The sequence below is a fragment of the Passer domesticus genome, chromosome 7 (assembly GCF_036417665.1).
Source record: "Passer domesticus isolate bPasDom1 chromosome 7, bPasDom1.hap1, whole genome shotgun sequence".
Lineage (NCBI taxonomy): Eukaryota > Metazoa > Chordata > Aves > Passeriformes > Passeridae > Passer > Passer domesticus.
Window position 1 is genome coordinate 15,672,167 of NC_087480.1, and position 274,652 is coordinate 15,946,818.

The window sequence follows — 274,652 nt, forward strand, 5'->3', positions numbered from 1 at the left end:
TTCTGCAGCCTTGCAGCGAGCCGGGAATACCAACAGGACGGTGAGGACAGCCAGGCGGGCAGCGGGAGCGGGGCTGGCTCCGGAGGGACGGACAGACGGACAGACGGACAGATCTGCAGCCAGCACAGCCTCTGCCTCCTCTTGATTCGAGCGGAGCCACCTGGATATAAAGATCTCCTGGAGGCAGGTCTCATAAGCTCCTGGAGATCTGTGTCACACCCAAGACAGCTCAGCCACCTCCGGTGGCACCAAATCAGCAGGACGGCTCCTGGGGCAGTGCTGGAAAGGAAAAGTTTTCATAAAAGGCAAAATAGCAAAGCTCTTTACAGAGAAAAACCAAGCCTCTTGCCCCTGGTAAAACACCTCACAAAAGCCATCACTTCCTTTGCTCTCTTCTTTTTCTACTGAATTTTTGGCTCCTGTCCAATTGGCTATCCTTAAATTTGAGATGAAGTTCCTAAGGTCCTATAAATTGTATTTTTACCTAATTAAAGAGAGAAACTTCTAGGCTTTTTTTTTTCCTTTGCAAAGAGACAAAAGATAATTTTGTCACTCAGTCAACAAGGGATACATTCCTACATCCCCTGGGAAATCAGAGGAGTGCGGGGCAGGAAAATCCCCCTGCTCGGGTGGGTGAGACGGGGCAGGGAGCTGCTCCAGAGCAGAGTTAAAATCAGCAGCAGATGACGAGAAATTCATCCTGACTGGGGAAGTGAGTGGCTAAAAATAGCAGCAAGGTTCTGAGCTGTGACAAGATGGGCTGGGAATTCTCCTGCTGACAGATGCAAAATGGATCAGGAACTGCACAATGTATCAGGGACTGCACAATGGATCAGGGACTGCACAATGGATCAGGGCACTGCTGCTGCCTCTTGGGGTACCCAGGGCTGTGCCTGCCTTTTGGGGAGCACAGTGGAGGTGCTGGCTGGGTTTTGCAGGGTCAGCACACACTGATTTGGGCATCTTTGAAAGCCCAGCCCCGTGCCCAGGGGAGTGCAGAAAATGAGGAGTGCAGCCCCTGCGGGGCTGTAAGCAAATAAATCAGTTAGCAGGGAATACAAATCCTCCCAGAAAGTGCAGGAAAAGCCCTTCTGGCAGCTGGGCTCCTGCCTCAGCCCTGGGAGGGCTGCCTGCCCGCCCAGCCTGTGCTGGGAGTGGGGAGGCTGTGCTGTGCCACCAGAGTGATGGGACAGGTGACAGCGTGTGGTGACTGTGGCTGCACACACAGGGACAGGACAGGGACAGGACAGGGACAGGGACAGGACGGGCACAGGGACAGGACAGGCACAGGGACAGGGACAGGGACAGGCACAGGGACAGGCACAGGGACAGGGACAGGGACAGGGACAGGCACAGGGACAGGCACAGGGACAGGACAGGCACAGGGACAGGGACAGGGACAGGACAGGCACAGGGACAGGGACAGGGACAGGGACAGGGACAGGCACAGGGACAGGCACAGGGACAGGCACAGGGACAGGACAGGCACAGGGACAGGGACAGGGACAGGACAGGCACAGGGACAGGGACAGGGACAGGGACAGGGACAGGGACAGGGACAGGGACAGGCACAGGGACAGGCACAGGGACAGGGGCTGCTCTGGTCCCCTGCCCCACGTGCTCCTACTTGCTCTTCCATCTCTGCTCTGCCCTAAGGCAGTGGAGTGGCATGAGCCAGTGCTGCCTGTGTGGCTGTCCCTTTGCCATTGGTGTCCCCTGCTTGTCCCCCCAGCCCCAGGGCCCAGGGGGAGTCTGAGCTGCAGCTGCTGAGAGAAAATCCCCCCGAGATTCCAGGGAGTCCTTTCCACGTGGGGAGCGTGTTTAGGATGTGTGTGTGCCCATCCAGACCCTTCACTTTGCTGCAGCCCTTTGCAGCACTGGGGGTGCTGGGGAGGAAAATCCCCTCCCAGCCCTGCCCTGCCAGCCCCCAGCACACCTGGAAGGGGCAGTGTGGCAGTGCCAGGCTCTGTTAGTGAGGGCTCCTGACCAAACCCTTCATTTCCCGGGGGTGGGGCCAGTTTTGGATGCAGTTGGTCACTGCCCAAGGGTCAGAACAAATTGCAAGGTGATCCATATTGATTTATAAGCATGTTTATTTTTACCAGGCTGGCGTGTTCCCCACCTGGGAAGCAGCAGTGCTTTCTCTGGCAGGGACGAGCAGCAGGAGAGCTTTGATGTGGGCTGGCAGGCTCCCTGCAGCTCCCCTGGGGCTCATCCAGGAGGGGCTGAGCTGCACCATTGCTCTGAGCAGGCAGAAATGCACGGCTGCCTTTGCAGCAGGGGCACTCCCGAGCTGTCCAGCTGAAGTGCAAAGGCAGAGGGATGCAGGAAGGGTTTTCCATCACCCCCGTGGCCACAGGTGCCCCCGGGGCAGCGCAGGCATGGGCAGTGCTTGGGCTGGGCTGTGGGTGCCCACCCAGCTCCTGGGGCAGGGTACCCCCAATGCTGCCATGGGAAAGGCAACTCCAACATTTTCCTGCACATTTTCTTCTCCCTCAAGCCTTAGAAGTCCCAGGAGGGGGATTTCTCCCTTTTCCCTGTCCTCAGTCCTGCTCTGGAACATCATAGAGCACTGCCAGGAGGTGGTGGCTGGTCCCCACTGCCACTAATGACAGGGCCAAGGGGTTTCCATCCCACTCTTTGTCATCCACCTGCTCACTAAAAGTGCCCAATAACCAAGAATTTCTGCAGAATCAGGAATCACAGTCCCTCTTAGCTGCTCCCCTTGTGCCCAGTGGTAAAATTCCCACTTCCCTCCAGAGTGTTCAGAAATGGCAGAGCCAGAAGCCTGGGATTTCCGTGGAAACAAAAAGAGGGGCTGGTATCTTTTTGCCTCATGCCATATTTTATTCTTTTCCTGTTGTTCTTTTCCTGTTGAATTTTATATGTTTTATTTATGGGGGACTTTTTATGTAATACTTTTTCCTCCTGGTGGCAGGGGGCCCCTCTGGGCTTCCCTGGGATGCAGGCAGGGCTCTGCTGGTTTCCAGTGGCTGGAGGGGTTCTGCTTATTTCCAAAGGGGTGTTGCAAGTCTGTCACCTTCCCGTGGCCATTTCAAGGCCATCATGGCCAGGTGACATCTCTGCCAGGCCACCTGGGTGCCACCTTGGGAGCTAAGGGAGGTGCCACAGTGGTGGCAGAGGCTGCCCCTGCTCTGTTGTCCCCTCCCATTCCACATCTGGCTGGGGACACCAGGCAGCCCCTCTGCCATCCTGCAGGGAGGGGTGCTGTGGGGCCAGGGGCTGTGCCCTGCTGCTGTCGGGTGCAGCTGGCCACCACAACGCCCTGGCACAGGTGCCCAAGTGGTGTTTGCCCCCAGCCCACCTGTGGGCAAGGCAAGGTTTTTGGGTTTTTGGAGAAGGGTCCCCACAGGGTGGCCCACCCTGGTCCTGGCCTGCCACAGCCCAGCAGTGTCCCCGAGCCCAGGAAGAGCCAGGCCCTGCCACCTCGCTGCCTGGCACACAGAGGGGCATTGAGGGACACAGCAGGGCTTTGTCCCCTGTGCTGCCGGGAAGGGGCCGGTTGCCCTCTGCAGGCTCCCTGGGCTGCCTCCACAGCTGCAGGGCACAGGGCCACCCATGGGAACCCTGGCACCCATGGGATGGGGGGCACCCAAGGGAGCAGGCTGCACCTGCCACAGCCCTGAGGCCACGGGGACCCACGAGTGTCCCCACCAGAACGCCACTGCCCCATGGGGGTCACGGGGCTGGGGGAAGTAGCTGCAAGATTCCCAGCAAAAAGGGAAAGCTTCCCGTTTGGAGCCCCCAAAGCTGAGAGCAGCTTCCTGGGATGGGAACCCCTCTTCCCTGCTGCAGATGCTGGGAATCAGGGAGGTGACAGGTGACATCGCTGCTGTCCCACAGGGCCAGACTCACACACTGCCTCTATGGGCAGCTTGGACAAACACAGCCCGGTGGGGCTGGGGGATGTCCCCAGAGCCACCAATACGGGGGGACAACCCCCTTCCCTGCCCCCAGGCTGCTCTGTCACTTTTGCAGAAGCCTTTTCCCCCAGGAGGCTGCGGGGGCCGCTGGCAGCGCTGCCCGGGCATCGCCGGGCACCCGGGAGCTGGCAGCCAAGGGGTGCTGGGGGGGCCGGGCAGGGCGGGCCCGCTCCTTTAAGGGGGGTGGCTGTCACTCAGAGAGCCCTTTTCTTTGCTGGAGAGCGGGACAGGCACCCAGAGGGGGAGTCCAGGGCGTGGGAGCCTGGCAGGGAGGCTCGCACAGCACCGGAGCAGCAGAGCCACCGCGGGACGTGACCAAGTCCAGCACCATGGGTGAGTATGGGGTGAGGGTGGGGGACACCTGGAGAGCTGCTGCTGCTGGCTCTGGGACCTTATCCACAGCAGAGCCCACTGAAAGTTTCCTCTGGCACTGGTGAGGTCCTGGTGACCCCACCGTGCCCGTGCTGGCTGTTGGAGCTGCCGAGGGAGGATGCCTTGGCACGGCAGCGATGATGTTTTCTTTCCCAAGGCGGTTTTCTGTCCCCATGTGCTCCTGTGCTGTCTGTGAGGGCAGCTGCCATCCCCACAGCCTGTCCCAGCCCAGCCCTCACCCCGTGGGCTGGAGAGATGAGAGCTCCAGCCTGGGGCTGGCAGGAGCTGGGCACTGAGCCCGTCACAGCTCGTGCCACTTCTGTGCCAGCAGCCTTGGGAAAACAGAGGCACACCTGGTGCCTCAGTTTCCCTACTGATACAGCAGAGCTAATACTCGCCAGTGTACCCCTGGGGTTTTAGGGCTGCTCTGTTCCCAGGGGTGCCCTGTTCTGCTGCCCCCCTGCCTTCTCCTCCTGTCTGCAGCACGTTGTTTGGCGCTGGCAGCAGCGGAGCCTGGGCACAAGGCTCAGGATTGTGTGGCACAAGGGCTCTTTCTCCCCTCCTTTCCCCTCCCCAGGCTTCCCCCCTGCAGCTTCCCAAAGCAGGGGCTGTGGCAGGGAGCCTGCCGGGCCCTGTTGCATCCTGCAGTCCCCTGGGAATGGAGCTGCTCACTGCCCCAGCGCGGGCACCTCCGTGCCACTCCCGGCTGGCCAAAAACCCAACCAGAACAGGCAAGTTTGGCCCAGCGAGGGGCCAGACCCTGTGGGTCCCAGCGAGGCTGGGAGCAGCGCTGGCCAGGATGAACGAGGCCCCCCTGGATCTGCTGTGTCCAAGGCAAACAAGAGGGAGGGGTCCCAGCACTCCCCTATAGCGCTGCCTTTGTTCCCTGTTTGCTCTTGGCGTGGGGCAGCACTGGGGTGGCAGTGCCAGGACAATCCCCCATTGTCCTCGGTGCCACTGCGCAACCTTGCTCCCCGTGGGGAGGGGAGAGCTGGCCAGGACCCCACGGCTTTCTTGTCCTGCTGGGGAGGAGAGAAGCACTGTGGGGTTTGTGGAGGGAGCGTGGGTTTGCTGTGGGTGCCTTTTTGGCATTCAAGGCAGAAATTCTATGCCCAGATGGGATGTGCCCAGGGAGCCACTGTGCCCTGGGCAGTGGGGTGCCAGAGCCCGCGTCCTGGGGAAGGGGAGCGGCTTCCCCAGGTGCCACAGAGCCAGGGCAGCAGCTTGTCCCAGCTTGCCTGGAGCCAAATGCTGGTGGGTGCAAACCCACCTGGCTGCCTGCTCCCAGAGCAGGCAGGACACAGCTGGCTGGCACCTCCAGAGCCAGCCCACTGGGGAGCTGAGCCCATGTTAGGAACTGGCTGGCACCTCCAGAGCCAGCCCACTGGGGAGCTGAGCCAGCACTCCTGCACGGAGAGCCCTGACGTGCAGAAGGAGCAGGTGCCCATGGCCTCACTCCTGAAAAAATCCAGCATTTAGGCACTCCAAGCAGCACACTGCTGTGTGTCCTTGCTTTCCCTGCCCTCACGCAGCTCCTGGAGGACTAAACCTATTACACAAGTGTTGTCATTTGTGGAGCTAGCACGGCTCTTTCCTACCAGCACGTCTGCCTGCACAAAGGGGTGGCTGCAGCCCGAGCTGCCTGCGGGGTGCCAGGCAAGGGAGCAGTGCCCACAGTGCCACCTGGAAGTGCAGAGTGCTCAGGGTGTGTGCTGGCTCCTGCTGTGCTGCCCCAAGCAGGGCCACCTTGCTGGATCTTCCCTGGGGTTCGATTCTGTGGAGGTGCTGGCTTCCCCTCCATCTTCAGTGGCAAAGCAGAACTGCAGGCAGCCGTGGTGGCCGCTGTGGTGGCAGTGGGGAGCCCATTAGCAGCTTGTTTGCCAGGTCCCACTGGCATTACGCTATGTCACGCTCTATTTCCATCTGTTTGTCACGGGTCAGCATGGCTGGCTCCTCACAGCCCCTGTGCCCCACGCTGCCGCCATCCCTGGGCACCCTTGGGTGGGCTCCTGAGCTGCTGGGAGAGCTCTCAGGGGAGCTGCTGGGTTTGGCTCTACAGCACTGCAATGGGTTGTTTCTGGGGTTTTCCTTCCACCTGTTTCCCTCCTCCTGGCAGGCACCTGTCTCCCACTGTGCTCGTGCTCCTGAGCTGCAGGCTCCAAGCAATCCTTGTCCCAGCAGTCCCGCGCCACCTCTCCTCTTTTCTCCACAGGTTTACTCGAGTGCTGTGCCAGATGTCTCATTGGGGCACCCTTTGCTTCCTTGGTTGCCACTGGCCTGTGCTTCTTTGGGGTAGCGCTGTTTTGTGGCTGTGGGCACGAAGCCCTCACAGGCACCGAGCAGCTCATCGAGACCTACTTCTCCAAAAACTACCAGGACTATGAGTTCCTCATCGATGTGTAAGTACCCTGCTGCAGAGCACCGCCTCACACCGGGGCCCCTCACAGCTGTGTCCTGCTCCGTGCCAGCCTGAGGTGCCTGGCTGGGCTGGCCGGGGCCAAGCTCTCACCCGGGCACCAGGAGACCCCCAGCTGCCTTTGCCCACGGCTGCATGGCAGGGTCCGAGTGGCCACTCGTTTTATTTCACACCAGTTTTTATCTGACCCTTGCTAGGTGTCCTGGGTAGAGCTGGACCTCTGCACGGGGTAGGTATGGAGGAGCTGGGGGTGTCGGCGGCAGCCTTGCTCACCACAGCTTTGTCCCAGCTTGCTCCTCCTGTGGCTTCACCCTGTGTTTGGTCCCCTTGGGGCAGCGTGGGGAGGGGAAGCAGCAGCGGCCGGGCTGCCACACGCAGGGCTGAGCTCTCCAGCACCTGAGCAGCCCTGCCCACTCCTGTCCCCCACAGCATCCACGGCTTTCAGTACTTCATCTACGGCACAGCTGCCTTCTTCTTCCTCTATGGAGCCCTGCTGCTGGCCGAAGGCTTCTACACCACCGGCGCCGTCCGGCAAATCTTTGGGGACTACAGGACCACCATCTGCGGCAAGGGCCTCAGCGCAACGGTAACTGGGGGCCCGAAAGGGAGGGGAGCGCGAGGCCCCCAGCGAGCTCACTCGTGGCAGCGGGTGTGTCATTGTTTGGGAAAGTGGCTAGGACATCCTGACAAGGTGATCTTAACCGGGGTTTGGCACCCCTTCGCGCGCCCCAGCGGGTTCACCAGAGGGCAGGAGACGGCGGCCGTCCGGGTTCTGGGATGTCCCAAAGGGAAGCACAGCCCTGCTGTCCTCCCCCAGGCCTGCCGTGTTTCCTGGGGACCAATGCAGCCTAAATGGCTACGTTTAAATAAACTGCTTCATGTTTAAACATGGGCAGGGAGAACCCGAGCATCCCTGCAGTGCTGGCAGCTCAAAGCCCTGTGGCACCTGGTACCCCTGGGGTCGTCCACTCCCCTGTGCTTGGGAACTGTGACAAAGTGCTGGCAAAGGCATCCTGTGCCCTGGGGGAGCAGAGGGGCACGGCTGTGGTTCCCTCGGGGGCTGGTTGGGGTGGCACCATGGAGGGAGGGCAGGAGAGCCACGTTGACACCCAAGGCAGCTTTTGCAGCTGCCCTCCCGCAGAGATCAAACCCTGCTTGGCCGTGGCCACGGTTACCCCTCCCCAAAGGTGGCAGCATTCCTGCTGCTGCCAGTCACCCCCATGCACACAGCCGGGCGTGGATCTGGGACTGGCACTGCTCCCGTGAGCCGCAGGAGCCCCCAGCCTGGGCTGCTGTCCTGTGCTGCCTGCCTGGGGACACGCTGCCTCTGGCCAGCAGTGCAGAGCTGGGCGCAGGCAGCACCGCACTCCCCACCTGCCCCACGCCCTCCCCTGCCTGGGGAACCTCGCGCTCCCCTGTCCGTGGCCTGGGCCGCTTGGTAACCGCGGCTGTGCCCGGCTTTGTCCTGCCCCCTGCAGTTTGTGGGCATTACCTACGTCCTGACCATCATCTGGCTCCTGGTGTTCGCCTGCTCCGCGGTGCCTGTCTACATCTATTTTAACACTTGGACCACCTGCCAGTCCATTGGCAACCCCACCAAGACCTCGGCCAGCATTGGCACCCTGTGTGCGGATGCCAGGATGTACGGTGAGTGCCGGGTTCCCCACCCAGGAGCCAGGCTCAGGGCAGAGGAGGGGGGATGGAGGGCAGGGCCCAGGCACGTTGGGTGGGATAAAGCAGGGCAGGTGCTGAAGAGCCCCAAAATGCTGGGCGGTGTGTGACAGGTGGCTGCAGGAAGCTGAGCAAGGAAGCCAGCTGCCAGCCATGCCCCACTCACCTGGCTCCCACATCTCCACAGGTGTCCTGCCCTGGAATGCTTTCCCTGGCAAGGTGTGCGGCTCCAACCTGCTCTCCATCTGCAAGACCAGCGAGGTGAGTAACCCCTGCCACCTCACGTGTGCTCCCCTCGGTGGGACACCTCGGCTCTGGCCTCCCCAGGCAGCACAGGGGACCCCGTGAGCTCACCCTCCTGTTCCCTTGCAGTTCCAGATGACTTTCCACCTCTTCATCGCAGCCTTCGTGGGGGCAGCTGCCACGCTGGTCTCACTGGTGAGTCAGTGCTCCCCCTGCCCAGCCGTTCTTCTCCGCCTGGCAAAGATGTGGGGGAAAAGGACAGCGAAGGTGGTGGGCATGGATGGGACAGAGCCTGTGCTCGTGTCGTTTTCTGGCACGTAAGTGCAGATGGTGAGTCCAGGCCATAAGGTAGAGGTGGCTGCAGGAGGGGATCTGGAGAGGCTTTAGCAGACCGCCAGGGAGAGGTCCCAATGCACGGAGTGCCCTGCCTTTCCCCGGTGCTCCTCCTGTTTACACCAGCGACACGGCACCGCGGTGGCACTGCGGTGTCCCGGGGCTGCGGGGCTCTGCAGGGCACTGCTCTGTGTGTGGGGGTGTGGGGCTGGGGGCTGCCCCCTCGCTCACTGTCCTCCCACCCACAGGTCACCTTCATCATCGCCACCACCTACAACTTCGCAGTCCTCAGGCTGATGGGCCGAGGCACCAAGTTCTAGCCCACGAGGCGGAGCCCAGCCAGACCAAACGCCCTTCTTTGTCTAACCCCGAGGCTTTAACACTGCAGCCACCTGACACCAGGTCTCCTGCGTTAACTCTGCCTTCGCTGATGACTCCCCTCCTCTTCCTCCCTCGCATCCATTGAGCTGAGCGTGACCAGGAAGGAGAGCCTCCCACCAATGGACGCCTCTTTATGCACTTTTCTCTCGTTGCTCATCCGTAGCCGGCTCGCTCTAGAGCCAAGCCCAACAAAACCAGAGAAGAGGAGGGACTTTCTCCAATGTCCCAGTGTTGCCTAGGGATGAGCAAAGGCCTTCAAGCTCCTGGGAGGAAGAAATCCATGTAGGTTGCTCCATGAGTAGCAAGAGGCTACCTAGAGAGAAAAGGAAGTTGGCCCAGTCCTGGTACCATTGCTAAAGACTCTCCTGGAGCTGTCTGCTGTCACCACCCATGGATGGAGAATAAGAGAAGGATTTTTTTCCCTTAGCAGAGAAAGATGAATTTAACCTAAATCGCCAGCTGCAGCCACGGCAAAGGGAGTTCAGGGCAAGGATCTTCCCAGTGTGGAGAAGAGAGTGCTGATCCCAATGCCGATAAAGCCCTAACCCAGCTGCTCCTATTAAAGCCTAAAGGAGTTTGGTGTCTCTGTAGACAAGGGGGACCCTTGGCTTTACCCTCCAGGCAGCAGAGAGGCAGCAAATAGGTTTGACGGAGGAGGGGACACCTCTGCAGCAAGCCCTGGGAGCGTAAAGCCAGAGCCATCCCTCCGTAGGCAGGGGATAACCCTCGGGACCGCGTGCCTCACCTGCCCTGCCAGTGCCCTTCACAATGGTGCTCTTCTCTGGGGTGATGTCTGCTTCTCTAACCTCCACTGTGCCAGAGAGCTCGGCTCGCTTCCCCCCCTTTTCAAATGTAACCACCCCTCCTTCTGTCCCTCTCGCCCCCTCACTTTTTTTCCTGCAAGTCAGGACAGCTGCCTTGTGCCTGCCAGGGTGGGAGGGACTGGCAGCATCTTGCTTCCAGGTGACACCCATGAAGGAATTGAGGAGGGAAGGAAAGGTGGCGGTTTGGGGGTCCCAGGGTGCAAACACAGCCCGTCTCTGCAATCCAGATCCTTACTGGTGCCAGTCTTTTCCCATGGAGAGGGATGGGGGGCAAGGGGTTGGGTGGAGACCTCTTCTCCATGACTGTTCTCCAGCTGGAGGAAAGCCCTCTGGCTGGGTAGCATGGATCCAGCCAGACCTGCAGAAGTGCTGTTTCCAGTCATCCCTGACAACTGGTGATTTGTTTTGCTCTCCCTGCCTCTCTCCTTAGTGCTAATCTTTGTGTTTATTTATTGGAGAAACTAATTTCAGTGGCAGACTGAAGCTCCATCTTGCATGGATTCTTTTCTCTTTTTTTTTCATGTCTGTATTGTTGTTATATATATTTTTAAGTGCTGGTTTCAGCAGGGGCAAGGATAAGGAGGCAGATCTGCTGAGCAGTGCATTTGAAGGATCCTTGCTGCCAGGAATGCTGAAATAGGTTGGCCAGGCTACCAACGCACACGGGATGGGGAGGGGGGAGATGCCAGCAGGGGTGGCAGGGTGGGGAGAAACCAGTCAAGATCTGGAAATTCACATCAGTGCTATCTCTCTTGGGGGTTTGCTGGGGTTTTTTTTCATATCCATTTAACAAAGAATAACCAGGTCCTCCTTCCCACCCTTGTCCCCAGACCCCACACACGCACACACACATACACACACACATACACACGCAAAAAGAGTTAATCAACTGAAAGTGTTTCCTTCATTTCTGATCTAGAATTTCAACTTGTTAACCAGCAATAAAAAGGAGCAAGTTTTTAAAGACTTATCTTACAGGATGTATTTTATAAAAATTAAAGAAAATACATTAAAATTAAGAACATTCTGAACAAGATGTACGTCTGCCTGTCCTTTTGTTGTGCTGGCTTTCCCACCTTCTTCCCCCACAAGAAAAAAAAAAAAAAAAAAGGGGGAGGCTCTGCAGGGAAAGGGAGGCTGCAGAAGAGAAGGTCTCAGAGGAGCAGTACTTGCTGACCCATGTGTGGGCCAGCAGCCCCTGCATGACTCTGCCCACTCCAGCCACGAGGTTCATAACTCTGACTTCAAAATCATTGTTCCCAGCTGGTGGGGGGGCCCTTAAAACCTCTTATTTCTCCTCCAGCCACCCTGAAGAAAGCTGGGGTCTTGCAGCAGCTGCTTGCTTGTGTTTGGTGCTGCTGCTGCCCTTTAACACTCGGCCCACGTGCTGACAGCCTCTGCTATGTCTCCTCATGTAGCACAACAAAACCACAGCAAAACTAACAGGACATCTCAAGCCAAGCTGGCTGGCACTAAGGCAGCATGTGTGGGATGGACATGGCCAGAGCCATGCAGGGTGGGCGATTGTCTCGCTTGCAGGGAGCCCTGTGTGGAACAGGATGGTCTTGTTTAGGCACAGAGGCACACTGGACAGTCACAGAGCCCTACATGTCCTGTCTGTGGCTCTGTGGTGCCATTTGCTGCAGGACTGTTTACCATGTCCACAGTGCTGGTGTGTGGGAGGGCATCGGCTGCTGCCTTTCTGCCCCAGAAAACCTTAGGTGCATTTTTCCACAGCAGATGCTCAAAAATTATTGATTTAAATATTGTTTCTCTTGGAAATCTCCCCAGAAGCTGTGCCCAGGGGCCTCTGGGGAGTGAGGCCACAGAGGGATGCTCCCAGCCCCACAGGTCTGCCAAAAATGCAGATTTCAGGCACAGCCACTGGAAGTGGCAGGGTGGGACCTTCACTACTCTTCCTAGATAGGACCCTAGCCCAAATCCCACTCCCCCTTCTCTTCCCTGGCTTCAGCCCCCTCCAAACAGGCAGCAAAGCTGCCCATGCAGCCCGGCCAGGGGAGGTTTAGCTCATGCACTGCTGCTGCCCCAGCTCAGTGGCACAGCTCGGCCTTGCCCTGGCTGACAGAAACCCATGGGGCTGCAGCCAGCATCAACAGGGCCCTTTGTTCCCTGCGTTCCCAGATGCCATCACCCTCCTCTCCCCATGCTGAAAGGGTCCTGTGTGTGCACAATCAGCCTCTGGGCAGGAGCGAGCTGGGGAACAAAACACCATCTCTTTCCCCTGGCAGAGACTGGTGCCCCCCCGGCCGGGCTGCGGGCTGGGGACAGCAAGTGCGAGGTGGCATGTGAGAGCAGCCAGCGAGGCCAGGCTGCTGGGCAAGGCCCAGGGCCAGATGTAGCCCCATCAGGTGTGCCTGTGGCCATGCCCCGCTGCCACCCCACCTGGGGACATTGGAAGTGCCCTCAGAGCTCCTTTCCTGGGCACCCAGCGCCCTCCAGGAACTGGCTGAGAAAACACAGGGAATAAGCTCTGCCTCATGCAAACCCCATCTCTGTAAAAAACTAAACCAAACCAAACCAAACCAAACCACACCACATCTTGGTCCATCAGGAAAGCTCCAAGCAGAGGACACAGTGCAATCACCTGCGGCTAAAATGCGGCAGCACTGTGCTCCCGCAAAGGCTGGACCACAGAAAGGGACCCTGGAGCAAGTGCCATGGGCTGCTTGCTGGCAAGAAGGCAACTCCCATCCCTCCATCCTGTGCCCTGCCGCCCCGGGAGAGGGCCCTGTCTGCCTTGGGGAGGGGAAAAGAGAGGGGAGGCGATGGCGGCTCGCAGGGGGTGTTGGTGATGAGCATGGGCACCCAGCCCTGCGCTCAGACAGCCCCCAAGGGCGAAGGGCCGCCGGGCTGGTGGCCTCCTCCGCATCCCGAGCCTCCGGGCGCGCATCCCCGGTCCTGCGGCTCCTCCCCGCGGCCGCGGGATGCAGCGGCTCCTCGGGCAGCGAGCCCCGGTTCCCCCCGCAGCCCCGGTCCCCCTCCCTACGCTGCCCGGACCCTCCCCCGAGCCCCCGGGACACAGAGAGCCCACCAGGACACACCATGAACACACCAAAGGCTCATTTCTCTCAGCATGGATTCGGACTCAGCCCTGGAAAGGCTGTGCAGATGATGTGCTGGTTTCAGCTAGGGCAGTTTTCTCCACAGGGGCTAGTACGGAGCTGTGTTTTGGATAAGCCATGCCTGGCCAGCAGCTCTGCCTGCCAAGGCAGTACCGTGCCAGTGGCATGGTGCTGACACCCACCTGCCATGGCTGAAGTCCTCACCTGCACCTGATCGAGCACACAGCTGCTTTCTCTCCCTCTGCATGGTCCAGCTCTGCCAGGAGTGTCTGTCTGAAGATGAGGAGGGAATAGTTAAGTGGAAAGTCACAGAATCACAGAATGGCCTGGGTTCAAAGGGACCTTAACAATCATCCAGCTTTCACCGCCTGCCACAGGCAGGGACAACTTCCACTAGAGCAGGTTGCTCAGAGCTCCGTTCTCCCTGGACTTCAATCCCAGTTAACTCCCAGGGATGGGGCAGCCACAGCTTCTCCAAGCAACGTGTTCCAGAAGTCCTGTACCTGCACGTGGCCACGTGCATCAGCCCCCAGAGGACCCCAGGAAGTCATAAGGAAAGAGCTCCTGCAGCAGCCATGCAAGCACTGGGCCAGGGGCTATATCTGTCCATCTCTGATTGCTTTTGCATGAGCAATCACTTCAGCAGGCTATCCACCATTTACAGATTAGCCCAATCTCTCTGTCAAGGGACTCTGACTCACCTGTGCCCTTCAGATAACCACTGATGGAGCTGCCATCACCTCCCACTTGGGCAGTGCCGAGTGCTCCCAGTGTCAGAGCTCCCCAAGCCTCTGTTTGGAGCTGGAGCTTGGAGTAGGGTTCAGAGGTTCCTAAAGGGGCATTTTTAACTCTTTATTCATTCTGCTTAACCTCAGCTTCACACAAGAATATGCTGTATCCAGAGATCCATGAATCTCCTCAGAGTTTATTGCCTTGAGGAGCAGGCCCAGAGCTGAGGAGGAGCTGCACTCAGGGAACACCCCTGGTCACCAGAGAGCAGCCCCAGGGCATCTGCAGCCACCGGTGCTCCTCAGAGTGGCTCTTGAGGAGAACCCAGTTCCCTTAGCCCACCACCAAGCAGCTGCATGGCTCTTCAGGAGCACTACCCAGCCAGAGCAGCAGAATCCTCAAGAGGGCAGTGGGAGAGAAAGATGAATGGGATCAGGACACTCCTCACGCCTCCTCTTCTCCAAACACACTGGGATATGCTACAGCATCTGTCCCACACAGAAGCAGCTCACTGCCTTCCTTTGGAAACACTCCTTTGCCCTCAGGGATCCTTCCTCTCCCCATGCCATGACAAAACCTACTGAGCCCTCTGCCACAGCTGACAGAGGGAAAGTGGGGAATAAGGGAATGGCCTCTCTATGGCTCCTGCCTCTGTCTGCACTTCCCTACAAACACCTCACACCAGGGGAGTCAGCAGCTTCTGGTGCTTTCAGACAGACCCTTCCTGATGTGATGCAGCCTCACCCAAACCCCACAACCCCACCATGCCAGAGCCATCTCCCACCAGTGCTGACTGTGTTTTCAGCTGCCTTTTGAATAGCTGAAGTAGTTGGAGGACCCCAGACACTCCAGTCCACATTTAAAATGCATGGTTTCCAAGGACTTTGAACCCTATGCTGCCTCCTGGAATCATGGATAGCGCAAGCAGACCAGGGAGAAAAATAAATTAAAACATTCTGCCAAAAGAAACAGCAGGCACAGGCTCTGCAAACACAGAGAAAGTCTCCCAAAATAAGCAGCCATCCTGGCAGGACAGCGAAAGAGAACAGTCCCCATATGCTGATTTCCTTGTCAGCATCCTATGGAAATCATGCCTGGCTAAAACCCCCTCGAGCCCGAGGAACCAGTTCCAAGATCACTGGAAGAATTCACAGGAAATTACTGGACTTGCTGCTGAGAGCCCAGGCTGAGAATTTAAGATGTAGTGACAGAAGGAAGCCATGTGGAAGATTTCTGTTCTGAAACTGTTTTCTGATTCTACTGAAAAGGAAATCTGCTCACTGGAGTCAGCTGTTGAGTTCTGATCCTTCAGCTCCTGGTCCAGGCAGGTACATGAAGGAATATCCCTCCGATCCCTTAGTGACTTCTCTCTGCCAGATGCTGTAACTAACCAGTCCTCAGAACAAAAACTGACTTCAACATTGATAAACCAAGAAGGCAGCCACTTCCCAAACTCACTTGAATACATCCATGTTTTATTTGCTTAAATAAAGGTAGAATCTTGGTTTTACAATTCCAGTTCTGTAGCAATAGCAACAACCGCAGCAGCACGAGGGGACACGGGAAGGGATGGCTGTTGGCACTGGCCTTGCAACAGAGTTCAAAATCCTGGCTCCTTTGGGAATTGTGCGTTTCATTTAAAATAAATTAAACAACTGAAATATATTATACTCTACCTTAAAAAAAAAAACCAAAACATGTAAGCGTAGTATAATGGTGGGGGGGGGTAATATAAAAAAAGTCAATGGTCCAATGTCTGTTAGAAATAAAAGGTGCTGTGTAACACGTGCACAACAAGGCTCTTCAGCTTTATCCACAAGGGTGCTACAAACAGCTGCACATGAGCCTCCTGCACTGTGGCATGCTGAATCTCTGCCCTCTTCCGTAGTCCTCACACAGATCCCAGGAGATCCATGGGAAAGTGGCAGTTTCACCTGCAGGGAGCTCCCTCAGCAGCCCCCCTGCCGGGGGCCAGCATACAGGGACTTGAGTCTGTCCTCACCCTGAGCCCCTGCACAAACCAGCTCCAGGGAATGAGCCTGTTCAGGGATGGAAACTGGAACCACAGGTCACAGAGCCTGGGACCTTGGAGGAAATATCAAGCAGTGCTAATGAAGAAAAATCCAGAGGCCTCAGGAGGTCAGACACAGTTAAATAAACAGTAACAATAATATCCTGTAAAAATTTCACCTACAGAGGCAGAACCTTCTCCTTCAGGGAGCTGCCTAAATAGCATTCACTCCCCATGAATACAAGTGTTCAGGCCTGTTTAGAAATTAGACCCCCCTAAAGCATTAATACTCCAGTCCCTTCCACACACGGTTGCCCTGCAGACAAGGGCAAGATCTCCGTGGGTTACCCCAGAAGAAATGGGGGAAAATGCTCATGCTCTGCATGCTCAGAGACTGTGCCTTGATGGGGACAAGCTGCCAGCACAGGGCAGAGACTGCCCTGCTCTAAAGCACAGCTTAAGGGAGGGTTGCTTGATTTGAGCTCTAAAATTTACCATCCAGCAGCTGATGACAGCGGGGATCACCCGGCAGCCAGTGGATACGTGCTCGGGGCAGGCTCCTACGTGCCTGCGGGCAGCCACAGCTTTGGCCAAATGCTTGCACGGGAGGTTGCAGGGCACGAGGTTTGAATGGCAAAGACAGCAGTCAGCAAGCTCATCTCTGCACACAGCCAGCCTGGGACTAACACCTAGCAGAGGGCAGGAGGTGGGAGCAAAGCCTGGCATCCCTTCTAGAAGGCTCCTTGGGCCCCCATGCCCGTTTTTCAGCCACCTTGAACAGAGAAAGCAGTGCAGCTTTCTCCCCACTGGGCTGAACACAGCAGTCAGTTCCAGCAGACACTTGAGCAGTCTGTCACAGGAATTACAGATAAAGCATCCTGGATTTCCTATGAGGGATGGAGGGCCAGGCCAATGGCAGGGGCTAACTGTGCCTGCAGCACCGTGCCTGACACAGCTGGATGTGCCTGACACAGCAGGTGGATGGCTCCATGCTGCAGCATTCACTTGGGAACATCCACGCTGGAGCAACTGAAGGCGAGGCTGTGCCAGCTAATGAGGCACAGGGGGCACTGGTGGGTTTAACAGCTGACCATGCATGAGGCCCCCAGCCACCTGCACACCTAGGAGACAGCCCACCCACCTGCCATCTGGTCTGCTAGAGCACATCACCTGAACACAGTGATTATTTGTGACAGAAACCAGCTGAAGTGTCACACTCCAGATCTCCTGAGTAACCCTTTGACATGACCCAGTGAGCAGTCACATCAGTGTTTTCACCCAGGGCTTCAAGGCTGAGCTTCCACAAGAGACAAGGAAACATGTATTAAACAACAAGCAGACAGTCTCTCCAAAAAATAACACTCACACAAGACAAAGTTAGAGGTGAGGAAAAACAGACCAGAAATAGGCAGCTATGAAGAAACAATACTGTCACATTCAAACACAGGCCCATGTCTCCTTCATATGTAGCTTCAGGTCAGAGCTCTAACAATTCTCATCACAATTCAGCCTCAGGACACAACACACTTATCCCAAACAACAGACACACATCCCAGCCACTCCAGTATTTGGCTTTCTCACATGGGCCAGAGTCTTTATGACAGGTTTTGTTCAGTATGTCGAGTGGGATTTCCTTTGGCAGTATGGTCATGAGTGGGTCTAATTTTTTTTTTTTAATTTTAGGACTAAAATACTTCAGTGTCTAAGATGCTCTCAGCTTTGCTCTGCAGGCAGTTCTTGGTAAAGAACAAATCCCTACTGTCTTCAGGGAATTTAAAGGGCTTTACCTCAGCCCTTTAAACCTGCTAAAACAGGCAGAGATGGAAGCAAGACTATGCTCACATGCTCTGTAAACAGCTCCCTCCTGCAGATACATGCTCTGTGCCTGAGAACTCCAGGCAGGATTCAGATGGTGAGGCTGCAGCTCCCCAGTGAGCAAACCACCTCTTGTCCTTGTGGCCACTCTCCTCAGAGTGGCCCAGGGCTGCCCAGGTGTGTTTGATCCGGCTCGAGCGCCGCTCCCAAAGCAGCAGCCACTCTCAGCAACAGGACGAGCCCGATTTGGAGCTGGAGTTCAGGTCAATGGTGTGGCCCAGCATGCAGTGCTCCAGCTGCTCCTCCACCGCCAGCACCTGTCGCACGGCTTCCTCGAAGGCCACGGTCACGTTGGTGTCATCCTTGGCACTAGTCTCCAGGTACGGGTAGTTACCGTTTTCCATGCACCACGCCCGGGCCTCCTCTGTGCTCACCTGTCTCTCCAGTTTGTCTATCTTGTTGCCCAGGACTACAAATGGGAAGTGCTCAGGGTCCTTCACATCAGCATAATAGATAAACTCCTTCTGCCAGTTACTGAGGTTCTCAAAGCTCTGCCTGTCATCCACGCTGAAGGTCAGCAGGCAGCAGTCTGCTCCCCGGTAAAAGGGCGTCCGCAGGCTCTTGAACCTCTCCTGTCCCGCAGTGTCCCAGATCTGGAGGGTCACAAACCGCCCGTCCACCTCCAGGTCCCGGTTCAGGAACTCCACCCCAATGGTGTGGAACGCCTGCGAGTCAAACTTGTTGGTGACGTAGCGATTCATGAGGGAGCTCTTCCCAACTCCACCATCTCCAAGGAGAATGACCTTCAGGAGCAAGGACTTGCCGCTCATTGCAGCGGGATGGAGGGGCAGGGTACCAAGGCAATCTGCAGCGTTCAGAAATAGTACAAAACAGCCGTTTCTTGTGGGTTCTGCAGAAGAACAGAATATGGTATTTCCATCCCCTTTTCTGAAGTTTTGTATATAGGAGGTGATGTCTGTTTTTAGAGAGATCTTACTGTCCTAATCTCTCTTATTAAGGAGTTTAGAGCTAGGAACTGGACAAACTTTCAGGCACTCAAGTCTTCCATCAGGTCCAAAATGGATGCAGCACATGACCCCTTAAGTGCAAGGCAAAAACAACTGTTGAGAGTTTAGTATCAATTACACTACTTTTGGTGAAAACTCTGTATCAGAAAGCTTGTCCAGTTTTTCCAAACACATCATCACTACTTCAAACATCTCTCCGGGCCTGCATCCTGTGAGGCCATCACAGAAACAGCAAAATCACCAGGGGTGACCATCACCAGGCCTTCCCTTGCACTGTACCATCACCAGCTAAGTAATTTCTCCTCTCTGACTTGCTCTACTGGAAGGATGCACTAGATGTGCAGGTCTAATACCAATACAAGTAATTTGTCAAGCCAGTTGTTAATCACCCTGAGGATGCTGACTCACCTTGCCAGCGCAGCTGCGCGTGATCTCCGTGGCTCGGAAGGGGTTTCCCAGGCACAGGAGCAGCTGCTCTTTGCTGGCTGTCACAGCCCAGTGTGCTCAGCCTCAGCTGCAGGTTCACATTGCAACAACCCAGACACCACAGGTTCCTTAGTCAGCACCCTCAAGGCCAAGTGCCAACACATGCTCCCCCTCCCAGGGACACTCTGCAGGGTAGGGTAAAGGCCTGACATGAAATAAGAGGTTTGTTGGGTTGTTGTACTGTACCTGCTCTGTCTCCAGGACTGTCCAGGGAACACCTTCCTCCAGCGTTTCAGTCACTAAAAAACAAACATCAGTCATCAAGGTTACCAGAGCTGCCCTTGTCGTCTTTCAGTTTGTGATGCTGACTGAGGATGGAAGGACAACAGCAGAGCTCTAGGAACCTGCATGTGCAGTACAGATGGCTGGAGTAAAACAGCAAGAACAAAGCACTGAGCAGTTTCCCTTGCCCTGAGTGAAATGGAACAGAGCCCAGTTCTGGCCAGGGCAGAGCGAGTACAATGGGCATGCTGAACCCCAGGTAAGAACAGAACAAACTGAAGGAGCTCTGACATGAGAGCAAAGGCTGTGCAACCTGTGTCTCCCCTCAGTCCAGGGGATGATAACAACTGTGATCTGCTTCCCCTGCCTACTCACACACCCTGGAATCTGATTAGAGGATTGAACACACAACTGAATCTACTAACTAGGATAGTGAGCCAGCAGGGAACAGCCGGGGATGAAAAGACAAGGAGCTTGCTTACACCTGCTACCAACATTCCTGGGAAGGGTGTGGATGAGTAGTGCTGCTTAGTGATGACATCTCCAACCCACTGAAGCAGGAGTGTGTGGCACTGCTCAGATCAGCACTCCTGCTCCTTCCAGGCCAAACCCTGCTTTCTGCCTTAACCTCGGGGGGCCCTGTTCAACCTTGATTCTGCTCTTTTTGCAGCCCTTTCAAACAGTGCTTACCACAAAGCCAAAAGCAGAAACTTCTGCTTTAAGTGAGTTTCTGCACTTTCTGCACAAAAGGCTCACAAATTTCACTTCCCTGCACAGAAACACCTCAAACCAAGTCCAGCTGAGCTAATCTGATGGGCTATTTGAGGAGCAGTGTGTGACCCAGTATTTCTAAAGCAAAGACCAAAATGCAAATGTCAGAAGAGACAAACAGGAACTGCAGCACAGGTCCCCAGGGCCCATGGCTTAAGGGAAATCCTGCCCCATGAGCAGGTGAGCTGTTCAATAGCCTTGTTCCTTTCCAAACCTTCCTGAGGGATGCTTAAGACAGTCACTGCCACCAAAGCCCCTCCTGGCACAGGCCACCAGCACCGAGCAGAATTTCTGCTTAGAAATGCTCTGTGAGCAAGTGACTCTTTTTAAAAATGACTAATAGGTTCTGTCGGGCTGCTGCAGAGCCTGCAGGACTCAGAAGCAGGGCTCAGCTCAGCACGCTGCCGTGACACAGCCTTGACACCGCTGGTCCCGTTGCGAGCTCCGGAGGCTGAGCCCCACCGCAGCAGGGCCGACCCGCTCTCGCAGGGCGCCGGCACCAACAGCGGGCTGGGCACGCCGGGTCCGACTCCCCCCTGCTCCCCAGGCCCCGGCGCGGCGGAGGCGAGACCCTCCGGCGGGTGCCATCCCGCCCCACGGGAGCGGCCAGGGAGGAGCCCGCAGCCGCGAGGGGTCCCCTCGGCACGGGCCGGGGTAAAGGGGCGGCTCTCCGGGCCCCCCTCCGCAGGTGCCCGGGCCAGGGGCGGCGGCGCCGGGCCCGCCCTTACCTCACCCTCACCGGCCTCCGGCCGCCGCCGCCGCCCGGCCCGCGGGGCGCAGGTGCCGCTCAGCCCCGCGCCTGCGCCGCGCACGCGCCTCCCGCCGGCCGGCACGGCCCGCCCTCGGCCGGCGGGACCCGCCCCGAGCCCCTCAGGGTGCCGCGGTCACTCTCCTCACGGCTCCGCGTGTTCTCCCTGTGCTTCCTCGGCCCCCTCATGGCTCCGCATTCTCCCTTTTGCCTCCTCACGGCCCCGCATGTCCCCCTGTGCCTCCTCACCGTTCCGCATGTCCCCCCTGTGCCGCCTCAGCCCCTCACAGTCCCCCTGTGTAGCTATGATATTTTATGAAAAATCTTTTCTTAAGATTTTTTCCCCTCCTGAGAGCTGAGTGCCTCAGGAAAGAAATGTAAACAATAACTGTCTGCTGCTGTGGAATGCAACAGGTGCATCTTCCATTAATTCATGTAGATTGTTTTTAATTAGTGACCAATCACAGCCACTTGTGCCAAGGCTGTGAGCAGTCACAAGATTTTGTTATGTATTCTATTCTATTCTATTCTATTCTTGTTTTTGTAGCCTTCTGATTCCTCCTCTCTCTCTGTTCTTTTAGTATAGTTTTAATGTAGTATTTTAATATAATATATAACATAATAAATCAGTCTTCTGAGAAAAATGGAGTCAAGTCTCGTGTCCTCACACTTGGGGCATTCACCGCAAGACCCCTGTCACTCCCCTCACGGCCCCGCATGTCCCCACTGTGGCCGGCAGCCCCGCACTGCTCGCCCCCGGCACTCCCCTCACAGTCCCGCCTGTGCCCCTTCACAGTCCCCTCTGTCACTCCCCTCACAGTCCTGCCTGTGCCCCCTCACAGTCCCCTCTGTCACTCCCCTCACAGTCCCCTCTGTCACTCCCCTCACAGTCCCACCTGTGCCCCCTCACAGTCCCCTCTGTCACTCCCCTCACAGTCCCCGCATGTCCCCTGCCCCCCGCAGCCTCCTTAATGCCAGTCCCTGTCACTCCCCGGTCTCCTGTCTCCTCACGGTCCCACATGTCGCAGCCCCTCACCGCCCTTCCCTGTCACTCCCCTCACAGTCCTGCCTGTGCCCCTCTCTGCCTGCCCCTGTCACTCCTCTCAGAGTCCACCCGTCCCCACTTTGTCACTTCAGTGACAGCTGCCCAAAAGAGCAAGACTCCCCCATCCTCACAATTGCTCATGGGTCAAGGAGCGAGAATGTCTTTAAGGAGGTTTCCGGGGAAGAACAGCTAATACAAACATTACTTTGAAGGGGAAAATTGTGGCCAGCCTTGCCCAGACTGCGAGAGCAGGGGGAGAGGGAAACCAGCCCCCCAGGTGGCTGCAGAGGGGTTTTGGGGAGCAGCAGCCACTTGTGTGTTCCCCTGTGATTGGTATCACCAACTCTTCTTCCTAATAGTGCCTGGTGCTCACCGAGATACACCTTTGAAACTTGGGGACACATCTCACTGGGGCTGCAACATGCCTTGGACACCTTCTCCAGGGGGGAAGAGCAGGAACCTCTGGTATGGACATCCAGGGCTTTTGGCCATCTGGGTCCTGTGTCAGCTCCAGGGCTGAGTGGCTGCCACAAAAGTGCATCAATTCCCTTCTCCCCCCGGGAAAGCATGAGATGGGAGGAGGATTTAAATTAAGCCAGGGATTATATTAATACTGGCCTCAGTGATCTGTCAGAAGAGATGGGGAACAAGGAAAGCCTAGCGGGGTGAGGAGGGGGAGGGCAGCACAAGGGCCCAAGGTCGAGGCTGTTGGCAGTAGGGGACCAGGGCAGCCTGGGGAAAATGTGGGAGCTCCAGGGGTGTGCATTTGGGGCACATCCCTGTACACAGCAGCACCAGAAGTGCAGGATGCTGCTGGTACCAGTGACAGACACAGCCTGCACCAGCCACTGGGAGATCCCTCCAAACCAGTCCAGATCCCCATGCCAGCTCTGTCAGGACCATGCATTGCTGGAGTGAGCCTCTGAGCATGCCCCTGCCAAGTTCCCTTTGCCTGGCAGCCATTCAATCTTGTTATTTGCCAGTATTTATTGATTAGGAATCTGATTTAACATGTAAGGGGTGAGCCCTGATTATGAACACGAAAGAGCCTCTACGGCAGATCCTGCCAAGGCAGCGGAGGCATGATGCTCTGCTGCAGCACTGTGCCATGCTCTGCCTTCCTGCACCGCCCCTGTCAGGCCTGGCAGACACCTAATCCTCAGGGGAGGGTTTAGGGAGGGCAGCACATCCCGGCAGCTCAGCCAAAGATGCCACATGGCCAGTGACCCCAGCTGACCATGCTTGAGCTCAGGGTACCCTGTGTACCTCCAGGGTAATCTGTGGGTGCTGGCAGCTGGTGGAGTCTCTTGGCTACCTGAGCAGGGATGTGCCTGGTCTGATTTGGCTCCCAGTGGCTGTGCAGTCTGGTTGTCTTGCTGAGCTGGATAACAACCTGTTTGGCACCTGTGGTGGACACCAGTTACCCACCAAGGTGCTCTAGCGCTCTCTTCCTCAGCAAATAGGGCAGGGAGAAAGTAAGATGGAAAAGAACTTGTGGCTCAAGGTAAAGGCAGATTAATAAAGCAAAAGCTGCATGCAGAAGCTAAGGAAAGCTCTACTTCCCATCAGCAGGTGATGTCCAGTGGCTTTTGGGGAAGTAGGGCTTAAGCACCCTACTGTGCTGAGCGCTGTGCTGAGCTCATACTCTGCACCATAGTAGTTGCCTTCTTGTGTCTCTACAGCAATCATGTTGGCATATATATTCTTCTTTTTGGAATTTCCTCCTATTAATAGCTCTCTTCCCTCTCATGTCTCACACATGGGCTTTCTGCTTAAAGCTGGGTTCACCATCCCACTGCTTGTTTTCGTCCCCTGTTCAGGCAAGAAGAAACAGAGTACAGCACATGCATCTAGAGCTCACTGTCCCTCTGAGCAGGGCAGGAGGGGACTGACTTCTTGGGGTGTCCCTCACAGCCAAGGCACTGGCTTATAGGCATGAGGAGGGACAGATATTTCATCAAAGTTCTGGAGCCAAGAAGGTGTTTTCTTCAAAGCTGTTTTCATATCTGGGTGATAACATTGCTGCCAAGCTGCCAGAATGACACTGGGGCACACTGAATCATCTTCCTCCACACAACTTCTGTGCACTGCACACCCTCTGCATCTCTGGAGACATCATCATTGTCTAGGTCACTAGGTCACAATGACCTCCAGCATTATTTAATTCTCTCAGGTGCTGCATGCCTTCACCTGTGCTGGTCCGCTTTCCTGAGCAGTTCACAAGGTCTTTCCTGGATGGATATCTTGCCCTCACACTTGAGAGGAACTACCTGCAGAGACTGTAAATTGCTGCCACAAAGCCCCAGTTGTTAATTAGTAGTTTTAAACAGCCCGTGTAAGGGTGAGCAGGGACCTCTTGAGCCTGCACAATAAAGCCACCCACATCAGTCCTGGGTAAGGAGAGGGAGATGTATTCCCTGATCCTCTCCACAAGGCAGCTCCCCCAGCAGAGCAAGGCCATCAGTGCCAGGGCAAAGCACAGAGCCCTGGTTTGTACTAACACGTTCCCAAAGCCCAGCAAAGCAAAGAGATAAGAAATGCAGCCAACAAACTCTGTGACCCAACAGGAGCTGCCTGCTTAGTAACTACTATGGCTAAAGCACACTTAGCACAAGTTAAGGAATGGGCTTATCTGGGCATGACCTTGTGCTGCTGAGAGCAGCACTGCCCTGGCCCCATGGCCAGGAGGGGACCTCGCCTGTGGGTCCTGGGCACCAGGGGGATTTGTCTGGAGATGGGGATGCGTCCCAGGAGCCATGTGCTGGGCAAGCAGTACCAGGGGCTTTCACTGGGGCAGGGACTCTGCAGGGTGCAGGGCTCCTTCAGCATGAGAGGTTTTACTCCCCTGGCTCAGCTGCATCCCTGCCCAGAGAGGCTGCAGCAATTGTATGGCTGCCTTGGCTCTCACTGCCAGCTCTGGGAGTTAGAGCAAACAACAGGAAACTGGTGCCAAGGTGAGGAGCCCTGATCCAGCTTCGACCCCCTGCCAGCCTGTGGTCACACAATGCTGCTAGCTCATGCCTCGATTAATTCATCACACGTCCCGTGCTGCAGCTGGGGCTTGGGCCTCTGCTTTTGTTCCAGCCCCGGTGCACGGCTCTGCAGCTGCTTCTCCAAGACGTGTACCCAGCAGCAGCTCCAGCCTGTGGCATCTGCTCTGGAACAATTTCCAGCACAGGAACCTCCTGAGCAGTCTTGCCACCCCTAGCTTTAGCCACCTCATTTGCCCTGAGCCTACAGCTCTGAGCAAGTTGTTAGGTACATCATCCATTTATCTCCCCAGGAAGGAGCTCCATAGGTGGAGCAAAGCTGGGGAAGACCCCGTGATTCATCCCCTGTACCCCACACAGCTCAACCTGCCCTAAAAAAAGTGACCTATCTTGTTTTTGTGAGCTGGTCTGAGGCAGCAGGGAGGGGGACATGCCTGGGCTGCAGAGCTGCCTCAGCAGACACAACACTGCAGGCAGGGGCTTGTCCCAGCTTCAGTGCAGCCGCAGGCCTGGCAGTGGCTCAGCCACGCACCACTGCCCTCACCTCCCCGCCCAGCCCCTGCTCTTCCCAAGAACCCTTGGCTGGTTTTTAGGGACGTGTTAGATGACAAGGTGGCAGAGGGAGGCAGCACCAGACATAGTTCTGCCCTGATGTAGGTGCACAGACAGGATGGGCCTTTGGCAAACAGCACAAGGCATCTGTTGCAACACGCATATCTACTGCCCATGGCTCCGGAGCTGGTTCCTGGAAAACCACAGAGGAGTCTGCCAGGCTGGGCAGGGGGGAGTTCAGCCTGTGCTGCCACGGACTCTGCTCTGGGACCCACAGGAAAGGCACACAGCAGCAGGGGCAGAGGAGGGGGACAGGGAGCACATGGTATCCCGGCTGTCACTTGGCAAGGAAAGTGCATGGACAGAGGGAAGGAGAGAAGCTGCTCCTGCTGCGGCTCTGGAGGTGCCTCTGTCCTGCCTGAAGGTGATTCTGGGGGGAGTGCAAATGATCACATTCCCAAGCTGACCCTCAGTTTGCACCCTGCACCCCACCCACTGTGCTGAGCTCGTACCCTGCACCATGCTGTGCCCAGCCAGGCCCCAGGTTCCCCGTGGGCAGCAGGAGATTCCCATACAGGCTCATCCAGGCAGGTTTGGGGCTGTGATGCCGCAGGAGGCATGTGGGGGCACACAGGCTTGGGGATAGCAGCGTCCCAGCAGAGGACACTGATCTCTGCCCTGGCCAGAGTGAGGTACATTTCCTTACCCACCCCTCACATCATAAAGGTGTACGAGCGGTCTCAGGCACTGCTGGCAAACTCCTGCCAGCTGTGCCATGACTTGGGCATTGGGTGCATCCCTGCTGCCATCACTGCCATGGGTTTGAGCCCCCACCTTCTTTCCCCCTCCACTTCCTGGGATGTCATACCCCAGCTGTTGCCCGTGGAGAGGAATAAATCATGGAGAGGGGCCTATGCATTTGGAACAGGGGAACAAAATGGCTTTTCATGCCATAATCCTTTGTAATAAAACACCAGAGGCAGGAAAGATGCTAAACAATGTCTCCTGTGTGAGCCAGCTGCTTCCTAAAATAAAGCGCTCCTCTGCCCCGTCAGCTGGCCCGGCTCGGGCGCAAGTGCGGGCGCTGCCGCGGACACCGAGCCGCGCTCCGCCGGAGCGCATGGTGCCGCAGCCCCGGCACGGCCCCTCGGGCCCGCGGGAATCTGCAGAATGCAGCCGGGGGGCCACAAGGCAGCACTGCCTGTCAGGAGCGGCTGGCAGCCCCCGAAGGGCTCGAATCCCCGGCGCCAGCCCGGCCGCTCCCAGCCGCGCCTCGGGCCGCCGCAGCCCCGGCAGATGCGGGCAGCGCCAATGCGGGAGCGGCAGGGGCGCTCCGAGCCTGACTGCCCGGCTTTGCCTAGAGCCGGGTCCTGAGCAGGAAGCTCTGCGTGCTCCCGGTTCATCACTACTCATGCTGAGCCCTCCTTGGCAGGGGATGAGTAAGCTCCTGCTGGTAAACCTGACCTCCAGGGTATTATTTCAAGAGCAGCAATAACTTTTGCACTGCTGGGAAGGTGTTGGGTTGTGCTGAGTGTGTGCAGCCCACAGGCCAGTTTCCCAGCACAGGTGTCCAAAGGTTTCTGGTTCGCTGTGTGGGTGCCTTTGTGGGTGCAAAGGGACAGTGGCTTTCCCTCCTCATGGCCATGGGAGTTCTTCAGCACAGTGCTCCTCCCCACCACAGGATGGGGACAGCTTGTCTGTCCATCCTTCCCAGGTCCCCAGGTGGCCCCATCACACACAGCTCTCACACACCATGGTAGCCTACCATCAACTCCTTTGCCAAAGGACTGTGGTCACTAGCCCACACACCACTTTCATTTCCCCACTATTGCTCCTTCTCTTCTGCCTTCCTCTTTTACAGCCACGTGCTTTCCTCTTTAACTATCCCCATGTACAGATCCTCCCCAAGCAGTCCCAGCAGAGGTTTCCCCTGGCAGCTCATGCTTGCTGCCCCTTGTTCCCCTCTCAACCTCAGCCACTATGGGGTGGTTTGAGCTCTGTGCTTGGCAATGTGTCTGTGCAGGCAGCAGAGACATGGCAGGAAAAGGCCAACCCAAGTGACACAGAGGTGGTGACATGTTTTCCCCAGGGATGCAGGGAACAGGGAGGTGGGGGTGGGCAGGATCCACCATTGGGGAGCTGCAGCATTCACCTGTCTGTACAGCCTGGCTTCACCTCACCCTGTTTGCTCTGGTGCCAAACACATACCTTAAAGGAGGTTTGCTTGGACTATCCACAGTTCAGGTTGAGGTTGGCAATCTCCTGCCATCCAGGAGCTGCCTTAGGCCTTGATCACTGATCTTGGCTCTCACCACTTTCTGCTGCAGTTCTGGGAGCTGCCAGATGGCGAGTGACAAATGGAAAACCCTGGAGTGCAAAAGGCTCCCTTGCCCTGGGTGAGTTGTGCTACAAACCAGTGTGGTGCTGCGGGACATCAGGAAGGTGCCACAGGCTGGCAGGGAGCCATGGGGCACAGGGGAGCCCAGCACAGGGCAATGCACAGGCTGGCTCAGGCACCCCAGAGATGGGGTTGTGATCCTCCACAGGTGTGTGTTGGGCTAAATCCTCTCCTGAGTCAGAGAGGATGGAGCAGTGGCAGGGACAGACACCCATCGCAGCCACAAGCCCTGATCTGAACTCACCTCATGCTGCTGGTCACCAGGTATTTGCCCAAATTCCTCCTGATGGTGACTCAGCCTCTTCCTCCCTCCTCTGCAGTGAGGCCACAGCTCACCATCTCATTGAGCATGGGAGGAAACCTCCCCAAAGCAGCAGGATGGGCCCTGGATGGGAGAGGCATGGATTACATTCTCCTGGCATTGCCAAGGGGGGCTGACATGAGGGATTCACCTGGTGCCCAGCAAGGGAAGAGTCACAGAGCCCTGCCAGGAAGGCCCAGCTCCTGGAATGTCACCCACCCTCTGTGCGTGGGTGCCTGCTGGGGCACCTCATGCTGCTCAAGCCACCACATTTCTAGGGGACATCAGTCTGGCAGGTGTCCTGGCCTCCCGCAGCACTGGCAGCTGTGGGCCCGTGTGTGCCAGGGTGAAAAGGTGAAGGTCTGGGATAGGGAAGGAAAGTGCTGATGGAAAAGGCTCTTCTGTAATGGTTCTCCCCTTACTGGCTCATGCTCTGCTGGCAACAGGGACATTTTGGACACCGGTTAGCAAAACAGGTAACTCTTTACCCTCAGTCTTGAGGACAGGGCATTTAGGCAATGTGTTCTGGTACTTCCTGTGCACCATTCTGGCAGGGATGTGGTTGGGGAAAGTGCCTGGACTGCCCTCACTTTAGGTGAACACAGGACACTGGCCATAAAACACACAGAGATGTGTTTGCTGGGGTGCTGCTCCCAGCTCCAGCTGATGGCCCTGGGTCCAGGCTGGGACTACCAGCCCCTGGGGTGACTCCCTTGGGGCACAGACCTGGCTGTGCCAGCACTTAACCCCATGTCTAAATCTGTATTGCTACATGCTGGGCTTGGCTGCAGTGAAAGAGCAGCCCAAACCCAGACGCATCAACAACTCTATGGCTCCCCAGGATGCATGGGGGTGCCATGGCCGCTTCCACAGGCTCAGGGTCAGTGCTGGAGCTCTGCCAGCTTCTGGCACCAGCCACCCTGCCACGTGGAGCAACCCACAGCCCTGGCCCCGGCTGGCAAACCAGCTGGCTCTGTAGGACTGGGGTGCCCAGAGCCCCGGGCAGGCTCTGCTGCCTGTGTGCACAGCACAGGGCGAGGGGGAAGTTATTGTTATTTGTGCCAGGGAGGGGACACTCCTGCTGTGGCCTTGCAGACGTCCATGTGACTCAGGGAGAGATAAGTACCCTGGTGCTTTTCCATGCCCGCAGAGGGGCCCGTTGCAGCATGTCCTAGGGAGAGGCACTGGGGTGGTGCCAGCAGCCAAGGTGCTCTGGGCAGCCACTGGGACCTCCCTACCCCAAAAGTGGAACCGAGGAGGGGAGATCAGCCCTGCCACTTTGTGTTTCTGTCCCAAAAGCTTCTCTTGGTTCAACTCAGCCTCTGGCTCTCAGGGATGGGAAAAGGTTCAGGCTGGCTTTACCTGCCTGCCTCTGCTCCATGAGAAAAACCACCCCTGAGCAGGGACACATTGTCACCCTGACAAACCACCCTGAGTGCTGGCACTGGGAAAAGATTCCCATGTCCAGAATAGGGTTCTGTCCTGGGGACGTCAGGGTGCTGAAGGGGCACAGCCATCCTTCCCAGTGCTCAGCCCAACAGAGCAGCAGCTCCAGCTGCGCCTCTGCATTGCTCCCCACCCCATGGAAAACCCCACACTGCCCTGACAGTGCACAAGCACCAAACTCTTACCTGCAGCTCTTTCAGTTCTGCTTTTTAAGGGGTGGCGGCAGTGGCAACCACACAGGCAGTGTTATTTGCAGTCCTTGGCAGGGAGTGTGGGTGGAGGCACCAGGCTGATAGATAGGCACCATGTCCAGACAGGCACAACAGCCCCGTGTTTGTCCCCAGCTGACCAGGCTCCTCAGGAACACTGACCAAAACTGTCAGCTGGCAAGTTTTGGCTAGTCTGCCTCTACCTCCTGTATAAGTGGGCTGGTGTGTTCAGTGACCCTGCGGGCCAGGTGGAGGTGAGGAAGTCCTGGCAGTAGCCAGGAAGCCTCAGCATAAACCTGGGGGCACTGTCAGAGCTCACACACACTGTGCTGGCAGCCAACTGCAGGACCCAGGGATCCCCACCCCTGCAAGGCAGGGCTGGGATCAGCCCAGAGGGTACCCAAGGGATTTACTGCATTCAAACCCATCCTTACAGGGCTGAAAACCACCTTCAGTCAAGGGCAGGGGTGGAGGTTGGCTCAAGGGGAACAGAAAGGCAGTGCCATGCAGTGATGGGAGAGCTGTGCTCCAGGAACTGGGTGGGCAGAGCTGGCCTGGCCACACCAGCACACCCAGGCCAGCATCTCCAGCCATGCTGGCAAGGCACCAGCCCAGCCCCACAAGGTTTGAGGCAGGGGACACCAAGTTTTCCAAGGCAGAAGGCTCAGCCCTCACATGGGCAGCAAGACCCCCTGCTTTCAGATGCACCAAGAAAGCACAGTGGTGGTGGAGCACGTGGTTCATGCCAGCAATGCTCCCAGCTCCCCCAGGAACCGAGCCCCAAACACCAAGCTGGATTCACCCTGCAGGGAACCATCCCACATCACCCTCTGAGCAACACTGAACCACCAGCACTGCTGCAGCACCAGGCACACCTCCCCACCCTCCAAGGGCAAGCCAAGCTACAGCCAGAACCTTTGTCAAGGAAGAAGCCACGAGCCGTAGGTAGATCATTACAATTTTTTATTTTATAATAAACTTCTCATTTTTCCCCAAGGAAGACAAAAAACTGTGAGTGAGGCTACAGAACACTGTCAGTGAAGAATATGCAAGACAGACCCAGGCTGGAGGTGAGGCCAGAAAGGTTCCCCACTCGCCCAGGCAGAAGGGGCCCATGCCCAGAAGCCTCCACAGCCCTTGCTCATCTCCCCACTGCATCAGAGCAAGATCAGTGCTGTCACAGGAGGCAGCTAAAGCAGCAGAGATGGCATCAGGTCAGGCTATGGATGGACTGAGAGGACCATGCTTTGTCCCCCCACCTGCCAAAGCTGCCAGTAGAGTGGGACAGTGTGTTAGGTGATACAGCTGTTTTCTATACATGTACATGATGTAAATTTAAAAAAACCCACATGATTCATTTCAAAGCAAAATAATTGAGTAGTCGCTCTTCCTGCCAGGCAATCTCTCTCTAGGAAGACTTCACACATTCCTTCTCCTGCTCAATAGCTGCAAGAGAATAGAGGCCCATTAGTCCCTAGTGCCTTTTTTTTTGTGGAAGCACGAACTGGAGAAGGTTTCAGAGGATTCACTCAGGCCCTGATGTCCAGTTTTGTGCTTTGATTCCAGATGGGGTGGTTTAACAGTCAGGTTAGAAGACGACATGCCACACGTGTGCACGGCAGCAAGTCGGGCACCTGTCTGCGTCTGTCCGCAGGAAAGTGATGCCCTGAGGGATCAGTTTGGCACGACAGCCCTGTCCGAGTGCCCGTGCCCGCTGCCCCGGGCTGCACACACCTGTGCCCGTGGCTGTCCCGGGCCAGAGCCCCGCCGCCCCAAAGCGCCCCTGTGCCCGGCGGTGAGCCCGGCCCGCGGGCACTGCCCGTGCCTCCCTCCCGCCCCGCCAGCCCCGGCCCCGCACTCACTCTCCTTGGAGGGCAGCGTGTTCTTCTCCTCCGTGTTGGTTTTCTTCAGCTTCTTCTTGTCGAATTTCTCCACCTCCGACAGGTCTGGTTTGTCGCACATTTTGCCTGCGAGACCCCCGCCGCAGTCAGCCGAGGATGGGGACGGGAAGACAAAGGCGGCCGCGGCCCCCCCCGGCCCCCGCCGCGGACAATAGCGCAGGGCGGGGCGCGCCGCCGCCCCGGGCACCGCGCCGCTCGCCGGGCCCGGGCAGCCGAGCGGGGCGGCTCCCGGTGCCCGCACACGCCGGGGAGCCCTCCCCGCAGCAGGCGGCCACGGCCCCCGGGACCCGCCGCGCCCGCAGCCCCCGCCCCGCGGCACCTCGGCGAGTCCCTGCTCGCAGCGGCGCTGCGCGGGGCCCCCCTCCGCGGCCCAGCCCGTACCTGCGGCGCTGTGGGGCGCGGTGCGCGGTGGCTGCGATGTGCGGTCGGTGCCGGTGCCGATCCGATCCCTGCGCGGCCAGGTGAGTCTGGAGCGCGCGCCGCGCGGGGCGGAGCCTTTTATACCCCGGCCGCCGCCCAGCCCGCGCGCCCATTGGCTGCCCGCCCGCAAGCGCGTGGCCCGCCAGGGGGCGCGAGCGAGACCGAGCGTGAGGGGCTGAGGGACAGCGAGGGAGGGAGACACCGAGCGAGGGGCACCGGGGACACGGCCCTCACAGCCCTCACGGACAGGCGTCACGCAGCCCCTCGCCCGCGCGGACACAGCTCCTGCTGCCCCCACGAACGGGCATGGCTCCCGCACGCACGCGGGTGCCAGGTGTGAGGGGCAGCAGGCCGGTCCCTTTGTGACCAGACGGCTCCAAAGCCACTGTCCCAGCCCCAACCCCGCCCCAAGAAGCAGGTGCCCCACAGCAAGGGAGGCAGCTGTGGCCCATGTGTGTGTGCAGGGATGCTCCCTGAACAAAGCAAGGGTTGGGCTAAAGCCAGCACCCTGTTGTCACGCCTGTGAGAGCTGCCTGACCACTGCCCTGCTCATGTCTACGCTGCCTCTGGCCACAGCACTTCCTGGGCAGGTCTGGTCACTAAAGCAGCAGCCTGGGTGGACAAGAAGCTGACCATTCTCACAGGCTCTTGTTTGGCGGCAGCAAGCCTGGGGAGCAGCCCAAACCGTGCAGATGGGCTGGTGTGCAAGTGGGAGAAAGACTTTTGGTGGAAAAAGCCAAGGGGCAGTGCAGGCAGCCTATCTGATCCCAGCAGGAAGGACAGTGGCAGTCTGGGGGGCACTTGCATGCTGGCCACCAGGATAGAGAGGGACAGAGGGCCAGGAGGGTCCTGTAGGTGCTGAAGGGAATGAGGGGATGGGGAGGAGGCAAAAGAAAAAGTATCCTGACTGCAGATGAGGCTTGCAAAACCCTTCTGCAGAGATCTTGGCACCATGGTGAACAGGAACCTGTTACACAGCACCAAGAGGTAGCAGCTGTGCTGCAGCAGCTCTCACCTCCTCCTGGCCTGCCAACCTCTGGGTTTTGCTCAGGGCTTATTGGAGATTTTGCAGAGAAAATCCCCAGCAATCCGGAGGGAACACTTGCTTTGTGTTCTTTAGCGAGACGACTGCCGTCTTGGCAGGAGGGACCGGTGCTATCCAGCGACAGCAGGTCACGGCCGGAGGTGGCCCTTTGCCGCAAACCCTGGGGCACCTTCTCACTCCTGCCAGAACACGGGCTCTGAATTCAAGAAACGCCAAGAGTTGGCAAGCGCTGAAAAGGCAAAGGCCAAGATCTAAGGCCAGGTTGCTCCTCCAAGAGGAGTCTGGATGAGAAGCAGCCTCCCGTTGCTGTGTCTGGGGGAGGGAGGGAGAGGCTGCAGGCACAGCTCCGGGCCAGGCTGCTCCCAGAGCAGCTCAGATTTGATGGTGCAGCCCCAGGCAGGGCTGCCTTCATGAGCATCCTTCAAACCCACCCTGCAGAGCCCGCACCACACAGCCCAGCCCCAGTGAGAAAAGGCTCATCTTTCCTACACAGCCAGCGAGAACCAACACATCCATTCAGTTTCAAAATGAATGCAGGAAATCCTTTTTGCCTTCATGCAAATAGTCAGACAAACGTTTTACCATGTGTTTACTCTCTGGCTGTGCTCACCTTCCCCTCAGCTTCCCCCTTTGCTTGCCTGTTCTCCACATGCTTCTCCTTTGTGGATGCTGCAGTCTGACGTAGCTTTTGTCCCTGGCAGGCAGCGAGTGCAAAAGAACCTGATCCCCACCCTGCCTGTGCACAGCCAGCACCAGCTGCACCCAAAAACCTGCTCACCATCCCTCAGCAGACCAGCTGTACCCGGCAGCAAGGCACAGCCCCTGGGCAGTGTGCTGCACCTCCTGATGCTGCAGCACTTTGGAAGCCCCGGGTCTTTGTCTGGGCACAAAGCCACCACGGTGGCCACGCAGGCAGGGGAAGGGGAGCTCCCCCTTCCTCAAGCCACACAGGCACCACCAGACTCGTACAAACCACGGTCAGAGCAGCTTTCAAGCCAACCCTGTGCACTGCCAGCAGGGGAGAGGTGGGGCTGCTGCTGGGGAGCTGCTAAAACCCATCTTGCACAAAGAACAAGAAAGGAGCTTATATCCCAGCAAGAGCTTTTCCCCGACAAATTAGCAAAGCCTCCTGCAACTGCAAAACCAGCTTCTTTCTTACGTCTTTCGGCATTTCTGCTTTCAATAATTTATAACAAAAGAAATGAGACATCAACAGATAGGGAGAAAGCAAAAACAGCCCTGACCTGAAATAGCACAGACTGCCTGCCAGCCATTTTAGATGGGTTTTAAATCTCGCACAGAACAAGACTGCCAGGGCTGATAGAGCCTCCCAATAGCCATTTCCAGGAATGCCTTATTCTCCTCTACAGGAAGGAGGCAGGAAGTTTTCTCGGATCAGAGGTTTTTCTCAGCCTCCTGACCCATCTGCCTGCAGGGCACCACCGTGACAGCTGCCAGCCTGAGCCACTCCACAGGGTGACAGCACCTTCTCCCATTTTCACCCAGCCTCCTGCCACAGCCCTTCACATCCATCAGGGCAGGAGCACATGCTGGGGAAGGCAGCAGCACACTGGGGCTGCTGTGTCTTACAGGAGGGCTCATTGCTCCTGTGGATGTTGATGCAATTCACAAAAGGGCTTGCTAACACCTTTTTCCCCCTGCCCAACAGCAGCAAGACAAGGTGCTGCTTTAAATCACAGAAACACCGACTCCAGGAGACCTCCTTACATCAGTAAGGCAAGAGGGAGGTGCCAGCAAATGATTTTGAGGTGTGTCTCATTGTGCTTTTAACAGTGGACACATCCTGCTACCTGCAAGGCACACCTGGCAAGCCCAGCTCCCCCCCCACCCGTGCATTCATTTCAGGTACCCAGGCAGGTGGGTGAGGCAGAGACAGGACTAGTGATGGATGTGTTCCTTGTTCTGCTGAATTAACAGCAGGCAGCAGACAGGCATGAGAGGCTACCAGCACCAAAACCAGCATCCTCACACCTGCAGCCACACTCTGGCTCTGCCTGTGGCAGAGGGAGCTGCTGGAGTCCTGCCCTGCTCCTCCAGACCTCGAGCTGCAGGAGCACAGCAATGACTCAGTTGAGATTTTCTCCTGGGAAATAATTTGTTTTGTACAGTAGTATCTCAGGCAGCTGTGAGGAAAGCCTAAGACACCCCACAGCTCACCTTCAGACTTTGGTAAAGTCTCCATCCCTTCTGATCTGAGGGTTTCAGAGCAGTGAACTTTACACGGGTATGAGAACTCTCCCAAGGAGGAATCTCCCATCCTCTGTAAGAGCTACAGTGTCACACAGCATATTAAGTCTGTGCTCTCCCAGCTCAAAACCCTGGTTTCATTAAAGTAACTAAGAAAACATTAAATACTCACTAATAGCAATGGTCTCCTGTGTACAAATGGCTGTAAAGCTCTGTTTCTGTTTTTTTTTTTTTATCAAAGCCAGGTTCTGCTACATAATCCTGGCAACAACCAGCACCTACCCTGCTATTTGGGGGAAAAACCACTTTTTTTTTCACTTATTCACTGTCCAGTACTGCAAGACATTTTAACAGATGGACGACAATTGTGATCCTCAGCAAATGTTTACTGGGGCCATGGTTCAGTCTAGGTCTGGAGGTCTACTTGTAATGCCAAGGACCTTTCTCTAGACCTGCCATCTCATCCTTCTGACTTCATACTTTGCCATCTCCAACACACAATGAGAAAGGATCAGGGTTAGTCAGAACAAGTGCTGCTCAGGACATAATCCTACTGCTGTCTCTGATCATCAGCTTTGTGCGAGACACTTACAAATTCTTCATTTGTACTTGTTAAAATATTCAAGCTTCCCCTACCTGAACATTATGTGAACAAATCTGCTCAGATACATAATTGAACAGTACTAGAGAAGCTGCATTACCACCTCTAACAATTCAATCCAGGAAATCAAACATGGACAGAAGGAATTACTCAGTACTTGGTCCCATGCTTTTCCTTCCATGCATTATGAGCAGAGCCAAGCTGAACCTCACAGCTGGCCACATGCACAAGGGTTACACCAGATGACCTTCCAAGGTCCCTTCTAAATAAAACTACTTCATGATCTACCCTTAAAATGACCCAACTCAGAAGATTCATGTCACTTAAGATATTTAGAAGTATTTACAGGCAGAGGCCGTGGTTTTTAAATAAAAGTTTAATTCCTTCATCAGGTCTTAACTTTAAACACAAATGCTGCTGAAAATCCTCCCAGCGCTGCTGTGCTGTCCTGGCCTTGGGCCCTCAGAGCAGCAGCAGGATGGCAGCAGGGGCTCCCGTACAGGAGGTGGATCACAGACTCTCAGGAGAGCTCAGTGCAGGATGCAAAGCAAAGAAGCAAGAGATGCACAGTTTCCAGACAAACACCAATTCTTATACAAAAAGAAAAGCTCTACACTAATAGAAGTGTTAATGTTGCCACAGGACAGGAGTTTAGGAAGGGAGAGAAGTCTTCAGTAAAAGGCACAACTAAAGAAGTACTTCCCTAGATTTTAACCTCATCTTTCAGTTAGTTCCCCATCTTTCACTTATACCCCAGCCCCCAGCCTCTCAAAGCCATGCTGGTTACTCTAGAAAGTAATTTCAAGTTCCTTCTTTTCCCTTTTTCCCTTCCTCCAGCTCAAAAACAAATAAAAAAGGAGTGCTTATTAAAAAAAAAGAAGAAAAAAAAAACCAAACAAAAAACCCAAACCAAAACAAAACCAGAATAAAACAGTTTGGTCTATAAACCGTAAGAGTTCAAGAGAGACTTAGCAGTTTACCTTACGATTGTCTGGTACGTTTTCAAAGTATTCAAGTTTCAGATGATACTTATTACATCCAAGAGCCTCAGCCAGCTCTAGTTTTGGTCTTTTTCTTTCAGGCACTTTGTGGCCTGTCAGGTTGGTGTTAAATCTGCAGTTCTGCTAGTATTATGTATCACCAGCCTCTTCAACCCATTGCCATAAACACTCCTGGCAAGCATCAGACCCACTCCAAGGGCTCCTTCAGGTTTTGTTGTCCTGCAACCTGCAGTGCTCCTTGGCTTTATGTATTTTGCAAGAAGCAAGGCTTTCAAGGAAAGGCAGACAGCGAGCAGGACAATGTGGCAGTAACTTCCAGGATAACAGGACTGTAACAGGCAGTGAGTGAGAGGCTGAGCCAGCTGGACACAAAGCTGTTGTGTTTCAGGTCACCCCAGCATCTGAGCAGGCACTTGCTATATGCAACAACCCTGCTGCTGTTGGATGGAGGCTCTGTTTACTACTGTACTGGTAAAAAAAGGGTCAGGGGGTTGCACGGCAGGTCAAGGTGCAGTGCAGCACATGACAGCAGTGCTCTAGTTAGCTAGCAAGGCTAACAGGAAGCTGTGAAATTGAGAAGCTGGTTTTAGCCTGCACTAGAAACCAAAACACACAACCACCACAAGTTCTGTATGTCAGAGCCTTCGGAAAAGAACATCCAGGATGCACCTTCCCCCCAAGCTAACTCAGCACTGCACAGACTCTGCTCTCACCCTCACTGTGCTGTGTAGTGCACTAAAGGGCATTTAATTTCACCAACAGTTAAGAGGAATTCAAGTTTGCAAGCTACACTGATCTCCTTCTATGGGAGGAAGCTGTAGCAGAACCACCCCCATGGTGTCTCCCAGGGCTTCAGCAAGGGTCAAGCTTGGCCAAGACATAAGCCTTCCCCACCACTCCCCAGGGGCTCTGTCAGGTACAGAGTGGTAAGACAGCCAGCAGTCTCTTGGGCTCTTGCTGTAGATCCAGATCAACATGTCCTAGGGAGCTCTACTTCCCAAACAATTTAGGGTGCACATGCCAGATCATCTAACCCTGCCCACAGACAAACCCTCTCCCTCCCCCCCTCAAAATAATTGTGGCAATTAGCCATGTGTCAGTCCTGCTCTCCACAGACCTGCAGAATGGAGTCAGTGCTACTGATCAGCTCCAGGCACGGGGTGCTGGTGGAGTTGCTGTTACAAAGATGAGCTTTCCCCCTCCAGCATCCCAGTGTTGGGAACAGAGCCAGTAAGACTGACTTAAGCAGGAGATGTGGAGAACTGCACTGGAACAAGCAGAGTCTTCTACTGAACTTTACAACAAGCTGAACAACTTTTGGTTTAAAAAAAAAAAAGCCATACAAGCAGCAGCTGACATCTGTTGTTATAAAGGGACATGGCTGAATAGGTAGGAAACAGATTCCCCATTATGAGTCCTCCTGATGGCCTCCGCAAGGATCATTGAGATGTCAATCACCTGGAAGGGAAGAAAGATGCATCAGTGCCATTGAGAAAAGGCATCAAGCCTGAAAGAGCTGCTGGGAAGTCAAGGACAACCTGAAGAATAAACTCATCACCCACATTTTAACATGCCAGATGCAGATAAATTACTTCTACAGAGGATTAGGATTTAATTACATCTAAGCCAGAAGATACCCTACAAATAGCACTGCAAATATTCTAGTTGGTCTGTAAGAGTTACAGTCTGCTGCTGCCTTGCTTTGCTCAGACTCCCTAGGCTCAATCTGTTTACCACAGGACTCCCTGATTCACTTTGTGCAGAGAAGTTAGGGCAGTCTAAATCACGATGAAATCACTTCCCTCGAGCCAAGAGGTTTTACCACTGCTGCCAGCAGTCTGAGAGATGAAGCTGCTGTGCTGCAGCTCCGCTCCCAGGCGCTGTGCTGGCTCCATCTGGTGGGGTCAGGAAGGTACCAGGAGGGAAAGCTGAGTCTCAGCCAAATCCCAGCTCTGAATGCCCACAGCTAAAGCATTTCAACATATGTAGTCGAGTAAGACTCACTTTATTCATGCTGCATTAAGGAAACCAAGTGAAAATCATAGCTAATATTTTTTTTATCTTCTAGGTAGTTTGTCTCTGAATGGAGGGAAAAATGAACAAGCTGCAGAGTAAAGCCTGAGACTTGTGACAAATCCTTCATCTGTGCTCCTCAGCATCAGACACCAGCGTGTAAATGTGAGGTATTAAAGGAGAGCCTGGAAAACTGCCCCACTGCAATCTCTGGCTACAGCTACTGACACAGAGGTTGCCAGTTTAACGTTCTGCCTACACTGGCTGCTGTGTGGAGCCTGGAAACAAGGTGAAACACCAGAGATGTTTTAGACGTTGCAGGAGGGTCATTCAGAAGTTAGTGCTGAAAGAAATGCAACCCAACAGCAGCCTGAATCAGCTTATAACATATTTCCTAAAGCAGCTTAAAATTGACTGCAGCTTCAACCAGTTCAGCTTCCCTGTCACCAGCAGCCCAGCAGTGGGGAAGCCTCTACACTCACACCACAGCACTGGCTGAGTGTGAGCAGTGCCAGAGCTCCTCCAAATGCTTGTGTCCTGGATATTGGTGCTGTGAAGACAAGGCCCATCTGGAATTAAATCTGGCAAAGGACATCAGGGACAACAAGAATGTTTTCCTTTTGTTATTGATGTATTTGGAAAAACCTAAGAATAAAGCAGGCCTGTTCCTAAAGGGAAAGGGGACCCTGGTGACAAAGGATGCAGAGAAGGCAGTTAGTGAGCACATTCTTTGCATCAGTCTGCACTGACAAACAGGAGACCTGGGTAAGGAAACGTTGGAAGGAGGACTCTTCCTTAGGGAGGATGGCTTAGAGGACACTTGGCCAGACTTGATATCCACAAGTCCATGGGCCCTGATGGGATTCATGAGTACTGAGAGAGCTGGCAGACCTCAGAGCCAGGCACTCAGGATCAGCTTTGAAAGGCTCTGCAGATCAGCAGAGGTGCCTGAGGACTGGAAAAAGGAAATACAACCCAGAATTACTGGCTGGTCAGTCTCACATCAGTCCTGGGCAGGTGACAGAGCCCTTCATTCTGGAGGCCATCTCTGTGCACATGGATGACAAGAACATGATCAGGAATAGTCAGCATGGATTCACCAAAGGCAAATCATGCTTCACCAACCTGATCACCTGTGAGGAAGCAACTACCTGGGTGGGTGAGGGGAGAGCAGTGGATATTGTCAACTTCAGCAAGGCTTCTGACACTGTCTGTCATGAAATCCTCACAGGCAAAACTCAAGAACTGTACACTGGATGAGAGGATTGAGAACTGGCTGAACAGCAGATTCTGGGGCTCATTATCAGCTTTTAGTTTTCATATGGATGGCAAAGGCTGGGCATAAAGTGACAGATACACCACAAAGCTGTCAGCACCTACATCAGAAGCTCCTGTCTACCTCTGTTTCAGCATTGCCCATCATCAGCACATCACTCCTCCAAAGGGCACACATCCAACTACTTGCCTACATCGTGGCCCCATTAAATCAGACACCTGATCTAGGCAAAACAAGCCTTGAGAAAAAAGCTCCTTTATGAACTGCTTGAAATGAGCTGCAACAGAAGCTGCTTTCTACCAGTGTAACATGTCTGTTACCCCACAGCAATAGGGCCAAGAGAATTAGGCAACACTGATGGCAGTACCAACAGAACCACTGTCAGCACTACACAGTATTGTGGGATTTTCACCCCAACAGCTGAACAGACAAGGCTACCACCCCCCAGGAGTGACAGAAAATAGATGCTCACCTGGATTTTAGGGCACTGCTTCATCTTGTCCTCCTGGGGTATTGTGTTTGTGACTACAACTGCCTCAAAACAGGCATTGTTGATCCGGGAAATTGCTGGCCCAGAAAAGATCCCATGAGTTAAGATGGCATAAACTTTGGTGGCTCCAGCTGACACGAGCCTGCAAGGGGGAGTAAAGGAGAAGGATGAGTAATTCTCAGCAAATATTAAGCTGACATATGAGCAGGGCACATGGTAAGCATGACTGGAGACAGCACCATGTGCTTAGGGAATGGGTTACCTTTGATTCCCCCACTCTACTGACTTGGGGAAAATAAACAGTTTTACAAGTACCATGAAATGCACCACAGGCAAAGCACACACTGAAAAAACCCCATTGTTCTTAGCTCTGGAATATTTGGAACAGATCATACAAATCACCCTTGTAATTTCTGCTTACACAAGGTAGCAGATATTAAATACTGTGTTAATACTTTAATACTGTATTTAATACAGTATGAAATACCGTGCTAATTTTTAGTACTGTACTTAACAGTTATCCCTCTTGCATATGTTGCTGTTTCTAGTGTAAAAGGCATGAATGATATCAAAGTTTGATATCATTCTAATACAAAACCAGCTGATGGACCAGACAACACTTAGTTGTACCTAGCATGGTGAGTGAAGGTCCATTTTCAGCTCAGGGAAAGAAAAGAGACACTATGGTCTTCTACCTATTCCCACTGCAAGAACTTTTACTGGGTTTTTTTCCTTATTTTGTATGACATGAACAATCAAGGAACTGCACAAGCCTTGTGAAACTTGTCATGCAAACACCCTGCTCAACCCATTACCCAGAGCTCACTGGGAGCAGGCTCCCGGGTTAGGAAGGCAGCAGTCAGCCCCACTCACTTGTCTGCAGCGTGGCAGATGGTGCCACACGTGTCTGCCATGTCATCCACCAGGATGGCCACCCTGTCCTTGACGTCCCCCACCAGCACCATGCGATCCACCTCGTTGGCCTTCTTGCGCTCCTTGTGAATGAGGGCAAAGTCTACGTTCAACCGATCTGCAATGGAGGTCACTCTGAAGAGAGAACAGTCCCCAAACAGCACTTAGCTCCACTCAGCAGCTCAGTCAAAGCTCTTTCCATATCAAACACGCTGCACTAAGAGGAGCTGTCACCACATCTGCTACTGTTCCCAAGCAATTAATAGAAGGCACTCTGCCACCTTGGTTTCCCTTCAAGCAGCTAAACTGCAACCTCTGATCTAATCTCTCTCAGTGACAGCAAATAGATCTCATCTTTCATCATGACCACTATAAACTAATTTGCATTTAAGCTGAAAACAAATCTTAACCAGCAAGGTCAGCAAATTTGAAGTGATCCAAACACTTGGAAAGCTGTCATCTTTGTAACACTACACTGGAAAGGCTTAAGTTGTGCTATGACAGGGCTGTACTGTCACTCCTGTAAGCACTCAATCATCATACACACAAGCACTGGCACAGGATTACACATCCAGGAAACTCTAATACACACCTCACATTTATTTCCATTAAAGTGACTGCAGAGCAACCTTACTAGAGGGATCTTAACCTTATATATTGATACTGATGAACAGTAAAGAGTTTAAAAGCATTAAGAGTGGAAGGAGTAACACACACATGCCCCCAATAAACTCATCACTTGAGGAAAGTAAGACTCTTAGCCCCACTACATCAGACTTATCCTGGTGGTCTTACACAAGACTGTTAAACTAAACTAAAGTATTTGGTTTTTTGTATCTCCAGAAAATACTGCACCAGCCAAGATCGACACATCTCAGTATAAGAGGCTTTTGAGCAGATTTTTTCATGAGTCAGATTATATCTGGCTGGTTTGGCACTTCATACACTGTGTTATGCAACAAGCTACAGAAATAGCTGAATGTACAGGAGGTCTTGCCCAATCCATGGACCACAGCAAAGCTACAGAAGACATACAGTGAGTGACCTACAGTGTCAGTGTCTCCTGGCTGTCTGCAACACATCACTTCAAACATTCTGAGATGTATGTCAATCAGAGCAGCACCCACCAACATTTTGGTGTGACAGCCCTGGATTAAAGAATACATCTGTGTCCCTCTACTGTTCACATGTAGCCCTCAGACAGAAGCATCAAGAACAGCCTAGTTTCTCCTAAAAAGCCTCTGAGAACATTCTGGGCTGCACACAAACTGGCATGTTTGTCTGCAGGGAGATGGGAGATTGTAAGGCTATCAAAATAGAAATGTGCTATAGCATATGCTGCTGCTTTTTGGAAAGGAACCATCTATCTTCCTCGTTCTCAGGGAACATGGAGAGGCAGCAGGCTTAAACCACAGCTAGATATTCAAATCCAGGGTAATAAAGTAAGAAGATGCCTCAACAGACTAAGTTTAATTCTGCAAAGAAAGCAGCCTGGATAAAAATTATCATTAATCATCATCAGTAAGCTTGCCTTGGCATAGGGGTGTAAGCTACACTGTTTCCTCCTTCAGTTGGCATAAACACCCTTGTACAAATTGCTTGAGTCCAAGGGAGGTAGCTGTTGTGCAATTCCTACCTATGCAGCTGTGATTCTAGAAGCTATTAAATCCTCCCTGTAGCCCAAGAAACACTCTAAACATTCCCTAGGAAAAATATGTGACCACTCTTCACCAGCTGTCCCAGACTGTCTGAGAGAAGGCAGACTGAAAGAAGGAACATGTTTTAAAAATAGAGTCACAAGTATTCTTAGGAACTGAAGGAGACACAGAAGCAGCATCTCAAGCTACCTGTCTGACAGCTCACCTCTTGGCTCCACCAGCATCTGGTGAAACAATGGTGCAGTTCTTCCACTCTGGAATATTCTCTTTGATCCATTTCAATACAGCAGGCTCGGCATATAAATTATCAACAGGGATATCAAAAAAACCCTGCAAGGAAGACAACAGGAACAGATGTAGCTCAAAGTCCCATTCCAGAAACAGTTGTAGGAAGCCTCCTGTATCATCAGGCATGGAGTCATCACCCTTCCACAGCTTTCAGCTTTCCTTTTTACTTCCCTTGATGTAAGGGCAGTAGTCTTTGGGATACACAGAATAGTAATGTAAGAAGTCTTCAGAGCCAGAAATAGCTCAGCAGCATAAATAACACTTTATATTTAACACCTCCACAAAATGAAACTAGTTCTGTCCTGGGGGCTGCAGAAAGCCTGCAGCAAATGCACTCATTTCCAGAGCAGCTGGCTGCCTGTTTACAGTCAGTCTTTAAAGCTCATTACCCAAACTGTTCACATCTACAAAACAGGCTGGAGTAACATCTGTCTTTAAACTAATGCAGCTGGTTCCATACCTTTCCAGTGACCCTGCAGATTTCTCCAAATCTCAGAGGTCACTAAATGCCAGAAGTTAACCCTGGAGTAAACAGGCAGGAGAGTGAGGGGCAGCTACTCCTGAGGAGTGCTTCAAGGTACAGGGTAGCAGACCCTTCTCACCATCATTCCTTCTGTGCTCAGCAACACAGCAGCTGCAGGAACCAGGCTGAAACCAGCCAGATGCTGGAAGCACATATGCACAAATGATCCCATTAAATCTCATCACTGCTGCTGGTGCCAGGTCAGCCCTTTCAGTCACACCAATTCCAAGCCCTGCAGGAAGAGGGGAGCTCCTTGGGTTCAGTTATTTCATGCTCTGAGCCTTCTCAGCTGTGCCCCTACAGATTTTTTTCATCCGAGACAGCATTTCTGGGCAAATCATACTGAAGTGTGAATGACTGCACTTCCAACTGTTAAGACAACAGCCAGCCCACTGACTTCAGCAGGCAGGAGCTACCTTACCCTTTGCAGCAATACAACAGACATCCTTCCCTCTGCCTCACCCCTCTGAGCTCTATGGGGCTGGTTTCTTGGTCTTGAGCACTTGCCCAAGGTAGGGAAAAACAAGATGAAATTGAGCTTGCAGCCTCTCCTCTCCCTGAGAAATATTCCTGCCAGCTTTCTTACACAGCCCAGTCAAGACTTTAGTTTGTCTGTGAGGTATTTTGTCCATAAGCCAACGAAGCCTATGAATGATTTTCAATTCACTACCAGCTTGGGAGAGAACCAAGTCCAGCCTGTGTGGGAGGGTGGCACTGAATGAATCCCACAAGTGGGAATGCCCATCTTGCCAGAGGCAGACTATCAGATCACTGTCTGAGCAACTAAACCCACAAAGGCAGCTGTGCCAGGACACCTGAGGGCAGAACTAACTGCTCACTGCTCCAAGACAACACACTAAGTACCAGAAAGCTCTGCTCAGAATTTAAAGACACTCTCCATCTCACATTCCTCCAAGGTCTAGTGAAGAACAAACAGTGTCACTGTGTGGCAACAGAGCTGTACTGATCATTTACTAGCTCACTTACCCAAGACTCAATACACTCAGTCTGAAGAAGAACAACTATACTTTCATCTACAGGTTAACCTGTTACCCACCTCCCCATCCAGTCCCAAATTCCCAAGCCTTGATCACTGCAGTATCCCAAAAAGCAGATGACTGGAAAGCTTGCAAAGCTGTCAAGAGGCTCAGACTGGAACTGGTTAAGCCCCTTCCTGATTTTTGCTCCTACCTGAATCTGAGATGCGTGCAGGTCCATGGTGATGATGTGATCTGCACCTGCCACAGACAGCATGTTTGCAACCAGCTTGGCAGAGATTGGAGCTCGACTCTGGTACAGGAAAAAAAAAGAGACAGTATAAGACAAGTTCAACTCCTTCATCAAGATGTCAGCCTTCTGCTTCCAGGCAGTGATTCACAAGCAGTTACTAAAAGGAGCACTCATTAACATTGCATCTTCTCATCAGCTAGTCATTAGACTTTAGTATATTTTCAAGAAGAACTAGATCTTTATGAAAATATCATTTTGCAGTCCAATATCCCGACGTTTAATAAACAGAAGGGAGATTGGATATTCAGAGGAGGCGCCAAAATTTCATTTAAATCCTCTCCAGCAGTCAAGACTTTCAAGGTGTGCATTCATCTTCCCTGCAGAAACCTTTACCACATCCCTTACCTTGTCCTTTTTGTCCTGCCGGGCATAAGGGAAGCAGGGGATGACAGCTGTGACTCTGCTGGCTGAGGCAATCTTACAGGCATTTATCATGATGAGGAGCTCCATCAGATTGTCATTGATCTCCCCACAGCCACTCTGCACAATGTAGACGTCCTCCCCACGAACACTCTCGCCTATTTCCACGCTGGAAACATGAGAAGAGAGTTGTAGCCAAGCACAAATTAAAGCACAGCCATTACCTGTGCCTGCAGAGCAACCAAAGCACTGCATCCCCAAGGTCCTGGGGGTGACAGTGCCACATAATCAAGGCTGCTGAGCAGGAACACTGCTGTTTATTTGCTCAGTGGCTATTTTACAGCGCTCACTCATCACATTTAATGGTCTAGGCAGTAAGGCTGAAAGCACTCAGCCTGTACTCTTGATCTCAACACAAGCTGGGCATGTAAACACCCCAGAGCAGGCCTTGTTCCCCTGGAACCACAAGCACAGCCACCTCTAAAAGAGGCAGTGCACAAAGGAGCAAGGAGCGTGGCCAGCCACCAGCCAGAGTGGGGTCAAACTGCTACCAAAGCAACACTGCAGCCAATTATCAGACTGAGATTTAACAGCCATCCCGGGCTCCAGCACTGCAGCACTCCAGCCCTCCACTCTGGAAAGGCTTCTGGGGTTAATGTTCTCCTGGATGCAGTGCACACTAATCCCTGCTGATGAAGGGCCTGAACACAAGCCAAAGGTCCTGTTTGCCAGCAGCACAATGCCAGCTCAGTGCACGTATGGAGACACCTGCACCAGAGTGGGAAAGAAACCACTGCATTTACAGAGCCCCTCAGGTAGAGCTCCAATTCTGACATTTCCTTCTCTGACCTTTCAGATCTCTTCTTCTAACTTTTTTTGATGACTGTTATCTGTTTAGATCTCACTGCTCAATATCCATCAGTGCACTGCTGTCATCTTTAGTACCCCCTGACTTACAGGATGCACCCATCTCTCATGGAGAGTTTCTGTCAATGAGAACCCTGCTGGGGAACTGTCTGATTATCAGCACTTAGCATCCAAGTGTCACCTCCAATATTAGGGTGATTTAAGATATTTGTGGTACAAAAAACCTAATTACTCTGTTGAAACACTCTTACTCTTCTGGGGAGGCACCTCTGTCAGTTTATTGGGGTAAATAAGATGTTTTTCAAGTCTTCAAGTCACATTACCTGCTGTCATGGGAACCTGCTGGCCAGCCAGCTACATGGATACGAGCAATTAATGAAGAACAATGAGAACAGTGCAAGGGCTGTAAATCAAACAGAACTTTTTATAACTCCTCTACAACTCTTTGTACTACCTCTGAGGTTTCACAGTCGATACCCATGGTAAGAGAAACACAATACTGTATGTCACATGTACATCCTGGATTTTCATGGAAAAAAAAATCTGCTTCCAGAAGGAGTGGGTTGGAGCAATCAGGGCTCTTTATATTCTACTCTGCGATGTATACTCGGGTAGTGTATTCTCTAAAGCAAGCTTAAGGAGCTCTGAACAAGTCTAAACCTCCTTTTTAGCTTTACGTAGGATGGCAGCTAGATTTTTAAAGCACAGACCCACAAAGCAAGGCGAACATTGGGTTTCAAAGCTGGAGGGAAACAGACTGCGTGACTGCAAATGCACCGTGGGACGCACGGAGCTGTGAGCCTCCTCTCCATCCTTAAGAATCCTAGCAGTACTTTCCAAGACTCCGAAGCTCCTCAGAGAAGTTTAAAGGTACCAGCTCCATGCTAAGCACAGAATTATCAAGCCTCAAGTCATCAGAGCTCAGATTTAAGCAGGAAAAAGCCTCATCAGTGTCAACTCCGAGATGCGCCGTCCCGTCAGCTCGCGGCTCCGGGGTGCAGGGGGCAAGGTCCGGGTGGCGAACTGCACGGCTCCAACACTCGCCACAGGGCCGGGCCACACACCCCCCAAGCCCAGGAGCCCCGGGTGCAGAGCGAGCCCCGGGTGCAGAGCGAGCCCCAAAGGCGGCGCGGGAGCCCAAAGGGGGCGGGGGAAGCCCGCGTGGGGCCCGCGTGGGGCCCGCGCCGTGAGGGGGGGACCGCTGCAGGCACGGCCCGGGCCGCGCACGGCTCCCGCGGCCCGGCCTCGTCCCGGCTCTGCCCGGGGGGACGTGCACGGTGCACCCGAGGGCTCCGGGGCAGCGGGGGCCCGGCGGGAGCGCTCCGGGGATGCCTCCGAGCGCAGCTCCGCAGCCGGGCCCGACCGCACGGCCCCCGAACTACAACCCCCATCACCCCCCGCGCGCAGGCCGCGCGGTACCCAGCGCCGCGGCGCCGCGCGGCCTGCCGGGAGCTGTAGTGCGGCCGCGCCCCGCCCCGCCTCACCATGTCTCCTGGTTGCTGAACTTCTTGGTGACCACCTTGCCCAGCTCCAGGCCCAAGCGATCGGCGATCTTCTGGGACAGGTCCTGGTGCGAGCTACCGCTGAAGATCTTGATGTTGGGCATGGCGGCGGCTGCGGCACCGGCGCCCTTTTTCTCCCCCTCCTCGTCGCTCCGCCACGCAGCGCCCGCGGCTGCCGCGCGGGGACCCGCCCGCCTCCTGCGAGGACGCGGCACGGTGGGCACAGGTCACACCAGTCGCCTCTACGCCGCCATCTTACCCTTTCGCGCCTACCGCCCCGACCCTTTATAGCCTCCCCGCCCCGAGGACACGCCCTCCGCCGCTTCCCATTGGCTGCGCGGCCGCAGGGGGCGGGGTTCCGCTCCCCGGCGCGGCAGCAGGGAGCGCGGCTTGACGCGCCTCGTTCCCCTTGAGGGCAAGGGGAGCTGCGCGCGCCCTCCAGCCGGGGGCGGGGCCTAGGGCAGGAGCCGGGCCGCGATTGGTCGCTGCGCGGCAGCCTGGGCCGCCATTGGCCAGGGCGGCGGCGGGCAGAGCGCGCGGCCGCGCGCGTGCAGCGGCCCCCCGGCGGCCATGATGGCGGCCCCGCGGCGGGGCTGGCTGTGGGCCCGGGCCCGGTGCCGCCCGTCCGCGCCGCGCCCGCGGCCCCCGCCCCGCGCCCGCCGCCGCTCGCGCCCCGAGCCCGGCCCCGCCGCGCCCGCCGCCGCCGGTACCTCAGCATGCCGCCGCGCCCGCGCCCGCCGCCTCCGTCCCACCGCCCTGCGCGGCGCTGCGCGGAGCTGGCGTCACCCGGCGGGCCGCGTGTGAGGCGGTACCGGCTGACACCGGGTGACACCGGGTGGCAGCGGGCCCGCTGCGGCACCGCCGGGCCCCGCCGAGGCCGCCGGCCGTGCCCTGCGAGGCTGGCTTTGGTTTCGGGTCAGGGCTGCAGCCCGCCTGGCGGCTGATTCATTCCTGAGGGGTTTTATGTTTATAGTCGGCATTTTGTACCCAATTCCATACCAGATTATATGTATTTATATATATATATCTATCTATATATATCTATCTAGATATCTATAAAATATATATAATGTTTATATTTAATATATATATTTATATTTAATATATATTGTATATATATTTCATATATATATTATATATATACACACTCACATATGGATGTATCTATATATATACACACATATATATGTATATATGTGTATATATATGTCTATATGCCTATATATCTGTGTACATATATGTATGTGTATATAGATGTATATATTATATATATATAAATGTATATATAAGATGGATACATATATGTGTATGTATATATCTATCTTATAAATCCATATAATTACGTATGTAACTAACTACAGACTAACACCAAATCAGTCTTCTGTGAATTATCGGTTTGTGTGTGACTGCATTATGCACATTAATTTATCTTTGGCGGAATTAAACATTGTGCTTAAGGGTTTTTACCCTTTAAATCTGGATTGTTAGCCTTTAAACCTGGCTATTATTTGATCATAGAATATCCTGGGTGGTGAGGGAATCACAAAGTCCTGACTCCTGGCCCTGCACAGGACACCCCCAAGAACCCCACCAAAGTGATTTTTATAGTGTTTTATTCTTCTAAATTTCTGATCCCATCTCCAGTTGTTAATAGGCCAATATAGTCCTGTCCTTTTCCTAAGACTTAATTATCTCAAATTACCTTTCACTACTTTGAAGGAAATGATACTCAAATTTTAGCTTGTATATATTATTACAAACCCCTTAAAAATAAAAAGGCCCTGTGGTTCCTCACAGAAAGTGCAGGAATTGATAATTGTTCATCTTTCTGTGTTTCTGTCAGACACAACACCAGCAAGTCCAGGGTAATGATGAGACCAAGCAGGGACTCTGCACTCCCTGTCTGTGCTTGTGATTTCCCCCACAAAGCAAAGGAGGACGACTGACACATTTATATAAATACAGAAAATGTATTTATCTGTATAAAATAAAGCACAGACAGCTTCTTCGGAATTTTCACGCAATTGTGCAATTCCTACTCGTGTTACCTGAATTCAGGAGAGGCAGTGAACTTCTGCAGTCAATTTGACATTGATTTGCTTCGAGTCCTTGAGAATTCAAGTAGAAAAAATCATCCACAAAGGGGGGGCGGGGCTGCCCATGTTTTCTTTATTTTCTTAAAACTCCTGGCCCCAGATGCTGCTGCCACCATCCCCAAAGACCCATAAATTAATGACTGCAATGCCATACTCGGAGGAGGCTTTCCAGAACACTCTGTACAGTGCCATTAAATTTGGAATTCATCTGCATAAAAATAGATGTCGATTCTCATGCTTGGCATCGATGGAACTGGAATATTAATATTGGTAATTTTGATTATTTTCTGGTGTAGCTGTAGCAGCGTTGAGGCAACAAATCCAGGGGAGGGGGAAGGACGAACACAGCCCTTTGCTTCTAATTTGTTGCTAATCATTGCTCATCTTAGCAAACAAAATTAATCTCAGCAGTGAAGAAAACTTCACCGGGGAGTGGCTGCCTGATGGGATTTGAGGACACCTCCCAGATTTCCAGCAGACACACTTCTGCCCCAAATCCACATCACTGCAGCCACTCGCTGCTGCCTCCAGGCCTTTGATGTGGGGCACACCTTGCTTTTGTGAATGAAGCATTTGCTTCATTTTTGTTTTAAATCCCGTGTAATTGAATACAGAACGAGGGTTTTCTGTGCCCCAACATCCCAGGCACGGAAAATAGAAATATCTCGGTTTATTTGTGACCCAGGCACGGGGCCCTGAGGCTGAAGGCAGCAGAGGGTTTATTTAAACATGCAAATGATGCCTCTCATTGATGAACCCGCCTGGGCTTCCCTCCACAGGAGTTTGGAGGCAGCTTTCCTATCAGGGTCCTCAGAGATCCATCTGGGGAGAGTGAAAAATCTGACAAAAAAAAAAAAACAAAACAAAACAAAAAAAGGAACTAAATCCTGAATCCTGAAACCAGGAACTGGCAACCTGTTCTGTGTAAAATCAAAGCTATTTTTGCCTTTCTGAGCCGGCGGCCAGGTGTGTTTTCACACCCACCCGCTTCCCTCCTCGCTCAGGCTCCTTTGTAGATCAGCCAGCGCTTTGTTCGGAGGACAAAAGTCCACCCGACTAACGACTCCCCGAGCTCGTGGAGCAGGAAAACCTCGGGGATTTGCTTAAAGAGAAGCTCCCCATGCACCAGAGTCTAAGTTAAACAAAGCCAAAAACTCGCTCGGGAGGTTCCTCAGCTGGGCTTTGAGCTTTGCCGTGCGGGGACGAGGAGGAGCAGCTTTGAGAGGTTTATCTGGTTCTTGGGATGAAAGGAGAGACTGTGCTTGCATCCATTGAAAACCAAATGTGCACTGGCTCCGGAGTCAGGATTTCTGTCAAAGGATGCTCAGGGAAATGGTCACAGATCATGAAAAAAGTGCATTGGAGCGTCTCAGCCCTTGTGTGGATGTCCTTATTCACCTTAAAGCACCTCACTGCAGCTGGTGAGCCTCGTTCTGAAAGCAAAATGCAAGAAATTGAATTATTTCCTTTCAATCTAAAGGATTTTATTCGATTTTCCTGTGGTTTACAGTACGGACAAGCACAAGCTGGCCTGGACAGGTAGAAAGAACAAGCTGATAGCCTGAGGTGCTGTGTTCCATCAAGTTCTGAAAATTGTGAATTAAATTAGCATCCAACTAAGGACAACCTGAAAACACACAAACAGCCGAAAAATCTGTTTTACTTGTCTGATTCGAAGGAGGTGCAATTAATCAGAAATAGCTTTGTGTGTCACGAGCTGAGAATGAAGTTCCCAGGAAGTTTCAAGCAGCACATTTACAGCATCAAATCTCATGGCGATGCCAACCAAGACAAGCAGCTCCCGTCCCCCTCCTGGCACTTTCCTGCATACAATTGCCACTCAATTACCACCAGCCACTAATCAAGAGCACATTTTCATGCAAAAAGCCTGTGGCTGAGGGTTGTTATTTCGCTCTGTTGCCTTGTGACTTCACTGCCTCACAGCCGGTTCTGTTAATGAAAGGCACTCGGTGGAAATAACACTGGGCTCTGCCCTTTTGCCTTGGTGGCTGAAAGCCGGGAAAAATTGGAGGTCAAAAAAAAAACTAAAGAAAAGTAGAGGTAGAGAAAAGGTTGGAGGATGGATAGGAAAGTAGAGATTGAGGAAAAAAAAAAAAACAAAAACAAAAAAAAAAAAAAAAAAAAAAAACCACCAACCACCAAAAAAACCCCAACAACAACAAACCACAAAAAAATTCCCAAAAAGTTTGGAAGGCTGAAAAGTAGAGGCTAAAAAGGGGAGGGAGGTTGAAACTTGATACCACAAAGGGGTGAGGGACTGACATGAGGGCAGGCAGAGAGGGGCAGAGTTTAGGAATGGTACTCGCCCTTAGCACTGTAAATATTCCCAGACTTACACAGGACATCGCTGGACCACACCCAGCAAGGAAAAGCACACCGATTATCGGGAAAAAGTGACAATTCTGGGAAACAAATGGTATTGCCACGTCTCCACTGGAACCCATACAGGCTTAGAGATCGTTTGTAAAGGATCCCTTTGTGATCCTGCTCTTTCCACTCGAGTTTTTTTGACTGTGCTTTTCTAAGAAGCCCAGGTAAAAGTATGAGGAATGAGCCGTCTTGCTTTAGGAAGAGGTGAATATTCATTAGATTTAGGAGTATTTCCAAGGTGCTTTTTGAAAGTGGGATTTAGTAAAGCATTTTAAAGCGTCCTGACCTAGTGCATGTCCCCAGCCCTTTCATCTGCTCACCAGCACTTGGCACAGGCAACAAACCTCAGAGGGGCAGCACTGGAATTTCTGCCGCTTTGGGCATGCTGTTTGCTTTTTAATAACTTGAATATTGCAGCTGCAGAACCCCCCTCCATCCAGTCTGTATGTGGGGGACAGGTGACAGCCAGGGGCTGGCCTGGGAGGTCGTGCAGCAATGGGATGAGGTGTCTGCTCTGACATGGGATTACAGAGCAGGACACAAAAACCTCTGGAAAAATTTCCTAATATTCACAAAACCAGACTGTTTTAGTGTATATGAGGCATGTTTGGGTGCATTAAATAGGCTGAGATGACTTTGCTCCCTGGCAGGCTTCTCCCATGTGCACAGAAAGCCATAGGTGTCCTGCCCAGCCCCACTGTGACTGCCCACGTGAGGAATTTATTAGGATATTTCACACAGGAGTCCAGACACTGTGCTTTAAATGAGGATAAAATTTAGACATTACTCACTTCCATTTGACTGCCAGCTCCCCTGGGCATGATGAAAGCAGCAGTGGGTCCCAGCTATTCATCTCACTCTGCTGTTGTATCTGGGGCTCCTGCAAGTCCTGTGTAGTGTTGCCAAGACCTTGGAGAGGATGGAAATCCTGACAGGAGAATGTGACTGCTCCACCATGGGGATTAGAGTTCAAAGTGCTCTCAGCCATGGTGCCCAGTTGTTGTCTCCAGCTGACAATGACCAGCGAAGTTCATGGAGACACAAAACCTATCCTGGGACTGCTGCTTGAGGCCTGCTGGTTTTCCAGCCTCTGCCTTTGTCACTTTAACCCCTGACAGCCAGGTAGTGAGGTTTAACCTCAGCTGGCAAAGCAGCACCACACAGCTGAACAGATAAAGCAAAAGCTGCACAAGCAAGCAAAGCTAAACAAGGAATCCATCCACTGCCTCCCATGGCAGGCAGGTGCTCCAGGAAGGCAGGGCTCCATCAATTACTTGGGAAGACAAACCCAGAATCCCCCCCTTCCTCCTTCTCCCCCAGCTTTGTGTGCTGGGGGTGATGCCACAAGGTCTGGGGTATCCCTGGGGTCAGCTGGGCTCAGCTGTCCTGGCTGTGTCCCCCCAGCTCCTCCCTGGTGAGGGTGAGGAGCAGGACAGGCCCTGGCTGTGTGCAACCCCTGCTCAGGGAGAGCTCCAGCATCCCTGGGTTATCAGCCCTGCTCCCAGCACACAACCTAACCCAGCTGCTCTACCCCAACCAAAACCAGCACACCAGATCCTCTGCTGGTCTCCTGAGCATGAGAGGGACCAGCCTGGCCCAAATTTTGTTCCTTTTCTGTCCACAGTCACTGGTAGAGCCTTGGTGAGAACTTCTTGAGAGCAGACATAGATTAGGGGAGATGAAGGCAGACTGTGGGGATGCAGGGACATCAGATGGCCGGGAGTGCATGCTGTGGCTGAACCTGGGAGCTGGGAAGGTCCTGGAGGAAATCTGCACCAGCCGTGAGGCTGCAGCAGAGCACTCAGGGGAAGGAACGTGAGAAGGGCAGGTACTGCTGGTTTGCTCTGAGAAGGTGCTGAAGGGCAGCAAACACAAACTGCCACCCTCAGGCAGATGGCTCCGGTGGGAGGGGATGCAGAAAAATTGGTTTATCACACAGTATTTTAACTTGCTTTGACTTCCCAGGGCACAGTGGCTTTGAGGTGCAGAGCTGTTGGTGCTAAGTGAGAACCAGGCACTCTGCAGGGAGATAAACTAGATGGGCAGTGAAATGGGAACTAGATTTGGGGGCAAAAAACCACTTTTCATTCTCTGTGCTGTGCTACTGTGATGCATTTTTTAAAAATAGCTGTGATTCAGAACCATTAACAAGACCGTTTTACCTGGATAATTTCCTTTGAGAGTATTTACAAGTCCCCAACAAGAGCAGGGACTGAACCTAAGAGAGGAGTGCAGCAATGTCCTCCTGCAGGGAATGTACCAGTCCAGCTCCTCTGCTCTCAGAGGGACATCTGGCTGCTCGTGGATAACATCCCTGTACAAATAACACCATGCTGATGCTGTGCTTCTTGCCCTCTAGATGGTACTAGGCACCGAGTCTGAAATCGCTCATTAAACTGCCTGCTGTCAATAACATTTTCAGGCTCTGGGGTTGTTAGAAAACCTCTTGGCTTTTCCATGGTTTTGATCCATATCCAGCTTTATAAATAGGTGGGTTTTGTGCCATTCAGTGTCACTGTTAGTTCAGCATGGGGAATGGTGAGATGCAGATTAAAATAACGAGCCTGGAGGCACAGAGAACGTGTGTGAGTCTCCAGTGCTGCCGCCTTTGCTTTAGACAACACTTCAACCCCCGTATAGAGAATGACCCAGTTCCTATAGGGCTTTTTTTGTGCTGGATCCTTATTAGACTTGGCTTTTATAATTCCTGGAGGCTTTGGGGTGTGTAGAGGGAACACACATCAACGCCTTCCTCCCTGATAAACAGAGAGCAGCTATGGTGCCAGGCAAAGACGTGCACATTGGATATCATCTGTAGCTAGGAAATTGTCTGCCTGGCTCTGAATTCTGCCCTGGTCTGGCATTCTGCTTTGCCGGGCTTTCCCTGCAGGCACACCAGAGAGTCCCAGAGGGCAGCAGAGCCATCAGGCCACTGATGGCAGGGCCACACTGTCACCTCTTCCCAGGCAGAGGAGCTGGGAAAGGCTTGGGTGAAAACACAGACTGGAGCTGGTCAGTGGAAGCTCACCTGGAAGGAATCAGGCAGGGCTTTCTTAAATCCCCCCTTTCTCCCCAGCTTTAGGGCAGGAGGGTGTCCCAGCACAGCCACAGTGCCCAGTGCCAGCTGCAGGGGTGACTGCTGCTGCCTTCCCCTTCTGGGGGAGAATTAAACTAGAACAGCCATCAGCAAAACAGAAGTGACCTTGGCAAGTCAAACAGTTCATTTCAAACCTGTCTGTGATACCTGCATTTCTATAGCAACACAAATAGGAGGTTTTGCTTACAGTGTCTTGGTCATCTAAGAATAGCCACGTTTCCACAAAGTTCTTAAAAAAAGACACAAATGCTAGTTTGGATATTAAGATTAATATATTTAATCTTTCTTGTTTGTAAAACAAGACATAAATTTGTGTATAGATATAACATATATTTTTTTATTTATATATAATATATACAGACAATAAAAAAATTTTCCTCTGTATTAGACTGAGAGATTTATGGAGGAATGATATAGGCATAACGGGGAGCTTTGAAGAAACTCAGAGTTTCATACTAGGTAATTCCCAGGGAAAAGGAAAACACGTCTCCCTGTCAGCCTTCAGCACTGTAACAGGCCTTGCCCACCATGGACTGAAGTCCCAGTTGGCTCTTCCACTGGATATTTGCTACATGGTTCTTGAAATCAGGAGGCTGCCCCAGAGCAGGGTGCTCCGTGCCTTGCTGGCAGCCACGGGCCAGGGGAGGTTATTGCACTCCGAGGATGCGCACGTTAAAAGCACATTTGTGCATTTCCATAGCTCCTATGGAAGAACGAGACATTTCCAATGTGCATATTTATCAGAAATAATAGAGATGGGAAGCGACGGATCCCTGATCATCCCCAGGGGCTGGGGCGAGCTGCCTGGGCTGTGCCCTGCTGCCCAGCCAGAGGGGGTGACAGGGACAGGCACCGGGATCCCGGCGGGACGAGAATGCAGAGGGTGGCAGCGTGAGGGCAATGCCATGTGTGACCTTGCATTTCTCTCCTTGCTCTGTGTCGGAGGGTGGGTGGCTGCAGGGAAACACCAGTTAAGGCTGTCTCATTGATTGTGTCTGTTACTAGACTGGGAGGAGGAGGGGAACCTTGGATAGGGAGGAACACAACTAGGAATCATTTTACCATTCACCTAGGAGTGAAGACAAAAAGCCCAAAGCAATCAAAAAACCCCAACTCCAAGTAAATAACTACCTCAGAGAATTAAATAATGCTTCTCATGGCAGTCAGCCTGGTGAAGACAGAAAAAGAACCCAATACCCTGGCAAGGAGGACAGCCCTGCCTGACTCACGGTCAGAGCTGATCCAGGGCTCCTCTCTGATGGTCACAGTGAAAAGAAATAGGAGAGGGTTTGGGCTGAGCCTTGGGGGCATGAACCTAACCTCTGGAGAATGGTGTGACAGTGGTCTCCCCCCATGGAGCTGCTGGCCCACCTTCTGGCTTGCAGTGGTCACAGATCAATCAGTCTGGGTTCCTTGCAGGGTCTCTAGCATGGATTCAGCCATCCAGAAGAGGAATGCAGAATTGTTATGGTTGGAAAAGACATCTAAGATTATTGAGTGCAACCACTCCCCCAGCACTGCCAAGGGCATCACTAAACCATCTCCCCAAATGGCACAACTAAAGGTCTTTTAAACACCTCCAGGGATGGTGACTCCACCACTTCCCTAGGCAGCTTCTTCCAAAGCCTGACCACCATCAGTGAAAAAATTTTTCTTACATCCAATCTAAACTTCCCCTGGCACAACATGAAGCCTCTTATTCTGTCTCTTGCTACCTGGGGGAACAGACCGATCCCCACCTGGCTGCTCCCTCCTGCCAGGGAGTGGTGCAGAGCCAGAAGGTCCCCCCTGAGCCTTCTTTTCTCCATGCTGAGCCCCTTCCCAGCTCCCTCAGCTGCTCCTCATGAGACTTGTGTTCCAGACCCTTCCCCAGCTCTGTTCCCTTCTCTGGACACGCTGCAGCCCCTCAGGGTCTGTCTTGTCCTGAGGGGCCCAGATCTGGGCACAGGATTTGAGGAGTGGCTCAGCAGGGCCCATCAGGGGACAGTCACTGTCCTGGTCCTGCTGGCCACCCCATGGCTGGGACAGGCCAGGTGCCAGTGGCCTCTTGCCCACCTGGGCACACCTGGCTCCTGCTGAGCTGCTGCTGAGCAGCACCCCCAGGGCCTTTCCCTCCAGGCACTTTCCAGCCCCTCTGCCCAGCTGGAGCTGCAGGGGGTTGCTGTGACCCAGGACAGGACCTGGCTGACCCTCACACAACTGGCCTCAGCCCGTGGACCCAGCCTGGCCAGATCCCTCTGCAGAGCCCTCCTGCCCTGTAGCACAACGCTCCCACCAAACTGGTGTCACCTGCACACTGACTGAGGGTGTCCTCAAAAGATACTAAACAGGACAGGCCCCAGCACTGAGCCCTGGGGAACACCACTGGTGGTGGCCCCAGCTGGATTTAACTCCATTCCCCACCACTCAATGGGTCCATGCATCCATCCATGCATCCACCCATCCATGCATCCATCCATCCATCCATCCAGCCATCCATCCATCCATCCATCCATCCATCCATCCATCCATCCATCATCCATCCATCATCCATCCATCCATCCATCCATCCATCCATCCATCCATCCATCCATCCATCCAGCTTCTCCAGGAGAATGCTGAAGAACACAGTGAAGAACACAGTGTTAGATTTTTTACTAAATCTAGGCAGACAACATCCACAGCCTTTCCTTCACCCACAGAGAGTCACCCTGTCATAGAAGGAGTCCAGGCTGGCCAGGCAGCACCTGCCTTTCCCCTGTGCTGGCTGGGCCTGATCCCCAGGTCCTGTGTGTGCCATGGGATGGCACTCAAGATCATCTGCTCCGTGACCTTCTGGGCACCGAGGTCGCTCTGACAGTCCTGTAGCTCTGGATTGTCCCCACCTGCAGGCATGAAGCCCTTGCCTTTGAGGCAGTGCCTGTGCTCAGGACCAGAGCACTGGGGCCTAGGCTGGGAGAGCAGAGCCCAGGAGGGTGCCCTAGCTCTGTGCCAGCATTCTGGCAACCTGCCCCTGCTGGGCCTGCTTCCCAAGCCCTAGCACAGCAGCAGGGGCTTGCACCCCAGAGATCCCTTCTGCTGCTAATTATGTTGTGTTTGTGGGCCAGGAAGATCCTGGAGGCAGAAGAGTTGTTTACGTGGCAAGACACTGGTTTGGTTCCAGACTGCCCAAATGAAGCCAGGAGATCTCAGCTCTGCTCCTGATAGCTCACTGGCCCACCACAAACTGTGACAAAGGTCTGCAAGGTTCTGGTCTCTGCAAGGTCCAGAACCCCATGGAACCAAACTGGTGTGGAGATGGGGTGCCTGTAGCTCCCAAGTACTGTCACCAACAAGCCAGTGTGGGACAACAAGCAGAGAAGCTGCTTGAGCCCCTGGACCCGCTGATGGCACAGATTGTGACAGGGCACGAATTCACCCTTCAAACCCATCACCAACACCACCATGCATTCTGCAGAGATCAAAGAGTGTCTTGGCTACTGCAAACCCCGGTCAACGTGGGCCTGCAGGCATCGCATCCTCACCAGACCTGTGAGATTTGAGAGCATGGCCTGGCACACACTGCCTTGTTGGTCTTCACAGCTGGCTTTACTTATTGATCAGCGTCTTCAGGGAGCGTGTGAGGGTGCTCATGACCGTGGCGACCGTGGCTGACTGGCGGGCGAGCTGCTCCACAGTCTGCTGGTGGCTCAGCGTTCTGGCCGTGGACTCCTCGGCAGCCTTCAGGAGGAAGGTGTAGTTTCTCACCACCTCCTCCACCTTCATCAGCAGCTCTTGGCGCTGGGACTCCGAGCGCACGACGTACACCAGCCTCACAAAGGTCTCGATGAGGCTGCTTAGCACCTGGAAGCTGCTCGTGATGGCGGAGAGCATGTGGGTGGGACTCTTGTCGACGGCGGCCACGCGGCGGCAGGACGCCCGGAACTCCTTGAACTTGAGGGCCAGCTCCTGCTTGTACTCAGCCAGCTGGGAGATGTAGGGTTTGCAGTCCCGGACCTCAGGGCTCAGCACACACTGCCTCAGGATGGTCAGGAGCTCGTTGGTGTCCAGCTGCACCTGCAGAAACCCGTTGGGGAAGCTGTAGGCATGGCCTCGAAGGGTGTTGATCTTTGCCAAGCTCCCCTCAAAACTGGAGGTCCTTAAATCTATCTCCTGGGTCTGGCTCTCATTGGGACTGCTGCAGGCTGTTGCGTCAAGGACCTGAAGAGTCCTGCTCATGACTGGGACCATCTGATTGTCCAGCTTCATTCCCGGGAGTATCTGCATGGGGATGGAATAGGACAGCTCATCCTTCTCGCTCCCATCATCTGCAACATCGCATTTTCTGTAGTAGAAGCAGTACCGGATGGAGCAGCACTTCTCATCCTCCACGTCTTCATCCCGCAGCTCAGCTGGACTTGGGTACATCTCCTCCTGGACAGAGAACACTGCCGAACCCTTCTGGTTCTTTTTGTCCTGTGCTATCTGGACGTAGGAGGGGTCAGCCACTCCAGAGGCCTCCTGGATTTTGCTCTTCAGAACAGGACAGAGGATGCTGGGCTCAGGCTCTTTCTGGGGGCCTTTCTGCTTGGTTGTGTAGATGTTCTGGTAGACGTCAGAGGACAAGGATGTCCTTTCATTCTTATCTATTTCACTGACACTGTAGCGACGCAAGAGCTTCCTGTACTGGGGTGCACCCATGCACTCCCCGCGGGAGGTGCAGGTTGTCAAACAGGACATGCCGTTCTCTGGATCTGACCGGTTCTCTCGGGACTCTAAACTTGTGGATCGTATCCGTTTGCCTTTGGAAGGGCTGCTCATGCTGGTCAGCCTAATGGCTTCTACCTGCTTCTGGTCATCTGCGACTTTATCCCTGCCTCTCCTCTCCACCTCTGGTACCACCAGCTGGTTGGGGGGTGGCCTCATTCCCCTGCAGATCCGCTTGCAGTCACAGCTACGCCTTTGCTCCCTGGACATCCCTGGGACTTTCTGCACGGGACTGCTCCTCAGCTGGCAGCTGCAGCGCCCAGGGGCAGGCGGGTGCAGGTACTCCTGTGGCGGGAGGTCACCTTTGCTCTTTGGCTTGAGCAGCTCTTCAAGGAATTCCAGCTCATACTGCTTCACCTTCTGCAGCTGGGCCTGCCGCTCGTCCGTCTCCTTCTTCAGCCGCGTGGGAAATGTGGCAGAGAACAGGTTCCTAAGCCTGAAGGGAGCTTTGGGGGCTTTGGGTTTAGCTGGGACATCAGCATCTTGTTGGGTTACCTCCAGGACTTTCTCTACTTTTTTGGAAGGCACAGTGCTAATCTGCAGGCTCTCGGATCTGGGCACCAGCTGGATTGGCCCTTTGGCTTCCTCACTGGTGCTCCTGAAAGTGCTACCAGGTGATGGAGAGTGCACATTGCTGCTCTCAGCTTTTAAGACTTTGGCCGAGCTTTCCTGTTGTATTTTCTGTCCTTGGTTTGAAGGAGCTGAGTGTTTCTGCAAGACGAGGCTTGTGGCTTCCCCACCTGCCTTCTGACCTGTCTCTCCGCTTGCAGCTTTTCCTGGAGCATCTCTACTCACTTTTTGCTGGTAGCTTTTAGAGGCAAAAGTCTTACTGGACATCATTTCCTCACCTGCTGAGGCAAGGTGGAAAGCTTCAGCCTGACTGCCAGGAGCTTCCTTAGGATTTGGAGAAACTTCACAGTGCTGCTGCGGAGAGACTTGCTGCTGCTGCTGCTGCTGACAGTTGCATAATGTCTCTGCAGTTTGTGGACCTCCTTTAAGTGTCAGAGGCTTGCTGCTGGCTGATGCACAGCTGCTGGTACCATTCATGTTCTGTTCTTCTTTTAAGGCTGATACCACTTGGGGAGCTGAGGCTTTTGCATTTGCCACTTGCTGCAGAGCAGCTGAAGCCATGGCTGGAGTTACACTGCTTTTCTGATCCAGGAGCAGCTTGGAGCCCGGCTGCACCTCTTTGGGCATCTTCTCTTGTAGATCCTGTGCCTGCTCCCTGCTTGGGGCTGCTGTGGCATGCAGAGATACCTCAAAGGCAGCTTTTGTGTGACCTGCAGCTTTGCCCTCAGAGCTTGGCACTGAAGGCCCCTTGCTCTGCTCACTGAGCTGGGGGGTCAGGCCTGGCTGGGCAGCCGAGGTGCAGCTCTGCTCCCCGTGCTGCTGCTCCTGCTTGCTCTTGCAGTTGGTAAGGCTGGGACTTTGGGTGGAGAAGGCTGGCTTCAGTGAGGGGCTGGGGTCCTGGCGGCTCAGGGCGTAGGGGGAGGTGAGAACAGCCTGGGCAGCACAGCTCTGGATTCGGAAAGGCAAGTCCTTCCTGGCCAGGAGGTTGTCTTTGTTGATGTGTTGGGTGAGGAAGTAGGCTGCGTTCTGATGCTGCTTCATAGCAGAGACCATCTCCGAGACATCGGTCAGCTCCGAGGAGTTCGTTTCGTGGCCAGAGTCCAAGGATGACTCAGGAGTGATGGCAGCCAGGACAATCAGACCTGAGGAGGGACACAGAGAAAACCCCACAACAACCCTCACACCACAGTGCTGTGTGGAGGAGAGGGGAACTCCTTGCAGCAGGAGGGTCCCGGGAATGCAGGGCACATTAGAGAAACTTCTGCGACTTCTCACAACTAAGAGTTAAGGCTTGTAAGGGAAATCACTTGTCAGCATGGAGCTGGCTTGATAGCTCAATTCAGCAAGAGCTTCTGGCCCAGGAAAAGATCCTGTGAAGCTTTCCATTGTTGGTGGTAGCAGAGCTATAGGGATTTGTCTGGCACAAGAACGAAAATTGGGCAACAGGTACTCTGCCATAGTGAGTAGGGCAACCAAGGTGGGAAGAGGGACAAAGAACTGTGCTGCCAGCAGGCTGGTCCCTGAGTCACCCATCTGGCAGCAGGTTTGCCTTGTGAAGGCCTCACACACTGCAAAACCTGGCTGGGAACCTGCAAAGACCGATGGCCAAAGGTGCCAGCTGAGTGGGGTCACGGTGGGAGGAACTCATGCTCACAGTACTGGCTGGTTAGAGATGTGCCCCAGCATCGTGGCATGTGGCAGATTTGGGATAAAGAGAGAGACTCCTTCAGCCTCTGTCAGGGAGAGGAGTCCCACCTCAGCTTCTTAGGAATCTTCTGAGCAGCAACTTGGCTGCTCCTGCTACAGCCTGCTGCCACAACTTAGCTTTTACTAGAAGCTGCTTCACAGTCACTTACAGGATGGGAGGAGACTAAAGGGAAGGATGTGCAGTAGGAAAGAAAGGCTACAGGGAAAAAAGGGAGTCACAGCCACTAAAATACCTGCTGTCTGCTGTGGTGGGGGATGTGGACAATCCTCTGAAGCAGCCAGGGCTTCCAGCGCCTGCAGGGTGGACACCAGGGCATCATCCAGCTCCTGGGCGTGGTCTCGCACGGTCCGTGGCTGCACGCTGTCGATCAGGGTGACCGGGATCTCGTCGTAGAGGATGCCACAGAGGTGCCGGCCCTGCTCCTGGCCCTGGGCAGCTGCCCGGCGCTTGGGGTCGTCCTCGTCGGAGCTGTTGTCTCGGAAGCCGGGAGGGGGAGCGGCGATGGCGGGGAGCAGGGATGTTGTCTCGTCTTCTTCCTCGTCATTCCCGGGAGGGGGAAGCGACATCAGGTCCACCGTGGTGTCGCGGGTGCTGCCAGGCTTGCCCCCCGTGCCCGAGGCCAGCCGGCTCTTGATCTTGGCTTGGCAGGACTCGCAGTACAGGCGCGGGTGCGTGTCGATGGTGTGTGCCCTGGCCCTGCTGCCCTGCCTGTCCTGCTCAGGGCCATCCGCCTCGTACTCCTTCGCTGCCCCGTTGTAGCCTTGGCCAGAGCTTTTGGAGGTGGGGTCAGATTTGGTCCTGGGACGAGTTTCCTCAAAGAAGATCAGGTTTTCATTGATGTCCGTCCCGCTCTCTCTCTCCTTCCTCTGCTCTCGCATGTGCAGGTAGCAGAAGCGGATGAGCTCCGAGTCCGAAGCCCTGGTGGCAGGAGCCCCGGCTGCTCCGGTGACAGTGGCAGAGCCACCCACCAGCCCATTCTCCTTCTTTCCCATGTGCCCTGCCGCGGCAGGCCGGTGGAAGTTGTGTGCGTTGATGTAATCTAAACCAAAACCACAACAGGCACGTTAGTGCGGTGTTACATTTCAGTTAAATGCTGTGCTCTGTCTCACCCCTCCAAAATGTACAGTTTATCCCAAGATGTGATCCTCCCCTGAAGGATCTGTAATCCCATTGGTCCAAGTCTTACTCTGTGCCCACCTTGATCTCCCTGTTAAGCTGTGTGAGGGAGACCAGGCTCTCTCTTTGCCCTTCTCTTCCCCAGGCTCTCCCCCTTTCCCCTTCCCCCTCAGTCACCATGCTGCTCCTGGGGGTGGGACCCCAATAAACCCTCATCAATCAGCACCCTCAGAAGCCGTGTGGAGTCTCCTTGCCCGCCTGCTGCTGCCAGCCAACACTTAGCTTAGGGGGACCCCCAAACGAGCAGTAACACATCAGCAGCAGCACCTGGGTGAAGGGAAAACAGTGTGGGGAAGTTCCTGCTCGGCCTGGAGAAGCTCCCGTGTGCTCTCTGCCCTCCACTGCACTGCAGTGGGACACCCACGCTCCCTGCAGCACAGCCAGGCCACCTGGCTCTGGAAAACCTGCTGGGCCTGCCTGCCAGGAACGAGGGCAGGAGAAATGTCCTGCACCACACAAGGTGTTGGAAGGGACATTTCAAGGCCGTCTGGTGCAATCCCCCTGCAGCGAGCAGGGACACCAACTAGATCAGGGTGCTCAGAGCCATGTCCAACATTCAAGGAAACCTTGAATGCTTCTGGGGATGGGAACCTGTGCCTACACCTCACCACCCTCATCATAAAACCTTTCCTCCTTGTATCTAATCTGAATCTACTCTCAATTTAAAACCACTCACCCTTGTCCTATAGCTACAAGCCCTATTAAAAAGCCTCCCTGGAGCCTTCTCTTCTCAAGATTAAACTTCCAACTCTCTCACCTAGGAGAGGTGTTCCAGCACTCTGATAATCTTCATGGCCTCCTCTGGACTCTCTCCAACAGCTCCATGTCCTTCCTGTGCTGGGGACCCCAGAGCTGGAGGCAGCACTGCAGGTGGGGTCTGACCAGAGTGGAGCAGAGGGGCAGAATCCTCTCCCTCCCTCCCCTGCTGCCCACAGGGCTTTTGCTGCAGCCCAGGACACTCTTGGCTTTCTGGGCTGTGAGCTCATGTTGCCAGCTCATATCCAGCCTCCATCCCCCAGCATCCCCGAGTCCTTCTCTGCAGGGCTGCTCTCCATCTGCTCATCCCCATCCTGGGTCAATACTGGGGTTGCTCTGTCCCAGGTACAGCACTTTGTACTTGTTGAACCTCATGGGATTCCCACAGGCCACTGCTGGGGCTTGTCCAGGTCCCTGTGGCTGTCCCTGTGTCCCTCAGGCATTTCAATGAACGACTCAGCTTGGTGTCATCTGCAAACCTGCTGAGGGTGCTCTCAATCCACTGTGTCCTTGATGAGGACATGAAACAGTCCTGGTCCCAGGACAGGCCCCTGAGCTCCATCCCTCTGCTGGGGTCAGGGCTGGCCAGCACAGGTGACACTGGGACAGGGATGGGGGTGCTATCACTGACCCCCCAGCTGTGTCCAGAGTGCAGCAGGAGCAGCCTAGCTGCTCCAACACCGACCTGCAGCCTCAGCCTGCCAGCTCACATGTTACATGGCAAGAAGGAGTTGTTGCCATTTTTGGGTAATGTTGGCCACACCAAGCAGTGTTTGTCAAGAGACTACTAAAAGTGGAGCAATATTGCCTTTTGGGGAGACATCCACTGTAGTTTGGCTGTGTTCCAGTGACAGCCACCCCCCAGCCCTTGTCCCTCGCTGCCTGTGATCCGTGTGCTATTTCCATCTGGCTGACAGCTACTGGATCAGGCTGGCTGTAACAGAGCCTGCTGCTCTTGCTGTTAACCACCTCCCAGTGACAGCCTCCCCTTGTTCCCTCGTGCAGGGAAAGTGGCTGAAATGCTACTTGAATTTCTGGCCAGAGGTCCATCCCTCAGGAGGGGAATGTGTCTGCATTGCAGGCTGGATTGTGCAGCTGTGCTGAGCGCGGCTGCCGGGGGATGCAGGCTCTGTCTGACCAAGGATAAATTAAATCAAATAAATCCTAATTAAATTCATTAGCTCGACAAATTGGACAATTTGTCTCCCCAAACACATGTTTGTATTATACTGTTCATCACCTGCAATGCTAAAATCCCAATAAAAACAAAATGTCTGTGATGCCTGGCCACGGCAGCGCTCAGGAATGACAGCTGTGTGAGGGAGCACAAGGCTGCCAGAGCTGGGGGTGTGTGGGCTCTAGAAGGGTGGCAAGGCTGAGGCAGAGCCTTGCTGGCTGCCCATGCCAAGCCAAGGCCTGCTGCTGAATGGGGCCAAACCCCCAAAATCCAAAATCCAGCTGCTGCATGCTCAGGAAGGAGAAAACTTCCTGACAAGGAGCTGAGAGAGCAACTAAGGGCACAGAGCTGCTTGGCTGATGATGGCTGATGGTGAGAGCAGGGAGAAGGAGGGACAGGGAGGAGAATCACCTGTGCAGCTCCAGCATGGCACAATGGAGGGCAAGGCTGTGGCTATGGGTCCACAGGGAAATGCAGAGATGGATCTCACTGACAACATTCAGACAGCGTGTGCATTTCTAAAAATGTCTGCTGTTCAGCAGGAGGCTCTAATGGGCCTCAGGGAAGATGGATGTGCTCTTCTACTAGGTAAAAGCATGGGCCAAGGCTTGATTTTACATTTAAGATTCTGGCACAGTCTGCCTGCAGCCTGGGAAGTCTGGGCTAACTTAATTCATCCCAGTGGGGCTCTCTCCTGCAAGGATGTGCTAATGATCAGCATCCCTGCTCCCTGTGATCCGCCCAGCTCCGACAGCTCAGCCTGCAGCCCTGTGGGGAGAGAACTGTGAGCAGACTGTTTGCCCAACACACCCTAAATCCCCTCCTTCTGAAGGGTGCCTGAGTGACTGGGCTGAGGGCTCTGGGTCTGCAAGGGAACTGCTCCACTCCAGGGTCACCCGGGCTGTCACTGCACCCAGGGGGATGGACCAGGCCACCAGAGAGGGGCTGGCACAGAGCCACTGCTGTCCCACCCGCTGGGACTGCCTCTCACACTCACTCTGCCCCTCAGAGTTACTGAGACTGGTAACTGAGATTGGGTACTGGAGACTGACAAGAGCAGGGCAAGATCTACAACTCTTTTTGGGAGAGGTTTGGATGAAGACCCTGAAGCAAAATCTCAGGAAAAAATTCTGGCTAGAGTCACAGTAGCTAGAATGTAGAAAAACACAATTTGCACATGCTGAGCATCCCCTGAGAGGCCAGGAGCTGTGGGTTCTGCCAAGCTCCTTCCAAGCCCCAGGGTGTGGGATGCTCTCCACTTCTCTGACTCCCCCAGCCACGTGCCCCCTGTGTCAGAGTGGCATAAGCCAGGGAAGGACCACTCTGATGACAGCTAAGCCAGTCCAATTACAAACACCCTCTGCTCACAGCAAAATGTGATTAAATGCATTTCCACAGGGCAGCCAGGGTAGAGCACAGGGACAGCTGTCAGTCAGAGACACACAGGAGGAAAGGAGAGGAAAGTGTTTATACTTACACCAAAATCACCTGCCAGGCCTTTTCTGGATTCACTGAGGTTGCTGCAGATGCTTTCCTGATCCCTCTTGTGAGTGTGTCCTCTCACAGGTGCCAAATCCATGCTTGGGTGCCTTCCTCAAAGGCACCAGGTGCTTTCCCAAGGACCCTCTGCACTCCTCCCACCTCCCCAAGCCAGGCCCATCCTGGGAAGGGAGTTTTGACACTGGCAGCTAAACTGAGGACTTGTCACAGCTCTCTGGAGCTGCAGTGTCACTTGGGAGGTCTGGGAGTGACCTTCCAGAGGCTGCTGGGTTGGTATGCTGCCCATCTCCAGTCACTGAACCCATATTTTATTTTTCCTATACAAAATATATTGGATGTGAACACCTGGATGGAGCAGCAGCATGTGGTTCATGGTTGGCTCTTGTTTGAAATCACTCTTGAGAATCATTGCTCTTTTTGGAGGGTGACTCACACCTGCAATCCCTCCTTAAGGGACAGCATTGGTGCCTGTTGGGACAGAAGCTCCTGCTGTGTCCAGACCAGCCTTCTGCTCCCTGAAAAGCTTGGGATAGCCAAGTTCCCTTCCTGAATTAGGAAATCAGCAGAGCAGCCATGCTCACAGGGGCTCAGGCCCCAGGCTGGGGGCAGCAGTGTCCAGTGCAGCAGGAATGCAGCCCCTGAGCTCACACACCCAGCTGGGAGCAGGATGCCAGCCAGGGAATGTGTGCTGATCCCTGCAGCACCGCACAGGCTGCTCTGTGAGGGCCCAGCTTGTGGCTGGCAGCCTTACAGGTGTCCTCAAACAGCTCCTCCTGGAGCTGCTCCAGGAGCTGCCACCACAGCTCAGGGGGAGGGTTTGGGGCCTGAGCTGACACCACAAGTCATTTTGGCTGACCCAAAATGAGCAATGCCTCCCTGCTCCTTGGTTTGTGGTTGAAGAGGGAGTGTGCTGGTGCTCGGGGAGGATGGGAGCAGAGGGGAGCTGTCAGAGAAAGCCTTTCCCTTCCTGATGCTGCAGAGCGCTGAGCACAGGGAGGGAGGAGGCTGGGCAAGGGGCTGGCTCAGAAAGCAGAGGCTGAAACGTACCTGCCTTGATAATCTGAGGTGGGGGTGGCTGGCTGGGGGCCCTGGACAGGATCATCTTCTTGGAGTCCACCAGGAGCCGGCAGTAGCCTGCGATGAGGCAGGCAAAGTTGGTGGCTTCAGGCCACTCCATCAGCAGCACCAGCGGCTGGAAGGCAAGAGAGGCACAGGGAATGAGGGCCACTGGCTCAGCTGATGGGGACCAGAGCTGCACAGGGGCTGTGCTGGGCCCTGCACTGGTGGAACTGGTGAGCTGCTGGTGCTCCCAGCACTCCCAGCCAGCTGCACAGCCTTGCTCCAGCTCACCCATGCCGTGGCTGTGCACAGGAGGGTGTCTGGCTGCAGCTGTGATCCTGCTTGCTGGCTGCCCCGAGGATGAGGGACACACAGCAATGTCCTTCTGATCCTCTGTGTCCACGTCAGTGCTCTGAGCCCACCTGCAAGCACCTGTTCAACCAGCAGGGCCTTGGGAGGAGCACAGGGTGTTTGGGATTCTACAGCTGTCAGAGCCCCTCTTGCATTGCAGGCACTGTGTCTCCCTGCTATAAATGAAAATATCTGCTTCCAGCAAGATGCCAAAGGAGCCAAACCCCATTACAGGTTCCCCCAGCTACCACTCTGAGACTGTGGATCTTATTTAAACCTAACCCTCTGGAAAATTAAATTTGTGCTTAGGAGCAGATGGTGCCTTCCCTTTTAGGAGAGCATTTATTTGCATGCTAAAAAAGATCTTTGCTTTAAAGAGAAATAAAACTCAGACATGATCTGTGTGACACATATAACCTCACAGCACAATCTAGCAGCAGACAGTGTGACTCCCAGTTCCCAGACTGTCCCAAAGAGAGATCAGCCAGCCCAGGGAAGCTGCTGGGGTGGGATTCACTGCTACCCACCCAGTGAGGCCCTGTGCACTGCTGGGAGCAGGCTGGGCAGAGCAGCCTCTGTCAGCACAGCTCACCTGGGAGGTCCTTGCTCCGTCTGAGCCCCCAGCACTGCTCAGGACAGACCCATGAAATGGAAAAAACTGACAAGTGCCTTCAACAGTTATGGCAAAGGCAGCTCCTGCCCTCACCTTGCACAAAGCACCTCCACCTAAAGGACCTTTGTACCCAGGTACAGGGGATGCTGAACTGCTCTCAGGCTGCCTGTCCTGCCACACTCAGCCCCTTGCACACTGAGAGCCCTCCAGGACTCAGAACTCATTTACCACATTCAGGGAACACCAAGGCTGTTTTAACAAACACTTAAGCCTACACAGTGTGAAAAGCATTAAAGCTATTTTGGTTTTCTTGTTTTATAACCACAAGAGGTTCCTGGTACCCGCTGGCCAGTTTTGTGCTCTGGTTAATATTTGCTGCTAAGCCCCCGAGCCAATTCTGGTGAAGCAAGGCCCACCTTGGGCCAGTGCCATGCTCTGCACCATAAAGGGAAACAAACTGGGGTGTGAAGCCATCAGCCCTGGGCAGAGCTGCATGAGATCCCCAAGCCTGGCAGATTTCTCCCAGGGCCAGGGTAAAGAAGTTCCCTCTTTGGCTGCTGTGCAGGAGGATAAAGGAAAAGAAATAACTTGATGTGGAAGAGGAGCAGCCTGACAAGTGAACGTGCCCTGCTGAGAGGCTCTGCCCCTGCCTGCTTGACAAGGATCTTTCTGAATCTTGGAAAATAAACCCGAGATGACACAGATCAAAGGGGAAGTACCAAACCAGACAGAGAGAGAGGAGTGAAGAGGTCCTCAGCACAGCTCAGAGGAGGCAGCACGCAGTGGTGGGGGTGACACCTCTTAGCCCAGCTCCAGTGTTGACATAAGTGATGAAAGCAAACCATGTGTTCTGTGTGTGAAGCATCCTTAAAACAAGTGGCTTCTACACAGGGCTAAGCCCTCCTGGATTTTTCAAGCCATCTGTTGAATATTTGTGTATTCCCCTGCTCTGTTCTGCAGGGTTTGGAGTGTCAGCAGCAACAGAGGGAGAAAATCCCAGGGGGAGGGAGGCAATGGCTGATAAACACCCACTGCTGGGAGATTAAACCAAGAGGCCAAGGTGGGCTGAGAGTCCCCTTCCAAAAGGAAAAGCAGGGGATAGTCTCCACCATGTGTGAATCCCACCAGGGCAGAGTGGCACAGGGCTGTGAACCTTCACTGCCTCCCTGCCAGTGCTCACCATGCAGCCCAGGGCAGCCCCAGTGCCCCAGCTGGTGACCAGCATCTCCAGGACCCAATTCCATGTTTGCTCAGCTGCCTCTGCCTCAGGATGCTCCCACCCATCCAGGGATGGGACTGTAGGTTCTGGCTGGCAGGACACAGCCCCTGGAGCAGTCCTCCTGAAGGGTGACAGGACTGAGGCACAACAACCCTGACTGATGTTTCTTCACTACAATGAAACACCAGGGTGCTGCGAGCTTCCTACCAGGTCTCCAAGCAAGTCTGTTGCCCTGATTTTTCTAAGTTTTTCATCTGATCTTTACATTCTTGTAGCAAACTTTCTGGCGTGCTTTCTGTAAAAAACTTATTGTTTTGCATTCTTTTATGGAGGAGGAGAAATTTGATGGACTGTTGGTTTGTCCAGTGTCATTGGAGAGGTGGCACTGTCACCCTCCAACCCACTGTCACCTTTAGAAATCTATAAATGTTGGAGTCAGAAAATAAACTTCCCTTTTCTACCTTGAGAGCAGCAGCGTGTCTGGGTCGTGTTGTTTTGTGTCCTACAGTGACACAAGTCCAGCCTCCAGAATGGCCTCCAGCAATAAATGCATGGCATGCAGGGGTTAACTGTGGCACTCTGCCCTGAAAAGGAGGAATCTTAAACCTGGTTAACTTTACAGCTTAGAAAAGATTACTGTGAAATACTGACAGGGAAGCTGTGTGAGAGTTCTTCAATTGCCAAGCATTTAAATATTGTTATTGGGGATTAAATGAGGTGCAGCTTGGAGCCATCCCCCCGTGCTGTGGATGTGTCATCTCCTCCCCGTGGCCTGGGAGCCCACAGTGCCTGGGTCTGTGTCCTGCTCATGGCTTGGGAGCTGTTCACAAAGGCACTGCTGGGGAGCAAAGCTGCTGCAGTCAGGCTGTGATCCTCCCTGGCCCTGCTGGCTGCTCTGCTGCTTGCTGACAGAGCTCTGGCACAGGATCTGAGCCTTTCCCACACGGGCTTACAAGACCCAGCCTCTCTCTTCCACTCCACTAAGTAGTTCTGCTGAGATTGCAACAGCTCAGCTGCCTTTGAGATGTCCACCCTGCTGCCACATCCCCCTGAAAGTGGCCAGCAGATCTGGAAGTGATTTATGGGCTCGAGAGACGAAGAGACACCATGCCTGCAGCAGCCCTGTTCCATTGGGAAACGATTCCACAAGGAGGAGGTGCCAGGGGTGGCAGCTAATGCAGGTGTTATTTTAGGCACTGGCACCCTTGGCCACCCCGTTCCACGTGAGCAAGGCAAAGGAGATGGTGTGGAGACAGCCAGGCACGGCGAGCTGAGCAAACATTGACTCTGTGAGCAGCTGCACCAAGCACGTCCAGCTCGGGGTGCTGAGGGGTTCAGATGGCACATTCAGGGCAGCTGTGTGGGGAGCAAGACCTGCAGTCTGTGCTTTGGGTTTCCTTGGCTTCTGGCAAATGGGATTCATCTCCTTTCCCTTAGAAACATCCTGCCAGAGGCAGTGAGGGCTCGTGCCTGAGGTCAAGCCTGGCCTGGTGCCCACAGGCTGCGTTTTTTTTGTGAATTTTTATTGTGAATCCCTCTGTATCTCCCTGCAGTTTTTTCAACTCGCTGCTCAACCTCAACCAAACCCAACAAAAATGCAGCACCCTGGAAGAGCGTGAATCTTCCTAAGTTTTCTAAACCCGGGGGTGCAGTAGGGCAGAGATTTGTGAGAGCAGCTGGAAGGCAGGGAGGGCAAGAGCGGTGCTGTTCCTGAGCCCTGCTCCCTGCCCTGCAGCACCATGGCCCAAGGTGCAGAGCCCCTTGTCCCAGCTGCTGATCAGGAGATGACATTGATCACTGATGTGGAACAAGCTTTAAACCTGGTTAACCCTGGCTGTCCTCCCACCAGGCACCTCTGGGCTGTCTCACACCCACCAGCCCATCCTCTTCCTCATTCTCACAGCACATTCCTGCTGCTCCAGCCCCTCAGTGGCCCCCAGGGCTCTGCTCCCTTGGGAGGGCAAAGCAGAAATGCCTGGCTGTGCTTTGTCAGCACAGCAGCACCTTTAGGGTGAAAACTCTAAGTTTTACACAGAACCAAACTTACTGGGATAATCCTACTGCTCTAAACATCAGATTCCCAGGTAAAGCTTCATCTCTGACCTGTAATGTGCCAACGTGTAAAGAAGCAAATTTTCACAAGGATGATCTTCCCACATCTAAGTGTGTAGCACCAGCCTGAAATTATTGATAGCTTGATCTTTCATGCATAATGGTTTTCCTACATTTTCTAGGCTCATGAGGAAAGGACACCTTTTCATTCAAAGTTTCCTGATTGACAACCAGTCTCTCTGTGAAGTAAAACAAAATATGTTTATACTGGATAGAAGAAATGACTTTTGCATTAGCTTATTATTGATAAAGTGATTTTTCTATAATGCCTTGCTTTTAAATAAGATCTCAGTGTCCTTCTGGAGGGTATTTTCTTGCTCAAACAAAGGTCTGCAGGAAATTTTCTGGCCAGGGTTATGCTAGATGATTTTAACAGTCCTCATACTGAAATTAATTTATGACCCAATCTATTCATACTATAACCTCTAAGATTATATGCATTTCCTTTTAATCTCCCCCCTTTATCATGTACTTTGGGTCCTACCCTGCTTCCTTTAATGCAGTGCAGCAGAAAGATGGGAGATGAATTTACATAATTTATGTTCCTTGGTTTACTTGAGGTGCACTGCCAAGTTTTTATTTAATAATACAGGCACCTGAGCCTAACGAGGCAGCAGCCAATTTTTCACTTCTACTTTGACCTTTCCTTCTCTCCCCTGAAGCATTATTAACTCAGCTCTATCAATACCAGGCTGCTTGTGACTAGGATCACCATCTCCCACTTGTTGATCAATAAGGGTGCTGCCTTGGTTAGACCTGCAGGGTCTCTCTCTCCTTCCTTAGAGGGCTGCATTTTTTGGTTGGCTTTGGGACCTTTTTTTTTTTTTTTCTTTTGTTTTTTTTTTTTTTTTAATGAACAAACCAAATTTGGTTTTGCAGGCTTGGAAACTCATCCTCTCCACATGGTGTCTGCGTGTCTGCCTCTCCTGTTTCTGGCTGGCTCCTCTCCTGGGTGCCTGCAGGCAGTGCTCTGGGTGGTGCTGAAGCTGGGAAGTGCTTTGCTTTGCATCCCATTCCTCTGCTTTTCATCCCATTCCTCTGCTTTTCATCCCATTCCTCTGCTTTGCATCCCATTCCTTTGCTTTGCATCCCATTCCTTTGCTTTTCATCCCATTCCTCTGCTTTTCATCCCATTCCTCTGCTTTTCATCCCATTCCTTTGCTTTACATCCCATTCCTCTGCTTTACATCCCATTCCTTTGCTTTTCATCCCATTCCTTTGCTTTTCATCCCATTCCTCTGCTTTGCATCCCATTCCTCTGCTTTGCATCCCATTCCTCTGCTTTGCATCCCACTGCAAGCAGGGATCTGTGTCTGCCCCTCCCACCCAGGTACCGAGCCAAATGAACTCTCAATCCCTCCCTCTCCCCCACGAGATGATGATGGCATTTCAGGATGGTTTCATGCAAATAAAGATTAGTTTGGTGTAAGCAATCAGAGCTGTCACCCATTGTCACTCCAAAGCCTTGCTCTTCCTGCAGAAGAAATCCCAGGGGCTCCAGTCAGTGCTTGCAGGAGCAGGAGGAGGCTCAGCCTGGCCTGCCCTGGTGACTCTGAGGGGGCTCCCCACTGTTTTCAGACTGGGGTTTGGCAAATGCACATCAGGCACTGGCCTCAGCCCCAGAGCACATCCCTGCCCTGATCAGCCCAGGGGGCAGAGCAGCCTTGGGGCTGGTTCCAGCAGGGAGCTGGAGGTCCCTGGGGTCCTCCTCCATCACCTGTGAGAGGAAGGGGCTCCTTGGCTCCTTCCAGGAGGGGGGAGAGGGCTGAACCCCAGCTGTGCATGGTGCTCTTTCTTCCCTGGCAGGCTGGAAGCATGCCCTGGAACACCAGCAGCAGTACCCACGTTCCAGGCACAGCAGCAGCAGCAGCCAGGGACCTTTCTGAATTAATTTTTCCTTTGGTTTCCTCTCTCAAGTCTTGATCTCAGCTTAAGCACTGGCTGGCTGCAGGCCCTGCTGGGAGACCAAAGTCAATTACCCCGATGCCTTTGATTGAATTGTGGCTGGCAAACAGCCAGTGCCACGGGCTGCTGCCCCAGAGCCCAGCACAGGGACAGGGCACAGCCTGGGACTGCTGCTCTGCACAGCTTGTCCAGGCTCAGGTGATCCAGCTGTCCCCAAGCACCTTCTGCCATTCACATTCAGAGTGCTTCAGCAGCCTTTTTCCCAATGTCAAGACTGTTACTAACAAAAAGCCCAGCGGTGTGCAGCTGTGTAAATCAGAAAGGAGAAATGCTCCATTGGAAAAGCCATTTCAGAGAGAACAAACCCTCTGCTCCCCTGGGAGCCGTGGAGCTGCACAGCCAGGGGAGCCTGGAGCTGACTGCTCCCACACCTCCTGCACGGGGAGCCTGGGGGAGCAGGCACCTGCTGTGCCCCTCCAGGCTGCCAGGCTTGCCCAGTGCCAGGCTGACATTGTCCTTCCTGGGAGGCACAGGAGGACTTTGCAGTGCTGCACCAGGGAGGAAGGGAGGTGCATGCCTGGGGCTCGATTGTGAGCTGGCTCAGAAGCACTGGCCACTCTGCAGTGCTGGTCTCAGCAGGAGGGGGAAGCCCCTGGGAAGGGCAGAGCGCCAAACCTGGCAAGATGCACTTAATGCATAGAGATCACAGGAGACACCTTGTGCCACCTCCCTGCCCCAGCACATGCATGAGCTCCAGGATCAGCACCCAAACATGAGGAGGAAGAAGAGAGAAGCAACAGCCCCAGCAGAAGAAGGCTCTGTCAGGTGAGAATGACCCCTGGAAGCTGCCAGATGACCACTTGCAGCACTGCAGTGCAGCTGGGGACATTGCAGTCCTGCCCCCAGCTGCAGGCTGGGAACATTCTCAGCATTCCCAAGCAGCACTGTTCACTCCTTCCCTGGCTGTTGAGACAAAACCTGCTCCTGCCCTCCCTGCAGCTCTCAGAGACCTTGCAGGGAACAAAAATCCTTGGAACCAGCAGCAGAAGCCTGGAGGTTTCTGTTCTTCTGTCCCGGGGTTGTGTGGCTCCTCTCTGAGGGGTTCTGTCAGCATTTGCCCCGCTCTTGCCACAGTGGCAAAAGAAGGCAAAGCAGAGGTCCCAGCCCTGGGTTTGGATCCCTGGTCTGTTTTAAACAGGAATTGAAGCCCAGGATGGAAAAGCTCCAAAACAAACCAATTAACTACCTAGTGAATAATTCATAAGACAAACAGTATTTCTTTTCCGTCCAAAATAAATGCAAATGGTTTATGATCTCCTCAAGCCTGTTTGTTACCTGAAAATCTCCCCCAGCTCCTTCCTGGCTGAGGGCTGAGGTGAGTCTGGGCTGTGGTTGCAGCTCAGCAGCAGGTGAGGATGTCTGGACTGTGCTGGCTGTTTGCTCAGGGTGTTCAGACCTCCCAGCTGAGGGCTACTTCATGACCTGACCCCCTTTTTAACCCATTTTAGCTACACTTAGAAATTCAAGATGGTCTTTCTGCACAAAACCCTAAAGCATCCTTGACCATCTGTGTTTCCACAGTAACTCAGTGAGCACCTCCTACAGATTCAGGCTGGGAGCTGCCCCAGCATCCCCTGACAGCAGCAGTGCCAGGCATCAGGGTGAGACAGCCCAGGGGGACATCCCCTCCTACACTGGAGCTCTGACAGGCTCCCAGGGGGGACATGGATTTGACAGGTCCCCAGAGCAGCCAGGACACTACTTTGAGCCCTCTAATGGTTTGCAACTCACAGCAGAAACTGATTGATTTGCAACCTGGGGCTTGAGCCAGTGACACGTTCAGTGCAACAGAATAATGGTAGAGAGCAGATTAGCACTGTGAGGTAATGATCTCTTTGCCTGCTTTTCTTAGCCTGCCTCATCCATCGCTGTCCTGCGTAGGATTAGCATATGCCTCATTTTGGAGCAAACATTCTGCCTCTAAACCCCAGCCCTTTGGATAATGGCTAAAGGAAGACAGATAACAGCAGCCCTGCCCTGGCCTGGTGCTGTTGAGCCTGCTGAGATCCATACAGGGGGTGCTTGCTCCGTTCCAGGCAGGCAGAGGGGCTTTTGGTGGCCAGAGCAGCTGCCTGGAATTTCTCCTGGAGATAAAGCCATCGTGCGTGCTCGCAGGAAGGCTGTGAGCTGCTTGCTCCAGTGAGCTGGCTTTTCTCCAGCCTCTGGGGGGCTGGATAGCAGGGGAAAGCTTGCTCCTGCAGCAGGAAAGGGCTGGTGGAGGCACAGAGTGGATTTCTGCAGCAGGGAGTGGCTGTGGGGAGCAGCACGCAGGATCTGGGGACGAGCTGCGTGGGAATTGCCACCTAATTTAGAGCAGATGGATGCCAGCATCACCTAAGCCTCCAGAGCATCTGTCCCTCCTGTGGCCAGCCTGTGCTGGGGGGAACAGTGCTCTCTTCCACACCAGGGGAGCACAGCAGCACCCCAGGAGCTCAGTCCATGGGGCTGGGTGACACTGGGGACAGCCACGCTCACTCACAGTGAGCCACGAGCAGGAACAGGGTCATGAGCAGCCTGTTATTAATGCATTAACGTGGTGATTTGACACACACAAATCCAAGGGGTGTGGGCAGCAGGAGGAACCAGCAGGGCTACTCGTGGTGCAGCCAATATCCCCTGGTTGTCCCTGCTCTGTAAGGAGAAAATGGATGGATTCCAGCACAGCCCAGGCAGCTGGAGGGGCTGGGCAGGGAGGGCTTTGAGCAGGGGAGGGTGAGGGCTCTGAAGGGTTAGGACAGGCACAGCAGGACACCAAGGCTTGAACAACTGACCTCAGTGGGATGCAGAAGAGGGAATGTTAAAAATGTTACAGTTGACCAAATATCCATTGGATTAGGAATTCAGAGAAAGGGCTTTGTGGATGAGGAGGCTGTGGAGGGGAGAGCAGAGGCAGAGGGGATGAGGATTAGCACAGCTCGGGCAGAGGCTCCTGGGGTGTTACTGCAGGTGAGCAGAGCTGCTGGACCAGGCACAGCGGCAGCAGGAAAACAGACTTGGAGGAATTAATGAGCTGGGTAGGAGAAAGTGCTAAAATCCACCAGGACAGGAGGCAGCAGGAGAATCCTAAACAAATCCACCATGATGAGAGCTGTGAGACTGTACTGAAACAGTGCAAAGAAAGGGCTGCAGAGAGGGCTGAGCCTTGGAGACCTTGCAGGAGATGAAACACAGAGACAGCTGGCAAAGCAGCTCAGCTTCATCAGTCCGGGGGGAAAAGGGATGAATGCAGGGCAGGAAAGCTGACCCACAGCCAAAGGCTCAGAGGGCTTGTGCAGCAGAACCTCCCTGCCCCACTGTGCCAGACAGTCTCTGCCAAGCACTGCTCCTGACTGATTAACTCCAAACTCAATCCTAACTCTGTCCTGTTGAGTTCAAAGAGGGAGGAGAGGAGAAGACTTGGCATTTATCTGTGAGATCTCTGCTCTCAGCTGCCCTTCCCCAGGGGGCGGGGAGGCAGTGACACCGAGGATGCCCTGGGGACACACACAACTGTGTGCCTTTGAGTCTGTCAGGGCCACATCCCAGCTTGTTAAAAACCAAGCAAAGGCCAAGGGAAGATCTCCCCAGGATCTTGGGGCTGCTGCACCAGGCACCACAGAAGGAAATAAAGATCTTACTGTACTGCTGACACTCTTCTTGGAGGGTTTGGGACCCTTGAGGGGTGAGGAGGGGCGGCAGGGGCTGAGCACAGGGATTGACTATCAGAACAGCACTGCACACACAACAGCAGGAGATGGGGGTGACAACACACAGGGCTCAGGAGGGTGTGCCAAGGGGGCTGAAGGGGATAACAGGGGCAGCTGGCAAGGTGTCCATGGGGTGGCTACTGGGCCAGGGACACACAGCCATCTGTGCTCACACTGAGCCCGACACCTCCTTCCCCTCATTTCCACTTCATTCAACAATCCTGCCTGGCTTGACAAGTTCCACAAGTGCTACTAATACATGAAACCTCCCAGTCCCCTCCAGTGGCTGCAGCCAGCCCAGCTATGGCCAGGTACTGCTCCTCTCCAGCCCTGAGCAGAGGTGAGGTGCTGTCCTGCCTCCAGAGGGTCCTGCTACCTGCCTGGCCTGTGTCACCCCCATGTGCTCCTAGGACCCTGTTTGAACCACTAGGTAAGTGTTAGGGCCATGGCCAGAATTCCACCATGCCTGCCCTGTGACCTGGGTCACAGCCAGAAGGTCACCATGCCTGCCCCGTGGCCCTCAGCAGCCATTCCTGTGTGGCACAAGGAGTCAGACCAGCAGGGAGATGCTGCAGACCCTGGTGTGAAGGGGTTTTGGAGCCTCTAGGAATCCCCAGGCAGATTCTCCAGCACACAGCTGTGATGTGAATCCCCTCAAAGGCTGGCCCCCAAGCCCCAGTTCCATCTCCACGGCACCCATGCCCACCTTGGCATCCAGGATGCTCGTCTCCACCCGGGCCACGCCCTGGTTCTCCCTGAACAGCTGGATCTTGCTGACCTTGCTGAACTCTGACAGCACCGTGGTGAGGTTGGTCTTCAGGTCAATGACGTGGCTGATGCCGTGCCGGGGTCCCACCAGCAGGGTGGTGGCTGGCTGCTTCTCATCCTGCTGGCACACAGGGAGAGAGAGAGAGAGACAGGCAGGGTGAACAGACCCTCCCCAGCGTGGCACAGCTGCACCTGGCCTCTCCATGGAGCCAAGCCTCCATGCTGGCAGCCTGGTCAGCTCCAGGATGGCTTTGGGAGAGCAGCAGGTAAGGTTAGTGCCAGGTTAGTGCCAGGTTAGTGCCACCAACCTGCCTCCCTGAGCCCCTCTGCAGAGCTGGGAGAGGTGTGCAGGACACCAAGGCTGTTTAAAAGTAAAGGCCTGTACTGACTGTCCACATGAAATATTCAGGCTCACTGGTGTCACTACACTAAAGCAAGTGTGTTACAAATCTGTCTGATCTGACATTGCCGCCGAGAGAAGGAAGCAAGGGAGGGAGTGAATGGATTTTAGAAAAGAAGAAAGACCAAAGCCTTGACTGGAAATCAGGATGTTTCTTGCTCTGGTCTAAAAGGATGCTTCAAGCCAGGTGTGGGGGGGAAGAGGAGCTGGGCAGACCCTTGCAGAAGATAATAAGGGAATGCTTTTTACCACTTCAACACAGCTCAACTCACAGGCTGGCTTTGGTGTCAGAGATTAAAAAAAAAGTTGTCTACTCAGGCAGTGTCAGGGCCAGGCTCTGACTGCTCTGCTGTGGCACCAAGCAGACACCACGAGGTTGTGCCTGCACTGATTTCCTGCAGACAGCCCTTTGAGCTGTGAGGGGAGGGGCAGAGCAGACCAAAGGCTGCCAGAGATGGAACCCAGCAGGCAAAGCACGGGAAGCCAGGGAAGTGATGAGAGCATGGGTGGGGGTAAAGGGAAGGATGGCAGAGAGGTGACACCTGCATGGGCACCTCTGGGTGGGAGGTGGAGTGAGAGGGATGAGGAGTGAGCCAGGTCTGTTTGGGCTGGTGGCTTTCCTCCTGCTGAGGTGGTTTGGGTGAGCAGTGGAGATGAAGGATCACTGTGGCAGGGACCAGGCTGCAGCACCTGTGACAGGACAGCAAGCCCAGCTCTGGCAAGCAGGGACCACAGTGGCCTTTGCCAGGAGCTGCCCTCCTCCAGGATGGATGGCAGGATGTGCCAGGGCACAATCTAGCTACAAACACATGCCTGAAACTCCAGCTTCACTGAGCAGGTCACCTCTCTGCCCCACAGGCTGGCAGGAACAGAGCAGCTCCTGACCCTGCAGACCTGAAAACCCAACCTGCTGACAGCAGAGCCTCCAAGGCTTTCTGGGTGGGCTTGGAGCTCAGCAGGGCAGAGCAAGAGTGGTTTCTGTGTCCCCTGGCTCCCCCCAGCACAGTCAGGGCAGGCACCTCCCAGCCCAGCCTGGAGCACCATACCAGCCCCACGGTGTTGAAGAGAACCCCAGCGAAGGTCGGCAGCTCGTTCAGGATCCTCAGGTACTGCAGCTTTGCCTGGGCTGTGGAGACCTGACAAAACACCACACAGGTGATCACTGTGAGCACAGGAAAAGAGAGGCAGGGGGCTGGGGCAGACCTGGGGGCTCTCAGCTAGGGGGGCACAGCGAGTTGCCAGGCAGCTCTGGGCATGGCAGAGAGTCTGAGTGGTGGGTGAGGGGGGTCTCCACTCCCCTGCCATCCTGGGCAGCTGTTGGGAGGTAACTCAGAGCCACAGTGCTTGATGTATAACCCTCCTGAGGTGCACAACCCTTCCTCCCACCCTGGGGAGCTGTGAAGGCTGCAGGGACCAAGGTGATGGCTCAGCTGCCAGGGCTCTCCAAGCCCAGAAGCAGAGATAACAACGAGCTGATGTGTGCCACTTCAGCCAAGCCTCAGCTGATCTCAGCCCTGATCCTCACTGCACTCCCTGCAATCCACATCAGCTCCTGAGAGCAGATTCAGGACAGAGAGCCTACCTGGCTGTCTGGGATTTACCTCCCATCCCGGGGGATTTAATGAGTCCCCGAGGAGCTGGGGACAGCAGGCTGGGGTGGAGGGCAGGCTGCCACTGCACCAGCCCTGCACAGGGACTCTGGCTGGGCTCACCTTGGTGCCGCCAGGCTGGTGCTGGTGGGCTTTGAGCTGCTGCGAGAGGGATTTCCGGAGGCTCTTCTCTTTGATGAGCTGCAGCAGCGAGGGGGGCAGGAAGGGCTCCAGGCCCCACTCCTTCCTGCGGGGAGGGAAACCTGCATGAGCTGCCAGGTCGGAGGCACTGCCAGCGAGCAGAGGGACACAAAACTGTCCCAGAGCATCCTCCTGCCGTCAGAGGGAGCCGGAGCCACACCAGCGCTTCCTTGGCACCACAGCTGGAGCAGCAGCAACCCCCAGCTCGGGTCCCCAAGGGGATGGGACCCCCAGCTGGTGACACAGCTACCAGCTTCAGGCTGGGGAACAGCAGTGCCACGCTCTGCTGCAGACCCCGGCTCCACTCACCTTCATGTAAAAGCAGGGATGCAGGGCAAATTCCCAAACCTCTTTTGGGGTGACCCCTCCCTCCTTCCTCCCTGTGCCGACTGGGCAAAGCCAGCCTGCACAGATGGGCTGGGAATGGGTTTAGGTCCCCCAGGAGCCACAGGAGGGCTGAGCCAGTCCCTGGTGACAGGCTGAGATTACACAGCCACCGAGCCTTCTCCTTGCCTTGGATGCAGGCAGAAACCAGCCTGGGTTCCCATGGGAATGATCCTGGGCTGACAGCAACTGTGCCCAGCCCTGGCTGCTACACGTCAGTGTGAAGGGGTCTTACACAGCCCGTGGTGGGACCAGGGCTGGCTGTCACTGCTGCCAAGCCCCCGAGCCACCGCCCAGCTCAGAGCATCTCATGCTCTGCACCCCAAAACATCGCTGGGACACAGGGACACAGGGAAGGGACAGCACAGGAGGGTGTGTGGGAGCCTGGGGGCAGGGAGGAGGACTCACTCCACATTCTTGAGGGAGACCTTCTGGCTGGGGCGGGTGGCAGAGACAGTGATGTAGATGTGGAGGGCAGCCAGCCCCAGCAGCATCTCCGGTTTGGGGTCTGTGCCGAAGCGCTCTCTGATCACATCGTTGCGGCTCTGCGGGAGGAGAAGAGGTATCCTCAGACAGCCCCAGGGACAGCCACTGCCACCTGAGGGGTGCCACCACAGCGCCCAGCCTTGGCAGACGTGTGGGCCACGAGCCCCAGCAGCCCCCAGGCCCTACCTGGATGTACAGGTACTCGAAAGCCGCAGGGTCCCGGCGCAGCAGCTCCACGGGGTCCTTGGGGAAGAAGCTGACACGGAAGAGGCATCTCATGCCGTGGTAGTGTGTCCTTTGCACAACCTGTGGCAGGAGCAGAGGGGAGCAGTGAGCCCAGGAACCACTGGCTGCAGAGCACGAGATGCCCTCTCCTCTCTTCGGGCATTGTATTTCATTTCTCTCCTCCATGCACCACCTTTCATCCTGACAACATCCCAGCCTTCCTTGGTGGGACAGCTTTGCCTGGTGCTGTAGGGTTTATGCCACTCAGGCTAATGTTTGCTCCACATCCCCATTTTATCCCTGGTTCTGTGCAGCACCAGCTTATTGGCTCTCCCAGCCAAGGATGCTCATGAGTGCAGTCTGCAGCTGCCCAGGCTGGAGCACAGACCAGCTCCATGGTGCTGTCAGTGTGGGGTGGATAAATCCTGACTGTCTCCCTCTTTGGCTACACTTTTCACCCCTGAGCCTGCAGGACCATGCCAGAGGCAAGGAGAGGCTGTGACACCCCTCAGCACAATCCCAGCCTGTTGCAGCACACGTCACAGTTGAGATGGCCATGATACACGATACATAATTTCAGAAGGCTTCAACCCATACAGAGTAACATCAGATCACTTCAGAAGGTAGTAAGCTGTAAGCATCTCCCCTTTCTTGTTGTTTAGCCCAGCCTTTCACACCCCTGATGCTGCTGCCCTGCCCCTGTGTGCCCTCTGCTCCCTTTGGTGGGTGCTCAGCACCCCTGGGCACTCCCTGGCTCGTTGCTGTCAGTGCTGCTCACAGCTGTGCACTGGGGATGGGGCTGGGCCAGCCCATCCCAGCCACCCCAAACTGGGTGCCTACACCAGCCAAGCCCACTGGGGGAAGGGAGGCTCTCTGTGCCCAGCCCCTCACCATCCCACCCCCTCCCACAGCCAGCAGCTTACGTGGGCCAGCGGCTGCTTGTCCTGGAGCAGCAGGAAGCGGTGGCTGTGCTCCGGGCTGGAATACTCCAGCACCAGGGCAAAGTGCTCGATGTGCCTCAGCGACAGGCGGTCCTGCAGCGTCACCATCACGTCCTGCAAACACACCGACAGGCTGGGGTGCCAGGCACTGGCACAGGGACCTCACTGGGAGCCCACTGGTCCCTGGCAGCCGGGGCAGTGCCAGGATGAGGCTGAGAGGGTGCACAGGATGGTGCCAGTGCAGCGGGAGGTGACCAGCAGCCAGAGCCCCGGGTGGTGCTGAGGGAGCTGGCCCCTGGCAGGGGCACTGGCAGGAGATCCAGCCTGGCTGGAGGGCAGGCTCACAGCCAGCAGAGAAGTCAGGAGAGGCAGAGCCAGCAAAGCCCCTTCCCTGCCAGCTGCAAAGCGTGCTGCCTGGGGAGGCAGACGGGCCATCCATCATGCCAGAGCAGCTTGCAGCCAGCCCAGCGCTGCTGATCATGCTCGGGAAGCAGGAGAGGAAAATGGATCGGGCAGGTGGGAGGAGAGGAGAGGAGAGGAGAGGAGAGGAGAGGAGAGGAGAGGAGAGGAGAGGAGAGGAGAGGAGAGGAGAGGAGAGGAGAGGAGAGGAGAGGAGAGGAGAGGAGAGGAGAGGAGAGGAGAGGAGAGGAGAGGAGAGGAGAGGAGAGGAGAGGAGAGGAGAGGAGAGGAGAGGAGAGGAGAGGAGAGGAGAGGAGAGGAGAGGAGAGTCACTGAGCCGTGGGGGAGAGGAGGGGCTCACCTTCACAGTGGTTCCGCCATCGAACGTGAAGGATTTGATCTGCCCGTTCTCCAGGAAAACCTTCAGCACGTTGGGAATGAGGAGGAGAGCTTCTTTCTTCAACATGTCCTGGCATGTGGGGCCAGCAAAGGGGGAGGCAGGAGGGTGGGGGGCACGGAGAGATGGAGGGAGGGTGGGGAGAGAGAGAAAGTGTCAGTGATGGAGCGCTCGTGGCATCCTCTGCTGCTCTGGGCTTTGTGCTAAGAGCACATTTCCCCTGAAAAGGCAGCGCACTGTTGAGCCATCAAGAAGCGTGGGGCTGAGGCAATTCAGAGCCGACAGATTCACCTCCTCAGCTCCCAGCAGCTGCAGCAGGAGCAGAGCACCTGGCTCTGTCCAGCACATCCCATGCCTGCAGCCTGTCCCGCTGCCCAGCTGCTGGCCCAGACAGGAGCTCAGAGCTGATCCCCCTTCCTGACCCTCACCCCAAGCCTATCCCCCCTCAGCCCTGCCCATCCCCTCTGCAGGAAGTTGGGAGAATGCTGATTTTATTTGGTGAGAAGATTTTCAATCAGATAATTACCTAATTGATTTTGCTTAAAAATAGAACGTGCTAGAAGCGCTTTACAGGATTATTTTTTTAGTTTTGTTTTGTTGTTAATAAAACCTTCCTGCAATTAAGAGATAAAAGCACTGGGCTGGAACTCTTCAGCTTCCACAGCCATTCAGCAGTGCCCTGGTCACCCTGCCCCACAGAGAGGCACTGCAAAGCTTTTGGGATCAGGCTGGAAGCCACAAATCTTCCTTACAGCAGGCGCTGGCATTGCCTGGATGCCTCCCCTGGCTGCTCAGGGGGACTCAGTTGAGACCAGGTTTCTGAGCCAGTTTTTGGGGCTCCTTCAGAGGGACAGGGGACAACCACAGAAAGTCCCCCCAGCAGTGACCCAACAGACTGACTGTGCCCAAGGGCAGCAGTCCTGTGGGGCTCCCAGGCCAGACAGCTGCTCTCACCTGCAGAGCCCAAATCAGGGAAGAGGAGCCCCCAACCACCCCACAGCCCTGGGGACACTCAGGGGGTGAAGCACAGGGGAAGGCAGGGCAGCACTTACTGGGTCTGTCTCGCCGACGGTCACCTGCTCAGAAAACCGGACCTTGGCCGGGTTGGACCTTAGCTTCGCCTTCTTGGCTGCGCTGATGAAAGCAGATTTGGGAGACTGGAAAGAGAGCACTGGGTAAATCACCTGCCTGCCCTCGGAGCCATGGTGTGGGGAAAGGCAGGCACACACAGGAAACCCCTCTGGAGCCAGCGTGATGATGGGGAGCGGGCAGCAAACCATGAAATGGGGAGGGTGGAAAGCAAATCCCCCTGGCTGTGGTTACACAGCGCTGCAGGCAGGGCCAGGATGATGAGCAGCAGCCCCTGAAATCACACCAGCAACATCAGGGGGGCAGGGAGGCTGCACCCCAGTGCCTGGCACCCCTTGTGCAGGCTGAGCTCCAGCAGATGTCAGCCAGGTCTTGCCTGGAGGCACTGGCACCAGTGATGGGATGAACCCCCTGGATGTGGGTTTGCAGCCCCAGGGAGATGGCAGCACCCCGGGCATCCCTGCAGGACATTCAGGTGGCAGTGCCTGCCCACATCCAGCACAGGGACAGTTGTGCCACAGAGCTGTGTGTGTCTGATGGTGCCAGCACCAGCTGAGCTGCCTGTCCTGGCTGGCAGCCACCCCGGGCTGGGAGGAAAAAGCTTTTTTGGAGTGTGGCACACAGCCCTGCTCCTGACAGAGAGAGGAGGGGAGCACAGGGGAGCTCTCACCCCTCTCTCTGTTCCCAGCATCAAAGACTTGCTGAAGCACAGACGGTGCCTCTGGTGTGACAGCTCAGTGTCCCAGTGCACCATGGCCGCTGTGCCTGCAGCACCCCCAGCCCTCCCAGGGACTCCCGGGCCAGCAGCGACCCCTCCCTGCCACCTCTGGCTCCATGGGTTACTCCATCACACACACGGGATGTCCTCAGCAAATCGGGTTTGGGGATATTTCCCCTCCCTTCCTCCTGGTGACAAGGACAGGGAGGTGGCTGCACGCCCACTGACCCCAAGGGGCTGTGGCAGCCCTCAGACCCCACAGCTTGGAAGAGCCTCGGGTGGTGGGACATGGCAGCAGCAGATCAGTTGAGCTGCCTGAGTGGTCTCCCAGGGTCTCCAGGGACCCCACCTCGGCCTCCAAAAGGGCTTTTCACCCAGTCTGGCTCCCCTGGAGCTGGCCCTGCCAGTCTCACCTGGTGGGTATGCAGGACCGTGAGGATGATGAAGTCCTTGGCCTTCCTGTGACACAAAGGAGAAATGAAGGTGGATGGGACCTTATGGTGATGGACCTCAACACGTGCAACTGGCTGCTGAGAGCACATCCCACCCTTCCCAGCCCAGGGGTGGCCAGGACCTTTGTGGGCTCCTTGGGGTGCTTGACAACGTTGCTGTGGATTCTTCCCCACTTCTTGGCCAGCTGGGAACGGCTATGGCACTTGCTGCAAGGCTCTCCCCCTGCTCAGGCTGAGAACTCCCCACCCCAGCAGTGACCACTGGTGACGTGGGTGTGCGCTGACACTGCGAGGCTTTGGTCCGGGCACAGCAGCCTGGCAGAGCCCCTCCCCAGAGGCGTTGTCCTCACCTGACAAGCTCGATGAATCTCTCTCTGGGGGCTTCACTCACATCCTCATCGTTGATGGCCAAGATCTGGTCTCCTGGCAGGAGTTTATCCTCAGAGGGGCCGCCTGCCAGGAGAGAGGGTCAGGGCCAACCCAGGCATCCCGGAGCTGCGGGGTGGAGGGGAGCAGGAGGGTCCCAAGCACCCCCAAAGCATTTGCCCACGTGTGTGGCTGTGGAGGCTGCCCTGCAGACCCAGCAGAGGGGACGGGAGCCCAGGGAGGGGTCCCACGGGGGGAAGTGCTGCTGCGTTTCCCTGCACACACTGTGTGTCCGGGAGCACCCCGCACCCTACCTGCCGCCACCGACCGCACCACCACGGGCCTCTCGCTGCCAGCCACAAAGCCGAATCCGTAGAGGGGGTGGCGCTGGACCGTCACCTGTCGGAGCGTGGCCGCAGGCAGCTGCCCACATTCCATATCATCGCCACCGCGCTCCTCCGGCATCACATGGCTGCGCTGCAAGCACAGGGACGGGCTGTGAGCGCCCAGCGCCGAGCCCCGGGGCCGCAGGGCACCCCAGCCCCTTCCTGGCACGGCCACAGCCCCGCGCTCCCGCACAGAGCCGGGCTGCCCACTGCCTGTCCCTGCCACAGCCCCAGCGGCTGGGCAGGGGACGCTGATGGAGATGTCACACACGGGTGAGTCACACTGTCCCCTCCCAGCACCTCACTGCCCAGCTCTGCACTCCTCAGACGGGAGATGCCTGAGGGGTAAATGGCCTCTGGTGTGGTCCTGGCCATTCCCTGAGGGTCAGGGGAGACAGCAGCACTGAGAGCTCTCTCTGCCATTCTGCAAAGCTTTAGCAGCAAACCCCAGGGCTGGCTTATTCATGCTGTGTAACACAGCTCAACAGCATCAGAGATAAGTGAAAACAAGTTTAGCCAGTCTAAAAACTGGGATTAAGGCAGGCTCAGCTGTGCTACTACACCCAAATCTCCACCACCAGCCCAGAGACTCCTTGCAGTGGAGACAACCAGAAGATGGGAAGATCCAGCCCAGGGCAAGGTCATGCCAAAGCTGCCCTAATGCCAAAGCATCGCAGAGCACTGCCAGCCATGGCTCCAGGCTGTGAGCCTGCCATGGGGGAGCAATCCCAGCACCACGGGGCACCACGGAGCACAGCACAGATGGCAACACGCTCAGCCCAGCCAGAAAAACAAAGTGGTGAACGTGCTGTTGTTTCTGTGCTGCTCATTGCTTGTTCCTGTCCAGACTATTTAGTCTATTTAAAAGAGATCCTTCCCGGCCTTTTGACAACACACCAATTGTTCCATCTCTTATCAGTTTAGGATTTGATGCATCATCCATCTAATGCTATCTGTCTGCATTTCTGACACCCCACCTGCTCCCAGAGCTGTGTTTGGCACCTGCAGCACAGCCAAGAGGGACAAGGAGGGGACAGGAGCTCCTGGCAGCTCCACACCAGCACACACAGCTTGGGGCTTGAGGACGTCACGGTGAGCAAAGACAGCCCTGTGCCGAGCCTGACCCCCAGGTAACCACCCAAAACCCTCCGAGGGAGGATGCCATGTCTGCCATGGGAGCCAGGAGAGCTCTGGGCACAGGTGAGGGATGCAGCGCTGGCCATGGGTGAGCTGTGCTCTGTGACGATGGGATGCCACCACAGCCGGGTGACCATTCCCAGAGCCCAGCTGGATGGGTGCTGGTGGCTTTCCCCTCCCGCCTGCAGCGGCACGTGGCTGGAGAAGAAAACAGCGAGGCCTGGGGAGGGGAACTGGTGGGGAGCAGCAGGGTTTGGGCAGCCTGGGCACGGGAGGTGCCGCACCCACCAGCGCTCCCAGAGGAGCGGAGCCAGCCCCAGCGCCAGGAGTGCAGCTGCGGGAGTGCCCGAGACATCTCCCCAGCCAATGCCTCCGCGCCGCCTCATTAGCTGCTCTGCTGCTCCCATGAGCATTCAAAAGAACAACAGCAACAACCACAACAAAAAGAATCACGCGATTCAAGCAATCTTCTCAAACAAGCGTTATCCAAGGCCATTGTGTGCGGCTGAAAAGGCTGAATGCAGCACTGCGTCTCCACACGCCTGGCACGGCCAGGGAGAATGCCAGAGCTGGCTGCCACGACACAGCAGTCACCGAGCTGCTGGCATGCCAGGGGACAGTCCTTTCATGGCACCCGTGCTGCCCACAGCCGCTCCAGCAGATGAAGATGAGGATGGGCAGCAGGGCTGGGAGCGCTGGGTGCCTCGGAGATGTGCTGAGCTCAGTGCCACGGCTCGGCGAACAGAGGCTTTGCTCACCAAGTCACAGCCAAGCGGGTGGCGAGTCCCAGAGCAGCACTGCCCAGCTGTGTCCCCAGATGTGTCCTTCTGTGCGCAATCGGGGCGTCGGTGTCCCCCTCACTCGTCCCCACGAGCCCGCGGCTGGGGCACAGCCGGTGACCGCCAGCACCAGGGACAGCAGCGTCTCCCGCAGCCGAAATTACCATCAGAATTGGATAGCCGGGAAATCTTTGCAGCTTTAGCAGACAAAAGGAAAAGAAAGCACACCTCACTTCAGCCACAACCAGCCTGCCATCCAGCGTCAAAGGGAAAGGGGAATAAAGAGATGGATACTGACAATAAAAACTCCTTTACCGGCCTCTTAAGCTGCTCCTCTCCTGATAAGACTTGGACGCTGCAGAAGCATTACCAGGAAATTAAATAAAAGAGGACGAGCGTCCTCCTAAGCAGGACTTATCCACTCCTGGAGAAGCAGTAATATGCTCAGCAGCAGGTACAACATGCCTTGTCCAGGCTGTGGCTCTGTCCTTCCTGCGGCAGCTCTCCCATGCCGGGCTCGGGGATTAACGTGTGCTCACCCTGGACCACAGTGAGGTCAGAGAAACCAGCATGGCTAAGGTAGCTCTCCCTAACACTGGTAATTGGCTGCACCCCAGGAGTTATCACTTCCCTGGAGCCTTGATTTTTTTGTGTTTCTTCTTTTAATTTCTGGGCAGAGAGCTGTGCTGGGCTGCAAAGCTCACGGGCTCGCTCTCGCAGCAGGGAGCGGAGGACATGAAACAATCCTGGAGCTCAGCAGCTCTGGTGCCATCAGCAGCACCCAAACCCAGCCTCACCCTGGGGCCACGCTGCCACCACCTTGGTGGCACGGGCCAGCACTGAGCCCATCCCACTGCAGGGAGCCAATGGCTGTTTGTGTCCCTGTCCCCACCCTGCCCGTGTCCTTACCTGCCTGCTGCCCACCCTTAGCCCAAGAGGCTGCTCTGCCTCCCCTGGTGTCCTCGGTGACCACCATGGCACAATGCCACCGAGGCACAGTCCCTGGGAAACAGCTCAGCACAAAGTGAAAGGACTTATCAGGAGAAACCTCTCTGTGCCCAGCAGCAGCAGGAGCCCAGCACGGATGTACCCCCATGGGAGCACCTGGCTCTTCACAGTGTCTCAACTGACATGGCATGAAGATATCCCACTGCTGAGGCTGGGACACTCATCTGCTGTGCTCAGAGCTGGCACTGATCTGGTCACACTCTGCCACCCAAGGTAAGAGAGACATCAGCTGGGTGCAGTCACTGCCCATCATGGTACACCCACCACCAAGGGATGTCCTTCAGCTTCCTGAGCCCCTTCAGACCTCCCTGCCACGGAACAGGGCTGAACACAGCCCTCATCCCCCCCAACAGATAAAGGCAGAACAGGAGTTACTCCAAAAGCTGACGCATCCGTTTTTAATTTCCTACCGCAATAAATCTCTGCTCCCTCTGAGGACTGATTTTCTGCCTTTGCTCTTAATGCTGACTGGCCATCTGCCACCAGAACAAACCAGCACCACCTGCCCGGGAGGCACGATGGTCTCCATCTACCCAGGACACTCACACCATTTCCAGCTGCCTTTAAACACGTGCACCAGGTGAAAACACTTCGTGCAGCCCAGGAAGGGCTCACAGCTCAGCTCCAGGGTGGGGAGTGGCGATGGTCAGAGGGGCAGTTTGCAGGGGTGGGTGCCAGCTCTCCTCCTCCTTTCTCTGCTGCCGTGAACAACCCAAGAACAAAGAGAGTCCTGCCTCTCCTGCTGCAAGCCCGTGCCCGGCTCCTCCATCTGCCAGGCTGCAGTTGGTGAGCGCCTTGTGAGGCATGTGGCATCCTGAGCACGTGTGGCAGCGGCAGGAGACGCCGGGGAACGGGCCAGGAAGGGTTTTTATGGGGAACATACAGCAGCTCCAGCCCCACACCCCGGTCTGCATCTCAGGTGGGGCCGTGGGGCTGCCAGGGCACGTGGGGACCAACAGCGGGGACAAAAGCAGAGCAGGCAGAGCTGACTGGCACGGCATCCACCAGGATGTGTGTCTGCTCCTTCAGCCCTGCATCTGCACCCAGCAGGCAGCCGGGCACCTTGGCTGATGCCACTTGGCCCACATTTAGGTGGCAGACACCCCCAGCATGGGCAAACAGATGCTGTCCTTCCTGAGGAGCTGTTCAGCCACACAGACACAGACAGGCTGCTAACGCTGCCCCTGCTCTGGCAGGGTTCACCAGCTGGCTGAAGCGAGGAGAGCTGGACTGAGGGGTGCCAGACCAACACTGAGGGCAGCAGAAGAACCCTGGCCTTCACGGGACCTTCATGGACCAGCAAGGAGAATGCAGCCTGCACACAGCTCTGCCATGGCCAAGGGCTCTACCCCTGTGCTCCAGCTTGGATTTGCTGTCAGTTTAAAATCAGCAGAGCTCCTCAGAGGGAGCTGGCTGTCCTGAGCTGGCAGGAGAGCCGGGTACGCTGCTGGTACAAAGGTGGGGTGCCAGATGGCACCCGTCTGAGGGCACAGATACCTCTGGCTTCAGAGCAGGGACAAGCAGACAGTGAGCTGTGTCCAGCAGAGCTGCTGGAGAAGCTGATGAGCAGCCAAAGGCAGCTGTAAATAACGAAGCAGCAGCCGCAGCCTGGCTCCGGGCAGCAGCTGCAGCCTTCTGCTGCTCAGCCTGCAGCTTTTTAAATGGTCCTGGCATCTCACCTAGAGATAAACACAGCCTGAGGGGCCAGGTGAGCTGCGGGCTAGCTGGAAATCCTACACAACCTGGGGGTGGCAGAGATGGACTTATTGCCCCCTGGCAAGGAGTGGAGCCGGCTCAACAAGGTGCTGGGGGAAAGAGGGGCTCAAAAATTCTAAAATTCTCAAAGTAACGATGCCAATTAAAAAAAAAAAAAGTATAAGCATGGTTAGCAAAGACCCTGTGTGTCACCACAACCTCCAGCCGCACTCAGAAAAACCAGCTTCTGCAGAGGGAGAGGCTGTCCTGAAACAAGCCCTGGGAGACACAGCCAGATGCAGCAGTGAGACTCTGCAGCTCAGCCTGTATCACACTTTCCACGGGCAAACACACACAGACATTGCCTTCCCCACCTGAGACTTGGGATTCCAGGCTAGAAAGGAGCAGAGGGACCATGGTGGTCCCAGAAAGCAGCCTGACACTGGGCAGGGAGCTGGCACTGATGAGAACTGGAAGGCACCGTGGAAGGAGGTCTGACACATGGAAAAGGCAGCACTTTGCCACACAGAAACCAATTAATCCCAGGAGCTCCCTGCCACAGCATGCTGGGGAGGCTGGAAATTCTACTGGGTTTGAAAAGCAATTTCCAGCTACTAAAGCCAGAGGCCTCCACATTTTCCTTGCTGTAGCTTGCCAGATCCTGGGAGAATTTACACTGAGAGTTGTCTGGTCAATGTGCAGCAGCAGAGAGGACCTGAGCCCACCTGGCTGGCACAGTGCACCTGCATGGGCTGCCCGAGGTGCACGTGGGTGTGGCAGAGATGGGACTGCAGCTGAGTGTGCCACTGGATGCCCTCGGGTCCCAGGGCAAGCACCCAGCACCTGCAGGAGTGAAGGATGCTGAGTGTGAGATGATGACAACCTCCAGACTGTTCACTCACACAGCCCGGCCATGCCTGCACAAGTTTGGGACAGGCTGGGGTGCTGTGGAACCTGTCTAAATGCCCCCCAAAGACAGTGGGCTCCCTCATCTGTGCAAATTTCCACCACATAACAAACACCACTCTCCTCCAAATCGTTTAATGCTATTACAGTCACCATCCTCCTCCACCAAATTGTTCCAACCAGGGGCTCCCACTCAGGTAAAAAAATTTCTTCTCCAATCTTCCCTATGATTTTTGGCTGTTTAAGGGATTTTTGTTCTCCCCAGCTGGAGAAGAGGATCAAAGCAAAATTCTTTAGCAATAGGGTCAGGCCCAGAAGGCTCCTGCTCCTGACTCAGCCAGCAGCAGGTAGAGACCATGGGGCTGCTGGCAAAATTGAGCAGAGCTGGAGAGCCTGGACTGGAGACAGGCAGGGCTTCCCTTGCAGGGCTCTAATAAATCTGCCTGCAGTGAGAGGGGTGTGAAGAGGAAAGTCTGTCTTCTCTCTAGTCCATTGAGAACATGCCCTGAGCATGGGCTGCAAAGCCACACCATGGCACAACTGCTTTTTAGGGTACCTTTCTTTACATTTAGGGATGCCCAAGCAACTGGGCACTAATCTAGGGCCTGGGAGAAACTGGTTTCCAGCCCCTCCTCTGCCACCATCTGCTGTGGAGGTCATGGGCATGTTACCTTGGTCCTCCCCTCTGTGGTGCTCCACTGGTGCCAGCAGCAGGAGCCCCCCTTGCCCAGCCAGGCAAGACTCAGAGGGATTTTTGTCTTTGTGAGGACTACAGAAATACAATAAACAGACAGTCAACACTGGGATAAAATGAGATGAACACATAAGAGGATTAATCAGAGATAAGGAGCAATAGAATAAAATTTGCAGCATTTTTCTCCATTCTTTGTGTGATGCTCAGCTGCATGATGGGGGCTTGGAGTGATACCAGTTCCCCACCACAGCCTGGCCACTCTCTGCCCATCACTGCTGCAGTTGTAGCTCAGGAGACCTCTGTGCTTTATTCATTTTGCTTTCTGGTGGGACTGGAGGCAAACAGCCCTGGCCCCGTGGGGAGGAGGGGGATTACACCAGCCCCAGGTGCTCCTGCCCCTCTCCTGCTGGCACAGGCAGCTTGAACCCCAATGGAGCCTCTCCTGCAGGAGCCCCCAAGTGCTCCCAGCGTGTCCCCAGAGCCTCGTGCCCCTCAGGGACAGGGTCTGGCTGCATGGCACAGGAGAAGGCTCCCCCCACACCTGCGTGGGCACCAAGCACCCGAGGCCCACCTTGCTCCAGCGGATTTGCAGGAGGAGAAATTTATCACTGCATATAAAGTTCAGGGGGGAGTTAAATAAGGTGGGAGATTTACACATCCTTTACATTCCATTAGCGAGCAGGCACAGCCTGCATCCCCTCCCAGGCACCGGGGAGGAAGATTCAGGGAGGCTGTCAGCCCTCCTCTCCCACAGCTGGCACAGAGGCTTGAAAATCCAATCAAGCACTTTCCTCTGGGCCTTCAGGAATGCCAGGACTTTCACTGTGGATTTACAGCGAGCAATTTCCTCAGTGGATGACTTGGACTCCTATCTCTACCTAGCACAGTGCAGAGCAGGAAGGACCTGGGGGAAGGAGTGCCAGAGGAGCAGGACAGCAGGACAGATAACACCATCCCAGCCCAGACGGCTGCGTGACAGCCCCTGGCTGCAGAGGGAGCCTGAGCTGGACTCAAAGCTCACCCAGCAGCTCCAGCAACCCACAGCCCTGCCCTGCCAGCCCACCCAGTGTGAGAGCTGGCCTCGACACAGAGGGGCAAACACTGGAGCATTTCTGGTGCTACAGCATTGGTGAGATGGTCCCCTGAGCTGTGACACAACTGGCTCACAAGCTCGCCTGCAGGGCAGCAGGGACTGTCCCAACAATCCCCAGTACTGTCACCAGCCTTGGCAAGAGCCACACAGGAGCCTGCATAAGGAGGTGACAAACACAGCCCCACAGAGCCCCCTCCACCCCTGCCTTTCCAGGATCCCTCTCCGTGCTCCGGGGCTTAGTAAAACTCTTGAGCTGATGCACGATAAAGGCAAAAACATTAAAAAGAGAAAAAGCACCAGAGCAGAGGAGCCTTTGTGTGTGATGCTTCCAGCCTGGGGCTCCTGGCCTTTCTAGCAGAGAGGCTTAGTTTATACTTCTTTATAATCTCTTCATAATCAGCTCCCAGCTCTGCTGCCTGTGCCAGGGTGGCCCTGGGGGTGCGGGGCGAGGAGGGGACTCTGCAAACTGCAGTCTGTGTGTGCTCATGAGTGCAGTGCAGCTGCCAGGTGTGTGTGTGTGTAGATATATATATATATATATATATATATATATATATATATATATATATATGTACACCTGCCCACGTGGACTCTGTTTTCAACATGTGGGTGTACAAATGCTGCACCGAAGAAGCAGCAGCACCTGTTTGTGTACAGCCCTGTGTCTCCTCACTCTCAGGGCATCACAAGGTGCTCACCTGGGGAAATGCTGCAGGAACAGAACCACAAAATGGCCTGGGTTGGAAGGGATCTCAAAGCTCATCCAGTTGCAACCCTCTGGCATGGGCAGCAGCACCTTCCACCAGACCAGGCTGCTCAGAGCTCCATCCAGCCTGGCCTTGAACACCTCCATGGATGGGGCAGTCACAGCTTCTCTGAGCAGCCCGTGCTGCTCAGAGAAACAAAATTCCTCCCCACCTTCATAGGGAAGAATTATATTTCCTAATATCTAATCTGCTCTCAGTTTGAAAGAGACACGGGGACACAGAGCTGCTCCTGGCATGTCCAAGGTCCCTGTGGGACCACGCACACTTGGTCCCCACAGGACACAAGCACCTGGCTCCCTGTGGGCTGCATGACCACACTGTCCCCAGGGGAAAGGCCAAGGGACAGCTCCATGCAGGCCCCCCACTGGCACACAGCCCCCCAACTCTGCCAGAGCTCCCAGGGTCACACTCACCCACAGCTTTGCTTTGCCCACAGCCCTGCTCTGTGGGGCTGCAGCCCTGCCCTCACCAGGGCGCTTTGAAAGCACCTGTAATGACAGAAACACCCCAAGAGGTTTCTAAACAAGCCCAAATAATTTATAAATATTGGTGTCACAAGCTGGCCAGCTCAGGCTGGTGCTGGTAGCAGAGGGACCACTGTGCAGTCCCAGGAGATGCTGCTGAAGGCACAGCAGTGCTGCACACCGAGCGCCACCGCAGCACAGCCCAGCGCTCCTGCTGCACAGGGATCTGATGATTTTCTGAGTTCCTGCTGTAGTAATGAGCTTAATCAGCCCATGCAAATCAGTTTCCATTTGAAACCAGCCTTATCTAATGGAACCCACTCAGTATTTGCCTCCTGGAGTTTTCACACAGATCGATCTTCCCCATTTCAGGTGTGAAAGGCAACTGGGGCAGGAATGGTTTCACCTTTCCCAGCACTGGACTGCAGCTTGGAGCTCAACGGCAATTTCTCAGCTTCATTTCTCACATTCTCATTGTTTCCAGAAACAAAGGGAATTAGGCTCTGAAAACCTCTCTCCTCTGGCAATGGATTATGTCCTGAGATTACTGCAGCCATTCAGAGGAGCATTTGGATGACGGAATTTACACAATTTAGCCCTTGGTGCCAGCGGGTTCAGCAGGAGAGCCCCTCCACCACAGCCTATTTTGAATAAGCAAATCAACCACGCACAGGGAGATTCATTTTGCAAAGTGCAAGCGGAAAAAGCAATGCCAGTTCCCATCCACTCCTGGCTGACATTTTATTTAACAGGTTATTCATTTGCTCCAGTGTCCTCAGCAGCAGTAACAACCACTTCTGCAACCTCCCATAACTCACTGCCAGCTCCTTTCCCAGGTGCCTCCTCCTCCTCCTCCCAGAGGTAATTAGCAATTATGAAGGTGTTACACAGCAACCCACTCCATGCTGTTCAATGCCACAGCCCCAGTGCTGGCTCGTGGGCAGCACCATGTCCTCCAGAATCAAATGGTACCCCCAAAAGACCCCAAACCTCATCTCTCAGGCTTGATCCTTCCAAGGATGCAGAAGCCTGAGCTCTCTTCAAAGCTTTGGGACAGTGGCCCCCTGAACTCCCGGGCTGGAGCCCAAACTGACCCTGCACAGACCTCCCCCAACTCCGTGGACCCTGCACCAGGTGTTTTGGTGCTGGACAAGGTGTGCACAAGGCCAGGAGCAAGTGAAACTCCTGAGGGCACACACAGGTCTGCTCCAAACCCCTGCCAACACCCAGGACCCCTCTTGCTGCCCATCCTACTTTTCTGTTAATCTCTAAGCCCTGCTATGGTGCTCTGGCTGATCCACCAGGCAGGGCAGAGACAGAGAGCAGGTCTCAGACACTGCTCACCATGCCCCCAGACAAGGCTCAGGCAGGACAGATGCTCAGCCTAAACGAGCCTAAATGAGCTTTGCCGAGGGGGAAAAGCCCTCTGGCAGAAGGTAAAGGAGGATGTCTGGAGGGGTGTCTCAGTCCTGCAGAGAAGGGGACAGGGCTGCAAGGAGCTGCCTCTGGAAAGGGAGGGTGGGCTGGGAGCAGCCAGCTGCTCTGGGAAACCACAACCAGCACGGCTCTCCTCACCAACTGCACTGCACTCCTCTCTTTTTTTTCCCTTCCTCTCTTTTTCTCCAATTTATCTTTTTGACACGTTCAATGATGCTTCTGCAGACCGAAAACAATAGAGACAGAGTTTCAGCCAAGGCAATTTCAGAGCTGAATCAAAGCTAAAATAACCTAGACACAGAGCAGCTGAGCAGAGACAGCTCAGTGAGGGGGACAGAGCAGTGCAGGTGCCCTGTCCCTCTCTGCAGCTCCCACTGCCTGGCTGGCAGAGAGGACAGCAAGGTCCTCTCAGGAGCTGTGTGTCTCGATCTCTGCCACTCCTTTCTGGCCCTGCTGGCACCATTTTCCCCTCCCATGGATCCCAGCCCTGCAGCTGAAGCTGGGTGAGTACCTGCTGCCCAGCACACCGGCTCCGTGCCTTGCATAGCAAGCACCAGTGTCTGCTGTCCTGACTTTACAGCCCTGCAGAGCTTCCAGGTAGAGATTTTCATTTTCTTTTCCCCCTACAAGTGCTACTCTGCTGCTTTGTGAAGGAGGTGGGAGGGACGGACAGACAGCCACACAGCTGGGGAGAGAGGGAGGATGGGCTGATTCTGCCAAGTGAATATTGCAAGTGGACCAGTAACAAGGCACAAGGAACAATCCTCAGCATGACTCAGCCTGGAAGCACATGCTGCTTCCCAGTCCCACTGCCAGCACTGGCACGGCCCCACTGCTCATCCCACAGGGAAGGAGCCCATGGCTGCCACCCCAGCACTGGCCCCAAATGCATTTCACAGCCAGGACAGGTAAAACCAGGCGGCTCCTGGTACCTGGACAGGCTGATCATGGCTAAAGCAGCCAGGCAAAACGGGGGATGATGCTGTGCAGGACAAGCTGTGCGTGGCTGGCACGCTGCTTGGTCTCTCCAGCCCTCCTGGAAGCAGCTGTCAGAGCCTGTCTGGTTCCAGTCCCTGCCTCCCCAGACACACGGTAATTCTGCTCCCCTGGGCGTGTGCCACGTTTGTTTCTCTCTCAGAGAGAAAGGGTTTCAGCATTGTGAGCCCCAGTGCTCTTGAAGAGCATCAAAAGCAGCAGGCAGAGCAGAGAAATGGGAGGTACAGCATCACAAGCATCCCCCAGGGCTGCTCCATGGGGGCACCTTGTGCCCTAGAATTCCTGCCAGGGGACAGTGGTCCATACAGGACACTGTTCACATCCTGGGTGACGTTCAGTGGGCTGGGAAAGGCAGCATTGTGTCCTTGTGCTCCTGTGTTTTACTTGTGAAATGCCACATCCAGCTCCAGGTTTAACTGTGGGGCTGGGCAGGAGCTGCCTCAAGAGCCTTCTCTGTGCTCCATGTGAGCATCCCCCAGGGCTCAGTGGCTACTGTGCCATGCCCCTGGCTCCCCAGCCAAGGCACTGAGGCAGGCCCAGCTTGCCTGGGTGGGTGTGAAACCCCTCGCTGGGGCTGGTAGGCAATGCTCTGCTCATGCCAGAATCTTCTAAGGGAGGTGCTCGGCATCACCTCCTTGGATTAGGGGGATGTCAGACCCCCCCTCCTCTCTGCCCCAGCTGGCTCCATCTCTCTGAAGGATACATCCCAGTGCCAAGTGACATATTCCTGATCATCTGAGGACATGTGAATGAGCCCAGAGCCCTTCTCCCTCCTCACACACGGGCAGAGCGCTCCCCTCACCGCCTGTGCACAGCCAAAGCTGTGCTGTGGCAGCCGGAGTGACAGCTCTGGAGGTGACATGGCAGCTCTGGCTGTCCCGGGAGGACGTGTCAAACTGTCACACTGCATTAGCTGCAACACATTCCTGCACAACACCCTGCAGCAACACTGCCACGGGCTGTGGCACCCCTGCCATGGCACAGCACTCAGAGCCTGGTGTGTGGGAGCGCTGCCTCCACCCATCACCCCTCTGGGCAGTGCCCTGGCCAAGGGCTGCTGGCCACTGCTTTTGTCACCTGGCTCCTTGCATATCTTCTCCTGCAGCAGGACACTCATGGCCTGCTGCCACGGGCTTTGCAGGCTGATGGGATCAGGCTGAAACAACCACCTGGCTGCCACTGGAGCACTGGGATGGCACAGGGATGTGGTAATCACATATCCTCTGAACACAGAGACACAGCTCTCTCAGGATTTTCCTGGGAAGCTATGAGAAACTCTGAGAAAGCTCAGAGGAAGAATTAAAACAATGATGATCTCAATTTCTGCACCTGGCAGGCAATCTCTGTTTGTCAAAGATGTTTACAAGAAGGAGTTGTCCCTTCTTGCCCAATAGGTGAGAGAAGATTCCTAAAGGCCAGTCAGGTCTTAGGCCCACCATTGTTTCTATAAGAACTGTGGATTTCTAATAATAAAGCCCTTTTCATGCCTTCTGAGGATGAAGTCTCTGCATCACCTTTGGCTGTCCCCAACACCCCTTCAGTGATACGAGGGAAGGATGGAGACGAAGGTACCATGCTGCAGCCCAGCCCACCCCACACCCACACTGCAACAGCCCTCCAGGGACTAGCTGGTGGTGGCATGGAGAGCCTGGCATGGGGCAAAACACCTCCTCGTGCCAGTGCTGGTGGGGCTGGCTGAGTCCTGTGGGACACAGCCCTGCATCCCCTGCCTTGCCCTGTGCTATCAGCCCTGGCCTGTGCCCTCGAGCTGCTGAGAGTGAAGCAACCAGATCTGCCTACAGCACAGTGCTCTGCCTTCACCAGGACACACTGAAGCAAATCCGTTTTGGGGCAGGTTCTGGTAGAGCTTCAGAGGAGCCTCAGAGGAGAGGTGGCCCAGTTAGCAGAGCAGCAGCAGCTCTCTCACCCAGCCTGCCTGCTCACACAGCAATGCACATCCAGAGAGCCAGGACAGCACCGCCCGTGGTCCCCACAGCTGTCACCTCGGCACTTCTGGAGAATGACAGCTCCCAGCCACTGGTGGCATGACATAGATGACTTTGTCCTGAGTCACAAGAAGCAGCAGAGAGCTGAGCATGGCCTCAGAGCTCGCTGCCCCTTCCTCTGCTGGCTCGGATCGATGCTTCGAGGCTGCGCCGGGCTCTGGGCAGCTCTGAGGTCAGGGTTAAGCTGGCTGGGCTCCAGCTGCGTTGTAAATAACACAAGAGGCAGCTGCAGTTCCTGTAAGATCAGGAATGCCTCCACCTGACACTCTCAGTTTGGCCCACAGCTCCAAAATCACCTCCCAGGGGTGTGGACAAGGAGCCACCAGCCTTCACTGCCTCCTCGTCAAGATCCAGGCACAGCTTCTCCCATTTCCTGCTTCACTGTTCAGATTAAAATCCTTCTGTTAGCCTATAAAAAAGGTAATCAAAACGATAACAACATCAATCAAATGCTCTCAGCAGATGAGCCAGTTGGTCCTTCACTCCTCCTGGCTGCCAGCAGCTCGTGGTCATGGGTGGACAGGACCTGTGAGCTCCATCCTGGGGCCACATGGACATCCATCTGGGACAGCTGGGGCTGGGGCAGGGACTGGGGGATTTCAGCTCCCACCCTGGGATGCTCTGGCACCTCTCAGCACCCAGTTTGCTGGCAGGGAGCTGCATGGGTGCTGCGGAAGAACGAGAGCTCATGGACTCCCCCTGCTCAACAAAACCAATTATCCTTGTGGCAATTAAAAGGGAGGAGAGACAAAGCCCTCTGGCCAAGAGCATCTGCAAACCCCGATGCCAGTGCCAGTGGTGGAGGAAGGAGGAGCAGATCCCTGGAGCCATGGCTCTGTGCCAGCCTGGGCACGCACTGGGGATGGATTACCCAGCAGCATTTTGGTACCACAAGTGTGCAGGACAGAGGTGAGATGCTCACAGGTCTCTGGTCACCTTTTCACAGCCCCACCAGTCCTGCTGCTGCAGACAGAGGGGTCAGGATATGTTGGAGGTCACAGGCAATACGAAGCTCAGGGTCTGGGGCAGTTTCCAAATAATGCCTGGTGGTGGCATGGAGAGCTTGGCATGGGGCAAAACATCTTCTCATGCCAGTGCTGGTGGGGCTGGCTGAGTCCTGTGGGACACAGCCCTGCATCCCCTCCCCTGCCATGTGCTACCAGCCCTGTCCTGTGCCCTCGAGCTGCTGGAGAGCAAAGAACCAGATCTGCCTACAGCACCCCTGCTCTGCCTTCACCAGGAGACACTGAAGCAAATCACTGTGAGACAGAGACGGTGCTGGGGATGGAGATGTGCTTCCCACTCCCCTCAGAGCTGTGCCTGGGGAGATCAGACTCCTCTGCTCCTTCATGGACAGGCAGGAGCAGCCAAATCACACAGGGACTGAGAGACCACAGCTGTGGCACGTGGCCTTTGCTCCTGATGACAAGCAGGTGATTCCTGGGGAGCAGCCTGTGCTGGAGCTCGGTAACAAATGCCCCTCATCAGCAGAGGGGCCTGCAGGAGCTGTGCTCAGCACACCTGGTGCTCCAGCCATTCCCACGGGGTCCCTGTGCTGGAGGGGTGCCAGGTGGATGAGAAGTGATGAGCCACTGTCAGCTCAAAGCTCCCACGTGCCACTGGCTGGGTGCCAGCACCATTCCTCCTGACCACATCCCCTGCTCCAGTGCTGCAAAACCCACAGAGCCAGCACCCTGCTGGCACCTCATTTGCAGCAGTGCTGCCAGGGGCAGGTACACACAGGCAAGCCATCAGTACCACATCAGCAGAGAGAGCCTGACTGGGATCCTACCCTGCCTGAACAGGCAGCAAGGGAAGATGTTCCCTTCTTAAGGGATCCCCTCTGAAGAGCTGAAACCAAGCAAACCCCAGCATCTCCCTCTTACAGAGCCAAGGGATGGCAGCTGAGACTGGAGCATCCAGCTTCTCTCCCACAGCCTTTCTTCCTTCCTGGAGGAACCCACAGTTCTGGAAAGGTCCCCACACCCTGGGGAATGCTCTCTTCCCTCCCCTGGCTCAGGCCTGGTTCCCCTCTGCATCTTGAGGATTCTGACTGAGGAAAGCACCCTTTCAAGGAAGAAATAACAATCAAAACCCAGCCTTTACTGCTGTTACCCATCAGTGGGGCACACACTGTGCATTGCTGGCTGTGATTATACAAACCCTGTGTGAACCCCCACAGCTCCCAAGGTCTCTTCCCTGTGTCCCCACCCCAGGCAGGACCAGGTGTCTCCTGCCTTCTCAGAAATGCCTCTCTCATCAGTAGGGTCACAGCAGGAACAGACCCAGGGCTCCTCAGCTCCAGTTCTCTGTACAGGCAGTGGAAAGAGGAGTCTCAGAGCGTTGCTCCAAGTGATGCAGCAGCAGCCAGAAGCATCACCAGCTGCTCCATGCACAGAATACAATTCCCATTAAAGGGAACAAAAAGCAAAGCACAAAAACCAACCAAGCACTAAAGTGCTTCACAGCATCCTCTGCCTCACCAGAAGAAAGGACCCTTGCAAATGCTCTCTGCCACTGAGACCCCAAGCCTGGGAGATGCTCCAGTGCAGCCTCCCCCCTTCCCACCACCCACCCTGCTCATGAGACAGCCCGGGGGGCTGCAATTGGAAACCTCCATGGGGTTTGGGGGCCTCTGAGGCAAAGTGGTGGGTGCAAAACAGTTTGAAGCCTTCCCTGCCCCTGGAAGGAATCAAAGGGGTCTGCAGGGTGTGGGACAAACAGTGCTGGCACATCCCAGCATCCCAGGCTGGATTGTCTGGGAAGAGGGCATGGACTCCATCACATCCAAGCCCACACAGCCAGCCCCAGACAACTTCTGTCAGGAGAAGGACCAGCAGAGGAGTCACAGGGGTTGTTAATTGGGCATTCTGCTAATGGGGAAGGGAATTAAGGGCTTCCCAGAGGCCAGCACTGGGCCCTGGATCTAGCAGCACTGTTTCCTTGGGGATTGCAAACACAATGTAAATTCCCAGGGGATTAAACTTGAAGAGGATATCCAACTGGCAGGCAGAGAGGAGAGGCCAACACCGTAGGAGGGCTGGTAATTACAGAATTACCTGCCAGCCTTTTAGGACAATGAATGACATGAAATTTTATATAGATAAATAGAGACAACACAGCTGGGGGAACAGTCAGTACTGGGGCAGGAACAGCCTGTGCTCTCGGGCTGATGGCAGCACAGAGGCAGGGCACGGAGGATGGGGCAGGCAGAGAGGAGCTGGCTTTGGACAGCAGAGCCACCCTGGGGTGATGGCAGTGCAGGGAGCGGGCACAGGCGCAGAGAAGGCAGCGGGGATGGCTCGGTGAGCACCGAGATGAGCGCTGCAAGGAGCCCCAGCCCTGCTTAGCAGTCAGGTCAGGCAGCACCCACAGAACAGGACACGCTGTGCTCCCTCCATGGAGCATGGGGATGCTTTAACCTGCACCACGGCCGGGCTGGCTCCCGAATCCCGGTGTGTGCCGGCCCGCAGGCAGGGCAGGAGCTGTGCACAGCACCCCTGGGCTCGGCAGAGCAGGGCAGCAGCGCTGAGGAGCACAAGAGGCGGCAGGCAGCAGCCCTGAGGGCGGCCTGCAGGGCGCGGCCTGCCCGCCCTCCTCTGGGCCGAGCCCTCACCGCCGGGCATTTCCCTCGCTGGCTGCACATCCCCGCCGCCAGCACCCTCCTCACAGCGTTCCCAGCCTTTGCCAGGCCTGGCAACACCAGGCTGTGCTGCTTTGTGTCCCGGAGCAGGCTGCCCGCTTTGCCGCCCGCCCCGGCTGCCCTCGGCCCGCCCAGGCAGGTCGGGGTGCCGGGCTCCCCGTGCCAGCCGCTGCCAGCGGGACACATGCCCGGGCTCCCTGGAGGCGCTGCCGGGTGGGAGCTGCCACTCGGAGTGAGTCACGCTGCCGGGCGGCTCGGGCGGCTCGCTGGCTCTGCCGCCACCCGCCCGCCGGGCGTGCGGTGACAGCGACACGGGGCACAGCGCCAGGGTCACCCCTCAGGGTGACAGCCCTGCCACCCTGCTGCACCGGGCTGGTGGCTATAAAAGCACTGCAGGGCCATTCCCAAAGGATGCTCTCCCGTGCCGTGGCGTCAGGGAGAGAAGGAATGGCCTGGGAAGGCAGGTCCTGCAGAGAGGACACCCTGTGTCCCACCGCGCTGGGGCATCTCCTCCCTCCCAGCTCAGAGCCTTTGGGACTAAGGGGAAACTGAGGCACGGGGGGAGGAAAGGACTCGCAGCAGATCGCTGAAGCCCAGAGGCAAAAGGCTCCTCTGATCCTGCTCATCCCGGGGGAGGCATCCCCCAAACCACAGGGCAGCAGCCCAGGCACTCCCCCCTGGAAACCACCTCTGCCTGGCCTCAGAGACAGCACAAGCTCCTCAAAACCCGATGGGATGATAAGCACCTCTTCTGAAAGGGAGCAATTACCACAAAATACTGATTATGCAAATACCTTGGTTACCAAAATGATGTTCCCTGAATTCTGAGTAGGAAAGAAAAGAGCCGTGGAGAAAATTTGTTTAGCCAAGAGCTGCATCACATCTATTTATAGTGCTGGGAGGTGGAGAGGGACCTCCCTGAGTAAAGAGGCCTTAGGAGGTGACCACAGCCTGGTGGCCATCACATCAGGGACAGAGATGGTGCGTGGCATTTCCCTTTCCTCCCAAAACACTTCCAGACACATTCTCCTTGCAAGAGCAAGGAAACTGAGGCACGGAAGCAGAAGGCACTTGGCCAACGAGACCCAGAGTGCAGGGGAGAGGCTGAGGTGCTGCCAGGAACAGGGCAGGGTACCCCAGTGCTGCCCAGTGCCCCAGACGTGCTGCCCTGGGGTGGGACAGGTCAGACCTCCCAGAGCTGGAGCAGAAGTGTGGAGAGAGGCAGCAACGGAGAACAGCACTGGGGGAAAATGTTCTCTGTAGAACACCCAGAATGGGCTGGGACAGCAGCAGCCACAAGGCTGGTGAGAGCAGAGCTCAAGGGGAACCTGTGAGTCTCAATTCACCAGGCAGGGACTGTCCTGCCACAACACATCCTCCCTGGGATGGGGACAGTGGCATTCCCTGGCCTGGCAGCACTGGCTCGAGGGCAGCAGGGCTCAGGGGGCCACCCTGCACAGCCCTGGCTGTGCTCTGCTGCCCTGGCTTTCTCCCAGCCTTATCCACTGCCACCATGGGTCTGTTCTGGTGCCAGAGCCATGGGGTGAGCATGGCTGCCCCACTGCTGAGAGCAGTGCCACACGTGAGGTGCCATCCCTGGTAGTGGCAGAGGAGCCCGAGAGCCATTTCAGCTCTGCAAGCAAGGCAGCTTTGGGAGGATCAAGCACTGACTGGCAGGGATGGGGGGTGACACACAGAGACAAGGGCCCTCAGGGAGCACAGCAGGGGTGGCACCATTTCACCCCTGGCCACCACCTTGTCCTCAGTGCAAGGTGGGACTGAGAGTGACAGCTGATATGACACACTGCTGTGCCACAACCAAACAGCTTCCCTGTGTGGGAACAGCTGCTTCTCACCGTGCTGCTGGAGCCACCAGACCCTGCCACGGGTCTGAGCTGCCAGCACAGCACCCCTGCCCCCAGCAGCAGCCACTCTCCGTGTCTCACTGATGTCACACACGAGGAAGGACAGCTCATGACGCAGTAGATGCCAGCAGAGCCAGCCATGAGACGCTGTTTCCCATCCTGGTGGAGCACAGGAGCCATAAGGCAGTGGGAATGCTCTCTGCACTGATGCCAGGCAGATTTATGACAGCACAGGCACCGCTGTGCTGGGCCCAGCATCCCCTCAACAGCCTGTGCCAGCAGCAGTCCCCAGTGCCAGTGTCTCCCTGCTCACCCACCAGCGGCAGGTGGCACCCAGCACCTCATCCACTGCTCCAGGGTGGGTGGGGACCCATATTTTGCAAAGTTTCCCTGCTGGAGCAGCAGAGGGGACGCTGGACTGAGCAGACAGACAGCCCTGATGGCCTGGCTGTCCCTGCACTTGGGATCCTGTGCTGCAGGCAGCCCCAGCCCTGCAGGACGACCCTGTCCTCCCTCCTCCTGTCACAGCCCCTCTTTGGGCACCTTCCAGCTCAGCCTGTTTGCAAACAGCCCTGCACAGCCCTGGCACACGTTGGGAGTACCACAGACAACCTGGGTGTCCCTTACCCAGGAGTTAGGTGGCTCCCCTGGCTGCTGCCCTGGGGGCTCTGGCAGCAGGCAGGAGCTCAGCTCACACCAGAACACAGCCGAGCTGCCAAGTCACCCATGTTCCATTTCCAGGGTGAAATGCCTGCCTGAGGACCAGGACTTTGTCCATTTGGACCATGACAGCCATTGCCTCTTGAAATCCATCTCTGGATTTGAGTGTCCCACTGACACACCCAGCAGTTTATTCCCATGCACAGGGAGAGATGGATCTCACCCCCAGCATCCCCAAGCCCCTGCCTGGCTGCCCAGGCAGGTTTCTCATCCACAGAAAGCTCCTTGTGGCCTCTGCACTCCTGCAAGGTCGGTAATTGCTCACAACCATGTGTCTGCTGGATTTGGTTTTGATCAGCAAAAACCCAATTCCTCTGCATCTCCCTTGCCATCCTGAGCTCACATCACCTCAGAAGGGACAGAAAGTTAAATTCACAGACAAGGTAAGAAAAGGCAGATGTCTCCTGCTTGCAGAGCCACAGCAAACAGCACAGGCACCTCGCAGCTCCCCCGTGACACCAGTAATCCACCTGCTGCCAGCACAGCTCCTGACTTCTCTCAGTTAGCTCTGACTCTCTTACTCCTTCCCAAAATCAAGCATCCTCTGCTCTGCTGAGGGCAAGGGGCTGGAGGTGCCAGCTCACCCACAGGACTAAGCTCAGTTTCTACCCACTTCACATGGAACAGGCCTGGCCTCCACTGCTGCACCATGCCGGGGACAAGTGTCCAGCTGGCAGTGCCTGCTCTCTCCTCCCTCCCATCCAGCACTCCACAGGCTGCTCCTCCACCTTCCTTCTCCCCAAAATTCCAGCCCTGCTGCTGTGACACCCCTGCATCAGCCCAAGGAGCTGCCAAGCCCTTAACGTGGAACCTCAACACAGGCAGGGAGGGTGGCAAACACAGCTGCTGCACACTGCCACTGCATGGCTTCCCACCAGAGACTGCTTATGGACACTGTGCACATCTGGCTGGTCCAGCCTCCAGTGTGGACAAAGTGGATTTGTTCCCAGCTGTCTGTCACACCCCAGACACACTCACTGCCAAAGGAAGGGCTTACCTTTGGGCATCAGAGCTCAAATCCTGGTGAGCACTGCCATGACATCTCTCCTCCCTCGGGCTCAGGCTTGTGAGAGTTCAGAAACCCTGGCAGCAGCACTGCTGGCCTCTCCCATCCACATCAGCTGGCCACGGGGAAGTGTCCCAGCACTCCTTTCCATGCTTTTGCTGATGGGGGTGAAGGCAGAGATCCTGCTTGCCTCCTCCTGTGACCACAGAGTTTTCTGCACCTGAAGCCCTGAGCTGCCCACACACCATCTCCCCAGGCCAACAAGCCCCTGTATTTTCACTACCCTCAGGACAAACAGCTCAGGCACTAAAATCCCCCTCTGTCGTATTGGAACTTTTCTAGGCACCATCATGGTCCTCTGGAGATGTTTAGGGATTTTGCTGCCAGTCCACTTAGGGGCACTCACCAATTATATGACAAGAAGCCACTAGATCCCTCCCAGACCCTGGCCAGAGTGCAGTGCTGGTATCTCTGTTTGCCCCTGGGATGGAAGACACTTGCATGGGGCTGGAGAGCAACCAGCCATGGTAGGAACCACCCAGACACCACTCCAAGCCTTCCCCAGAGAGACCTGGGTCCAGCCCCAGCAGCTGGTGGGAGGGATGTGACAGCCAAGGCCGATGTGACACTGATGGCAGCACCACATCAGCGTCCCAGGGCTCTGTGCAGCAGCAGCAGGAGCATTTCCAGCTTGTACTTGTCAAGGAATGGAGGGAACCACCTCCAAAGTGCTCTGTGTATAGGGACACATTGCTCCAAGTGCCTGTGGACACTGCCTTCCCACTGCTCTCTCCAGCTGAAGGCAGCACTGGCTGGTAACTCCCAGCACGAGCAGTCCATGTGGGAATGCCCCCCAGTACAGCCCAGGGGGTGCAAGCAACAGCAAAGGTGAGGAGAAGGGGATGGATGCTCAAAGGTGGCTGCTGACCATGGTGGAAGTGGGCAAAGATTCAAGGGAGCATTGAAATATTGGCAATAAAGAGAGGCAGAGCAAGGAAATATGATCTGAAAGAAGCAGCTAAGCCTCCAGAGAGAAAATGCACGGCAAGGCATGGATTGAGGCTGGATATCTGCACAGGCAGCCAGACCCAGCTGATCCACCCAGTGCCCTTCTCCCACCTGGCCCCAGGTGAGCAGAGCACTTGCTGCAGGCTGTGACACAGCTGAGCAATGCTCAGAGAAGCTGCCAAAGCTGGATGGAGGCCCCAGACACAAGCTCTTTGGGGCAGGGACTACACCTTTTGCCCCCTCTCCATCTGCCCCAGCACCCAGCTGAAGATCTGGCAGGACAGCGATGCCCTGCATGCCATGGCAGCAGAGGGGAACCAGAGCTGTGGCTGTGCCAGCCTCTCCAGCACTTGTGGCACCACTGATGGCAGGAGGATATTGGTGACACCACACCAGCTGCCCTTCCCACATCTCCTTCAGTGCTGCTCCTTTCCAAAACTCCAATTAATATCACAAAGCTCTACCAGGAGTCTTTTCAGGCTCCGAGTTGCTTGGAAACTGTTTGCTGCAGAGACTGACAGCTGCTGCCAGGAGGGCTCAGTGCCAGCCCACTCCCCAGGGCTGCCACCACAGAACCTGGTGGAACAACCATGCTCCCTTCCCTGGCATGTGCCAGGAGCCAGAGGAAGCAGGGATGAGCTGGGAGCAGCTCTGCCACGCGCCAGGGATGAGAGAGACCAGAAAGGCTCGAGGGCTGCGAAGCTTGGTTTAGGACTTGGAGATCCCACAGCTTCAAAATGTTCCCAGCCCGAGGGTAAGGGAGAGTTTCCAGAAAAACATTCATGGAAAAACGTGCTCAGCCTCACAAGATTTATTTGGCCAAATCTGGACATTGAATTCAATCATAAAGAAGTCAGAGAAAGGGTTTTGCTTTATGGACAAAGTGGTGGTGTGGGCTTAATGGTGAAGTCACTGAAACCTCCATAATACTCTATGAATAATCAGGTATCTCTTCCAATTTATAGGGTACCATAAAGCGCTGCTACAGCGTTGGAGACAGTACTTTTTTATACTATAGCAATGACAAAAAACATATTTTACTGCAGGAATGGCAGTGTAAGTATATTTATCCACTGGCCAGAATTCTGTGGTATACTTTCCTTTCTAATGGCTGCACAAACATACATACATCCCAGATTTATACCCAGATTTTCCGTACTTTGCTTTGAAATTTGCATAATATGCGAAAATTTCTGTATAAAATGGAGAAGAGCATGGAGCTGCTCCTGCCAAACCAGCTGCTGGAACTCAGCACTTGACTGTCTCACACCGCTCGTGTTTCCCCACAGTGACAGCACCCTGGGGATCCTGGAGCTGCCTTGGGATCCCACCTTTTAGCTCAGCACTCCCAGGGAGAAGGAAAGCTGAAGGGGAGGTGGATGAGGACCCCCGTGCAGGAATCCCCAAAGGAAGAAACGTGAGGGGAGCAGGTTCTGCCAGTGCTGGTGAAAGGCATCTCCAACACCATCCCACCTGACAGCTTCCTCCATCGCCCCAGTGAAGCACTGCCTTTTCTTCTTGAAAAAAACGTTGTGGAATTACAAGTCTGATTGATATGAATATGTAACAACGCTGCTTTATTAATAGCAGCTGCATTATCAGTTTGCTCCCTGCTATTGGCAGGAGATCTGGGACAATATGTGGTTTGAACACTAAAGAGAAACGCAACCCGCAAAGGCAGCGGCTGCGAGATCATTTGGTTCCTTCTGCTGTGGAGCTGGCCAGGGTGACAGGGACGCATCCATTGCTCTTCCTGCAGGCTCTGGGATGGCTCCACAGCGTGCACAGTCCTGAGCACACCCACTGCCATCTGCGAAAGGATTTGTGCTCAGTGCCCCCAGCACAGGCAGGAGACACCCTCCAAGGCGGGGACCACCACAGCCAGCTTTAACCTCTGCAAATTGAGGTCACTTGGTGCAGAGCATCATGCAAATCTCCCTGGCACGGGTAATAAACTCCCTTCGCAGTTTGCTTTCCTTACTCCCCCCATCACCACCCTGGAGGCATTAATGAAAACAAGATTACAAAGGAGATTGGATTGGACATATATCTGGTGTGCTATTTTAGCTGTAAATTATGCCAGCTTCATAAAACCCCAACTGTTCTTTCCCGAGATCCCTGCGCAGATTGGCTGGCTAAGATCAAGCAACCGGCGCTCGCTGCGGGCAGGCACTGTCTAGAAAATCATTGAGAGTGTCCAAACAGGAGCAAGATCTTACAGTGCTACATATCCACACACATTTATACACATGGAAACACAGGCATGACAGCCAAGAACTTCCCATGCCCCCTGATCAGCTAAAGTAATGCACCCAGAGGTCTTACAAGCCCCTACTTGTAGGGGCTCGCCAGGCTTGGGTGAGCCGACCCTACAGATCATCTGTGCTGTTTCAGCTGCCTGTGATAACCATGCTGACACTTCCCTCAGCTTTAGCTAATCCCAGGAGAGAGCAGAACATCAGCCAGCACGGTCCAAAGCAAGGCTGGACGCCAGGTAAGGGACATGGGGCTGTGCTCTGTCACAGAGTGTGTTAGCAGAGGTGGCAAGGCGAGCAAGGCTGGCTCTGGGGCAGCCACAGGGCTCCAGCCCCGGGCAGAGCTGGGCAACAGGGCTCTGCAGCACCAGGGAAAACTGCCCCAGCCCGAACTTTGCTACAGCAAAGCTGGCAGGAGGTTTTGCAATTCTTCTCACGAGCATCACTGTAGCTTGGCTGTGCTCCACAACCCTGGAGGACAGAGCAGTACCCTGAGCTGCCCCAGGGAGAGCAGTGGTGCTGCACAGAAGGAAGGACACAGCTCTGATCACAGTCTCTGGCCCTCTCCTGTCTGCCCCCACACGAGGGGCTGGCTCCATGCTATGAAGGCACGAGCAGGGCAGGTGCCATGGCAAACAGGGCCTTGAGCAGTGAGCCATGCACAACCTGGCTGCTGCAAGCACTCTGCCACCTCCGAGGGACAAGGGCCACTTTGAGCCCTGGGGGGACAAAGCCCCACAGCCCATGGGAATGCTCCTCCACCCTCTGCCCGTTTCTTGGAGGGAGACAGCTTGAGAGCAGCAGCACACTTTGTCTTTACTGAGCAGGCATGGCAGTGAGCTCCCTCCCTGCCACGCTCCCATGGCTCCACCTGCTCGGAGCTCAGCCAGGTGCCACCACACTCCCCATATGTGCAGGCTCACAGCCTGCACTGCCAGCACAGAGCTGGGCACAAGGCAATGCCCTCCCTGGCAGGATGGGTCCAGCCTGTCTCATCCATCTCCTCTCCAACCAGTCCCTCTGGGCAATGCTACAGCACACTGAATTTTGCATCTATCCCAAGCCTCCCACATGAAGAATCCCTGCAGGGTCAGTGACCTTTGTTTGAGGAGACCACACAATTTGTGGGCAGACATCTGCACATCTTCTCCAAAGGCAGAGTCCAGAAGGCAAACCACAGAGGCAAAGCAAGCTGGCAGAACCTGCATCACAATGTCACTTGTCAGGCAGAATGGGACACACGTTCAAGAGGGGTCAAGGCAGCACAATAATGCTGGAGAAATGAGAAAGGCTCATAACCAAAAACCCTGGGGTGTCTCACCTTGCTCTCCAATGGAGAGATGCATCTTCCTCACGTGGACTCACACGTGTGTCCCTACCTGCAACAAACCATCTCTGCACGTTCCTCTGTGCCATTCACCACCAGGAGCTGGCACAGGACTTGCCTGTGTGTGCACGTATCTATTGATACAAACCCAGGCTTCCTGGGCAATCAATAATGCTATTTAAGAGATAAGTCTTGCTATTGACTCGCTGTTGAGCCCAGCTCTTGCTTAATTTGAAAGAGAGGGAGAATGACGAGGGAGCTCTGAAGTGCTCCCAACGTCACCAGGCATGCTCAGGCTGTGCAGGAAGGGATGGAGGTGCCAGGGATGGAGGGGCCAGGGATGGAGGGGTCAGGGATGGAGGTATGGCAAGGCAGAAGTACAGTGGTTTTGCCACAGGGGAGGATCTGTGCACTCTCAGGGAGAAAAGACCCATCTGTGAATGCATGTGAGCACAAGCAGTACAGAGCAAAAATTAAATCTGGGTATGCTGTTCCCTCAGTGCAGCTGTGGCTGCACCAGATTTGAGGCTCCTCCACCACCCCACACCCAGCCACGGTGTTCTGATCATCTCTTCAGGTGGCATGAAAGACCTTCTTGACTGCCAGGTCCTCCAAGGTGGCTCCTGGTCGTTTTGTCTGTCCTGGTGTAGAAGTCTCTGCTCTGGTACATGCAGGGCCTCCCCCAGCCCTCTCCTGGCTCTCCATTTTCAGGAAAGACAACTCCCACCACGACAAGTGAGAGCAGAGGATGAGCAGAGCTCACTCAGCCTCACAGAAGGCTATGAAGCAGCTATCCCCCTCTTCCCTGTGGAGGACAGCCAGGCAGAAGGATTAATATCTAGCCAGATCAGAGATTTCCAGCAGGGAGCTGGAAAAGAAGCAGGGAGCTGAACACACCCCCAGAAGGAGCTACAGAAAAAGAAATACTCTGTTTTAGGTGGATCAAGTGGAAAAAGGTGTGTCCTTCAACAAGCCAGAGGCAGCTTCCAGCTCTCAGTGCCCAAGGCTATGGTTAGATGAGCTGCATGATTTGATGGTGCCACTTTTCCTTCCACACTCCTGAGTGCTTCTCCCTGGCTGGTGTGGGTCCGTGTCTCTGTCCCCTACATTTAAAGCTGAGCAGCCCAACAGCACGGCTGCTGTGGATGGGGAGGAGCACACCCAAACAAGCCCTGCTCTGCCAGGGAGCAAAAGGCCCCATTACATCAGCTCCTCTCCCTCCTGCCATTGCAGCCTCTGAGACATCACCGGGGATGTCCTGGCAGAGGGAGGTGGCATCAAAAAGCATCCCAGCCCTGGGAGATTTGGGCTGTTTCCTGCCCTGTGTAGGAGAGATGGGAGCAGCCTTGCTGCCCCTGCGATGATGGGGGGACCCATTCTGTGGAAGACCCTCAGATGATCTGAGCCTTGGCCAGCCAGGCTAGAGACTCCTCAAGGCAGCACCCAACCTGACCTTTATCTAAACACTTTTTTTCATGACAAAACCACAGAGCCTGAGTACTGGAGCTGCCCTGGAAAAGGACATAGAACTCATGGGCATGAATCAGGAGAAAGACTTGCTACTGACTTCAGTGGGAGAGAGGAAGAACCAGTGCTAGGGCAAAGCTGAGGACTTGAGGCTTTATCCTTCAGTGTCAGGGTGCAGCCACCAAGGAAACAATAAAAGCATCTTCCTTCTATGCAGGGCTGGCATGGGAGGTAAAATCCCAGCTCTGCAGATCCACGGGCCAGTCCCAGAGCTCTGCTCAGCCCCAGCACTGCAGGTCAGCTCCCAGGAGCTCAGCTGGTGAACATGAAGGTGGCTGGTGCAAACAGCATCTTCTCTCTCTCTGGGACCTTTCCAGTGCTAGACAGGGCTTCAGTTCCAGCTCAAAGCTCAGACTGGCTTGGTCTGAGGCAGAAATGAGCTCCAAGGCTCGCTGCAACCTCACTGCTGTTACCTGCAGGCATGTGGCTGCCCAACTGCCTTATGAAGATTGAGACCAGCAGGTCCCTGTCCACCCTAATAAATGTTGTGGCACCTCTTCCCTTGCCCAGCCTTATCTCAGTGCTGCACCCCTTGGTTTGCAGAAGGGAGCAGGCCTGAGCCCACTTCAGTTGGATGCTCACTGAGCTCCCCTCATCTGCCACTGTGCAAAGAGGACGTGGGTTTGCATCTGCTCCACTTAACAGGTGATCCCAATTCCCCATAGCTGATAAAGCTCCCTGGGCAGCCGAGTGAGCTGCTGGCAGCAGCATTGGGGACCTCACACCAGGACAAGGCACGGCAGCTGGGCTGCTGCAGGGACAGTGCTGCTGCCAGCAGTGCTGCAGCCCTGGGAAGGGGCAGACAGGCTCCAGCTGTGGGACACTGCTGCCTCAGTGCCATCCGGGGTGGAGCACCCAACCAGCAGCACCCTGTGCCCCCCTCGTGGGCTGGTCCTGCAGCAATGCTGAAGTTGTGGCTTCCGAGCAGAGCTGCAGCACGGTGGCTGTTGCCATGCCAATCAAGTGGGCAGCTGGCACGTTGAACTGTCAAACCAGGAGAGCAGCCACGCCACCAACCCATGCCAGGGCATCCCAGGGGGCTGATTTCCCCCAGAAGCTCCTGCAGCAGCACCACAGAGCTGAGGGCTCAGCTGCTCTCAGCACCAGGCACTCCTCCGTGCAGGCAGAGCCCCCAGAGCCAGCCCCCACAGCCCTGCACTGCCCAGCCCAGCCCCAGCCACGAGCTGCTGGCACACATGAGCAAAGGCTGTGCTGGTGGCTGCGAGGTGACAGCCACACTGCGAGGAGGCAGCAGCATGGCAGCAAAGGCAAGTGGAAGTTCAGCACCACGGCGTCCTCAGCCAGCAGCCACAGAGGGGGAGGCTGCAGCTCAGCACAGGCTGGTGCTTCAAGGCACAGGGACAGGGCACTGCCCGGGCAGGAAATGACCACAGGGGATGTCAGAGCCAAAAAACCCCAATTTGTGATGAAGTAAAAGGGATGCTGTTTTGTTTGCTGCTCAGGTGCAGCAGGAACTCCTCACTGCAGGACAACATGGATGCCAGCAGCTCGTGGATGGTTATGGAGGGCTGTTAAACCCGGGGAGCACCCTGCCAGGGTCTGTGCCCAGAAGAGGGGCAGTGCCAGCCCTGCCCTGCACTCAGCACCTGCCACAGGCTCACCTTCCCTTGGGCTGACCCAGAGCCACTCTGCCCTCGAGGCAGTCTCATGCCAGCAGAGGTTCTCACACACATGAACACACATCCCAGCCCGCCCCGGGGCAAACCAGCTTTTCTCTCCTCCACCCTTCTCTTGGGGACATGGGGAAACTGAGGCACTGGAAGGCTGAAGGTGGCACACAGCCCTCTGGTTGTCACCAGAGAAGAGGAAGGTGAGAATGTTTTCAAACTGCACTTCCTCAAAAGCAAGCCACGTCTCTCTACCAGTTCTGCTGCCGACAAGGAGGAGAACTCATCCCATCCAAATTGCTCTAAAATAGGAAAATGAGGAAAAACAACCAAACCCAAACAAGCCAGAAGCCAAGTGCGTTTGTCTGTGCTCTTTCAGCTCAATCAGCCACACTTCACGATGGCAACTGCCATGACACCAGACTAATAGCAAGAACACTGTCACCCAGGAGCACGCCAAGGTGACCCGAGGGGGAAGCGGCGGGGCTCCCTGCCCCGAGCCCCACTTTCTCTGCCCAGCCTTCCCTAGCCGGGGCCCCGCCATGGGGGAGAGGCACCCCAGGTCCGCGCGGTGCCGCCTGCACCGATCCGATCCAGCCCCTCCAGCCCGATTCCTCCTCCCGCGCATCACGGCGCGTACCTTCCGCGGCTGCACCGTGCTACCGAGGGCAGGGAGGGGGTACCCCATCATCCCGGCACCGGCAGAAGGCCACAGGCACATCTCCAGCTGACCCTGCGGGCTGAGCTCCCAGCGGAGGACGAGACAGAGCTCCGCTCCAGCTGCTCCGCGGCAGCGATGGCTGCTGGGCGCCCCGCGCCCGGGCAGCGGGCATCCCTTGCGACACGCCGCGGGAGAACCGGGCACCGGGGCGCAGGAGGTGCCGGCGAGGGGGCGGCAGCTCCCGCCTCTCGCAGTCCCTCGGTGCCGCCGGAGCACCCCGGGGCAGCGGGAGAACTCCCCGCGCGGCACCGACGGGCGTCCCGGGCGCCGCTCGCCCCGGCAAGGGCTCACCTGGGCTCCGCCGCCGCCGCTCCCTCAGGAAGCGCCGCGGGCGAGGCGGGCGGCGCGGCGGGCGGGCAGGGCAGGGCAGGGCTCCCGCAGCCCCCCGCCGCCGCCGCCCCCATGGCCCGCCGCGCTCAGCGCTCGGACGGGGCCCGCCGCCGCCGCTGCCGCCGCCCCGCAGCGCCCGCCCCCGCCATGCCGGCCCGGCCCGGCCCGGCCCGCTGCTGCCGTGCCCGCGGCGGCGAGCGCGGTGCGCGGCTCTGCGGGGCGAGGGCGGCGGCGGCTCGGCGGGGCGGGGCGCGGGGCGGGCGGAGGCGGGCGGACCCCCCTGGCCGGGGGCTGCGGAGCCCTCCCACCCCGCCCGGGAGCGGCGCCCCGGGCCCCCGCACGGACGGGCGCTCTCGGTGGGTACCGAGGGCCGGACTCCGGAGGAGCCCCTCGCCCGCCTCCTCACGCCCCGCGGGTTGCGCCCCGGCCGCAGCATCTCTCCGGTGTCTCCCCGCTGGGCTGGCACCGCAAAGCCCCGCTCCTCCCGCGGCCCTTGCCGGCAGCCGGGTGCCGTCCCCAGCCTGCCCGGCTCCTTCCCCGGGCAGCCGGCAGTTTCGGGCCGCCACCGGCCTGCCCTGCGAGCCGCTCTGCCTGTGGCACTTCTCCTTGGATGCCGCTTGCCCATGCTGTCATCGGATCGCTAAACATCATGAAACCCTCCTGCAGTGCTTCGTTAGCTTTTTTGTTAATTACCTTTAGGCATTATATATGGTGTGTAAACATTGTGACCCTACTCTTCATCCCCTTTTCCAAAGGCATGGGATTGTCTGCCTGCCCGTCCATAGGTAACTCCATGGTAACCACCCTCCCAATCTTGGCGGGGAAAAAAATCAACAAAACCTCTTAAGGAAAATACATTATCAATGCATGAAAGGAGGCTTGTGTGCATTTCTTCCAAATAGATTGAGAAGCAAGGGCTGCGAGGTAGGTTACCATGGAATTGAGGAATTCAAGTGCACTATTAGCTGGCTAACATACTCAAGAAAGAATAACAGATTTGCAAGCCACGATTTCCTCCTTTGCAAATATGACTGACTTCCATCATATGACTTTCCACATCTTCTCATTCTATTCTTTATCAGAGCTTCAAGCAACTCATTTGCTCTGTACAGAAGTTGGACTTGGTATAGTTTCCTGGCTCTAAGCTTTGACAGGAATTGCAGTCACAATTGCTGCCTCCTATCTCCATGGTCTCAGAGCTCATCCCAGGAGCAGGACACCCAACCCAGACTCGGTAACTCCACCTGCTCCTTCTCCACAGCCTGTAGGGAAATCCTGCCTGGTCCTGGCAATCCTTTGCTCTCCATCTCATCAGTATTTTCCAAAAGCATTTTCTGACATTTCAGTTTAGGAAATGTTCTTTACATTTATCTGCTATTGGAAAGGGCAGAGAATGAGAATTTTCCAACATTGTCCATGGCAGATCCTGATGTAAAGGGATTAATTTTGGTTTTATGTGATGCCCTAATGTCAGAGCTCTTTGCAGCCACAGAAACACAAGAATCCAGCAGAGCACTGGCTGCCTTTCTTCTAATGACCTGGCATAGTTTTCATTATATGTTCTTATGCTTTTAGCATGTCACACCTTAAAACTTGTCTCATCCTAAATTTATATCCTCTCCTGTCTTCCCTGTTTGATACAGCATGCACCTTTTAAGGCTGTCTGTTGACATCTATTTTACTCATTTACATATCTATTTTAAACCTGTGGCATTTTTTGGCCCTTTACAGATACAGTAATGGATTTTAAAAGAATGCTATATCTTCTCAATCTTCATTCTGGAAACAAAGCTCAACTGCTTTTCTAGATTTCAATATCAGAATTTTTCCCCCCAAATAAAACGCCCTTCTCCCTGCATGTCTGTACATGAAGACAGCCCCCTCAAAACATAACCTGTTCCTTGCAGAGTTTGAGGATTTGTTTGTTTGCATCCAACTGCTTATATACACCTGTCAGATTTTCTTTCTTTATGTTTGGATGCTGGTATAAAGCCTGCTTAAAGGCAGGAGGCAAGTGTCTCTGAGCAGCAGTATCATCTGCGAGAGTTTTACTCTTTCAGCTGCGATTTTGGCAAAGTTTCCTTATTTTTTCATAGCTTATTTGCCAGACAACTGTTCTGCAGTTGGTGTTGGGTGAGAGTTGGGAAGCAGTGGGAAACTGTAACATGAACAACTTGCTCCCTATCCTGTGTGCTTCCTGCTAGGGAAACACAAATTTACTTCTCTTCCCTGGCCACCTGAATTGTTCTTTGTGGTTATATGTTGCCCTCTTCAAATGTTTTAAGGCTCCCTGCGTGCTGCAGTTAATTCAGAGGCAGTCCTCTGGCATCTCCTGGTCTCTCAATGCCATCACCACACCCCTCCCTCCCGTGGGTACCGTGGCCTTGCCCTGCCCTTGCTGCAGGACGGGACAAAGACTGCTGGGTTGGCACTGCACACTTGCCACTCCGTGCTGGATTAGCCCCTCGGGAATCAGCTGCTTTCCCCTCAGGGAACTCCTGCTGTCCTGTGAGGGCAAGGTGAGAGTTTCACTGCAGCACTGGGAGAACCTCAGGTGAGTCTGCTGGGGCTTTGGATAGTCAGAAAGAGCAGCAGAATGGAGGTGAGACCAATACACCCAAAGTACACCACAGAGCTCATGGAAAGCAAGAAACCAACTTGCACGGGGGTCTTGTTCTCTGAAGCAGTGAGCAGCCATGGCCATCCCATGCTGGAGGCTCAGGTGAAGGAGGATGACACCAGCATGTGGCAGAGGTGTCATGGAGCCCATCAATATGCACAGCCACTGATCCACAGGATGCTGTGAGCCACTGATCCCACAGGGATGCTGTGAGAACACCTGCCCTGACACAGCCCTCACTGCCACAGGAGCAGCACCTGGGGCAGCAGGTGGAGGGACAAGGTGGGGAGCATGGGTGTCCCACTTGTGTAAGGTGGACAGATGAGAAAGGGATCTGTGCATACCTGTGTTTGCTTTCTTCCCAAGAAAAGCCGAGCAGACCCCTCCCACTCTGTCCCTCGCTCCAAGTCAGAGGGAGTAGGAGAAATCACGACTACCTGATGCCTGCTTGGCAGCTGTCACAAAGCAAGGCTGGCAGCTGCCAAGCCACATCCCTGTCGCCTGCTTAGAGCTGCACTGTCACCAGAGGGCAGGACATGCCTCAGACCCAGCCCTACCTGCCCAAGGCTGCAGAGTCCTCAGGCTCCAAACCTCAGAGTCCCTTTCTCCAAACCTATGAGCTCCCTCCTTCTTCCCCAGGGTAGAAATGAGCTACAAGACCTCTCAGCTGGCTTTGGGGACCAACATTCAATCCCAACAGTGTTGGGAGCTGCAGCAGGGAGGAAACTCACATCTACTCCCAGCTCCGTGTGAAATCCAGCATGTTGGTGGGGTGGTGGTTCAGAGTTCCTCCTGCTGGGTGTTGAGGGAAGGCTGTGGTGGAGTAAACATCCCATTAAGTCAAGAAAAAAAACCAAAAAGAGCTTGCAAAGCCCAGTGGGGTGGGAGGCAAACAGCTCTATCAATGTTGAGAATGAGCAGTTTATATAATCAACAGGCTCACCAGCTGGGAAGAGAGCAGCAGCACGAGGGAGCAGGGCTGGAGCAATGGGAAATCACTGCCTTCTCCAAAGGGTTTGTCACCAGCAGGCAGGACAGGCTGGCACCTGCAATTATTTCAGTGGACATCATAGAATATCCTGAGCTGGAAGGGACCCATGAGGACCATGGATGTCCACCTTGGCAGGTACCAAGGAAAGCCATTCCCCTGTGATTTGTCTCCTACTTCAGACCAGATTTTTTTCCCCCACTATAGAGGGTAAGAAGAAGTGTTTCCATCTTCCACTCAGTTGCTGATTTTCAAGAAACCTGTTGGATATCATCTTTGGGAATCTCAGATTTAAACAGATATTGGGTTTCACCCCAAAGCTGAGGGCAGGCCAGGGGTCAAACATGCACAGGCACCCAGGAAAGTGATGCCCCCAAATCCAGGAACCCCCCAAAGCCCTGGTGCAGAATAGCTGCACACCTGGGGCTCCAAGCCCAGCTCCTGCAGGGGTGCAGCCCCCAGGGAACAGCCACCCTGGAAGTGCTGAGGGTGCTGACCCACCCCGAGGTCCCAGCAGGCTGAGGCTGGGTGCAGGAGGTGATGGATGCTGGATGTCTGTTCTGGCTACAGCAGCTGAGAAGTGCCAGGGCTGGCTGGGGGGACAAGAGCTCTCCAGATAGAGAGTGGATGTGTCCATCTGCACAGAGCTGCTGGAGCTGCCAGTCATCTCACCCAGCTCCTTCCAAAAGCCAGCAGCAATGGGGAGCGGTGCTGGGAAGCCAAATGCCTTTGCTAATTGGACCTGTTACCATGTTTGCTTGTTTAGGTTGTTTTTTTCTTTTTTTTTTTTTTTTTGTGGTTTCTCTTTCAGGCTCTGGTGGGAGCCTGGGGTTAGAATCATAAAATGGTTTAGCTTGGAATGGACCTTAAAAACCCTCTGGTTCCAACCTGTGCCAGGGCTCCACCACCCTCACAGCAGAGAGTTTCTTCCTAATGTCTACCCTAACCCTGCTTTCTTTCAGCTTAAGGCCTTTACCCCTTGGCCAGTCACTTCAGGCCCTTGCCTAAAGTCCTTCCCAGCTCTCTTGGAGTCCCTTTAGGCACTGGAAGGTGCTCTAGGGTCTCCTTGGAGCCTTCACTTCTCCAGGCTGGATACCCCCATCTCCCTCAGTCTGTGCTCTCAGGGTTATCTGGGCCCTGCCAGGTGCTCTAACCCATGCTGGGATGCAAGACCTGGAGGGCAATGAGTTAAATAACCTTGAAGAACAAATTCTTCTGCCCATCCCATTCCTCCTGCCACTGACAACATTCAGGGAATGCAGGTCATTTCTCCAGCAAAGCTTGCTTCAGGCCAGGTGCTTCCATGGCCCAGGACAGGCACTGGTCTCTGTTCTCTCTCTCACATGGGGCTTGGATTTTCTGGTGCTAAAGGAATTGGGATTTAGGATTGTGCTAAAAGGAGCTCCAGGGGTTTCTCCCCCCCTCACTCCTCTCTCCCAGCTGTTCAACTAGTGGTAAAACAGAAGCTGCTGGATCTTGAGGAGAGAATAAATAGCTTCAATCCAGCCATGGAAAGAGATGGAGGCATTTGCTAGAGAGCATCTGACAGCTTGGGAGAGCAGGCAGAGCTGGCTCTGGAGGAGCTGTGGTAATTAGGATCTGTGTTTGCACTCACTCTCTCATTCAGCACCAGAGGTTGCCATATGGAGAGCAGCCCTGTCACTCCAACACCACAGGGCCCTGCAGCTCACACCCGGGGTGCTGCTGCCCCAGCACCCACACAGCTGCCTCTTGGGAGCATGGTGGCAGCTCAGTCCTTGCCCGCTGCACCCTGGCACACCCCCAGGGCACCCCAGGACCCCTGCACCGCCCCAGGTCTGACAGGAGAGAGGCTGGGGCTGAGTGAGCACAGCCCCACGCTGCTCCTCCAGCAGTGATTTCCCGCAGCAGGGCAGCATGGATTCACTCCCCTTCTCCTGCACCCTGTCACTGGCAGAGCCAGCAGTGAAATTACACCTTCTGCTCCACACCCCCGCATCCCTTACTGTCTCCTGGACAAACTCCACTGCCTGCTGCTATTTTTAGCTGCTGGGAACTCTGATCTTTTTCTTAATGGGACACGTGTACTATGAAACGTGCAGAGGCAGATCTCTCCAGCTGCAGGCTCGCGTGAGGAGCTGCCAGGCTGTCACCCACCTTCCCGGGCATGGGGAGGGGGCAGTGGCACCATCTCAGCACCAGGATGGCACTGCTTTGCCCCCGTGGCTCCCTTCCCACAGGGTCAGAGCCCAGCTGTGTGTGCACGCTGCTGGCCACGTCCAGCATTTCCCGACTGTGTGTTACCTGTCCTGGGATCCAGAGGGGTGGAACCACTCTGGTCCCTCCTGGAGGCTGGGGAGGCCACAGAAGTGCTGCAGGGACACTGCTCTGGGGTATCAGAAACCCCTCAGGCTGAGGCACAACCCCAACCCACCACAGGTAAGCTGAGGCTCAGGACCAGGCTGCTCTTTGGTAATTCTGATTAACATCAGGCTCCTGCAGCACCACGAGGGCTCTCCCCTCCAGAGATGGAGCAGCAGCTCCTCTCTTCCTGCTCGGGGTAAGCCAGGGATACAGGAAGATTTGGGTTTCTTTCACTGGGTGCTGCTGGAGCGCTCCAGGCTGCCTGAGACAGAGCAGCTCCCTGGAAGTCTCTGGATGCCGAGCCGTGCCAGCAGGGCGGGAGAAAGGAATACACAAATCAGCCTATTTTTTGAACTACCTAAATTAGGAGGTGGGAGTCTAATTTTAGGCACCTGGTTCTGCCCTTCAGAGCGGTGAGTTAAGGACTGTGAGTCCTTCAGTGAGCGCTGCCTGTGTGCCTGGGGCAGGCTCCTGCTGAGCCTGGCCATTGCAGGGCACTGGAGCTGCTCAGACACGCTGCCATGGAGCAGGGACCCCATAAACCCTCAGCAAGGACTTCCCAGCCTGTTTTGCAGCTGAGCCTGGCTGTGACTCAGCAGCAGGGGAGAGCGAGGGCTCTGAGCACCCGGTGCTGACAGCACATCCACTCTGCCGAGCGCCTCCCGGGGCTGACACCTCCAGTGCTGCTGCTGCAGAGCAGGCACACCCCGGTAATGCTAATGGATTAAGTATCCCAACACCCAGCCAGGGAGGAAAGCAGAGCTGCTGCTGTGCTGGGGGTGAAACCAGCACACAGAGATGCTCAAGTGAGGAAGGGAGGCAGCAGGAGTGGGGATCTCCACCACCCTCTGCATCCCAGCCAGGGGCAGCTGCAGCTCTGGCTCCACCTGTGGCAGCTCAGACCCTGCCCATGTTTTACATTCCTCCACAACCCCCTGGAAGCAGATTTTCTGCCCATAACCCAGCAAAGTGGCAGACCTCCTGCTGCTGAAGAAGTCCTTCACTTTGTCCTGTCCCACAGGACAGCCCCAGGTGGCTGTGGTCACCTCAGCACCTCAAGGGGCTTGATACCATCTCTGGCAGGACAGGAAGACAAATGGGGACAGCTGGCAGGATGCTGTGTGACAATTGCCCCTTGGAGGACAGCTCCTCTGCAGCTCTGACAGCCTGCTGCTCTCGTTCAAGACTTTCCAATCATTGTAATAGAGTGAAGCCTTATTTACTGCCCTCATCTGGCCTCCCAACGTGGCCATGGGCACACAGCAGGCGTCCTTCCCTCTCTGCTAACAAGGGCCTTAATGGCTCCTCTGCCACAGCACAAATCAGCCCCAAATAAATGTGGGCTCTGGGGGAAGGCTGGAACTGCCTCGGGAGCAGAGCTGGGGAAAGGGAAGGCAGGAGTGCTGAGGGGTCTGGCTGGCACCCACAGTGAGGGTCTGGCCCTGGGCAGGGGACAGGGCAGGGTGGCCACAGGGTTGATGTGATGGCACGTGCAGCCATGTGTTAAAAGGCTCAGCTGGGAATGGAGGGCAGACACCAGCAGGGCTGGGGACATGGGGACACTGCACCCTGCTGAGCAGGCACAGACTCATCCCACACCAGGTCACCACTGGCCACTGCTTTGGGAAGGCTTGGGCACAGCACTGTGGCTGTGCCAGGCTCTTGGGAAGCCCTGGGATGTGCTCTGTGTCTCAAGGACATGCTGGGACAGAGTGGCTCTCTGTGGCTGGGAATGCTGACCAGGCAGGACCTCCCCACCAGGCAGGTCAGGAGGGTGGGAAACTGTTGTCTCCTTATTGCAAAAGTTCAGTTGTTGTCTCCTTATTGCAAAGGCTCCATACCTTCTTGGTGATTTCTCACGGGCATCTTGCAGTGCTGACTCCTTCTTCCTCTCAGCACAGCCAACAAACTCTAACCTCCTTCTCAACCAGCTAACCCACTCTCTTATAGCACCATTCTTCTCCTTGGTTGCAGCTGTGGCCTGTTAAGGGCAGGCCTGTTCCTAATCTTTGGTATTTAGTACAGCTGCAGCTCCTCAGGGGTGAGATTACCTTCTGCCCTATCTTGACTTTCTTACATTCTATCCCCACACAGGAACCAAGACAGGCAGCACTGCCTGCACCCAGCCCCCAGGAGTTTCTCCTGAAATGGGACTCAGCAAAGCCTCTTTTCCCAGGAGATGGAACTGCAGCAGGGGCAAAGCTGGGAAGTCCCACTCTCCCACCCCTGCTCTGGTCCCATGTGGGGCCACGCTGATGAGATGGAAGAGTGGGGTGCCAAGGCACCTGGGTGTCACCACATCCCACCGGAGCACAAACACTGTGCCTTGCAAGAGCATCTCGAGGCTGCTGATTTCCTCTGAGGATCTCCTTGGACCAAACCTCCAGAGGGTTAGCAATGCAAGAACATGTCCCTAACCAGCAGCTCCACCAGCACAGGGGATGCCAGCTCCCCATCAGCTCTGTTTGATGCAGCCTCTCCCTTGCCATGCTCTAACCAAGGCTCCACCGAGAGTTTCACCAGCAGAGAACCTTCCCAGCAGGAGTCAGGGTGGAAATACCCGTGCAGAGAAACACTGATGCCCTGGCAGAAGCAGCACCTCTGGCTCAGCTCTTTTGGCACGGGACAAAACTGCCCCAGAGAGAATTAGCAAATCTGTGTTCAGAGGGCAGAGACACCCTGTGGGCAATGCCCAGGAGGAGACCCCCAGCCCGACCCCGTCTCTGCTGGGGTCAGTGATTTGCCAAGGCTCATCCAGAGATGCGGGATTCCAGCAATGGAGCCGTCTCCGCGGGTTGCCATGGTGATGTGGAGCGCTGCCACCTCCCCTCCCTGTCCCCGGGCTGGGACAAGACCGTGCCAGGCAGCAGATCTCCCTTGGGCAGCCCTGGGACTCGCTGTGCCTCCTTGGGACAGCTCTGGGGTGCATCGCCCGCTCTGTCCCACCCTCAGACACGAGCCAGGGCTCACTGCTGGCCGGCCTGGACAGGGGGGAGATGCCGGGGTGAGCCGTGTGCCTTCCCCCCATTCCCCTTCGTTTCCTTTCTGTGCTTTTCTCCTCTCCTTTCTTGCCCTTCCCAGGCCTGTGGCTGGACAATCAGACGTGCATCAGTGGTGGCAGGAGGAGAGCGGGGTTTGCAGAGCTGTGGAGGGGGCCAGGAAGATAAAACTCTGATGCACCAGGGACTCATTCCTCTCTCCAGCCAGCTGACACAGATGGGCTCCTCCAGCATTCCCCCTCCTCGTGTGCCCCAAAACACAGACAGGGTCTGGCCAGGCGTGGTCAGAGGAATGGACCCCAGCTCTGCATTCCATGGGTGCTCTGGATGGAGTCTGAGGTGTGCAGCTGCCCGGGAGGGCTGGAGATGCCCTGGCCAAGCAGGGAATGCAGACCCTCCAGGCCGGGGCAGGGACAACACCCAGCCCGAGGTGACATCTTCCTCTCTCCTGGGAGGGGACACTGCTCCGGCAGGGATGAATTATTCAGCAGTGGTCACTCCTCCCGCTCCACACGCGCCTGAGCTGCCGCCAGGGCTGGAATCGGGAAATGGGAAAAGCATTGGATGGGTGGAGCCGGTGCAGCTCGCTCCTGTAAGGACAGAGCAGCAGATGCGGGTGCCCAGCCTGGTGTCACCGTGGAAGGTGTGTGCAAGAAGCTGGGCAGCCTGGGATGTCACCAGTGCCACCAGGGAGCCCTGCCCAGGCTGTCCTTGCCTTGCTCTTGCCCTTCCCCACGCTCAGCCTTCCCCCACCTGGCCTGTGCTGCCCTGCTCGGGGTGAGCCACAAGCTCAGTGAACCTGGATCTGCTCCATGTCTTCTCATCCCTGGACTCTCTCTGCTCCTCTGCCCTGAAAATCCCTCTGAGACCCCACGTGTCACAGCACATGCCACAGCCAACACAGACACAATACACAGAGTGACACCAGACCCCTTCAGAAGGCTCCAGGTGTCTGCCCATACAGAGTAACATCACCTCAGAAGGCTTCAAGCCTCACCCTGCTGGTTCTTCAGCCCAGCCTTTCACACCCCTGATGCTGCTGCCCTGCCCCTGTGTGCCCTCTGCTCCCTTTGGTGGGTGCTCAGCACCCCTGGGCACTCCCTGGCTCGTTGCTGTCAGTGCTGCTCACAGCTGTGCACTGGGGATGGGGCTGGGCCAGCCCACCCCAGCCACCCCAAACTGTGAGCCTACACCCATGACCAAGGCCTGTGTAAGTGGCCAAGGTGCCATCACCCTGCAGAAGCCGTACTGCAAAATAGGGCAGAAAAGGTTTGGGCTCTGCAGCACACTCCCTTCTCATTGTGTGAGAAATGATTTCACAATTGTTGAAGATTCAATGCAAAATAGTCACTGAAGGCCAAGGGCTCTTGTAACAAAATAAAGAAAGCTTTTCTGAAAGCAAGAGCTGATTCATACTGTCATGCACAGCCATCTATTTAGGAAAGCTTAAAACCTCAGAAACCACCACTTCTGTTGCATCTAGCAGGGTTATAAGCTCTGCTGTAACCTGTCCCTTCAGTGAAAATAACACATTTACAGCAGTCTCCCTAGTCCTGGTGTCTGAACAACCATAAATCCAAGCAGACAGGATTCAGCCAGGGCTGGTCACAGAGTCAGCACGGAGGGGAGCAGGGGCCAGCACCATCCTGCTCTTGGACAGGGAGCAACCAAACCCTGCCCGAGCAAACCAGAGCCTGCCCGTGGCCTGCCTTACTTTAATCTACACTGCAATGAATTAAACATGTTTTAATATCAAAAATGAAGGCTCAAGGAGCAGCAGTAATAAATGCTCCACGCTCATTTTCTGTATTAAGCCGGTGTGTAGCCAGGGCAAGTGCGATAATTAGAGGCACACAGTGATTTATTTGGAGGAAGGAACTGGAGGCATTCAGACACTGCCATTCTCAGTCTTGGCACGTGTTTATTCCCCCGTTGCCTGCCTGCATGATAAATCCCTCCATGGTGCAGGGCCTGGGGCTGGTGGCAGCAGGATTGTGGGTCTGGGCTCAAGTCTTGGGTGCTCTCTGCCAGCGTGGATCAGGCACCCAGCAGGCTGAAAGAAGGGCTGTGCTGGGGCAGAGAGGCCTTTGCCTGTCCCAGGGGGATTTTAGCTGTGCTGCCAAGGGGAGAGTGGGTGTAACACCAGCCAGGAAAGCCCCTGCACTGGGGCTGGCTCTGGCAGGAGAGGCCTGAGCTCCTTCAAGCACCTCTGGGACGAGGGGTCATTAGTGTTTCTGGGTTTCCACTTCTGTGCCCCCTGCTCAGGCACTTTCAGCACAGGGACCCCCTCCCCAGGCTGAGGACATTGCTGTCCCCAGCATCATCCACAGCCAGGAGTGGAGCATTTCCTGGGCCATTTCCCAGGCTGAGGCTGCAGCACAGCAGGCACCTGCATTTCAGGCATGCACGTGGTGAGGAAGCCATGGTTACACAGGGCATTTCTATTCTCAGCAGTCATTTTTTGAAGTTGCTTTTAACTTTGTCCTGTCTTTTCACCTTTTTGGATAAGAGGTAGCATTTTTTTTTCTCAGTGTGGCTGTGAATTCTTGTGGTGCATTGAAGGCTGGAGAGGTCTGTTCTTGCTGGGGAAATGAGGCTGCAGGCTTTGCTCCCCAGCCATTCCAGCCCAGCAGCAGAGGTTGTGGAGTGGGACTGGGGTTCCTTGGGTGCTGGGGGGGGCTTTTTCTGCTGAAAACCTGAAGATTCCCCAGCAGCTTGGTGAGGCTGTGGGCTTGAAAACATAAATTGAGGGGACTTTCATCTGGGCTTGCAAATATCTGGAAACTTCATGCCAATGATTCCACAGCTCAGGGGCTGCCCCATCCCTTGGCAGCCAGAATCTGCATGTGAAGGGCTTTGTAGATGCCCAGGAGGGGCATCTTCCTTTCTCCAGGAGGCACAACCCCCTCTGGAAATTTACCCTTGCACTTAGAGGCTTCAAACACTTTATCTTTTTCTTTACCCCAAGAAATAATCCATGGACACTCAGGCTCTGTGGATCACAAGCAGAAGCCCTTGCCCTGAAGGAAGTTAAGAGAAGGATTTTGCCTTCTCTTAACATGGGAAAAGGGGGAACTCAGTGGCTGTGAAAGGCTGTGCAAACCCTTGTTCAATCCCCCTTATAAATGCCTCAGGCTGTGCACTGCCCCAAGGGGATCAGCACTGCTCCTGTCCCAGTCCCACCAGCACAAAAAGCTGCTGCTTCTGATTGTCTCAGAATGTTTATTTGTTCCTCCAGGCCTCAGCCTCCAAAATCACTGGACTGCACAAGGAATTGAAGTTTTAATGTATTCTTCAAGGATTAAATTTCAAGATCTCATAAACACCCACTGAGGCTTGGGGATATGCACCTAGAAGCAGAGGATGAGAATCCAAGAGCTGGTATTTAAAAGTGAATTAATCTGGGATTTCGAGTCAATCCTGCTATATTTAAAAGCCTCATTCTTGAGGGAACACTGCCACAAAAGTACTCTTTGCTCAGTGTTGGCACTTGGTGTGACACCCCTGCTGGGGAGCAGTGCTGGTGCCCCACTGCCAGCAGCAAGGACACAGCCTGCTCTAAGCACCAGGGAGCCCAGATCTTCCCAGGGGATGGGGGCTACAGCTTCCCCTGACAGGGCACTGAGGGATAATAACTTGGCACAATTCCTGCCGAGGGCCAATCACTTCAAAAGTTCCTGGGGAAAAGCACAATTTAGACAAAATGTTCCTAAGTCTCCTAAAGACCCCACAGGGGAAGGGCAGGACAGCCCATCGTCCTCAGCCTTGCTGCTGGAGCACCTGGAGGGTGCCAGGTCCTAAATTAACTCCAGGAGATTTTTTCCCTTGCTTGAAGCAGTAGCATCCATAAAGGAGGTGCAGGGAAGCCTTGCCTTTTGGGCAGTGCCTGCACAGGTCCCTGTGGGGGTGCCAGAGCAGGGAGATGCTTTCCCTGCCCTCAGAGATGGAGCTGGGAGAAACCTCCCATGGCTGACCTGTGGAAGAGACTGGGCTTCTTCCAGGTTGTAAAATCCTCACGAATTCCCATGACTCCAGCAGCTGGGGCTTACTTCAGCCACGGGACATCACAAACTGATGTTTCCAAGGCTGGCAAAGGTGGGCATAGCTCTTAAACATCCTCCATTGAATCACAGTCTCCTTCAGCTGGTTGTGGTAGATCCAGGGCACTTGGCACTGCTAGGAGCCCAAAGGACAGCCCTGCAGCAGCACAGAGAGAGAAGAGGAGTTCCTATTTTTAGCCACAGTGCATTTGCTTTTTTTCTCTTTTGCAGAGATGGGCTGGAAGCAGTGAGAGCAGTCTATGGCACTGAACTCCCCATCTAACACCCAAAGTGCTTGCCACCAAAATAGAGAGTTATCTGGGATCTGAAGGAAATGGGTGGGATTTGGTTTGTCCTTCCAGCACAGCCCTGGGCTGAGCAGAGCTGGCTGGGGATGGCAGGAAGGGGCTGGGCTGCTGCACTTGGAGCAGCTGCCACATTTGGCTGGGAGCATCTCTCTGTGCCTGTTGACATGCTAAAATAAATAGAGATGTCTTTTGATGTTGCCTTTGAATTGCTACTCTCTCTTCCTTCTTGTCCCCAGGGTATTTTATTGGACTTCATAATAAACCTGGAGGGGGGGGCAAAAGGGGGAAAGTTCTTTGAGTTTATTGTAAATGAGCAGAATTTTATCATCCCTCTGCTTCCATTTTAGATTTACCCTGTAATCTTATTTACAAGCTGAATACCAAGTGCTGGAGTAATCAGTAGGTGATCAATAAACAAGAGAGGCTCCTTGAGCTGCAGCCATTTGAAGTCAATCTGTTCCCTTGCACGCAGGTATGGAAGCTGGGATTTGGGGGGAAAGGTGCTGCTGGGGGAGCCCAGCATGGTCCCCTTTATGCAGATGAACCAGGGGTCTGGCAAGCCCCAGTCCTCCTCCTGTGAGCCACCAGCTTGGCCATGAGCTGGATGCTCAACACGAGCCATGGCTTGGGGTGGGATGCAGTCAAACCTTCCCCAGTGGACATTCCCTTCAGGGCAGGCAGCACAGGCACCACCTCTGCCCAGTGTGAACCAGGAGCAATGCTCCCAAAACACTGAGATGTGCCTGGGGAGGCAGGACCTGTCTCCAGATCCACAGGAGGTTTGGGCTGGTGTGCTGGGGAACACATCAGCCCCTGTCTGCTGCTAATTAGCACGACTGCCCTCCCTGGGATTGCTAATCTTATTCTTTCCTACTGCCCTCTCTTTTGCATTCAGCTTTGTCTTTCATTTACCTGAAGATGCTGGCAAACCCAGTGCACTTTAAATTCAAAATAAAGAAATATATCTGAGTTTTAAAAAGGGCTGCAGAGAGGACAGAGAGAGGGCTTGCCATCTCTTTGTAACTCTGTAGTCCAGACCTGGCAAAAACCAAGTGGCTAAATTCAGATGTTACCCCTTGTGTGAGCACCCTGAGCAGGGGGGCCAGTATTGTATTTGCAGGGAATGCCCCAAGGAAGGCAGGAATGATGCATCTGATTCCATGTTCTCAGAAGGCTAATTTACAATTTTATTATACTATATTATATGAAAGAATAATATACTATAGTATACTATACTAAGTAATACAGAAAGGATACTTACAGAATGCTAAAAAGATAAAAATGAACCTCGTGACTCTCTCCAGGGTCCTGACACAGCTTGGCCCTAGAGTCAAAGAGTCAAAACAACTCGCACCAGAATCCAATGAAACAACCACTTGTGGGTAAACAATCTCCAACCACATTCCAAAGGAGCAAAACACAGGAGAAGCAAATGAGATAATTGTTTTCCTTTTCTCTGAGGCTTCTCAGCTTCCCAGGAGAGAAATCCTGGGTGAAGGGATTTTTTCAGAGAATGTGAATGCCACAGGCCAGGACATGGGCTCTTGCCCTAGCTGCCTGCCCACTGCCTCCCGCTTCCAGCTCCCACACTGGCTGGGAAAGTGCCTTCTGGGTCCCAGCCTGTTGCTGCCTCCCCCTTTCTCAGCAGCAGCAGCAGCATCTCCCCCAGGCCATCCATCACCCGGGATTAGCCATTAGCACTGTCACCCATTGGCGGGGCTGCAGCTCGATGGAGTGTGTTAGCATTCCAGCCACCACAATGAATGGCCTGACATCGAAACCCTTGTGGATCGCAGGGAGAAGCCAATCAATTATTTCACTCCCCTGCCTGCTGCCAGCACCCGGGCTGGAGCATGCTCTGATCCCTTAATGGCATTTTGAAACACCGTCAAGAGAGTGGTGCATTTCATTTCACTCTGAGCATGGCCAGTGCCAGGAGGGTGCTGTCATAAACCCCTTGGTGGGACAGGCTGTCCCCTGGTGCTGCCTGACCTTCCCTGCACCCCTCCTGCTTCCTCCCAGGGATGCACAAGCCGACCCCCTGCAGCCACCTCCTGCACTGCAGGTAGTCCAGCCTCCCAGGCAGGCAGAGGAAAAGAGAGGAATTGTGTGCAAAAAGGAAAGGAAAGCCTTAACTGGAGTGCCCTGTCTCTCAATTCACCTAAAGCCATCAAGTTCCCAGCAGCAGCGTGGCTCTTGCTCACTTCCCCTGTCCCTTGTACAAATATAGCACAGTAATTAGATGAGGGCTCTTTGCCCTCCCGTTGGCATCTTGTCCTGCATGGAGCAGGGTCAGGCAGCCAGCAGGGCTGTGGGGCTGGGCACAGCATCCTCTGGGCACACAGCCTCGGCCCCAAACACCCCTCCCTCCTGGAAATGGGGGGACACTCCCCAGGTGCTGGAACCCAGGGCACAGGGAATGCTCCTCTGCCTCTCCTGAGAAGTGTGACCCCCAGGAGAACACTGCTTTTAACCTTCATCCATGGAGAAAGCTGCCAAGACTTTGGGATGGATTGGAATTTCCGAGTGTGTGAAATAGACAGTGGTATAGTTTATCACAGGGTGAAAAACTCAGAGTTTTGGGGTTTCAGTTTGGAGGTGGATAGGAGACAAGATGGAGGATTTGGGGCATTGTCTGATCTCCTTCTTGCTCTTCATCTGCTCCATTTTCTGCAGTGTTGGGGGCACAGGGTGATTGGTTACAAAGAGCAACAATGCAGATGTTGCATGAACAGACAAATAGTTATTGGCAGAAAGGTAGAAAAAAAAAATATGTTCTAAGAGTTAATTAGACAAAATAGTTTTAAAATACCTTGAACCTGTGTGTCTTGTGACTTTTTTGGTGCCTTTCTTTTTGTGTGCTAAGTCTGGAATGGCACGCAGAACTGTTGATGAGAGAAAAATAAACAACCTGAAGACTGGAAAAGGCAAAAGTCCCATTCATCTCTCAGTCCTGGCACAGAACCTTTTAGGGGTGTCCCCATCAGGGGATCCTAGAGGGGGTTCCTGCACCCAGACCTTCAAGGGGACACCACAGAGCTGGGTTGGGCAGTGGGGCCCTGGCTGCTGGGTGAGGGTCACTCTGCACCAAAGGGATCCCGTGGTGCCTCGTCGTGTTTAAAGTACTGTGACCTCCAAAGTCCCCCCAGACAATTATCCCAAAGCCGGGATCAGTGGGGTGGCATGAGTGGAAGGACAGTTTTCCTGCCACCGCCCCATTTCTGCAGTGCTGGTGAGAGCACAGCTCTTGCTGGTGGAGGCAGTGCTGGCTGAAGGAACTTGCAGCACTTTCTGCTCCTGGGGCTGCGTGTAAAGGGAAACAAGAGGCTGGGGAATGCTGGGGCTGCTCCCAGCTCCCTTCAGCCTGCATTAAACACGTTATTTCAGGACAAACAAGCCCATCTCCTGGTTTACAACACTCATGTTCAGAAGCCTCGAGCCCTTTGGGATCCAGAGCAGACACTTTGTCCCCTCACCGAGCTGTGCTCTTGCCACCGTGATATTTTCTGAAAAATCCCCTTGTCCAGGATTTTCTCCTGGGAATCTGAGAAGCCGTAGCTTCTCCTGTGTTTGGCTGCTGTGGAAAGTGGAGATTGTTTTCCAGCATGTGAATTGTTCTTATTTAATGATAAATCACAGCCAGCTGTGTTGGACTCAGAGGAGTCAGGGGATTTTATTATTAATTTTTGTTAAGCCTTCTGATGTATCCTTTCTCTATAGTTTAGTATAGTTTTAGTATAATATATAATATATAATATATAATATATAATATATAATATATAATATATAATATATAATATATAATATATAATATAATGTAATGTAATATAATATAATATAATATAATATAATATAAGGCAATATAATATATAATAATTATAATATATAACAAATATGATATGATATGATATGATATGATATGATATGATATGATATGATATAATATAATAATATATATATGTCAGCCTTCTGAGAATATGGAGTCAGATTCATCTCTTCCCTTGTCCTGGGACCCTCACAAAGACCACATGCTCCCACCCCCCAGGAAAGAGAGGCAGAGCTCCTCTCACACAGGGGACTCTCAGCTGCTCTCTCCTCTCTGTGGTGGCTGTGTGAGCTTTAATGTCCAGGGGATGGACATTATAAGACTTTTCCACTCTATGATGATGATCAGAGTGAAGGAATTGCCAGAACTGAGCTCCAATGAAGGCAAGCAGTGTGGGGCCTGACGTCCTCCTGGATGTCCCATCCCAGCTGGGGCAGCAGGGCTGGGGGAGCACTGCAATCCCCCGTGAACAGCAGCATTGCAGGGCTGTTCTCTGTGCAGGTGTGGGAAGCAGCCTGAATGGGAGGCACCAGCTAAATATAAACTCTGATTGGAAAGATGAGTGAGGGAAAGTGGTTTCATTGTTTGGGAGCAAGGACCTCCAAACCATTCACTGGAAAAGACTCCACCAGGCTCAGCAGAGCCAGTAATTAAAGGTAACTAGCCCAAAGCAGTCACAGCACAAATAAAGCAAGGCATGAAGATTGCACTTCTGTGGAGAGCTGACCTTGGTTGGATGCCAGCTGCCCACCAAGCTGCTCTATCCCTCCCCTCCTCAGCAGGAGAGGGAATGGGAGGAGAAAATAAGATGGAAAAAGCACTCATGGGTCAAGATGAAGGCAGTTTAACAAAGTGAAAGGCTCAAACCAGCAAAGATCCTAAAGATCAAACCTCCTAAAGATCTGTGTGCCCAGGGAGGTGAGCCCCTGGCCATTTCAAGCAGCCGTGGCAGGGCTCTGTCCAGCTGCCACCAGCCTGCCCATTGGCACCCCAGGGAGGGTGATCCCCTGCCCCAGAGGGAGAGACATAACCTTGGTCATGCTCAGCCTTTGCAGGTCCTGGAGAGGGCTGCAGTGGTTAAACAAGGTGAAAAAAGAGATTTAAGAGGCAGCAGGAGGCCTCTTGAAGAGGATGAAAGGAATCATCTACAGAGATGGAGAGAAGAGACAGCACGGGAAGGGAAGGGAAGGGAAGGGAAGGGAAGGGAAGGGAAGGGAAGGGAAGGGAAGGGAAGGGAAGGGAAGGGAAGGGAAGGGAAGGGAAGGGAAGGGAAGGGAAGGGAAGGGAAGGGAAGGGAAGGGAAGGTCTGGCTCTGTGAGCCAGCTGGGCACTCACAGCTCAGGGGATGCTGTGCTCGTGTGCAGGGTACAGCAGAGCACATCCCCCTGAGCTCCCACTGAAGCTGATTTCCCACCCATCCCCTGGTCAGGAGTCCCCACAGGTCCTGAGGTACTTTGGTGAGGAGGCTGTTCCCTGAAATTCCTCTTCAGGGCATCCAATGCCCTTTATTTGAAAGGCAGCTTTGCCACAGGGGGAGCTTCTGGTGCAGGCCAAGGAACAGCTGGGTTGCAGCAGGTACAAATCCCCAAGCACCCCCAGTCCCCAGATGAGCTCTCCAAACCTCTGCCAGCCCTTTTCCGCAGAAGGTGCAAGCACTGGGCCAGGGAAACTCAGGTTGTAGCACCTCTCCTGTGGAGGCAGGCTGGGAAAATTTGGATTGTTCAGCCTGGAGAACCTCTTCAATGTGGAGAATACCCTTCCAGTATCTAAAGGAGCTCCAAGAGAGCTGGAGAAGGACTTCTAACAAGTGCATTGAGTGATAGGAACGGGGGAATAGAAGGCAGGTTTAGATTAGACATTTAGATTACACAAGGAAGAAATGGTTTACAGGGAGAATGAGGCCCTGGCACAGGTTGTCCAGAAGAGCTGTGGCTGCCCCATCCATGGAAATGTCCAAGGCCAGGCTGGATGGGGCTTGGAGCAACCTGGGATAGTGGAATGTGGCCCTGCCCCTGGCAGGGGATGGAGTGAGGTGGTCTCTGAGATCCCTTCCAACCCAAACCATCCTATGATTTAATGCACAAGCCTCAAGCTCCCTTGAGCCCGTGGGGCTTTGCAGCCCAGCCCCTGTGCTCTCAGCCATGGTCTGCCTCCTCTCCCTTCTCTGCACTAAAGCTGTACCCTGACATCAGCAAAACCAAGTACCTGTCCAGGGGAGCAAAGCAAGATTGATTTGACTCCAAATGCTGCCAAATGCATAAAGCCAACACACTGGGAAAAATAAGGCAGGCAATTTCATCCTAGTTGCCTTCAGCAACAATGACATTAGGTGTTATTTGATACAAGAGAGGAGCCAATATTTCCAGACTGAAGGGCAATTATTTAAACCTGTGTATTTAGAGGGTCTGGAAGGTGTTCAGAACAGGAGCACTGGAAACAGCTTCTGACTTGGGATTGTGTGGGCCCAACACTCTTCTTGATGGCTTCACCCTAGCCCAAACTTCACATTTAAAGAAAACTTGGGGCAAAGTTTCCAAAAGCAATGTTATCTCGATTATTCTCCATCATCCATAACCATCAGCTGGATCAGCACTAAAAGTCAGGTGCCAAAAGTTTTTGCCAGCCCTGTATTTCCAGCTAGGAGCACAGGAAGAAGGCTGCTCACCTCGCTGAGCACAAGCTCTGGAGCCCCAGCCTAATAATGTAAATGTCAGTGGCTGAACCTCCAGCCAGCCTTTGTCTCTGGCACAGGAATGCATTGCCGGGGCTGTGAAATATTAAATGAGGCATTGGAGTCAAAAGAACAAAATTACAAATCCAGAGGCTGCTTTCCAATGCCCCCCGGGCTTGGCTGGGGCTGCCTGTGACGTAAACAGGGCTGGATTTATGGCAAACCCACCCAGAGCTGGCAGGGGACAGGGGTGGCTCCTGCACATCCACACCCCCGAGCCTCGAGCAGGGCCCTGGTGATGCTCAGAGCCCCCAGCTCCAAGCAGGAGAATGCCAGGATTCAGAGCCTGGGGCAGAGCAAGGTGAGGGAGGAAGGCTTCTCAGTGCCAGGCTGCTGCTTTTCCCATAAATGCAGTGATTGTGCCACGGGAACAGCCAGGAGGCTGGGCAGGAGCTGCCCCTGTGCAGAGCCCCAGCCAGTGCCTGGCTGCTGGCACTGCAGCAGCTCTGCAAAACCAGCTTCAGACACCTGAGATGTGCCAGCAGTGAAATAAAGAGACATCCCAGAGGGCAGACAGGGAAACAGGTACAGAGGGGAGAGGTGCTGAGACACTGCAGGCAGGGAAATCCTGTTCCTGCTTTAGCTGGAAAATGCAGGGCTTTGATGGTAACACTAACGGGGTGTCATCTCTCAGACTGGGATGATGCTGCAGAAAGGAGCACATGGGCATGGACAGGAAAGGACTGACAGAGCCCCAGGTGTATTACTGGAGAATGTAGGAATTAACAAGCAAAAATCCTGGGAAATTCAAACCACCAGTGCCACACAAGGGGCTGAATGCACCCTGAGCAGCAGACAGAGCTCTGCAGCTGTGCCAGGGAGATGTGGCACCCTGGGCACTGAGGGACACTCACCCTCTGGGGCTGTTTAGGAGCTATTCTCACAGTTCTCTGCAGTTGTTCTGTAGGAGGTTTAGCCACCACTCTGCCCAGAGAGGCTCATCCTCTTCTCTTGGCATAAACTCTCCATTTTTTGTAGGGTGAATTCCGAGTCATGAATCAGGAGGGCAGGACTCCTGGCACATCCATGCCAAGAATTCAGCCTCAAACAGCTCACCAGGAGGGTCTGATGGAGGCAGCACAGCTGGGTGAGATCTGGTACCCGGTAAAGAAAACCACCTCTCCTTCAGGGGGGGAGGGAAGTTTGCAAAGTGGGGCTGAGAAATGACAGCCACAGCAGGTCCTGCCACCTTCAAACTCCACCACATCAGCCAGGATCAAAGTGCCAATATCTCTGTACTGTTAATGAGGCACGTGGCAGATAAATTCCATGTTTGCAAAAAATATTGAAGGCACAACTGTGTGTTCCACCTCATCCCCTCACATCTGTGATTAACTATGATCCCTTGATACTTCTGGTCGCTAGGGCAGAGCATTTTACCTGAAGCTGCCACAAAATTGCCATTTCACACTCTGATTCTGTCCTCTACTTCCTCTCCTGTGCACCACTGGCTCAATAAAACCAGGGCAATAAAACCAGGGCAATAAAACCCTGCAGCACAGGGCAGTGTGAGGGAGGAGGGTGGTGGGGCAAAGAGACAAAAGGATGGATTCCCTGGGATCAGCAGGCACCAGGGATGGAGGAAGCACTGTCACAGCAAGCTGAACCCCACAGGGCTCTGTAGGGGTCCCATCAAGGAAAGGTCCGTGTGATACCTGGCCCCAAAAAGCCCCATGGCACAGAGATGTCCTCCCCTCAGAGATCCTCTGCTCTCTCTTGGAGGGTGATACCTGCAAATCTCAGGAGCTTCTGCCCCCAGAGCTGCAAGGGCAGCAGGTTCAAGGCAAGTGGAGGATTTCCAAAGCACAGCACACACATCAAGAGCAAAGGCCAGGGCTGTCTGTGGCAGCCAGGGCTCTGGGCTGCTGCAGAGCAGAGGGGTTACAGCCTGAGCTCTGCTCTCAGGAGAAGAGCCTGGGGCTGGAAAGCTCCTTTGAGATAGGCAGGGCTGTCTCCATGCACCTGGAGATAACTGGTGCTGCAGGACTGCCATCCACCAGGCAGCTCATATGGCTGGAGGGAGGGAAAGATTGGAGTTCCCTTTTTAATAATAGTGTACACCACGAGTCGAGGGCCCTGCACGATGGTAAGAGTGAGGAAAACCCAGTGATGGGCTGGATTAGATGATCTCCAGAGGTCCCTTCCTACCCAAACAACTCTGTGATTTGGTGATAGTGGCAGAATAGGGATCAGAAATAAATTCCAAGTAGTTTTCTGCTTGCCTGGGTGAATTTACCACAGGAATTGGAGAAGTTGACTGCAGCCCCACCTCAGCCCCTCTCTGTGGGCTGTCAGCAGCCCTTAGCAGCTCTCTCACTGGCTGAATATTGCCCTATTACAGCCTCATGTTGGGCAACTGCTCCTTTTGATTCCTGCCAAGCATCTTTTAGGACTGATCCCTTCACTTACAAAACCCTCACAGGTATTTTTGTCACTGACAAAATTATTTCTGCATAATAGTCCCTGTTCTCTGCTTACAAGTATTGTGCTTGGACTGGAGAAAAGACGGTCTCTGCAGCCTTGACACCTCTCCTTGAACTTGAGAGCACCATTTCTGACCAGTGCCAGACTTCCCTCAGCCTAACTGGGTCTGAGTGAGTGAAATCAGCCCTTCCCTGTGTAGCCAGATGCTGCATTGTGATGCCAGCCCAGAGAGAAAGCAAGCAGCTTAGACTGTACTGACAAAAGTCCTAATGGAATAATTAAACTCCAATAATTCAATTAACACTGCAATTGAGTAATTGCATTTGGAGCATGGCTGTAATTGAGCAATATTTGTATTGTCCCAGCCATGAGGATAGGCACAGTCGCCTTTCAGCAGGCAGAAGGAGACAGATGCTGCTAATAAAGGGCAGAAGATGGATGTGAGGTCACCAGATTAAGTGTGCTTCCTTTTTTTGGCCAGAGAAGGAAGTCAAACCACTGTGATCCTGTTGCCTTTAAAAGCCTAAGTAACAGAAATAGAAGAGACTGCAGGACTGCAGGAGTCTGCTTTACCATTAATTACCTTTTATTGAAGGCTCCCAGCCCACTTGGCATTGCATCAGCGAGAGGGCAGCCGTGTCCCTGCCCACAGAGCCCTTATCTTAACCAGGCTCAGACAGCAGCAGCAAGTGAGCTGAGACCTGGGGAGGAATGTCTGCTTCCCCTGGCAACTGAAGGAGCCTGCAGAGCGCCAGGCCAGGAGGCAGCAGACAGATCTGGGTGAGATAAAGCAGAGACAGGAGAATAAACCAGCAATTTGGGGCTGCCTCACTTGTGCTGGGTGTAGCTGCAGCCTGAGACTGCACAGGACAGAGAGCAGGGCTCTGGGCCAGTGAAGAGGCAGGCAAATACCACTCCTGACACCCCACCTGCACTGCAGCCCCGTGGGAGCAGTGTCCAAGGTGGCTGCTCCACTTCCACTGACTCTTCTTTCCCTATGAAGCAGAAGCAGTATTGCCACTGCCACTGCCTCCATTTACCTGTGAGTACAGGGGCTGCAGGTGCTGCATGTGGATCTTTCACAGAATTCCCAGAATCACTGGGTTGGAAGAGACCTTCAAGATCATCGAGTCCAGCCCAGCCCCAGCACCTCAACTCAACCCTGGTACCCAGTGCCACATCCAGGCTTTGTTACACACACCCAGGGATGGGGACTCCACCACCTCCCCGGGCAGCCATTCCAGAACTTTATCACTCTTTCTGTAAAAAACTTTTTCCTAATATCCAACCCATATTTCCCCTGGCACAGCTGGAGGCTGTGTGCTCTGGCTGTGTCAGTGCTGCTGCAGAGAGAGCCCAGCCCCAGCTGAGCACAGGCACCTTCCAGGAGCTGTGCAGGGTGAGGAGGGCACCCCTGGGTCTCCTTTTCTCCAGGGGAGCACCCCCAGCTCCCTCAGGGGCTCCTCTCAGGGTTTGTGTTCCCAGCCTCGTTGTCTCCTCTGGACACATTCAGGAATCTCAACATCCTTCCCAAACTGAGGAGCCAGGACTGGACACAGCACTCACCAATGCCAAGGACAGGGCAGAGTGACCTCCCTGCTCCTGCTGGCCACACCATTCCTCTGAGGCTTAGGCTGATCAGCCTTGGGGAGCACAGGCAGCTGGGCTTTCAAGGATTTGTCTCAGCCAAACCCCAGCTGTAGCTCACAGCTTGCCAATATTTGGGGATAGGGTCTTTCCTGGGAACTCAGCTTTATCTCGTAGCCTGAGTGCTGGAATGGAAAAGTTAACAGCTTGGTTAACCCCTTCCAGTCTGAGAAGTCACTGCAAGCATGATGTCTATCTTCTCCAGCTATTCTGAGCTAGGCTCTTGGCAGCTTTGTTAGAGGACCACAAATCTGCCTCTCTCTTCCTTCCCCAGAGCAATTGCAGTTGGGTTTTTAATTTATTTATTTATTTCCAACTCCCAGAGCTTTCTAAGCAATTTAAACTTGTTTGGCAGATTTTTTTTTTTTTTTTTAAGGAAGAGGCAGCTGATGCCAGGATGCTGTTTGCAGCTCCTCTCCCCTCCCACTCTCAGCAACATCTGAGCTTGGTGGTTAATTACTATGAGACCTCTCCGCCTCTGTCAGTGTTAGCTGGAATGATGGGTTTACACCATGCATGTCAACAAGCATCTAGATGGAAAATAAACCTACTGATGCTCCCACTGTTGGGGAAGCGAGTGTGCTGATTCAGGCGTCTCAATCCCGCGGATGACAGGCACAGCCTGCTCTGCAGCACAGCTCTGCTCACTGGGGGCCATGGCAGATCCTGCTGTGTGCACTGCAGGGCAGATCCATGGAAAACAGGCCTTGGCAACTCAGCTCCTTGCTCTCGTTTGAGAGAAGTTGTTCACACGTGAAAAATTGACTCTGTTTAACTTTTCCCAGGCAGGAGAAGCACAGCATCACCTCCATGGTGGAGAGGGCTAACACCCCCAGCTTCTCTTCCAGCCATGCCTCAGGAGGCACTTTCACAGAATTCCCAGAATCACTGGGTTGGAAGAGACCTCAAAGATCATCGAGTCAAGCCCAGCCCCAACACCCCAACTCAACCCTGGCACCCAGTGCCACATCCAGGCTTTGTTACACACACCCAGGGATGGGGACTCCACCACCTCCCCAGGCAGCCATTCCAGAACTTTATCACTCTTTCTGTAAAAAAACCCCTTTTTCCTAATATCCAACCCATATTTCCCCTGGCACAGCTGGAGGCTGTGTGCTCTGGCTGTGTCAGTGCTGCTGCAGAGAGAGCCCAGCCCCAGCTGAGCACAGGCACCTTCCAGGAGCTGTGCAGGGTGAGGAGGGCACCCCTGGGTCTCCTTTTCTCCAGGGGAGCACCCCCAGCTCCCTCAGGGGCTCCTCTCAGGTTTGTGTTCCCAGCCCCTCTCCAGCCTCGCTGTCCCCTCTGGATGTGCTCAGTGTCCCAAGGTCCTTCCCAAGCTGAGGGACAGAGCTGGGCACAGCACTCCAGGTGTGCCCTCACCAGTGCTGAGTACAGCCATGGGCTCTCCATTCCCACAGCACCACGTGGATTTGCAGCAGGAGGAAGCAGAAGCAGGTCTGTTCCTCTGGGCACAGTGCCCTGCTGCAGGCCTGTGGCAGAGTAAGGTACAGAACTGAGCAGTGGCTCCTTTTCCTTGAAGGCTCACGGCAGTGAGGTCCGAGAGGGGACAAACACGTCCTTGTGACGGGAAAGCCGCGTGATGGTGACGAGTCTGCTCTGACTCATAGCCCAAGAGATGCTGTGATATTCCACCCCTGGCCTGCTCTGTCCACCTGCTCCGAGCACAGCTTTAGCATTCCAGTCCACATTTGCTCTAGGACGTCATTTTCCCACCACGAGAGCAATCCCAAATCAAGGGGGAGAGTTGACCTTGCTCACCATAGCAGCTCATCTTCTGGTTAAGATCTTGTACACAAACTCCTTCCCAGCTCTTCAGAGCTTCTTCAGATGGCTTCAGGCTCTGTATGCTTTGGTTTTATCAGGTGTTTGGCATCAGCCCATCTCCAGTTCCCCCAGTGTGTACCAAAACATTCTGCTTCCAGGTGACAAATTCCATGGAAAATATGCCACACTACCCAGATGGGTTTTTCCCCCCTTTGGTAGGGCATTTAAGCAATTTTCTCTTTCTTTTTTGATCCATATCAACTTTCTTCTGTTTCTGCTGTACGCTGTTCTATTACACATTTTTACACCAAAAAATACTATATAACAAACTTGTATAGAAGCAGTATTTAAGCTGCTCCATGATCCTCCCAAGGAAAACAATTTCAACAGAAAGGAATTTAGCTTGACAAATGCTGCCCAAGACCTGCCCTGATCATCCTTATGCTGCACTGCACAGCTTTCATTAACTTACGAATGAATTCCTGTTGTGTCTCGTGGCTTCCTTCAGATGTTATTATGCCAGCTCCCAAGGACATAAACAATTCTCTTGATTTAAGAAAGTAGGCTGAGACGCTGCTTGGCTGTGGTTTGGGGAAGGGCAACAGCATTGGAAAACACATTTTATTCAAGAAAACAAAAATATTAGTTCCAAATAGAAGCAGCAGTCCAATTGAAATAAACTCACTGAGCATAAACCTGGGAACTCGTGATGCAAGAGAAAAGAAATGGGGTTTTCTATTACTTCAGCCATTCTTTTCATTCACATCTGTATCACAGCAAGCAGTTAATCACCTTCAGCTCTCTTATCCAAGCACTGGTTCAAGACAACCTTGCAGAATCTTTGTGAAACTTTTCCCTTCATCCGAGGGATGCCCTACCCTGGCTCCAGGATAAGAACAAATCTAATGCCCTCATTTATGCATTTACCTGCTGATCTTAGAGCAAAAACTTGTGGTATTTTTGTGTTTATTTTTGTGGGTGGGTTTTTGGTTTTCTTTTCTTTTTCCTTTTTTTTTTTAATTGTTAAAAAAAAAATTTAAATAAACGTGGGCTGCTCTAAATAGGGAAAAGGATGGAGGTAAGCATGCATATGCATGTAGGCCTAAAACTAGATGTGACATCCCCTGTTCCAGGTCAGGGCACAGCAATCTGTCACCCAGGCACTGCACACACAGCTCTGCTTACCCAGAAAGAGGTGCTGCAAGGACAACACAGAGACTCAGGCTGTTGGGAGCACTTGAGAGGGTTCATGAACTCCCAACACCAGTGCCCCTTTCATCTGCTCTTGACAAAAGTAATTGCAATGGGCCACCTTAGCCTGACCCCCAGGTTCCCAGCCCAATAAATCTCCATGACCTGAGTGCTCAGGCCCTCTTGGAGACCTCACAGCTATTCCAGGCACAGTCCCCTTCCCACGGCTTATTTTGGCACAGGATTTTCAGTGCTGGTGACATTCTAACAAAGGTATCTCATCAGCCCTAAGCTCAGGGTGGCTGGCTGAACTTCCCTTTCAACAGAGTGGTTTTAAATGAACTTTGATGATGTTTTTCTTCTCCCACTTGTGCTTTTGCCCAGTTCACATCACTCCCTCACTTGCAGTGTCCCAATCCACACCCACCATTTAGTTTGCCTTAAACACAGCCCTGCTCGTCTAGTTTCTCACTGTGTTGCTCCTCACCATTCACCTCATCCTGGATGGAACCCTTGGGCTCAGCTCAGGTGAGAAAAGGTATGGCTGACTATCCCAGGTGAAGTCAATCCCTCATCCTCCTCTCTATACTTGCCAGCTTGCCCCAGTGCCCCTAAGAGCAGCTCTGGGGATATAACTACAGGAATCTGGCTCAGGAGATCCCATCAGCAGTTCCCAGTCACAGGAATCCCCAGGGGTGGTAAATTCTCATTATCTGGGCCCCTGTCAGGGGTGGAACCCACCCAGAGCTCACAGTATCATTTAAGTCAAGTGTTGGTGCTTACATTTGTACAGTTCCTAATCTACAGTTTGGCAAATGTCTGCCTTGTCTGCATCACCTGATGAGTTAAAATCAGCTGTGTCCATCTCCATTCCTATCCTGCTCCTTTTCACACAGCTTTCTGACATGACAAGAGTTTTCCAGAAGAGGTGTGTGGCTCTTTTTCTCTCTGTTCAGCAGCTGCAGGAGACAGGCTGCCAAATAGGATCAGAGAATTGTTTCAGTAAATACAACATAGCACTCTTGGAAGTGTTTGCTGGGTTGTGATACCATCAAGTTAAAATGGCATGGTTAAAAAAAAATATTGATCAGCATCAGAAGTGAGTTTCCAGGCTGCTGAGCTGCACAAAGGAGACACCCAATTAAAGAGAGATGGTCTCTGAGGACTGTAGGTGGACAGTAGCTGCTATCGTTCTGGCAGCTTCCTATGATGTTCTCTTCAGAAATGAGTGTGTGGAGGCAGAGAAAAAAAGATGAAAGGGAGGCCTTGAGATGAGAAAGCCCCAAATGATCAAAGATTCCCATGGACTGAGAGAAGTACTCCGAAACCAAAGGCATTCCTCTGCTGCCTGTGTCACAGTTGCCCTGGAGTGGATTTGAAAAACTCCTTTAAGTATTCACCTGGGATGTGGGGACACACATCAGGAAGCAGAGAGAAACTTTTCAGGCCTTGGGGAAGGCTGAAATTCTGAATGATTCTGACTTTTTCTGAATTGGTTCATTTCTTTATAACCAGATTCCACTGGGGATGTGTGGTACTGACTCCATTTGAAGCAAGGGCTCAAGAGGCCTCTCAATTCTGTCAACACTCCTCACAGGCTGCAGCACCTGCTGCTTTTGTGCCATGGTCCTTCACTGAGTGCCTTAACACACTCCAGGTTCTGCCTGTGCTGCTCCTCTTGTGTCCCCTTCCCACCCACACAGGCAGGACACACAGCAAGGGAGGACAGAGCTCTTCACCCAGCACTGATCTGAGCGAGGGGAAATGAATCACACACTTCAGCCACATTAGCCACATCCAGCAAGGGTCAGATATGCCCACTGCAAGCTGCCAGGAGGGTCTGGTGAGAAATGTCCTAATGTGAGAACATCAGGGGAGATAAAGCACTTAGGAAAGGACAGAAGAGATCAGTCTCCTGAAAAGAGCACAGAACAAACAATCATGATGGGAAGGGAAAAACAGAGATGTTGTTCACCATCCTCTGATGAATTCATCACAATCTGAAAGTGGATTTTGCCCGAAGGACAAAACAGAATGAAGAGAGACACCAAGAGAGCAAAGACAGACACCAAGAGAAAAATCATCTCCTATTTGTGAAGATCATAGGAAAAAAACAAACCAGCCTCCAGCATATTCCAGGCACCTTCCCTGGAGCCAGGAGCACGGGCAGACAATGACTGTCTGTGGCAGCAGCTCCTGAAGGGGATCCCAGGGAACAAGGAGGAATCCAAGCTGCAGGTGCTGCAGAGCAGAGGGTAAAATCTACAGACACACCAGCAGGTTGAAAAGGAGCTGCTCCAGCGTGAGGGAGACAGATCTGTCTGTGCACGTAGGTACAGCTTAGTCATTTCAGATAAACTTTGTCTGGAAGGAAGGATATACTGATAAAGCAGTGCTTCACACAGTGCAAGAAGTACACAAAGTTTGGGTACAAACTTTAAACTAAACAGCAGAAAAATGAAGTAGTCTTTTAAGACAAACAGAAAGGTATATGATGACATCAACAGCAGACCTGGGGGAAGATGAGAGTGAGAGACTGCAGCTGTAAGGGAAAAATCGAAATTGAAGTTCTTGCACTGTCTCAGGTGTTTATATGGAGCAACCCATCTGGGTTTTCTCTTCCTCCAGCTATAGAAGGAGGCCAGTGTCTTGTCCCAGGGCAGTAGGTGGACAAAGGGGAATATGAAGAGAGGTGAAATTCAGAGAGTCAGCTGGGCCATGTATTTTAGCACACCACCATTGCTCTGAGAGAAGGCAGGAACAAGTCAAAATGGGGATGGTGGCTCTGCAACCACAGCTGGAGGACAGAATGTGTGAAGAAGGTGAGATGAGAACCTGCAGTTTATTGGGATGCTGCTGCAAACAAGCCTCTATCTCAGTTCCACATCTGCACTACCCTCCACTTAACTGCAATGCATTTAATCAAGCTGCTTCTTATGGGAACCAAATAAAGCTTGATGATGCTTAATGGCTGGGGCTTAATGGCTGGGTTGTTTAGCTGGGCTCATAATTTTGATTAATTAAGATGCTTGCAGGTGTTGGAGTGGCACTTCGGCATCAGTGTTGGTGTTCAGAGGCAAAGGGGGTTCCCCTCCTGGAGGATTTCTGCCAGTGCTACTTCAGCAGAGCAAAGCTCCCCTCAAACCTGAGCAAAAAAGTCAACTCTTGTAGCCTCCAGATTTCTGGGAGTTCTGACGACCTGGTAGCTGTTTTGGGAGGATATCTGGAAAAATCCAAACCCCAAACCTCAAATTTTGCCTAGGGCAGCCTCTGTGCCCTTGATAGGAAGAAAGTGAGAATGTGAGAAGCTCTCCAGGTGAAGATGGTGCTCTCAGGCTGTGGATCCAGCCCAGCAAAGTGCCCATCCCCAGAGCAGTGTCCCTACTCCAGAGAAAAGGGCAGCAGAGCTCATCCTGAGTGGAACACACAAAGCCTGGTTGCTCATGAGCTTGTCCCCTCTGTTCCTCTATCCTCACTCTGGGTTTCAGCCTCCCCCTGCCAGGACATCACCCTTTTCCTGCCCAGTGTCACCAACCTGCCAGCTCCTCCTCATGGATGACCTACAGGAGCCTGGAGGTGGATGCACAGAGAAATCACATTACAACCTCCCCCTTAAGCAGTACAAATTTGTATTTCCCTTTTCTATTTCTTACAGAACATACTTACCTCAGGTTTTTGTCTCCTGAATGCTGATAAAATGCCCTCAGGTTAAAAAATATTTGGAGATCAATTATGATATGGATACCAGCGTGGCATATGCTCATTTCCATAAGAAACTAACACTGGAGAGAGGCACAATGAGCCAGACTCATCACTGTTTTCAGTATCAAACACTGACATTAAATTAAGCAGAACTTGATGATTTAAGGCTTAGTAAATTACTACTGCCAATTATAAAGGCAATATAACATTGTGGATAGAGCACTGGAGTAGGGCTCAGGAGACTTGTACCCTGCCATGGATATTCTGAATTAATTTGGACAAATGTTACCTTCACATGCATATAAATACTGGTCAGTCTTCCACTTTTCTTGTAATGTGTATAAGAAATGCAAAAATTAAGCAGCATATTGTCTAGGGACCACAAAGACAATCTTTTTCCAAGAAACAGCTTGTTTGGCAAGCACAGGAGGGAAAAACTGAGTCAGGAGGAATGATGTCAGCCTTTTCTCATACATCTACATTGTTCTGCTCAACCACAGCTTTGGAAGAAGAGACATTCAGATCTAATTTCTGGAAGCTTAAGCAGACACCAATTGGAGTAGCCCCTGAGTGTTATGAGCATATTTCATAGCTTGTGATGAATCACAAATGAAGTATCTACTTTCCAGTGCATTAAGGCTAAAGCAGAAGTTGATTAGGATTATTCTGACCCAAGCAATGGTTCACTTTTCAAGGAACTGGTTGAAATGTCCAGACATCAGCCTAATTTGTCCTGGAGTTATAATGCAGTGTATTACAAACATACAGGGATTACAACTTTGCACTCACTGTCAGTGTCTGCAATCCATCATGGAGAATCCATCTTCTCATTACAGCCTGCCACAAACTCAGCTGCATAGGTGCTGTCTGTCAATTATTTTCCTCTGCTTCCACCCCCAGAAGAATGCAGGACTCAAGGCATTTTGCTCTGAAGGTACTCACAGGCTTTTGGTTAAGTGTGCCATTACCATGCCAGGGCCTGCTTGTCCTCTCCACTTTGATCATTGAGCAAGTACCTTTGCTTCCTGCAGGACTAACAATGTTAAATTAATATATTTGCCCAGCAGCTACTGAGAGAAACACCCTGGTTACCCAACTCTGTATCTCCAGATTGGACCTTAAGGCCAAAGAACAGATTTTGCAGCATTTCAGCCCTTTGAGAAAAGCTTTGTTATGCAAAATTCCTCTTATCTCAACTTTTATGAGGTCTCAGAGCATAATATAGAGAAGGCAGACTCAAAGATAACTGGAAGTATTCCTTAGAACCTATTATTTTATTAATCAAGAAAGATCAGAAAAATAGGTGGAGGGACAGCAGATGACTAGACAACACTGAACCATAAATTGTCAAAAAACTGTTCAAAAGGGCTGAGATGTTCAGCAGTCCAACTATAGCTGGTTAACTTGTTCTGCCAGTGGAAAGGAGCCTCAGATGTGGACGTGGATCCCTGAAGAATGATCTTCTTACCAAGAAATAGGCAAGAGAGGATTCTGAACTGGCCCCAGTCCCAGCACGGGAGACCAAGCAAGGACATCAGCACTTGCAAGTCTTGAAATGGTACCAAAGCCCCAGACATTGTCTGTGCTACCTCTCAGCCAGGACCACACAAAGGCTTTCTGTGGCTTACAGAACTGAAATCTCCCACTTGCTGATTCACAGGGTCTGTACCAGACTGAAGGAAGCAGAAAGTTAACCAGAGCAGTGTGAGGGCCAGACAGCATCAGCTGTTAGACCCTGTGGGTGCTGTGCTCCTCCTGACTCATCTCTCCAGAGACATCTCCCTGGACTGTTCAAGGGAAGCCATCTACTGTTTCAGAACAAGCTGGGTTTCCAAAAGACTTGAAACCAGAACATTACATTTTGCAAACTTTCTCTATCTTTCTACCCATCAGAAAAATTTATGAAATCCAACTTCCTTGATACTCTCAAGGTGACTTCCAAGATCTCCTCTTCAGAGAGAAAACGAGCTCTACCCTCCTTGCTGTTCACAGGGTAGGGGAGGTGCAGCAGCAGCTTCCTGTGAAAGAGGACACAGGGGATGTCAGTGTCTCAGAGCAGGTGAGCAGCTGAGATGCCATTGCCAGTCACTCCTGCAATTCCTCAGCCAGGGAAAGTTATTCCAATAGATCTCCTAATTGTGATGGGTTGTGGGGTTCCTGCAACACCTCATGCACAGCAAGACTGGACATTGATAGAAATATTGAAATATTTCCATCGCTTAAAAGCAGCTTGGCTTAGAAGCAGCCCCAGAGCTACAGAGCTGGAAGCAGTTGCTTGGAGTCTTCCTACCCATCTGTGGGAGAACAAAGTTTTTCAGCACGTAGAACTTGACATCTTGATTGTTTCCTTCACACTGAGAAGACTTGCACTTATATTTGTGAAAGCAGCACTGGTTCAGGCTGTACCCAAGCAACCATCAGATTTATGGTGAACTTTTTATTTGCTAGGCTTGTGACTAGAGACAGCTGGGTACTGAGAAGATAATGGCAGATCTGAGTCACCAAAAAGATAGAATTGCAAAAGGAAAAGGATGCTGAGGTTTTCCTACATCTGCAGCATTGCATTAAGCTACTTCTCTTACTGCCCATAGGTTCAGCAAGTCATTAGCTGAACAATTATTCCTCCCAATTTTCCAGTTTCAAAACTAACATTCCCAAACCTTCTTCCACCCCTGTTGCATCCTTGAGTTATAACAAAGCACAGGGTAACTGACTTTGCCTGGTTTTGGCAGAGAAAAGAGGCTTTTCTATAGCTACTCTACTGGGGACTTATTTAGGCCTTAATCCAGGGCCTGCACCTCAAATTTATCTGCAGAAAGCTATTCTCGTATAGATCTTCCCACACCCCATTCAGTGCAGCAAGTCAGCCCAGAGAGGATTAAGGTTTCTTATAAAAACAGCCTTTGTGAAGAAGGACTTTGAGCAAAACAGACATAAGAATTATCTGGAAATCTCAGGCAGAGGAATTGCACACTGAGGGAGAGATGCAGGAAAACTGAGAAATCCAAGAGTGTACCAGTCAGTTGATTATCTTTGTAGGCTTGAAATAGCCCTATTAAAAAAATCAAAGGAAAACTCTTTTGAAAACCTTGTAACATTTCCATCTCTGAATTTGTGCTTGGATATGTCTATAATTTGGCTTTCAGCTACTGAAAATTTATCTGCACTTTTTTTTACCATCTTCAGTCATATGTATTTGTACAAATTAGTGCTAAGGAATACTGGACTAAGTCTTTCAAGACCTTGGGCAGCTTTTTGTCAGGTGTTTTGAGCCCCTGAAACCTTGTTGTTTAAGTAGCCAAAATATGTCCCAAAGCTTTTTACTGGACAGTATCACAGATTCAAAGCCAGAAGATTGTACACCTATGGATGGACTATGGGTGGTGTTTTTCCTGTATTTATTTTTCACAAGCAAATATTAATAGTACGATCTTTAGCTTTGCTTTCCACACAGACTGCAGTTAAAAGCTTGGCTAAACCCCATTTCAAACAGGATATTAACTGTACTTCTATCAGTTGTGCTACACTTACTTTTTGGGAGTTCGAAGGTCAAGAACCTTGTCCTGGATGTCTAATGTGATGTCTGAGTACTTTGTCTCTGGCAGCTTGATTTTAATCTGAAATGATGGGCAGAGGTAAAGCTGTGATTACATATGTTGCCCTAAAAGCCATAAAAGAGCTCATTTTCATGAATATTTCAATGCTAGTATCAAAGAGCAACGTTTTGAGTAGGTAATTTGTATCAGAGCAAATACGACAGTGATAATGACTGCTTTCAATAGCGTGGTGATGTGTATTGATATCCTATTCTCTTCCAGTTCCTGAGCTGCTAATGTGCTTGACAGGTGTTCAACACCCAGCAAAAGCCTCAGGCTTTGTGCATTGCAGGGACAGTTCGCTTCTGCTAGAAAGATAACACAGCAGTTCTACCTGTCCTGGAGCTCAGAAACCAGGGAGGTCTTTGATTATATAATGATGAGGCAGGATCTGATAGCTGGAACTTTAAAGGCTGTCAGCGTTGTAGCATTCTGCTAGCCCACACACCTTGTAAAAAATGCAGGAAGATGAAAAAAAATCTCCTTCTCAGTCCCTCTCCTCTCCAGAACTGTGTCCAAGATGAAACTTCACCTTACAGCTACATTTTATTCCCTTCATTTTATTGCCCCCATGGGGCATATGCACAGATTCCCTTGAGCACACTTGGTCCTTGAGGAGACACACAAGTTCCTCATGTTAGCAAGTGTAAATGTCATCTAAAAATGCTTGGAGAATTACAAGAAAATGCTACAGGAAGTCAAAGGCAGCAGTGGAACCTGGTGTTTGCATTCTGCCCCTCAGGAAGATGGGAAGGTGGAAAAGGCAGAGGAAGAGCAGAGAAGGGACCAGAGCTCCAGGCTCAGCTCACCACTATATCTTCACAGCAGGCAGTGGAGGGGTCTTTCCCAGTCATCCCAAAGAAGACATCCTCTGTTCCCACGTGCTGCTTGAATGAAATCTCATACCTGCCAAAGAGAAGTCATGGGGCAGGAGACTGAAGGAGACTGTGGTTCCAGAGGACTGTGGATCCTCCCCACACTGTCTCTCCTCCTTTGCAGCCTCCCTTCAAGGCTCCAATCCATCTGCACTGGGTTTCTGTTCAGAGCCATGGCTGGGACAGCTGGAAGACAGGTTAAAACCACTTACTCCACCCCCCAAGGCACTCACCATGCTGCCTCTGCTCCCCTAAGCAGCCTTGGCAGGACCAGGAGATGCTTCCTAAGTGGATACCATGCTTATCAACAAGTCAAACTCCTGGGGGATGGATTTGAAAAGGAGGATGCCACAATTACATGTGTTCTGTTCTGTCCTTTAGCATATTCTTGCAGCCTGAGCATAACACTCTTAAGCCAGACTGTAGTTTTGCATTCAGCTAACATATATTTTGTTCTCCTTCACATCTACAAAATGTAGAATCACGTATTCCCTTGCTCCTGGTAATTAATGAATGAGGAAAGGAAAACTGAATTTGTATTTATAACATATGCTACTCCTACCAAGTTCAGCAAAATTACCGGGGTGGATCACTTGTCTAAGCTCTTAGAAAGTCTTTCACATCTCCAGTGTGCATCTGCATACGTAATAATTCCTAAGTCAATGACAAATGTGTCTAATAGCTCTGGATGCACCTCTGTAGCCATCTGTTTTCCTTTTAGCACATTTTCTGTGCTTCATTTGATGAACCATTGTAAAGACATATTCTCTCTCTTCATCTGTGCAACAAGGGCCAGAAGTGCTTGAGGCTGGAGGAGCACTGCAGAGGGGAAGGGTCAAAGAACAGCACGAGAAAAGCTTCTTTGTGCCCACAATACAGAGACAGCGTGTTCTGTACCTGACAGGGACCATCTCAAGGACAGCTGTGCATGAGGATGAATTCCAAATCATTTTCAGAAAGGCTGAGTCCCTGTTTTAGGTGGGTCTCAGGTCCTGTGTTTAATCTCATTTTCAGAAAGGCTGAGTCCCTGCTCAGGTGGGTCTCAGGTCCTGTGTTTAACTGGGAAATTGGACACCTCATGTCCTCACTTACATGCAGGAAAAAGTGGAGATTCTGGGAATTACATGCAGGAAAATGTGCAGCTTCATGTGCTCCAGCATTTAACACTCCAGGACATGGCATTGAAACAACGACTGGAAATGCAAAAGCTGCTTTATGGACTGACCCTCAGGGCTTTCTGACCTCTACAAACTCCAACTTACGTGCCTAATTTCAAGAATATTTTTTCTACTCTTTTTCTATGAGCAAGGGAAAAGGCTCTGGTTTTAAGTTGTGCTTTGACAGACCAAGATTGAATGACAAGATTTAAGAGCTCAAAATTGCCTGCACACAGCTTTTCTTCAGCAGTACTATTTGTCTCTAAAGAGCTTAAATCTTTGAAATGCAAATATACATTGGAGTACTTTATGAATTTATGAGTATGGAAAAATGGATGCATCTCAGTTGCAGCAGGAAAAAAGCAGGTATTTCACATAAATGGCATATTTTAAAGTTAATAAATCGTTTTTCTGACCTACTTCCCGTTCTAATCCCACTTTATACAAGTAACTGACACTGCACATAAACTTATGTTGGAAAAACCAACACTAAGTTTCTGTTCTGAGATCAGAAGATTTCGAGAGGGGTTAAAACCATTCCTCACATATTGCTTTAGATGCAACATTGATAATTTTCCTTTCTTCTTGCACAACACAATCTTTTCAGCTGACTGCAGATGCTGTTTAGCTCTAATTTCCATTAATGCCATGTAAAGCCCACACAGGCAGCCTCAGCTTTCTTACTCTGGCTTTTCTCTAGGGTCCCACGTATCATCAAATTCAGATCCTTCTGGGACCTCCTCTATATTCCAAATGGTTTTCTTGTTTTCAGATTTTGCTTGAGAAGTACCTGTAAGTGAGGAGAAAAATCTCACTGACACATTTTGAAATGTCTCTGTTCCTCAAGGCTTGCTGAAAGCTTAGAATAGTTTTCAAGAATAAAAAAAAAAAAAAGAAGGAAAAAAAAGCTATTTCTAAAGCCTAGGAAAGAATTTCTAGGCTTTAGAAAAATCTTTGCATTAAAAGCATTCTAGGTAATGATTACAGTCTTCTTCACCTTACTCTCTTATGAATGAGGATTTGCAGAGGGAGGATGTTTTCCTTTCACTTAAATCTTCTTTACCCAACCTTTATTTCCTGGAAATCCTCCTTTCTGGCATATAATATCTAGCACTTCAAAATCAGTAAAGTGTAGAGGGATGAAACACTAATCTCCCACAAGCCCCCTGACATGAGATTTTCAGTGAGCAGTCATTCACAAGAGGATCACCTCCTCACATAGAAACCCAGTTCTTGTCATTAATTATTGGGCACAGTCCAGACAAGGTGCTGAAGACACATGAATAGTATGGTTTATGTCTGTCCTGCCTGGAAAAATATTCTTTTAGTGAGCTGGTAAATGTGAAACTTGGAGATTTTAGAGTAGAATCTCTGGTTATTGTTGGATAGCAATAAAAGCAAAAATAATCTATTATATTTGCCACAGTTCCCTTCCTGCAAAACTCCCCCCGGCCCTTGTTGGCCTTTCTTAGGGCTTTTAATGAAACTGCTCAATAATGTGACAGCCTCAGTCCAAAAAAACTTAACACTAACTTTGCCAGGTCTCTACCAAAACTGCCTTCCTGTCTTTCCTGAGTGTTTATCTGGAGCTCCTGCTGCTCAGTTATGATCCCTGCAGCCCTGAGCAGGCTGTGCTCTGGACTGTCACCATCTCCACTGGAGCCATCACCCTTCCTGCTCCTCTTTGCATGTTTTAGAGCTAAGCTTTCAGGAAAGGGATCATTTCACAGTGTAATTGTAAGAAATGTCACGCTGTGCCCATCTCAAACGTCAGTGGCCCCTCTTTTATTGCAGGGGTATCTTACTAGAGCTGTTAGAGTCTGCTGAGGTGAGACTGAATGCCAGAACACAGAAATACTCCTCCTTACTGGTGGTGTCTTTCTTGGCTGGTCCCACACTCCCAGGAGTCATGGCACCAACAGAACAGCGTGGCTGCAAAGAAGGACAAGAGGACTTAAATCCATTTTTGTAGAGCCAAGCTCGGTTACAACCATGATGCCAGAAAATGCAACACACCATCTAAGGTCAAACAAATCCCTGATAGAACTGAAAAACATTATCCCACAGTTTCATCACTGAGCCACTGAAAATTCTCTTTTCTTCACTCTCACACAGCAGAAAGTGACCTTGACACACTGGGTTTAGGCAGGACTCACAGAAGCCCAGCCACACAGACAGATGTGCTTTGTGAGTTTTGGTTTCCATGGCATTTTGGCAAAATTTCCATGCTTTGCCTGCCATGAAAATATTACAGGAAACCAAGGGTGCTACATGAAAGCCCCATCACAGCATTTGGATTCCTTTTTACTGTAGAGATCATGAGGCAACAACATTTTCCTCTAATTATGAATCAATTTAGTGCTAATAGGCCAATGTGAGGCATTTCTCTAGATATGAAGATTCTTTGGTTCAATAAAAGTGCCTCATATGCACAGAGCATTAAATTAAATCAAAATAAAGATTTCAATTTACCCAGATTGACTCAGACTTAATTGACATCTCTTGTGGCAACTTTCCATTTCTGTCTCTGAAGTGTCATTCATTTTATTAATAAGATGTAAACAAATTCTTTTAAAAATCAGGATGTTTACTGCAGAGATGTACAGCAATAATGCTGGGTTTAAAAGGCAGGCATTAAACAGCTGGAGGACAGTAGGGGTGTGAAGGACCACATCTATAACCCACTGAAAGAAAACTTCAAGGGATATGTACCCCCTTATCCCAAATATTACCTGCATTGCCACCACGGGGGCTGGTCAGCTCTTTGCTGAGGAATGGTTTGGAGAAGCACTCAGGGATTTGCTATTTTTGTTATATGGTTTTTGGGGTTTTTTGGGGTTTTGTTTTGTTCTGTTTTTAAATATGTTTTTTTTTTATTTGTTTGGGTTTTTTTGTTTGTTTGTTTGTTTGTTTTTTGGGGTTTTTTTGGTTGGTTGGGTTTTTTTTGTTTGTTTTGTTTTGTTTTCATTTTGGTTTTTTTGGTTGGTTTTTGTTGTTGCTGTTTTTTTTTTGTTGTTGTTGTTGTTGTTATCCATGCCATAATATGATCTGTTCAAAATTCTGAGCGACTTGGCAAAGTTTTGAGCCTTCACAGAGGCCTTCTACATTGCTGGCACCTTTGGGGCTCCTGGGAATGTTTCTTCCCAGCACACAGGTGGGCCTGGATGAAAGCAGGTGTTGCATGTTGCAGGAATAATGCACGTTCTCCAAATGCTGTGGTTTTCATGCTCCTGAGAGGAACTGATACAGCAGAATACATTCAGATATTTCTCTCATTATTCATTCAGATTATGCACCTTAGAATGATCGTTCACCTTTCCCTATTTTACAGCCACCAAAGTACCTATTGCACTTCGGTGATCAATTATCTCTACAGTTCTTCAGTGCCTGACACAAGCAATTAACACACTCAGTTGCCTCTGGATGTTTTGGTCTTTACTCAGAAGCTGAGCAGCAAATTTTTCCTCTCATATCTGGCTGTAACTGCCTTCAACTCCAGCAGAGTTCAGGGAAAAGCAGGGGGAAATCTGAAGTATCTAAAGCTCTTTCAAGTCCATGTTCTCTTTTCCTTCAGGCTGAAAAAGGAAACCTCCTCATATGTTGTGCTCACAATGCCTCCCTGCTTTCCTGGGGTACCTTGCTCATTCTAAAGAGCTTCTCTGTCACTGTAGGACATGAAATAACACGATGTGGACACGCAGCTCTCTCAAGGTAAAAAAGGCACTTTTAATTTCTGACTCTAACATTTATGGATTCCCAAAAGTGACAGTGGATTGGAGGGTGACAGTGCCACCTCTCCAATGACACTGGACAAACCAACAGCACACCAAATTTCTCCTCCTCCATAAAAGATTGACAAACAATAAGTTATTTACATAAGGTGTGTGAGAAAGTTTGCTACAAGAATGTAAACATCAGAAGGCTTAGAAAAACTTAGAAAAATCAGGGAAAAAAACTTGTTACTCTGAAATGATCCTCGAGCTGTTTCAGCCAGACCAAAGCCTTCTGAGGTTTTCATTCTGCTTTTACTCACTCTGGAGAAAAAGAGATTTGCTTCTCCTTGATTAACAACACGAGGCTATGGTACAATGTGTGAAGGAAGCAGCAGCTCCCGGGAAAGGCTCACCACATCATCATCACCATCCTCCTCCTCCTCTTCGGGAGCGTCACGCAGCAGCTTGGCGAGGCTCTGCAGAGAAGAGCCCGAGAACACGCTGTCCAAATCCATTCCCCTGCTCACCTGTGCAGGAAGAACAGCAGGCAGATGAAGCAGGAACCAGCCGTGCCTGGACAGCCTGCAAAGCACAGCTCCCCTGCTGCGTGTCTGGGAAGGAAGAGTTGAGCCAAGCTCCTGTGTGCGTGAGGACACAACACGTAAAATGGAGCACAGAGGATGCGCTGACGGGAGCCAGCCCCGGGCAGGACAGCCCGAGCCACCCCGTGCCGGGGAGCGCTGTGCAATGCTCCTTACAGCCCGGGGCTGCCACCCTGGGACCCCGCTCCTGTGCCCGACCACCCTCTGGGCGACAAACCCGCAGGGACAAATGCTCGTCACCGCGTCCCCGCTGTCGGGCGGCTCCAACACCGCGCCTCCGCCCCGGTGTCCCCTGTCCTGGCCCGCTGCCCCTGTCCGGTGTCCCCTGTCCCGCTGTCCCCTGTCCGTCTGTCCCCTGTCCCGCTGACCCCTGTCCCAGCCCGCTGTCCCCTGTCCCCTGTCCCGCTGTCCCCTGTCCGTCTGTCCCCTGTCCCGGTGTCCCCTGTCCCCTGTCCGTCTGTCCCCTGTCCCCTGTCCCGCTGTCCCCTGTCCCCTGTCCGTCTGTCCCCTGTCCCGCTGTCCCGATGTCCCCTGTCCCCTGTCCCCTGTCCCGGTGTCCCGCTGTCCCCTGTCCGTCTGTCCCCTGTCCCCTGTCCCCTGTCCCGGTGTCCCCTGTCCCCTGTCCGTCTGTCCCCTGTCCCCTGTCCCGCTGTCCCCTGTCCGTCTGTCCCGCTGTCCCGGTGTCCCCTGTACCCTGTCCCCTGTCCGTCTGTCCCCTGTCCCGCTGTCCCTGTCCCCTGTCCCCTGTCCCGCTGTCCCCTGTCCGTCTGTCCCCTGTCCCGGTGTCCCCTGTACCCTGTCCCCTGTCCGTCTGTCCCCTGTCCCGCTGTCCCTGTCCCCTGTCCCGCTGTCCCCTGTCCCGCTGTCCCTGTCCCCTGTCCCCTGTCCCCGGTCCCGCTGTCCCCTGTCCCGCTGTCCCTGTCCCCTGTCCCCTGTCCCGGTGTCCCCTGTCCCGCTGTCCCTGTCCCCTGTCCGTCTGTCCCCTGTCCCGCTGTCCCTGTCCCCTGTCCCCTGTCCCCTGTCCCGCTGTCCCCTGTCCCGCTGTCCCTGTCCCCTGTCCCGCTGTCCCCTGTCCCGCTGTCCCCTGTCCGTCCGTCCCCTGTCCCGCTGTCCCGCTGTCCCCTGTCCCGCTGTCCCGCTGTCCCCTGTCCGTCTGTCCCCTGTCCCGCACTCCGCTCCCGCAGCCGCGTCCCCCGTCCCCACAGCAACGCCGACACGCCCCGCCCCTCCCGCCCCAACAGCCAATCGGAGCCGACATCCCCCGAGTGGCGGCCGCGCTGACCAATGGCCGCGCAGGGCGGGCAGGCGCGGGGGCGGGCGGGGCGGGGCGGGGCGCGGTGACGCCATCGCGGCGCGCGCTGCCGCAGCCGGGCCCGCGCCGCCGCCGCCGCCGCGCCATGAGCCAGTTCAGCTTCGGGGCGGCCGCGCCCGGCGGCGCCTTCGGCCTGGGCGCGCCGCGAGCCGCCCCCGCCGCCACCACGGCCCCCGCCGGCTTCTCCTTCTCCGCGCCCGCCCCCGCCGGCTTCAGCTTCGGCGGCGCGGCGCCCGCGGCGGGCGGCAGCCAGCCCGCCGGGCTCTTCTCCTTCAACAGGCCGGGCACGGCCGCGCAGCCCTCGGGCTTCAGCTTCGGCTCGGCCGGCGCGGCCCCCGCCGCCACGGCAGCCGCCGCCTTCCCGCTGGGGTGAGAGCCGGGCCGGACGGGGCCGGACGGGCAGAGGGATGGACAGACAGAGGGACAGAGGGAGCGGGGTGCTGTGGGCGCCGGGCCGGGCCCTGAGGGGAAAGCTCTCGCGGCGAGCCCCGGCACTGCCCCGGCCGCTGCTGGCACGGGCAGCGCTCACGCTGTGCCGAGGAGCTGCTCCGCCTGTCCGGCTGGAGCGGGGCTGGGGACGCGAGCGCACAGAAATGCCGCGGCTCTGCTGCCGGGTATCGAGCGTCTCGTTCGTTCTGACCCCGACCTGGAGTGCTCCGAATGTTTTCCCGGCGGGTTGGGAGGGATTTGCCGCTCAGCAAAGGCTGCGAGCGCTGGAGCGGCTCTGCAGAGCTGCTGCTGGCAAAGCTTGGCAGATGGGAGCTGTGGGAAGGGAGCTCAGATGGGGACGAGCAGGAAAAAACAGCCTCGTGTAGAGGGAATGGAAAGGGTGAGCTGAGAGCAGGAGCAGCTGCACGTGTGCTGCCCTGAAATGCCCTGAGGCACCGGATGGGTGCAGGTGATGAAGGGACGGGCAGTAGGAAAAGCCCTGGGGGGTGGCAGGAGACAGCAGCTGGATGGAGGCTGCTGTCAGAAGTGGGACACGAGCCTGGCCAGGAGTGCATCTCTCTGGAAGGAGGGTTCTGCTGTCAGCAACGGGCAGGGAGAAAGCCAGCTGTGTATGGGGTGGGTGTGTGTCTCAAGCAGGATGGCTTTTTTCCTTTTCTTTTCCTCCCTAGGGCGAACACACCCAAAGTGACCTTTGGGGCCAGCACTGCCACTCCAGCTCCTGGAATCACGGGGGGCTTTTCTTTCGGCACCCCCGCGGCCAGCAGCACGCCCTCGAGCCAGGCAGCAGCCCCGTCTGGCTTTGCCTTTGGCTCTGCTGGCAGCGGCAGCAGCAGCACGGCTCCCTCTGGGACGACAGGAGGCTTCACCTTCTCCAGTGGCAGCGCGGCTCCGGCGGGCACGGGCGGCTTCAGCCTCGGCACCGCGGCCGCGCCGGCCACGGCCGCAGGGCTGGGCTTTGGCACGGCCCCCGCGGCTGCTGCCACCACCAGCACGGCCACCCCGGCAGCTGCCAGCCCGGCAGCAGCGCCCTTCAGCCTCGGGGGGCAGCCCACAGGTGGGGAGCAGCCCGGGGGCTCTGGGGTGTCACTCTGGGACACGGGCACACGCTGTGGGGGCTGGGGTGGGCTGGCCCAGCCCCATCCCCAGTGCACAGCTGTGAGCAGCACTGACAGCAACGAGCCAGGGAGTGCCCAGGGGTGCTGAGCACCCACCAAAGGGAGCAGAGGGCACACAGGGGCAGGGCAGCAGCATCAGGGTGTGAAAGGCTGGGCTAAACAACAAGAAGGGAGATGCTTGCAGCCTTCTCCGCTGGTTTGGTGTTACTGTGTGTGGGTTGAACCCTTCAGACATTGTCTGGTGGTGCTCTGTGTATTGTGGCTGTCTCAGCTGTGCCATGTGCTGTGACACAGCCTCAGGGGCAGCTGGAGCCAGGGGCCTTTGGCATGGGCACATCTGAGGGTGCAGTGGGGGTGAGGCTCTGCAGCCCCTGGCTTGTGCTGGGGCAGAGTGGAGCGAGGGGCTGGAGCCAGAGGTGTTTCTGTCAGGCCTGGCCAGGGGCTGCAGTGCTGGGCAGCCATTCCTCTTTAGCCTGTAGGAAGGAAATCCATCTTTTCCTTTTGCTTCTGGTTCCAGGTCTGACCTTTGGGGCACAGCCTTCAACAGCAGCCACCAGTACAAGCACAGCAACACTGACCACAAGCACCAGCCAGGCACCCACCCTGTCCTTTGGAGCCAAGCTGGGAGGTAGGAAGCTCTTCTAGAAAGCAATTCCTCAAGAATTTGGGCAATCTGCTGTCCTCCTGGCAATAGCTGTCTATTGGAAGTAGACAAATACCTTCTACTGGGGTGTGGGAAGGGGCCACAAGTGTTTGTTGCTGTGGCTTTGCCCTGGCAGTGGGGATGTGTGACAGCTCCTAGAGCCATTGCACAGTGTGTGCTGTGGGTCTGACTGTGTCCCACGTGGCAGATTCTGTTCTGTGCTTGTTTGGGGAGCACAGGGGAAGGGAGGCACAATATTAAAGGGGCTCAGTGATCCAGGTGTGGCTGGGCTGCTGGTGTCACCCTGCCAGCAGGGCTGTTGTGCAGGGGGTGGGAGCTCAGTGTGCTCTGCTTGTCCACCTGGAGCTGTTTGTCCCTGCAGCCACATCCACAGCTGCCACCACGGCCTCCACCACCAGCAGCACCTCAGTGCTGGGCTCCACGGGGCCCTCCTTGTTTGCATCTGTGGCAACTTCTTCAGCCCCAGCCTCCTCCAGCAGCACGAGCCTCTCACGTGAGTCTCTGCAGGCAGGTTTGTCCCTGGGCAGGGAAGGGGCAGCCAGGCTGCTGCTGCAGGGGAGGGGGGCAGGCTGGGCACAGCTTTTCCAAGGGCCCTGCATTCCATGGCCCCTGCAACCTGTTCATGCTGTCTTCTCTTCACAGTGGGGGCCACCTCCACTGGTTCCACGGGGACAGCCACTCTGGGGACACTTGGCTTTGGATTAAAGGTTCCTGGAACCACAGCTGCCACAACAAGCACTGCCACAGGTAGGGACAGGATGCTGAAAGTCACTGAAGAGAAGGGAGACTGAACTCAGTGCTCTGTCAAGGTGGAAAGGGCCATGTTAGAGCAGCAGCACAGCAGCTGTGACTTGTAATGCCCTCAAGTAACTGAAAACTGCACAGTCTGTCTTTCTCTGTCCCTTTTCCATCTCCTTGTGGAAACACAGGAGTTCTCTGATCCCCTGCAGAGGTGCAGGGAGGAGCTGGGTGTGCTGGCAGTTGTTGGTTCCAGCAGTAAAACATGGGGCTGTTTACAGGGGTGTGGGCTGGGGATGTTTTCAGTCCCTCCTTGACTGATGTAGGCTCTGCTGCTGTTCCCTTCAGAGGGATCCAGTGCAGCTCCTGCAGCCATGGGCAGTGTCCCCTGGAGCTGCTCTGTTTGAGAGCTCCCAGGTGTGTCCCCTTGTGCTGCTTGACTGGAAGCTCTTCCTGCAGGGACTACTGCTGCTTCTGGCTTTCCTTTGAATCTGAAGCCCCTGACTACCACTGGTGCCATTGGGGCTGTGACCTCCACAGCTGCCACAACCACAACCACCACACCCAGGTGGGTTTTGTTCCCCTTGACCCTTTCCTGCCTGGCCAGGAGCAGCTGCAGTGCCCAGGCTGGGTCTGGGGGTGGAAGGGGAAATCAGTGAGTGTTGTGGTGTTTGTCTGTCCTGACCTGGTGTCCTGTGCTGCCCCTCGCTCCTCTCAGTGCCCCCCCAGTGATGACTTATGCCCAGCTGGAGAGTCTGATCAACAAGTGGAGCCTGGAGCTGGAGGACCAAGAGAAGCACTTCCTGCACCAGGCCACCCAGGTCAATGCCTGGGACCGCATGCTGATCGAGAACGGAGAGAAGGTGAGGGCCCCCTGGAACCTCCCTCTGCTTGCTTGGCTCCTTCAAGGGCTCTGCTGCAGCTGCAGCAGGCACCTGTAACATGGGGCTTGGTGCTTGTGAGAGAAATAGCTGTGAGCTCCCCTGGGTGCTTTCACAGTCTGTGTGTGTCTGTTCTGGCCTTTAGGCCTTGGGGCTGGCAGTCTGGTCTGTCCCTTGGCTCTGTGATAACAGGTTCTCCTAGGGGAGATCATTCCATGTTTCTTCCATCATTGGGATGGAATAGCAGTAAGGAATAAGGGAGGGTCATCCCTCCCTTATTCCATCTGGGGTCTGTAAATCTTTCTGTGGCCATCTCTTGTTTCCAGCAGAACTTGCCCTGTGCTGCCTTCTCCCTCCCACCTCTCTTCTTTGGACAGCTGACTTCTTGGTTTTCAAGGTGTAATGCAATGTCTTCTGTTTCCAGATTACTTCCCTACACAGAGAAGTAGAGAAGGTGAAGGTTGACCAGAAGAGGTAGGAGACCATGAACCCTTGAAATGATTTTCTTTCTTCTCTGCATTGTCCTGCCTGCTTGTGGGACAGCTCTGCCATGTCTGCAACATGAAAGGGAAGCCGTTGGCACTTTCTCTCTGCAGACTGGATCAGGAGCTGGACTTCATTCTGTCCCAGCAGAAGGAGCTGGAGGACTTGCTGACCCCTCTGGAGGAGTCAGTGAAGGAGCAGAGCGGGACCATCTACCTGCAGCACGCGGATGAGGAACGGGAGAGGACGTGAGGCACAAACCTGCTGGGCATGGCCATGGGCACAGGCCTGTGCTCAGCAGTCAGCAGGGGATGGGGCTGGGGTGGGAGACAGGACTGAACTATCAGGGCTGCTGTCAGATATTTAATCCTGTTTTATGCATTGCAGCTTGGATTTTACTCATAGTCCTCCACACTCTTGGTTGTCTGTCTCCATGTGTATGTCAAAGGAGACAGGGGTTGGGAGTCCCTTCGTGTGGGTTTGGAGCCTCTCTGGGTGCTCTTCCCAGGTCTCTGCTGCCCTTGGCTGCAGATGTGGAAGCTCCTTCTGAATACCCACAGTTGCTGTGACTGCAAGCAGGTCTTCAGATTTTCTTTAACCACTCTGATCTTGGTTCCTGTGTGCTCTGCAGCTACAAACTGGCTGAAAACATTGATGCTCAGCTGAAGCGCATGGCACAAGATCTGAAGGACATCATTGATCACTTGAACACATCAGGAGGCCCAGCAGACACAAGTGACCCAGTAAGTGCAAGCTTTTATTTTATATTGCTGAAGAGGCAAAGAATATTGAAATAGCACTAACTCTTCATTTGTCCCCATGTGGATACTCTGCTCATACTTTTTCTTTATTCTGTTTTTATATCCTCATAAAACAAGATCTGAATAACCAGCTCCTTCTGGTATCTATTAAATTGATTTTGATGCTCCTTATGCCTTTACTGAGAAACCTTTTTTTCAGTAAAAATTTCCCTTCAGTACTGCAGACTGAGTTTTTCCACATTCATTTTCAATTTTGCCACTTAAGCCTTAGGTGATGAATGTTCTGCTGGTTCCTTGGTCTAAATTAAAATAAGCCAACGCCACAGGCATATCATCTAAACTGTGCAGTTTTCTTGCTGGTATGGAGTAGCAAAGCAGCAGCATTATTGCACACACTTTCCTGGCCAAGTGGCTGCTGCCTTAGGGAGGCTGGGCAAGGAGAAACTTGCCTTTGACTCCTCTTGCTGTTTCTGCAGTCTCACAACTGACTTGCACCTTCTCTCTCTGCTCAGCTTCAGCAGATCTGTAAAATTCTGAATGCACACATGGATTCCCTGCAGTGGATTGACCAGAATTCAGGTGAGCTTTGTCCTGCAGCCTTTTGGGACTGTGAATGGGAAGCAGGAGCATGTGTGTGTGTGTGTGTGTTTATTCATCCCTGAATTCCTGAAGATGCCTGAGGAATCTTCCTGCTCACCTTCAGTGGCACTGTCCCTTCTGGGCTTGAATTCTCCTGCTGTGCCTGATCAGAGGCCTCTGCTCAGAATTTAGTCCTGGCAACTGGTATCTTTTACCCAAAAAGCCCTTCTTGAAATGCATCATTGCAAAGCAGAGAACTTGAATACCTTATTCATTCTGTCAAACTAATGTTAGATAGTTCAATTTCTAAAAGAGTGTGGGGCTTGCCTGTGGCGCAGGAAAATTGGTGAGGGGGGAGTGTGTGTGTTGAGTGTTATCATCCTCCCAGTCTGAAAACAGGAAGCCACATCCAGGTAGGATGGAGCAGCCTGCCTTGATCTGCAGGTGGGATAACAGGAGGAATAATGTGGGAATTTCCTAGCCTCAACAGCCTGAGATCCAGTGCACAGAGAGATGCACTCAGGAGTGAACATTTGACAGTGGAGTCTTCCTAAAGACAGCAAAAAGGAACTTTTCTCCCTGGGAGAGTGCCTCCTGGCGAGGGATTCTGGCATTCTGTGCGTTTGGATTTTAACTGGTGCAGCCACACGGGGGCACGGCAGAATAAAGCAGCTCTGCTCTCAGCAGCCCGAGTGCACTGCCTGGCTACCGTGCTGAGAAATGCTCACACCTGGTGGAACTGCTTGTGTGAGAGCAGGCCTGTTGTTCTCCGTGTTCACACAGAATTACTGGCTTAGGTCGGGGTCTGATTAGGTGTTTTCTTTCAGAACACTGCTGCTAAGCTCCCCATTCCAAACGTGCCTTTTTTAGGAAATCTGGTACAGCTCCTGTGCCATCTGAATTCTTTACAGAATATGTGTGAAAATAGCTGTTTCCTTTAAGTTTTCCTAGAAAGGAGACCCATTTTTTCCTCTGCCATTCAATAATGAAGTTTTCTTGTTGGCAGTGCTTTGGGTTCTGCTTTTCTCCTGCTTTGTCCACTGTCAAACCTGAGTGACTGTCAACAAGAAAATATTTTTCATTGTGCAGGCAAAACTGTGCAGTATTGTGTTCTGGGGTGACTGTGCCATTAATCCCTTGTTTCTGCCACAGCCGTGCTGCAGAGGAAGGTGGAAGAGGTGACCAAGGTTTGTGAGAGTCGCCGCAAGGAGCAGGAGCGCAGCTTTCGGATCACCTTTGACTGAAACGCTCCCAAGTTCAAAGGATGGACATAAAACCTCCACAGAAAACAGAGATGTTTGGGAGCTGAGGACTGAAATGACGACCTGGCTTTTTTTCCTTTTTTACAATAAAATATGTTGTTTGTTCAAAGCCAGTCTTGGTGGTGTTGGACTGGATTTCACCTGCTCCCATCAGGAACTGGATGAAGTGTGTGCTCTTTGTGCTTTAGCTGTGCCTGCAGGCTGGTGAGGTAACAGCAGTGCTGCCTTGGAGGGCTCTGTGTGGTTTTGGGAGGAGGCTGCAGGGGTAGCTCCTGTGAGAGGCTGACAGAAGCTTCCACCATGTCCCTGGTGGCTCCAAAATGTGGATGAGTTGCTGGCCAGGGCTGGGCCAGTTAGATAGGGTGGTAATGCCTCTGTGAAACAGATTTAAAAAGAAAGAAAAACAAATTTGTGGCTCAGTTGTAATTGTGGCCAGAAAAGAGCGGAAGAGGGGAACAACTGCAGCCACCGAGGTCAGTGGAGAAGGAGGGAAGAGGTGCTCCAGGCACCAGGGCTGAGACTGCTCTGCAGCCTGTGGTGAGGACCGTGGTGAAGCAGCTGTGCCCCTGCAGCCCCTGGGGATGCAGAGATCCACCTGCAGCCCATGGAGTGCCCCAGGGCAGAGCAGGGGCATGCCTGGGAGGAGGCTGTGAGCCCGTGGCTGAGCTGCCCTGCGCCCAGCCTGGAGCAGCCTGTCCTGGAAGGACTCTGTGGCAGGGTAACCCACACTGCAGCAGTTTGAGGGGGGCTGTTGCTTGTGGGATAGACTCACATCAGAGAACTTCACAGAGTCTCCCACTGGGAGGGACCCCAAACCAGAAGTGATGAACTAACCATAACCCCCATTCTCATCTCCCTCTGAACTGACCATGACCCTGTGAAAAATGCCAATCACTTGTTTTTGAAATTTTTAAAAGTTTAATAGTAATAAAATGGTTATAAAAATAATAATATAATTAGAGTAATAAAATTTGAACAATTGAGATTAGGACAATATGAGACAATAAAAACAAAGAGATATGGAAAAGGACACCCATTAACAGAGGATTAACCCTTAAAACAATTGCCTGTTGCATATTCATACATCTCATACATGATGCATAAATTCCATTCACACCAGGATTCCGTCTGGTCACTGTCAACTTCTTCCTCTTAATCCTCATGCCATCTTCCAGTCTGAGCGAGGTGGGAAGAAGTTAGATTTCTGCTGCTAAGGGAGCAATAAATTCCTTTTCTCCGAAAGATTTAGGTGTCCTGTGGCTTCTATCTGGTGTGAGTCCTTTCTTAAACAAATATCTTGCATAGCATAGTTTCTATTTTAACATTATGTTATAACCTAAAACTATATTTAAGAAAATTAATACAGCATAACTTTCTAACATACACATACAATATTCATTTTAATACTTGCGAAAAACCAATCATAAAATACACATTTTTCACAACCCCCATTCCCGAATCCCTCTGAACTGACCATGACCCCCATTCTTCTCTTCTTCTGAACTGACCATGACCCCCATTCCCCTCTCCCTCTGAACTGACCATGACCCCCATTCCCGAATCCCTCTGAACTGACCATGACCCCCATTCCCGAATCCCTATGAGCTGACCATGACCCCCATTCCCTTCTCCCTCTGAACTGACGATGACCCCCATTCCCCTCTCCCTCTGAACTGACCATGACCCCCATTCCCGAATCCCTCTGAACTGACCATGACCCCCATTCCCCTCTCCCTCTGAACTGACCATGACCCCCATTCCCGAATCCCTCTGAACTGACCATGACCCCCATTCCCGAATCCCTCTGAACTGACCATAACTCCCCGTCCCGTCTCCCTGCGCTGCCGGGGCAGGACGGACGGGTGGGGGGGAAGGCCTTTCTAAGGGTTAATTTTACTTCCCCTTACCCCGCTCTGTTTTAATTAGCAATAAACTCAATTCGTATCTCTACGCTGAGCCTGTTGTGCCTGTGACGACATCCGACGAGAGATCTCTTCCGGTCCGTATCCCAACCCATGAGCCCCGCATTAAGTGTTCTCCGTTCAGCTCCAGAGGGGGACGGGTGTTCTTGGGGGTGCCTGGAACCCGTTCCGGCTCACCCCACGACACGGCAGCGCTCCGCTCCCCGCTCCGGCAGCAGCTCCGGCCCCGCTCCGGCAGCAGCTCCGGCAGCAGCTCCGGCCCCGCTCCGCGCTCCTTCCGGGGCGGCTCCCGGTGCCCGCGGGCGCTGCCGGGGCTGCAGCGCGGAGCGGCGGGGCCATGCGGCGGTGAGCGGGGCAGCCGCGGTGCCCGGGGTGCCCCCGCGGGCCCCGGTCACGGCCGGGCCCGCTGCCTCCCCAGCCCCTCCGCGGGGCGGCCGGAGTGGCACGGGCCGGGCCGGGCCGGGCCGGGCCGGGCTGGGCTGGGTTTGGGGTCTGGCTGCTCCAGGTGACCCCGGAAAGGGAAAAGCGCTGCTGAAATTCCCAGTTTCACTTCGGCGTCGCGGTTTCGCTTCTTTCTGCCCTGACTCATTTGAAACTGGCAGTGTCTGGCTAGATGCTGATGAAAGATTATTTCGGTCAATAAAAATGATGGCATGCGATTTTAAAGTGAACAAACAGCCACCCCACCAATACAAAAACACCCGAAGACCCCGTGGGGTACTTTAATGTTCTCAAAGTGATCCCAAATCTGTTGGCTTTTCCAGTAATGTTAAAGGGATCTGTGGTCAAGTAGTTTTGGTTCCTTGTTTTTTTAAACCCCATAAAAACAGCCCGGGAGGCGGAGGAGCTGTAGCAGGGATGTGTTTCCCAGTGTTTCCCCTGTTGCCTGACTGCCCGTGGCTGTGGTTGTGTGCCCCAGGGTGAACAGCAGCCTGTCCAGCGATGAGCTTCTCCTGGAAGACCTGGAGACAGAAGGAGAGAGGCAGCTGAAGAGCCTCCTTCACCACCAGCTTGACACCAGTGTCTCCATCGAGCAGTAAGTGCTGATCTGGTGTGGATTGAGAGCGAGCAGCCCCTTGCTGTCCCCCATTCCTCAGCGCTGAGCTGTTTGTGCTGTTGTGTTCCTTCGACTCACAGGTGCAAGTCCAAGCGGAGATGCTTTGCCCCTGCAGCTTTCTACAAACCTTTCGGGGAGGAGGCTGCAGGGGCTTTGAGCCTCTCACAGTTCCAGGCGCTGCAGGAGAGCGACAAAGAAACCTCCTCTCTGCGGGAGCTGGGGCTCTCCGACTCGGAGATCCTGCTCTGGAAGAACCGGGATTCAGCGAGGAAGGTGGGCACGCTCTGCTCTCACCCGAGGGTGGTCTCTGGTAGGAAATTCCAGTCCTTTGTAAGCCACTGGTAAAGAGTGGCCACTGCTTGTATCCCTTGCCTTTAGCCCAGCACTATCCTACATTTCTTCTGGCCTCTTCTCTTTGGTGGAATGGTCAGTGTTGATAGATAGGGTGGAGACAGGAGTGGGTCCTTTGGAGCACAGCAGGACGTGAGGATATTCCTGCCTCTGCCTTGATCTCAAACACATAATTTCACCTGTTTATACCTGTGTGTGAAGGATTTAAATGCCAGAAGAGAAAATATTTCAAAGTACCTCAACACCCTCCTCTGAGTATCCTGATACGTCCCTGGATCCCATTGCTGATTTGGGATGGCTGTTTGTAGGGAGTGTTCTCCTTAGGGCCTTGCAGGTCCCTCAGGGGCCCTGGGACAGCCACGTGAAAATAGTGCAGAGCTGTCAGACCCAGCATGTGGTGGCAGTGCCTTGGCTCCTCCTTGGGTGCTCTTCCAGCAGGTTTTTCCCCTTCCCCCACCTTCACCCTTTTTTTTCACATTCCAGAGACAAGAGGCTTTTGTGGTTGTCCTATGTCAGGTGCACTGGAGCATCCTGCTCTTAATTTGCCAAACTAGAAGATGCAGAACAGGACTTGGGCAGGTCCTTGGCTTCCCTTTGTCTCCTCTTCCTGAGTGATAGCTGTGTGCAGGAGAGAGTTGTCTGCTAATCAGGGGCTTGCCTCTTTTCAGCTGAAGTCATTACTTGCTTTGGTGTTTAAATGCAAATCCAGCCCTGGTGTGGCCTGATTAAAGCTTGGTGCAGAGAGGAGTGGTGTTAATTTAAGAATGAAAATCAATGCTGTCAGTACCAGCTGTTATATTTAGTATGAAATGTATTCTGGGATGTTCAGAAAAAAATTATTTATATGGAAAACACTCCTCTGACAGAAAAAAAGGGTGACATCAGGGTATGTCTTCTACAGGTTCTGAGAGGAGAATATTTAGGGAGAAAGCCTAAGTCAGGTAGTGATGTGCAGCTTTGGAGGTGGAGGCCCTGAGTGAAAGATTCCACCATGAGTGATGAATAATGTCAGCTGAGACAGAGAGAACTTCAGATCGCCTGGGGAGCTCTTGGCAAAGTACTGAGTGCAGATTTCTGTTATTTTCAGCAGCTAAGTGGCAGCTTTTTTGAAAACAAAGTACAACAAATGATTTCCGGGAATTGCTTTTCCGTATAAACAGCCTTTTGTGCCTCGGGGAAGCTGTGAAATGGTGAATGGAAGAAGCTGTGCAGATGTGGGGCAGAGGTACCATGGGAAACTCTCTTAGGCTGTGCTCAGTGCAGGGAGAAAGCCTGGTTCCATGCCCGAGGCAGAAGGATCTGCCACAGTAATGCTCAAACTGAGTTTGAGAGCAGAAAATCCACCCACAGCCCCATCAAAGCGTGTTCTGATCGAGTGGATGGGGAGCAGGAGTGCCCTTCCAGCAGCTGGGAGTGTCTCTGTGCTTTGGCAGCATGAAGTGGCCCATGCAGTGAGGTTTGCCTGCCCAGGGATGCTCTTTGCTCACAGCTGAGCTGTGAGGGCTGTGCTGCAGTTCCTCTCTGGTTTCTGAAGCTGGCTCAGTGATGCAGTTCCTCTGTGGTTTCTGAAGCTGGCTCAGTGCTGCAGTTCCTCTGTGGTTTCTGGAAGCTGGCTCAGTGCTGCAGTTCCTCTCTGGTTTCTGAAGCTGGCTCAGTGATGCAGTTCCTCTGTGGTTTCTGAAGCTGGCTCAGTGCTGCAGTTCCTCTGTGGTGTCTGGAAGCTGCCTCAGTGATGCAGTTCCTCTCTGGTTTCTGGAAGCTGCCTCAGTGCTGCAGTTCCTCTCTGGTTTCTGAAGCTGGCTCAGTGATGCAGTTCCTCTGTGGTTTCTGGAAGCTGGCTCAGTGATGCTGGTTGGGGTTTAGTCCTCAGCATAAACCTCCCCTCGGGTGCCAAGCAGCAAGTGGGGGTCCAATTTTGAGCAAATAAGGTTCTCAGGTCACAGACTAAGAGCTTGGTGGAAACCTGAGCTCGGGGATGCTGTAGGTGTGGGGAAGACCTGCCAGAGGATGGTTGTGCATCACTGAAGGTGGCTGTGGTGACAGCTGTAGCTGGCAGAGGCAGCAGGACAGAGGGACACAGGCCAGGGAGAGGGGAGCAGCACAGACAGGTCATGAGAAAGGAGCTGTTTCTCCACTCCCCTCAAGAACTGAGCTTGCTGTGTGGGTGTATTTGTCCTACCCTTGCAGTAACAGGATCTCTTGGTGCCCTGGGGGATGTTTCTCAGTGCACCCATGTCACTGTAAGGGTCAGGACGGGGTAAGTGACACAGACTTTAGGGCAGAAGGCCAATAGGATAGAAGCCCCAAGTTTACTGAAACTGCTTCTTTTATACACTGGTCTGATAGAGGTGGACCTGATTGGTCATTTAATCAATACATTTCCTATGATTGGCTAATTAACAAGACACTCATTTGTAAACAACCTTATGTGCAGAACAGCTTATTAGAAAACACCAGATGGACACTGTTCAGAATTCTTTCTCTCCAGCTCCCTAAAGTTTACCAGACTGACTCTGGTGTTAGGAAAATTAATCCACAAACACCAGAGATTTATGTCCAAAAAGGAGACAGATGAGTTCTTTTTAACTTTATTTAAATAAAGGGAGAGGCCATGGGGCATTCCCCTGGGATATGTCAAATTTTTGAAGGATGCAGCCTCCTTTTTATCCAAATTTCCCAGCCACATTTCCCTTCTCTCTTTCCCCATTGGCTGAGGTACTTGAGAGGTACAGACTTCCCAAAACACCTGATACCAAAGATTTCCCTCTAATGTATAACCCTCCCTTTTAATTTTTAATTTATATGGAATTTAGGGGTTTTTCTTCCCCATTGCTTCTTTCATCTTTCAATGTCTAATTTCATTTATCAGCAAACCTGAAGTTTACTTGTAAAAGCAAATATCTTTTTCCATTCATCAACCAGTGGAATCCTTCCCATTGTTTCTACCTCCCAGTGCTGGTTTTATCTACCAGCAGACCCACAGCCTGTTTGTAAAGACAAATCTGCTATCCCTGTCACTGGGAAAACCTATCTAGCTTCTCTCTCTCTGACCAGGGAGCTGCCACCACACACCCACTGCAGGGCTGGGGCTGTGCCTTTGGCTGGCTCTGAGGAGGAGGCCCATGCTGTTGCTTGTCACTATGTTATTTTCTGAAAAATCTCTTTGCCCAGGATTCTTCTCCTGGGAAGCTGAGAAGCCTCAGAAAAAAAGGAAAACAATATTAACTCATTTGCTTCTCCTGTGTTTGCTGCTTTGGAATGTGGTTGGAGATTGTTTATCCAACATGTGAATTGTTTTTACTTAATGGCCAATCACATCCAGGCTGTGTTGGAGCTCTGGAAGGAGTCACGAGTTTTCATTAGTATCTTTTAGCCTTCTGTAAGTATCCTTTCTCTATTTTTTAGTATAGTTTAGTATAGTTTTAGTATGGTATTCTTTCATATAATATAGATCATAAAATAATGATTTAGCCTAAGAGCATGGAGTCAGATTCATTCACTCCTTCCAACGACGGGGCTCTCAGGAGATACCACAGCTGCTGAGCCGAGCCGAGCCTGTTCTGCAGGGCTCGGGGCTGTGCTGTTGGGCTGGCTCTGAGGAGATGCCCGTGCTGTTCTGAGCTGAGCCGTGCTTGTTTTGCAGGGCTCGGGGCTGGGGGCAGCCCCGGAGGCCACGCGGGAGCGGCTGGATGCCATCCAGGAGAAGCTGGAGGAGCGGCGCCGCATCCTGGCGCTGCCGCAGAGGTTTGCGGGCAGCAAGCAGCTGAGCCGGCGGGAGATGGAGATCGAGCAGGCCCTTTTCCAGGGCACGGACCGCCACTCCTTCCTGCGGGCCCTCTACCACCAAGGTCTGCCCTCAGGGCTCTCCTGCCTCGGCCCGTGTGGGAGCCCAGCGCATTTCTGTCTGGCCCTCTGTCCCTGAAGATGTGGTTCTGCTTTGGTGCTGTGTGGGAGGAGATATTTTCCTCTCTTACAGGAGCATACAGCGTTTCTGGAGGGTTTAATATAGAGGCTTTTAAAGTGCATTTCTGGATCTCCTTGAGGTGTTGCATGTAGTGCAGAGCAGCTCAGGGTGTGGGAGAGGAGCTGGGGTGATGCTTTGCTAGAGCCTCGAGGTCTGAGTTACACAAAGTGGGACTGGAGATTGTTCCTTGTCTGAGGTAACTGCAGGGAGTGAAGGAAGCAAAGGCACAGAGTGTGTAAGAGGAGGAATGACTTGTTCAAGCCTCACCCCTGAAGTGAAATCAGGTTCAGTTGAAGGCTGGAAGATGATGCTCTCACATTTGTCCTCATTTCCATTAAAGAGAATTAAAAAAGATCATTCATCAGTCCATGTCATGGACTTTCTTTAAATCCAGGAGCTTAAGCTGATGTCCTTGAAAGCCAAATATTCCTATTCCAGGTAGGTACAGGAAGGCAGCATGGCCCATCCTTGCCACACACTCCTTTCTAGTGAAGGAGTCACTAGAAAGTGCTGAAATGTGGCTGCAGATAAGCAAGTGAGGGCATCTCTGAAAAGAGCTCTGCTGTAGCACAGGTGGAGCTGCTGCTCTCTGCAGGTTCATCCTGAGCTGGGGAGCCAGCACTTGCTGGGGCTGCTCTTGTTTAAAACAACCTGCAGAGCCTGGGCACAGGGGCTGGGGTGAAGCAGGATTTCTCGTTTCTGTGTCTGTTCTTGCAGTCTGTGTGTTTTCCAGGTTATTGGTGTAGTTATCATGTATCTCTGTTATGAATTAGATGACACTCTGAAGAGGGGAACAGATGAAAAGGACCCCATGGTTCATCTGGAGAGTGTTTACCAAGAGCTGCTGAGCAAGAAGTGCCCTGAAAAAGTCCAGTCTGCTGCAAGTGACCCCTGCTTGTCCCCGACCCCACAGGGGTCTAGGACTGAGGAGTCATCACTTTCACACCAGGAGGAGCAGGCAGAACAGGCAGCAAGTCCCAGTGTTTCTGCAACAGAGCCCCAGCAGCCCCCTCCAAGGCCTGTGGTTATCAAAGAGCCAGTGGAGTTTGTCCCAGAGGAGGAGATCCTCAAGAACCGCCTCTCAGAGGAGGAACTCCGGAAAATTCCCAGGTTCTCATCCTACCATGCAGGGGAGCCCAACAGGGTAAGCTGAGTGAACCAGGATTTATCCTTGCTCAGCAGGATGCCCTGAAGCTGTGTCAGTAGGCAAAGGCTCCTCTTTGCTGTTGCCTTGAAGTTTCTGGGCTGATCCTCCAGGCCAAGGGGGAGAGCAGCCTCCACTTGGGGGGAAAAGGGGCCTTGGGCTCTGATGGGAAAGCACCAGCCTGGCAAAGAGTTGTACTTGTGAGCCCAGCCCTGCCTGGCTCCAGCAGCTCACCTGTCAAGGTGTGCTCTGTCTGTCTGGGCCTGGCTGAGTCCTGCTGTCACCTTACTCAGACTGCTCCTGTCTGGTAGCTGGAGATTGCTGCTTTTTATAAATAAATGGAATGAACTGAATAAACTGAACTGTTCTGTAATAAACTGAAACTGTCAGCTCTTGATGCAGACAAGCAGGGTGATGCCTTTAGTTCAGAGCTGCCTTTCTCTGTACACCCACCCGTCTAAATGCCATTGTTAGCATGTGGGTGTGAGCGTTGAGCTAATTCACACCTTGAGCTGTGCAGACTTGGGACAGGCTGAAAGGTGTCTTTGCATGGCAGAGGCTGGCTGACCCTGTGTCCCTGTTACAGGTGCTGTATTTGAAGAACCTGGGCCCCCGAGTGACAGTGAGGGACCTGGTGTCCCTGTTTGCTCGGTTCCAGAAGGAGGACAGCCCGCCGATCCAGTTCCGCCTCCTGAGCGGCCGCATGAGGGATCAGGCCTTCATCACTTTCCCTGGTGAGTTGCTGCCTCTCCGTTCTTCCCCGACTCCCAAGGGTGTCACATCCTCCTGCAGGGCACTGCTGCCAAGCCTGCTTTCCAAGGAGAAGCAGGGAATTCACTGCCTTCTCTTGTTGTGCCATGCTCCTCTCCCTGGGGTGGAAGGGGATTTACCAGGGCAGAAGTGATGCAGTCTGTGACGTGCAGTGTTCATCAGCACGTCAGAGCAGGCTGAGTGGCCATCAGATGGGAACACCCATAGGATCATCCTGTGTGCCCATGGCAGCAGGTGCCCAGTGCCCACTGTGCCCTCTCATTGCAGACACAGAGTCAGCCCAGAGTGCCCTGCAGCTGCTGAACGGGTACAAGCTGCAGGGGAAGCCCCTGGTGATCGCCTTTGGGAAAAGCAGGAAGCATGTGCCAGAGGCTGACTCTGCCAGCCCCAGCTCCTCTGCTGCAGAGAACGCTCCTGCCACGTGAGGGATGGAGAACCAGCAGCCTTGGGGAGTTCAGCGAGCTGTGGGAAAGCTGTGGTTGAACGTGGGACAGTGCAGGACTGTTGGGAGCCAACATGCAGGTCCAGCAGTCTCAGAGTGGGAAAGGAGAGCTGGGCTGTGCCCATATGCTGTTGTGGCAAGGAGGGAGGGAAGAGGCCAGGTAAATAAATGCACTTTTTGTGGCATTGTCTTAGTGTGTGCTTATTGATGTTTATGGTACACAAGGCTTCTAGAGGCAAGCGTGCTGCACTCTGCTGCTGCAGGACTGTCTCTGCACTGGGAGCCTCCCAGCTCTGCTGGCTCCCCTGGAGACAGACTGCCCTGAGCCCTCCAAAGCAGCATCTCTGTATCTCACCAGGCTGCAGGCACAGCTAAAGCACAGAGACCACACTACCCCCACAAACTTCAGGCAGCTACTCCTGTCCAACACAACAAAGACCACCTTTGGGAACAAACAACACATTTTATTACAAGAAAAGAAACAAAAGCCAGGTCATAATTTCAGACCTCAAACACCTCTACATTTTGTGGAGGTTTTATGTCCATCCTTTGAACATGGGAGGGTTTCAATCAAAGGTGATCCGAAAGCTGCGCTCCTGCTCCTTGCGGCGACTCTCACAAACCTTGGTCACCTCTTCCACCTTCCTCTGCAGCACAGCTGTGGCAGAAACAAGGGAATAATGGCACAGTCACCCCAGAACACAATCCTGCACAGCGTTGCTTGCAGGACAGAGAAAAACATGCAAGCAGAGTGTTTTTGGTAAAACACAAGCAGTAACTTAGCCTGTGATCAGGCACAGCAGGAGAATTCAAGCTCAGAAGGGACAGTGCCACTGAAGGTGAGCAGGAAGACTCAACAGGCATCTTCAGGAATTCAGGGAAGAATAAACACATAAACACACACACACACACACACACACACACACGCTCCTGCTTCCCATTCACAGTCCCAAAAGGCTGCAGGACAAAGCTCACCTGAATTCTGGTCAATCCACTGCAGGGAATCCATGTGTGCATTCAGAATTTTACAGATCTGCTGAAGCTGAGCAGAGAGAGAAGGTGCAAGTCAGTTGTGAGACTGCAGAAACAGCAAGAGTCAAAGGCAAGTTTCTCCTTGCCCAGCTTGACTAAGGCAGCAACCACTTGGCCAGGAAAGTGTGTGCAATAATGCTGCTGCTTTGCTACTCCATACCAGCATGAAAACTGCACAGTTTAGATGATATGCCTGTGGCTTTGGCTTATTTTAATTTAGACCAAGGAACCAGCAGAACATTCATCACCTAAGGCTTAAGTGGCAAAAATCAATATGAATGTGGAAAAACTCAGTCTGCAACACTGAAGGGAAATTTTTACTGAAAAAAAAAAGCTGCTGAGTACAGCCATAAGGAGCATCAAAATCAACTTAATATAAATAATAAAAAATAAAAATAGAACCATTCATTTACCGGGTCACTCGTGTCTGCTGGGCCCCTGGAGGTGTTCAGGTGCTCGGTGATGTCCTTCAGATCTTGTGCCATGCGCTTCAGCTGAGCATCAATATTTTCAGCCAGTTTGTAGCTGCAGAGCACACAGGAACCAAGATCAGAGTGGTTAAAGAAAACTCTAAAGACCTGCTTGCAGTCACAGCAACTGTGAGCAATCAGAAGGAGCTTCCACATCTGCAGCCAAGGGCAGCAGAGACCTGGGAAGAGCATCCAGAGAGGCTCCAAACCCACATGAAGGACTCCCAACCCCTGTCACCCTTGATCTACAGACAAGCAGGACAGTGGAGGACTGCCTGCAAGGATTTGTGGGAACTGAAGGAAGGAGCAAGCCTGGATTCAGGATCCCTTACCTCTTCAACCAGACAAACACTGCCTTTAATTACCCTGCCACGATGCATCACTAAAGCCTGACGAGGGGGCTTGTGCCACACATAGTTCCCTGTTCTCACCACTGCTGGCACTGAAAAACCATTAACTTTCCAAGATTATCCCAAAATTAGTAACCTCTTCCCAGACAGCTGATTACACCAATATCCAAAGAGCTTTTCATACTGATTCAAGGGTTTCCATTCACTGTTCTAAAGAGTAAAATCTAAGTTGCCAAGCACAAAACAGGATTAAATATCTGACAGCAGCCCTGATAGTTCAGTCCTGTCTCCCACCCCAGCCCCATCCCCTGCTGACTGCTGAGCACAGGCCCGTGCCCATGGCCATGCCCAGCAGGTTTGTGCCTCACGTCCTCTCCCGTTCCTCATCCGCGTGCTGCAGGTAGATGGTCCCGCTCTGCTCCTTCACTGACTCCTCCAGAGGGGTCAGCAAGTCCTCCAGCTCCTTCTGCTGGGACAGAATGAAGTCCAGCTCCTGATCCAGTCTGCAGAGAGAAAGTGCCAACGGCTTCCCTTTCATGTTGCAGACACGGCAGAGCTGTCCCACAAGCAGGCAGGACAATGCAGAGAAGAAAGAAAATCATTTCAAGGGCTCATGGTCTCCTACCTCTTCTGGTCAACCTTCACCTTCTCTACTTCTCTGTGTAGGGAAGTAATCTGGAAACAGAAGACATTGCATTACACCTTGAAAAGCAAGAAGTCAGCTGTCCAAAGAAGAGAGGTGGGAGGGAGAAGGCAGCACAGGGCAAGTTCTGCTGGAAACAAGAGACGGCCACAGAAAGATTTACAGACCCCAGATGGAATAAGGGAGGAATGATCCTCCCTTATTCCTTACTGCTATTCCATCCCAATGATGGAAAAAACGTGGAATGATCTCCCCTAGGAGAACTTGGTATCACAGAGCCAAGGGACAGAACAGACTGCCAGCCCCAAGGCCTAAAGGCCAGAACAGACACACACAGACTGTGAAAGCACCCAGGGGAGCTCACAGCTATTTCTCTCACAAGCACCAAGTCCCATGTTACAGGTGCCTGCTGCAGCTGCAGCAGAGCCCTTGAAGGAGCCAAGCAAGCAGAGGGAGGTTCCAGGGGGCCCTCACCTTCTCTCCGTTCTCGATCAGCATGCGGTCCCAGGCATTGACCTGGGTGGCCTGGTGCAGGAAGTGCTTCTCTTGGTCCTCCAGCTCCAGGCTCCACTTGTTGATCAGACTCTCCAGCTGGGCATAAGTCATCACTGGGGGGGCACTGAGAGGAGCGAGGGGCAGCACAGGACACCAGGTCAGGACAGACAAACACCACAACACTCACTGATTTCCCCTTCCACCCCCAGACCCAGCCTGGGCACTGCAGCTGCTCCTGGCCAGGCAGGAAAGGGTCAAGGGGAACAAAACCCACCTGGGTGTGGTGGTTGTGGTTGTGGCAGCTGTGGAGGTCACAGCCCCAATGGCACCAGTGGTAGTCAGGGGCTTCAGATTCAAAGGAAAGCCAGAAGCAGCAGTAGTCCCTGCAGGAAGAGCTTCCAGTCAAGCAGCACAAGGGGACACACCTGGGAGCTCTCAAACAGAGCAGCTCCAGGGGACACTGCCCATGGCTGCAGGAGCTGCACTGGATCCCTCTGAAGGGAGCAGCAGCAGAGCCTACATCAGTCAAGGAGGGATGCAAACATCCCCAGCCCACACCCTTGTGAACAGCCCCATGTTTTACTGCTGGAACCAACAACTGCCAGCACACCCAGCTCCTCCCTGCACCTCTGCAGGGGATCAGAGAACTCCTGTGTTTTCACAAGGAGATGGAAAAGGGACAGAGAAAGACAGACTATGCAGTTCTCAGTTACTTGAGGGCATTACAAGTCACAGCTGCTGTGCTGCTGCTCTAACACGGCCCTTTCCACCTTGACAGAGCACTGACTTCAGTCTCCTTTCTCTTCAGTGACCTTCAGCATCCTGTCCCTACCTGTGGCAGTGCTTGTTGTGGCAGCTGTGGTTCCAGGAACCTTTAATCCAAAGCCAAGTGTCCCCAGAGTGGCTGTCCCCGTGGAACCAGTGGAGGTGGCCCCCACTGTGAAGAGAAGACAGCATGAACAGGTTGCAGGGGCCATGGAATGCTGGGCCCTTGGAAAAGCTGTGCCCAGCCTGCCCCCCTCCCCTGCAGCAGCAGCCTGGCTGCCCCTTCCCTGCCCAGGGACAAACCTGCCTGCAGAGACTCACGTGAGAGGCCCGTGCTGCTGGAGGAGGCTGGGGCTGAAGAAGTTGCCACAGATGCAAACAAGGAGGGCCCCGTGGAGCCCAGCACTGAGGTGCTGCTGGTGGTGGAGGCCGTGGTGGCAGCTGTGGATGTGGCTGCAGGGACAAACAGCTCCAGGTGGACAAGCAGAGCACACTGAGCTCCCACCCCCTGCACAACAGCCCTGCTGGCAGGGTGACACCAGCAGCCCAGCCACACCTGGATCACTGAGCCCCTTGAATATTGTGCCTCCCTTCCCCTGTGCCCCCCAAACAAGCACTGAACAGAATCTGCCACGTGGGACACAGTCAGACCCACAGCACACACTGTGCAATGGCTCTAGGAGCTGTCACACATCCCCACTGCCAGGGCAAAGCCACAGCAACAAACACTTGTGGCCCCTTCCCACGCCCCAGCAGAATGTATTTGTCTACTTCCAATAGACAGCTATTGCCAGGAGGACAGCAGATTGCCCAAATTCTTGAGGAATTGCTTTCTAGAAGAGCTTCCTACCTCCCAGCTTGGCTCCAAAGGACAGGGTGGGTGCCTGGCTGGTGCTTGTGGTCAGTGTTGCAGTGCTTGTACTGGTGGCTGCTGTTGAAGGCTGTGCCCCAAAGGTCAGACCTGGAACCAGGAGCAAAAGGAAAAGATGGATTTCCTTCCTACAGGCTAAAGAGCAATGGCTGCCCAGCCCTGACAGAAACACCTCAGGCTGCAGCCCCTCGCTCCACTCTGCCCCAGCACAAGCCAGGGGCTGCAGAGCCGCACCCCCACTGCACCCTCAGATGTGCCCATGCCAAAGGCCCCTGGCTCCAGCTGCCCCCTGAGGCTGTGTCACAGCACATGGCACAGCTGAGACAGCCACAATACACAGAGCACCACCAGACAAGGTCTTAAGGGTTCAACCCACACACAGTAACACCAAACCACTAGAGAAGGCTGCAAGCATCTCCCTTCTTGTTGTTTAGCGCAGCCTTTCACAGCCCTGATGCTGCTGCCCTGCCCCTGTGTGCCCTCTGCTCCCTTTGGTGGGTGCTCAGCACCCCTGGGCACTCCCTGGCTCGTTGCTGTCAGTGCTGCTCACAGCTGTGCACTGGGGATGGGGCTGGGCCAGCCCACCCCAGCCCCCACAGCGTGTGCCCGTGTCCCAGAGTGACAGCCCAGAGCCCCCGGGCTGCTCCCCACCTGTGGGCTGCCCCCCGAGGCTGAAGGGCGCTGCTGCCGGGCTGGCAGCTGCCGGGGTGGCCGTGCTGGTGGTGGCAGCAGCCGCGGGGGCCGTGCCAAAGCCCAGCCCTGCGGCCGTGGCCGGCGCGGCCGCGGTGCCGAGGCTGAAGCCGCCCGTGCCCGCCGGAGCCGCGCTGCCGCTGGAGAAGGTGAAGCCTCCTGTCGTCCCAGAGGGAGCCGTGCTGCTGCTGCCGCTGCCAGCGGAGCCAAAGGCAAAGCCAGACGGGGCTGCTGCCTGGCTCGAGGGCGTGCTGCTGGCCGCGGGGGTGCCGAAAGAAAAGCCCCCCGTGATTCCAGGAGCTGGAGTGGCAGTGCTGGCCCCAAAGGTCACTTTGGGTGTGTTCGCCCTAGGGAGGAAAAGAAAAGGAAAAAAGCCATCCTGCTTGAGACACACACCCACCCCATACACAGCTGGCTTTCTCCCTGCCCATTGCTGACAGCAGAACCCTCCTTCCAGAGAGATGCACTCCTGGCCAGGCTCGTGTCCCAGTTCTGACAGCAGCCTCCATCCAGCTGCTGTCTCCTGCCACCCCCCAGGGCTCTTCCCACTGCCTGTCCCTTCATCCGCTGCACCCAGCCGGTACCTCAGGGCATTTCAGGGCAGCACACGTGCAGCTGCTCCTGCTCTCAGCTCACCCTTTCCACTCCCGCTACACGAGGCTGTTTTTTCCTGCTCGTCCCCATCGGAGCTCCCTTCCCACAGCTCCCATCTGCCAAGCTTTGCCAGCAGCAGCTCTGCAGAGCCGCTCCAGCGCTCGCAGCCTTTGCTGAACGGCAAATCCCTCCCAACCCGCCGGGAAAACATTCGGAGCACTCCAGGTCGGGGTCAGAAAGAACGAGACGCTCGACACCCGGCAGCAGAGCCGCGGCATTTCCGTGTGCTCGCGTCCCCAGCCCCGCTCCAGCCGGACAGGCGGAGCAGCTCCTCGGCACAGCGTGAGCGCTGCCCGTGCCAGCAGCGGCCGGGGCAGTGCCGGGGCTCGCCGCGAGAGCTTTCCCCTCAGGGCCCGGCCCGGCGCCCACAGCACCCCGCTCCCTCTGTCCCTCTGTCCGTCCGGCCCCGTCCGGCCCGGCTCTCACCCCAGCGGGAAGGCGGCGGCTGCCGTGGCGGCGGGGGCCGCGCCGGCCGAGCCGAAGCTGAAGCCCGAGGGCTGCGCGGCCGTGCCCGGCCTGTTGAAGGAGAAGAGCCCGGCGGGCTGGCTGCCGCCCGCCGCGGGCGCCGCGCCGCCGAAGCTGAAGCCGGCGGGGGCGGGCGCGGAGAAGGAGAAGCCGGCGGGGGCCGTGGTGGCGGCGGGGGCGGCTCGCGGCGCGCCCAGGCCGAAGGCGCCGCCGGGCGCGGCCGCCCCGAAGCTGAACTGGCTCATGGCGCGGCGGCGGCGGCGGCGCGGGCCCGGCTGCGGCAGCGCGCGCCGCGATGGCGTCACCGCGCCCCGCCCCGCCCGCCCCCGCGCCTGCCCGCCCTGCACGGCCATTGGGCAGCGCGGCCGCCACTCGGGGGATGTCGGCTCCGATTGGCTGTTGGGGCGGGAGGGGCGGGGCGTGTCGGCGTTGCTGTGGGGACGGGGGACGCGGCTGCGGGAGCGGAGTGCGGGACAGGGGACAGACGGACAGGGGACAGACGGACAGGGGACAGCGGGACAGGGGACAGCGGGACAGGGGACAGGGGACAGCGGGACAGGGGACAGCGGGACAGGGGACAGGGGACACCGGGACACGGGACAGGGGACAGGGGACAGGGGACAGACGGACAGGGGACAGCGGGACAGGGGACAGGGGACAGACGGACAGGGGACAGCGGGACAGGGGACAGCGGGACAGCGGGACAGGGGACACGGGGACAGGGGACAGACGGACAGGGGACAGCGGGACAGGGGACAGCGGGACAGCGGGACAGGGGACACGGGGACAGGGGACAGGGGACAGCGGGACAGGGGACAGCGGGATAGGGGACAGCGGGCTGGGGTGCGGGACAGGAAGACACACCTGCAAATACCTGTCTCATTCAAACAGACAATATTAAATCAGGAACTTTTTTAAGTGCCTACTTTCTTTGATCATTGCCTGACCTCTTTTTTCCTGTTTAAAATAACAGCTTTTCGTTCCAGAGGAATCTGTCCATTTCAATTAGATAACTTTTAGAGAATTGCGTGGGTTTTAGTTAAATTGACTGATTGACTTACATTCCAATGGTAAAACTTCTGATAGCAAAAGTAATTTCCTGTTGAGAACTTCTGATCTGTTGCAGAACATGAAGTTTTGCTTCCTTGCCAAAAATTTCAGCTCAAATGCTAAGAGGGAAGGACTGCTAGAGTTTGGACAACTATCTGGATATTACTGGAGGGAAATTTTTTTCTCTGATCAACAAATTCCAGGGTGCAACCAGTTCATATAGCTTGATGGCTGTTAGCTGTTGAAGTTCAGCATTCCATAAAGCCAGATAAGATAGCCTTTATCATTAAGTAGAAAGGAAACCAGCTGGCTCTGAGGCCAAGAAGTAAATTTTTATAACTTAGAAACCAGATAATAAAGGTACTTCTGAACAGAGAAGGAAGCAATGTCAAAGCTAGCAGTGTTGTAGAGGATGGAGAGCTATGAAGGTGTTGGAAAGGTCAGTGAAAACAGCTGTGCAGTACTTGTGGCTGCCAGAAAATGATAGTTACATTTCTGTTCTAACCCCTACATGCTGGATTTTCACCTTGTGCTTCAGGACACCAACACAGATGGACAGTGGTGCCTAGAGAGAACTTCTCCTAACACTGTTTCCTTGTAACTCCTGACTGTGTTGGTGCCTTCCCTTGGAATCAGCTGCTCCTGTGCTGCACACAAGGGTTAAACTGCATTTCTCTGTGCACTCCTCTGGGGCTACCCCACCTTCTCAGGTGCCCTTGCGTCAGAGATACCAGGCTCTGCAAGCAGAACAGTGCTGAGGACTATGCTCCATTGAGGTTGGAGGTACCAACAAGGTCAAGTTGACCTGCATTCCCTATCAAAATCACTCCTGTGGAGAAAAAAAAAGACAGGTTATTGTCATAGAGACTCATTCCTGAGGGGAACAGAAGGCCCAGTGTATGCACATTGGAAGCAAGGACAGGTTACACAGGAAAATGAGGGAGATGCTGTTCAACATTTCATGTGGCCAGAGCTTGATTAGTGTTCAAGCTTGCCAGCACTGTGAAAGACAGCAAAAAGGACTTGTTAAAACATGCTAACAGCAAAAGGAGGATCAGAGATCACATTGGTGTGTACTTGGTGAGGTCAGACACCTCACAAACAGGGACATGGACAAAGCAGAGATGTTTAATGCCTTCTTCATCTCTGTCGTTAATATCAGCTGGGCCCTGGACCCCTGGAGCTCTGTGTTGGAGCACTGTGATTAGGGGCAGGATGAACTCCCAGCCAAAACTGAACGTGTTTGAGGCTTGCTGCTCGGCTGGATGCACATAAATCTTTGGGGCACGATGGGGTTAATCCCAGGGTACTGAAAACGCAGGTCCTGTCATCACAGGATCTCTCTCCATTATTTTTCAAGTCTTGGGAGCCTGGAGAGGTCCCTGCACGCTGGAAGCTGGCCAAAGTTCTAGTTTGCAAGATGAGCAAGAAGAAAGACCCTGGTGTTTACAGTCCTGTCAGTCTCACTTCAGTGCCTGGTAAAAGAGAGTTATTTTTCTGGGCATTATTGAAAATCACTCGAGAGACAACACAGTCTTTTGGCTTCCAGCAAGGAGGAGGTTTCTGGCTGAGAAAATTTCTCTGGATAAGTCTCTGGATAAGTCTCTAATTTCTCTGGATAAGTCTCTCATTCTTTTTAAGTTTGGGCACGGGGGGAGGGTGAGAGCTGAGTTGATTTATAGCTGTATGTGTGTTTGTGTTTCCAGCTGGTTTTTCAGGCTGCAGGAGCCCTCGTGTCCTGGCAGAAGGAGGTGACCTGCTCCCACACGGTGGCACTGCTGGCCTGGCTGTGTCCCACATGTGTCCCCACTGCCTGCCCAGGGAAGGGTCCCCAGAACAGCCCTGTGGACCTCGGCATCTCACAGAATCCCAGAATCGTGGCCCTCTGCAGCTGGCTGGTGCATCACAGAGTGATCTGGGTCACCTTCTGCTCCTCCTTGCGGGATTTTGGGGAAGGGGAAAGGCTGGGTTACACCAGCACTGAAAATACCGTGTGGTGAGAGCAGTCCTGCTCATCCCTCGCTGCTCAGGGGGCCAAACCCCTCCTGTTGCTCCTGTTTCCCCGCCTCAGCTCCCCCTCTTGTTCCTCCTCACTGCTGCCATGCTGAGCCACTTTTCCAACATAAGCTCCATCAATGCCTTTTCCCTCAAAGCCTGTTCATCTCTCCCAGCACCCCTATAACTCCTCCACGCTCTTTTTTCCTCCTATGCTTTTCTTTGTGCCCACATTCCTTTCCTCTTTGCCCAGTGCTGCCTTTGAGGCCTGGGCCAGGGCACAGACTGGCTGTGGGGTGGCCTTGCCCTTCCTGAGTCAGGCTTTGGATTCCCTCATAAATGGGGCAGGCAGCCGGGGCTCTGTCAGGTGCAAGGTCTGGTTGTGTTTCTGTACAAACAGCTGTGGCCTTGCAGGGCCAGCACGGCTCTCCTGTGGCCATGCTGGACTCTCCTTGTGGCCAGCACCCTGCCTGGCTCGGGCTCAGCTTGGTTCGGGCCCGCCATGTTCTCGGCCATCCTTGGGTCTGATCAGCCCACGCGCTGCTAAACTGGGTCCCTGCCTGTGTTTTCCTCCCGAGCGTGACTGTCTGTTTGTTAAATAATGTAGCGACACGAGGTTCCTTGAACTCAATTTATCTTCCCGTGTAGCCATGGGAACAGCCGGCAGGGTGCTGACGCTCAGATCTGCTGCGAGGCCCTGAGCCCTGCTCCTTCATCTTCAGCTGAGGCTGTCCTGCCCGGCAGCTTCACTTCTTTAGGCTCGTTTTCTTCAACTCTTCTTCCAGCAGCATGGCTGTGCTTTAAACCTGGGAAATGTCGAGGATGATGGGGAGTTTGGAGGAGGATGAGGGGTTTGGGAGCAGCCAGATGTGACAAAGGGCAGAGGTTGCACGCAAAAGATGCAACTCCCTGTGCTGCTTGCAGTATGTGGTTTATGGAAAGAAAATAAGGGCAAATAGTTCAATATTGTTCAAGCCTGAGCTGGTTTCCAGGGCAGAAGCATCTTGAAACCTGATTTCCTCCTTTATACCTTAAAATGACTGGCTCCAAGGAGCTGAGGAGAGCCCACCCTTACAGTCACACCTTCCCTGAAGTGCATTCTCCTAGGCCATGGGTATGGAGGAGAGGGTATATGGGTGGCCAGCCCAGCATCACTCCCTTGACTCAAACTCTTCATTTTACCTGGAAAAGCATGAGACCATGTGACAGAAACTGGTGCTTAGGTGATATCACCAAGGGGTGTGCTGTGTGCGTTGTCTGAGAGTCAGAGTTGAGCAATGCAGTGATGTGGACAGAGATCCCCCATCCTGCATGCTGAGGGTTGTGCCACATCACTTCCCCCAGGGCTGCACTTACAGCTTACCACACAAGGGGCTTTCTCTGTTGCTATTGCAGCCAGAAAGGACGTCTATACAGCTGTGGGAGTTTTTGCAGTCTGTAGGACCTGTGTCTATGTCAACCATTTCTGATCTCCTGCTTGGCTGAATCCTGTTTTGTTTCCAGGTCATTTGAGATTTCAGAGCTGTTTCTGTGACCTTCCTTGACTTTTTCAGATTGTGTTGTTTACTGTGTTTCCAGGCCAGTGCTGCAGGTGAGAACAATTGAGATTGAAGGTATCTCCCTTATCTCCCTCCATTCATGGTTTGAAAGTAGCATTTCTTACCTTCATTCATTGTTTGGTGTTTTGCTTCTGACATTTCTCCAGCCAGTCCTTAAACCACTAGGCTTACACTGCAATCATATTCAATTTTCAGTAGAGCTGTTGAGGAGATTGAATCTGTACCAGGACATTGCATTGCGCCAAAGTTTTACTTTAGCAGAGTTTGGGATGCTTGCACCAGTTTTCATGGTTGCATGAAATATATTTTCTGAAGTACAAAATAGCCAATGATCTTGGAAGCATCCATACTTCTGACCATTCTGGGAAGTTTTATCTCAAAAGCCAATCATCCTTTGAAACATCTACCCTGGGTGGGTGAAAAGACAGACCTTTATTTTCTTCTCCAAAGCTGCTTCTAAAGCAGGAAATGTCCACACCTCCTTCAGACTTGATCTCAATGTTCTTCACGGCACATATGCGTAATCTTAGCTGCTGCTGCTCCTCCTCTTTGCATCTTTTTTTATTCCCTCCCATTTAAGTAGCTCTGTGATCTGAACTTTATCCCTAACATACTTGACCTTATTTTTCAGAAGATTATTCACAGACATCCCCAGAGTTTTTTATGGCGTGTGTCAAGCCCTTGGGCTAAAACCTGCCTCCTGGTTTATTCCTGCCACCCAGGGAAAAGAGAACATGTATGAGTGATTGTCATGGTTTAACCCCAGCCAGCAACTCAGCCCCACGCAGCCGCTCACTCCCTCCCTGCCAGTGGGATGGGGGAGAGAATTGGAAAAGTGAAAGTGAGAAAACCTGTGGGTTGAGATAAAGACAGTTCAATAAATAAAGCAAAAGTCGTGTATGCAAGCACAGCAAAACAAGGAATTCGTCCACTGCCTCCCATGGCAGGCAGGTGCTCCAGGAAGGCAGGGCTCCATCAATTACTTGGGAAGACAAACCCAGAATGCCCCCCCTTCCTCCTTCTCCCCCAGCTTTGTGTGCTGGGGGTGATGCCACAAGGTCTGGGGTATCCCTGGGGTCAGCTGGGCTCAGCTGTCCTGGCTGTGTCCCCCCAGCTCCTCCCTGGTGAGGGTGAGGAGCAGGACAGGCCCTGGCTGTGTGCAACCCCTGCTCAGGGAGAGCTCCAGCATCCCTGGGTTATCAGCCCTGCTCCCAGCACTAAACCAAACCCAGCCCCACAGCAGCTGCTGTGAAGGAAATTCAGTTTGCCCAGCCAAGCCCAGCACAGTGATGTGCAGAAAACAGACACTCAGGAGTTGGTGAGAGGAATGGGCTTTGCTGAATGAGGAGGTGGTGAGCAAAGGCCAGCTTTGATGCAAGCATCCATCAGCAGAGATCCGTGAGCCTGCGGAAGCGTTCAGCAGCCTGTGAACAGCTAGCAGGCTTCATATTCTCACCTCTCTGTGTCTGACATCAGCAGCAAGATAAAAATATATGCTCCTTACAGCAATACATGGGTCTTCTGGCATTTCTTGAGCTGATTTGTTTTCCCCAGTGTGAGGAAATAACACACGAAGTAGTTCTGTGATGGAACGTTTCCTAAATGGATGTAGCTTGGCAAGCTGCAGCTATTAATTTTCCTTGGATAAACTGGTATCAGAGTAGCTGGGTTTGAAACTTGGCACTTCTCTTCTGCATCTTTCAAAACTCTCTCGAGGATGCCTGTGCCAGGAGTTGCTGCCAGAGCAGTTTGGGGGATTAAGTTTATAGTGGAGATAAACACATATTGGAAGTGAGGAGGTCAGAAAGGCATCTTCAGAGATAAGGATGTTTGCTAAAGCCTTCTCCTCCCAGAGCTCCCAGTGCCCACTGTGCCAGCACCATGCTGTGCCCCATGAAGTGCTGGGGCTGCAGCCAGCATCCCTGGCAAGGCTTGGGGGACCCAGCCTGTCCTGCCCCTGGTCCCAGCATTGCATGGGGGTGTGCAGGAGCAGGCAGTGGTGCAAGGAGCCAGGGAAGAGCAGTGGTGTGTTTCCCCTCAGCCCAAGCTGCTGAAGGCACTGTGGGTCTCTTCATCCCCTCACTGAACTGGGAGCTTTAGTCCTGCATTTCCTGGGCAGCCTCCCTCTGCTGTGCAAAGATCTCCCATGGGAAAGGGCAGCTGCACTCGGGGACAGCTGAGGGAAACTTGTCTCCTCACATAAGGCTGGGCTGCCTTTGCACTGTGTTTTGCACTGCTTTTGCACCCTTTTATTCCCCATGAGAATTTTTATTTTTCTTACTTCAGTACTGAAGTTGGGTGGATTAGCTGCATCTGCCTATGACCTGTGAGGTAAAACAGTTTTCAGCTGCAGAATGCCAAGGCAGAAATCAGCCCCTTGGCACGCTGGTCACCCAGCAGATGGGACTCCCTCAGCTTTGGGAAGGAGGCCATAACCCCCGCAAGACCCTTGTTTGTGAGCAGGCCCTGGGGTGTCAGCTACAGGACAGGTCTGCCCAGGGGGGTGGAAATTTATTGTGTGCTAGCGGGATCCTGGCAGCTCCCTGGGCTGGGCTATGGGGACTTTGTTCTGGGAGCCACTTCCAGGGGCTTTGCCTTGCAACAGAGGGGTCATTCCCCTTGCTGAGGATGTCCCTGGACCCAAAGTCTGCTCTCCTTGCCCTGAAACAAGGAGCTAATTTGTTTTCTCCTTGATATCTCTCCCCTGCCACCTCCCTAGGCAGCATGGAGGTGGAGTGAGCCTTGCCCCATCCTGCCAGTTCACAATCTGGAAACATTAACATAAAGGGTGTTTGGGAAGGGCAGAAGGCTGAGGAGGAGGTGCTCAGTCGTGGGAGGATCAGAGGCTCCAGTGGTCGGTGAGATGTGTGCCAGGCTTCTGTGGCAGTGGGGAAGAACCAGAGACAAAGAGCAGTGCCCTCATTCCTGTAAAAGTGTACTGGAATTGTTCAAAGGGCATGCCAGCATCACAGTGCTGCATCTAGAGATAGCTGAGGTCTGCCCTTAGCTCTGTAATGCCTGCAGAGTCTCTGAGCTTTTCTATGCCCCAAAAATATGAAGGCTGAAACTGTGCCCACTGCCTCAAAAGGAAAGGGCTAAAAATGTAGGTAATGAAAATACATCTGTTGGAGAAATCTTGGGAGCGCCTGCCGGTAGAGCTGGTACTGTGGGACTTTGCTCCAGTGACCTGAGAAGCCTAGAGAGACAGCTTTTCTGGGAAAGCGAGTTTGAGGCAATCATGCTGCTTCTGACGTGAGTCTTGTTCTGCTTTCAGCCCTTTTCAGCAGGCTGGACATCCCAGAAATAGAGGGTGTTGTAAATTCTGTGAAAAAAGACACCTGAATTGGGCAAAGATTAGCTTGTCAGTGTGGGAAAAACTTCATTCAAAGCACACCCTGAAATCCTGAGCAGAGTTAAAAGGCAGCCCCAAAGCTGACTGGTTTCTCTGCTTATGGGGAGATCTGTTTCTTCCAGACTCATGGTGCTTAGCAGGGAGCCTGGAAGGGCTCAGCTGTGCCTGGGGTCTGAGCATCTTCCAGGTATGACCCTTTGTTAGCAGCTGCCAAAATGTTGGTGCCCTCAGGTATGGAGGTGACAGATGGCAGGGATTGCTTGGGATGACTCTCTAGACTTGCTAAAGGGTTGCAGTTCTGTTTGTCCATGTAAAGGTGTTTGGGATCCTCTGGTCTTCCTCTCTTCTGTCCAGCATGGTGCTGTGGAACCATCACAACTTATCTGCAATTCTCTACACCACTTCTCCAAAGCAGATTTTGGCAGATTTTGGAGATGGACTATGTTGTTTTCCAATACTTCTGTAAAATCTGTGGAAGACCTTATGTTTGTACCACTACAGAAGTATGCCCTGCTCACTGAATTGCAGTGGGTTCTACTACAAAGCCTTTTTTTGCTGCTACAGATTGCATGTACATGAGGCTTGCTGAGATCACTAACCTGAAGCTCCTCCAGTAGAGATTAGACTCCAATTATTATGGAACAATCTGATTGTGATGTTAATGCAACACCTGGAAGATCAAACCTCCGTGTTCTCTCCACGGATATCAGCTTTTCTGAGATAAACACCTTTTATAACCCTCCTGATAGATTTCTGAGCTGTTGTTCAAACAGGAAGGTGCTTTCTAGCAATCTCCTTCGGTGCACCCAAAGGCCTCTGTCCCCTGCAGTGTCATGGAGTTCATTCTGCCCTCATATCTTCCTTCAAGATCCTTTAACGTGCCTTTAAACAGGTCTCACCTGGGAGGCTGTGGACAGCCATGAGTTTGTGCACCTTTTTTCCCTGGTGGAAGGTGTTCTCCAAAGAGGAGCTTGTTCCTCACCTCCAGTGCAAGGTCTCCCAGCAGGAGCAGAAGAGCTGGGCACCAACAGCCCATGTCTGCCCTGACTCCAGACAGAGCCATCCCCATGGCTCCAGGAGGGCAGGCAGCCTTTGGAGTGAAATGTGAGTGCAATTGCCAGTGAGCACCACAGACACCCAGAGGTGAATCCATGAGGCTCCTTCCTGGGCTCAGGGGCTGGGGCAGGGAAGGCCTCTCCCATTCCTGCCAGTACTTGATTTGAGCCCAGCCTGGCAGTCAGGATTTGGGGTGTTTGGAGCAGCCCCTTTTGGTTGTGTATCCTCTGCTGCTCCCAAAAAGGCTGCTGCAGAGCCATGGGCAATCTTCCATATCAGCCCTGGCTTGCTGAGGGGCCGGGAGGCTCTGACACAGTGTGGGAGGCAGCTGGGAGTGTGCTGTGGCTGGGGAGAGGGTGGAGGAATGTGCTGGTCCTTTCCAAGTGCCTCAGCCCTTCAGAACCTGGCCTGAACCTCCTTCCCCCTCCCACCTCTCCTATTTGAGCAATTCCTGGGGGCTGTGGGCAGAGATGATCCCTCCCAGCACGCGGTCTGATATTCCCCAGAGAGTTTGCATGGATTATTTGCTGCTGCTTTAGGTCAGCTGTGCTAGGCAGAGATGAGCAGCAGTTTGGGAATGCCAGAAGGAGCTCTGCTTGCCTGGAGGGCTCCAGGGAGGAAGGAGGTGTGTGATCCTGGTGGGTCTAGGGCAAACTTGTGCCCTTTTTCACCTGGGCATCCCTGCCCAGTGCTCTGCACGAGAAGAGGCTCTGCTTGCACCTGGGGCAGTGCTTGGTGGGCAAGGGCTGGGTGCAGGGCCCTTGGAGATGGGCTGTGTTGCTCCCTCTTTGGAAGAAGTTGTGACTTTCTGCACATTTCTCATGACCAGCTGGTGAGGTTGCAGTTCCTGATCCCGGGTTGGGGTGTACTGAGTATATACTTTATAGTGCCTCTATCACTTTTGAAGATAAGGGCACATTATTTTATTGCCCTGTTCCTTCCATTGAGGCATCATGCAGGGGGGAAAGAGGAGAGGGGAAGGACTCATTTCCTTATGGCAGGGGATTAGTCACTGCAGCTGGCCCTCCAGTGAGGGCTGCAAGGCTCCCCACTCCACCACACTGCCTGTGAGGGCGGGGGGGCTTGAGATGGAGAGAGCCCTTCCCCACCCGGCCCTCTGCCCACCCCTGCTTCCCCCATCGTGTCCTGAACTTGGCTGTGCTCCCCTGTGCCTTTCCTGCAGGGAATCCTGGAGCACCCTCAGCTTTTGCCACTGAGCTAGTGAGGGGCAAGAGCCTTGTGAGGGGCTGGCTCTGTGCTGGCTGGCTGGGCTCCATCCCCTCACTCACACTCACCACCAGCAGAGCTGCCCCGGGGCAGTCTGGGCTCCTGTTCTCCCTGTCCCTAGGCTGGGTGACATCCAGGCTGCCCTCAAGAACCTGCTTTATCAATAATGAGGAGCATGGCTATTGCGTGATGCAGAGATAACCACTGCCACCACAGCTGTGCACCCAGTGTCCTCCCCTCCCTTCCCATCCTCCTTCCCAAGTGGAAAATCTGTGTCAACCTGCCTTGCCCCGCAGCCAGGTTTCACTTTGCTGGGTTCATTTGCATTGAAGGCCAGGGAAGCTGGAGGGGAGAAATGTTCCCCTCCCTGAACTCCACTGCTTAGTGCAGGGGCTCCCCTGTGGCAGGGCTGGTGGCCCGGGGGCCTGGGGAAAGGCTGGTCCCTGTTCCAGTGTTTTGGTGTTTCTGTACCCCAGCTCTGAGCCCTGCCTGCCTCTGCCCGTGCCAGCTGCTTTTCTCCTTCTGGGGAAAGCTTCTCTTCTGCTCCTTGAATTAAAGCATTAATAAGCCCAGCATTAATCAAGATCTGAGTGTTTCAAATGGCCCTTTGTTTAATTAGCACAGTCTCTGCTCGCAGACAGGAGTGGGAGGCGAGGGGCAAGGACCCAGTGCCCAGGAATTCCTCCTCTTTAAGGTGTGACGTTTTGTGCCAACTATTTTCTCTCCCACTCTCTCCACCAGCTGCCCAGAAAAAAAAACCAAAAACAAAAACCAAAAACGTTTATGGCCAAAGGACCCTCAGAACTTGCAGCATCTCCTGGGGGGCTGCACCAGCAGGTTAAGCCTCTTGCATGACCCAGGGCACTCTTTTCCCCAGGGCAGGAATAAATAAGTCAGCTGGTCCAGGGTTGACTCTGTGCTTTGTGCTCTGTCCCTTGGCCATGGAAATGGAGTCACTGGCCTTTGACTGGATGTCCACCTTGGTCCCCTTCAGCGAGTGGAACCCTGGGGATGGGTCCCTGTGTAGCTCCTTGCTCTCTGAGGAGCGGAGAAAGCGTGACCCAACGTTATCAGGAGCGTGCTAACCCCACAGCAAACATGATTTCACTGGTGCAAGGGTGACGGTGGTGACGTTTGAGTGGGGAACATGGTCCTTTCCTCTCCATGGCCTAATCTAAATTGCTTTATGAGGGGTCAGCAGGTAGACCAAGGTCTCCTGGGGTGGTCTCTGGGTGGCCCTGTGCTGTGGCACAGCAGAGCAGGGGTTCTCTCACCTGGGGCAGTGGTGCAGCAGATGGATTAAAATGTTCTTGCTCCCTGTGGGCCGTGGGGCTGGGCTGCCTGCACCTCCTCTCCTGCCATGGCCCGGCATGTGCCAGCGTCCCCCAGTGCCACCAGCAGCCTGTGTGGATGCCCTGCTGCTGTTCCTGTGCAGGGCTGCAGCCACACAGCCTGTCCCAGCACACGCTTGGCTCCTGCCTGCCCATCCCTTGCAGCTTTCCAGTGTCTCACTGGTGGCATTTCTCCCAAAAGAGACCCTTCAAGGGCCTCGGGGCTCAGGACCTGCCTGTGAGGCCTCTCTGCAGCTGAGCTGGGCTGCTCAGACTCCACCATAGGCAGGAGCTGCCCCTGGTCCTTGGGACCATGTTTGCCTAGGGTGCCAGTGCTCACTGGGATGGGCATGTGGGAATGCCAGGGCTGCCCACCACCTGGGGACGTGGGTGTGCCACACAAAGGGGCAATGAACCCCCTGTGGGCACCCCAGTCTCATCACGCCTGCACTCCCAGAAGCACAAAGGGCCGGGGGGACAGAGGGAAGGTGCCGCCTGCTATTATCCCACAGGGAGCTCTGCATGTCGCTGCTGGCACCCTGGCACTAGTGGTGCTTGGCAACCTCCCAGCGTGGTGCCCAGGGACAAACTGTGCCCGGGAGTGGCCCTCCTCCCCCTCAGCAGCGCTCCCACCTGCCGGGGCTCCCGGGTGACAAAGCCATCAGCTGTGGGGTGGGGGAGGCAGGCCAGAGCAGGGGCCAGGGGCACCTTTCACATCGTGGCCCCCTCCACAGCCCGCTGCAGAGAAAAGCTCGGAAACAGTGTGGCTAGAAAGACGGATTTATTGCGACATCGGTTTGCAACCAGCACTCACCCCCCGCCCCCAGCAGCGACTCCAGACCACGCACATGCCCTTGACCCTGCCGCGATGCCTCCATGGGCACGGGCCGCTCCCGCAAGCCCACTCCCCTTTCCAGGCAGGTTCACTGGGGCTGCAGGCTGGGGTCCCGCCGTGCCAGGAGCTGCCTGCGAGCAGGCAGCGCGGAGTAAAGAACAGAAGGCGGATTCAGGGTCCTGCAGCAGTGTAAGCCACCAGCTGGGATCTCCGAGCAGTCACAAGGCTCTCAGAATCCCAGGGAGAGAGCGGGGCCAACCCCCCCTCCCCAAGCAGATGAGAGGGCGATGCTGCCGTGCCCTCTGCTCTTACCGCGCTCCCTTGGTGCCAGCCCGGACGCTCTGGGGAGCCGGGAGAGGTGCCAGCCTGGTTCCCCCTGCAGCCCTACACGTATCCCGTCAGGTTGTAGGAATTGACTTCACTCTTGGTCTTCTGCGCCTGGCTGACAGAGGGCTGGGGGCTCTTGCTGGCCAGAAGCTGGGGCTGGTAGGCGCTGGTGTAGGCGGCCGTGGTGTCCCGGGCAGGGCAGGAGGTGCACAGGATGAAGCCGCCGACGAGGAGGAGGAGGGAGGAGATGATGCCGAGGTAAAGAGCCTCCCCCAGCTCGAACTTCATGCTGTCGGGGATGACGGGGTTGCGGAAATCCCGCAGCACCACGTGGATGTTCCACACCAGCGGGATGAAGCACAGCAGCCCCCCGAGCACGAAGACCGCGCCGCCCGCCACCGCCACCCGGTCCTTGCCCGGCGAGCCCTGGCTGAAGACGGTGCACCTCATGCCCAGGACAGAGATCAGGCAGGCCAGCGAGGACACGGCGCAGGAGCTCACCATGAGGGCTTGGGCCGCCTGGACGTCGGCGGGCAGGTTGAGCAGGGAGCTGTAGATGTCGCACTGGGTGATGCCCGTGCTGTACGTGGCGCACTCCATCCACAGCCCCTTGGTGAAGCTGACGGCCGTCACGATGCTGGAGCCGATGTAGGAGCTGGTCTTCCAGCTGGGCAGCAGCGTGGCCGTCAGCGTGCCGATGTAGCCCAGGAAGGCCACGGTGTAGCCCAGCAGCTGGAGCCCCATGGACACCATGGTGAGGGCTGGCTGTCACCTCTGTCGCTAGCCAAGGCTCGCAGCTTGTCGCCCAGGTCCCTCCCGTGTGCTCACGTTCCCATGGCCCTGCGAGAGGCTCGGCTCGCAGCGCTGCAGCTCCACCCCGCTGCCGGGGGTGCTGGTTTTGTGCGGGTGGGAGCCGCGGGGAGGTTACCTGCGGGAGCGGAGAGCAATCCCTCCCCGATTAACGATTGACCCGAGCCCGTGGAGGAGCGCCAGGCGCCCTTTCACCCCCGCTATCTCCCCAGGCGGGCTCCGGAGCGGAGCAGCGCTGCCCAGGAAGGACGCCAAACCCTCCCCTGCACTGACGCCGCGGGCAGGGATGGAGAGCCAGCTGCTGCTCTGGGGAAAGCCCACTGCCTTCCTCGGGGCTCCTGTCTTCTGTGGTGCCTCGAGCTGAGGAAGCCAAAAAGCTGTGGCTGCACCATCTTATTTGGGACCTGCTGGAAGTGACTTGAGGTGCTGAAGCCAAAGCTCCCCCAGCTGAGGAAAGGGGATGGCACCTCGTCCCCATCTGCATGGGGCTCACCCAAGGCATCTGCAGTCACCCACGACCCACCCCCAGCTGCTTTGGGACAAAGGGACATGGCCACCTGAGACTGAACCATGGATATCAGCCCTTCTGTGCTGCTGGGGACAAGGATGGAGAGGGATGCATGTGACAGTGACACCTGCATCCCCAGGAGAGTCTGGAGGCACACAGAGGGCAGAATTACACCAGGGCTGGCACCTCCTTTGGGATGCTTCGTGGAAGCATGCCAGCCAAGCAGGGTGACCTGTCCTGAGGGGGGGTGAGCAGTTCGGGGTGCAGCTCATGCTGGGATTTTGTGCCAGTGCCACCTCCCGCCCACAGCCCTGTACACGGGCGGGGAGAGGTTGGCAGAGGTGGTGGACAGGGCTGGTTTGTTTTCCCTCTGCTTTGTTTAAAAATTCCTCCTTCTGTGGTGCCTTGCGAAACCGGGCTGAGCCCGGCACGGCGGCCAGTGGCCTCCCTCACCCTGGGAACGCTCCTGGCTGAGCATGCTGCCACCACCCAGGCCTGCCCCTGCTCCTGCTCCTGCCCCTGCTCCTGCCCCTGCCCCTGCTCCTGCTCCTGCCCCTGCTCCTGCCCCTGCTCCTGCCCCTGCTCCTGCCCCCCGCTGCCCCTCAAACGCTTGGCACCAAAGTTTTCCACATTTCCGTCTGCTCCCCTGTGCTCGCACCAAGACCTCCCACACTGTCTCAGCTGCTGGAAAAGAAACACCTGGGGTGCTCGGGGTGCTCAGGGTGCCAGCAGGAGGGTGAGGGAGGGAGCTCTGAGGTACTCACGGAGGTGGCTGGAGGTGCAGGGTGGGACCCAGGGTGGCTGCACCCAGCACTGGAGGCGGCTGCTCGGGCAGGGTGAGCAGCCAGGGCCCCAGCCCAGGGGATCAGGGGCTGCAGTTGTTCAGCTACAGCTTTGCACAATCCACCTGCAAATCTCCTGGATCAGAGGCTTATTGCAGATCAGAATTAAACCCTTTGGGTGTCGGGAAGGATTGGGGAGCTGGGATGCCTTGCTTTGCTGGTTGTCTGTGAATTACTGGGGCATGTTCACCTAATGTGTTCAGGTTTGAGGCTTCTTGTCATCCTTCTGGACAGCCTTAGTGGCTGGCAGGTGACTGTGGCACCATCCATGTGTCCACTGTGAGCTATGCTGCCTGTATTGGGGTTTGAGGGGCAGTGAAACACCAGCAGGTTGAGCTCCCCACTCCTCAGAGCCAGCCTGAACTTTTGGTTTACTCTTCCTGGCCCTGCTTGTCCTCCACGGGGTTTGTTGTTGTAAGGCTACTGGCCCAAATGAGGAGCAAATGGGGAAGGTAATGAGAGCTGAGCTGGCCCTGTGCCCCCTCCTGCTCACCGGCTGCCACAGATGGAGAGGGGCAGGGAGGGCCTCTGGTGACAAATTGTGCTGGGAGCTGAGCAGGGTCCGGCCAGCGTTTGGACAGCAGTGTTTGGATGCTGATAGCAGAGCTACAGCAGGGACCATTTGCTATTTTCTTTCCTTGTCCCAAACTGAAACTCTCCCAGGAGCAGGAGGTGACCAGTTTGCCAGTGGCACTTTTCTTCGAGTGCTTGGGCAGGAGCAGTGGGCAGGGACAGGATGAGTGGCCCTGCTGGGGCCAGGGGCTGCATCAGCCTTGCACCCTCACATTGAGGAGCTTTTCTGTCCCTCCTGCTGTGGTCCACATCTCAAAAACTCAAAGGAGAGGGCAGGGAACACTGGCAAGTGCTTGCTCTGCCATCTGTGGAAATGGCATCTGGCAGCTCCCTGGGGTGATGGTGCCTGAGCAAGACCATTGCCCTGATAGTGCCCGAGGTCCATCCCTGCCACATGTCCTCCCTCCCTGTCTGCTCTTGAGCCATCAGCTGCCTGCTGGTGGCTCTGTGCTTGCCACCACTGTAGCCCATCAGTGTCCTCGTCATGCCCTTTGTGCTGTCCCCAACACAAGCCCACCACACTGTGCCCGTGGCATGCCCAACACACAGTCCCATCCCATGCCCATTGCACTGTCCCAATCCCATGCCCATGATGCTGCCCCACCATTTCCCATCCCTTTCCCATCTCCCCCACTTCCCTTATGCAAATGGTTACAAAGAGCACTTAATCATCCTTGTTAATTGTCTCTACCCTCCCCTGTTCCCCCCCGGGGATTTTCTCACAAATGGTGTCCAAATTTTCCCTTTTGTGTTTTGCTTTTCCACCAGAGATCGCAGCCCCTCCGCCCCCAGCCTCCCCCCGGCCCTCTGTTTACACAACTGGGACAAATTTCACACCGCTGTCCCCACAGCCCCAGCCCCTCGCTGCCCTGCCCCAAAGAATTTGTGAGTCACGGCCGAGGCAGGGCTATAAATGTGTCCCACCAAGGGTCTGCAGTGGCACAAGGGACAGCGTCTCCTGCCACCATGCAAGCTGCTGCCTGTTGCCTGGCTGCCCACGGGCTCCGGGTGCCGGTGGCCAGTGCCTGCCCAGCCCCGGGGCTGGAGCAAGGGGCGAGGTACTGGGGGGAGTGGGGCGGGCAGGGGTGAGGAAGGAGGGATGGGGAAGCTCCGGCTGGGTTTGGGTGAAGGCTGCGGCGCCGGGGACACCGCTGATGCCAGCGGCCGTGGGTGGCACAGAGGGGGCTGGCACTGGGGCAGGGCTGGCCGGGGGGTGAGGCTGTGGGGCTGAAGCTGCTCTCTCTCCTAGAGCCCTTCCTCTCTGGAGACCGTGGCTGCCCCGAGCGCAGGAGGGACCCGCGCCGCGGCGGGAGGAGATGGACGCTGTGAGTGTGGCACTGTCCCCATGCCCTGCCCGTGGGGGCCCTGCTGGCACAAAACCCGCCTCTCGCCCCAGAGGCTCACTGTGTCCCACGGAACCCTGTGTCCCACGGCTGTGCCGTGCCCACCCCCGGGAGCATCCCCGCGCCTGGGCCGGGCCGAGCCCTGAGGGGACAGGGCCCCGGAAAGGGCCGCGGGCATTCCTCAGGGCCTTAGCGGATGCCTGGGCACCCGCTCTGGAGCACGGGGGAGAGATTACCCTGGCAGAGAGCCTGTCGGGAGGCTGTGGGGGCAGCTTCCCTGTGGGGCTGTGGGTGCTCGGGGCAGGGCAGGGGGTGTGCTGGGCGCGGGGCACCCGGTGCCCCACAGGGCGGCGGGAGCCCGGTGCCACCCGGCTGTGTCTCCCCAGGCTCGGGCAGCGGAGGGGCACGGCGGTCCCAGCAAAGCGCTGGCGTTCTTCCAGCACCCGGTGAGGTAGGTGTCCCGGCCCGGGGCCGCGGGCGGGCGGGCGGGCGCGGCGGGCGGGGGCTCAGCCCGGCTCTCCCTCACAGGCTCCTCTGGCCCAAGTCCAAGGCCTTTGACCACCTCTACAGCGTGGGGGAGAAGCTGCTGGAGAACTTCCCGGTGCAGGCCACCCTCTGCTTTTATGAGGACTCGGGCAGCGAGGACGAGGAGGAGGAGGAGGAGGAAGAAGAAGAGAGGGATGATGAAGAGGAGGAGGCGACAGGGGATGTGACCGCGGGACACCCGCGGAATGCTGGCAGGCCCAGCAGGCCGGCGTGAGGCAAGAGGCAGGCACGGGAAGGCAGACGGCGCTGCGTGCGGCAGCGGGGCCGGACCCGCCCGGAGCCCCGGCCAACCCCCGGGGCCGCCCCCGGGCCGCGCCCGCGCTCCGCCGCACCACGGCGGGGCTCAGGACTACGACTCCCAGCGGCCACCGCGGCACCGCCCGGCAGCCGCAGCCCGCTCTGATTGGCTGTCGAGCCATCCCGAGCAGGGCGAGGAGCGTGTGGCCCCGCCCACACTCCCGCCCCGCATCCCCATTGCAAGAGGAAGGCGGCGCGCGCGGGCCGCGGAGGGACGTGATTGGCGGAGGGGCGGGAGGGGGCGTGCCGGGGGCGGGGCCTCCCCTCCCCTGCCCGTCGGCGGGAGGGAGCGGCTGCGGCGGGCGCGGGGCCGCCATGAGGTACCGGGGGGCGCGGGGCGCGGCGGCGGGGCCGCGGGCAGGAAAGCGGAGCCGCGGGGCCGCGGCTGCGGGGCTGCAGCGGGCATGAACGGGCTGGTGCCGCGGAGCGGGGACCCGCGAGCCCTGGGACTGGCGCGGCGTGTCTGGGCGCGCGGCGAACGGCGGAGACGAGGAGGACGTGTCGGTGGGGCGGAGGGTGGGGCTGGGAAGACCCCGCACAGGCGGGGAGGTGGGCTGGGGGAGCCCCCTGTGGGGTGACAGGTGACACGGGGGTCTCTGTTGTAGGGTGGCAGGTGAGCTAGGGGACCCCACTATGGGGTGACAGGTGAGGAAGGGGACTGCGGTATGGAGTGGCAAGTGAAGAAGGGGACCCCACTGTGGGGTGGCAGGTGAGCTAGGGGACCTCGCTGTGGGGTGGAAAATGAGCTAGGGGACCTCGCTGTGGGGTGGAAAATGAGCTAGGGGACCCCGCTGTGGGGTGGCAGGTGAGCTAGAGGACCCCGCTATAGGGTGGCAGGTGAGCTAGGGGACCCCACTGTGGGGTGTTAGGTGAGGAATGGGACCCCACTATGGGGGCTCTGCCTTGGGGTGGCAGGTAAGCTGGGGGTCCCTGTAGTGGGGTAACAGGTGAGCTGGGGGTCCCTGTAGTGGGGTAACAGGTAAGCTGGGGGTCCCTGTAGTGGGGTAACAGGTGAGCTGGGGGTCTCGGCCGTGGGGTCACAGGTGAGCTGGGGGTCTCGGCTGTGGGGTGACACTTAGGCTTGAGGGCTCTGCCTTGGGGTGGCTCTGAAGGCTGAGGGGGGCTGGAAAGCCCCTGCCCACCCGGGCTGGGGTCCCTGCTGCAGGGTGACAGATGCCCTGGGGGTCCCTGCCGTGGTGGCTCGGCGGCTGAGCGCGGTGGGGATCATTCGGAGCTTGGTTTGGGCAGCGTGAGCAGCGGCCGGGAGCAGGGTGGGGTGTGCGGGCTGTCCTGGCAGGGCGAGCCTTCCTGCCCTGTCACGGTAGCCGGTGTAGCCTCTCCTCGCCGCGGATCTTGGCACGGAAAAGCCCCACTATAGCTGGGATCCGGCTGAGCCGCTGGCAGCGCGGTGCGTGGTGCTGGCACGGTCAGCATCCTCCCTCGCGTCACCGGGGGCTGCGGGCCCCCGACCCCACCTGGCCACCCCCGGCCTGCCGAGGAGCTGCCCCCTCCCAGCGCGGACCCCCGGAGCCCCTCGGGGCCCGGCTCCAGGCGCGCTCCGTGCGCTCCCGGCACGATTTCCTCCTCTGGCAGCAGTGACGGGAGCGGGGGCGGAGATGGGGGGAGCCTGGGGGAGACACAAATGTGCGACTGCAGCATCCTCACTGCCGTGGCTGCATCCCTCGCGCCTCCTCACGGTTGCCTTAGCAACCTGCTATCGATGGGGTATTTATAGAGGATGGGAAGCCGCAGGGGGGGGATCGGGAATGGGTGGGCGTCTGCTAGGTCAGCCTCCAGCTTCAGGCTTCTGTCGGCTCGCGTGGGGGCAGGAGGGATGCTGCTCCCCTTGGCGTCAGCGTGTGCACTGCTCCGGCTTTTCCTGCTCGCTGGAGCCAGGGGAGGTGGCCAGGAATTTGCATGTGGAAATAAAAATAAGCGTCTGGGACGTCTGCCCTTCTCACCGGCATTGTTTGTGCTTGAGGCTTGTGTGCAGCGCCCTGATTGTGGTGCTGGGTGCGCTGACACAGATACATGGAAGAAAGTGAAAGAGTGTAAATTAAATGAAACAGCATTAAATTTGTTGCCTGATGTGTGACGTGAGAATATCCTTCTTTCTGTGTCTTTGTTCTCCTGTCTGTCAGAGGGGGAGGATGCCTGTAACAAGGAGGGTTTGTGTGGAAGCTGTGGCATGTGCTCTGTGCTGAGCTTTCTTTTATCCTGGGGCTTTGGGTCTCTTTGTAAAAACTGATGACAGCAGAACTGGGTCAGGTGGTCCCTGCTCAGAGCCCGTGGGGGAATTCATGGATCCAGAGGCCTCTCACATCCCCCAGAAGGGCTCAGAGAAGCGGGATTGAGCTGTGGGGCACTGGAGGCAGCAGATCCCTCCCTTCTGGTACTCTGCTGCTTTCCCTCGCTCCTGCTTCAACTCCAGACTGAGGTTTGCAACCTGAGCTTCCCAAACTGTTGGGAAGAAGCTGCTTTCTCTCCCTGGATTCAGCTCCAGGCTTGCACGCCCTCTTGGCACTTTAGGGTGTAGGAGCCTTGGAAAGCACAGCACGCCTGATGTTGGCAGGGAGAGGTGCTCCATTCACTGGAAGGAGGCTCTTGTGAGGTGTGCTGGTGTGCAGCATCAGCCCTTCTGTGTGCCTGCCTTTCCTATGAAAGGGGAAGTGTGTTTCCAGCCCTGCTGACCCTGTGAGCAGCTCTGTGCTGTCCCTCACCTCACTCCAGCAGAGCAGGTCCAAGTGCTTTTGGAATAACTGGATATCTAAAGTCCTGGGCCTGAGAGCAGCGTGTGGTTTAGTTCCTGCTGTTTCTAACCATGCTTGCTCCTTCATCTGCAGTAAATCCCTGCAGGAGCTGGGCAGTCCTGTCCCCTCTGTCTCCTGACAGAGTTGTGGCTTTGCCACAGAAATGTCACACACAGCAATAGTCAGTCCAGGGCAGCACTCTGATCCCTGGGGCATTGAGCACAGGGAGAAGACAAAGCATGGAAAACAAGCAGATATCCTCTGCAGGGCTTTGTTTAACTTCTGTGGGGTTTTGTTTAGTGCAGTTTTGCTTTTGAAGCACAAAAGGTGCTTGTCCAGCTGGAGAGCTGTTGTCCTGGGTGTGCAGGGAGCTCTGTCACTCTTGCTGCTGCCCTTAGCTTGGCCCAACAACCAGATTGTGGGTAGGAGTTGCAGAAGTGAGAACTGGCACGTCTGTGAAGTTGCTCTAAAATAAGATGATTGCTTCACCTGTATCCATCAATCTCTTGTGGGAGGGAAGAGCACCAGGCTGCTCCCAGCAGTCTCTGACATGCAGGTCATCTCGTCTGCTGGTGAGAAATGGGGTCTATCCTTCATCCAGTTTCTCCCTTCCTTCTTCTCTGGTCTGCAAGGGCCCTGCTTCTCCCTGGGCCCTGCCCCAGCACTCTGGGAGCTGAGGGTGCCCTGAGCCCCTCCAGCAGCTGAGGAGCAGGGAGGCAGCTGGAATCCTGGGCTCTCTGCAGGGGCACCGCTGGGCTGGGCTCTGTCATGGCTCCACTGCTCAGCACCGTGCTTTCTGCATGAATCTGATCCTGCGTGGTGGAGGCTTGGGCTTTGAGACTGGGCTGGAGATTTAAGCTGTCAGTGACTGTCCTGTTTTCTTCCCTGCAGGTAGGCAGGAGCCCCCCTTGGCCGAGTGAGGCAGCATGGCAAGTAAGTGCTCCCAGGGAAGGCGGAGAGGTGCCGGTGGTGTCGGAGGAGAGAAGGGGGATGTTTGACAGCCACCTCTCAAGAAAGGGGTGCCTGTGCATTTTGGGGGGTGTTATTCTCTCTGGGGAGCAGCTGCCATCAGCTGTTGGCCCTGGGTGAGGTCTGAGGTCCGGCCTGACTTGTGCTTCTCTCCCCTCTGCAAGGTGGGAGTTGAGAGGAGGTGCTGAAGGTCTGACCTCTCCGGGATTATCCGGAGCTGCAGCATTTCTGTCTCTGTGTGGTGCCTGCTGTGCAGGACGGGCCTCCCCAGGGCTCTCTGGGCTGCCTGTCTGTGCTGACATCTCTCATCAGCAGTGCTGCTCATGCCCATGGCAGGCACCCTGCCAGTGCCCACCCTGGGGGCCCCGTGTGTGGCAGTGGCACTGGGGCTCTGTGTTCTGTGGAAGCTGCCGAGCTCAGCCCCACCCTGAGCTCGCTGTGGCACACCCAGAGCAGTGCTGGGCCAGCACTGAAGATGGGCTGAGCCTGGTGAGGCTGCAGAGGGGTGTGTGGTCTGTCCAGAGCTGGGCTCAAACCTCCCTCCTCGCTCTCCTGGGCAGCCTGCACGGAGGCTGCGTGTGATGGGAGCATCAGGAGGATGGCAGCAGTGAAGGGGGAGATGGAGAGATCTGTCTGGGATCTCGGGATCTGCTCGGAGTGTCACCAGAGCCTGCTGTGAAGGTGGAGGCAGTAGCCATGCTGGGGAGGAGGAGGACCCCAGGGATGACAGGTATGCCTTCTTTCATTATCTGTGCTGTGCTGGTGCGGGAGGGAGCAGAGATCTTCAGGCAGTGTTTTTAAAAGGCTGCTTTAATCTTCAGTTAATGAGGAGGGTGCCCAGCTGGGTCCCTGCCTTCCTCCACTGCTGCCTTTTCTCCTTCGCAGAGCTCAGGTGCTGGCTCACCAGCATGTCCTGGTGGTGCAAGGTGTCCCCTGTGGTGGCAGTGTCTCCTTCATGGTGACCCTGATGTGCAGGGGGGATGTGATGGGCAGGTTCTCTACCACACGCTCCCTGCTATCCCTGGCTGTCCCTCTGCAGGCACAGCCACAGTCCTTCCCCAGAGCAGCAGCCCCAGGGTGTCCCCCCAAAGCAGGGCAGCTGAGACATGGGGTGGTGTCCACCAGGGGCCAGCAGCACCCCAGGAAACCCAGCAGGGCTGAGGTGAGCCCAGCCCTTGCTCCTGCTTCCCCTGCCTAAAAGCTCTGATCTTTCCTGAGCACCGGTTCTCCAGCTGGTGTGGGGAGGCTTGGAGAGGCACAGGGGATGAGCACTGAGGCTGCTGGGCATTGGCAGGTCCCCTCAGCCCTGTGGTTTGGGGACAGGACCTGCTTGGCTGTCTGCTCCTCATGTCAGCTGGGGATCCAGTAGGGATGAGAGGCTCCTTTCCTGAGGGCCAGTGGTTTTCCTGCTCTGGTCCTGAGCCACTTTGCACTTTCAAGGGGAGGGAGCAGTGACTCAGTTTCTTCCCTCCTGCCATTTCTATGTCCCTGAGAGAAGTTGCATGTGGGGAAAAACACACACCTCTGTCACAGCATGCTTGCAGCTGGGACAGTGCTTTTGATACCTGCCTGCCTGTGTGTCTGTTTTTATTTCCTACCTTAGTGGGCAGCTCAGCATGGCAAAGCAGGGAAGGGGTCCAGTGACTGCTTTCTGCAGGGATGGAAAACCCTGACAGTGAGATCTGCAGCCAAGCTTGTTGCTCTAAGATGTGCTGAGGAAGTTGAAATCCGAGTCTCAGGCTCAAGTGCCAAGGAGGGAGAGTTTGTACCACGGCCTCATCAAGGTGGGAGGCAAAGGAGGTGAGGCCAGACTTCTCCAGCAAAGTGTGGGACATTTGCAGAATGAATGTTGTCTTTGTAAAATTTCATCTCCTTCTGGAAAGGCTCAAGACAAAGTCAGCCTGCCAGCCTGTTCCCTCTCCAGCCAGCATAGCCCTTCCCAGCTGTGAAAGCCAAGGCAAGCTGATCCCTGCCCTTCTGCAACATGCCTTCTGTGCCTCTTGAAAATGCTTTTTCGGTTGTCCATGTAAAAAAAAAAAATGTTTGCATAATAAAGTCGATTCTGAGGGAAAATCTGTGACTCACATCATTCATGCTGCTCTTCATTCACACCTCGATGGTTCAGCCCTCTGCAAACTCTCACAGAAGGAAGGCATTAATAAATCACGAGGGGAAAATGCACCTACACAGCACAAAAGCAGCTCAGCAGCTCACCAAGCCCAGGCTGGTGTAGCACAGTAGTAGTTGTTTCTTACACCACGATCTTGTCCCTGTTGATACACTCTCACAAATACCTTGCTGTATTGTTTCAGCAGCAGGATACATGGAAGGTAAAGCAGAAGGAAACTTGCCTTTCTCCCTGGCAAAAGGCTCCTAAGGAGAGAAGTTGGTGGCTTTTCACTGACTGTTTTGCTTGTGGAGCCAGTATTTTGTTAGCACCAAGCTGGTCAGATGGGAGATTCTGTCCCCCTGCCTCCTTTGATGCTGCTGCTGTGTGAATGGGTTCACCTTGATGATCCAGTGGAAGACTGAGCCTGAGGGTGAAGGAGGCAAATAGGTTCCTGTGGATCACCCAGCTGAACTGATTCATCTTCCCAAGGGAAGCAGCAGCATTTTGTGGCTTGGTGGGAAGAGCTGGAAGCAGCCTACAGCTGGGTCTGTTGAACTGCATTGTGGAAACACTCATTCATGAAATGTGTGTTTGGATCCTGGAAGGATCATGTTTTGTGTGAAGTTTCTGCTCTCTGAGCTTCTTTGCCTCCTGTGCTGCTGCAGGTCCTGGCAGGTCCTTCCCTCCTGCACCCATGGAGGTGTCCCTCCTGTAGGATATGGAGAGAGGCTTTGATGTCTCTCGTGCAGGCAGGAAGGTGCTGTTCCTGCTTTGCCTGGCTTCAGGACTGCATGTGCTGTGGGAAGACTTGAGGAGTCTCCCAGGCTTTGGGAGCAGAGGGAAGTTTGTGAGGCCTTGGCATCAAAACACAGTGGGGATGAGAGTGTGCTGCTGTGTGAGGAGAGGTTGCTCAGGCCCCCGACTCATATCCCCCTGTGCTGTCCCTGTGTTTTGGGGATGTTTGCACTTGTTCTCCTGGGCTTGGGAGAAGACAGTGGTTTCTCTGGGGCCTGGACAGAGTCCTTGATGCCACCTGAGCTTGCATGACCCCTGAGCAGCTGGCAGCAGGGACACCAGCTTCCAGCAGGCTCTTGTGTTGAACTCTGGGCTCTGAGTCCCTCTCGGTGCTGGCCCCGTGTCCTGGCACAGCTCTGTGTCCCAGCCCTGTGGGGTCTTGCGCTCCTGGTGGGTTCTCCCTTGTCCTGCAGCAAAGGGGCAGAAAGATGAAATCCATCAGGAGCAGAAGGTTGGAAACAAATATTTTTGGAGCCTTTTGTCTCTTCCTCATTTGCTCTGTGTGCCTGCAGCTGCTGCTTCTGATGTTTCTAGCACCTCAGCCCTGACAGGAGGGCTCCGAGTGCTGCAGACCCAAGAGTCCTGTGTCCCTTTGGCTGTCCTACCTGCTGTCCTACCTGATTGTAGCCCTGGGTTTTTGGTGTTGGGAATGCATGTGGTGTCAGGAAGCTGGGTTGGAAAGCTTGGCTGGGCAGAAGCCAGCTGTGGGGCTGTCCCTGCTCAGAATGTCTCTGCCTTGTGTGTTGCAGTGTTCTTGGGGGCCAGGAATGCCCACTCGCTCCTGAAACGCTTTCCCAGAGCCAATGGCTTCCTGGAGGAGATCCGGCAGGGCACCATCGAGCGGGAGTGCATCGAGGAGGTCTGCAGCTATGAGGAGGTCAAGGAGGTGTTTGAGAACAAGGAGAAGACGGTGCGTGTGTCCTGCTCTGCTCCCCAGGGCGTGTGGGAGGGCTCACACCTCAGCAGGCTGGACACAGAGGGAAAGTACAAGGGGAACAGCCTCTCCTGTTCTGTTTGTGCTCTTCTGGCTGCAGCAGCATGTTGTGGCCTCATTTCCCAGCATGGCTTCCCCTTCCCAGGCAATGGCCTCACCTTGCTTTTGCCAGGACTCCCTGCCCACAGCTGCAGGCTGAGCTGGTGCTCCCATGGCAGGTGTGGCAAATCTGTGCTGTTGTCCATGATTCTCTAGGCTGGGCTTGGTGTGGAATAAATTTTTCCCTGCTTGCTGTGGAATATTGGGGGATGTTCCCAGGACCTTCTGTGTTGGTCCCACAGCACCCCAGGTTGAAAGGGTGAGGAACATCCAAAAGGCTGCCCCTTTTGTGGGTGTGGGGAGGGCAGTGGTTATTGCTGGTGATGGTTGGGGTCCTTCTCCCACCTGCAGCACGTATGGTTGTTTCTCTGTTCCTGTCACAGATGGAGTTCTGGAAGGGCTACACCAGCTCTGTGTACTCTGTCAAGGACCCCGGGCACAGCACGGAGCGCTCCGACGCCATGTACGTGGTGGTGCCCCTCTTGGGAGTGGCTCTTCTCATAGTCATCGCCCTCTTCATCATCTGGAGGTGCCAGCTGCAGAAGGCCACCCGCCACCGCCCCTCCTACGCCCAGAACCGTTACCTGGCCAGCCGGACGGGCCGCAGCCTGCCCAGGGTCATGGTGTACCGCGAGCGCTCGCAGAGCCAGGGGGAGACCCAGTGCCAGCGGGAGGGCAGCAGCCGGGGCGCTGGGGACGCCAGAGCCGCGGGCACCCCCCAGCCAGACGGCACCCTGTGCCCGCCAGAGCATTCTGTCTCCGTCCTCTCCAGACTGTCCAGTGCCACTCCCCCGCCGTCCTACGAGGAGGTGACGGGGCACCCCGAGAGCAGCAGCAGCGGCGAGGAGACCAGCGTCTCCTACAACGAGCCTCCGCCCAAGTACGAAGAGATCGTGGCCACGGCCCCTGCCGCGGGCAAATAGCGGGTGTGCCTCCCTCCTGCCTCTGCACACTCCCACACTCACCCAGCCACCCTCCCCTCGCCATGCCTGGGACTCCCTTCTGGTGTTCGTCAGGCTCCATTTCACCTGTACAATCTGGTGCCATCACACAATAGCCTTACCCTCCTAACCAAAAATAGCTGTCCCCAGGTGGGGTGAGGCAGGGCTGTGGGATGGCTCTGGAGCCAGCCAGCCATCTCCTGCCCCTCACTCCCCACTCACGTAAGTGCTGTAGCAGCCAGAGCAGAGCAGCAGCTTGTTCCTGGCTCAGCCTGGGGGTCTCCCCATGGTGCATTTGATTTCCTCACTTCCCCCTCAAACAGACATAACATTTCCCATGATTAGAGCAGCCTTGCTGCCTCCCTGGGCTGCTGCTCGGCCTCACCCCATGTTCTGGGCCCTGTTCTACTGCTCAGGGCTCTGATTAGGTGATGGAGATGCAGGATTGGTGTGGCAAATTTTTGTCCATCCCTGCAGTTGGTGGGGCCAGCTCTGTGGGGACATGGTGCTTCCCCCGTGTGGATTTGTTGCCAAGTGGGAGTGGGGAGCCCGGTCCACACTGTGGTGCCTGTAGGGATATTTGCTGTGTGATCAGGGAGGAGCAGCTAGAAGGTGCTCTCTGGTCTCCTAGATCTCTTTGGAAAAGGAGAAAGGGCTCGTGGTGGTTTTGTACTTGAGGTAAGTGAGTTTGGAGTAGCAGGACCTTCTCCTGATGCTCTCTGCTCTCCCCTGTGGGTGCTGAGCAGCTGGGGGTCTGGTGCTGCAGAGCTGGCCAAGGGGGTCCTCTCTGACCCCGAGTAACTGTGGTCTCATGGCTTTAAGTGATGGGGATTCACCTCTCTCCTGGGCGTGGCCTACCTGGTGTCTGCCCCAGAGGAGAGAGCCTGCAGACAGGCCAAACCTCCCCTCTCCCTACCCCAAACCCCTCTGCCCTGCCTGGCTCCTCTCTTTGGGGCTCTGTCCTCCAGAGCAGGTACAGTGGAATGCAGGACCCCACTCGGGGTGACCTCTTGGGTGGGCTGAGTGTTTGGGGTCCAGGGCTGTGCCCTGCAAGTCCTGCTGGCAGGGGCAGGAGCCACAAGGCCATGCCTTGGCAGTCAGGAGCAGGGCCCAGCCTGCTCAGGTGGGTGTGTTGCCAGGGCAGGGCAGAGCCAGGTGCTCTGCTGTGGGATCAGTGTCCCCTTTCCCTGGGCAGCTGCCTGTAGGGTCCAGGCACCAGGGCTGTCCTTCCCCAGTCGTGTCTGATGGATTAACACAAGGGTTGTGCTCCAACCCCCCAGAAGCTCCCAGCACTGCCACCACCCGGTGCTCACCCAGCACCAGCCTCTCCACCAGCACCAAAAGGCTATTGTCCATCCACCCGTGGCCTGCATCCCGCCCGGCCCCAGCCATGCCCTCGCAGCTGGTGCCCTCAGCCCAGAGCTGAGGCTTGCCCAGCGTGGCTGCTCCTGGGGCAGGACGTGCTGGCACCTCGGCTGTCCCCTCCCCAGCCTCAGCAGGTCGGGGTTATGGGGAGAGCTGACAGAGAGCTCAGGGCCAGAGCTAGAGAACACCGGAGGGAGACACAAGGGTGCTCTGCATCCTCTGTCTTTGATGCTCGGTCATTATCCCTGCAGTTTGTATTCTGTAAAACTTGGTATATTTCTGTGCAAAAAAAAAAAAAAAAGGTATTTATTAAAAAACCCTCACTGTCTGAGTGGCACCGGGTGGCTTTTTCCCACAAAGGGTGTTGTGTTGTGGGGTCAGTGACACCAATAACCCCCTCCACGGCTGCTGGACTGTCCCCAGTGAGGATGGGAGAGTCCGGGAGTGAACCCCATAAATCCAGCTGGAGCCCTGAGCTTCACCTGGCCATGTGGTGCACCCTCTGAGGAACCTGAAGGGTGTCCTGCGAGCCCCGAGCTGCCGGCAGGTGAGGTGCAGAAAGGTTTTCTGAGGATCTTGGCGGGGATTGAGGTGCACAGGTTGTCCTGCCGTCCTCTGTGCGCTCCTAAACCCCTTAGATAATCCCCTTTAAATAGCAAGACTAGGGCAGCGGGGGATTTATTTTAAGTCCTTTCAAACCCAGATTTTACGGTCAGGTCTCGGACCCTGTCCCCATTCAGGAGTGTTTAAAACTGCCGTTAATGCCAGAGGGATCCTTTATCTCGGCGAGGGGCAGAGATCAGCTCCGGCACGGGCGGCCCCGGGGCTGGGGACACGGGGAAGGTCCTGGCTCTGCTTCTGCCCCTGGCGACAGCAATCCCGGTGTCCCAGCACGGCTGGGGACACGAGGGCTGCCGGGGGAGGTGACACCAGGATGAGACGCAACGCGTTAATAATCACCGGCTGCGGCTTTAAGGGACGAGAGACCGGCACCGGGGCAGTGCTCATTACCGGGGCCGGGCTCATTACCGGGGGCCGGGTCCCCTGCCGGCACCGCCCCGTCCCGGCTGTTTACAGGTCCGGCACGTTGCGTGGCTCTGCGGTGCACAGTAAGTGTCCCTCCCCGGCCGCACTGTCCCTTGTCCGCCCGCACGGCCGGGCCGGGGCTCTGCGGGCCGCTGCAGCGTCCCCGGGGCAGGGCCGGCATGTCCCCAGGGCCGGGAGGGCGTGGGACCCCCCTGTGCCTTCCCCGTCCCCTGCCGAGTGTCCCCGCAGCCGTGCCGGGGCAGCGGGCTCACCCCGAGCCCGGTGAGGATCCTGCCGTGCCCGTGTCCCTCTGTGCCGGGACACGGCGTGTCACCGGACCCTGCCGGGACACGGGGTGTCCCCGAGCCGGTAAGGACCCTGCCGGGACACGGGGTGTCACCGGACCCTGCCGGGACACGGGGTGTCCCCGAGCCGGTAAGGACCCTGCCGGGACACGGGGTGTCACCGGACCCTGCCGGGACACGGGGTGTCCCCGAGCCGGTAAGGACCCTGCCGGGACACGGCGTGTCACCGGACCCTGCCGGGACACGGGGTGTCCCCGAGCCGCAGGGCAGAGCTGGCAGAAGCCCACCGCCCTCCTCCATCTCCCCACCCCGAACGGGGTGTGCTGGACCCCGCCTGCCTCGTTCGGGGTGTCCCGGGCTGGAGAGGGACGCAGAGAGGGAGGTTGTGGAGTTTCCCTCCCCAGGGCAGGTTTTCCTGGCTCGCAGGACTTAAAGCTGCTCTGGTTTAGTGAGGCGGAAATTCCCTGTCGCTGCAAATCCAAGGAGAAGTGCCAAAGCAGAGGCTGAGCCTCTCCAGGCGAGCGGGGGGTGCTTGGCAAGAGCTCGAAAAAGCCCTAAAGAAAGTTAAAGGAGGAAATCCAGCCACTTAAGCATTTTGTTCTTATGAGTTTTGACAGCTGATTTTTTTTTTCTCCCTTTCTTAATAGCTTAGTCTCAGAGCCTGCTTCTCACTCCCTCCCATCCCTCTGTTCCTTGGGAGCTGCAGTGGTTTCACAGGTGATTAGAGAATGAACAGATCTGCCCTCTCCAGATTTACTGTTATTAATATAAGCTGGTTTCCCAGAGAACAGCCTGGGAACGCAGCACAGGCTGCTGGCTCCTCTGAAGCACCACAGATGTGAAGGGAAACCTGGTGCTCTCCATGGCTGTGTACCCTGGCTGGGGCTCTGAGGCAGGTTTCTCCTGGGGGACTGACATGTTTTGGGACCATCACAGGAATTACTGCCCTGTTTCTGAGAAGGGGGTGCCTGCAAAAATCCAGTTTCTTTGGGGTTTTGGGAGAAACAAAAAAGTTTCTTCGGGGTTTGGGAGTGTGATGAGACCCATGGGCTGGGGCTGGGCAGGGTGCTGGGGATGGTGTGGGGGCACCACAGTGCCTCCAGGACAGACCCAACATGGACAGGGATGCAGTGTCTGCAAGGCTGCAGGCAGGGAATCACCACTGCCGGGGCTGGGCAAATCCCTGAGTAATTAAAAGGTTTTTAATGGCAGAGGAGGAGGGAGCAGCACGAGGTGAGTGCTCACTGGAAGTGCTGGTTGAGGCAGGTGCAGAGCTGGTTCTGCCACCCTCCTGTACCCAGTGTCAGGCCTGGCAGCTGCAGGGGACAGGTCCCATGATCCTTCCCCAGGGATTTCCTGCTGCTCCTCTGCCCTGGGTGAAATCCTAAAGGGTTGCAGGGGGCTGGGGAAGGTGAGAGGGTCCAAAGTGCTCTGAGGAGCAGCAGTGAGGGATGTGGTGGGCAGCCCTGGCTGCTGCTGGCCCCTCCTAGAGTGGATATTTTTTTCTAGAAGGAAAGAAGGGCCTTTTGGGCACTGAGAGATCAAAAGGTGCCAGCAAGAAGGGTGCAGGATGCTGTGCATGCATGTTTGGAGTGCCTGGGCAGCACTGGGGATTAGGCTGGGGTCTGCCAGCCTCAGCACCTCTTGCTTGTTGGGATTTTCTCCTCAGCTGCAGATTTTTGGGAAAGAATAAAGAGTGCATATGCTGGGAGCCAGGAAGGTGACTTTTGGGGCTCCTCTCCCAAAAGTGTACATTGATTGCCCTTTGCTTGTGTGGCTCAGTGAAAGTCTTGGGACACTGTGGCCCCAGGCTTCTCAAAACCCTGGGACAAAAGGGAAAAGGGAAACTGAGGCAAAAGGGCCACTGTGTGTGCTGAGAGCTGCAAAGCCCCAGGAGGTGTCCATGTCCCATTGTGGGAAGTGGATTTATAGAAAATTCTTAAAGCTCACTGTGATAACAGCTAGTGTTAAAAAACCATCAAGAGAAAACAGATAAAAAAGATTTACACATCATACAAGCAAAATTTAAGATGTTGTAATATACACTATTATAATCAGAAGTTAACTATTTATTGTTTACAATCTACTGTATTGTCTCACCCTTCACATAAGGCTAAAAACAGAATAAAAGTTTTTAAAACACCTCTCAGTTTCCCCATCTCGAAGTTAAAAAAAAATAAATTATAATCCAACACCCCACATCCTGGTCCTGCTGTCAGCTGCTCCCAGGAGCAGGGAGAACTGGGGTTGTGTCCCTCCTTGGTCCCACCTGGAGGAAAGCAGAGCTGGGGGCTCTGCTCCAAGCTGAGGAAGGGGATGTGTGGTTTTCCTTCCCCTCTGGGAGGGTGGTTCAGCATCTGGCAGCTCTGCTCAGGACCAAGTCCATCCTTGCTGGATGTGGGTTACCCAAGGAGTGCTGGATCAGGGGGGAATGGGGTACGGCCCTGGGGATACTGCAGTGAATGTGTGTGGAGAAAAACTGAGCACCAAAGCCTTTCCTGTGGTAACCTGGGAGCCTACCTCCCCAAAAAAGGTGTGTTTTGCTTTTAGAAAACCTCATTTTCCCTCAAAGGTGTGTATGAACACAAAAATGTGATTTCAGCCCTCAAAATTATTTTCTGGATGGAAGATAATTTTTTCACTAGCACTGAACTGTGTGCTGAGCCCTTTCCTTGCTGTCAGCTGAGGCAGTGGGTGCTAAGCTCATACCTGGCTCCCAGGACACCTGCAGCCTTGTCCCTGCCAGCTGGGCACTGTGGGACATCCCCAGACTCCTGCAGAGCCTGTCTTTTGCCTTGTTTCTGCCTGTATTTTAGCTGTCTTACAGCCTGTTGTGTTGTCCCTGTGCAGGTGCAAGAAGAGCTGTCCCTGTTGCCACTTTGCAGATTTCTTTCCCTCTGTGTGAAACCCCAGGACACCTGAGGACACCTGCAAAGATGTGTGTTGCAGCACACCTTCATTAGGGGTAGAAATGAGCCAAGGCACAGACGCTCATTTAACAACATGGAAAGGGTCCTGTTTATTCCTCTTTACAGCTTAGCCATCCTGACTCACTGCAGCAAAGTCCTGCTTTTGGCTTCTCCAACAGGCTGACTGCTGGAGCACGACTGCAAGTGTTTCCTTGCTGCCTCTGACCACAGGCTTGGGCTGTGACTGCAGGCTCTAATTTTATGAGACCCAGACTGACCTCACAGCAGATCTTCTGCAGCAGCAGCTCTCTTTCTTCTTTCATTCTTCTTTGTGTCTCTCTGGGTCATTCCTTCTTCCTCAGATCTCCTCAAAATCCTCTTCCTCCAGGCTCTCCCTGACTGCCCAACCCACCCCTTTTATCACCCTTGCCTTTATTAGTCACAGCTGGGACCCATTCAGGGTAAGGCTGTTCTTTGGGAATTAGTCCAGCTGTCCCTTTCCAGGGGTGAATTCCCTTGTAATCCCTCCTTCTTCACCCCAGATGTGGCCGCTTTGGGGGCTGGACCTGAACCGCGTGCGCTGTGACCTGCTCTTCACAGAGGCCATCAACCAGAGGATGCAGGTCCCCAACAGGCTGAAGGTGGCAGAGAGCTGCAGCCCTGGGGACACGGGGACAGGGACAGAGGATGTCCCTGCGTCCTTTCGGATGCACATCCCTGATAGGATTTCTCTGGCAGGTAAAGCCCTGGGTTGTCTTTTGGGGTGGGGCACAACATCCCAGGGAGTAGAACCCCTTTATAAACCCCACCTTTGCTTTGCTGGAGGAGAGGGTGGGGGCAGATAATGCAGGCAGTTTTCTTCAGCAGTGTAGGGCAGGATGGTGGATGGGTCAGGAAGAGGTGGGCAAAGGTCACCAGTAGAAGTCTGGAGGGGCCTTAAGTCCAACAGGTGGGGAGCAAAATGTAAAGACATTTCCCTCCATGTCTCTTGTAGTTCCCTCTTGACCTTTGCTAGGGTCCCTGCTTTGGGATGCAGGACGTTTGGACCTGTCTTTGACAAACAGCTCTGAAACCTTGCTGTCCTGAAGCAGTGCCTCTGCCTCTCTGGGCTGCCCAAAAAACCCAGGGCATAGTGTTCATCTGGCACTAAACACAGGCTTGACTCCACGTGGGTGCATCTTCTCTTTCCTGAGGCCATTCAGGTTGGCTTAATTCTTCTCTCTCCTTCCTGTAGAGACATCAGACACCGGTTTGAGGCCAGTCCTGCTGACCCAGCCAAGGAGGGTCCCCTCTATTGTTGTGCACGTGTCCCCAGACCCCTCTGGGGACCTCCCTGTCCTGCCCCCAGCCAGCAGAGCCAGCGCCCAGCGCCGCAAGCGATCGGTACCGTGCGGGCAGGGACGGGCTGCTGGGGTGGGGAATGGGAGCAGGCTCAAATTCGGGGTTCTCCAGATAGCTGTTACCACCCCAAGCCAGGATTCATCTCCCAGGAGGCCCAAGGAGATGGGGTACGGATGGTGGGATTTCTTTCTGACCCAGAGCCAGTGCACACCTGTGTGCTGGGACCTTGATCCAGCCTCATCTCCTGCTGCATTTTGTGGGCCTGGGGTAGGCTGAGGTAGCTGCAGTCCCAGCACTGGCTGCTGCTGCTACTTTTTCAGTCCTGTTTTTCTTCTTGATGAAGAATGTGGCAGAGCTGGTTCATTACAGCAGTGTAAAGGGTTCTGGGGTCAGAGCCAAAAGCAGATTTTAGCCTTGTGTGAGACTCTTTCAAAGAGAGGTCCCAGGCATGGGCAGGCAAAGACTTGATTTGGCTGCTGGAGCTGCTGTTCCTCCTCCTCAAGTGCTTCAACCTCCCTGCAATCGAGAGCTGATCCTGGGAGGGTTAGGTTCAGGGTTTTTGATCTGGCTAAGCAGGCTGGTGCTGGGACCCTCTGTCTCCCCCCTGCAGCAGCACCAGCAGGCTGGGGCTCCTCTGGGGCTCCCACTGAGTGCTCTCCCCGTGCTGATGGGCCCCTGGCCCTGCAGCCCACGCAGGGCTCCAGGCTGGCTCAGCCCTGTGCTGACGTGGTTGTGTCCCATTCCCACAGAGCCATCACAGCAGCAGGGCACGGAGGGACAGGACGCCGAGTGACAGTGCCCAGCTGGCCTTGCACAGCCCAGGACAGCACCACGAGGGGTGAGCACGGGCCCAGAGTCACCCAGGGCGGGTGGGGAGCAGCATCTCCTCTCACTGGGCTGTTTTGGAGCTCTCTGGTGTGGGTGTCCTGGGAGGGCCATGGGGGATCCACATCAGAGCAAAGTCCTGCTCATCATGAGAGGAACGTGGCCTTTGCTGCCAGAGATGTTTGTGCTGGGCAGCTTTGAAGGCATCTGTGCTGTTCCCCAGGTCTCTGCTCGTGGCCTTGGGCTCCAGAGTCTCTGCAGTGGGGGAATTGTCTCTGAGCTAGTCCTGGAGCAGGGACTGGTGTCCCTCTTGAAGTCCTGAGCTGCTCTGGCTGGCAGGAGGGCAGCGTGGCACACAGCTGTGCTTGGCTTTGGAGGAATCAGGTGCTGCTCTGAGCCTGGGGGCTGCTGGAGAGGGTTCTCCCAGCTGATGCCATCAGGGTGTGGGTGCCAGTGGCACTGCCCAGAGATGTTGGAGCTGCTGAAGGGATGAGGGGCAGTGCCTGGTGCCAGGCTGCGCCCTGTCGTGCAAGACAGGGAGGAACAGGCATGATTCTGTGTGCACCCAGGCCAGACTCCTGTCCCCTGCCTGCTCCCAGTGCCCCACTGCCCCTCCTCACAGAGGCAGGCAGGATCTACTCCATGCAGAACATCTTCCAGACCATGTGCCTCCTGGGCCAGGTGCTCTTCCGCCGTGTCCAGGACTCTCTGCGGGACCCGGCGCCCTCCAGGTGACTTGTCCTGAGCCAGCCCTCTGTCACTGTGTGCAAGGACTGGCCTGTGCCAGCTCTGTAAGCTCTGGCTGCAGGATGGTCCTGCACGGCTGCCTTGGACTTCCTTTCTCACCTGTGTGCCAGCTCTGGGTGCCAGGCCTTGGTGCACCTCACTAACCCAGCCAGGCTGGAGTCTGCTGCTCAGCCTAACACCCTGGGCACCCTGAGTGACCCTGTGCTGCTGTGGCATTGCTGGGGGGTTGCTGCTGAGCAAGTACTATTTTTTCTGTGCTTTCATAGCTTGTTGGAGGGGTTGTGTGAAGGGAATGACAATCCAGAGCAGACGCCTGGCCCCGGTGCTGTCCCTGAGACAGCCTCTCCTGCAGGCTCCCAGCACCCGTGGCTGTGCCTTGGTCACTCTTAATGAGCTTTCCATGAGCTGGCTGCTCTCCTCCCACAGCCAGGGCTCCTGGCCAGGCCGGGTGTCCCTTTGTGCTCCCTGGAGCAGGTGTGCAGTGACCTCCATCCCTCCAGATGTGCTGGAGGAACCATCTCCACCACCCTCATCCGTGCCACTGCAGCCAATTCTCTTTGCTCAAAGACATCCGTGCAGCCTTAAGGTGTCCCCACTGCTCCAAGGCTGCTGAGCACCTGGAGGAACATCTACATACTGCTCATTCTCCTTGAGCAAAGCCTCCAGGCAGAAAGGGAGGAGAACCAGCATCCACCATCACATCCATCATCAGGGGCACATCTTGCCTTCCCTCCCCAGCTGGCTGCTGCTTGCTGGGGATCCAAAGTGATGTCTCTGCTCTTAAAAACTGGAGGCTGAAGCTGTCTTCAGATATCATTTTCATTTCTTAATGACCAAGAGATCTGGTTAGTGGCTACAAAGACCTTCTCCCTCCTCCCTCCAGCAGTGGAGGACATGCAGGCCATGGTAGCCTGCAGAGCTGCTGTAATGCTGTGGGGTCACTCTGGGGCTTCTCCCCAGGCCTTGATCTCCTCTTGAAACCAGCCACCCTCAAACACCTCTTCTTAGTTCTTTACATCCCTTCAGATGCAGACATCCCTTCAATATGACAGCTTTGTACCCCTGTGCAACAATAAAAAACCCAGAAGACTGTGCTGACTTGTTTGTCCTGAAATTTTAGCAAAGTCTGGTCTCAGACAGAGCCTGGAATATCTGACAGTGACCTCTTGAAGGGTATGAGTCACCAGAAGGCAATTTCTAGTCTACTTTAAAGGGTGTCTACCTGTATCAGCTGGGATTTTGAGTGAAAAGCTGCAGGATGTGTCCTTTTTTCATGGTTCTCTATTGGGGAAAATTGCATTTTCTTTCTGTTGTGACTGTCATTTTACACTGCAGCTACATTTTGTGCAGGTATTATCTCACAAATGGAGTTTCAGACAGGGATTCAGTGAATCTCCACAGGCTCTTCTGGCTTGTCTTCAGTGAGATCTGCATCATGTTGCAGACAGGGATAAACACCCTCTCCCCCAGGGCTCCAAGGAGTGGGGTTAGGTGTTTTTAACCCCTCAGGGATCAGTGAGTGCCTGTGTGAGTTATTGGTGTGCACAGGGGAGTTTTGGTGACAGAACGCTGACTCTGGGCTGGCCTATGATGACAGGAATTCATATTTTTCTCACTGTTTTATTTTGTGACTCTGTGGTGTGGACCCTGCAGTGGGGCTGTGCCTCCAGGGACTGCCCTGGAGACCAGTGGTCTGTGCTGCCTCTGCACAGCTCATTCCAGTGGGGGCCCTGTGTTTCCAGGGAGGGAAGAAGGTGCTGAACATTTGGGTTGCCTGTTTATGTTTCAAATTGCAGGTAAAATGTGCTACAAGAGCAAAAAGTGATAGCTCCCTCCAGCTGATGGCAGCTTCCTCACCTGCTGATGTAAATGGGATCACCCCTCCACTTCAGCATTGTCCTGTGGCTCCTCTTTACCTGGCTGCCCCTAAAGATGTTTTGTCCAGCCCTCAGTGACTTCCTGGGACTACAGAGGATGGATGCTTAGTGGAAATGTTTTCTCTCTGTTGCCCCTCTAAAGAAATACAAGCATGTGTTTCTGTTACCTGTCTTGCCATGTGCTGTCTGTCTGTCTGGCCCCTTTGGGTGCACGCTGGGGGCTCAGCAGAGATCAGTGGGTGCTGTGCAGGTGCTGTTTGCTTCCTCCTGGTGCAGCACAGCCTGGCACACACTCGTGCATGGCTCAGCTCCCCGTGCCAGTGCTGCATTTTGGGGGTCAGCTGCACCCCACGAGCAGTTCTGGTCCACCTGCATCTCTGCTTTCCTCCCCAGCTGCCAGGAGCCCGTCCCAGCTGCAGAGAGCCCCGTGGAGGAGGCCGGGGTGACGGAGGTGGCAGCAATGAGAAGGCAGGTGAGATGGGGCTGCAGATGCTGCTGGGAAAGCCACAGGGATGGGTGAGGAGGCTGCGGGGGGCTGTTGCTCAGTCCTGGTGGGCTGGTGCTGTCAGACTGGTCCTGCCTTCAGGAGAGGACGTGGATGTGTGTTGATCCATTGAGTTCCAAACCCGAGGGGCTGCAGGACCCAGCCAGACCCCTCTGGTGGGAGTGAGAGGGGCTCAGATGCTCTCTGATGGGAACAATCCTTTCCTGAAGCATCTCCTGCAGACCCAAGGTGCTGCTGCCACTCCCACACATAGAGGAGGACCTTTAGAGACCTCTAGAGAAGGAGGAGCTGAAGGAGCAGCAGCTCCATCTGTGCATCCCCTGCTGCCCCATGCCCCTGGGTGTGACAGTGCCCCTGTGCTTCCCTTGCAGCTGGCCAGGATCTCGGGGAGGCTGCGTGTGCTGGAGGAGCAGTGCCACGCCTGGAGGCAGAAGGAGGCCCTGGTGTACTCTGTGATGATCTCTGCTTGCCTCGTCAACACGTGGCTCTGGCTCAGAAGATGACAGCCCGTGCCCAGCCTCCCCTGCTCACCTGGCAGGGTGGGTGAGGGCAGGGACAGGAGCATTTCTCATGCACTTGCCAGCAGTGAAACTCTTTTTTTCTTGACTAGGATTGTTTCTTGCACTGTGGACCCTCAAGAATGTGTGTCCTTCAGGCCTTGGTGGCAGTGAAGGTGTGAGAAGCTGCTGTGCAGAGCTGAGGTCTCTGAAGAGCCTGGTGCTGGCACAGGAGGTGTCTGTTCTGTGCAGTTGCCCCCAGGCTGCCAGAGGAGATGCAAACTCAAGGGGCTGGGTGTTTGTGGGGTCCTGTTACAGACACAGCCTGGCCACATCCCACCTTGGAGATCTCAACTCTGACCCCATAAAAGTTCTCAGCCAGCTGCTGTGGTCTGCTCCTCACCTCCTGTAGTGTGACTGAGTGTTTCTAAACTTCTGCTGGGTTTTCTTTTCTTCCTTGTGCAGCTGCTGCTTGGTGGGGGTGGTGCTGCCAGTCTCCTGTGGCACAGCCCCTCTTCCAGGAGTGGAGCTGGAGGGGCCAGGAGCTCCCATCCCTGCAGCCACAGCAGGTTTGCAGATGTTCAGATGGAAGAGCATTGCTGACATCTGGGCTTATCCAGGGGCTTGGCTCATTCCCAGAGAGATTTACATAGAAAACCTCCCCATGGTGACTCTCTGGATTATAAAACCTCAGAGCAACAGCAATAGCACCAAAAAGGTCAGGGAAAATAGATATTTGTTAGGCTCCCTGTGGCAGAGGGGAGTGGAGGAGTGTCTCTCCCAGGTCTTGCTGCCAAGCTTCAACTTCAGTGATGGGGCAAGAACATGGGTGGGGGAAATTCCTGACCCAGATGCTCTTTAGCTGTGAACAAGCTCAGCTTAACAGCTTTTCTGTTTGTTCCCATCTCCAGAGTTTATTAACACTTGATTCTGAGGTGACTTTGAGACGTTTTTGGAGGTTCATCCAGCACATCTGCTGGAGTTGTGCGTGCAGGCCCTGGGGGCAGGTTTTGGCAAGGCTTAACAGGACCTCTCCGTGTCACCTGTACCTAATTATAGCTGGATCTACATGTCATCCAGATGTCCCAATGGCTTATTTACAGACATCAGTGCTCGGGTGTTTTCCGCTTGACACCGCGTCAAGCGTCCGTGACTGTAAACCTGGCAGCTGGACAGGGACTAATAAATAACTGTCCCCAAGTAATTGCAGCTCTGAACCTGTGGCTGACTGCTGAGCTGAGCCAGGGGGATGGGCAGGGCGGGTGGCTCCTGTGCCTTGTGGGCAGGGTCAGCAGAGGAGCTGGCACTCCTGGTCGGTGTAAGGGGGTGGGAGTCGGGCCAGGAAATGTGGGAAATGGTCTGGTTTCTCTCCTTCGAGAGGTGCTAATGTGTTGTGGAGGAAGCTTGTGTTTGGGGTTTATTTTAGGGTGAGAAGGGATGACTTTGGGAAGGCACATCACCTCCAAAGTGTGGCTTGAAGGCGTTTGGAGGAGAGGTGGCCAAACTGGATGTCTTCTCATGAGCTAGTTACTGTCAGGTTGTGGAAGATATGACTTCTATGTAAGGCATAAATGCTGGTGTAAACCTGGAAGCACTGATCACAAAATGCATATTTTAATAAACTCTGAGTGTTCTGGACGTGTTTGTTTTCTGTGGAGTCTGTCCTGATCTCCAGGGGGAACAGGTAAGGTTTATTCCCTTGGCAGCAGGACTGTCACCTGCTCATGGGTGTCTCAGCCCCAGCTGCCCTGGCTGAGGGGGCGTCTTGAGTAGAAAAGCTTCTGGTTAATGCTGTCCCTGTTGGAGTGTGATGCCTTTATTTCCTTTTTTCTCTTCCTTGCCTCCGCCTCCTGGCTGCTTTGTCCCAAGGTAGCACACGTGGCAGAGCTGGGTGTCCCCAAGGGCCACTGCCACAACAACGGCACAGCAAATAAAGTGTTTTGTGCACGATGGTGCTCGAGGGAGCATCTCCTGGAGTTCCCATGTTCCTTTTGGAGGCAGCTGCAGGCAGGGAGAAAAAAGAGAATTGGAAGGGGGGCACGTTGCTGCCAGTGCTCCCGGTGAGCTGTCACCTGCTGTCATCTGTGATGTGGGACAAGAGCAGGGTGACATCCTGTGCTGTTGGGTGCTCGCCCAGGAGCCAGAGCCCCAGCCGAGGCTGAGAAATTCTGTGTGCTCCTTTGGACTCCCTGCTGCGTGGGTGCTCAGGGAGATCAGAACAAGGGGAATTTACGGCTTTGAAGGGGAAAGGAAAAGGTAAACCTTTGATAGCAAAGATAAAAGAGACTCCCGGTGCTGGTGCTTTCAGATCAGCCCTGCACAAGGTGCAGCACTCCATGTGCCTGTCAGGGACAGATCCAGCCTCAGCCACTGCAAATGGTTACATCCTGAAGGAGAGGAGAAAAACTGACCTCTTCCTGATTGCCGTAGGGATGCAGATTTTTTGCTAATTGGGCATTAGAATGGCTTCCTGAGCAAAACAGGAGGGCAGAAATTGGTGAAAGGTGCATTTCATGGTCACCTTCAAACTCTGCAGCTCTGTTTGCTGGGACTCCAGAGCAGCACTTTTGGTCCCCTGCTCTGCCAGCAGGCAAAGAGGTGGATGTGAGGGTGTTAAAATGTCTCTGCTTTTCCCAGTTTTCCAGCCTAGCAGTAGCACAGCCTCCGAAGCAGGGAAATATTCACCATTTCGCTCTTCCCAGGGCAGGGGCTGGGAGGGGAGTGGAGCAGAACCCTGGTAGCAATCCAGGTGCACCCCTGGTGTGGCAGCACCTGAGCCCAGCTGGGGCTGCTGGCTGTGCCTGTCCCTGGGTGCACGGTGACCTCATGGACACAGAGCAGCCCAGAGTGGCTGTGATCTGCAGCTGGGCACTGTCCCTGGACACAGAGCAGCTCAGGATGGCTGTGATCTCCCAGGGACACAGAGCAGCCCAGCGTGGCTGTGATCTCCAGCCGGGCTGTCCCTCTGGCCCCCGAGGAGCTGCGGGGTGGGTGGAGCAGGGAAGGCGTGCATGGGGAAATGGAGCATCCCCGAGCAGCACATTTCCCTCCTCCCCTTGCATCCCCAGGCACGGTGCTGCTGCCAGCTCCTCGGAGAGCGCCTTGCTGCCCGGGGCACCGGGGCTGCTGCGGGGCGGTGGCAGCCACACGGGGTGTGCACTGTCCCCGCTGCCACCGTGCCCGTACCTCCCTGCCTGCGTGCTTGAAAAGCCCTGGAAGCTGCTGGGGCAGGGATGCTCCCCTGGCAGCCCTGCCAGCCCGCCCGAGGCAGCGCTCCGGGGGACGCCGGGCTCGTAAGTGGGCGATGGTGGCACCGGGAACGGAGGGGAGGGGAAAGGGACAGGAAAAGAATGGGGAAAGAAAAGGGAAAAGGGAAAGGAAAGGAAAGGAAAGGAAAGGAAAGGAAAGGAAAGGAAAGGAAAGGAAAGGAAAGGAAAGGAAAGGAAAGGCGAGATGAGACAAGGAACGGAAAGGGAAAGGAAAAGGAAAGGAGAGATGAGACAAGGAAAGGAAAGGAAAGACAAGATAAGGAAAGGGAAGACAAGGCAAAGCATAGAGAAGCCAGGCAAGGCAACCCAAAGCAAGGCAAAGGAGGAGGCAGGCAAGGGAAGGGTAGGAAGGACAAGGCAAGTAAAGGCAAGGCAGGGGAGGGGAGGGGAAGGTAAGGCGAGTCAAGGAGGGGGAAAGCAAGCATGGTAAAGGAGGGTTTGGACTGGTAAAGGCAGGGAAAAGGAGTGCACAAGGCAAGGAATGGGAAGGGGAGAGGCAGGCAAGGCCAGGCAACAGAAGGCCGGGAGAGCAGGAAAGGCAAAGGAGAGGAGGCAGAAGCAGGGAAGAGAAGGAAAAAGAGGCGTTCCTCTGGCAATGAATGAGGAGCCTGAACGATGAGGAGAGCATCTTTCATGGCTCCAGCTGGGGGATCTCTCGGAGAGAACAAAACGCCCTGCAGGACTCGTGGGAAACATGGTGTGGGCCGTGCCATGGTGTTGGACCCTCTCTTCCCACGCTGTGCTGGATCCCTGTGTTAAACCCTGTGCTGTGTCCTGCATGTGCTCCCTTGTGGTGTTCTGTGCCTGCTGCAGGTGCCCGGGGCAGGGCGTGTGCCCGTGCTCCCCTCTCCCTGAGGATGCCAGCCAAGAGCAATGGTGTGCACAGCTCCCCAGCCAGCCACCAGCCCGCGGGTGACGCCGAGGGGACAGGGCTCAGCACCAGCAGGTCAGTCCCTGCTGGGCAGGGGAGGGAACGCCTGGCACGGGCAGGGCTGTGGTGCCCAATCTCTGCTGCAGTGAGCCTGGCAGTGGCAGTGCCACGGGGGCACGGAGTGGGTGTGATCCCCTCTGGTATCACACTCCCTCTGAACAGAGACACAGACTTTCCCAGGATTTCTGGGGAGGGCTGTGAGAAAACTCAGAGAAAGAAAAAAAAACCAATTCTTATCTTCACTTGCTACATCTGTTGCTTGACACGTGTGGAATGTGTTATGGAGATTATTTACCAAAAGGGATTTCTTAATTAGACTCTGGCAATAGTGTTTTAATTAATTAAACAATTAGGTCAAAACGGTGTTGTGACTGTCTGTAAGGGTCATGGGTTTTTCTTTTTAGTCTGGTATAGAATAGTGTTAATATAGTATAACTTAATAAAACTTTTAATCAGCCTTTTATAATCATGGAGTCAATACTCATTATTCCCCGTTCCAGGGTTCACTGTTACAATAATCCCCCTTTTTCCCCACGGCAGGACCTGCTCAACCCAGGATGGCACCAGCTCAGAGCTGCAGAGAGGAGCCAGCCTGCCTGGGGGGGAGCAGAGGGCTGCCCACACTTTCCAAGGCCAGGGAGCCTTGGCCAGGTACTGGTGTGTGCCCTGGTGTGGGGTGTGCCTTTTGTGCCTGGCCGTGGCGCTGGGCCCTTCTGTGGGGTGAGGATCCCCCTCTGCTGCATGGAATTCATGGGATGAGTGTCTGTGGATGCTGCTCTTGGTGCCCCAGTGCCCGTGGAGAGGGTTTTGGTGGGGATGGCTTCGCCCCCACTGGGCTCAGAGGCTCCTTTCCCTGCAGGCAGCCTCCCCCTGCCTCAGTCCCCCACAGATTCCTCCTGTTCCCGTGGGACTGACAGCAGCACTGGGGCAGAAGTTGTGGAACTCTATCAGGGGTTCTCTATTGCTTGCATATTTTTGGTCCCACATCCTCACTCAGAGGGATAGAACACAAATTCTAGTGCTGGGGAGGGAGCTGTGTGAGTTTTCTCCCCAGCTGCAGCTCCCCTGATGCTGTTTTGAAGCTTTTGCTCTGCCCTTGCTCTGCTAACAGCCCCTGGGTGTGCCTGTCTCCCTGTCCAGGATAGTCCGGCTGGTGCTGGTGCTCAGGGACTGGGCTAACAAGAGCCTGCACGAGGAGCAGCAGAGCCCAGACCCCTTCATGGAGCGTTTCCAAGGCCCTGAGCTCCTGACAGTGCCTGCAGGAGCTGCTGATGAGCTGCGGGATGAGGAGACTGAGAAGTTAAACAAAAAGTAGGGTCCCTTTCCTGTGGTCCCAGCCATCCTTGGCTGGGGATCTGCTGTGTGTGGAGCTCAGAGGGCTCCCAGGAGGGGTGGGAAAGAAGGAGGTGGGGTGGAGTGGTGGGAAGGGTCCCTCCTGCCCACTCCAGCCCCTGTCTTGGCAGCCAGCCTGGCTCTGCTGGGCTGTTCTGCTGGCACACAGGAGCTGGTGGACGGTCCCTGTGGAAATTTCAGACCTGGCCTGTCCCTCAGCCATGGGGAACCTTCCCTCCTGGTCCATGCCCTGGTGGGAAACACATCAGACCTCCCCAATTTCACACCAGTCCCATGCTAGGGTTGTTTTTGGAGCCAGCCCTGGGTCTGCAATAAGATCCACCTGCAGCTTGTGCATGTGAGGGCCTGGACATAAGCCAAAGGATGAAGGACTCCACCCAGGAGGCACAAAACTGGGATTTGCCACTCTCATTCATCATCTGCAGGATGAAGGGAGCGTGTTTGCTGCCTGTGCCCCCACAAAGAGCAGCTTTCTGAAAAGGCTCTTTCAAATCCAGGCCTTTCATCTCCTCAGCTCACGCTCCTGGTGAGATGCAATAACCTGGCTTTTCTTCTGCTGGCTAATTAGAGGGCAAAGCTCACAGACTACTCTGGACCCTACCATTATACATAGTAATTAAAACACCAAGAAATAATTGTTTTCTCTAGGAGAAAAATAATCTGAGCCTCGTATCTGGGTCTTTACTAGTAATGGAAGAAAAGACTGTTCTGCCCTGTGAGGCCAGGGGGCTTGTTCATGACCAGAAGGAGCTGGAGTGTGCTGGGAAAGGGCTGCTCAGTGCCAGTGGGTTCTGGGGCTCCACTGGGAACTGCTGGGGTTTTTTAGGCCCTCAGGTCCACAGGTAAGAACAGTCCCAAGTCTGGCAATCCCACACATGAGCTGCTCATGGCCGTGGCAGGCTCCAAGGCTCCAAAGCCTTTGGGAAGAGGCAGATGATTATTCCCTCTTCCTGGGTTAACTCTGTTTTTCCAGCCCTGGCCCTGCTGCCAGTGTAAAACCAGTGATTCTGGCCTCCTGTCATGGCAGCACTGGTGATTTGAAGCTGAAATTACCAACATCATTAACAGCATTACTGAGGTTATTGGTGGCTGTGGGTGCTGGCTGCAGGTGGGTCAGAACTTCCCCTGGCACTGCTGTATGTCCCAGGGAGCAGAGTCCCTTCCTCAAAAAACAAATGTTCAAGCTGCACTTTCTGGTTAAAAATAAGCCCTTTAATGGGGAGGCTGGATCACCACTTGTCTGAGGGTGCCCAGAGGGTGAACATGAGGGACTGGGGCTGGCTTTGAGATGAGTGCCAGTCCCCAAACTCTGGGCACTGCTTGTACTCCAGAGAAAGGAGACTTCCAAGCAGGGGTTCTGCCTTTGAAGCTGCCAGGAGTAATGGGGTGGGCATGGGGAATCTGTCAGCAAGGGTTTTTTTTTTTTTTTTTTTTTTTTTTCCTATCACTGGAGGGAGTTTTGTTTTCTGGGAGGGAGGGAAGGAGGGGGAGGGTGTTTTGCCCCACCAGGCTGCTATAAGCCTATCAACCCAGCCACAGAGTTTCTCTTCCCCAGCTTCTCCAGTGAATCTGGCAACAGGAGCACACACCTCTTATCTCAGAGTCCCAAGGCGAGCAGGATCAAACACTTGGGAGCAGTTCAAAGGCTGGAGCCCGGGCTGTGCAGCCTGCAGGAGGCACAGGAGGCAGCCCTGCCGTGCCAGCTGCCCCTGGGGCCACTGCTCTGGGGCTTGGGCAGCCCCTCCTGGTGCTGCCGCTGATCTGCAGCACAATTTCCTTCCCGTTCCAATTACTCTTCAGATCTGCCTGGCACTGGTCCCTGCCTCACCTGGGAGAAGCAATGTCATGCACATCACAAGAACTTCTCTGATCCCCCTTCCATGCATCTGTTCCTGGCTCTGCCGCTGGGGTGCTGTGGCATGTGGGCCACCTGCTTTGCCTCACCATCCCACAGGTTCCTCTTCTGCTGCACTCTTGGCTCAGTTTTAGGGATAAAGGAGCTGGGATTGGCACTGCTGGGGCTGGTCCTGGCTCACAGGCTGGCACCCAACTGCAGCTCTGCTGGAGGCAGTGTGGTGCAAGGGATGAAGGACGTGGCTCACACGGTTTGTTCCAGCCCTGTTTTCCACATACACTGCTCCTATCTCTGCTTCCAGGAGGAAATGGCTGTTCTTTGTGGTGGACCCTGCGGGGGACTGCTATTACCACTGGCTGGCTGTGATTGCAGTTCCTGTCCTCTATAACTGGTGCTTGCTCATAGCCAGGTGAGCTGGGAGCCTGTAGAGTTCCTTCCTCCTCTGACCCTCCTGATCACCTGGTGGCTGTGGCTCCAGGACCAAACTGACACTGGTGGTGCTGGGGCTGGTGGGCATTGAGAGGAAAGAGACCCTCCCCCATCACTGTGAATTCTGGAAAGGGCCTTGGTTTCAGGGTCATTTGGGAGGTGGTTTCAAGGTGTTGCTTTACCTCCATCAAGGGTGGGCAGATTTTTCAGAGCAGGGAGTTTTAATTCCTAGAAGAGGAGTGCCCAGTGGCCAAGCTCTGTTGCAGAGCTGGGCGCCTCAGGATCAGCCGTAATAGTTAGAGAAGATGTGGGGATTTGTGGTCTCACACCCTGTTTGATGACCTTCCTCCAGGGCTTGCTTCACTGACCTGCAAAAGACCTATTTTGTGCTGTGGCTGGTGCTGGATTACATCTCAGATGCTCTCTACCTCGGGGACACAGTGATCCGCCTGCACACAGGTGAGCAGAGCAGGAGCTGGCTTTCCTTCAATCCCTTACAAGTGGAGATGAGCTGCAAGGGACAGGCCCAATCCACGGTTCCATTAGAAGGAGGGTTTTGCCTACCTTGGCGTTCACTGGTATGAAAAAGTCTCCAGAGAAAGAATCTAATTAGAAGATCTGAGAAATGGAGCAAGTTTCAATATGAAAGATTAATCATCCCAGCTTTCAACTTCACCTTTGAATAATTGTACAAAATTACCTGCATTACTATTCGTATTCGGGCATAGTTGAAGGTCTGTATCTCTGATTTTGCATCAGTTCAGCTAATGAATTATCTGCATGGAAAAATGGTAGAATTTAATGTTCTCGGAAGGCAGCACTTGGCTGTACGTTTTCTGACAGAACTGCAATAATTCATGATCTGCAGGATGGAAACCTTTGTGTTCCTTTTTCTTCGTGGCAAGAGACTAAATCCCTGCGTTATATCTTTGGGTGGCTTTTGCCTTGAGTGATAACAAACTGAGTAGAGCAGGAACTGGTAATATTTGGGTGACCCTGTGTATTTATGCAAACAAATCCATGGCATACCATAGACAAAACCTGCAGAAAAGTCAAACTTCAGCCAAGATAATCCTGTGATTTGCTTCTCTTTAGGTTTCTTGGAGCAGGGCCTCCTGGTTAAGGACCTGAAGAAGTTACGGGATAACTACATCCCCACGCTCCAGTTCAAGCTGGATGTTCTCTCCACCCTGCCCACAGACCTGGCCTATTTTTGGGTGGGACTGCACTGCCCCGAGCTGCGTTTCAACAGGCTGCTGCGCTTCTCCCGCATGTTTGAGTTCTTCGACAGGACCGAGACCAGGACCAGCCACCCCAACATCTTCCGCATCAGCAACTTGGTGCTGTACATCCTGGTCATCATCCACTGGAACGCCTGCATTTATTATGCCATCTCCAAGGCCATAGGCTTCGGGGAGGACAGCTGGGTCTACCCCAACCTCACAGACCCTGAGTACAGCTCTCTGACCCGCGAGTACGTCTACTGTCTCTACTGGTCCACGCTGACCCTGACCACCATTGGGGAGACCCCTCCCCCCGTGCGGGATGAGGAGTACCTCTTTGTGATCTTTGACTTCCTCATCGGCGTCCTCATCTTCGCCACCATCGTGGGGAACGTGGGGTCCATGATCTCCAACATGAACGCCACCAGGGCGGAGTTCCAGGCCAAAATTGATGCCGTCAAACACTACATGCAGTTCCGCAAGGTGAGCAAAGACCTGGAAACCAAAGTCATCAAGTGGTTCGACTACCTGTGGACCAACAAGAAGGCAGTAGACGAACGGGAGGTCCTCAAGAACCTCCCTGATAAGTTAAGGGCAGAGATTGCCATCAACGTTCACCTGGAGACGCTGAAGAAGGTGAGGATTTTCCAGAACTGTGAGGCAGGGCTGCTGGTGGAGCTGGTGCTGAAGCTTCGCCCTCAGGTGTTCAGCCCGGGGGATTACGTGTGCCGGAAAGGGGACATCGGGAAGGAAATGTACATCATCAAGGAGGGCAAGCTGGCCGTGGTGGCGGACGATGGCGTGACACAGTATGCTCTGCTCACTGCAGGGGGCTGCTTTGGTGAGATCAGCATCCTCAACATCAAAGGCAGCAAGATGGGCAACAGGCGCACAGCCAACATCCGCAGCTTGGGCTACTCTGATCTCTTCTGCCTGTCTAAGGAAGATCTCATGGAAGCAGTCACAGAGTATCCTGACGCCAAAAGGATCTTGGAGGAGCGTGGCAGGGAGATCCTCATGAAGGAAGGGCTGCTGGATGAGTCAGCTGCAGAGGAAAGCACAGAAGGGAAGAGCGTGGAGGAGAGGCTGGACAGGGTGGCCTCAAACCTGGACACGCTGCACACGCGCTTTGGCCGGCTGCTGGCTGAGTACAACGACGCCCAGATGAAGCTCAAGCAGCGCATCACTGCTCTGGAGTCCAAGATGAGGCAGGAGGAATGGGATGATTTCTTCTCTGACAGCTCAGACAGTCTGTTTGAGGATGAGGAGGAAGCTTCACCTGGGGGTGGGATGCAGTGAGGGGAACACAGCTGGATGATGTCTGACCTGGTGCTGAGGCAGTGCTTGCTGCTTCACAAGGCAGACCCTGTGGCTGCCTTGCCAGGGCCTTTTCTAATGCCCTTAGCACTGCTGCTGGCACTGCCTTGATGGCAGCTCCAAATCAGGGGATTGTCCCAGCTCCTCCTCTGACCTGTCACTTTTTTCACTGCCTTTTGGGTTCAGCCTCTATAACTCACTCCAGGTCCTCAGTCCTCAGTGAGGGTCTGCAAACACTGCCCAGTCTGCACCCACAAACTCTTACCCACAGGATCCCCAACCTCAGCTAAGACAGGCCAAACTGTGCCTCTGACACCTGCAGGTGGAGAGGCGTGTCTGGGTCACTGCCACTGCTCTGCTCAGCACCCTCGCTGAGGCTGGGCACTGAGCTGGCAGGCCTGCAGCTGCTGCCCCTTTCTTCTGTTGTCTGGTGCTGTCAGGGGGCACCTGGTGCAGGTGGCTTGGTGCCCTGAGCACTGCACCTTCCTGGGGACAGCGTTCCCAAGCCCTTCCCGTGGAAGCAGTGTGATTCCCACTGGGGCTGTGGGTGCCTTGGGTGACAAGTGCAGTGCTGGCAGTGCTACGAGCAGGAGTCAGACTGAGAGCATCTCTCTCCTCTGCCTAATGACAGCCAGATGTGCCAGGACAGGTCTGACTGAAAGGACATGTTTTTAAAGAACAAAGCCATGGTAGGAGCCAACTGTGCCCATATTTGCTTGGCTGTGGGTAGCTCAGAGAGAGCACAGAACACATTTATTTTCTTAGGCAGGGGGTTTTCTTGTACTCAGTGGGAGTTTTGGGGCTTTGCAGGCTGCAGAGGCCCCTGCCTTCTGGAGGAGCCACAGGGACACATGTGAGGATGGAAATGTGGCACCACTGTGAGAGCCAGCAGAGCTCTGCCAGGCTGTCCTGCAGCCATGGGTCTCCATGGTGTGAGCAGCTTGCTGGAGAGAGGGACAGTGCAGGGACAGCCCCCAAACCCCTGCCAGCAGCACCAGTGCAAGCAGCACTGCCACCCATGCCTCAGGGTATGTATAAATAAATATGCCTCACTTCTTGGATCTGGGCCTGTGCACCCATGGGGTGGGCTTGAGCTGTTTCCAAGCAGGGAAATATTTGGTGCAGAAGGGAGTTCATGTTCCGAGTGAAACTGAGCCAAGAGTTTGGCTAAAATTATGGTGGGACACACAGGGAAATAAATATCAACCGAGAAGGGTTCATAGTGGAAAACTGGGGGTACTTCCTTTGTTCTTTCCCTCCAATATAAAACTGCCTCTCTGCATTTTATAGGAATGCTTACCATTTAAAAATAATGGCCTTGCTTTTTGGGACTGTGGGGGTAGGAGTGGTTACATTACCAAAATTAGAAGCTGGGGTAAGAATAAAAGTTTTTCATCATATCTGAATTAAAGGGTGGCACGTCTGTTTTTTGTTTTTTTTTTTTTTTTTTTTTTTTTTTGGTTGTTTTTTTTGTTTGTTTGTTTGTTTTTGGGGTTTTTTTTTCTTTTTTTTTTCTTTTCCTTTTATTATCAAGATGCTTTTGGCTGAAGTCGGCGTAGTTGCAGTTCCTACTCCTTATAATGTCACGAACCACGGTTCCCAAATTCCCTGTTTCCTGGGATTACCGGCCATGGATTTGCAGCTGGCACTTTGCAGAGCCCGCCCCGCACCGCCCGTTCTGCTCCCGCACCGCCCGTTCCCCGTTCCTTTCCCCGTTCTTTTCCCCGTTCCCCGTTCCTTTCCCCGTTCCCTGTTCCGTTCCCCGTTCTATACGCCGTTCCCCGTTTCGTTCCCCGTTCCTTTCCCCGTTCCCCGTTCCCCGTTCCCCGTTCCCCGTTCCTTCCCCCGTTCCCCGTTCCTTTCCCCGTTCCTTTCCCGGTTCCGTTCCCCGTTCCCAGCCGGCGCTGCGGTGCCGCGGGCGGGCGGCAGAGGGCGCTGTGTGCCGCGGAACCGCCGCGCCCGCGCGGGACCCTGCGGAGCGTCCGTGCGACAGGGGGGACCCTGTGTGTGACAGGGGGACCCTCTGTGTGACAGGGGGACCCTCAGTGAGACATCCCCGTGCGACTGGGGGGACCCTCTGTGTGACAGGGGGACCCTCAGTATGACAGGGGGACCCTCAGTGCGACATCCCCGTGTGACAGGGGGACCCTCCGTGTGACATCCCCATGCGACAAGAGGGACCATCAGTGTGACAGAGGAGACCCTCAGTGCGACATCCCCGTGCGACAGAGGGGACCCTCAGTGCGACATCCCCGTGCGGGAGGGGCACTCGGTGCGGGCACGGGACCATCCAGACGGGACCGTCCTTGCGGGCGGGTGGGACCCGGCGTGCGGGACCCCCGGTGCGGCTCGCAGCCCCTCGGGGCGCGGGGCCAGGCCTTTGGCAGCGCCAGCACGGGTGTTTCTCGGTGCCCCCTGCACCCCCGGGGCCGCGGGCTCTGCTCCGCCCGTGCCCCGCACGGGGCAGCTCCTGCCGCGGGTGCGGAGCTGCTGGAGGCTGAGGGAGGTCTGCCTCACCCCCGGGATGGGCAGAACAACCAACCGAGGCCCCTCCCTCCCCCGGTTCTAATCCGAGATAATAATGCACTCGGGAAATTTTAAGCCTTCAGACAAATGACCCCAGGGGATGGCTTTGTGAATTCAGAGCAGATCCCGCTTGTTTCCTCAAGGCGGCAAGCCAGGAAATCATGGATTGATGAACCGCTTGACGGGCCTGCTAATGAAATTAGCAGCAGCTCCATGATTTTTTTCAGTGAGCAGGACAGGCAGATGTTGGAGGGAAGCACACAGTGGCACAGCTGCACTTGCAGGCTGCCTAAATTCCCTGCAGAGCGGACATGGGGCTCGGCAGATCCAGCTTTGGCTGCTGCCCATTTTACAGGTGGTTTCCCTGAGGCTCTCCTGGAGATGGGGAGCAGAGAGCTGCCAAAGGCATCCAGGAGGAAAACCCCACTGTAAGGGTCTGCTCAGCGCCCTGCAGAGATGTGCCCATGTGCCACAAAGCACTGAGCTGCCTTGTCCATATATTATTAATAATTTCCTTCTTATAGCTCTCTCTAAAGATAACTTCTGTTGTACAGGGGGTTTTCTCAGCTGTGTGTTGTGGATAGGAGACATCAAATATGGAGCAAATATATTGACTTTGGGAGAGGTCCTGCCAGGGGGAAACATGTACTTCACCAGACAGCCACCTATCAGACCAGGGAAGCCCCCTGACAGCTGCAGCAGATGTCTTCTGCTATCAAAGGATGCATCTTCAGACTGGCCTGCCTGCACCAGAGCTGCAGGAAAAGGCCTGGGATGCTCAGGTGAGTCACCCATAACTGCGTTGTGCCTCTCTGGGCTTCCCTCCCCTGTGAGCATTGATTCCAGGAATGAAATGAGTGTCTGGATGATACCCAGAAAAAGCTCTCATCGACCTGTGGGAAGTGCAAATACCCATTTCACAGCTGGGGGAATGGAGGGAGCCTGCAGGACACCATGGTGATAACTGCCTGCTTTTTGTTTTTCTTGAGGTGCTCATGAAGAGGCCATTTGGTGATAGTGAGCGAGCCCCAAAATAACCTCTGCTCAGGCTGTGGGCAGCAGGGCTGCAGCACAGGAGGCCACCTGGCTTTGCCCACTCTCCAGAGCTGAGTTGGGTCAGCGAGCTGCAGACAAGGTTCCTGTGAGTTTGGAGCAGTGGATTTAGGGATTGTAGGGTCTGATTCTGAGCCAGACCCTACACGAAGCCTGAAGCACAGCAGGCCCAACCTGGTGAGGAGATCTGTGTGCCAGGGGAATGGTGTGAAGCACAGGGGCAAGCCTGCTGAGATCTGTGTGCCAGGGGAATGGTGTGAAGCACAGGGGCAAGCCTGGTGAGATCTGTGTGCCAGGGGAATGGTGTGAAGCACAGGGGCAAGCCTGGTGAGATCTGTGTGCCAGGGGAATGGTGTGAAGCACAGGGGCAAGCCCCCATCCTGCTCTGTCATCCTGACCACACTGTGGCTCTCCTACGGACTGGTTGCACCCAAATCTCTTGAAAATCAAGAAAGTTTGGAAGCAACTCCAAACCCTCCAGCATGGGCCTCTTTTAGAGCTTCCTAGACAGCTTTTCTTCCCCCAACTCCTGCCTGCTCTGCACCCAGGGGAGCCAGGAGTGCTGCTGGTGCTGGTGCTGCTATCCCAGGAGGGAGGCACTGACTGCAGAAGGCTGCTGCAAGTGAGATTCCACCCCTTCTCAAGGGGCTGCATGTGGAGGTGGTCACCAGCCTCCCAAGCAGCCCTTTCCTGCAGGGGGAAAGATCCTGCTCAGGCTCCTTTGGGCTCAGGAGCTCTGAAATCAAAGCACTGCCTGCTTCTCCTCCAGGTAGAGGGAGGTTCCAAGGGAAAGGCTCTGCATTTTCTCGTGGTCCTCGGGTGGTGATGGATGTGCCCTGTCCTGGGGCTGCTCTTGGGAAATGGCTGGGGAAGCAGGAGCCCCTGCCAGGGCCCTGGTGGAGTTGCAATCTGTGTTTTCCTTGCAGCCCCTGGTGAGCATTAAAGGACCTTTCTGAGGTGTGGTCCCTCCTTTGGAGGGCAAAGCTGGTGCTGAGTGCCCAGCATGTCCCAGTTTTGTCCTGTGCAGCCAAAATCTTCTATCACCCCATGCTCATGTGGGGTCCCAGCGTGGTGTGGGGACTGTCACCATCCCCACGAGCACATCTCCCAGCCATCAGCAGCAGAACCACAGTGGATGGAGGCTGCAGACCTGCACACCACGCATGTCCAGGTCTGTGAGCTCCCGTGCTGACTGCTGGCTCATCCCCTCCTTCTCTCCTCTTCAGATACCAGGATGCTGCCTCCTTCTTGGGTAAACAAGCTGAAGTACCTGTTCCTTCCTGAATCCAAGCATGTGTTGCCATGACAGCAGCTCAGGGTGATGGGTGAGCAGGAGGTGAAGCCATCTCAACCACCTCCCTTGGAGGGATGGAATGGAAGATCCTGGGATGCCTTCCCAACATCACTTCTGCCCCTGACCCACCAGTCTGGGGCTTCTGAGGGGCTGCCTTGTCCCATCCTGGGGCTCTCTCTGGTGCCCAGCCCAGCCTGATCCTAAACGTTGCCTTTCGGTCTTGGCCACACCTCACATTTCATCTTCTGGACTGGAGAGTGGAGGGGAAACACAGGAGAGGATTTAGGCTTATCCTCCTTGGAGCCAGACAAAGTCTGTCACAGAGAGTGGATCCCTCTGCCTGCTTGCCTGGATGGATCACTGCAGATCCTTGAGCTCCTCCAGCACTGCGATGCCCAGGCGTGCTGTGGCATGGGGCAGGGCAGCTGTGGAGGGGCCACTGCCCTCTGTGTGTGGCTGTGCTCTGGGAAAAGCTGCCTGGGTGCCTGGCAAGGCAGGAGGGTCTGCAATGGCTTGGGTGGAGCAGGCTGCAGGCTGGGGAATGCAGGAGAGGAAGCAGAGCAGGAGCCTGAGCTGTGCCTGCAGTCCCTGCAGAGCTCAGGGGCAGCACTGATAACTCCACAGGCAGAGGATGGAGACCCGCCCTGGGCCCATGCCCACCATGTGGGTGCAGACCTCACTGAGGAGCTGCCAGGGCAGTTTTAAAAATGAGAAGGTACTTTGTCACTTCTCTGAGGAGCTTTTGGAGCATATTCAGAGCAGGAGTCCTTTCCTGCAGGCTCCTCATTGCTTCTAAGTCCTGGGATGGGGGTGGGATGATGCTCTTGGGGACTCTGCTCCCTGTACTCCAGGCCATGGTGGCATCTGCTTGCTGTGTGAGGTCAGAGGGACAGGGACCAAGCTTCCAGTCAGTTTCTGGCTCTTTGATGATCCCTTGAGAACAGCTGTTGGTGGCTATGCCACACAGAGGGATGGGGAGATGATAGGATGGGTAATAGAGAAAGAAGAGGGTGACAGTTTCTTACCTCATGAGTGGCTGTGGATGCTTCTGAGTGTGTTCCCAGCTCTGTCTCTGGCACAGCACTGTCTGGATGCTCCTCACTTGGCTCATTTCTTGAGATGCAAAGTTTTTACTCTTGTGGGAAGTGAGGATTCAGCAGCCACCTTCCCCTCCAGACAGACCCACACTGGCCAGGCTTAGGGAACCCCAGCTCCTGTCTTGTCATGAGCATCTTCCTCTTCACAGAACTGTAGAATGGCCTGGGTTGACCTTAAAGATATCTGGTTCCAGCCCTGCTGTTGTCTGCAGGGACACCTTCCCTTAGGCCAGGTTGCTCAGAGCTCCATCCAGCTGGACCTGAGCACTTCCATGGATGGGACAGCCACAACTTCTCTGGTGCCAGTGCCTCACCACCCTCACAGAAAAAAATTCTTGCTAATAGCTGATCTAAATCTACTCTCAGTCTGAACCCATTCCCACCAACTCTCTGCTAAGAGACACCTGGCCACAGCAGACACCTGAGGCCCTGGTGCTGGCCCCATCTTTCCCACCTCCATTCCCCTGTGAGTGACAGACACTGACTTTGGTTTTAAAAACCACCTTGTGCAATGGTGTGCAGAGCAGGTGAGCTGGAAGTTGTCTGGATTTTCTGGCCCCAGGCACGCCGTGAGTCCTGCACGTACCTGAGCCACAACGACAAACATCTCCCTGTGCTCTTCTCCTGACGTGAAGGGCAGAGGGCTATGCAAGCAGTGACCTTTGAGAGCCTCGCTGCAGCAACACATCCTGACTGTGTCTCCCCCCCATTTCTGGGTGGTTGTCTGCCTGCTGCCAGCCAGCCTTAAAAATACATGGGGCAAGTCAAACGAGGATTCACAGGGAGCTGAGGGAACGGGAATCTTGGAGATTCCTCTGGTAAAGAAAAGACACAGCGTCTGAGGGATGGTGCCTTGTAGGAGAGAGTTGTTAGACCAGAGTTTTCCCCATGTAGGAAACCCCATCAGGGGGGAGCAAGGATACCCCTGACTGCAGCTCTGCAGTCCTGCTGTGCCCTGTTCTCTTCCAGGCCCCTCATCCCTCCTTCCTTCCCCGCCCTGACTTGGCCCGGGTGGTTTTGAATGCCGCAGGAATCGATACTTTTAATTAGCTGCCATTCCTCATTTCTGCTTTATTGCTTGCACAAGCAAATTAAAAGTGAGCATGCTGTGGTGAGTGTTACCTTGGGTGGGCTGTGAGCACAGGCTGTATCTTGCCCCTGGAAGCCCTGAGGTGCTGCCAGTCACTGGGACAGGGGGTCAGAGGAGTGGCAAGGGAGGGCATGCAGGGGAGATGGAGAAATGCCTGGATTATTTGGGAGATGATGGAGAAATGCCTGGCTCATTTGGGAGATGGAGAAATGCCTGGTTTATTTGGGAGATGGAGAAATGCCTGGCTCATTTGGGAGATGGAGAAATGCCTGGATTATTTGGGAGATGGAGAAATGACTGGCTCATTTGGGAGATGGAGAAATGCCTGGTTTATTTGGGAGATGGAGAAATGCCTGGCTCATTTGGGAGATGGAGAAATGCCTGGCTTATTTGGGAGATGGAGAAATGACTGGCTCATTTGGAGATGGAGAAATGCCTGGATTATTTGGGAGATGATGGAGAAATGCCTGGCTTATTTGGGCTGCTGAGGGAAGGTGGATGCAGTCTCTACTTGAGATGAGGGACCTGGGGCTAACCAGCTCTGTGCTGGTTGGCCATTCTCCTCTGTGTCTTCATGGTGGGAAATCCTCTGGACTGAGAAGGTGGAGCTGTCATGGGCACACAGAGGAGCTTTGCCAGGGCTGAGCAGCCCCACACTGGGGTAGAATTTCGGGGCTGTTAGGCTTGTGCCCATTTTCATGGTGGTACCTGTCACATCTGTCCCCAGAAGCAGCCTGGGGAAGGCTGCAGGGGTGCAGCAGACAGGGATGGACCCTGCATCAGGCTGGTGTGGGGCTGAGCTTTCCCTTGCACTCAGAGACCCTGAAATCATCCCCCTGGAGGCAGGGCAGGACACAGATGTGTTATCCAGCTGCGAGGTGCTAACAAAAGCCAAACACACCAGCCAAACCCAGGCCATTCTACACACGCCTTATGCCAAGCCCAAAATTTATTGTTTGTCTAATTAAAAGTTTTAACACTATAACCAAAAATGCAATGAACAGTTGTTGTTATTATGAGTCCAGTTAAAATGCTGCTAGCACTGACAGCCTATTGATTGTGCAATCAATGCCTAACACATGCTATCAGCAGAGCTGCAGAGCTGCTGGGCAGGTCAGAGCCAGCAGTTCCCCTGTGCCCCTGGCACTGGGCTCCCCCTGGGGTCCAGAAGGGACAAGAAGCCATCACCCTCCTCAGCCCTTTGCCAGGAGCACTGTGCCATTCATCATGAGGGCTTCTTTTTCCTCCTGGAATCCACCTGGGACAGGTTTTATGTATTTTTCAACAGGCTTTATGCCCATCTCACTCTACTCTGGTCTGCAGGTTCGTGTGGCATCTGACTAAACCTGTTCCCCTGCACATCCATGGGACAGCCCCTGCCCCATGCTCCTGTTCCCTGAGGGGAATTCTGCTCAGCTCACAAGTGTGCACGGCCATCCCTGAGATGTGGGGGTCCCACATCATCTCTGCCCACATCTTCAAGACTCAGGCTCAAAACACTGCCTCTGCAGCTTATTCTGGGGCTTAGGGGGTTCACCCTACCCCAGCTCTTAAATAATTTATTTATATCATGATTTTGAACTGTATGGTGCTGAACCCACAGTGAGACCATTGTCCCTCCCACCTGGTCTCTGCTTCCCGGTCCAGGTCGCTGTCCTGTGTGGCATTCACATCTTCTGAAAAATCCCTTCACCCAGGATTCTTCTCCTGGGAAGCTGAGAAGCCTCAGAGAAAAAGGAAAACAATAATTATCTGATTTGCTTCTCCTGTATTTTGCTCATGTGGAATGTGTTTGGAGATTGTTTACCCACAGGTGATTGTTTCACTGGGTTTCTGGTGTGAGTTGTTTTGATTCTTTGGCCAATTGGGGCCAAGCTGTGTTGAGACCCTGGAAAGAGTCACAAGTTTTTATTATTATTATTATTGTTTTATTAATTTATTATTATTATTTTAGCCTTTATATTATTATTATTTTAGCCTTCTGTAAGTATCTTTTCTGCATTCTTTAGTATAGTATTTTTTAATATTATATAGCATCATAAAATAATGAATTAGCCTTCTGAGATCATGGAGTCAGATGCATCATTCCTTCCTTCATTGGGGCACCCCGCAAATACAATAGTCCTGAGGTGTCCAGAGCCACCCTTCACACCCTCAGTGTGAATCTGGGCTGCTGTGAGCCCAGACACGGCTCACACCTGCCCCCAGCACCTCAACAGAAGGAGCTGGAAATGATTACACCTCATGCTGTGTGCTGACAGCTCTTCTTGGAGCTGATGCTGCCACGAGCATGGCTTTTGGTCATCCAGCTGCAGCCCCTGCTTGGGGGCTGCCCTCCAGGACTGGCAGGAGCAGAACAAGTCTCTTGTGGAGTTCCTTCACCACTCTCAGGGCTGGAGGAGGAGCCCACACCCTGTGACAGGGTCCCCTGCCAGCCCTGCAGCCAGCAGGTGACACGGAGACATGTCCTGCTCCAGACACAGCTTTGCCATCTCCTGATGCCTTCCCCAGCCTGCTCACCTGGGACACAGAGAGTCTGACTGCTCCTCAAGCTGCTGTGATCCCTGTGTCTCTCACCTTTCCCTGGATGCTCCTAAATTTGGGACACAGAGAGTCTGACTGCTCCTCAAGCTGCTGTGATCCCTGTGTCTCTCACCTTTCCCTGGATGCCCCTAAATTTGGGGCTGTTCTGTGCCCTCCTACCTGAAGTCTGCTTTGGGCTTTCCTGCTGTGGCAGCCTGCATTTCCCTGGCAGTAATGTGCGCTGTAAGAGTTCTCCTGTGCCAACTTCTGCCTCGTGCTGGTGCTCCCTGGTTTCTGATAGTGTGCTAGCCTTGAAGGGAAAACTCCATTAGGGGAATTAAAAATGCTGAATGTAAAACCTTGAATGTAGCTGGGAGGCAGAATGAGGTCTGACAGATCCTCTGGCTCATCAGAGCCCTGACTGATGGGCGCCAGTGGGCTGCTGTCTGTAAGAATGACCTTTAGGGAAAGACAAATTGAGACAAAATGTCTCACGGAAAAAACAACCAAACCAGCAGTTTATGGAAATCTTTCTACTGCAAAGCAGTGGCAAAGGTTCCCTGTAAGCTGGCCTTGGCTTGATTGCTTTCTGTCAGACACAGAGAGCTTGTTCTTCTGGGAGAGCTCAGACTGACAGACCTCTTTGCATGGAGGCTATTTTTCCTTTTCCCCTCTCCAGCCTCAGTGGGAGGCTGGTGGGGCTCTGCTGCTGGCACACCTCAGGCTGAGGTGTTTCCTACCTGCTCACCAGCACAGGTCCTGCTGTCTCCTGAGCTCAGAAAATTTCTCAGCTGCCCCCTCCAAACCCAGCTCTGGCCTGGACTGGTGCTGTCCTGTCCTTCTCCCTTCTTCTTCCTAGCCTCCATCTGCTTGGTGATGGTGGCACTTTGGGATTGGTTTAGGATACAAATCACTGTCTAACATAGGTGATAGGTATTGGAACATAACTGTAAATACTGAATATGTAGTTTATAGTATAAAAGACAACACCAGCCCCGTGGGCAGGGAGTGTGCCTCAGACTGACCTGCAGAACAGACCTTGGCAGGCCAGACAGAAAATGTTTTAGATAAGAAATAATAAACAGCCTTGAGAATGACAGCCGAAGATTTCTGATTTCTTCTCAGACAGCTGGCTTGGGGAAAAGAGACTTTTAACACATCTCGGGATCATCTCTCAACCAGAGAGGGAACAGAAACAAGGGACATGGGAAGAGGGGTCTGGTGAGTGCCATTGCTGCTGTGGCCTGGCTGGAGCATCCCTGCAGGACAGGGGCTGAGCCCAGGCACCACCACCCACCCTGGCTCAGGGTTTTGGGCCTGGGATCCAGCCAGAGAGCACCAGACAGGGCTGGGGGAAACTCCTGCTTGGGAAGTGCAAGCATGCACCTTCAGATGCCACCAGCTTGCAAAGAGCTGTAATTTGAACTCCTGGTTTTGAAGCTCTGGGCTGCAGTTTTACCCAGAGCCAGAGCATCCCATCCCTTTTTCCTTTCCTTCTCCAGAATCCAACAGGACTTCTTAAATGAGGATGTGCCTTTCCAGCCTACCTGTTACTGTCCTTTTTCTGTAAAAACAGTTTCCATTTGAATTGCTGGGACTACAATGTGAAGACAGTTTTTACTGGGGGCATGAATCTTCTTCAGTGTCTGTCTGCCATGGATGGCTGTTCCCTCATCTCTCTCTTTTGTAGCTTTGTCAGAAGGACAAAAAATAAATGGTTTTTGCATCAGTGTCTTTGCGTGTTGCTTGCCCAAGCAGGGGCAATGTGGTGGTTCAGGCAGAGAAATGGAGGGAGCAGATTTCTGCCCCTCAGCTGCTTTGGGCCATGAGGTTCAGCCCTGAGATTTCTACTGCACAAAGCTTTTGTGACTCAGGACACATCTGCAGTGCTGTGCCCTCATGGGTATTACCCCACAGGGCAGTCCACAGTGCAAACCCCTAAGCTCTGATGGAGATGATTGCCCTGTTTCCACTGAGAGGGCTGTCAGGTTTGGCACTTCCCTTCTTTCATACCCATATTTTCATGGAGCTGCCTGTTCCCTCTCAGCCTTTCTCGCTGCCCCACGTTGTACTCTTGGTGAGTTCAGCATCTGGGGATTCCCTGACATTTTTTGAGGCCTCAGTCTCATTCAGACTGAGGCACTGGGCTCTCAGCTGGTTTTCCAGGTGGTTCCACACTCTGTGTGTGTCCCTGCTTGCAGGGCAGGGTGCTTTTTAGTTACAAACCATCCTTAGGGAAGCTGGGTTTCCTTGGTGAGGGTCTCAGCCCTGCCAAGCCCTGGGGAGGGGTTCTGGACAGTCTGGGCATCCCTGAGGTCAAACCCTCTGAAAAGTGGCTGTCTGCTGAGTAGGGAGGGACTTTATTTCCCTGCTCTGAGACAGAAAATCCTTCTCCTTCACCTCGTTCTGCTTGCCACAGCATGGCACCCATTAGGGATAATCAGTTAACCAGCCAGGCTAAGGGACAGGGCTTTGTTCTTGGCCTCTCTTTTCCCCAGCTCACCTTCTGAGACATGAAAGGAGAAAACAAAACCAGAGCAGCTCTGAGGGCACACCTTCATCCTCCCCCTTTTCTCAGCCCTTTTTTCCCCCCCATTCCCCTGCCTTTCCCTGTTCCTTGCTCTGCTGTGATCCCGCGTGTGGAGCACTGAGGCCGCTGACACGGATGCCCTCATCTCCAAGGGTATGGCTGGTGTTTGGGATTCAGAGGCAGCTTCAGGACAGAGTTCTGACTAATCTCCTCAGATAAGGAGTGTCACAGCAGGAGTTGCAGGGCAGAAGGTCTGACACCCCGTCTCTGGTGCTTGGTTTTTATTTAACTCCCTCCCAGGAGCGGTTGAGGGGATGTTCCAGCCCTGCCAAAGGGGGTTGCTCCTGGACAGAAAGCAGCTCTGTCTGTTCATCTCCCAGCTGGGTGGGCACTGCAGGCTGCCCAGCACGTCCCTGCCTCATGGCCCTCCTCGCCAGGGCAGGGAAAATGTGGAAAAAAGGGGCTGAAATGAGCTGCACATTGTAAAGCAGCACAGGCGTCCTGCTGTAAATGGAGTGACAGGCAGGAATGAGCACAAAAGAATGAGATGGATAGATAGGAATGAGGGATCAATAAACTGAGCCTAAAGATAGCAAGAGAGATGCACTGAGGGCTGTTGACAGAGAAATAGATGTTGGAGCCAGAAAGATCCTCGAATAAGAGAAACATCAAATGAGGGAAGGGTCATTCTGAGTGCACTTCACTGCTGGGCCAGGATTAGCCCACACAATAAGTTTTAATGCTTCTTTTTTCCTCTCCTAGGTTTAAACCTCCTAAGTGGTGGGATGGGGGCAGCTCCACTCATGCCAGTGGGTTCAGGCCTGTGTGGTAGAGTCAGTTCATTGAATATTCTGGAATAATCCTTTCTCAGGCACCACCATAGCCAGGGAAAGGCTGCTTGCAGCAACTTCATGGGGCCAGGCTGCAAAACTACTGCTCTTACAGTTATATATGTCTGAGCACAGACAAATATATCTCTTGATCAAGTCTATGTGCTCTGTATCATACATTGGATTTAAATCAGCTTAGCTGTAATTGGGACCAGCTTTTCTCTGGACCCTGCCACTGTCATCCATGAGGAGTGGCAGTTTTGGGAAAGGAGGAAGGTGTAAACCAAGCAGCATTGGGGTGCTGAGGTACAGAGTGTCCTGGAGGACCCAGCCTGACAGAGGGGAGTTGAAGGGAGGGGATTTTGGTGGGGTAAGGAGTATCAGCATCCAGGTGTTGATCCCTGGCAGCTTGACCTGTTGCACTAGGGCTGGATTTGGTTTGTTTTTCACCAGCCTGATGACCAGTGAGTTTGTTACAGGGTCCCTGTGGTGTCCTGTCCTTATGGGATCCTGCTCCCCAGGTCCCCAGCACAGCTCTCTGCCTAAAAGCCTGCTGAGTTTGAGAAACCTCATACTCTGGAATTGCTTCGCTTCTTAAGGGCTGGTCTGAGCAATGAGCAAAAGACTTCAGCAGCTCGATAGCAGCTGTTGATTTCCTCTTGTTTTATTAATTAGGCAAGCTATTCCCCATCTCCCTCCTTCTTGGCAGGCATTTGATTAAAACCTGTGAAGGCAGCGAGGCAGAGGAGCCCAGCCCTCCTCTGCATGGTCCTGGGAGCCAGGCAGGGTGGGCACCTCCCTCTGGGGTCAGTGTCCCTGCAGCCCTGCAGCCCAGCCGGTGTCTCTGAAAAGCAAGCAGGACTTGCAGGGGCTCATCCTGCCCAAACCTGACCTGGAAACGAGGGGCCAGACATGAATCCAGAGCCTGAGGGGAGAGATTTGTGTGAGGATGGCTCAGATCCCACCCCAGGAAGGTGTCTCTGCTCATGGTAAGGGCAGAGCTGCAAGGGGGGTGAGCTGGGCTCCCTGGAGCTGCCTCCCTCCCTGCCTCACCTCCAGCTCATGCCAGCCCAGCCCTTCCCCAGGGAAGTGTCCATGGCCAGGGCAGTGATCAGGAGCTGGAGCCAGCCATCAGCCCCAATGCATATTTAATGCCCCAGGGGTGAGCAGGGCTGCAGTGGTGTGTGCTGCCAGGAGAGCTGGGGAGCTCTGCCACGGCCCTTCACAGTCCTGCATTAATTATGACAGGATAAATAATTCACTGGGCTAATAACAAAGACTTGTTTTTAATGGTTATGGAAATCCCAGCTTGCTCCTAGAAGCGGGGGTGAGAAAGGAATGTCTGGCTCTGCTTGAGCCAAGAGGACAGCAGGGCACAGGGGTGTGCTGGGGCTGCTGGGTGGTGACATTCTGGGGGGATCTGTACCCCTTGCTGGCCCAGGCACAGCCCAGGGATGTGAGGACTCCTCCCAGCACCTGCCAAGTGTGTGTGGAAAGCCTGGGGATGAGAGGATGAAGAACCAGCTCCTGTGGGCCCAGGCAGCTGTTTTCCTGCTGCTCACAGTGAGGAGCAGTTTGGCAGTCACCTTCCTCCCCAGTGTCTTGGTTGGAAAACCCAGGTGTCTGCTAAGGAAGGCAGGAGCCTCCCCTGAAATGGAAAATGTAAACCCCCTCCCTCTGAATTGTTATAATTTTGAAATTAAGGGGCTCTCAGGCAGAGATATGGGAGCAGGAATGACAGTTCTTTACTAGGAAAAATAAAAATAAACAATGCAGTAATACAAAACAGTACTGACAGAGTCAGAACATGCCCTGCTCCCCTGTGGGTCAGGGTGGTGGCACAGTCCCATCCCATGGGGGCTCAGCCCTCCTGCAGTGCCAGCTGTGCTTCTGCTGGAGCAGGGATCCTGCACAAGGGGGGAGTTTTCCTCTGCAGCTCCAGGGCTGCTGGAGATGGGCCTGGTGCTCCTCTGGGAATGCAGGGCAGGAGAAAGCTGCTCCTGTGGGAATGCAGGGCAGGAGAAAGCTGCTCCCCTGGGAATGCAGGGGGCAAAGGCTGCTGTGCTGTTCCAGGCTCAGATTGTATCCAGGTAGGAATGCTTGGCTCCTGCCCTGGGCGGAGCATCTCCCCATGGAATGCTGGAATTTGATCAGCCCTGCAGGGACACTCCCTGGCCATGAACAGAAGATAATTAATACTTAACAACCCATGAACAGCAGAGATCTCCTGGAGGGAGGATTGGCTGTGGCAGAGATAAAGAAAACTTCCCCATGAACAGCAGAGAACTGCCCAGCTCTGACAGATGGGGGTAGAACACACCCCCAGAAAAACACCCAGGGCCCCCTGAACACCAGGGCTGAACATCTCCTCCTCTCCCCCACATCCCTGCTTCTGCTTCCCCTCCCTCCTCCACTTGGCCTTGTCTAATCCTGCAGGAAGGGTGAGGCCCCTGAGCTCTGCTGGGCCATTGATCCTCCAGGAATCCTCCTCTGGGAGAGGCAGCTCCTGCTTGGCCCCTGCCTGCATCTCCTCTGCCTCCCCTTCAGGCCATTCACTTCTCCCTTCCCTCTCCCCAGACCTGCTCTTTCACTTCCTCAGACATAAATATGGATGTTTTCATGTGCCACTATTGTCCTTCAGCTTAAATAGCTTCCCCTCCTCCCTGGTGTTTGGCCTCCAGGTGTATTTATAGAGAAAAAAAATCACATCACTGCCAGTCTGCTTTATCAAGGCTGAGCAAGCTCTATTCTTCTACAAAGCTTTTATACCATGTGTCCTCCATTCACCAGCTCACTCAGGTGCCCTTCTCTGCTCCTTTTGAACCCTCCTGAATGTGCAGAGCCTTCTGATGGGTGATCTGGGCGAATAATTTTACTTTTCTTGCCTTGGCTTCCCTACCCATAGAGACCCCATCCTGTGGCATGGGGTGAGTTAGGTGCTGTAGGAGGTACAGGAGATTTCCCCTTCCCAGCCCAGTTCCTCAGTGTGGGCTCATTTCAGTATTTTGTGCATTTCCATCTCAACAGAAACATAAACAGCAGAGTTATGGAACCACCAGTCCTGCCCCAGCCCACTGCAGGCAGCTCAGAAAAGCTGAGCAACCCAGAGTGGGCTGGATGGGGATAGCTCACCCACACATCACCACACGTGTCCTGACAGGGGCCTAAAACCTGGAGAAAAGTCATGGCAAAAATGTTTTCCAGTGAAAACAGCAGCTGGGGGCTTGTGTGGTGCCACCATCTCTTGAGGCTGAAGAGGTTTCCTGAGTGTCTCAGAAGACATTTGGACCCCATGGTCATTTTTCTCCTCGGGTGTTCTGTCACACTCAGGGTTTATCAAAGCTTTCCTGGGCTCATTGACTCAGATAATTTTCTTTCTTGGCCCTTCCCCGTGGATGAGCCCTTGCTGGGCAGTGGAAAGAGCTGCTCCTGCAGGTTGTGCTCCTCATTCCCCTCCCAGCGGGCTCTGAGCAGCCCCAGGCTGGGCTGGGCAGCTCCATCTGCCCCTCCTGGCCCCAGCCCAGCTCCAAAGCCACCAGCACCAGGTCACAGAGACCCTGGGAGGGCTCACAAACCTGCCCTGCAGGGAGCCCTGCTGGCACCTTCCCTCCAGCCTCATTCTTCCCATTCCAGGACTCACTTTTGGCTGCTTTTGGGTCCTCCCACTCCCCACACGTCCCTGCTTTGGTCACCATCTCCAGGGAGCTCCAGCACTAAGAGCAGAGAGGGGAAACTGCTTTATCCCTTTGCCTTTCTCTTTCAGACAGGTCCACCCAGCCTGGCAGGACAAACCCAGTGTGCTTTAGCCCTTTTTCTCCTGTGTCTCTGCTGCTGATCATTCTTTCTTCCTGCTCCTGTCTTGCAGACCCATCAACTGAGATGGCGCAAGGAACAGAGTGCATCTAAAAAAGGATAAAGAAACACCCTGGGACTGTTCCCATCCAAGACAGGAGCCCAGGACAGCCTCGAGCACTGACTCTGTTGACACAGGAGAATGCAGCAGATTTCATGTGGAAAGTGGCTGTTCCAAGAGGGGAGTGCAGCACAGCTCAGAAGTGCTTATGTCTGAGGAGCTGCTGTTTACACAGGGGAATAGCACGCTCACCTTGCTGTTAGAGCACAAAACAAATGTTTGCCCAGGTAAGTGCAGATCCCCGGCTCAGCCTGGGCTCTGGGTGTGTAGCTGAGGAGCACACACACAGGGAGGCACTGTCTGAGCAAGTGCTGCAGCTTCCTTGTGCTGCCCTGGGTGTCTGAGAGCAGTGCAGCAGCTGGAGAGCTGCTCCAGAGCCTCCCTGGGCACCTGCAGTGCCACCAGGGCAGGTGAGGGCTGGCTCTGGCCAGCTGTGCTCACAGCCGAGGCTGGGCTGGGCGAGGCAGGACTTACACTCCTTTCTCAAGAATGAAAATAATTAAATTAGAGTTTACACTGATGAAAAACTGCTTTTCATACTCTTCTTAGACAAATTATCTTTCCCTCTGTTGTTCTTGTTCCAAGTGGACTTGGTGAAGAAAAGCTCTGATGGATTTCCTCTCCATTCCTGTTCAATCAAATAAACACGTTTTCACAGCACCAAATTCCCACTGTATTTTTTCCAAGCCCTTGGAGAATGTTTTGGGGCCATCACCTGGATTTAATCACTGTTGTTCTGTGGGGGTGTGGCACCTTGGTCCTCTTTGTTTCCAGCACTGGAGACATGGCCACAGGTGCTCTGATGGTTAGAAAGGTCACATCCCTGTCTCCCCTTCCTGCTCCTGCCTATTTCTGCTCAGATCCTGCTCCTGCCATGGCACAGAGCAGCTCTGGTGACTGAGACCTTCTCAGGGGTACTGGGGGGAGAAAAGAGGAAGAGAATGGAAAGTGGAGTGGGGATGTGTGCTGGGGAGGTGCTGCACTGCTGGTGACAGGGCTCGTGGTGGGTGGGCAGAGTCCCCCTGCACTACAGCCACGGTTTGCATTTCAGAGCAAGCATTCCCAGAGATTAGCTGTTAGGAAATGCTGTTCCCTGGCAGGGTGGGCAGAGCAGGGTTCCCTGGCACAGGTTTCCCAGAGCAGCTGTGGCTGTCCCATCCCTGGCAGTGCCCAAGGCCAGGCTGGATGGGCCTTGGAACAGCCTGGGACAGTGGGAGGTGGCCCTGCCCATGGCACGGGATGGCTTTAAGGTCCTTCCAACCCAAACCATTCTGTGGTTGTGTGATTTCAGGCTGCTAACAGGAAAGGAATCAGCTCTTTCCTGTCATGGGAGGAACAAAAGGTACCAAACAGCTCCATGAGAACCGGGTGGTGTCACGAGGCATCTCCTTGGTCCTAAATGTGGCAGCCACTGAGGTTCCTTGGGAAGCAGCACCTTCCAGGGGCTGAAAGCCCCATTCACTCTGCCAGAAGCCTCTCTCCTTGGTGGCAGTGCCTGGGAGTGTGTGGGCAGGCAGGTCAGCGTGTGTGGGCTTTTGTTGCAGCACACATTGGGAGCTGTGGGGATCAGCCTCTTGCCAGACTGAGGAGGGCTGCTGCTGTGCTTCCTGTGCTGGAGCCCGTGGGCTGGCGAGGAGGAGGCAAACCAAAATATTTATACCATAAAATGTGCACTTTTTTTCGAGCTGAAGCTTGGGCAGCATCCCAGCCCGTCCATATGGGCTCGTAGACATTGCTTACCTGATTTCCTTCTCTCTTGGGGACAGATGATGAGGCTGCTTGGCTGCAGAGGGGGAGGCAGGCAGCTCCCGTGGCCTCCCTCTGTGGCTGTGGGGTCTGCAGGGCTGTGACTGCTCTTCCCATGTCCCCTGTGTCCCCGTGTCCCTGGCTGGAGCTGTCCCTGCCCGTGGGAGGAGGCAGTGACCCATCTCCCCAGGCTGGGGAGAGGCCCCTGGGTCAGCCCTGCTGCTGGCTGGGTTCACACTGCCCAAGGCCTTGCTGAAAGCTCAGCCCACCGGGCAGCGCTGCTGCTCTGAGAGCTGGGCAGGAGAGCAGGGCACGTGTGGAGGGCAGGCAGAGCAGGGCTGTGCCCCCAGCACGGGCTCTGAGCAATGGCAGCCACACACAGGAGCAGCTCTGAGGGTGCTGTACACCTGGCCATGCCTCAGGGTTCAGCTTTTCTATTTTTCAGATTCTGAGCTGCTTTAGTGTGTGGGTCTGGGCTTCACATTAGGGGATGGAGAGCTCTCTGCACAGAGCAGGGAGACAAAACAATTCCTGCTCCAGCTGGGGACCAAGGACAAATGATCCAAATCTCAGCCCCAAGACCACAAACAACGTGGGCTGAAGAGAGAAAAACAAAAAGGATGGGACTGCATGGGCTAAAGCTGTAACTGGACAATTAACTCCAATATGCAAATGGAGCAGAACTTATGAAAGTGAGAGACGTCATGACTGGTTGTACATTTTTGTGACCATTTAGAGTTGTGCTGCCCAAAGTGGATCTGTTGAAGCCTCTTAATAAATCCCTACTTTATTCTTTAACTGTTTTAGCTCAGCCTCCACAAGGCATCGCTGGTGCTGGGCAGGAAAGCACCTCCTCAGCTCTGGGGTGCTGCTGTGGGGCTGGGTCCTCTTTCCTGGGCCTGGGACAAGGGGCACTGCAGCAGCAGGGCTGGAAATGCAGGGTCATTGATGAAAGCTGTGGGACAATGGGTGTGTGGCTCTGCTGCTGTGAGCCACTGGGCAGGGCCAGCGTGAGCCCCTGGGACCTGAGCCTTTCAGTGCATCCTGCACCTGCAGCAGGCTGGAGGCATCCTGACCCTCCCTGGGCTTTGGGAGAGATGCTGGCAGCATCCTGACCCTCCCTGAGTTTGGGAGAGATGCTGGCAGCATCCTGACCCTCTCTGGGGTCAGGGAGAGATGCTGGCAGCATCCTGACCCTCCCTGAGTTTGGGAGAGATGCTGGCAGCATCCTGACCTTCTCTGGGGTCAGGGAGAGATGCTGGCAGCATCCTGACCTTCCCTGGGCTTTGGGAGAGATGCTGGCAGCATCCTGACCCTCCCTGGGATGCTGGGCCTCTCTGCAGTGCCTGTGGTGTTGTTTATCCTCCCTCCCTCCTGCCTGAGGCGTGGCTCAGCCCTGTCCGGCCCTGGGAGGAGGCAGTCCCTGTCTCACGGAGAGGCTGCCAGCACGGGGGCTCGTTTTGTGATCACACTGTGGAACGGGGGTGTTCAATCTTCAGCCTGTCCACTGGAGACGTCCCTCTCATCCCCTCTCTGACAAGATTTAGGATGGTCACGGCTAACTGGCTCTCGTTATGGCTGTGCCCATAAATCCTTCTGTTCCCCTCTTTCTCTGCTCTCCCCCGCAGCGGCCACTCGGCTCCAGCCCCGGGTGATGTCCCCCTGCTGCCCTCGTCCCGTGGTCCCTGCTTGTCCCTGCTGTCCCCACCTGCACTGCTGTGCCCTTGGTGTCCCATCCCTCCTGTTCTCCTGCAGCAGGCTCAGCTCCAGCGCTGCCTGGGCAATTCCCCCTCCTGCTGCTCCCGTGGCTCCCCCAGCCTTGCTCCTGAAGCCCAGAGCTCAGGGGTTTGGGTTCCAGAGCTCCCTCCTGCCAGGGCTGCTCAGCCAGGCAGGGCATGAGTCAGCCCTGGGCTCTGAGTGACATCTGCTGCCTTCTTTGAATGCCCAGCTCACTTTTGACATGTTTTTGGCTCTGGCTGTCCAGCTGTATTGATTACACTTTTCATGGAGCGAGTGTTCTTTCTGCCTTTAGGTCTCATGCAGACACGTTTCTGTGGTACAAGAGGTATGCAATTAAAACAAACTGAGAGAGGGAAAGAAAGAGAGAGAGAAAAAAGAAAGGAAGAAACAGAGAGAAAAGAGGGAGGGAGGGAGGGAGGAAGGAAGAGAGAGAGAGGAAGGAAGGAAGGAAGGGAGGAAGAAGAAGAAGAAGAAGAAGAAGAAGAAGAAGAAAGAAGAAGAAAGAAGAAGAAAGAAGAAGAAAGAAGAAGAAAGAAGAAGAAAGAAGAAGAAAGAAGAAGAAAGAAGAAGAAGAAGAAGAAGAAGAAGAAGAAGAAGAAAGAAAAAGGCCTCCACATAAAACCAGACCTCGTGTCCTGCTCCTCTAATTGCCTGTGAGCAGAGATAGCAAATAAAAAATCTTCAAGGCTTCTTATTTAATTTTTAAGAGCACAGCTTTTTGCAGACCTCTGGCCCAAAACACAGGCTGATGAGGGTTTCTTTTGGATATATAGAGAAGACCACAATGGTTTTGTCATCCCTTGAGAGCATGGTAACCCCACTCCTTTCTTTTCTCTAGGAAGGGAGTACTAGTGATGGGAGTTTTACTGCCACAGGCACTGGCTGTGTGCAAAGAATATTACAGATTTGTGTAAGGAAAGACTGGTTTCAGTTCCTGGGCCTTGGGAATTAAAGCTAGCAGTGAAACCCCTGCAGCCCTTCCAAGAATCTCCACGTGCTCCTCCATCCACAGAGAGGGTGTGAAGGAGGCACTGAAGGGGTAGAATTGAAAGACACCACTTAGAAAACAGCCAGAGCTTTATGAACAGAAGCAGGGGTCCACTGGCACTGGCTGCTCCCCGCAGACCACAGCAGGGCCCTGGAGCTCAGGGGTCACTGCGGGAGGAGCTGAGGGGGAGCAGCCACAAATCAAAGAGAATGGTTTCAGAGGGAGACCAGAAGGGGAAATGCAGATTTCTATGGGATACTGCCCTGGGAGCGAGACCAGCCCTGGCAGAAAGTGTGGATGCCCAAAATGCAACTGAGGAGGAGCCTGTGAAGGCTCCTGGGCATCAGGTTTGGTGTCTCCAGGTGAGGAAAGGCCAGGAGCTGCTGTGGGGCAGACCTCCCTCCCTGGCCTCGAAGGGAAACGGAGTCTCCTCCACTGGGCTCACAGCCACTCCTGCCCAAACGTTTGCATTTGGGGTCTGGACACCTGCCAGCCCAATTCAGCTCTCTGTAGTGGCCAAAGAGCCCCAGGAGATGGAGTTGGGCTGGCTCACCATCTGTCTGAGCTGGTGGCAGGGCTCTGGTGCCAGCCCCAAAGGGAGCTGAGCCTTGTCCCTGCACTGGGGCAGCAGGGACAGCCCCCCCGGGCAGTGTGCCAGGCCACAGGGACACCCTGGGACAGAGCAGGGACACCCTGGGACAGAGCAGGGACACCCTGGGGCACAGCAGGGACACCCCGGGACAGAGCAGGGACACCCTGGGACAGAGCAGGGACACCCTGGGACACAGCAGGGACACCCTGGGGCACAGCAGGGACACCCTGGGACACGGCAGAGACACCCTGGGGCACAGCAGGGACACCCTGTCCCACCCCTGCAGCACGGGCAGAGAGCCCTGGCAGTGCTGCTGTCCCTGGCCGTGGCCAGCTGGGCAGGGGGCTGGTGGGCATGCCAGGAGAGGAGTCCTGCCTGCCGTGGGTGCCAGTTTGGAAGGAAAGCACTGATCCCGGGCCAGTTTTCCAGTCCATTTGGTTCCTCTGTGCCTTGATGGGGACATTAAATAGCAGGCAGCATGTGCTGAGCCTGGGCATCTCGTGCCTGTGTGGAGAGGCTGGTGCTGAGCAGTTCTCAGGCACAGACACGGGGGGGGCCATTAGCAGACCTGACTGTGGCTGTGTGGTTGTGTCCAAGGGTCCCTAGGATGAGATGAGAATATATCATATTATATTATATTATATTATATTATATTATATTATATTATATTATATTATATTATATTATATTATATTATATTATATTATATTATATTATATTATATTATATTATATTATATTATATATTATATTATATCATATCATATCATATCATATCATATCATATCATATCATATTATATTATATTATATTATATTATATTATATTATATTATATTATATTATTACTGTACTAAAACTATTCTAAAAGAATAGAGAGGATCCATCAGAGAGCTAGAAAGGAAAGGAATGTAATGAATAATAAAAAACTCATGACAGACAGAGTCCAACACAGCTGGACTCCGATTGATCATTGAGTAAAAACAACTCACATGAGACCAAAGATGCACCTGTAGGTAAACGACCTCCAGACCACGTTCCACAGCCATCAGATAGTTATTGTTTACATTTCTTTTCTGAGGCTTCTCAGCAGAAAATCCTGGCAAAGGGGTTTTTATAAAATATCACGGTGACTGTGGCTGCAGAGAGGAGTCTCCCTGCAGGACACGCAGGGCCACTGCTCCTGCAGGAGCTCGTGGTCCAGTCCTTCCCCAGCCGTGGGCTTGATTTGTGGACTGCAGCAGCCAGGGAGTGAAATGGTCCTGCAGGCAGGCTGTGCAACCCTGTGCAGGCTGTTCTCCAGGTGGGCCATGCCCGTGGCTCACACCCCAGGGTGTGGGAGCAGCCCAGGGACAGCAGAGCAAGCCCTGCACGTCTCTGCTCTGCCCCAGTCCAGCCCCAGCATCCGTCTGCTCCCAGCAACTGAACCTTAAACAAGGTGTGTTTTTCCCCTACACTTGCCTGTTCATTGACTGGATTTCAAATAAGATCACCACGGGTCTTAAGCAGAGCTCCCTAAATTAATCTGCTGAGCATAATCATCAGAGAAAGGCTTGTTTCTGCAAGGCTGTACCTTGCGCTCGTTAGGAGGTGAGTGGCAGCAGCTGTCACTGAATAATCGTTCTCATTAACTCATCTTTGTACCTTTCCTTGGCCTGATGAAACCCTCTCTCCAAAACACAGCCTTGGGGGCTGCTCAAAACCACAGCAGACAAACAGGGAGAGACAGGGACAGGGAGGCTGGAAACTCATCCACCTCCTGATGCCACAGAGACAATTCAGAGGGAGAACTTGCCCCAGCTCCTGTTCCCTGCTGGGCCTGGCAGGAGGGACCAGCCCCTGGGCCATGGCCCAGCTCACCATGTCTGCCATCCCTTCGTCCTTCCCCCTGCTGCCAGTGGCCCCAGCAGGGACCAGTCCCTGGTGAAGAGCTGCCTGCATCACCTGGGGCTGCTTTCTTAAGAAAACTCTTGTAAATCTAACATGGGCTTCATTACAGGATATGCTGTTTTGTGATAGTTTTTGCAATCCCAGAACCCAAAGGCACTGGAAGGGCACTCTCAGACCCCGGTCCCAGCTGTGGGCCAGCAGGTCAGGGTTGTAGCCTTGTCTCTGGTGCTGGTTTCAGTGGTAAAAATGATGTGGGAACCCAAGGCCCCTTCTGCAGGCTGCAGAGACCGTGCTTAGAGATGCCACCAAGTGAGCAACCTTGAGAAAATGACTTTAAGTCAAGGGTTTCAGGCTCAGATTTCAAAGCCATTTCCTAAATCCAGGTTTTAGCATACTCATTGTGGCCCTGGGGTCTGTCAGGCATCTGGAACCTCTCCTTGCCCCTGTGTCTCCACTTCAGAACAGCCCTTCTTTGCCTCCTGCCATCCCAAACCCTGAGGTCCTCCAAGTCCAGTGTGCGAAGGAGGGAATTGCATTGATGCCTTAAAGAACCTAGAAATTAAACAGCACCCTTTCAAGATTATATTAGTATAGGAGATGATACAAAGTTTGGTCTTTTTTGGTGGCCTCAAGGGGCAGATATGGAACATGTCCACTAAATGCCCAGCCCTTCATGGGGTGAATACAGTTTTGTAAGTTTAGCAAATTAGCATGATTGACAAAAATCACCAATTAAGAGCACAAGTGGTGATGCAATTCCACCCCCTCCAGTTCAAGCCCCTTCTAAATTCTCCCCCCTCATACAGGACTAAACTTTGTAGATGAAAATAGGGGCTCTGGAATGTGTTTTGTCTTTCTGCTTAGGAAAAAGGTAGGGAAAAGTACTGGGAACACCAGCCACATATACAACAATAGGCTACAGAGCTGAAAATATATGGATAAAGAATACAGAGAATATATACAATAAAAAAAAACAAAAAGGGAAAAATATCATTAGACATCAGCACGTGGTTTACATCCATCTGTGCCTGCAAACAGAGAAATACTCAAAAAGCAGATTCAGAGAGAGCAAGGCAGGAAGGAGGAGTCCTTCCCCTGAGGAAGGCACCAGGGCAGGACAGGGAAGGTGAGCAAGTGGTGCAGTCTCAAGGATGAAGGAGATGAGAGAGATAAGAGAGCAATGGAGAGAGCGAAGGGCTGTGGGTGCTCTGTCAGCTCTGTGGGGACAGTGCTGGGACAGAAGCTGAGGGGTGCTGTGGCTCTCTGCCCCCTGTCCCTCTCTGCCTCCTCAGCTGTTCAGAGGTGCAGGATCCCTGGGAGCCCATCCCGACCCGAGGAGCTCCCTGCTCCTGCTCTCGGCACAGCATCTCTCCAGGACACTGACCACTTGTGACTTTTATTTGACCAATGGTCTGGTGCTGACAAGGAGCATACGGCCGGGGCTGGAGCAGCAGCAGGAGCCATAGATTATCCCTAATTGCCTGCAGCAGACGAAGCTGACCTTCAGAGAGCACAGCCATGAATCTTCACCCAGCGCAGGGAGTGACGTGTGGGTTTACTGTCTGCTGCCTTTGCAGCTCTCTTGTGTTTGTGGGGTTCCCAGAAAAAGGAAGGAATTATGGATCTGACTCCATGTTCTTAGAAGGCTAATTTATTATTTTATGATCTCTATTAAAGAATATTAAACTAAAACTATACTAAACTATACTAAAGAATACAGAAAGGATACAGACAGAAGGCTAAAAGACACTAATGAAAAACTTGTGACTCCTTCCAGAGTCCTGACACAGCCTGGCTGTGATTGGCCAAAGAGTCAAAACAATTCACATGAAACCAATGAAACAATCACGTCTTGGATGAACAATCTCCAACCACATTCCAAAACAGCAAAACACAGGAGAAGCAAATGAGATAATATAGTTTTCCTTTTTCTCTGAGGCTTCTCAGCTTCCCAGGAGAGAAATCCTGGGCAAGGGGATTTTTCCAGAAAATATGATGGTGACACAGCTCCACCAAACCTCTGCTGCTGTGGCAAGAGAAGAAGAAGGGCTGGGAGGATCTGCCCTGATTTGCAGGTGTCTCCCAGCCACAAGGCAGGAGCACACCTGAGCTTTCAGGTGTGTTTTCCCTGCAAGCTGTTCACAGCTAGTGGGCAAGAGGGAGACAGACAGACGGACATGGAACAGCAATGTTTTCTGTAGCCTTCTCTGCAGAAAGTAAATCTGCTCTGTTAGACCAGGAACATCATTCAGAATGCTATGGAAACCTGGGGTTTTTGTGGTGTTGGTGTCTTTATAACTCAGCTTGGGTGAAGGCAGAACAGCTTCCAAAAAGGCATGAGAAGCTGAACAGGAAGGTCTGGGCTGCCAAGGGGAAAGTGCCCTACAAACCTTGCAGTGCTCCACCACTGAGGCAGCAGGGACCAGCTGAGCTGGAAGCAAATGCCACTTCCAGAGTGACCTGAAGGATCCCACAGCTCTTGCTGTCTTTGAAACAGGGTCCTGTGCTCCTGCTGGGACGGAGGGAGATGGCACAGCACCTGCCTTTCCCTAACCCCAGCCTCGATGGGGCTGGGCAGAGCTGCCTGTCACTGTGGCTCCAGGGCTCAGGCTGTATGGAGAGGGATGAGACATGAAATCTGTAGGGTCTGTCTGCGTGGTTTCCACTTCTGCAGTGCCAGTAGTCACCACGCACACGTTGCTGATTTGGGAGGATTCGTGTCAGATGCTTGGTCACTCTGAATCAGCAAGGCTGTGTTGACATGTACCCACAGCAGCCTGGCCCCTCCTGCAGGCTCTTGTTCTGCTCAGAACCAGCTAAGAACCAAGATACAAATCAAAAAGAGAAGAAAAGCCCAACCAAATGAAGCTGCTTTGCTGCCTGAGAGCAGCTCTGTGAGTATCAGCCAGTTTCTGGGTGGGCAAAGCCAGAAGCCCAGCCAGGGTTTGTTTGGCTAGCTCAGCATTCCCAGGGAAGAGCCAGGCTGTTTGTGGCACTCAGAACCTGGCAGAGGCATCCCACAGGGCTGCCAGGGCCAGCACAGGGGGTGACAAGAGGGGACAGTGTGTCGACAGGGGACAAACCAGGATCTTAGCTGCAGTTTGAACATGACAACATGACAGTCTCTCTGGAGCTGTGTGTGCAAGTGGCTCCCTCACTCCTGCACTGCTGTGTCCTGAAGTTCATCTCTGCTCTCTCTTGGGGCAGGAACAGATCCCGTGGAATAAGAGAGAGAAGCTCTGGCCCTGCTGTGTCAGTGCACTGACAAAACACATCTCCTGAGGAGGGGAGGCAAGGTTTTCAGAGCCCTGCTGGCTTTGCTCGTGGGCAGGGCCAGCTTCTCCATCGTTTGCCAGCTGCCAGGCTTGGGGAGGGAGAGGAGATGGGGAGTGACAGGACCCTTGGGTACTGTCTGCAGAAAGAAGGCAACCACAGACAGGCAAGGAAACCTTGGGGTGGTCTGCAGTGCTGGAGGGTCCTCTCATGGCAGGAGGTCACCTCTCCAGCCTCTCTCACCTTGGCTGCCCCACGAGTTGCCTCAGGACACGTGTGGAGATGTTAGGGGTGATTTTAATGGCCACTGAAGCTGGGTTTCAACTGATGTGCCCACTCCTGCATGCCCAGGGTGCCCATTCCCCCTGCAGCCCAGCAGGGCCCAAGGCTGAGAGCATTTCCATGGTCTCTGGCTGCTGTGCTGCCTTCCTGCCCTCCCTGAGCTGATCCTCCTCCCCTGCCCATCCTGAGCCAGGCTGGGCTAGCTCAGGGCAGGCAGGACTGCAGGATCCAAGGGATAAATCCTCCCTGGTTTTTGAAATCCAGCTCCGTGTCCCCAGACCCCTTTCCCACCACCCCTGCAGTGCTGCACAGTGAATTGTGCAGAGGATGGTCACAATCCCCTTGAGGGGAGGGGGACTGTCACCTTCAGAAGGCCTGACCAAATCTTGGGTTCTTCTGCAAATTACCCCATTCCAGAAGTTTGCTGCTTATGCTTTTTTTTTTCCCAAGCTCTCCACTGGTTTATACAAACTTCCTATTTTAAATATGAATTCAGCTGGGGACTTCTGGGTTAAATCCTTCCAGTGGTTGTTATTTTACTTCTTCCACTTGGGATTTCTGGAAGAATGCAGTACTTACCACTTACCACACATTTAAATTACAAGGAAGTGCAAGAAACATTGCAATTTTTTCTACCTCTATTTCATTAACCTCTTTGCTCTCCGAAGGACTGGCAGCCTCATGAGAGAGCAGATTTCTCCAATACAGGGTCCTGCTGTCATGGCTGTCAGGAAGCCCCGCCAAATGTAAAAGCAGAGACAGACTGCTTTTACATTTAATGGCCTAAATATTTATATTTTTAAATTAATATTGGTGGGCCTAGCCACCTTTTCATTAATTTCTTCCACTTTCAATTGACCCTTGTTTTTTTTTTCTCCTTGATCTTGCTGAGGAGCTGCCGAGTTCAAGACAGACAAGGAACTATTGGGGAGGGTCAAAACTTGTATTTCAGGCTTTCCTGACGAGTGTCCCTGCTAAGGCAGCCCAGCAGAGGAAGGCTGGGATGGAGGGTGCAGCATGTCTGAGTGAGAGGCTTTTATTTTGGTGAGGATGGAAGTCCACAGAAGGTGATGACTGATTGGAAGTTACTCTGCACCTTCAATTATCTGCCATCTTTTTCAAAACACATATAAAATACCAAACTCAGCAGCCTTGGCTGAAACAATTGGTCCTGGAAGCAATTGTTAATTCTTAATCACCTGCAGCATGCCATGAGCCTCATGACTTCCATTATTTGGGGGATGAGCCAGCCCCAAGCACAGCTGCTGTGCCCTGATGGATTTGGGAAGATCAGGCTTCACAGCAGAGTTAAAAGGGAAATATTGATAACCCAAACTATTCTGGAGAAGCAAAATGGGTGCAGCCACTCCCTCCCCGTGCTGTGGGGCTTCTCCAGGGCTGGCAAAGGGGGTGATGCCCAGGCTCTGAGATCACTCTGGGCTGGGAAAGTGCAAAGTTTGGCTTCTCCCCCTCGTGCCCGCTGCTGTGCTGCTCACACGAGTGGGATGCTGTGCTGCTGCCTCTCCCAGGGGGGCACCCACGCACAGCTTGGCACGTACTCTCCGAGACAGAGGAAAGGATGGAGGAGCAGGGGGAGGCGAGAGGAGGGGAGGTTGAGAAGTTTTCCAACTCGGAAAATTATTCTAAAGCTAAAAAATGGAAAGCTAAAATCCCCCACTGGGAAACCCCTTGGAGGATATCAGAAAATGAGGCTGAGTAGTTTCTTTGGATCCTGTGGAATTTAACACAGATTTGTCATCTAGCTGTCAAACCCACTAGAAATGTCTCACTCTCTCTTAATAGTTTCATAGATTTTAGAGATTTTCCAGCTCAAAAGACCATTCTGTTCATCTCTTCTTGCATAAAATTGGCTATTCCTGGATGAAGCCTGTCCGCCCTGGTCAAACATAAGCTTATCTTTCCAAAAGACTTCCACTGAGATTTAAACACTTCCAGGCACTCAGAATCCATCGTGTACCTGGTGAATTCCTGCAGAGGCTAATTGCTCCCACAATTAGCCATGTCTTTCTGAACACATCCAGCCTTCCAGCCTGCAGGGGTTCAGTTGGGTTAAGGAGCTGTTAATCCTGAGGTTCCCCCTCCAGGGACGTGTTCCCCTCAGCAGCTCTTAGCCTGTGACCTGACCTGTGGGACTTCCCTCAAGGTTGCAGCAAGGAACCTGGGGGCAGCTGGCATGTCAGGAGGCTTCAATCAATTGTACACGGGTCACCACCAGAAAAACAGCAGAGGAGAGAGCTGGCACTGTTGATTTCTGGCTGTTTGGAGAATTTAAAGTGGGCTGCAGGTGTTGTAGAGCAGGGTGTGTGAGTGGTGGGGAGCTGCTGGTGGAGGTGCTGCAGTGCTGGAGTGCTCCTCTGTGCCAAAGCTCATAACTAAGGCAAATAAAACCTTCCCTGTGTGCCACGGCTTCTCCAGGGGGGTGTTACAGCTGCATCCCAGGAAGCTGATTTAGAAGTGTTATTGGGACTGGGATGTTTTTATGAGGTGCTGCTTTCACACCCCACTGCCTGGGAAGCTCAAGCTGCCTTAATTAAAGACCTGGAGGGGCACAGCCACAGCCACTGGGCTCAACAGCCATGACCCAGCTGGCACAGAGGGAGGATGCTGGTCTGGGAGCCCCTGTGTGCCCAGCTCTGCCCTGAGGGGCCCAAGGGCAGGGCTGGTGCCCTTGCAGGGGAAGAAGAACACGTTTGTATTGCAGAATTATTTTTCAGACCTCATCTCCTCCAAGGCCCTGGAGCTTTGTGCTGGCTCTCCCTGGGGATAATCTGTCAGGAGAGAAATCTCTCTCCTGCACCAGCCTGCACTGCACAGCAACTGTCCTTGGAGAATAAGGGGCTTGGATGGATGGCTCCAGCAGAAGTGAGACCCAACAGTAAATGAGTTCAGCTGTGGGCTGGAGTGGAGCTGCTCAGCCTTTGGTTTGATCTAGCAGCTGTGTTTCCTCCAGGTTAAAACATATTCCACTCTCGGCCATGCCGAGACCTGTTCTGCCAGTGGAATGCTGGAACTCACAGAAATCTGAGCATGGCCTGTAATTAATGCATGATAACTAAATCTAACTAAATTTAACGAAATTTTAATTAAATTTCTTGAGACAAGCAGCCCAGGCAGCCATGTCCCATGAACAGCTGGTGACAGAAATTTGTGTTTTTCCAAAGGAGAAGCAAACCTAATTGGTCCTTTCTGATGGAGGACTTCACAAATTGCACAATTTCCAAATGCTCTTTAGTCATTAACCCTAATTACTGGATCTAAGTACACAAAATTTACATTTGCAACTGCGAGAGCAGGAAATCTCGATATTTAAATAAATATATAGATGTGCCAATTTTACCAGCTCTTCTTCTCCCTGCTGAAAACTGCGTGATCTGAAAGGCACAAAGTCCCAAAGGCTGGATGTGTGTGACACGATGGCTTCAACTGCCAGGCAGGTGTGAGCTGCAGAGCTTGGCTTCAGTAATGAAGCATCTTTTAGTTTATTAAGAGCAGGTTAGAGGTGAAGTGATAATGGTCTGGAAGTGCCTGCAGGCAGGGGCAGCTTCGGAGAGGCTCTTTCATCTCTCAGACAAGAGCATCCTGAGAGGTAGCCAGAAAAAAGGTTAAAGGTAAGGCAGGCAGCGTGGGTTTAATTACCCAGAGGAGCAGCTCCCCGAGGGTGGTGTGCTGCTTCCAGAATGATCTGGGAGGAGTGATGGGTGGGATCCTGCAGGGAGCCCAGCAAGCAGCTCGGGGTTCTTGCCCCAGTGAGGCAGCAGGGCAGAGCAGCGTGTTTATCTGGCAGCTCATCTCCATTCCCAGGCTTCCAGGTGGCACTGGCACGCTGGATATTGGCCCCAGGGTTCTGGACAGGGTCTTTATTTTCAGCTTACCGGTGATGTGTGGTTCACAACATTTCCTGGGAATTTATGATAGCCTGGGAAGAGCTGGTGAGTCAGGAGGCAGGCAGTCATTAATTCCCAGTAATGCCTCAGACTGAGTTCATTACTGTTATCAGAAGATGAAATGATGTGAAAAGTAGATTTATTTATTTTTCTGAGGCTGATGCAGTTTGCTTTTGGAAGACACTGAGCTCTGGGGAAAAGCAGTGCCAGTGCATTGGCAAGAGAAGAGCCTGAATCCTCTCGCAGCAGTTTGTTCAACACAGAAATGTTTGCTGTGTGTTTGAAACAAGAGGTTGTATCAAGGTCACTCCACTGAGACTCAGCTTTGCAATCCCTGTGAAAGGAGAGCTCTTGCTCTCGCTGTCCTCGGAGATCTTTTTTTACTCCCCTCCTCACAGAAAGGGCAGGGCTCGCAAGCTCTGGCAGGAGGAATAAAGGGTTTTCAGAATGGGCACTCTTACAAAGTGTCCTGCTATAAAGAAGTGCTATAAAGAAACTGAATCTGTTCCAGAACGTATCTCTCTCTTTCTCACACGCTCCCTCCAGGCCCAGCCCTGGCCTCTGCTTTGCTGCCAGGAGGGAACTTTGGGGTTGCAGAGGTGATTCAGCTCTGTTCTTCCAGCACCAGACCCTCAGGGTGCCCAGGAGGAAATGGAGAACTAATCCATTTGAAAATCTTCTAGCAGCTTACATTAACATTAATCTGACAGTTGCCATAAAACCTTCAGGAGCTGTCCTCACTGAGTGCTTCCCTCCTCTATTTTAACCTCACAGGGATGCAGGGAGGTGAGAGCAGTGCTGTGTCCCACTGCCCTCCCAGCCCAAGCAGGACTGGGCTTAATTCCTCTGCTCCCCGTGATGTCCTGCTGGGCTCAGGAAGTCAATCTTGGGTTGAATTTCATTCCATTCCAGCAACCTAATACAGGCAGAGTATATCATGGTCACCCTACATTTCCTAATCAGTGCTCTGGGGGTGCCACAGGCAGCCCGGGATGGACTGAGCTCAGGATAGCAGTGTCCTTATGGTGACAGGGGCCCTGGATTAATTCAAACACTGAAGGAGACACAAAAGCACCATCCATGCTGCAGGCTGAGCAAATAAAGAAACTGATTGCTGGAGAGTTTTATGAGGATAATAAACAACATCATAATAAATGGCCATGAATATTTCATGGCGGGTGTAGTGCTGATATGATGTGCCATAGAGGAGTGATGGGGCTTTTCAGCACTGGGATGCAAATGGGGAATGTGTTCTATATTTTGCAGGTTTCTCCCCAGACACACTGTGTTTTCTAAAAATCAGATTGACTGGGAGCATTTGATATGAGAAACAACTTCAGGGCCCTGGTTAGAGTCAAAGAATAGCACAGGCAGTATCAGAGGATTGTCGGTGCTGAAGATGAAAAAATCCCACGCAGATCAAGCAGCCCCTAAACATCAGGGGAAGGTAGGTAGGAGTTACCAAAGGCAAATCACGCTCTGTGCTATCCCTGGAGCTGGGAGCTGAGCTCTCCACCCAGGAACAGCAGCCCCTCTGTGCTGGGGACAGCACAGCCCCTGGGACAGAGACCAAAATGAGGGGCCACGTCCTCCTTCCTCACTCACTGCTTGGGACCAGGGGTTTGAGCTTGCCAGGGACAAAGGATCCCCTTTCTGGAGGGTACAAGGGTTTGAGCTTGCCAGGAACAAAGAATCCCCTTTCTGCAGGGGACCAGGGATTTTTGAGTTCCACCCAAACTTGCATACAAGGGTTTGTTTTTTTTTTAATATAACCCTTTGTTCAAAGGCATGGGCAGATACCTGGACTGATGCCTCCACCTGAACAGGCTCCTCTGCAGGGACACTCAGCCAAGGTCACCAGGCAGGACCCAGTGTGTAAGCCCCACACTTTGCCCTGCAGCCAAGGGAAACTGGGTTTTTTGGGGTTGGTTTCCTGCTCTCTGCTGGCAGGTGTTTCTGCCTGAGCAGGCCCAGGGCACAGCGCTGCCTCTCTGAACATCTGTGTGCCATCACACACAGGAACACACTCAGGGGACTGCAGGCAAGTGCTGGCAGCTGCCAAGGCCAAGTACCAGGATAAGACAGCAGTGAGAGCCCCCTGCTTTCTTCCTGCATCTCCCTCAGCCTTTGCTGATAACACCCTGGCCTGCTGCTCTTCACAGGCACCTTTCACACTTGTCCTGCCTCCTCCTCTTTTAATTAACTCTGTCAGGTCCCCAGCCATCTATTAAAATGCAATGCACGTTGCACATTCACAAGTTTGGATGGTGCAGGGACAGTTTCCAACAAGCCACCTGCCTCCTGCCCTGCTTGGCACAGGTGGCAAAGCCAGGGTGTGAAAGGAGAGGTGGGACTAGAGGAAAGCAGCCTTTGCAGGAGCCTGGCTGGGCAGAGGAGCAGGTATGGAGCTGGAGGAGACAGCCTGCAGGCCTGAGCTCACATCCATCAGCCATGGGATAAACGTGGCTGTTTTCACCCACTGCTGCAGCTCTCTGCTTCTGTCCTCCCATTTCCAAGGCAGAGTGAGGAGCACCCCCATCCTCCTGTGTGTGAAACACTGCCAAGCAGGACCTGCACCTCAGAACAGTGAGAGCCAACAAGTTTGCAGCTACTGCCACTTCCAGAGCTGCTTTGACACCCAGCATGGGCTGGGAACCATCCCTCCTGACACCTGTGTTCTCCTGGGGACATCAGTACAGACACCCCACCTGGGACTACTTCTCCCATCTGCTTCACAAGTTCCCAGTGAGCCCAGAGTGTTTCCTTTGGATTTCTCACTCGGTTCCTTCTCGAGCTGGTAGCATCAGTGGCACTTCCCCTGGTCCCTTGGTCCCAGAATGGTTGTTCTGTGTTTCTGCCCTCCATGGGATGACCCAGGGCCTCGTTACTTCCAGGCTTTTCAAGGGCTTGTCCCAATTTCCTGATCCCTGTAACCAAGATCATTCCCAACCACCTTGGTTAGGACTCAGCATCCACACACAGATGTGGAAGCTGCTCTGCAGAGCCCTGTTTTCACCAACACATCCATGGATAAACAGGCCACAGCTCCCAGATATGTTTGGCCAGCTGGCATCTCAGTGGAGGTGGGCCCATCAAATGGAAAGTGCCTTTTCAAAAAGGAAAAAAAAAAAAAAAAGGAAAAAGGGAAAAAATTAGAAAATAATTTTAAAAAAAGCTCTTGTTTTAAAGTCTGCACCTGAGTGACGCTGTGAGATAACTTTTCCCAAAATAGGTGTTGTCAGTTGATGAAAACTCTTCCACAAAGATGTTAAGCTCACTTTCTGGAGCAGAAGTATTTCTTCTTGGAGAGTGCTGATGAGCTTGTGCCTTGATCAGCCAAAGTGGGGCTGATTTGAATGTGCTTTACTGCACAGCAGTCATTACATTTCTCCTTAGGATTCAAACGAACATTTCCTCCATATTTCAGCTGTGCTTTGCAAGGACCCCTCCAGGCATTTGCTCAGGAACTGGTGAAATTACCCTGCCTAATGGCCTCCAGAAGTTGAGTTACCCAAGCATAAACAGTGCCACGGAGATCCCAGGAGCTGTGTGAAGCAAATGGCACGTTGGCTTCTGTGTCAGTCTCAAGGTAGCAGCTCAGGCATAAAGTGGGGATGGAAAAGGACTTAATATGCTCACACACACCTTGTTGTTTTGTTTTTGGCTCTTTCTGTCCATTAATTTGACATGTTTCTCCTGGAAGGTGCGTGGATGGGGGAAGCAGTGTTTCCCTGTGTGTTCCATCTGCTCTGCTGGGCAGCAGGGCTGGGGCTGCCTCCAGCAAGGGCCACCCTGAGTGACCAAGGGCAAGGCACGGGCACCAGCAGTGTGTGTGCAAGCGTGGAGACCCTCCTGGCACCTCTGCAGCACCCTGCAGAAGAGCCTGAGGCTCCTTGCATGCTGCAGGCAGGAGCAGGAATGCAGCCAGGAAGGATGAATCCCACCTAACTGCTCTGTGAGGGGTTTCCTTCTTGTGCAGACTGGGGGGATCAAACCCACAGGTATTGCCCACACAAATGCTGTCAGCTGGACTGGCAGGGCCTGCCTGTGCCTCTCCTCAGGCAGGGGAAAGAGCTGCCTTGTGGCTGGGTGTGTGCTCAGGTTTCCCCTGGCAAGGTTGAGTTTGGTTGCCATGAAGTGTGGTGATGATGTCAGTGGGCAACGTCAGCGCTCTCGGGGAGGAGGAGTGTGAGGGTCTCACTGCTGAGAGCTTTTATTTGTCACTCTGTCAGTCACCTGAGCACAGCTGGCACGTGCTGTCACGCACGTGAAGGAGGGAGCGTGATGAAGTGTCATTAGAGCAAGGGCTGGCTGATGGGGAGCTCCAGCACCAAACATCTGTATCTCCCTGCTGCACTGGCTTACTCAAATCACCCTGACTTATTGCACACCTCTGAGACTTACCCTCCATATGTTTTCTGTGGCCAGCTGGAGAAACACACATTTTTTACTTGTCCTATGTTGAGCACTAATGAAGTTCTTCCCTTCTAAAAGCATTTTAAGATACAATAATTACCAGGCAGGGAAACCTCCACCAATGTGGAACCTTGTGGAGCTGTTTCCACTTCCCCTGGACCCTTCCTCTCTCTCATCCCATTTTCTCCTGCTTTCCTTGCAGTTTATGAGCTGGTAAATCACATCCCCATCCCTGCTTTGCTCTGCACCTAAGCAGTGGTGTGATCCTGTGGAATAAATGTGTGTGATGAGAATGCCTTTAGCAAAGCACACCCTGTGTCCCCCCAGCCTTGAGACCACTCAGCTCATGGGTTTATTATTTATCCTGAGCTGTCCTCAGAGCTGAGAACCTCATGCATGTCCCTGAATTACTGCACCTAAGCTGTGAAAGGATTTGAGTTTCAGCACTGACTGATATGAATAGGTCTGCCTGCAGCTAAAAATAGAAAGCACAGGGCAGGCTTCCAGGCAGAGCTGTAGTAAATTCTAATACAAGGTGGCTGGGCAGCAGTTCCTGTGGCAAAGCTTCCTCCCAGGAAAGCTGAGGCATGGGCTCAAGCCAATATCAGGTGACAGAGTTTCCTTATGGGAAGCAGCTTGTGAGCTGCAAAGACCAATACTGAGTTTCAAACTTTCTTTTCCCCAGTGCAGGGGTGCCCAGCTCTGCAGGAATGACTCCTTGGCTCCGTGCCTCAGTTTCCCCTCTGCAGGGGACTCTGGAGATGTGTTTTAGCTGCAGTTTTCTGGTTTTCTCTGCAGCAGTGAAGGTGCAGCACCAGGGCAGATGTGCAGGGCAGCCCTGTGAGCCTGTTCTGCTCCACTTGTGCTCTTATTCCTCCTCCTCCACTGAAGTGTTGGCTCATTCCCCTGCTCTCCAGGCCAGCAGGAAGATGCACTTTCTCAGCTCTGCTGCCCGGGTGCTGCTCCATGGCCTTGCTGGCAATCAAGTGTTTCCTTCCCTGCAGGACCGTGGCTTTTGGAACTCCGTACATCTCCCTCATCAAGGGAAGTTATTTCTCTGTTCATTAGGGCTTATCTGCTGTGAAAATCTGCTCCCCCAGAGTCCTGGTGCCGTCAGTCATGACAATGGCTCATCAGAGCCGCGCTGGCTCAGCGAGCGGCTCATTGTCCCCGTGCCGGAGCATATGGCCCGAGTGCCGCCCGCACACACGGGCTGCTGCGCGGGGAGCAGCTGTGGAGAGGCTCCGCGGAGCTCCCGAGGGTCAGCCCAGTGCAACATCCACGAGGATGCAGGAGCGGCAGCGCGGGGAGGGATCTCCGGAGCAGCGGAGCACGAACGCCCCTGGGCTGGGGGCAGCAGCAGGGCTCGGCCAGGGCTCGGCTCCTGCCGGGCTCAGCTGTGTCTGGAGGAATGAAAGGGATGTGGTTTTAATGCTGGGCAGAGCACTGCTCCTGCAGCCAGCCGAGCGAGCCCTTGGCTGCACTGTCGGGATGGGAGATCTCTCGGGGGTGTTGCACTGAGCACAGAGCGAGCCGCAGGGCTGGGACCCTCACCTGCAGGGTGCTGAGCTGCTCCAGGGGGTGAGAAATCCGCACTGGAGAGGGAAAGTGTGGGATGGGGCTGTGCGAGGCTCTTTGGGATCCTGGATCCTCCCCCGTGGAATAGCATGAGGGGCTTTGGGAGCAGGCGCCCATCCCTGGGTCCCACAGAGGCTGGGTGGATCAAATCCTGGATTTCCAGGGCCCTTCCTGGTGCTGGGATGGGGAATGGAGCTGTGGGAAGCAGGAACATCCCCTCCCATCCCCACGGATACCTCTGGATGCAGGAACCTCCCATCCCCATGGATATCTCTGGATGCAGGAACATCCCCTCCCATCCCCACGGATACCTCTGGATGCAGGAACCTCCCATCCCCATGGATATCTCTGGATGCAGGAACATCCCCTCCCATCCCCATGGATATCTCTGGATGCAAGAACATCCCCTCCCATCCCCATGGATATCTCTGGATGCAGGAACATCCCCTCCCATCCCTCTGGAGCCCCCCAAGCGGCCCCATCCCCCTGGATAAAACATTCCAGGGCAGCTTCAGGATGAGCCAGGCTGGGAGCTGCCCTATTCCTGCAGAATTCATGGAGAGATCTGGAGACATTTTCCTGGGCCCGTCATTTATTCATCATCCCTAAAAGCACCCGGGACAGTGCCGGGACACCGGGATGGTGCCAGAGGGGGGTGGGAATGTGGCAGTGACATTACGGATGCTGCAGGGGACAGCAGGACCTGATGGGAGAATTTCCATCAGGAATTTGGGCTGGGTCAGAGCTTGGCTCATCCCCTACAAGTGACTCGAGTGGGTCCCCTCATCCCAAACCCATCCCACAGATCCTGGAAGAGGGAGGGAAATGCTCCAGCCCTGTTTCCCGGTAAAAACAAACAAACAAACAAACAAACACACACCAGGAATAAATTCCGAGGGCAAAATCCCTCCTGGCTCACCCATCCCTATGGATGGGGAGTGGGAATTCTCCGGGAATGCCCGCAGGGCACGGGGATGACCTGGCCGGGCCATGCCGCTCTCCTGAGTGTCCCCAGCTCCTCCCGCAGCTGCGCAGGGCCATTGTCACCTCCTGTGCCCACCAGCGGCGGTGCCAATCAGTGCAATTAACACCCGCAGGCTAATTAATCGCTGGATTCCGCCTGCCGGTCCCTGACCGGCTCTGTCCCTCTGTTTTCCATGCACATAAACTCGTTATGGTGCCCTCGTTAGCCAGGCGCAATTCCTGGGAAATCGGGCACAGGCCGATCCCAAAGTGACCGGATGGGGTTGGCACACCCCCAGTGTTGAATGCACCGCCTGGATTTGGGGGAATTCCTGGGAAGATCGGTGGGGGAATGTCCGAGAGAGCCTCGCTGGCCAAAATCAGCTCCAGCTCAGGGAGCGAGGGGGACACGGGTGACATTGGTGCCACCGCAGCCGAGCGGGACATGGGACAAACGGGACAATTCCCGGCTGCAGGGGGAGGGAATCGCCCTCGGGAGGGATGGGATCCAGCTGGATCCCGTTATCCCGAGTGGAATCCCCAGCTGGGTCCCGTTATCCCGAGTGGAATCCCCAGCTGGATCCTGTTATCCCGGCCGGGAATTCCCCCGGGATGCTCCCATAAAAAGCTCCCGAGCAGCCCCTTTGCCATGCGCTGCTTTTCCTGGGGCCAGGATGGGGTTTGGGAGCCGCTTTGGGGTCGCTGTGCTCTGCTGGGTGCTGGCTGCGGCCGCATCCTCTGATCCCTGGGGTTTTCCCTCGCGGAATTCCGGGACGTGGCGGCTGCGGGGGGATTCCTCCCGGTCGCAGGCCTGGGCGCGGGTGGATCTGTCGCAGCTGCGGGCGCTGTCGCCGCGCCCCGCGGTGGCCGTGCGCTGCCGGGAGGGGCAGCTGGCCGTCACCGTGCGCAGGGACCTCTTCGGCACCGGGCGCCCGGTGCGGGCAGCGGAGCTGAGCCTGGGCACGGCCTCCTGCCCGCCCCTGTCCCCAAACCCTGCCCAGGCCTTTGTTACCTTCGTGGCCGCGCTGCACGAGTGTGGCAGCACGCTGCAGGTGAGTGGCACCGGGGCCAGGTGAAGGTGCCACCCTGGAGGTGCCCTGGTGCAGGTGCTGGCGGGTTTGGGGTGAGGAGTGCCCAGAGCAGGGGTGGATTTTTGGGGTGTGGATATCCTGGATGGGGCGCACACTCGGTAGTGGGTTTGGGATTGGATGCAGGAATTTGTGGGATAATGGGTCCTGCGGTGCTGTGCTCAAATCCTGGAGGCTCTGTGATCTCCTTCAAGCAGGTGCCTTGTTGGGATGCCAGCACAAAGCCCCGTGGTGTCCTGTAGGATTGGGAATGTGGCTTGTGTCCCAGCACAGTCCCTGCTGATGCCGAGTTCATTTTCCTGATTTTTTTCCCCCTCTCCCAAATCCTCCTTCCAGGTGACCCCGGACTCCCTGATCTACAGAACCACCCTCTTCTACAAACCCACCCGTTCTGGCAACCCCCTTATCGTGAGGGCCACCCCTGCCGAGGTCCCCATTGAGTGTCACTACCCCAGGTGAGTGGTGGGGGCTGTCCCCGTGCTGCCGTGGCCCTGAGGTGCCGGTGCCACCCCAGGCAACTCCCCCTGCTTCCCTTTAGGAGGAGCAACGTGAGCAGCGGTGCCGTGCACCCCACGTGGGCCCCGTTCCGCTCCACGGTGGCGGCCGAGGAGCGGCTCCGGTTCTCCCTGCGCCTCATGGATGGTGGGTGCAGCACTGGTGGCCTCGTGTCCCTCAGCTCCCCCTTCCTGGGGACATCCTGGGAGCCCCAATGGAGCTAAATCCACCCCATGGGGGTTGCTGCACATTTAAGAGGTCCCACACTCCCCAAAGTGACCCCATTCCCTGGGATCTGCATTCCAGACGAGTGGAGCAGAGAGAGGCTCTCCAATGGCTTCCAGCTTGGGGACAGCCTCCGCTTGCAGGCCGATGTCACCTCGGAGGGCCACGTGCCCCTGCGGCTCTTCGTGGATCAGTGCGTGGCCACGGCCAGCCCCGACAGGAGCTCGTCCCCCCGCTACGCCTTCATCGACCTGGGCGGGTAAGGCCGGGCTCGGGGCTGGCTGGGGAGCCCCGGGTTCCCCTGGAGGGTCCCGGGTGATTCCCTGCCCTTCTCCAGGTGCCTGGTGGACAGCAGGGCAGAGGACACCGGCTCAGCCTTCGTGTCGCCGCGGCCCCGGCCGGAGTCGCTGCGGTTCCTGGTGGACGCCTTCAAATTCGCCGGAGACACCGGGAATTTGGTGAGTGTTCTTTCCATCCCTCCTGTCTTGGTTTATCCATGGGGAAAAAGCCCTAAAATATCAAAGATTAATGATTTTTTTCCTTGACTTCCCCTGCCAGCTCTACATCAGCTGCCACCTGCGGGTGTCCCCGGCGGCTGAAGCCCCGAATTCCCGGAATAAAGCCTGTTCCTTCAGCAAAGCCAGCGGGCTGTGAGTGTCCCTGCTGCGGGGAGGGAGGGGACCCGTCCCTGCCCTCGGCTGGGGTCACAGGTGACTCTGTTCCAGGTGGGCACCTTTGGAGGGCACCGCGGCCATCTGCAGCTGCTGTGACACCGGCAGCTGTCCCCCTCCTGGAGGAGATTCCCGGGAATTCCGCGCTCCGGCCGCACGGATGGGCAGGCGCGTCAGGAGGGACGGCCCCGGCCAGAGAGGTGTGTCCCAAAAGTGTCCCCAGGGTCCCTCGGGCCGGGGCAGCGGGGTTTTGGCACAGTTTAAGGGCAATCCCGGCTCCTCTCCGGTGTCTTTAGGGAAGGAATTTTGGGGGGATATTGGGAAAAAATTGTGCAGATGGGGAGGTCCTTGTTCGTCCCAGGCCAGGCTGGAGCCACCTGGGGTAGTAGGAGGTGTCCTTGCCCATGGCACTGGATGGGCTTTGAGGCCCCTTCCATCCCAAACCATTCCATGATTCTATCCTGACTGTGTCCTTGCATTTTAAACCCCTGGCGTTCTACTCTTCTGGTGTCCATCTTCCTGTAATTCCCAAATTCCAGCCCAAGCAGGAATGCTCTCTCCTGGGTACTCATTCCCATCTTTTTCCAGGTGGGCCCTCAGGGCCGACTGAGGCCGATGTCTCTGTGGGACCCCTCCTAATCCTGGAGCACGCTCAGGGATTGGTGAGCCCCTCTGGAAGCCCAGGATCAGCTGGGAACACCCCCCAAGGTAGGGGTCACTGTGGGCTCTTTGGGGGGTTGTGTCTCCAGGGCTCATCTGGGGTTTGCTCCCACTGTGAGTTCCCAGGGATTTCACAAAGGGATTTTCTGGAACAATCCCCCAGAGCCATCCTTATGGGATCCTTCCCAAAGATTCTCAAGGATTGGTTGGAAGCTGGGAAGCCAATGAATGAGTGTTGAGAGGGTTTTGTCCATTCCAGGTGCTGCTGATGGAATTCCTGTGGTGATCCAGGGGCTCCTGCTGACAGCAGCCACTCTGCTGAGCCTGACTGCCCTGGGAATGCTCCTGTGGATGTGCCGGAAAAGGCTCTGTCCTCCGGGAATGTCCCAGTGATCCCAATAAAGAGAAGAAGCATATGTCAGCTCCTGGTGTTCTCTGTGGGGTGGGAAGGGTCCCAGGTGGCTTTGGGTGGGAATCCATCCTCTGGGAAAGGGCTGGGATTGGGGATGTGGAGCTGCTGCCACCTGGGAGTAATTCCCAAACCTCCACGCACTTGGATTTGGGAGGTACAGGTGGATTTTCCAAAGGTTGTGTCCATGGAAAGGAATCCTAAACAATGTGTGGCTCCTATTTTAGGGGTTTATTGGTGTTCTGAAGTTCTAAATGATTTCTTGATTTTGAAAATCCTGTTTTCCCTTCCTTATCTAGTGGGATGCAGGAATTGTGCTCCAAGATCTCTTGAAGGATGCAAGAGCAGATGGAATTTGTGGTTTTGTCTGGTTTTTGTGCTGAGTTTAGCTTCTCTACAGGGGAGAACTTGGAGAAACCTTAGGGATGAGAGGGCTGGAGGTGCTTCTGTTTTGCAGGGTTTGGATGGGAACAAGTCCCATTGTTTTTTATGGAATGGGAGAGCTCTGGTATGAGCAGAGCAATGGAATTGCATTCCTTGGGCCATGGTTGGAGCTGGGAAGATCCCAAACCTGGAGATCTCATTCCAGGGCCGCTGCAGATGCTGTGGGTTCTGGGGATGTGTTGGGGAGGAGAGAGCAGCCTTGCTTGGGATGGGTGCTCTCCACACCTCTGCACTCCTCTTGCCCTGGTTTTTGTCCCCAGAGAGTTTCTGGGGACATCCTGAGCTGTTGCTGCCAGTGCAGTGACAAACCTGGTTGGGAAAGCACAAAATCCTCCTGTCACTTGGTGGTGTGGTCGTGGTTCAGCCTCTGAGGCTGTCTCTGCTGCATGCAGGTGGAAGGCAGGACTGAGATTTGCACCCCTAAATCTGCTGATTAGAGCTCCATAAAATAACCACCAGCTCAGATCCACCCGAGGGATCTCTGGCCCTTCTCTTGTCACAGTCAGTAGGGTGGCAGATTGAATTACTGGCATGGAATGAGATCTTCTCCAAGACTTTTTGAGGATTGAGCATCCAAAAATTGGCATAATTGGAGTGAAGATAGAGGAACAGCTAAACTGCATGAGAGAAACTGAGAGATGGTAAAGAAAAGGGAATAATATGCAAGATGTTGTAAATGTGTTTGGAAGCAGCGTGTCATTGTAAGGAATACAAAGAAAAGGAAATGAGACTGTTCAAACTCATCTTGTAACAAAGAAAGTGACAAAAAAGAGCTGTTATCTCTGTGAATAGAATAATTGCAGAAACAACTGGGGTGGGGGGAAGGAAAAAGAGTAGAGGACAAATTAGAATTTATGATCTGATATATTAGGTCCCATAAAGATCCATTAGTTAATTGCATCCCCAGAAGATTGTGATGGAGATACTGGGAATTTAGGGATGAGAGTAGTGAAGAGGGTGAATTGTAGTTTAAAGTGGCTCCTCTTATTAAAATTGAAGTGTCCCTTGAGCCCCACAGGGGTAAGAAAGAAATATCACCAGAAGCATTCTGTGGGACCCTCTTCAACTGGATAATTTGCAAGAAAAATGTGGCCAGAAGCCTGGTGAGAGTGGAATGGAGTATTTGTTGTGTCTCTGACTAGGGCAGATCATATGAAACCCAAGGTGAAGCAGAGGGGCTTTTGGGGACCCCAAAGCGGTGTTTTTTAACAAGGGAAGCAGATTCTAACAATGAATCACATTGTCACACACTGAACAGCTTACTGTGCAAGGGAATGGATCTCTGGGAATGAGAGGAACTACTGCTATTCCTGGATATTCACTGAGCAACTTTTAACCCTGTCTCAGCTCCCACGGAGCCCAGGCCTTGAAGGCAGAACCCCTGCTCTTTCAAAACTGTCCCATTATGAAAAGAGACCAACCAAAAGACAACAGAGGAGCTGAACACCATATTAATGTTGGGTGGATACACCTGAGCCGCTCACTGGGAGGGGTGATCATTTTGGAGTCTCCCCACTGAGACCTGTCCTATTTCCCTTTCCAGGACCCACTCTGGGTTCTACCAAAATCCCAAAACTCAGCCCTTTGACCCAGATCTAGTTTATCCCTCAACAAGCCTGGTGTATGGAGTGAAAACCCCCACGTCTTTTATTTGCACAAATGAATGTGGTAATGGTTGTAATCGTGTTTAAGCCTGAGTGCACTGCAATGATAATCACTAAAAAGCAAGCTGTAATTCTACAAATTTAGGAGTCCCACCCATTAACATGGATTTGGCAGAGGGAAATGTAAGCACAGTATGTGAAAAACAACCCCCCAAAAATCAAGTGGAAATTTACTTGGTTAGTTTTCAGTGTGGTTCCTTTGGAAAGGGGTATAGATCTAAGCAGGCTGGTAGCTGTTCAATGAGTATTACATAAGAGACATAATTATCTGTTTATCTTGGAGATATAATTTAATTTAAACTAGGATTGTTTATATCAACACAGCAAAAATCACCTGAACCCCCACAATGTATCCTGCTACCTCCTGGACCTGTTGCAATCCTAACTCCACGGATTTCTGAAATTGAGCCCAATGGTATCAAAAAAGATCAGCAACAAATGATCCTTAATCCAGGATGAAGCCCCAGGCCTGTGGAACTGTCACTGCTGGATAATATCTCTGCACTTAAACCTACCTGCTTATCATTCCTAAATACATCAGCCCTGGGCTCCTCCCAGGGTTGCACAGGTGAGCCCTCACCTCTCCAAAACGAGCCAGGAGAGCTGTGCCTGGCATCCCAGGAACAGGATTAGGAGCATTAAATAAACAGCACGGATGCTGGAGTTTTGGCAAATAAATTAAGCTTGGCAAGGAGTGATTTGTATGAGCAAGAACACCAGTTAAAATCTTCTTTGTTGGCATTAGGAACTGGTCAATGTCTCCTGGCTGGTGTGTTGTCTAAATAGCAAAGAATTATTGAAAAGGATCTCCACCTAACTGTAAATGCACTTGGCATTGCCCAGAATAATGTTTCCATAGCTCTCAGCTGTATCCAAGCTCAGTTGCAGATGCAATCCACTACAGCAAAAGGGAAGGTGATGAGGGCACCTTACCCATGGAGTTTCAAAAGGTAAATTGGGTAAATAATTTCAACTCACAAAGTATTTAAAAATATTTATTTTAATTCAAAAATAATTTCCTATCTTGATGGTATCTACTAAATTTCACTTATAATGACACCAGAAGTAGGGCCACAGCTTTTATCTTAACTCCATGCAATGTTTAATGGCTGGAATTGATTATTTTAGAGGTGTTTTCCAGTCTAAATGAATCTCTAAACCTAATCATTGCATTGGGATTGAATCAGCATGGAATTGTACTCTGTTAGAGCCTGGAGTATGGGCTCAGCAAAATGGGAACAAATGGCAAACTGTCACTGCTGCCACGTGTTTTGTGCAGAAACAACAAGGATTTATTTGTGAGTGTAATACTGTTGAGACCCAAGACATTTGTCTTGACACTGAACAAAATGTTTGTCATTTTGAAATACATCCCAGAGAGACCTCTGAGATGCACTTGGATGTGTTGGGGAGGATGTGTTTGCATGAGAGCCCTTTGTGGTTCTCTGTAAATAGAGAATATGCAGAGTCCCACAAATACC

At 54.2% G+C, this 274,652-nt stretch overlaps 14 protein-coding genes and 1 long non-coding RNA gene across 38 annotated transcripts; 8 read left to right on the forward strand and 7 right to left on the reverse strand.

The window, feature by feature from the left end:
- The first annotated feature begins 4,143 nt into the window (after positions 1-4,143).
- On the forward strand, positions 4,144-11,220 carry PLP1 (proteolipid protein 1). 2 transcript variants are annotated; one of them, XM_064427097.1, is made up of 7 exons: positions 4,144-4,277; positions 6,529-6,715; positions 7,162-7,423; positions 8,211-8,379; positions 8,591-8,664; positions 8,776-8,841; positions 9,228-11,220. In XM_064427097.1, exons 1-7 carry the CDS (start codon positions 4,274-4,276, stop codon positions 9,297-9,299), a joined length of 834 nt encoding a protein of 277 aa, XP_064283167.1. In that variant the 5' UTR covers positions 4,144-4,273; the 3' UTR covers positions 9,300-11,220. The 2 variants fall into 2 exon arrangements, with proteins under 2 accessions (XP_064283167.1, XP_064283168.1); XM_064427098.1 differs by having other exon boundaries at positions 7,162-7,318; positions 9,228-9,795.
- A 4,230-nt stretch (positions 11,221-15,450) lies between these two features.
- Positions 15,451-21,151, reverse strand: RAB9B (RAB9B, member RAS oncogene family). 7 transcript variants are annotated; one of them, XM_064427102.1, is made up of 3 exons: positions 21,058-21,151; positions 19,523-19,575; positions 15,451-18,687 (listed from the first exon to the last, which is right to left on the reverse strand). In XM_064427102.1, exon 3 carries the CDS (start codon positions 18,650-18,652, stop codon positions 18,047-18,049), a length of 606 nt encoding a protein of 201 aa, XP_064283172.1. In that variant the 5' UTR covers positions 18,653-18,687; positions 19,523-19,575; positions 21,058-21,151; the 3' UTR covers positions 15,451-18,046. The 7 variants fall into 7 exon arrangements, with proteins under 7 accessions (XP_064283172.1, XP_064283173.1, XP_064283171.1 ...); XM_064427103.1 differs by having other exon boundaries at positions 15,451-18,732; XM_064427101.1 differs by lacking the exon at positions 21,058-21,151 and adding an exon at positions 19,259-19,364 and having other exon boundaries at positions 19,523-19,975.
- A 9,813-nt stretch (positions 21,152-30,964) lies between these two features.
- Positions 30,965-32,457, reverse strand: LOC135304563 (thymosin beta-15A homolog). Its single transcript, XM_064427108.1, has 3 exons — positions 32,301-32,457; positions 31,881-31,985; positions 30,965-31,464 (listed from the first exon to the last, which is right to left on the reverse strand). The coding sequence occupies exons 2-3, from the start codon at positions 31,978-31,980 to the stop codon at positions 31,427-31,429; spliced, it is 138 nt and encodes a 45-aa protein (XP_064283178.1). The 5' UTR covers positions 31,981-31,985; positions 32,301-32,457; the 3' UTR covers positions 30,965-31,426.
- Positions 32,458-36,551: 4,094 nt separating this feature from the next.
- PRPS1 (phosphoribosyl pyrophosphate synthetase 1) lies at positions 36,552-48,666 on the reverse strand. Its single transcript, XM_064427107.1, has 7 exons — positions 48,356-48,666; positions 45,990-46,173; positions 45,546-45,644; positions 43,749-43,873; positions 41,847-42,020; positions 40,956-41,115; positions 36,552-38,652 (listed from the first exon to the last, which is right to left on the reverse strand). The coding sequence occupies exons 1-7, from the start codon at positions 48,475-48,477 to the stop codon at positions 38,560-38,562; spliced, it is 957 nt and encodes a 318-aa protein (XP_064283177.1). The 5' UTR covers positions 48,478-48,666; the 3' UTR covers positions 36,552-38,559.
- A 7,544-nt stretch (positions 48,667-56,210) lies between these two features.
- Positions 56,211-117,099, reverse strand: FRMPD3 (FERM and PDZ domain containing 3). 11 transcript variants are annotated; one of them, XM_064427112.1, is made up of 17 exons: positions 90,710-91,372; positions 89,607-89,715; positions 89,271-89,488; positions 87,304-87,466; positions 86,974-87,076; positions 86,585-86,630; positions 85,417-85,521; positions 84,329-84,436; positions 83,551-83,682; positions 82,589-82,708; positions 82,325-82,461; positions 81,455-81,578; positions 80,789-80,878; positions 79,281-79,463; positions 68,617-68,761; positions 63,193-63,999; positions 56,211-62,394 (listed from the first exon to the last, which is right to left on the reverse strand). In XM_064427112.1, exons 4-17 carry the CDS (start codon positions 87,452-87,454, stop codon positions 59,525-59,527), a joined length of 5,121 nt encoding a protein of 1,706 aa, XP_064283182.1. In that variant the 5' UTR covers positions 87,455-87,466; positions 89,271-89,488; positions 89,607-89,715; positions 90,710-91,372; the 3' UTR covers positions 56,211-59,524. The 11 variants fall into 11 exon arrangements, with proteins under 11 accessions (XP_064283182.1, XP_064283181.1, XP_064283183.1 ...); XM_064427111.1 differs by lacking the exons at positions 89,607-89,715; positions 90,710-91,372 and adding an exon at positions 116,349-116,585; XM_064427113.1 differs by lacking the exons at positions 89,271-89,488; positions 89,607-89,715; positions 90,710-91,372 and adding an exon at positions 117,081-117,099.
- An 8,099-nt stretch (positions 117,100-125,198) lies between these two features.
- On the forward strand, positions 125,199-134,158 carry LOC135304576 (uncharacterized). Its single transcript, XR_010365901.1, has 3 exons — positions 125,199-125,342; positions 130,033-130,157; positions 134,013-134,158. It is a non-coding gene; the product is annotated as an uncharacterized LOC135304576 (long non-coding RNA).
- DNAAF6 (dynein axonemal assembly factor 6) lies at positions 129,144-158,147 on the reverse strand. Of its 5 annotated transcripts, none has more exons than XM_064427138.1 (7): positions 158,106-158,147; positions 156,746-156,859; positions 154,488-154,551; positions 153,304-153,409; positions 151,397-151,493; positions 150,523-150,608; positions 148,235-149,009 (listed from the first exon to the last, which is right to left on the reverse strand). In XM_064427138.1, the coding sequence occupies exons 2-7, from the start codon at positions 156,845-156,847 to the stop codon at positions 148,874-148,876; spliced, it is 591 nt and encodes a 196-aa protein (XP_064283208.1). In that variant the 5' UTR covers positions 156,848-156,859; positions 158,106-158,147; the 3' UTR covers positions 148,235-148,873. The 5 variants fall into 5 exon arrangements, with proteins under 5 accessions (XP_064283212.1, XP_064283211.1, XP_064283208.1 ...); XM_064427139.1 differs by lacking the exon at positions 158,106-158,147 and adding an exon at positions 157,152-157,250; XM_064427142.1 differs by lacking the exons at positions 148,235-149,009; positions 158,106-158,147 and adding an exon at positions 129,144-129,534 and having other exon boundaries at positions 156,746-157,269.
- A 147-nt stretch (positions 158,148-158,294) lies between these two features.
- On the forward strand, positions 158,295-165,292 carry LOC135304571 (nuclear pore glycoprotein p62-like). Of its 2 annotated transcripts, none has more exons than XM_064427130.1 (12): positions 158,295-158,615; positions 159,365-159,750; positions 160,329-160,439; positions 160,837-160,986; positions 161,118-161,222; positions 161,673-161,781; positions 161,932-162,076; positions 162,519-162,568; positions 162,691-162,825; positions 163,209-163,320; positions 163,851-163,917; positions 165,070-165,292. In XM_064427130.1, exons 1-12 carry the CDS (start codon positions 158,332-158,334, stop codon positions 165,159-165,161), a joined length of 1,746 nt encoding a protein of 581 aa, XP_064283200.1. In that variant the 5' UTR covers positions 158,295-158,331; the 3' UTR covers positions 165,162-165,292. The 2 variants fall into 2 exon arrangements, with proteins under 2 accessions (XP_064283200.1, XP_064283201.1); XM_064427131.1 differs by having other exon boundaries at positions 160,837-160,968.
- A 1,905-nt stretch (positions 165,293-167,197) lies between these two features.
- Positions 167,198-175,015, forward strand: RBM41 (RNA binding motif protein 41). Its single transcript, XM_064427135.1, has 7 exons — positions 167,198-167,446; positions 168,021-168,137; positions 168,239-168,431; positions 172,153-172,357; positions 173,247-173,617; positions 174,204-174,351; positions 174,656-175,015. The coding sequence occupies exons 1-7, from the start codon at positions 167,439-167,441 to the stop codon at positions 174,811-174,813; spliced, it is 1,200 nt and encodes a 399-aa protein (XP_064283205.1). The 5' UTR covers positions 167,198-167,438; the 3' UTR covers positions 174,814-175,015.
- Positions 175,016-175,273: 258 nt separating this feature from the next.
- LOC135304565 (nuclear pore glycoprotein p62-like) lies at positions 175,274-181,548 on the reverse strand. Its single transcript, XM_064427122.1, has 12 exons — positions 181,227-181,548; positions 180,108-180,493; positions 179,436-179,546; positions 178,907-179,038; positions 178,653-178,757; positions 178,095-178,203; positions 177,800-177,944; positions 177,308-177,357; positions 177,051-177,185; positions 176,276-176,387; positions 175,806-175,872; positions 175,274-175,488 (listed from the first exon to the last, which is right to left on the reverse strand). Exons 1-12 carry the CDS (start codon positions 181,508-181,510, stop codon positions 175,397-175,399), a joined length of 1,728 nt encoding a protein of 575 aa, XP_064283192.1. The 5' UTR covers positions 181,511-181,548; the 3' UTR covers positions 175,274-175,396.
- A 12,051-nt stretch (positions 181,549-193,599) lies between these two features.
- Positions 193,600-195,064, reverse strand: CLDN2 (claudin 2). The gene has a single exon (XM_064427127.1). The coding sequence runs from the start codon at positions 194,748-194,750 to the stop codon at positions 194,055-194,057; it is 696 nt and encodes a 231-aa protein (XP_064283197.1). The 5' UTR covers positions 194,751-195,064; the 3' UTR covers positions 193,600-194,054.
- Positions 195,065-199,119: 4,055 nt separating this feature from the next.
- PRRG3 (proline rich and Gla domain 3) lies at positions 199,120-209,207 on the forward strand. The gene is made up of 4 exons (XM_064427126.1): positions 199,120-199,236; positions 202,558-202,599; positions 206,290-206,450; positions 206,957-209,207. Exons 2-4 carry the CDS (start codon positions 202,593-202,595, stop codon positions 207,494-207,496), a joined length of 708 nt encoding a protein of 235 aa, XP_064283196.1. The 5' UTR covers positions 199,120-199,236; positions 202,558-202,592; the 3' UTR covers positions 207,497-209,207.
- A 140-nt stretch (positions 209,208-209,347) lies between these two features.
- Positions 209,348-220,549, forward strand: LOC135304567 (mitochondrial fission factor-like). 2 transcript variants are annotated; one of them, XM_064427124.1, is made up of 7 exons: positions 209,348-209,988; positions 213,662-213,857; positions 214,354-214,502; positions 215,210-215,298; positions 215,855-216,016; positions 218,303-218,381; positions 218,786-220,549. In XM_064427124.1, exons 2-7 carry the CDS (start codon positions 213,662-213,664, stop codon positions 218,915-218,917), a joined length of 807 nt encoding a protein of 268 aa, XP_064283194.1. In that variant the 5' UTR covers positions 209,348-209,988; the 3' UTR covers positions 218,918-220,549. The 2 variants fall into 2 exon arrangements, with proteins under 2 accessions (XP_064283194.1, XP_064283195.1); XM_064427125.1 differs by lacking the exon at positions 215,855-216,016.
- Positions 220,550-221,954: 1,405 nt separating this feature from the next.
- Positions 221,955-230,656, forward strand: CNGA2 (cyclic nucleotide gated channel subunit alpha 2). The gene is made up of 7 exons (XM_064427123.1): positions 221,955-222,204; positions 222,994-223,126; positions 223,652-223,762; positions 224,252-224,422; positions 226,621-226,728; positions 227,101-227,207; positions 227,844-230,656. The coding sequence occupies exons 2-7, from the start codon at positions 223,038-223,040 to the stop codon at positions 229,268-229,270; spliced, it is 2,013 nt and encodes a 670-aa protein (XP_064283193.1). The 5' UTR covers positions 221,955-222,204; positions 222,994-223,037; the 3' UTR covers positions 229,271-230,656.
- A 37,526-nt stretch (positions 230,657-268,182) lies between these two features.
- Positions 268,183-271,070, forward strand: LOC135304570 (zona pellucida sperm-binding protein 3-like). The gene is made up of 9 exons (XM_064427129.1): positions 268,183-268,567; positions 268,940-269,058; positions 269,142-269,245; positions 269,405-269,582; positions 269,661-269,781; positions 269,882-269,973; positions 270,049-270,194; positions 270,583-270,702; positions 270,914-271,070. Exons 1-9 carry the CDS (start codon positions 268,190-268,192, stop codon positions 271,045-271,047), a joined length of 1,392 nt encoding a protein of 463 aa, XP_064283199.1. The 5' UTR covers positions 268,183-268,189; the 3' UTR covers positions 271,048-271,070.
- The last annotated feature ends 3,582 nt before the right edge of the window (positions 271,071-274,652 follow it).

Bases quoted from the DNA above. Each gene is read 5' to 3' on its own strand.
- PLP1 (XM_064427097.1), top strand. The intron at 6,716-7,161 runs GTAAGTACCCTG...TGTCCCCCACAG, and splicing joins TATGAGTTCCTCATCGATGT to CATCCACGGCTTTCAGTACT. The intron at 8,380-8,590 runs GTGAGTGCCGGG...ACATCTCCACAG, and splicing joins TGCGGATGCCAGGATGTACG to GTGTCCTGCCCTGGAATGCT.
- RAB9B (XM_064427100.1), bottom strand. From the start codon at position 19,597: ATGACTGATGTTTGTTTTTTAGTGACTGAAACGCTGGAGGAAGGTGTT. The intron at 19,365-19,522 runs GTACAGTACAAC...GTGAACCTGCAG, and splicing joins CAGTCCTGGAGACAGAGCAG to CTGAGGCTGAGCACACTGGG. The intron at 18,733-19,258 runs GTGAGTCAGCAT...GTTCTTCTGCAG, and splicing joins CGCGCAGCTGCGCTGGCAAG to AACCCACAAGAAACGGCTGT.
- LOC135304563 (XM_064427108.1), bottom strand. From the start codon at position 31,980: ATGTGCGACAAACCAGACCTGTCGGAGGTGGAGAAATTCGACAAGAAG. The intron at 31,465-31,880 runs GTGAGTGCGGGG...ATTCTCTTGCAG, and splicing joins CACGCTGCCCTCCAAGGAGA to CTATTGAGCAGGAGAAGGAA.
- PRPS1 (XM_064427107.1), bottom strand. From the start codon at position 48,477: ATGCCCAACATCAAGATCTTCAGCGGTAGCTCGCACCAGGACCTGTCC. The intron at 43,874-45,545 runs GTAGGAGCAAAA...TCTTCCTTGCAG, and splicing joins TGCACGCATCTCAGATTCAG to GGTTTTTTTGATATCCCTGT. The intron at 38,653-40,955 runs GTGAGCATCTAT...CTTCCCTTCCAG, and splicing joins AGCAGTGCCCTAAAATCCAG to GTGATTGACATCTCAATGAT.
- FRMPD3 (XM_064427113.1), bottom strand. From the start codon at position 87,454: ATGCCGGAGGAGCGCGGTGGCGATGATATGGAATGTGGGCAGCTGCCT. The intron at 84,437-85,416 runs GTAAGTGCTGCC...CCCACATGCCAG, and splicing joins CCGTCGGCGAGACAGACCCA to GACATGTTGAAGAAAGAAGC. The intron at 62,395-63,192 runs GTATTTTAGTGG...GTCCCTCCTCAG, and splicing joins CCCACCACAGCAGACAGCAG to GTCTGATTGTCCTGGCTGCC.
- DNAAF6 (XM_064427138.1), bottom strand. From the start codon at position 156,847: ATGGATTTGGACAGCGTGTTCTCGGGCTCTTCTCTGCAGAGCCTCGCC. The intron at 150,609-151,396 runs GTGAGCTGAGCC...CCATCATTTCAG, and splicing joins CCTGCTGTGAAGATATAGTG to ATTAAAATCAAGCTGCCAGA. The intron at 149,010-150,522 runs GTAAGTGTAGCA...CCTCTTTCACAG, and splicing joins GACCTTCGAACTCCCAAAAA to GAAGCTGCTGCTGCACCTCC.
- LOC135304571 (XM_064427130.1), top strand. From the start codon at position 158,332: ATGAGCCAGTTCAGCTTCGGGGCGGCCGCGCCCGGCGGCGCCTTCGGC. The intron at 162,569-162,690 runs GTAGGAGACCAT...TTCTCTCTGCAG, and splicing joins GTGAAGGTTGACCAGAAGAG to ACTGGATCAGGAGCTGGACT. The intron at 162,826-163,208 runs GTGAGGCACAAA...TGTGCTCTGCAG, and splicing joins GATGAGGAACGGGAGAGGAC to CTACAAACTGGCTGAAAACA.
- RBM41 (XM_064427135.1), top strand. The intron at 168,432-172,152 runs GTGGGCACGCTC...CTTGTTTTGCAG, and splicing joins ACCGGGATTCAGCGAGGAAG to GGCTCGGGGCTGGGGGCAGC. The intron at 172,358-173,246 runs GTCTGCCCTCAG...GTTATGAATTAG, and splicing joins GCGGGCCCTCTACCACCAAG to ATGACACTCTGAAGAGGGGA.
- LOC135304565 (XM_064427122.1), bottom strand. From the start codon at position 181,510: ATGAGCCAGTTCAGCTTCGGGGCGGCCGCGCCCGGCGGCGCCTTCGGC. The intron at 179,039-179,435 runs GTAGGAAGCTCT...TTGTCCCTGCAG, and splicing joins CTTTGGAGCCAAGCTGGGAG to CCACATCCACAGCTGCCACC. The intron at 177,358-177,799 runs GTGAGGGCCCCC...TTCTGTTTCCAG, and splicing joins TGATCGAGAACGGAGAGAAG to ATTACTTCCCTACACAGAGA.
- CLDN2 (XM_064427127.1), bottom strand. From the start codon at position 194,750: ATGGTGTCCATGGGGCTCCAGCTGCTGGGCTACACCGTGGCCTTCCTG.
- PRRG3 (XM_064427126.1), top strand. The intron at 206,451-206,956 runs GTGCGTGTGTCC...TTCCTGTCACAG, and splicing joins TTGAGAACAAGGAGAAGACG to ATGGAGTTCTGGAAGGGCTA.
- LOC135304567 (XM_064427124.1), top strand. From the start codon at position 213,662: ATGTGGCCGCTTTGGGGGCTGGACCTGAACCGCGTGCGCTGTGACCTG. The intron at 213,858-214,353 runs GTAAAGCCCTGG...TCCTTCCTGTAG, and splicing joins TGATAGGATTTCTCTGGCAG to AGACATCAGACACCGGTTTG. The intron at 218,382-218,785 runs GTGAGATGGGGC...CTTCCCTTGCAG, and splicing joins TGGCAGCAATGAGAAGGCAG to CTGGCCAGGATCTCGGGGAG.
- CNGA2 (XM_064427123.1), top strand. From the start codon at position 223,038: ATGCCAGCCAAGAGCAATGGTGTGCACAGCTCCCCAGCCAGCCACCAG. The intron at 223,763-224,251 runs GTACTGGTGTGT...CTCCCTGTCCAG, and splicing joins GGCCAGGGAGCCTTGGCCAG to GATAGTCCGGCTGGTGCTGG. The intron at 226,729-227,100 runs GTGAGCTGGGAG...ACCTTCCTCCAG, and splicing joins TGGTGCTTGCTCATAGCCAG to GGCTTGCTTCACTGACCTGC.
- LOC135304570 (XM_064427129.1), top strand. From the start codon at position 268,190: ATGGGGTTTGGGAGCCGCTTTGGGGTCGCTGTGCTCTGCTGGGTGCTG. The intron at 269,782-269,881 runs GTGAGTGTTCTT...TTCCCCTGCCAG, and splicing joins CCGGAGACACCGGGAATTTG to CTCTACATCAGCTGCCACCT. The intron at 270,195-270,582 runs GTGTGTCCCAAA...ATCTTTTTCCAG, and splicing joins GGACGGCCCCGGCCAGAGAG to GTGGGCCCTCAGGGCCGACT.